Source organism: Mobula hypostoma, chromosome 22, assembly GCF_963921235.1.
Source record: "Mobula hypostoma chromosome 22, sMobHyp1.1, whole genome shotgun sequence".
NCBI classification, from domain to species: Eukaryota; Metazoa; Chordata; class Chondrichthyes; order Myliobatiformes; family Myliobatidae; genus Mobula; species Mobula hypostoma.
This window is the reverse complement of record NC_086118.1, coordinates 59,190,176-59,448,534: the sequence shown is the minus strand read 5'-3', so window position 1 is coordinate 59,448,534 and position 258,359 is coordinate 59,190,176. Positions and strand designations below refer to the sequence as shown.

At 44.6% G+C, this 258,359-nt stretch overlaps 2 protein-coding genes across 5 annotated transcripts; one reads left to right on the top strand and one right to left on the bottom strand.

The window, feature by feature from the left end:
* The first annotated feature begins 15,727 nt into the window (after positions 1 to 15,727).
* Positions 15,728 to 218,666, top strand: abcc3 (ATP-binding cassette, sub-family C (CFTR/MRP), member 3). Of its 4 annotated transcripts, none has more exons than XM_063030695.1 (31): positions 15,730 to 15,927; positions 91,686 to 91,862; positions 97,975 to 98,100; positions 103,101 to 103,238; positions 104,734 to 104,859; positions 112,633 to 112,694; positions 117,412 to 117,543; positions 122,033 to 122,245; positions 124,112 to 124,289; positions 135,350 to 135,511; positions 137,674 to 137,766; positions 138,109 to 138,312; positions 140,531 to 140,677; positions 141,968 to 142,055; positions 143,284 to 143,350; positions 146,479 to 146,605; positions 148,816 to 148,992; positions 149,076 to 149,243; positions 153,104 to 153,287; positions 156,854 to 156,959; positions 186,117 to 186,270; positions 190,106 to 190,313; positions 199,451 to 199,764; positions 205,673 to 205,872; positions 206,754 to 206,880; positions 207,327 to 207,428; positions 212,868 to 213,014; positions 213,982 to 214,140; positions 214,542 to 214,708; positions 216,844 to 217,038; positions 217,408 to 218,666. In XM_063030695.1, exons 1-31 carry the CDS (start codon positions 15,880 to 15,882, stop codon positions 217,514 to 217,516), a joined length of 4,605 nt encoding a protein of 1,534 aa, XP_062886765.1. In that variant the 5' UTR covers positions 15,730 to 15,879; the 3' UTR covers positions 217,517 to 218,666. The 4 variants fall into 4 exon arrangements, 3 of the variants coding, with proteins under 3 accessions (XP_062886765.1, XP_062886763.1, XP_062886764.1); XM_063030693.1 differs by lacking the exon at positions 199,451 to 199,764 and adding an exon at positions 191,103 to 191,413; XM_063030694.1 differs by lacking the exon at positions 199,451 to 199,764 and having other exon boundaries at positions 190,106 to 190,279.
* A 138-nt stretch (positions 218,667 to 218,804) lies between these two features.
* On the bottom strand, positions 218,805 to 252,846 carry luc7l3 (LUC7-like 3 pre-mRNA splicing factor). Its single transcript, XM_063030696.1, has 11 exons — positions 252,692 to 252,846; positions 247,952 to 248,018; positions 239,685 to 239,724; positions 239,455 to 239,602; positions 239,245 to 239,319; positions 233,916 to 234,020; positions 233,663 to 233,824; positions 226,999 to 227,288; positions 224,229 to 224,371; positions 222,612 to 222,811; positions 218,805 to 219,195 (listed from the first exon to the last, which is right to left on the bottom strand). Exons 1-10 carry the CDS (start codon positions 252,788 to 252,790, stop codon positions 222,645 to 222,647), a joined length of 1,296 nt encoding a protein of 431 aa, XP_062886766.1. The 5' UTR covers positions 252,791 to 252,846; the 3' UTR covers positions 218,805 to 219,195; positions 222,612 to 222,644.
* Positions 252,847 to 258,359: the final 5,513 nt, after the last annotated feature.

Below are 258,359 nucleotides of genomic sequence, written 5' to 3'. Positions count from 1 at the left end.
AGCCAAAAGGTCTCGACCCAAAATGTTGACTCTACTATTTTCCATAGATGCTGCTTGGCCTGCTAAGAGGAGGAGAAGATGGCGCGCGGATGGCAGCGCGCGCGGCCTCTCCGGTGAATGATATCTGTAATCTGTCAAGTTGGGGACCGTGCACAATTCTAATTTGATGGAGACGGACATGAGAGTACGGAGGAACATCTGGAGAAACTTCTGAAATGCCCGCTTCGCTGCCTCTGCTACTGTGTGGTAACCGGAATCTCCGGAGCAGAAGGCCCCGAATCCTCGGCTTTGCTTGTTTCAGCGCCGGGGCTAGGTTGAAGGAGCTCGGCAGAGGATGGCGCTCGGGAGGCGGTATCGGAGGGGCTGGTCGGAAGCTCGAAGTTTTTGGATGGACGGACTCAGTGTCGGCTGCTTCCAAGGCATCGGCAAATTGACAGTGCCTGGAGGTTTATGGCAGGGAGTTTCTCCCTTTTGCCGCCTGCTATTGGGGATTCGGGAGTCGATCAACTCGGGACTTTGAGACTTTTTTTACCGTGCCCATGGTTTGTTCTTCATCAAATTATGGTATTGTTTTGCACTGCTGTAACTATATGTTATAATTATGTGGTTCTGTCAGTGTTAGTCTTTGGTTTGTCCTGTTTTCTGTGATATCACGCCAGAGAAACATTGTATCATTTCTTAATGCATGTATGCATTTCTAAATGACAATAAAAGAGGACTGAGTGTTCTCATAATCTAAGATCCTCCAGCAATTTGTGTGGAAGTTACTTTCTACAGTGGTTTCCTCTACATCAAGTAAGTAACTTTCATTTCTTTGGGATTCCAGCCCTGGGTCTGCAACCAAAGTGGTAGTAAGTGACTGGTTTGGGCTTGGATTGCAGTCCACAATTCTTCTGTCAAGTCAAGTCACTTTTTATTGTGAAACTGTTCACAAGTTTTTCAACTCTTAGAAGATTAATTTGCAATATCAGGTCTTGGTCTGAGGTAATAAACCTCATCCTCATCCTCTTCAGAGTCAATTGGATTTTCTTCCTCTTCAACAGACTGTTCATTCTTAGTACTCCTGCAAGTTGTGTACTTGTGAACAGGGACAGGAGAAGGTTGTTCATTGTCCAGAAAGAAGGGAGCAACAGATCCCTATGTAGTGTCTGTACTGGTTCTCAGGAAGTACCTTGTAGATTACCAGCTTGGCTCACCACTACATAGACTATTTCTTCCCATTTATCGGCAAGTTTGTTCTTACCTCATACTAGTACTCGGTCTACTTTCAACTCTGAAGCTGTCAATGTTTGTCATATCTGGTCTTATTTTGATCTGCCATTTGCTTTGGGTTCCCTGTGGCTACCTTGAAGCTTTCCTCAAGATGAGATTTTATATTTTGTACATACTGAGAGTGTGATGTACCATGTTTGTCTTTCAAGGGTAGTCTGAAAGCTAAGTCAACTGGGAGTCCATAAGGCCACAAGGCCATAAGATATAGGAGCAGAATTAAGCCATTCAGCCCATGGTGTCACAACCACAGCAATTGTGTTAGTGAATATGCAAGTGTCAGCTAATTATTATTTCATTGTGATAGTATTTAACTCCATTCATTCTGTCATAGTATTTGTCGAGACTTGGACACAGCAACGCTTTGCTGCCTGCTTGCATTCCGCCTTGCCTGAGAAATTGGACTGTCGAGCCAACTGACTCTGAACACTGGCTGTAGTTGTTCTTTTCAGCCGCAGTGTAGGCTTCGTTTTCCATTTGAGAGTTTCAGTTAACGGCCCTGTTTGGCCTACCGTTTATTGCTTATTGTTTCCCTTTAACACTGTTCACATTAAAATCGGTGATCATCAGGCTGCTTCAGTGTCTCTTACTCCACGCTTGGGCCGTATCTGAACTTGGTGACAGCAAGACTAAGCCACACGAAGATGGACGCAGCGGGGAGAGAGCAGCTGACCTTGGCCATGAGATTTATTGGTCAGAGTGATTTATTGAGGCAACAATGTTCCATTGAAATTCCTATGTATGAACTCTTGTTTCTGTCTCCAGCCTGACAGAAGGATCTTGCCAAGTGATGGACCTAGTGAAGTTTGGACAGTGGTGTTTTGCTTTGACATTGGTGGCTTGAGGAGAGGGTGCCTTTTATTCTCAGTGCATGTCCTAATTCTGCATTCCGAGAGTCCCGAGTCTACCTACCGAACTTGAGTTTCTCCAGTATCCATTACAAGCTTTTCAACTCACAAGTACCCAGATTCCCAGCTTTGTGGTCCCATGACTCAGGTCTGCATAACAAATGAGCACTTGAAGCAAGCTTATCAATTGATTCAAGAAATCATCATTCAAATCAATAGTGTAAATTTTGGAAGAGCCCTGCTCCAAAAGCTGATCCCTGGCTGGAGTGTGCAAATACACGAGTAACGTAGCCCTATCAAGAGTAATTTTAACCTCTTGCTGAGAATCATAGTACAGACTGGAAAAATTGAACTTTCATGTAGCAGATTAAACAGATCTACAGAGAACCAGTTAGTTTAGCTATGAAAGAAACCTGTCTAAGCTGACTTGATCTGTAAAACTGAGAGAATATCCTAACTGCCTCTGGAAAAAAATGTGAAAGATAAAACACTGAGCAAGATTTGAAAAGGTTACTTCTCTAGGTTTCAGGTTTCATTCAAAGTTTCCCAAGGACTTTTCTCTATGTTCCCAAGGTTTTCTTTTTCTGACTGTTTCCAAGGCTTATTTAATGTGTTTAGGGGTTTCAATGTCCACCCCATCTTGAGGACTCCCAAGCCTCCCTCTCGGCCCCGCCTGAGGTTTCTTCATCTCAGTCTGTTGGGGTTCCCAGGTCTCAGTCTCTCTGGATCCCCAAGTCTTGATTCTCTTGGGTTCCCCATGCCTCCCTCTCAAGTTCCCCAGATCTCTTGAGTCATTCCTGGATCTCGTGTTTTCAGGTCTTCCTGAGCCATCAGGTGCCAGCTATTGGGGTGGGGGGGGTGGGGTTCCTGTAGTAATTTCTTCAGGCCTGTACAGGGCATCACAGAGCATCGGGCTCTGAGGTTTTTAAGACATCTGGATTGGTTAATTGTTGCTTAACAACAGTTATTAATGTTTTAAGAGTTCCTCGTGTTTTTCTCGAGCGACTCACTCTTTTTTGATGTGGTTTCCTGGTGCTTTCTGTTTAAGTTTACTTTGATAGGCTCAGGGATTCTGTGTTAGTTTTATTGTTCAAGCAAATACCCAATTAGCTCCAATCAGAGGGTCCCCATTTTGAGAATAATTCATCTCACAGTGTCACTTGGTTGAGCTAACTTGGTAAAAGCTCTTGTTTCTGTCTCTATTTGGCTCCAATATTGGCAGTGCACTCCATGAACTTATCTACCAGCATCACTAAAGGACATTTTGGACAAGTCCTTCATTTGGGACTTCCAGCGGACACGGGTCTGTGGTGCTTCAGGGGCTGTGCTTATTGTGGGGTACCTGTCACAACCACGGATTCGGCAGCACAGTAGTTATGGCAATTGCGCTCGTGAATATGCACGTGTCAGCTAATTATTATTTCATTGTGATTGTATTTAACTCCATTCATTCTGTCATAGTATTTGTCGAGACTTGGACACAGCAACACTTCACTGCCTTGCCTGAGAAATTGGACTGTCAAGTCAACTGACTCTGAAGACTAGCGGTATTCGTTTTACTCTTAGTTGTTTTACAGCTGCAGTGTAAGTTTCCTTTTCTATTTGAGAGTTTCAGTTAAAGGCCCTGTTTGGCCTAGCGTTTATTGTTTTCTTTTCCCTTTAAAACTGTTCGCATTTTTAGTCTGTGAACTATCGACCTGCTTCAGCGTCTCACTCTGTGCTTGGGCCATATCCGAACTCGGTGACATAATGTGTCCTCTCCGCCATTCCATTATGGCTGATCCTGGATCCCACTCAACCCCATACACCTGCCTTCTCACCATATTTTCTGATACCATGATCAATCAAGAACCTATCAACTTCCGCTTGAATATACTCACCACAGTCTGTGGCAGAGTATTCCACAGATTCACAACTGTCCGGCTAAACAAGTTCCTCCTTATCTCTGTCCTAAAAGGTCACCCCTCAGTTCTGAGGCTGTGCCCTTTAATTCTAGATACCCATAGGAAACAACCTTTCAACATTCTATAGGTTTCAATGAGATCCCCACACATTCTTTTAAATTCCAGTGGGTACAGGCCCAAAGCTGCCAAACACTCCTCGTATGTTAACGCCTTCATTCCCAAAATCATCCTCATGAACCTCCTCTGGACTCTCTCCAATGTCAACACATTCTTTCTGAGAGATGAGGCCCAAAACTCTTGACAATACTCTGAGAGCAGCCTGACTAGTGTCTTATAAAGCCTCAGCATTATCTCCTTGTTGTTCTACTCTATTCCCCTTGAAATAAATGCCAACATTGCATTTGCCTTCTTTACCACAGACTCAACCTGTAAATTAACCTTCTGGGAGTCTTGCACAAGGACTCCTAAGTCCCTCAGCACCTCTGATGTTTGAACCTTCTCCCCATTTAGATAATAGACCGCACTATTGTTGCTTTTACAAAAATGCATTATCATACATTTCCCAACAGTGTATTCCATCTGCCACTTTTTTTGCCCGTTCTTCCAATTTGTCTAATTCCTGCTGCAATGGCATTGCTTCCTCAGCATTACCTACCCCTCCTCCTATCTTATCATCATCCGCAAGCTTCACCACAAAGCAATCTGAGTTTTATGGGTTGTCGTCCGATCATCAATTCATACAGACTAAAGCCAGTCGTCTTGTTCCTAGTACAATTATAAGGATGGACCAGGGGTTTCACAACTTCTCACCAGTGACTTTTATCTTTTGTCTCTGGGGTTCCCAACGTATTTAAGAGGATCTGGTTAAACATCTCAGAAGGGTTTCCTCTGGGATGATATGGTATAGTTCTGACTTCCTTGAATTCCAGCTATCTTACACAATTCCTTGATCAAGTGGGATTCGAAGTGAGGCCCTCTATCGCTTTGTGGGCACTCGAGATAATCATAATACGAGATGAAATGCTCCCATAGGCACTTCGCTACCATCTTCGATTTTTGATTAGGTGTAGGAATAGCCAAAGCATATTTAGAGAAATGATCAGTTATTACAAACACATCTTTTGTGTTACTCTGATCGGGTTCTAATGTAAGAAAGACCATGCAGACCAGCTGCATGGGTCGAGTTGTCACAATATTCACTAACGGAGCAGCTTTCTCAGGCAAGGTCTTTCTTCTTGTGCGTCAACCGCATGTTTTAATCTTGTGTTCCACATCAGCAGCCATCTTGGGCCAATAGAATGGGCTTCTGACTAAATCTAGGGTACGGTCAATACCCATGTGACCAAAGTCATCATAAAGGCTCTTCAGCACATCAGACTGAAACTTTTCAGGTAAAGCAAGCTGGTATGTTGTTTTATCTCCAGTTAATCTTTTTGGGAACAGAATTCTGTCTTTTAGCTCTAGGCGATCCCATTCTCTGAGAAGGTAGGGTAGTCTGGAGATTGTGTCTCTCACTGAAGGGGATAATTTTTCTCCAGTTCCCATCTGCCTGATGACTTCGGATCTGCTAACTGGGAGTCTGTAACCTCAGCATCAAAGAGATGAGAAATGACTGGTAATCCCCCATACTGATCTCCTTGTGCGTAATTTCAGGTATAGCACTTGAATACATGGTTGAGGATTGAACATCTGTGGCAGGTTCTGTCTGTTGGACAGGACGACTCTCACATACCACTTGCTCAATGGCAGTGCTAACTTCAACCGCATCAACTGAGATCACCAGATGACTTTCAGTAAACTTCAAGGTGCATTCCCACTCTTTCTGAGAGTTTGTTTCACCGAGCAAGATCTTGGAGCTTTTGGGACATGCTTTGCCAACATCAGTCCCTGTTTGTCCCGCAAAAGGAACTGCTTCTGGTTTAAAATGAGGCTTGGGAGTACCATGATGTGACACCCACTCACTCCGTCTCGTTTCAAACTGTCTTCACTTTTCTGCTCCTAATGCCGGATTGGGTTCCGAGCAGCAAGAGTTGGCTATGTGCGTAGAAATGCCAATAGCTTGGCAGGTTTTGTTTTTTCTGTTCTAGTTGCAGCTCTAACATTGGGGAGTGGTCCCAACATCCCCTACAAAATTGCTTTAAGAGATGCTTGTTAACCTCAGTTTCGGCAACTTCACCTCGCTTTACAATCAGTGCCAGTGCTACTTGTAACCACTGTAGGTAGGCAGACGGTTTTTCACCCGTGTTCTGTACTGTGTTCATGAATTTGGTGAATAATTCATCACCGTCTTCCATGCTGGCAGAAGTTGAATCTGGGAGTTCTACGTAATAGCGGGTGAAGTTCCAGGGCCTATTGACTTGATGATGTCAGAAGCTGGTGGAAGATCACTTTCACATATTTTCCATGTTCTATGAAGATCAGTCACACTTGGATCTTGCAAGAGCAGTTCGACACCAGCACGCCGTCTCATAATCTGCCTCATTAGGTGGATGAGCGGTTCTACCAGAAAAAGTTCAAATCCATACTGGTGGATTGCCATAAGCCACCAAGTCATTATACTGTGCACAATGCGCTCGACTACGACTCTTTGGATATCTGGAGGGTTAAGATCATTGGCTTTCTGCAGCCCCATAGGTTTGTATTACAAGGACTGAGTTCTGCATCGTAGGTACAGCTGTTTCCAGCTGGTTAGTATGGGAGGCAGGGTCTGAATTGAAGAATTGCGGTCTTGTTACTTAAAGGAGGAAGTGATAGAGGGGTTGTCTACAGAGTCTCTGTGGGTGGAAGTTAGGAACAGGAAGGGGTCAATAACTCTACTGGGTGTTTTTTATAGACGACCCAATACTAACAGGGACATCGAGGAGCAGATAGGGAGACAGATTCTGGAGAGGAGTAATAATAACAGGGTTGTTGTGGTGGTAGATTTTAATTTCCCAAATATTGATTGGCATCTCTCTAGAGTGAGGGGTTTAGATGGGGTGGAGTTGGTTAGGTGTGTTCAGGAAGATTTCTTAACACAATATGTAGATACGTCTACAAGAGGAGAAGCTGTACTTGATCTGGTATTGGGAAATGAACCTGGTCAGGTGTCAGGTCTCTCAGTAGGAGAGCATTTTGGAGATAGTGATCACAATTCTATCTCCTTTACTATAGCATTGGAGAGGGATAGTAACAGACAAGTTAGGGAAACGTTTAATTAGAGTGGGGGAACTATGAGGCTATCAGGCAGGAACTTGGAGGCATAAATTGGAAACAGTTGTTCTCTGGGAAACGTACAGAAGAAATGTGGCAAATGTTCAGGGGATATTTGTGTGGGGTTCTGAGTAGCTACGTTCCAATGAGATATGGAAAGGATGGTAGGATACAAGATCTGTGCTGCACAAAGGCTGTTGTAAATCTCGTCAAGAAGAAAAGAAGAGCTTACGAAAGGTTCAAAAAACTAGGTAATGATATGAATCTAGAAGGTTATAAGGCTAGCAGGAAGGAGCTTAAGAACGAAATTAGGAGAGCCAGAAGGGGCCATGAGAAGGCCTTGGCAAGTAGGATTAAAGAAAATCCCATGGAATTCTACAGGTATATGAAGAGCAAGAGGATAAGACGTGAGAGAATAGGACCAATCAAGTGTGACAGTGGAAAAGTGTGTATGGAACTGGAGGAGATAGCTGAGGTACTTAATGAATACTTTGCTTCAGTATTCACTACAGAAAAGGATCTTGGTGATGATAGGGATGACTTACAGTGGACTGAAAAGCTTGAGTGTATAGACATTAAGAAAGAGGATGTGCTGGAGCTTTTGGAAAGCATCAAATTGGATAAATCTCCAGGACCGGACGAGATGGACCTCAGGCTACTGTGGGAGGTGAGGGAGGAGATTGCTGAGCCTCTGGCAATGATCTTTGCATCATCATTGGGGATGGGAGAGGTTCCGGAGGATTAGTGGATTGTGGATGTTGTTCCCTTATTCAAGAAAGGGAGTAGGGATAGCCCAGGAAATTATAGGCCAGTGAGTCTTACTTCAGTGGTTGTAAGTTGATGGAGAAGATCCTGAGAGGCAGGATTTATGAACATCTGGAGAGGCATAATATGATTAGGAATAGTCAGCATGGATTTGTTAAAAGCAGGTTGTGCCTTATGAGCCTGATTGAATTTTTTGAGGATGTGACTAAGCACATTGATGAAGGTAGAGCCATAGATGTAGTGTATATGGATTTTAGCAAGGCATTTGATAAGGTACCCCGTGCAAGGCTTATTGAGAAAGTAAGGAGGCATGGGATCCAAGGGGACATTGCTTTGTGGATCCAGAACTGGCCTACTGAAGGCAAAGAGTGGTTGTAGACGGGTCATATTCAGCATGGAGGCCAGTGACCAGTGGTATGCCTCAGGGATCTGTTCTGGGACCTCTACTCTTTGTGATTTTTATAAATGACCTGGATGAGGATGTGGAGGGATGGGTTAGTAAATTTGCTGATGACATAAAGGTTAAGGTGTTGTGGATAGGGTGCAGGGCTGTCAGAGGTTACAACGGGACATTGATAGGATGCAAATTTGGGCTGAGAAGTGGCAGATGGAGTTCAACCCAGATAAGTGTGAGGTGGTTCATTTTGGTAGGTCAAGTATGATGGCAGAATATAGTATTAATGGTAGAACTCTTAGCAGTGTGGAGGATCAGAGGAATCTTGGGGTCCGAGTCCAAAGGACACTCAAAGCTGCTATGCAGGTTGACTCTGTGGTTAAGAAGGCGTACGGTGCATTGGCCTTTATCAATCGTGGGATTGAGTTTAAGAGCCGAGAGGTAATGTTGCAGCTATATAGGACCCTGGTCAGACCCCACTTGGAATGCGATCTCAATTCTGGTCGTCTCACTATAGGAAGGATGTGGAAACCATAGAAAGAGTGCAGAGGAGATTTACAAGGATGTTGCTTGGATTGGGGAGCATGCCTTATGAGAATAGTTGAGTGAACTCAGCCTTTTCTGCTTGGAGCGACGGAGGATGAGAGATGACTTGCTAGAGGTGTACAAAATAATGAGAGGCATTTGATCGTGTGGACAGTCAGAGGCTTTTCCCCAGGGCTGAAATGGCTAGCACAAAAGGGCATAGTTTTAAGGTGCTAGGAAGCAGGTACAGATGAGATATCAGGGGTAACTTTTTTATGCAGAGAATGGTGAGTGTGTGGAATGGGCTGCCAGCAGCAGTGGTGGAGGTGAAAACGATAGGGTCTTTTAAGAGACTCCTGGATGGCTACATGGAGATTAGAAAAATAGAGGGCTATGGGTAAAGCCTAAATAGTTCTAAAGTAGGGATATGTTCAGCACAGCTTTGTGGGCCAAAGGACCTGTATTGTGCTGTATGTTTTTCTATGTTTCTATGTCAGTAGTTTCAAGAGTGAATGTTTCCCTGTTGTCTATTGTAAAGGTTTCACTGATCTAGATTAACGTCTCTCATAATCTTTCCCACTGCATTTGCTAAGTTTTCAACACACCAAGGTAAGCTTGAGTGCTGTCTTTTCCAACTTTTGAGTGTAAACACTGGCTAAAATAACTACACGGTAGGAAACCTTTTGGTCACCGCTTACCTGTTGTAGCAAGGGCTGGAGATCTTGCACGGCAGAGCCAAAATTGTACTCTACTATCAAGGACTTGGGAGATTCTGCACCAGGGTCAGTTAGAGGAATCATTCTGGTTACTAAACCATGTTCTTTAAGAAAGTCTAGTATTTCCTCATTTTCTTTTCTACTTCTGTTACGTCACTGTCTAAAACAGTATTTAGGATGTGATACCTTTTCCTCTATGACTTCTATGTTTTTTCACTGTTTTGAGCATCAAGATTCTTTTGGTGTTTTGTATACTAATCAGTATGTAACACCTGTGTAGCGCTGGTCTTGTCTCGTGTGACTGGTTGCCGCACTCTTCATGAGAAAATCAAATTGCATAGTACTACACTAGGTGCTAGCAGGCCATCAGAAGCTCTAGGTGTTGAAGGGAGGCATTGGATAGAAAACACTTTTCTGGACAATACACACACAAAGTGCTGGAGGAACTCAACAGACCGGGCAGCATCCATGGAAAAAAGAACAATCGACATTTCAGGCCAAGATCCTTCAGCAGGAGTAGAGTTAAAAGGTGAGGGGAGGGGAGGAAGAAATACAAGGTGATAGGTGAAACTGGGAGGGGGAGAGGTGAAGTAAAGAGCTGGGAAGTTGATTGGTGAAAGAGATACAGGGCTGGAGAAGGAAGAGTCCAACAGGAGAGGACAGAAGGCCATGGAAGAAAAAAAAGCGGGGAGGAGCACTAGAGGGAGGCCATGGGCAGGCAGGGAGATAAGGTGAGAGAGGTAAGTTTTGTTTATTAAAAAAAAGCAATATATACAAAATATTTACATGAGTAAGAACAATTCAAAATTCCAACATTCAGTTTAAGTTTCAAATCTCAGATATCAACAAAATCCAAATTCCTTTTTAGTTAGAATCAGTGAGATTCATTAGAATAACCTTTATTACTCCAATTTCTCTAACTAATTAGATCTAGTATTATTCCTTACTTAAAGGTTTACAGACTAACCTTTCCTTTTTATTTATCCCTAGTTAGTTAGAAAACTAACTGAATTCCTATTTAAACAACTTTTAAACAAGGTAAACCTCATTCAGTAACTTATAAAAGTCTTTGTAAAAACAGCCAGTTCTTGCAGAAAAACAAATTCAGATCCTTCAGATGAAAATAAACTTGTATCCAAACATATTAAATCCTCTACATCATTAAATATTTCGTTCCTATGCTGGCTCTTTGATCTTGGGTGGCTTGCCATCTTGCTTCTTGGTTCGTTGGATGAAATAATTGACTATCCACAGAAAGTTGATTCACAAACTTTCAAAAAAAAACCTGACCTCTTCAAAACAATCCATAAGTTTTTATACATATTCTATTTTCTATTTCAGAATAACTCACATTGTGATTTCCAAACACTTCTCCTTTACGACACTACTGAACATATTTCATACACAAATTATACACTCGGAACAGTAAAAGTGTTTTAACTCACCAAATCCCTTGGTATAGAAACATAGAAACATAGAAAATAGGTGCAGGAGTAGGCCATTCGGCCCTTCGAGCCTGCACCGCCATTTATTATGATCATGGCTGATCCTCCAACTCAGAACCCCGCCCCAGCCTTCCCTCCATACCCCCTGACCCCTGTAGCCACAAGGGCCATATCTAACTCCCTCTTAAATATAGCCAATGAACTGGCCTCAACTGTTTCCTGTGGCAGAGAATTCCACAGATTCACCACTCTCTGTGTGAAGAAGTTTTTCCTAATCTCGGTCCTAAAAGGCTTCCCCTCTATCCTCAAACTGTGGCCCCTCGTTCTGGACTTCCCCAACATCGGGAACAATCTTCCTGCATCTAGCCTGTCCAATCCCTTTAGGATCTTATACGTTTCAATCAGATCCCCCCTCAATCTCCTAAATTCCAACGAGTACAAGCCCAGTTCATCCAGTCTTTCTTCATATGAAAGTCCTGCCATCCCAGGAATCAATCTGGTGAACCTTCTTTGTACTCCCTCTATGGCAAGGATGTCTTTCCTCAGATTAGGGGACCAAAACTGCACACAATACTCCAGGTGTGGTCTCACCAAGGCCTTGTACAACTGCAGTAGTACCTCCCTGCTCCTGTACTCGAATCCTCTCGCTATAAATGCCAGTATACCGTTCGCCTTTTTCACCGCCTGCTGTACCTGCATGCCCACTTTCAATGACTGGTGTATAACGACACCCAGGTCTCGTTGCACCTCCCCTTTTCCTAATCGGCCACCATTCAGATAATAATCTGTTTTCCTATTTTTGCCAGCAAAGTGGATAACTTCACATTTATCCACATTAAATTGCATCTGCCATGAATTTGCCCACTCACCCAACCTATCCAAGTCACCCTGCATCCTCTTAGCATCCTCCTCACTGCTAACACTGCCACCCAGCTTCGTGTCATCCGCAAACTTGGAGATGCTGCATTTAATTCCCTCATCCAAGTCATTAATATATATTGTAAACAACTGGGGTCCCAGCACTGAGCCTTGCGGTACCCCACTAGTCACTGCCTGCCATTCTGAAAAGGTCCCGTTTATTCCCACTCTTTGCTTCCTGTCTGCTAACCAATTCTCCACCCACACCAATACCTTACCCCCAATACCGTGTGCTTTAAGTTTGCACACTAATCTCCTGTGTGGGACCTTGTCAAAAGCCTTTTGAAAATCCAAATAGACCACATCCACTGGTTCTCCCCTATCCACTCTACTAGTTACATCCTCAAAAAATTCTGTGAGATTCGTCAGACATGATTTTCCTTTCACAAATCCATGCTGACTTTGTCCGATCATTTCACCGCTTTCCAAATGTGCTGTTATCACATCCTTGATAACTGACTCCAGCAGTTTCCCCACCACCGACGTTAGGCTAACCGGTCTATAATTCCCCGGTTTCTCTCTCCCTCCTTTTTATGATTTAACAGAACTAATTCCCAGTTATATGGTAGAGATCCTGGACACTTGTCTCTGCCGATATTGTCTCGTTACAGCTGCTGCTTATTATAGCCGTAGCTTCAATAGATCTTTTATCGCTACCGTCTCTCCAGGGGTTTCACCCTGAAGTTTTCAAGTAAGTAGGGTAGAGATACTCACTACCCACTCCACTTGTAACAGTTTATATCTTTAGTTTCTAATAGATTGCTGTGTCTTTCTCGCTTGTCCTTGCCTGCATTAGCCACACCACGTTCTCACATGGCTTTTTGTCACCAAGTTCTCTTTTTTTAAAAATAATTGGTAAACTTCATCTTCATCTCTCCACAGGTGGAGCTTTCTAATATTACATCTTTGAGTTTAATTAACCGGGGCTACACCACGCCTCCCTGGTCCTCCCCAAGCCTCCCTAGTCCTCCCCAAGACGTCCTAATCCTCCCCAAGCTTCCCCGGTCCTCCCTAGACACCCCAGGCTTTCCCAGTCCTTCCAACGCCTCCCCAGTCCCCCCCCCCACCACCAGGCCTTCCAGTTGCTGGGATAAAGTGAACATACTTAAGGCTCTCCAGTAAGATGGCAGCACATAAGGTCACAGAGGCCATTGCAGGTCCAACCAAAGGTGTAATTGTTTTTCCTTTATGTTTTCTTCACGATTGCAAGACACTGCTGGTTATCAGGAACATCAAGTACAGCAAGTCTACACCACTTGCAAGTTGCTGTATAGTGGAGGAGCTGGACTTGATGTGGACCGTGTTGCCATCTGCTACAGGAAGGCTTCAGAGTTGGTGTATGGAAATGGTGTGTAGTCTAATAAATGGAGCAAGTAATTGTCTGAGACATTTTTCTCCTGATCACAAGGCCCTGTTGGACATTGGTAATGTGGAAAACTGCAAGTCTGGTGCACTGGAGTGTGACTGTGGCAGGGGAGTGCATGGTCTAGGTTGTAGCGCAGACTTGGCCCTCATGCTGTGGAGTCGCCTGTTGCAGTCGCCCAGGGGAGGAGACGTCAGAGGCGGCGTGGGAGAGAGGAGAGGCACAGTGGCAGGCTGCCCCCCCCCCCCACTGGAAGACCAGCTGGATTGTGCTCACTTGTGACTGCACTAGCACATGATGATCAGACTGCTGTGGGCTTGTTCTTGCTGAAACCATCTATGCAGCATCAATCTACAGGACATGATGCTCAGGGACTTGGGCTATATTATATTTTTGGTGTGACTGTATTTGTAACTGCTATCGTATGTGTGCCTATATACAAAATGGGCCAAGCTAGACAGTGACTTTTTCGAGCTCGTCTGGGGAAACAGCTTAATTTTTACCTTTTAATGTCTCTCTTTTTCCTTTTCAAATGGATGGGGTTCTGTTGGAGACCCTGACTTGGAGCCACACTCAAACTTTGGTACTTTGTGGTGATGGGACCCAATGTAGATTGGGAGACTGCTTCACCGAGCACCTACACTTAGTCCGCCATAAAAAGTGGGTCTCCTGGTGACCATCCATTTCAACTCGACTTTCCATTCCTATTCTGCCATATCAGTCCTTGGCCTCCTCTACTGTCGTGATGAGGGCCACACTCAGGTTGGAGGAAAAAACCTGCAACCTGATGGCATGAACATTGATTACTTGAACTTCCTCTGTTACACATTGGATGTTTGTCAATCTTTGTTGTTTGTAGTTTTTCATGGATTCTCTTGTATTCCTTTGTTTTCCTGTGGGTATCAAGCTTGTATATTGTGACATACTTTGATAATAAATTTTGCTTTGAACTTTCTTGTGTTCCCTGTGAGGCAAACATAATAAAAGAAACTGTGGATACTCAGCATCTGTGGAGACTAAATACTTACCTTTAGCCTAGTTAATCCAGGCAGGTAGGACCACACTGGGATGATGTTTCAGCCTCTCACTGTCGCTCCAAAAGGCGATGTCTCAAGAAGTTGGTATCCATCATTAAGGACATGTCCTCTCATTACTACCATCTTTGAGGAGGTACAGGAGCCTGAAGACCTACACTTAATGTTCCAGGAATACTTTTATATCTATATATACACCTGATTCAAATTGCCACACTAAAATATGAGCTTGTTTAGCAAAGTTCTTCCTTCCTCTAATTGTTCTTCTGCTTTCTCCGCTCTGCTTCTGTTTCATGAGTGGCGTTGAGGCACACTTACCATTTCCTCTTTATCAGATCTTTCTGTTATTGACATTGTGGGTTTCTCAGTGATGGGATCACCTTCGGGCCCTGAGCCCAGGCCTAGAACTCCTGAAAAGTGTGCAGTGTTTCTGGTCACACTTTTGCTCCTCCCCTTTCCTTTCAATGGTTGCACACTCTCCCTTCCTCTTTGTGTTTGAGACCTGTCTTTGGTTTTTCCTTTCTAGTAAGTGTGAATGTCAGATAACATGCCTATCTCATGGAGTCATAGACTTATGCAGGCCCTTCACCCATGCTATTTCATGCTGACCAACCTAGTCCCATTTGCCTGTGTTTAAAAAGATTATGTTTATTAGTTACATATACATCAAAACATCCAGTGAAATGTGTCAAATCAAATCAATGAGGATTGTTCTGGGCGGCTGATCCGTATCCCTCTGAAACTTTCCAATCCGTGTATCTGTCCAAATCTTTCTCAAACATTGTAACTGTCCCACCTCTGCCACTTCCTCTGGCAACTTGTTCCATACTCAGGAGGGTTGAAACTAGTTTGGCAGGCGGATGGGAACCACAGCACCGGATCAGAAAGTGAAGGGATGGAGAGAAAGGTAGAGGTCAGGTCCAGTAAAAAAAAAGTAATAGATACATCGGATAGATTGAAGTGTGTGTACTTTAATACTAGCAGTATTACGGGTAAAAGTGATGAACAGAACATGGATCAGTACGTGGAACTATGATGTTCTGGCCATTAAGGATTGCGGGTTGCGAGAGGGACAGGAACGAATGCTTAAGGTCCCAGGGTCTTTTGTTGGAAATGAAAGAGAGCGAGGTAAAGTGGGGCGGAGAGCAGCACTACTATTGGGAGCAATAAACAAGTGCACTCTGAGGGAGCATAATAGAAGGGGGACTGCGCGATGGAATTTGTGGAGAGGGCGGGGCCTGTTGCTAGGGGGCGGAGCCTGTGGAAAGGCGGGCCCGGTGGAAAGGCGGGCCCAGTCTTCTGGAACCGGGCGATCCGCTGGGCGGGTCCTGTTGCTAGGGGGCGGGGCCGGGGCCCGTGGAGAGGGCGGGCCTGCTGGAACTGGAAGCCGACTCGAAGGAAGCCGCCTGGGGTTGGGCTTGGGCTCGGGCTCCGCGCCGCTCGGTGGAGGAAACTTGTGATTTGTAGGCGCTGCCTGGTGTGTGACCGGAGGGCGGAGATTGGAGCATGGAGCGGGTGTGCAGCGGGCTGCCCGAGCCCGGGAACCGCTTATGGGTAAGTCGAGAGCCCTGAGGAGAGGGGAGCAGGGTCGGATGTAACCTGATTTATTTCTGAAGCGCTCTACAATAAGAATATTAGAAATATTTCATGATCATTAGGAAACAGGACTCCGAGTAAGCTGTTCGGCCCCTGTTGCCTGATGTACCCCTCAATGTCCAGTCTGCACTTTTACCGCCATTCTCCTACACAGAGTCCATGCACTTGCCTACCTTATCAAAAACCTGCATGCCCAGTTATCGGGCCTCCGCAGCCTCAAGGATCTTCCACTCTGTAAATGAGGAAGTTTCTTCACCCCTCTGTCCTGAATGCCTGCTCTGGCTTGAGGCCATGAACCCTGGTAGTGAGACGAAACCTCATCGTCTTTGCATCCTTTCGAACCCTGTCGGTATTTTGTACCTTTAGTTATCTCTGAATCTTAAACACATGAGCTTATTCTTGAACGAACAGGTAAAAATCGTAATAATTTAAATCATGTAAAATAATTTCCCACTCCGGATCGATAAAATAGTTATTATTAATTACACTTTAGCAACACTATGACCACTTCAGAATGAGGTTTAATATCACTGGCAAATGTGAAATTCGTTGATTTGCTGCTGTAGTCGTGCAATACATAATAAATTAAACTATAAATTGCAATAAGAAATATATATATATATTGAATTAAACAAGTCATGCAAAAAGCGAGGGGCAAATACTGAGTAAGTGTTAATGGATGCATTGTCCATTCAGAAATTTGATGGCAGTTGGGAAGAAGCTGTTCTTGGATCAATGAGTGTGTGTCTTCAGGCTCCTGTACTTCCTCCTTGATGGTAGCAATGCGAAGAGGGCATGTTCTGGGTGGTGCGGGTCCCTAATGATGGATACTGCCATCCTGAGGCATTCCCTTTTGAAGAAGTCCTGCATGCTGGGGTGCCTAGTGCCCATGATGGAGCTGGGTGGTTTTTCCGATCCTGTTCAGCGGCCCCTCCATACCAGATTGTTATGCAACCAGATAGAATGCTCTCCATCGTACTGTACATCTGTAGAAATTTGCGCGGGTCTTTGGTGACAGACCAAATGTCCTTAACTCCTGATGAAATATAGCCGCTGTCTTTGACGACTTCGCACTAAAATGGAACTTTTTGTTTTAACGGTGCTCTTTCTTGTGAAAATTGTGTACAGATGGTTATCTTTCTGAATGCTTGCCTGTGATCCTGTGGCAAGTAAGTTTTTCCTTGCATCGTGCATGAATGTACTTGCGCACATGTAAATAAAGTCGCGATTACCTCAAGATAATCTCCCAACTCTAATCAACCTGGTGAATCCGTCTCTGTTGTGAGTAGAACTTAGAACCGTGCAGCACCCAGGCCCTTCGGCCCACAATGTTGTACAAAACTAGTTAAATTAGTAATCAAGTACCCAACTAAAGTCATCCTTCTGCCTACACAGTATCCCTGTCCTGCACATTAGTGTACTTATTTTAGAGCCTTTTAAATGTCCCTATGGTATTTGCCTCCACCACCACCCCGGGCCATGCATTCCAGGCACACATCACTCTCTATGTAAAAAACAACTTGCTCCTCACATCTTTAAACTTAACCCTTTCACCTCAAATGCATGCCCTCTGGTATTAAGCATTTCAACCCTGAGAAACGGATACTCTGTGTCCACTCTATATATGTCTCACATAATCTTGTAAACCTCTTTTAGATCACCCCGCGGCCTCTGCCGTTCCAAAGAAAACAACGCAAATTTGTCCGATCTCTCATTATAGCATATACTCTCTAATCGAGGCAGCATCCTGATAAACCTTTTCTGACCCCTCTCTAAACCCTCAACATCCTTTTTATAATGGGGCAAACAGACCTGGATGCAATACTCCAAATGCAGCCTAACTAGAATTTTATAAAACAGCAGCATAACTTCCTTAATCTGAAGTGCAATTCCTCAACTAATAAAGGCAAGCGTGATGTATCTCTTCAGCAGCCTGTCAATCTGTGCAGTCACTTTCAAGGAGCTATGGACTTGTACCCAGAGTTTCCCTTGTACATCAGCACTGTGGTAGGTCTTACCATTAACAGTGTACTGTCTCTTTACAACTGATCTCCCAAAGTGCACCACTCACACCTGGTTGGGTTAAACTCCATCTGCTATTTCTCTGCCCATATCTGCAATATCCTTTGCTGTTCTTCTATGCTATCCTCACCGCTGTCAATCTTTGTCTTATTTGCAATCTTACTAACTAGGTCATTTGTATATATCACACAGCAGAAGTCCTAGTATGGGTCCTGTCACAGACCCCCAGCCAGAATAAACCCCATCCACCAGTACTGTCTGTCTTCCATAGGCAAGCCATTTCTGAATCTAAATGGTCAATTCGCCATTGATCCCTTGCATCTTAATCTTCTGGATAAGCCTCCCATGAGGAACCTCGCCTTGATCCATGTAGACAGCATCCACAGTTCTACCTTCATCATCTCCTTGAAAAACTCAATCAAATTAGTAAGATACGACTTACCCTGCCCAAAGCCATGCTGACTATCTCTATTTAGACCATGGTTTTCCAAATGCTCATAAATTCTATCACTGAGAATCCTCGCCAGTAACTTCCCTACCACTAACGTGAGATTCACCAGTGTATAGTTTCCAAAATTATTTCTGTTGCCTTTTTATAGTAGTATAGAGGGCAACCAGACTCTCATACATATTTCCAAGTGCAGTCTCAGCAAGGCCCTGAATAATGGCTGCAAAAATGCATCTACTTTTATGCTGAGTTCTTTGTGCAAAAATGATTGATGTTCTGTTTGCTGCTTTAAGTTTCATGTAAGGTGTATTATTTGTGCATTAGGACACCCAGGTCACTTTGAACACCAATATCTTTTGGTCCTGACGAAGTGTCTCAGCCAAACCATCGGTTCTTCATTCCTCTCCATAGATGCTGCCTGACCCGAGTTCCAGTATTTTGTGTATGTTACTCCGGATTTCTAACACCTGCGAAATCTCTTGTGTTTATCTTTAAGACTCCTGCTGTTTAAAATTATTTTGCTTTGCTTCTCATTCCAAGTGGGTGACTTCAACATAGGAGTAGACTCGATGGGCTGAATGACCTAATTCTGCCCCTAAGTCCATGATATTACTATGGATACTATCCCTTTGCCCATTTACCTAGCCTGTCTGAACCCATAATCACCACTTTCAAAATCTTGGGATGCCGACGATCAGATTTTGTAGATTAATTGACTTCATTGGTTAGTACTTTCTAATGCTATTTTCATTCAGCTCCTCATTGTTCGATCTTTTGTCATAGGACATTGTACAACATAGAGACTTTGACCCATTGCATCTGTGCCAACCTTTTAGCCCATCTTCAGTAATCCCACTTCCTTGCATTGGCACTGAATCTTTCTATGTATGCCACCTTGAACCTGTCAAAATGCCTCTCAAATGTATCTGATTCCACCACCAGCATCTCTGGCAATGCATTCCAGCTGTCAACTGCTCTGTATGTTTTTTTTTAAAAAAAGCTCCTAAAATACCTTTAAATTTCCAACCTCTCGCCTTAAAACTGTGTCCTCTTGTTCTTGGTACCCTTACCATGGAAACAAAGAGATTTTGGCTATCTTCCCTATCAATGTATTTCAAGTAGTAAGCCTTTATCTGTCAGATTCCCCCGTTCGCTCCAGGGAGACCAAGTCTAGCCTTTCTTTTCTCCCTCCATAACACAATTCCTCCAGTCCCAGGCAAGATGCTGGTGAACCTTCTCTGTCCTTTCCCCAGTAAAACCTCCTCCTTCTGGCTATGTAGCAACCAGAACTGCATGCAAAATTCCAGGTGTTGTCTAACCTGTATCGTGTAATCGTCCTCCGCTACATTTTGTGGGTTACTGTGGTAGAAAATATTTGCTTTTCCCTTATTTCTCAATACAGTATAATTTCTGCTCTCTCACTCCACAGGGAATCCCCATTTTCTGCTGCTAATCTTTCATTTCTCTCCCTAATAAATTAGCTTTAATTGTCTGTTTATATTTCTTGTGAGATTACTCTTATTTTCCTTTATCAATGTTTCTTTCCTATGAACACTGAAATTTTGCCAATTCATGCACTTGTTCTTTTAGTCAAATAAACTTTATTCATAATAAAACATTATTTCCAATAATAAAATACTTGAAGTCTTTTAATTCTTTACAGGAAGAATGTGCGGGATTGGGGACATATTGATCAGTACAAGAGGAAAGTGCCAGGGGTGGGGGGGAGTGTAATGGATCAGTACAGGAGGAATGTGCTAGGAATAGGGACAAATTGATCAGTACAGGAGGAATGTGCTAGGAATAGAGACGAATTGATCAGTACAGGAGGAATGTGCTAGGAATAGGGACAAATTGATCAGTACAGGAGGAATGTGCTAGGAATGGGGGTATATGGATTATGTACAGGCAGGCAGAAGGGATTATAATTGTGAGCTGAAAGGCCTGTTCCTAAAATATACAGTTGTATTCTAGAATGTTTGTCCTTTTAGCATTTTGTATCTAAAATAACTTGTAAATTGTTTATAAAATCTTAAAATGTTAGTCACTGCCTGTTTCCTGACTTATCTTTGAAATATAGCTTCCCAATCTACAAGGGCCAACTTGCAGTTCATGTTTTTGTATATCACTTAGGTTCAATTTAAGGATTTCAGACTAAATGAAATCACTTCTGATCATATTATGATCACTTAACTGCAGGATTATTTATTAGATCTAAAGCCATCTGTTTCCTTGACTTTCCTCAAAATATTGATCTCAGAAACCATTCCTTGTTTGTTCCACACTGTCACTGCCTGCTTGATTTGCTCTTGTGAGTTGCTGTTGTAGTTATTATTGCTATACATCTGACTTGCTGTCCTCTGCGATGCTGCCTATTACCATGACTGTTTGGGGCTCTGTGGATAACCTCCCAAGGTTTCCGCCATTTGTTCCTTTGAGCTGCAAACAAACAGATTATATTTAATTTTCTGATCTGTGCTCTGTTCTTTCTGTTGTCTTTTATCACTTGCTTTATTACCACTTATTTTACCCATCACATTTGAAGGTTACATACCTGCGTGAGGTTCCTTGTGCTAAAAGATTTCTTGTTACACAGTCACCAGAATTCACTGCACTGGAGGCCATTTGGGTTCATCACATGCATACATAGAACATGGTTATCAATTCACCCTTCATCCTGCATCGCCCCAAAGGCAAAGGCCTTAGCTCACTTATCCTATCGTCAAGATATGTCCTCTACTTCAGATAGCATCCTGGTAAATCTCCACTTCACCTTCTCTAAAGTTTCCGCATCCTTCTTGTAATGAAGCAACCAGATCTGAATGCAATACTCCAAATGTGGTCTAACCAAAGCAACATTACCTCATGGCTCTTGAGCTCAATCCCCAAACTATTGAAGGCCAACACACTATGTGCCTTCTTAAACAACAGGAATTCTGCAGATGCTGGAAATTCAAGCAACACACATCAAAGTTGCTGGTGAACGCAGCAGGCCAGGCAGCATCTCTAGGAAGAGGTACAATCGATGTTTCAGGCCGAGACCCTTCGTCAGGACTAACTGAAAGAAAAGCTAGTAAGAGATTTGAAAGTGGGAGGGGTAGGGGGAGATCCAAAATGATAGGAGAAGACAGGAGGGGGAGGGATGGAGCCAAGAGCTGGACAGGTGATTGGCAAAAGGGATATGAGAGGATCATGGGACAGGAGGCCCAGGGAGAAAGAAAAGGGGGAGGGGGGGAAAAACCCAGAGGATGGGCAAGGGATATAGTCAGAGGGATAGAGGGAGAAAAAGAGTGAGAGAAAGAATGGGTGTATATAAATCGACTGTACTGCTTCCTAGAGATGCTGCCTGGCCTGCTGCGTTCACCATGTGCCTTCTTAACAACCCGATCAACTTGCACAGTAACTTTGAGGGATCAGAGGACATTGACTCCAAGGTCCCTCTGTTCTTCCACCCTGTTAAGAATCCTGCCATTATGGCTGTACTCTGTCTTCAAGTTTGATCTTCTAAAGAGAATTATTTCCAACTTTTCCTGATTGAATTCCATCTGCCACTTCAAATCAAATCAAGTTTAAATATCATTCAACCATAATAGATACAGAAAACGGGAGGAGAAGATGGCGGCGCGCCTGTATGTGCGCAGCCCTCCGGTGAAAAATGATATCGTATCTGTTAAATAGGAGCCATGGACAATTCTGATTTGATGGAGAATGGACGTGAAAGCACAGAGGAACACCTGGAGAAATTTCTGAAACGCCCGTTCGCTGCTGTCGTTACTGTGTGGTTGGGAATCTTTTGGAAGGTAGGCCTCAAAGTCCCTGGCCTTGCCTCCTCTTGTCGACCGAGAAGGAGGTCGAATCGCTCGGACAGAGATGGCATTCAGTACTCGGTGTCGGAGAGCTGATCAGAGCTCGAAGTTTTCGGATGACTCAGAGTCGGATTGTGGTCGGCATGGCAGGGAGAGTTTTTCTTCCTTCTCCCATCTGCATGAGATGTGGGACATTTGAGAAACTTTGAACTTTACTGTGCTCATGGACTTCTTCATCAAGTTATGGTATTGTTGCACTGTTGGTAACTATATGTTATAATTATGTGGTTTTGTCAGTTTTTTCAGTCTTGGTCTGTCCTGTGTTTTGTGATATCACACTGGAGGAAATAATGTATCATTTCTTAATGCATGCATTACTAAATGACAATAAAAGAGAACTACATGCCTTCATAATCTAAACCGTGTTCCTCTGGGGCCAAGGTGCAAAACAAACAAAATAGCACATTCAAAATGGTGAGCAAAGAAACATATTCATGCAAAAGAAAACATATACAGTTCAATGCCCTGAGCTGCGTGTCCCACAATGGATGGTACAGTCTACCAGCAGTGCGCAAACACACACAATCCAGCCTGTCATTTCACCACTCGACCATGGGATGACAGCACTGATGGGAGAGGCTAATTCCCCACCAATCACCGCCTCCAATATTCCTTACCTGATCTGCAGCAGTAGGCAAGTCCACAGCTTGAGGCCTGGTCCTCGCTACAATCAAGGCTGCACAGCTTCCATGTCACCTGTCGCGCCACCAGACAAAGGGAACAGACCTGCAGCAACTTACATTATCACTGTCCATCAGAGTCTTGTGATTGCAAGGGAAGTGTCCAAAACAATCTCCCATGGTATACTGCATGCTGCCTTCATGCACCAACTCTGATGCCTATGTGTAGCAGGCAGCAACACAGTCTGCAGCCAGGTCAGCCCCTCTGATATCTTGGCCGGTCCCTTCGATTCCTCGGTCAGTCCTGCTACTCCAATCACTGAGCAGTCCACTGATGGAGTAGCCCTGCAGTACCTGAAGTTCTTGGAGCAGAATTGTCCTGTGACCATAAAAAACATATTTAACAAAGAGAAAAGCACCTTTGGTTGGCTCCCGAGAGGCCGCTGCGTTCAAACGCTTCACCTTCTTACCAGAAGATCAGCCCAGCTCTGCATCCTAACAATGTCCTATTGTAACGAACTAAGAAAGAGCGTTGAGGTAAATCTCCAGGTCCCATCTGGTAGCCTCACTGGTTGCTGGACTTGGAGTGCTCGGACGTAATGGTTGGGTCTGGAATATCTCTGCCTGATGATTCAAACAACAGGCTAGTACAATGGTTTCCCACTTCTAAGTTCAAAAGTCTCAAAAGTTCAAAGTAAATATATTATCTATTGTCACCTGAGATTCATTTTCTTGTGAGCATTCTTAATAAATCCAGTAACCATAATAGAGCCAATGAAAGGCTGCACCAACAGGGTGGACAACCAATGTGCAAAAGACAACAGACTGTGCAAACACAAAAGGAAAGAAAAAATAAATAATAATAAATAAGTAAGCAATAAATGTCATGAACATGAAGTGAAGAGTCTTTGAAGTGAGGCCATAGTTTTGGAAACAGTTCAGTAATAGGACGAGTAAAGTTATCCTCTGTGGTTCAAGAACCTGAAGCTTGAACTAACATTTCAGAAACTCAAATTCAGGTCCCACCTGGCAACTGTGGGATTTAAATATGGCTATAGTCAGTCCATAGTAATGACCACAAAATGACTGGATATTGATTTTAAAAATTGGCATTAAAGCCTCCCCCACCCCCCACCCCATGGAAAAAAATCGGCTATCCTTGCCCCCTGTGGTTTATATCGAACTCCAGTGACACCAGTGCAGTTGACATGTAAACACTTTCTGAAGTGGCTTCACAAGCTCAGTTAGGGGTGAGCTTTAATTGCTGGTCTTGCCAGATCAGAAAAAGTGAACAAGTTTTTAAAATATTTCATGAAATGCGGCTTAAGATTAAGGCTTATTTTATTTCTGGCATCCATCTCACAACTGAGGGAGTAAAAATTTTAAGTTGCATCCCTGTCGCAAAGTACAAGCAGTAAGAGTGGAAATGTGGGAGGATATTACTCAAATTCTAAGATTACATACATAATTGTTTTGTATACATGTATGTACAGTCAGATCAATGTGTATTGATAAATCCGATGGCCTGGTGAAAAAAGCTGTCCCGGAGCTAGCAGGTTCTGGTCTTAATGCTGTGGTATCATTTACTAGGTGGTAGCAGCTGAAACAGTTTGTGGTTGGGGTGGCTGGAGTTCCTGATAATCCTTTGGGACCTTTTTCTGCACCTGCTGCAGTAAAGCCCACTGCTCTACTCTCTCTATACCCATGACTGTGTGGTTAGGCATAGCTCAAATACCATCTATAAATTTGCTGATGGTACAACCATTGTTGGTAGAATCTCAGATGGTGATGAGAGGGTGTACAGGAGGGAGATATGCCAACTAGTGGAGTGGTGTTGCAGCAATGACCTTGCACTCAACGTCAGTAAGATGAAAGAGCTGATTATGGACTTCAAGATGGGTAAGACGAAGGAACACATACCAATCCTCATAGAGGGATCAGAAGTGGAGAAAGTGAGCAGTTTCAAGTTTCTGGGTATCAAGATCTCTGAAGATCTAAACTGGTCCCAGCATATCAATGCAGCTATAAAGAAGGCAAGACAGCAACTATATTTCATTAGGAGTTTGAAGAGATTTGGTATGTCAACAGAAACACTCAAAAACTTCTATAGGTGTACCGTGGAGAGCATTCTGACAGGCTGAATCACTGTTTGGTATGGGGGGCTACTGCACAGGATCAAAAGAAGCTGCAGAAAGTCATAAATTTAGTCGGCTCTATCTTGGGTACTAGCTTACAAAGTATCCAGGACATCTTTAAGCAGTGGTATCTCAGAAAGGCAGTGTCCATTATTAAGGACCTCCAGCACCCAGGGCATGTCCTTCTCTCACTGTTACCATCAGGTAGGAGGTACAGAAACCTGAAGGCACACACTCAGCAATTCAGGAACAGTTTCTTCCCCTCCGCCGTACAATTTCTAAATGGACACTTCCTCACTTTTTAAGTATATATTATTTCTGTTTTTGCATAATTTTTAATCTATTCAATATATGTATACTCTGATTTTTTTTGATTGATTTTCTTCTTTATTGAACTGCTGCTGCCAAGTTAACAAATTTCACCGCACATGACGGTGATAATAAACCTGATTCTGATTCTGAAAATGTCCTGAATAGAGTGAGATTCACAGTCACAGATGTGAACTGAGCTGAGCTGTCTGCACCGCTCTCTGCAGTGCTCTGCGGATTGAGGGCTTGAGGACAAAGCTGTGAGTGTGCATCCATCCAAAACACAAGAGATTCTGCAGATGCTGGAAATTCAGAGTAACACACACAAAGTGCCAGAGGAACTCAGCAGGTCAGGCAGCGTCTGTGGAAAGGAACAAACGGTCAACAGCCTGACGAGAGGTCTTAGCCCGAAATGTCAACTGTTTATTCCTTTCAATAGATGCTGCCTGACTTGCTGAGATCCTCCAGAATTTTGTGCGTGTTACTCTGTTCTTCCCTCCAACACGTGATTGTGATGTGCCTTCTGCTCTCTGGACCTGGGACCTGGGCTCCAAGTTGCAGTGTCAGCAGTGGAGCAATTGGGCAATGCCTCTGTGTGTCTGGCCAGCAAACTGAAAACTTCTGCCTTGCTCATTGGGTCATTTTTCTCCCTTCAAACCACTTACAGACTTGTCTATTTGTATTTTCTTCTCTGATCTGCAACACGATGCAGTGGTCTTGTTTTATAGCAAATGAAATTCTGACTTTGGGAAGACCTGGGCTGCTGCAGACGTTTTCCTCTCCCCAGGCTTGGGGTGTGAGCGCGTTCCTCAAGCATAGGACTAACATCCACTACCAGCTGCTGGCAGTCCGTTACCTCTGACCTTTGTCTTCAGTGAACACAGTTTGCATCCTAAATCCACTTCAAGCCTTTGAATTGGAGTTTGAATTGTTAGGTAAATAAAGATATTGGAGTTTAGTCTCAGTGCCAGTGAGATAGGCAGGAAGTCTGTGTGCTGAGAGGTTATCTATCCCATGACACATCGGGTGCCACTGAGTGAGGGAGTTCTCTGCTGTTTATCCCTCATACCACTGCCCTCCAGATCTGGGGTCCGTCTGTGAAATCCAGATCAAAATCAAGTTTATTGTCACTGACATAGTGTACAGTGTTGCTTTGCAGCAGTGTATGTGCAATACACAAACATTATTATACATTACAATAAGACTTATATAAAGTGTGAAAAAGAGGAAATTAGGTTGTGCTTACAGGTTCAGGCCTGTTCAGAAATCATAGCAGAGAGGAAGAAGTTATTCCAGAAACAATGTCATGGATCTTCAAGGGGCCTTAATGGTAGTAATGAGAAATGGGTGTCCCAGACGAAGAGGGTCCTTCATGATCGGTGCTGCCTTTTTGAGGCATCGTCTTTTGAAGATGTTCTGGATGCTGGGGAGGCTGGTGTCCATGATAGAGCTGGCTGAGTGTACAACCCTCTGTAGCTTTTTCTGATCCTGTGCAGTAGCCCCTCCATACAAGACAGTGATTCAGCCAGTGTGAATACTCTCCACACTGCTAATTAAATATCTTGCTCAGTGGAGTGTGGGTAAAGGAACTGTAACTGTATCTATCATTCTGGGAGATAAAACAGTTCATTCTCCAAAACTAATTTCTACCCATATGGCCTCACTGGACGATTCCCCCAAGAATGTCTTCTCTAAGTACTGCTGTTACATTCTTTCTTATCAAAAAGGCTGCACCCCTTTACTGCCCAGAACAGAAGGTGCAGCATCTCTCCAACCCATGAGTAAGAGCCATCGTGAAAGGATTCCTGCGATCATTTTGTGTCTGAACGGTGATAATCTGATTGTTCAATTACCTCTCCGGCCTTTTGTAGTGTATAAAAGAAAGGCAATTAGAAAAACGAATGGGCCATCAGACTCCTCATATCTGCTCCATTCAGTAGGATTGTAGCTGAATCTTTACCTCAGTCACTTTTCTACACTGGTTCTTGTTTCCCTTATCAAATAAACCTTGATCTGTCCTGACTACGCTCAGAGACCCGGTCTCCACTGCCCCCTAGGGCAGAGTCTCAAAGCTTCAGCGCTGTCCGGGTGATGAAATCAATTCCTATCTTCATTCTGATTCCTCTTTTGACCTGCGACCTTTGGGTTTAGACACATGGACTGGGCATGCTCATCCCTCCTGCCCAACGTCGTTCAGAATTTTGTCTGCTTCCCAAAGGCATTATGGTGTGCAGATGTTTGGTTCGCAGCCTCCAGACACAAAGGTGAGAGCATTCAAATTTCATCTGCTAAACCTCGTTGTGATTTTACACCATCAACCTGACTTGCCTGTGTTGCAAAATACCTTCCCTACCCACCACCCTGGCTTCCACTGTCAGGACCCACAGATAATAATCAACGTCCTATTGTTTACCCGATAGTTCTGCCTTAGTTGTGGTTTCAAGCCCCACTCTGATGACTCACAGTTGCACACTGGAGAAGTATGCTGGAACTGCTGTCCTGTCATTTTGATTGGACGGTATGGTAACGTAATGCTGTTACAGCTCTTGCAACACAAATTCAATTCTGCTGTCTGTAAAGAGTTTGTACATTCACGTGACCACGTGAATTTCCTTAGTTTCCTCCTACATTCCAAAGACATACGGTTAGGGTCAGGTCTAGTAAGTTGTGGCCGCACCGGAAACATAGTGATACATGTGGGTTGCCCCCATCTGCAGACAATGTTGTTGAGACGCAATCAATACAATTCACTCTGTTTCAACATACATGTGACAAATAAAGCTCATCTTTACTCTTTTAATTTTTAAACCAAGGCCTCAGGAAGACATAAAACATGGCATTATTTTGAAGAATGACACGGAATTATCAAGGTGATCTAGTCCTCTGAGCTGGAAGGGATGATCTGATCCATGCTGGCAGCAGGTTCCTTGGGCCAACAAGTCCATGCTGACCTAGTTGTCTCCTTGAGGTAGTCCCATTTCTCCACTCTTGGCCTATATCTCTTGAAACTTTTATTATCTACATACTTGTCGAAATGTCTTTTAAATGTTATAATTGTACCCGGCTCCTTTCTTATCCCACCACTCTCTTCCCTCTTTTTTAAAAGTTGCCCCTCAGATCCCATCTAAATCGTTCCCTCTTTCCTTCATCTGTGCCCTCTAGTTTTAGACTCTCCTACCATGGGAAAAAATCTGTGATCATTTACATTATACACGGCCCTCATGATTTTACCTCGGCCTCCTACGCTCCCAGGAAAATGAATCCCAGCCTATCCAGTCACTGCTCCTAGCAGAAGCCCTCCAGTCCTGGTAATGCCCTTATACATCTTTTCTGCACTCATACAAGCTTAATGATGTGCTTCCCACGCCCATCTTGCTAATGTTTTAGTCAAGTTTTTACTTGCTGAGTTTCCTCATTTTGCTGTTGTTGCCTGGTATTTTCTGTTTTGTTGTGCTCTGGGTTGTTCTGCCAAGCGTGGAGGGCTTCCTATGTTGGTGCTGGATTGTGTGGTGACATTTGCGGTCTCCCCCCAGCATTTCATTGTATATGTTGGTTGTTAACACAAATGATGCATTTCACTGTTTGTTTCCATGTACACACGATAAATAAATCTGAATCTGTAGATTCACATTTATTTATAGGTGATGAACTTAGAGCATGGATCGGTACATGGAACTATGAACTTGAGGCCATTTCAGAGACTTGGTTGAGAGGGGGACAGGAATGGATGCGTAATGTCCCAGGGTTTCAATGTTTTAGAAAAGGTAGAGAGGTAAAGAGGGAAGGGAGAGTTGCACTGCTAATCAAGGACAATATCACAGAGCTGCACTCAGAGGGGACATAATGGTGGGGGTGGGGTGGGGAAGTGTTCTCCACTCACTTTATGTCACTCTGGTGGTTCTGTAGTACAATCCCATCAATAGCCACTAGGACATTGAGGAACAGATATTAAGGCAGATTAAGGAAAGATGCAAAAATACAGGACAGGTATGTTTCTGTCAGAAGGAAGGACAAGAATGGCAAGGATGTTGAGGGAGGAGATGAATTTAATCAAGGACGAAAAGGAAAAGTACGTAAAGCTTAGGAAGCCAGAATCAAACAGAGCCCTTGAGGGCTATAAAGAAGCCAGAAAAGAATGCAAGAAGAAAATAGGAAAGCCAGAAGGGGTCATGGAAAGCCCTTGGCAAGTAGGATTAAAGAGAATCCCATGATATTCATACATCAGGAGCAATAAGATAACTAAGGAAAAGGTGAGACCACTCAAGGATAAAGGGGGAAACATTTGCTTGAGCATAGAACATAGAACAGAACAACACATAACCAGGCCATTTGGCTCACAATGTTGTGCCGAACCAACTAAAAAGCAAATCAAAATTACCCAAACACTAGTCCCTCCGACCTATACCAAGTCCATATCCCTCCATCTTCCTTACAACCACGTGCCTATCCAAATGTCTCTTAAAAGCCTCTAATGTATTTGCCTCTACCACCACACCAGGCAGCATTCCTGGCATCCATGACTCTCTGAGTAAAAAAAACTTGGACCTTCACATCCCCTTTGAATCTAACTCCTCTCACTTTCAATGCAGGCCCTCTGGTATCAGACTTGGATGCAAAGGACATGGACGACGTTTTTAATGAGTACTTAGATCATTATTTACCAAGGAGTAGTAGTTGAAGGGTAAGGAGATCAGTGCTGAGAGTATAAATATATTAGAGTATTTCAGAGTGAAGGAAAAGGTAGTGATGGGTCTCTTAAAGAACATTAAGGTGGATAAGTCCCCAGGGCCTGATGGGATATACCCCAGGTCATTTAGGGATGTAAGTGAAGAAATTGATGGAGCCTTGACCAATATCTTTGTGTCCTCTCTAACCATAGGTGAGATTCCAGAGGACTGCTGAGAGCTAATGTTGTTCCATTATTCTAGGAGGGAACAGGGAATAATCCTGGAAACTATAGACCAGTGAGTCTCACATCAGTGGTAGGGAAGTTACTGGAGTGAATTCATAGGGATAGGATTTATGAGCATTTGGAAAACCAGGGAGAGACAGCATGTCTTTGTCCGGACTTACTAATGACTGAGTTTTTTGACGAGGTGACGGGGATGATTGATGAAGGTAGGGCTGTGGATGGGTCTACATGGATTTTAGTAAGGTGTTGGGCAAGGTCCCTCATGGGAGCCTCATGAGGGAGATTAAGATGCATAGGATCAATGGTGAATTGGCCGTTTGGATTCTATTGGCTTGTCCATAGAAGACAGGGTGGTGGTCAAAGGTTTTATTCTAGCTGGAGGTCGTGATTAGTGGTGTCCGCAGGGATGTGTACTAGTTTGTGATGTAAATAAATGACCTGGATGAAAACATAGATGGGTGGGTTAGGAAGTTTGTAGATGATATGAAGATTGATATTCTTGTGGATAGTGTTGATGACTGGCAAAGTATACAGTGGATTATAGATGTGTTGCAGATGGGAGGAGAAATGGCAGATGGAGTTTAACTGGCCAAGTATGAAGAGTTGCACCTTGGTAAGTCAAATATAAAGAGACAGCACACTGTTAAGGGCAAGATCCTTAAGTGTTGGTGAGTAGAGGGACCTTGGGGTCTAAGTTTATATCACCCTGAAAGTGGTTACATGGTTGATAGGGTAGTTAAGAAGGCATATAGCATTCTTGCCTTTATTAGTTGAGGCATTGAGTTTAAAAAGTCAGAAAGTTATGTTGCAGCTTTATAAAACTCTAGTTAGCTCTCTTCTGGAGTCTTGCTTACAGTTCTGGTCACCCCATCACAGGAAGATTGTCGAGGCTTTGGAGAGGGCACAGAAGAGAATTACCAGGATGTTGCCCGTATTAGAGGGCATGAGAGATTGGACAAACTTGAAGCGGCAGAGGCTGAGGAGAGATCTGATAAAGGATTGTGAGAGGCGTGAGAGAGTTATAGGAGTATGAGTGGGTTAAAATGTCTAAAGCCAGAGGACATGCATTTAAGGAAAGAACAGGTAATTTCAAAGGAGGTGCAAGGAACAAATTTTTTACACAGAGAGTGGTGGGTGCCTGGAAAGTGCTGATTGGGGTGGTGGTAGAGGCAGTACATTAGGGACTTTTAAGGGATGTTTAGATAGGAAAGTGGAAGGATATGGACATTGTGGAGACATAAGAAATTAATACAGTTGGTCATTTGATGACTCATTTATTTGCTTTGGCATAACATTGTGGGCTGAAGGGCCTGTTCCTGTGTTGTAGTGTTCTACGTTCTATAGCCGTGGCAGTGGCTTTGTTCTTTAATTTTTAAAAATATATTTCAGTGGATGTAAATCATTTTTGGTCTGGAGCAGTGAGAAATGTATAGAAATTCCAATTTTGTTATGCAGGTTAAACTTGATTGTTGTCTCTCCATCAATTCTGCCTTTGTTGCTGCAGCATTTTCTGTTTTTATGAACTGGTGTGTTGAATTTCTCTTTGGGGTATGGTTACTGTGAGAGGCAGTTGTGTAGGTGCTTTGATGAGCCATTGCATCTTACTTCAAGCATGTAATTCTCCAACAAAGGAAACCGTTCCATTATACATAGGATTAGTATTTGATCCAGATGCAACATTTGGTGGTTTAGAAAATTCAAATGACATGTTTGTACCTGGCTGTTGGCTCTCATCCCAGTGCTGCGGATCAGGGCTGGTATGACTTGTTGATTTAAATACGTGGTCATCCATTTAAGGCAAAATTGTTGAAATTAATTTCTTTGAGGGCTGTGGGTCTTTGGGACTCATTGTGATGCTATCACTGCGTCAGCTATAAGACTGGGTTCAAGTCCTGCTGCTGTCTGTAAGAAATTCTCCCCACGGCCACTTGTTTTCCTCTTGGGCTCTAGTCTCCTCTCACATCACAGAGATGTTTGGGTTAGGGTTGGTTAGTTCAGGGAATGCTATATTTGTGCTGGGAGCATGCTGGCTCTTGTGGGCTACTCCCAGCATGTCCTTGCTGATTTGATTTGATGCAAATATTACATTTCACTATAATACACAAAATGTTGGAGGAACTTAGCAGGTCAGGCAGCATATACTGCATGGAAAGGAACAAGCAGCCAACATTTTAGGCCAAAGCCTTTCATGTCCCAAAACATCGACTGTTTATTCCATTCCATAGATGCTGTCTGATCTTCTGTGTTCTTTGAGAATTTTGTGTGTGTTACTCTGGTTTTCCAGCAGCTGTAGAATCCCTTGTGTTTATGATGCTTTTCACTGTATGTTTCGATGTATATGTGGCACCTAAAGCTAATCTGGTATTTTGAAAGCAGTATTTGAAGACTTTTAAGACGGTTGGACAAATATTTGATAAGCAAGGGACGATAGATTTTCATGGATACCTGGGAAATGCACACTTGTAGTTTCAGATGGTCAGCCATGACCATAAAACCATACACCATAAGAGATGAGAGCCGAATTAGGCCTTCTAGCCCATCAAATCTGCTCTGCCGTTTCATCATAGCTGATCCATTTTTCCTCTCAACCCCATTATCCTGCCATAAGCTTTCACGCCCCAATTAATCAGGAATTTATCAACATCCGTCTTAAATGCACCCACTAACCTGTCATCCACAGCCACCCATGGCAAGAAATTCCACAGATTCACCAATTCATCTCCCTCTAACTAAAAAACATTCTCCTCATTTCCATTATAAATGGATGTCTTTTTATTCTGAGGTTGTGCACTCTGGTCTGAGACTCCCCCACAATAGGAAACATCCTTTCCACGTCAACTCTATCTAGACCTTCCAACATTTTATAAGTTCCAATGAGATCCACCCTCAGTCTTCTAAAATCCAGCAAGTACAGGGCCAGAGCCATCAAACGTTCCTCATACAATAACCATTTCATTCCCAGAATCATTCTCATGAACCTTCTCTGAACTCTTTCCAAAGTCAGCACATGTGGACGAACAACACAGGCTACCACTGTCTATGTCCCCTGCTTGTCCTACACCTGCCAAAACACACCTCCACATACCTACTGCTTTCATCTCAATCTTCACGCCCCCCAGCCCCACTTCCCACCAACTCCCCAGTCTTCACAAACTCACCTTCACTTCTGAGCAGGTGAGAAGTGCTCTGGTGAACTCAGACACTGCAAGGCATTGGGACTGGAGGACCAGATGGTGTGAACCCCAGGGGCCTGAAGGATTGTGCTGAGCAGTTGTGTGGAATTCTGCAGTGCATTTTAAATCTGAGTCTCAGCCTGGAAAGGGTCCCGACTATGCAAAACATCATGTGTTGTCCCAGTACCTAAGAAGGGCCAACCAAAAGTCTTGAATGACTACCGTCCAGTGGCCCTGACCTCACACATCATGAAGACCCGAGCAAGGCTGGTCCTGGCTCACCTCTGACCCCTGGTTTGATCAGCTCTCGATCCCCTGCAGCTTACCTACCAGGAGCACATGGGAGTTGACAAAGCTGTCATCTACCAGCTGAACAGAGCCTACTCCTATTTGGGTAAGCAGGGCAGCACTGTGAGGATTATGTATTTTGATTTCTCAAGTGCCTTTAATAGCATACAGTCTTCATTGCTGGGGGAAAAGCTCCATTCAGTGCATTCAGTACATTCACTGTATCCTGGATAATGGGCTCCCCGACTGGCAGACCACAGTTTGTGCGGCTTCAGACCTGTGTGTCAAACATAGATATAAGCAGCACTGCGTCCCCATAGGGGACTGTATTGGCTCTCTTCCTGTATACTTCAGACTTTAGATACATCATTGAGTCATGTCATCTGCTAAAATTCTCTGATGACTCAGCAATAGTCAAGTGTATAAAGGGAGGACGGGAGGATGAATACAGGGCCTAGGTGGAGGACTTTGTCAAATGGTGCAAGCTGAATCATCTGCAGCTCAACATCAGTACGACCAAGGAGATGGTGAGAGACTTTAGGATGACTAAGCCTGCACTGCTCCCTGTTACTGTTGATGGTGAGGACCTACACGTACCAGGGGTGCATCTGGATGACAGACTTGAGTGGAGCACCAACACAGAGGCTGGGCACAAGGGGGGCCAGAGTCGCCTCTACTTCCTGAGACTGAGGTCCTTTGGAGTTTGCAGGCCTCTCCTTCACATTTCCACCAGTCTGTTGTTGCCAGTACAAACTTCTATGCGGTGTGTGCTGGTGCAATGACATCAACGTGGGTGATGCCAACAGGTTCAATAAACTGATTAGAAAGCCTGACTCTGTTATAAGAATCAAAATGGACACACTCGAGGCTGTCGTAGAACAAAGGACCCTACGGAAAATTCTGGCAGTTGTGAACAATATTTCTCACCCTCTGCATGCCACAACTGCACTGCACCAAGGAGCGATATGAGGTCATTATTACCCTCAGCCATTAGGCTCTATAATAAGTCAACCTATAGCCGGGGAAGTGATGACTCTCTCCTGTTAGACTGTTAGAGGTAACTTATTTTTTATTCTTTCTTACATCTCTTCTAATATTTGTATGTCAGTGTACGTGTAATGCTACTGTGACACTGTAATTTCCTTTGGAATCCATAAAGTATCTATCTAACTATCTATCTATCTATAAGAGGCCTAAAACTGCTCACAATTCTCCGAATGATGCTTTACCAGTGCCTTATAAAGCCTCAACATTACATCCTTGCTTTTATATTCTTGTCCTTTCAAAATAAATGTTAACATTGCATTTGCCTTCCTCACCACTGACTCGACCTGTAAATTAACCTTTAGAGAATCCTGTGCGAGGGCTCACAAATCCCCTTGCACCTTGAATTTTTGAATTTTCTGTCCGTTTAGAAAACAGTCTATGATTTTGTTCTTTCTATCAAAATGCATGACCAAACACTTCCCTCCACTGTATTTCATTGGCTACTTCTTTGCCCATTCTCCTCATCTATCAACATGCTGAAGATACACTGCTTCCTCAACACTGCCTGCCCCACTACATATCTTCATACCGTTTGCAAACTCATCCACAGAGCTATCAATTCCATCATTTGAATCATTGACATATAGTGTAAAAAGAAGTGGTCCCAACATGAACCTCTGTGGAACACCACTAGTCACTGCTGCCAACCAGAAAAGGCACCCTTTATTCCCACTCTTTTACTCTTGCCAATCAGCCAATGCTATATCAATTCTAGTATCTTTCCCATAATATCTTGTTAAGCAGCCTCATGTGTGGCACCATGTCAAAGGTCTTCTGAAAATCCAAGTACAGAACATCCAACGATTTTCTTTTGCCTAACCTGCTTGTTATTTTCTCAAAGAATTCCAACAAGTTTGTCAGACATGATTTCCCCTTAAGGAAACCATGCTAACTTTGGCCATTGTTGTCATGTGCCTCCAAGCACCTTGAAACCTCATCCTCAATAATCAAGTCCAACATCTTCCTAACCACTGAGATCAGGATAACTAGCCTATATTTTCCTATCTTCTGCTTCCCTCCTTCTTGAAGAATGGAACGACATTTACTATTTTCCAGTCCTCTGGAATCAGGCTAGAATCAATTGACTCTTGAAAGATCACTACTAATGCCTCCACAATCTTCAGCCACCTCTTTCAGAACACTGGGGTGTAGTTCACCTGGTGCAGGTGACTTATCTATCTTCAGCTTCCCAAGCTCCTTCTCTCTAGTGATAGCAACTGCACTCATTTCTGTCCCCCATTTCAGCACGTAGGCAGGTTATGAGAATGAGCAAAGAAGGGAAAAGGGAATACAGTGTAGGGAAGTGTATGGTCATGCACTTTAATATTCTCCCTGACGCCCTTGAACTTCTGACATACTGCTAGTGTTTTCCACAGTGAATGTGAATGCAAAATTCTTATTTAGTTCTTCTGCTATTTCCTTGTCCCCTAATACTACCTCCAGCATCACTTTCTAGCAGTCCGATATCTACTCTTACCTCTCTATTACATCTTTTGGTATCCTCTTTGATATTATTGGCTAGTGTACCTTCATATTTCATTTTTTCCCTCGTTATGGCTTTTTTAGTTGCCACGACTTTATTGAAATTTGGAACAGGCTTGAGTTTCTGCTCTGGGTTTTCTCTGCATTTTGCAGAGTTAGGTCATGCTGTTCAGTTGTGGTGTAACTCTTGGTGATTTTGTTGATTAAAAAGCATTCAAACTCAACCGGTTTTTCACTTGCGATAAAATGCAGCTGGTTGAAAAGGTTTTTCATAGCAATCAACTGATTATCTCAAGCAAGATTGTGTTTTGCTATTTCTAACTGTTTGTTTCTATATTTGCTATCAACAACGCTCTGAGAACAGCCACCCTCTTCACCAGGCCACGTTGTTGTCCATTACAGAGGCAGTAGTGAACTGTCCGCTCCTTTCAGCCATGTCTCGTCTCTTTTTCCAGAGTGGTGGGTTTAACTTTGAACCCACCCCTTCTTACCTAATGTTGATGGGTGTACTGTGGTGGTAGCTTCACCAACAAGTGGTCTCTGCCCCTGCTTTGAACCTTTGCTGAATTCAAGAAGGCATGTGGACGGCTGGTTACCAGCACAGACACAAGGCAGTGGAATCCCAGAGTGGCCCCGCTGAGGAGAGGGAGTTAGATCTATTGGGCCTGTGCTGGCTCTTTGATAAAATTAGTGAAGTAATACTACTTCTGTAACTCTAGACAGGTTTTATTTTCAACCTTTCCTACCTGATTCTAATACGTTCAGTGATGTTTTTGTGGTCTCTTCTGCACTGGTGAGACTGCAGATTGGATGAAAGTTCATCTGACCACCTACACTCTGTCCCCTATGGTTGTCAAGAGCTCTTGGTTGCTTGGCAATTCAGCCCCCTCCCATTCCCATGCTGACCTGTCTGCTTTCTCCACTGCCACAGAGAGGCCAAGCACCAGCTAGAGAAACAGCAACTCATACACCACTTGGGTGTCCGACAAACCAATGTGTTGAACATTCAGTTTTCTAATTTCTGGTAATACACTCCCCCTGTGTTTCTTTTCCAATCTCTCCCTGTTCTCTCACTGCTCACCCCACTCACCCCCATGTTCTGGATCTGATACCCTCTCCTACCTGGTTCTGGTTACCCATCACCCACACGTATGTTGTGTGTTTTCCCTTTGCTCTTCCCATCCAATTCCCCCCTACCCCTTCATTAGTCCTACTTATTCACCTTCGAGTCTGTCTCTCCCTTATTCCATTTTCTCCCTCTTGTAAGAGCGGACTCCCTCACCTCCAACCCTCTGACTCTCAATACAGGAGCTCCTCAGGGCTACGTACTGGGTCCCCTTCTTTAATCCCTGTATACCCATGACTGTATCGCCACCCACAGCTCCAATCTGTTAATTAAGTTTGCTGATGACACTACATTGATTGGCATTATAGAAACATAGAAAACCTACAGTGCAATACAGGCCCTTCGGCCTACAAAACTGTGCCGAACGTGTCCTTACCTTAGAAATTACCGAGGCTTACCCATAGCCCTCTATTTTTCTAAGCTCCATGTACCTATCCAGGAGTCTCTTAAAAGACCCTATCATATCCATCTCCTTCACCGCCACCGCCGGCAGCCCATTCCACACAATCACCACTCTCTGTGTAAAAAAACTTACCCCTGACATCTCCTCTGTACCTACTTCCAAGCACCTTAAAACTACGCCCTCTCATGCTAGCCATTTCAGCCCTGGGAAAATGCCTCTGACTATCCAAACGATCAATGCCTCTCATCATCTTGTACACCTCTATCAGGTCACCTCTCATCCTCCGTCGCTCCAAGGAGAAAAGGCCGAGTTCACTCAACCTATTCTCATAAGGCATGATCCCCAATTCAGGCAACATCCTTGTAAATCTCCTCTGCGCCCTTTCTATAGTTTCCACATCCTTCCTGTAGTGAGGCAACCAGAACTGAGCACAGTACTCCAAGTGGGGTCTGATTAGGGTCCTATATAGCTGTAACATTACCTCTCAGCTCTTAAACTCAATCCCACAATTGATGAAGGCCAATACACCGTATGCCTTCTTAACCACAGAGTTAACTTGCGCAGCAGCTTTAAGTGTCCTATGGACTTGGACCCCAAGATCCCTCTGATCCTCCATACTGTCAAGAGCCTTACCATTAATGCTATATTCTGCCATTATACATGTATTTGACCTACCGAAATGAACCAGCTCACACTTATCTGGGTTGAACTCCATCTGCCACTTCTCAGACCAGTCTTGCATCCTATCGATGTCCTGCTGTAACCTCTGACAGCCCTCCATACTATCCACAACACCCCTAACCTTTGTGTCATCAGCAAATTTACTAACCCATTCCTTATCTCAAACAATAACGAGGTGGCCTACAGGGAAGAAGTCATCTTTCTGACACAGTGGTGTCAAGAAAACAACCTCTCCCTCAATGTCACAAAAACAAAGGAGTTGGTTGTCGATTACAGGAGGATGGAGACAGGCTAACACCTATTGACATCAATGGATCTGGGGTTGAGAGGGTAAACGGCTTCAAGTTCCTCGGCATCCATATCACTGAGGACCTCACGTGATCTGTACGCACCAGCTGTGTGGTGAAAAAGGCACATCAGTGCCTCTTTCACTTCAGACGGTTGAGGAAGTTTGGTGTGTGCCCCCAAATCCCAAGAACTTTCTGCAGGGGCACAACTGAGAGCATCCTGACTAGCTGCATCACTGCCTGGTATGGAAACTGTACCTCGCTTAATCGCAGGGCTCTGCAGAGAGTGGTACGGACAGCCCAGCGTATCTTTAGTTGTGAACTTCCCATGATTCAGGACATTTACAAGGACAGGTGTGTAAAAAGGGCCCGTAGGATCATTGGGGATCCAAGCCATCCCAACCACAATCTATTCCAGCTGCTATCATCTGGGAAATGGTACCGCAGCATAAAAGCCAGGACCAACAGGCTCCGGGACAGCTTCTTCCACCAGGCCATCAGACTGATTAACTCATGCTGACTTGAGTGTACTCTATATTACATTAACTGTTCTATTTATTATAAATTATTATAAGTTACTATGATTGCACATTGCACACTTAGATGGAGACGTAACATAAAGATTTTTACTCCTCATGTATGTGATGGATGTAAGAAATAAAGTCAATTCAATTGAATTCACCCACCAGCCTTTGTCTCTGTACTCTCCCAATGCACCCCATCCTCTCCTCACCTGAGTCAATTTGGCTCCAGCTGCCTACGTTACCTGCCTTATCCAATTGCTGGTGAGTCAATATCCTGGCAAACACTACACTACGAAGATAAAAGAAAACTCTAAGCAACTCTGCAAAAAGGTTATTGAAAAGCACAAGTCAGGAGATGGATACAAGAAAATTTCCAAGTCACTGAATTTCTCTTGGGAGTACAATTAAGTCAATCATCGAGAAATGGAAAGAATATGGCACAGCTGTAGATCTGCCCAGAGCAGGCCGTCCTCAAAAACCGAGTGAACATGCAAGAATTTCCCCCGGGATCAATAAAGTATGACTATGACTAGTGAGGAAGGCCATCAAGAGACCTATAACAGCTCTGGAGGAGTTACAAGCTTCAGTGGCTGAGATGGGAGTGACTGCACGTACAACAACCGTTGCCTGGGTGCTTCACCAGTCGCAGCTTTATGGGAGAGTGGCAAAGAGAAAGCCACTGTTGAAAAAAGTTCATAAAATCTTGGCTAGAGAGGGAGACTTTGAGTCAGCTGGAAGAAGGTCCAAAATTGAGTTTTTGGCCATCAGACAAAATGCTGTTTGACATAAACCAAACACTGCTCATCATCAAAAACACACCTTCCCTATCATGAAGCAGCTACATCACGCTGTGGGGATGCTTCACTACAGCAGGCCCTGGAAGGCTTGTGAAGGTAGAGGATAAAATGAATGCAGCAAAACACAGGGAAATCCTGGAGGAAAATCTGATGCAGTCTGCAAGAGAACTGCGACTTGGGACAAGATTTGTTTTCCAGCAAGACAATGACCCCAAGCATAATCCAAAGCTACACAGTAATGGATTAAAAACAAAAAAGTTAATGTCCTGGAGAGGCCAAGTCAGAGTTCAGACCTCAATCCAATTGGGAATTTGTGGCTGGACTTGAAAAAGGCTGTTCACTCACAAACCTCATGTAATCCAACAGAGTTTGAGCAAATTTATAAAGAAGAATGGGGAATTGCAGTGTCCAGATGTGCAAAGCTGATAGATACCTATCTACACAAGGCTGTAATTGCTGCCAAAGGTGCCTTTACTAACTACTGACTTGAAAGGGGTGAATACTTAAGCAATCAATTATCTTGTGTTTAACATTTCTAGGTAATTTAGATCACTTTGTAGAGATCTCTTTTCACTTTGACATGAAAGAGTCTTTTTCAGTTGATCTCTGTAAAAAAAAAACTGGGAGTGGGGGAAGGGCTGTGTAAAAAAAAAACAAATTAAATCCAGTGTGATTCAATGTTGTAAAACAATAAAACATGAAAATTTCCAGGGAGGTGGTGGTGAATGCTTTTTATAGGCACTGTATCTACTTTGTCAATAAATTTACTATAAAATAAACTTCAAGTAACCTTTAAAGGTTATTTTCAGGTTAGCAAGCTGTTGGGAGTTACCTGTAAGCCCATCTTTACCTCCCCCCAGCGCCCACTTTCTGCTCTCCGCAGGGATCGCTCCCTACGCGTCTCCCTTGTCTACTTGTCCCTCCCTACAGATCTCCTTCCTGGCACTTATCCTTGCAAGTGGAACAAGTGCCATACAAGCCCTACACGTCCTCCCTCACTGCCATTCAGGACCCCAAGCAGTCCTTCCAGGTGAGGTGACACTTCACCTGTGAGTCTGTTGGGGTCACCTACTGTATCTGGTGCTCCCAGTGTGGCCTATTGCATACAATGGTGAGACCCGGCATAGCTTAGGAGACTGCTTCAACGAGCACTTACGCTCCATCTATCATAAAAAGTGGGATCTCCAATGGCCACACATTTCAATTCTACTCCCTATTCCTATTCTGACATGTCAGTCCACGGCCTCCTCTACTGCTGCGATGGGGCCACACTCAGGTTGGAAGAGCAACATCTTATCTTCCATCTGGACAGCCTCCAACCAGATGGCATGAACATAAATTTCCAGTAATTGCACCCTCTTCACCATTCCCTATTCCTGTTTCCCTTTCTCATCTTATTTTTTACCTGCCTGTTACCTCCCTCTAGTGGTCTTCCGCCTTCACTTTCTTCCATGGTCTTCTACCCTCTCAGATACCCCCTTCTCTAGCCCTTTATCTCCTTCATCTCCTTCATCAATCAACTTCCTAGGTCTTTACTTCACCCCTCCCCCCTCCCGATTTCACCTATCACCATGTGTTTTTCCTCCCTTCCCCCCACCTCCTTACTCTGACTTTCCCCCTTCCCTTCCAGTCCTGAAGAAGGATCTCAGCCCAAAATGTTCACTGTTTACTCTTTTCCATAAATGCTGCATGGCATGGTAAGTTTCTCCAGCATTTTGTGTATGTTGCTTTGGATTTCCAGCATCTGCAGATTTTCTTGTGTTTGTGTTACCAGTTGGCCACTGGAAATGCAGCATTTAAACAAATGAGTGTATTATGTGATTTAAAGTAGACGTTGATAGGTTTGTGGTAAGTATGGGTGTCAAATGTTACAGGGAGAAGGCGGGAGAAAGGAGTCGAGAAGGATAATAAATCAGCCATGATGGAATGGTGGAGCTATGCGATGGGGTGTATTTCCTGATTCTGATTCTGCTCCTGTGTCTTATGGTCTTATGAGTTGTACGCCAGCAGAGATTGCAAGGAATCCAAGCAGGTTAACTGAGTAAGAGGTGGCCATTGGAGTAAAATGGAATTCATCTAATGGTAATGCAGCAGTTAGCCCGACGTTATTACGGCTTAGGGTGTTCCTGAGTTCAGAGTTCAATTCTAGAGTGCCATTCTGTGTGTCCTTCTCATGGAATGCATGGGTTTTCCGTGGGTGCTCTAGTTTCCTCCCACAGTTCAAAGACATACCGGGTAAGTTGATTGTTCATTGGAAATTGTCTCATGATTTAGGTCAGGGTTAATCAGGTTTGTTATGGGTTGTATGGCAATGCCTGTAGGGCCCAGAGGACTTACTCCACACTATATTGCTAAATTTTAAAAATAGATTAGTACTTCAGATAGCTTTGGGTAATCTCATTCTTGAATCTCGAAGTCAGCATACTTGTATAGCAAACGGTTAAATCTTTGCTACTATTGCAATGGACGTTGGAGTAATTCTTACTACAAATGTACGGGCTTAAGGTTGAGCTGAAAGATGACACAGATCCGACCGGAATGTTTTGAGTTTTTACCCAGAGAGCTGAGCAGATTTATGAATCTTTATGTTGTAGGGCATTGGTATAAAAGTACAGTTTCAGCCATGGTATTTTTACAGTGGCACTTGTGGCTGAGACCTGTTCCATTTCGTTGTTCATCCAGTTCCCTTCTGAAAGTTGCTGTTGAATCTTCTTCCACTGCCTACATCTCAAACACAACTTACTGCTAACTTTATCTTAAATAAGCCATATTTTCTTCTGTTGTTGCTGTTTTTGCCAATTCCTTTAGTGTGCCCTTGCTTCTTCTAGAATGATTTTATACATTGCTGTTAGATTTGGTAAATTGCTTTAAGCACCTCATCATCCATCTAGGTGGCCTCCAACCAGATGGAATGAACCTCGATTTCAACAACTTCTGGCAGTTTTTTCCTTTCCCCTTTCCTCTTCAACATTTCCCCATTCTGACTTCTTACCTCTTCTCCTTACCTGCCTATCACCTGTGCTCAGTTCTGGTTACCTCACTACAGGAAGGATGTGGAAACCATAGAAAGGGTGGAGAGGAGACTTACAAGGAAGTTGCCTGGATTGGGGAGCATGCCTTATGAGAATATGTTGAGTGAACTTGGCCTTTTTTTTCCTTGGAGCAATGGAGGATGAGAGGTGACCTGATAGAGGTGTATAAGATGATGAGAGGCATCCCAACCATAATCTATTCGTGTGGATAGTCAGAGGCTTTTTCCCGGAGCTGAAATGGCTAGCAAGAGGGGGCACAGTTTTAAGGTGTTTGGAAGTAGGTACAGAGGAGATGTCAGGGGTAAGTTTTTTACGCAGGGAGTGGTGAGTGTGTAGAATGGGCTGCCGGTGACGGTGGTGGAGATGGATACGATAAGGTCTTTTAAGAGACTCCTGGACAGGTACATGGAGCTTAGAAAAATAGAGGGCTATGAGTAACCCGAGGTAATTCCTAAGGTAGGGACATGTTTGGCACAGCTTTGTGGGCCGAAGGGCCTGTATTGTGCTGTTAGTTTTCTTATGTCTCTATCACCTCTCACTGGTGCCTTTCCTCCTTCTCCTTCTCCCATGTTCCACTCTCCTCTCAAATAAGATTCCTTTTTCTCCAGCCTGTTGCCTTTTCCACTTATCACCTCCCAGCTTCTTACTTCATCCTGCTCCCCCACCTACATGGCTTCACCTATCACCTTCTAACTTGTCCACCTTCCCCATCCCCACCTTATCTTCCTCCATCTATTTCAGTCCAGGTGAAGGGTCTTGATCCGAAATCTCAATCGATTGTTTATTCCTTTCTATAGATGCTGCTTGACCAACTGAGTTCCTTCAGCATTTTGTGTGTGTCGCTCTGGATTTCCAGCACCCCCAGGATTTTGTGTGTTTATTATTATCATGTCCCAAGGTACAATGGAAAAAGCTTTGTTTTGTATGCCGTCCATGCTCATTTTATTGCATCAGGTAATACAGGGAAAATCAAAAACAGCTCTGAACAAGTTTCTCACTGTTAAGAACAGACTTAATTGTTTCAGTAATACACAAAAAATGCTGAGGAACTCAGCAGGCCATGCAGCTTCTATGAAAAAGAGTAAACAGTCAACGTTTCAGGCCGAGACCCTTCCTCATCAATTGTTCCAATCTTTCCAAAGATCTATTATCCCTGGGAATATTCCAGTAATTCCTCCCTGAATGGGTGGTCAGCACTTGGCACAATCCGGAGCAGGGATTTAAGTTGTTTGTACAGCTCAGCATAACTTTCTCCCCTTGTACAGTATGTTTACAGTTAAGAATGCCACAACCTTCTCCACCCATCCTGCTTCTTCAATCGTTTATGTGCACATACCCAAATGTACAGTAAATGGAAGGGCCCTGGGAAGTGTTGTAGAACACAGAGACTCAGTGCAAGTAAATAGCTCTCTGAAAGTGGAAACACAGGAAGATAAGGAAGTGAAGAAGGTATATTGCATGCTTGACTTCAACAGCTGGTTGTGTGTAAGAGTTGGGGTGTTATGTGACAGCTGTATAAGATATGGTGAAACTGGAATGAGTATTGAGTGCTGTTCTGGTCGTCATGCTATAGGAAGGATGTCAAAGAGTTGGAATTATAAGGAGAGACAGGATAGGCTGGGACTATTTGGGTTGAAAAAGTTTGAGGAGTGACCTCATGGGTTTATAAAATTGAGGGGCATAGATTGGGTACCTACTCTACCTTTTCTCCCTGAATCTCAAGGCAGTATATGGTAACATACATGTACTTTGATTATAAGTTTACTCTCAACTTTGAGCAACTTTAAGCATTCGTTCATGTGAAAATGGAAAGATTTAAAGGGGACAAGAGGGGGAAAATTTTCTCTCAAGGTGGTGGTAGATGGAACAAGCTGCCAGAAGAAGTTGTTAGAGACAGATACAATGTTTGAAAGACATTTGGACAGGGGTTCAAAGTTCAAAGTAAATGTATTGTCAAAGTACATGTGTGTCACCATATACAACTCTGAGATTCATTTTCTTGTGGGCATACACAGTAAATCCAAGAAACACAATAGAATAAATGAAAGACCACACCCTAATGGTCAGACAAATAAGCAATGTATAAAAGACAATAAACTGTGCAAATATAAATGAGAAAAATAGATAATAAATAAATACGCAATAAATATTGAGAACATGAGATGAAGAATCCTTGAAAGTGAATCCAGAGGTTGTAGGAACAGTTCAGTGATGGGGCAGATGAAGTTGAGTGAATTTATCCCCCTTTGGTTCAAGAGCCTGATGGTTAAGGGGTAATAACTGTTCCTGAACCTGGTGGTGTGAGTCCTGAGCCTCCTGTACCTTCTTCTTGATGGCAGCAGCAAGAAGAGAGTATGACCTGGGTGGTGGGGTCCTTAATGATGGATGCTGCTTTCCTGTGACAGTACTCCATGTAGATGTGCTCAGTAGTTGGGAGGGCTTTATCCATGATGGTTTGGGTCATATCCTCTACTTTTCTTAGGATTTTCTGTTCACGGGCATTTGTGTTTCTATACCAGGTTCATGGATAGGAGAAGTTTAGAGGGATGTGGCCCAAATGTGGGGAACTGGGACTAGTCTAGAAATCAAACTTGGACGGATTGGGCCAAAGGACCTTCTTCTGTATGCTTGAACTCTTTGACTTTAGCAGGTGGCACTGTTTACAGACCATCCTCTGAGGAAATACTGTGCTGAAGAAAATATGGCTAGTTGGAAATTACCTTTTGATTAAAAAAAAACAGCAATCCATAAAAACTAGAAGGACCAGTGAGGATAGAAACAGGATGATTTGGCAGATAAATGCATGGCTGAGAAGCTGGTGCAGGGGGCAGGGTTTCGGGTTCTTGGATCATTGGGATCTCTCCTGAGGGAGGTATGACCTGTTCAAAAATGTTGGATTGCATTTTTACCCGAGGGGAATCAATATTTTGTGGGCAGGTTTGTTCAAGCTGTTAGGAGGGTTTGGCAGGGAGTTGGAACCAGACTGAAGGGACTGAGGATAAAACGGATGGTTAAATAGCAAAGGTGGCATGCAGTTAGACTGTCAGGTTGGGCAGGCAGATGATAGTACATAATTGCAGCTGGTAGGGTGAGTATCAGTGTGCAGTATTAGGGATGCAGAATCAAAAATACAGTACTCAAATACAGTGTTGTGTTCCAATGCATGGAGTATAAGAAATAAGTGGATAATCTTGTTGCGCTATTACAGATGGTCAGGTATGGTGTTGTGGCCATCACTGAATCGTGGCTGAAGAATGATTGTATTTGGGAATGAATCTCCAAGGTTACACATTGTATCGGAGGGATGGGAAGGTAGGCAGAGGTGGTGGTGTGGCTTTGCAAGTAAAGAATGGCATCAAATCAGTATATTACACAGGAAATAGAAAAGGCGTGTCAAAAGGGCAATGTTGCGATAGCCATGGGGATTTCAACATGTAGGTCGATTGGGGAAAATCAGGTTAGAAACACAGAAACATAGAAAACCTACAGCACAATACAGGCCCTTTGGCCCACAAAGTTGTGCCGAACATGTCCATACCTTAGAAATTACTAGACTTCCCCATAGCCTTCAACATACTAGACTTCAACATAGCCCTCTATGTTGGAAATGGATCTCCAAAGAGTGAGTTTGTTGAGTGCCTACAAGATGGCTTTTTTGAGCAGTTTGTCGTTGAGCCTACTAGACGATCAGCTATACTGGATTGGGTGTTATGTAATGAACTGGAGGTGATCAGGGAACTTAAGGTAAAAGAACCCTTAGGAACCAGTCATCACAATGTGATTGAGTTTAACTTGAAATTTGATAGGGAGAAAGTAAAGTCTGACGTGGCAGTGTTTCACTGGAGTAAGGGAAATTACAGTGGTATGAGAGAGGAGCTGGCTAAAGTAAATTGTAAGGAGATGCTGGCAGGGATGATAACAGAGCAGCAATGGCATGAGTTTCTGGGAAAAATGAGAAAAGTGCAGGAGAGATGCGTTCCAAAAACAAAGAAATTCACAAATGGTAAAATAGTACAACCGTGGCTGATAAGGGAAGTCAAAGCTATTGTAAAAGCAAAAGAGAGGGCACACAACAAAGCAAAAACTAGAGGGAAGGCAGAGGATTGGGAAGCTTTTAAAACCCTACAGACAGCAACTAAAAGAATGATTAGGAAGGAAAAGATGAAATATGAAAGCAAGCTATCAAACAATATTAAAGTGGATGGTAGAAGTTTTTTCAAGTATGTTTAAAAGAAAGAGATGAGAGTCGATACAGGATCACTAGAAAATTAGGCCGGAGAAATAATAATGGGGGACAAGGAGATGGCTGATCAACTAAATGAGTATTTTGCATCAGTCTTCTCTGTGGAAGACACTAGCAGTTGTGATGAAAGAGGGTTACAAAAAGTACACATAGACTAAGATGTTAACTGTCCTGTGCTGGCACCAGTGGGATCAGCAGTTGATCTGCCACCTGTCTTCAGGAGAAAGAGAGATAAGGAAGACAATGGAGCAGCATTTGGAAATGTTAATGAAGAGTCGAGAGAGTTTAACGGAAGGAGACACCGGTCTGAAAACTGTCAAGATCGGCTCCTTTTTGAACCCTGAACTGTTTGAAGTGTGATGGACAGGTGATACCCCAGCAGGGGGATAAAAAGGGACAGGTTCGCTAAGGCAGGACACACACGACACCACGAGTAACAAGACCCTGGAAGCGGTGTGCCTCCCACAAGTCGGTGGGAGTTTTGGAGGGCTGGTCGCGGGACCAAGCCATAGACGCACAGGGTGGAAAGGTACGATCGGCGGGAACCTGGTGTGTGTCCGCCCTTGCCTGGGTGGCAGGTTCACTGCAGAGGAACGATCGTATCTGAAACGGGGGAGTCACAGTTGGTGACCTCAGAAGACATTACAAAGGGCTCGCCCAAAAGCTGACTGTGAGGAATATCGAAGGTCTGTTTGGAATCCGATTTGAATATTCATTCGCTCTCTCTCTCTCTCTTTCCCACGGCGACGGCGATTACTGCAAACTGAACTAAACTGAACTCTGTCACTTTGAAACTGGTCATTTACCCCTAGATGACGATAGAGCTTGATTGATCCTATTATCCTAGTTCTGTGTACATGTGTGTTTATTCATTGCTAACCTGTTGCATTTATATCCTTACTATTAGAGTACTATGTTGCTTATTTCTTTACTAAAACTTTCTTAGTTCCAGTAATCCAGACTCCAACTGAGAGGTCCATTTCTGCTGGTTTTGGCAACCCAGTTACGGGGTACGTAACACAGTGTTCCAGATGTTGAAGGCTGTGAGGGAAGAGAAGTGAGTGCAGTTACTATTACAAGGGAGAAGGTGCTCAAAAAACTGAAAGACATAAGGGTACATAAGTCACCTAGACCAGATGAGCTACACACTAAGGTTGTAGAAGAGGTCACAGTAGAGATTGTGGAGGCATTTGTAGTGACCTTTCAAAAATCATTGGACTCTGGCATAGTGCCCGAGGACTGGAAAATTATGTATGTCATTCCAGACTTTAAGAAAGGAGGAAGGCAGCAGAAAGGAAATTATAGACCAGTTAGCATGACCTCAGTGGTTGGGAAGATGTTGGAGTCAATTGTTAAGGATGAGGCTATGGAGTATTTGGTGACACAGGAGAAGATAGGACAAAGTCAGCATGGTTTCCTTAAGGGAAAATCTTGCCAGACGAACATATTGAAATCCTTTGAGGAGATTACACGTAGGATAGATAAAGGAGATGCAGTGGATGTTATATATTTGTACTTTCAAAAGGCCTTTGACAAAGTGCCACTCAAGAGGCTGCTTACCAAGTTAAGAGCCCATGGTAATACAGGAAAGTTACTGGCATGGTTAGAGCATTGGCTGATTGGTAGGAGGCAGTGAGTGGGAATAAAAGAATTATTTTCTGGTTGGCTGCCAGTGGCTCGTGGTGTTCTGCAGGGGTCAATGTGGAGACTTCTTTTTATGCTGTATATCAATGATTTAGATGATGGAATAGATGGGTTTGTTGCCAGGTTTGCAGATGATACAAAGATTGGTGGAGGGGCAAGTAATGTTGAGGAAACAGTTCGGCTGCAGAAGGACTTAGACAGATTAGGAGAATGGGCAAGAGAGTGGCAAATGAAATACAATGTTGGAAAATGCATGGTCATGCACTTTGGCAGTAGAAATAAATGTGCAGACTATTTTCTAAATGGGGGAAATCCTAAAATCTGAAATGTAAGGGATCTTAGTAGTCCTTGGGCAAAACACTCTGAAGGTTAACTTGCAGGTTGAGTTGGTGGTGAGGAAGGCAAATGCAATGTTAGTATTCATTTCAAGAGGTCCAGAATACAAGAGCAGGGATGTGATGCTGAGGCTTTATAAGGCACAGGTGAGGCTTTACCTTAAGTATTGTGAAAAGTTCTGGGCTCCTCATCTAAGAAAAGATGTGCTGGCATTGGAGAGGGTTCAGAGGAGGCTCACAAAGATGATTCTGGGAATAAAAGGGTTATCATATGAGGAATGATTGATACCTCTGGGCCTGTACTTACTGTAATTTAGAAAGATGAGGGGGGATCTTATTGCAACCTTTCAAATGTTGAAAGACCTATACAGAGTAGATATGGAAAGGATGTTTCCCGTGGCGGGGGAGTCTTGGACAAGAGGGCACAGCCTCAGGATAGAGGGACATCCATTTAAAACAGATACGGAGAAATTTCTTTAGGCAGAAGGTGGTGAATGTGTGGAATTTATTACCACAGGCAGTTGTAGAGGCCAGGTCATTGGATATAATTAAGGCAGAGTTTGATAGGTTCTTGATTGGACACGGCATCAAAGGTTACAGGGAAAAGGCCGGGGTGTGGGGCTGAGTAGGGGAAAAAATTATCAGCCATGATTGAATGGCGGAGCAGACTCGAGGGCCAGATGGCCTAATTCTGCTCCTATGTCTTATGGTCTTATGGTTTTATGGACCTAGCTGGCCAAGAACCAAGTTTGGTGGAGCCCACTGGGGGGCGGGGGGGAACTATGACGAGCACAGGAAAAGGATGATTTGAAATAAAAGTAATTGTTTTATCTGAATTACTGTGTTGTAGGAAATATTTTATTGTTCTCAGAGGAAATGCTTCCATGTTAGTTTGGTTTCATCTATCATGTTCTTGTATCTCAGTGATTTACGTCTGAGTCCCCAAGTGCTTTTGTGACAGGGTGTCAAGGGGGCTGTCTTTAAGATGAAACTTGAAGTTTGAACCCCATACATATAGAAGACTCCAGACTGCTAGTTAATCCAGAAACAGGAAAATCCCTTTCAGGTTTCCATGTTGCATTCTTCATATTTTTTGAGGCCTGGACTGAAAAGGTATCTTGGAAACTTTGATCTCGTCTCCCTTTAACCTTGTAAATTCCAGAGAATGAGGGGGAGTCTCACTGAAACCTATTGAATATTGAAAGGCCTAGATAGGGTGGATATGGAGAGGATGTCAAGGACTGGCCATAACCTTAGAATAGAGGGACATCCCTTTAGAACAGAGATGAGAATGAATTTCTTTTGCCAAATGGAGGTGATCTGTGGAATTCGTTACCATGGACAGCTGTGGAGACCAGGTCATTGTGTATATTTAAAGCAGAGGTTGATAGTTTCTTGATTAGTAAAGGTGTCAAAGGAAGTTTATTATCAAAGTACAAATATGTCAGCACATACAACCCTGAGATTCATTTTCTAATTGGGTATACTCAATAAATCTATAGAATAATGACCATAACAGAATCACTGAAAAACTGCCAACTAGAGTGTTCAACCAGAGTGCTGAAGACAACAAAACCGTGCAAATACAAAAGAAAGAAATAATACGAATAAATAAATATCAAGAACACGAGATGAAGAGTCCTTGGCAGTGAGTCCATAGGTTGTGGGAACAATGAAGTTGAGAGAAGTTATCCCCTTCGATTCAGGAGCATGCTGGCTGAGTGGTTATAACTGCTCCTGAACCTGGTGGTGTGGAACCTGTGGCTCCTGTACCTTCTTCCTAATGGCAGCAATGAGAAGAGAGCATGACATGGGTGGTTGGGGACCCTGATGATGGATGCTGCTTTCCTGTGACAGCGTTTCATGTAGATGTGCTCAATAGTAGGGAGAGCTTTACCTGTGATGGACTGGTCCGTATCCACCACCTTTTTGTAGTATTTTCTATTCAAGGCTACGGGGAGAAGGCAGAAGAATGGGGTTGAGTGGGAAAATAAATTAGTCATGTTGGAATGGTGGAGCAGACTTGATGGGCTGATGTGCTCTTACATCTTATGGTCGAAATATTGTAGCACAGAAGAAGGCAGTCATACCATACATTGTACCTGGCCTGGAGCTTTGTCCCCACAAGTATTTTGCCAATTCTTTATTGATAGTTACTCTATGAGTGAATCTGTTACCTTTCAGGCAGTGCATCACCCAATAGGAACACTTGCTACATTACATTAAATGGTTATTTGTCAGTTACCTTATTCTTTGTTTACTTCCTCTGCTGCTATTGCTGTTGTTTCTCTTTGTAAACCAGCAAGAAACACCATTGTCCTCCAGGGGCTTTTGCTATATACAAATTGGTGTATTTTCCTATGTGATAAAAACATTCAAAATAAATGATTAACTTGGTTTATAATTGTGAGATGTCGGGTTTCAGTGAAAAACCTAGTTTGCATGCTGCTCGTATAGATCTTTTCATTACATCAGTGTTTTGAGTGCACGTGAAAGCAATAGCAGAATGCAGAATAAAGTGTTACACTTACAGAGAAAGTGCAGTGCAGGTAGACAATAAGGTGCAAGGCCATGATGAGGTAGATTGTGAGATCAATGGTCCATCTTTTTGTACTAGGGGACAGTCCAATAATTTTATAACAGTGGGATGAAAGCTGTCCTTGAGTCTGGCGTAATGTGCGTACAAGCTTTTGTACCTTATTCCCAATTGGAGTTGGGGGTGGGGGAGATTGAAGAGCAAATAGTTCTTTTGGTAAAGTGCTTTGCTCATGAAATACTTTAGCCAGGCTGAAGGTGTGAAATGTGTGATTACATAAACATGGAATAAGACATAGGAGCAGAATTGGGCCATTTGGCCCATCAAATTGAAAGTTACCACTTTGGGCAAATCCTATTGGACCTAGGAAACCTATCTGGTTAGGTTCCATAATTATTCAGAAATCAATGTATTGAGTACAGAAGATGGGATGTTATGTTGAAGTTGTATAAGATGTTGGTGAGTCTAACCTGGAGCTGTTCTGGTCACCTATCTACAGGAAAGATGTAAATAAAGTTGATAGATTACAGACAAAATTTACAAGGATGTTGCCAGGTCTGGAGGGCCTGAATTGTAAGGAAATATTGACAAGGTTAGGACTGTATTTAGAATTCAGAAGATGGAGAGGAGATTTGATAGGGGTATACAAAATTATGAGGGATATAGTTAGGGTAAATGCAAGCGGGCTTTTTCCCCTGAGGTTGGATGGGACTATAACCAGGGGTCATGGGTTAAGGGTGAAAGGTGAAAAGTTAAGGGGAAACTTCTTCACTCAGTAGGTTGTGAGAGAGTGGAATGAGCTGCCAGCACAAGTGGTGCATGTGAGCTCAGTTTAAACATTTAAGAGAAGTTTGGATAGGTACATGGATGGTAAGGCTATGAAGGGCAATGGTCTGGGTGCAGGTTGATGGGACCATGATGGAACTGGCTGAGTCTACAACCTTTTGCAACCTTGCAATCCTGTGCAGTAGTGTCCATATTAGGCGGTGATGTACCAGTCAGATTGTCCAGTGTACTTCCACAGATATTTGCAAGACTCTTTGTTGATGTAGCTGATCTCTTCAGACTCCCAACGTTGTGAAACTGCTGGTTTGTCACCTTTGTTCACTCAGCATATTCTTGGTCACTATGTAAATAAAAGCTTCCTCATTTTTCTTGTTCTTTTGCTTTTTCCATGTGATAGTGCTCTGTGGTCATTGATCCTTCTATCCATTTTCAAGCAAAGTTTCTTACTCCCATCAGCCTCTTTCAGTATTTTAAACACCTCTTACCTGGTCTTCTCTCCTCAACTTCTCCACACAACTGAGGCCCTTCATCCCTACAATCATTCTATTAAACCTCCCCTGTTTTCCTACAAGGCTGTGATATCCTCCTTGTTTTTGGGTCCCCAGAAATGGCAGCTACTACAGTGTGAGCCCAACTGATATCTTGCGTCTGTATTACTATCATTCCAAGGATCTCAAATCTGTTTTCTTATTATTTCTGGCACTTTCAAGTATTCCACAGACATCTCTGCACTCACACCCTTGAAAATTTCCTCATTCTTACTATCAAATCAATTACTTTATACGCACAAAATGCTGTTGGAACTCAGCAGATCAGGCAGCATCTGTGAAAGAAAGTGGATAGGTGACGTTTCAGGTCCACACGCTACATCTGTACTCTCTATAGATGCTCCCTAACCTGCTGAATTCCTAGAACATAGGACATTACAGCACAATTAAGGCCCATCAGCCTATGATGTTGTGCCAACCTTTTAACCTACTATAAGATTAATCTAACAATCATATCAACTTCTAGCATCTGCCAGCTCACGTCTTCATTTTAATGACTTGGCAGTTTTTATTTGCTGTAAATGAAATCTGCCATGTGCCTTCATTTTTCACCAGTCCACCGTTTTCTTTTCAGTCTATTGAATTAAATCTCAAAGTAAATTTCTTATCAAATTACATATAAGTCACCAAATCAACCCTGAGATACATTTTCTTGCAGGCATACTTAATAAATCGATGAAAGGTCACGCCCAACAGGTCTGATGGTTGAGGGGTACCACCTAATGGTGTAGGTCCTGAGGCTCCTGTACCTGATGAATCATTCTGTGCCCAAGTCTAGGTCATTAATATACTGTGGGAACATTGGTTTTGTTACAGCTCCACAGTACAATCATCTGGCGTCTCACGTGCAGTGACTTTGGCAGACACTGTCTCCTCAGTATAATAGACTTCTTTAGCTGGAGAGCAGTGAATCTACGGAATTCGTTGCCACAGGCAGCTGTGGAGGCCAAGTGTGTATGTATATTTAAGGCAGAGGTTAATAGACTTTTGATTGATCAGGGCATGAAGGGATATGGGAGTGGGGGAGGCAGGAGATTGGAGCTGAGAGGAAAAATGGATCAGCCATGATGAAATGGCAGAGCAGAATTGATGGGCCAAATAGACTATTTCTGCTGCTATGTCTATGGTCTTCAATTTGTGAATGAGACTCATGGAGCTTTATCAGATGGATTCTGAAAGGCCATGTATGCATCAGGAATTGTGCTATTTTTCAATAGTTTCAACGGTTCTCTACATTGCCTTTTGTCTTGAGAACTGCTAATTAGTTTTGTTTCAAATTAGTGATGCAAAATCTTTGCCTAGTAGTGTTAATTAGGTTTATAATTTGGAGCATAAATAGGCCATTTGGTCCGTCGAGGCTATGCCAGCATTCCACGTGGCTGATTTTTTCCCCTCTCTCAACTCCAGTCTCCTGCTTTCTTCTCATAACTTTTGATGCCCTTGCTAATCAAGAATCTATCAACCTTCACTTTAAATCTACCCAATGACTGTCCACAGCAGCCTGTGGCAATAAACTCTGTAGATCTGCCACTCTCTGGCTACAGAAATTCCTCCTTGTCTCTTCCAAAGGGATGTCCAATCTATTCTGAGGCTGTCCCTCTGGTTCTAGACTCTCCCACTATTGGAAACATCCTCTCTGTTTAGACTTTCAAAATTCAGTAGATTAATCTCTCCGTTCTTTGAAACCTAGTACACTGCTTGCAGACCCTGCATCATCCAACTTGACTCCAAGGAGGCTTATAAAATCGTTGCTGGAGTGTTTACATTTTTTCTTGGTAACTGATCTGAGGTGAATTGCATTGTACTTTGATAACGGTCTACATCTTAAATACATCATCTTCCTTGTCTGTTCCCAACAGATCTGTTAGCTCATCTGCCCTTACGGGGACAGTGGCAGTTCTCTCTGCTGAAGATGGAGAGCAAATCCTTCTCTAGTACACACTCAGCTTCCGGCATGGTTCCAATGCAGATTTGTGTTTTTTTTTTGTCCCCAATTAACCCTTTAGTAGCACGGTTCTTCTGAATATGTTATTTTCATATTTTGTAAGGATATTAACAGTAAAAGGTACATTATTGCCATCAGGGAGGAGGTAAAGGAGCCTGAAGCTGCACACTCAATGTTTTCAGAACAGCTTTTTACCCTCTGCCATCAGATTTGTCAACAATCTATGAACACTACCTCACTATAGTTGTTCTCTTTTTGCACTATATATGCAGATGTTGGAAATCTTGAGCAACACACACAGAATGCTGGAGGATTGCTTGATCTGATGCATTTAATGAAGTGTTACATCCTGTTTGGGAGGGAGTTACTGGATTTTGACAAAAGGGTGGTGGTGTATTTGCAGGTAGGATTCAGAACTGAGAACTCATGTGACTGTGTAATGCTGCATTCCCACTGGTGCTGGGTCAGCTGTCTATTGCACATGTGGCCCGTGCTTAGTGTCTAACAGTGCAGTTAAATATTGGATCCTTACATGGGCAACTGATCTGCTTCAGCTTTGCCCACCATTGATTTCTATCTCCAACTAAGAAAATCAGGTCCTGCATCTTCTAATTCATGCTGATGTTGTCTCCTATGTAAACTGATGATTGTGCAGATTCTGAGCTTACCATTGGGGTTATTTATGTATATTAGGGTGTTTATCTTGCTAGTAAACGATCAGATAGCATCATGATGTGGAAAATTATACTCAGCGAGAATGTGAGCAGACCAATTAACTCACCAGCCTTCGCCTTCCATTGCCTGGTTTTGGTCTCCATAACTTGGATTTTTATCTTTTGTGGCTTTATGCATTGACTCTTCTGCAAAGGGTTCTGTATAAAAGATCCCAGCTTCCAAGTATTCATATATGCACTACCCATCCAAGCCGTCCTGTAATCAACATAGATCTTTGCATAGACTTTTCTCCGTCGCACGCCTGGGTTTGCTCATATCCTGCAGAGGATGTAAAATTTACACAAGAATCAACAATAATATGTAATCTGGTGGAAATCTCATTGAAGCCTATCAAATATTAAAAGGCATCCATAGAGTGGATGTGGAGAGGATGTTTCCAGTAGTGAGAGGGTCTAGGACCAGAGGGCACAGCCTCAGAATAGAAGGACACCCATTTAGAACAGAGGTAAGGAGAGATTTCTTTAGCTAGAGGGTGGTGGATCTGTGGAATTTATTGCCAGAGCTTGCCGTGGAGGCCAAGTCACTGGATATATTTCAGAATCAGAATCAGGTTTATTATCACCGGCATGTGTCATAAAATTTGGTAACTTAGCAGCAGCAGTTCAATGCAATACATAATATAGAAGAAAAAAATAAAATAATAATAAAAAATAAATAAATCAATCAATTACAGTATACGTATATTGAATAGGTTAAAAATCATTCAAAAAAACAGGAATAATATATGTTAAAAAAGTGAGGTAGTGTTCATGGGTTCAATGTCCATTTAGGAATCGGATGGCAGAGGGGAAGAAGCTGTTCCTGAATCGCTGAGTGTGTGCCTTCAGGCTTCTGTACCTCCTACCTGATGGTAACAGTGGAAAGGGCATGCCCTGGGTGCTGGGGGTACTCAATAATGGACACTGCCTTTCTGAGACATCGCTCCTGAAGATGTCCTGGGTACTTTCTAGGCTAGTACCCAAGAAGGAAATGACTAAATTTACAACCCTCTGCAGCTTCTTTCGGTCCTGTGCAGTAGCTCTCCCCCCACCCCCCAGACAGTGATGCAGTCTGTCAGAATGTTCTCCACGGTACATCTATAGGAGTTGAAGTGAAGGTTGATAGGTTCTTGATTAGTAAGGGTCTCAAATTCTGCTCCTATATCTTATGGTGTTATGAAAGCGAATCACGTTTGGTGAAGTGATTAGAATTCTTTGAAGATTCTCTGTGGATACAATGGAGCTAGTGTACTATGGTACTATGGTTAAATCTCCAGAAAACATTTGAAAAAGGTTCTATAAGTTCAGTTAAAGTGAAAGGTTGAACAGGTTCGGACTTTATTCCCTGGAGCGTAAGAGAATGAGAGGAGATTTGATAGAAGTGTACAAATTTAGATAGATAGACTTTATTGATCCCGAGGGAAATTGGGTTTCATTACAGCCACACCAACCAAGAATAGAGCATAAGTATAGCAATACAAAAACCACAAACAATCAAACAACAAAATGCAAACTATGCCAGATGGAAAATAAGTCCAGGACCAGTCTATTGGCTCAGGGTGTCTGACCCTCCACGGGAGGAGCTGCAAGTTCAATGGCCACAGGCAGGAACAACCTCCCATAACGCCCAGTGTTGTATCTCAGTGGAATATGGCTGAAGTCCAACAGCAAAAAGTTCAATATCTGGTCTACAAACATATTCCTCGATCGTAATATGGCCCAGATTGCACCATCTGTTGTTAACCAGAACAGAAGCACCCAACTCCTTTACGCTTACCGCTCTCAGTGCACTTCCGGTCAGCCTGAAAAGTTCTGGAAGCCGTCCATGGAAAAGTTTTGATCGGGTATGTCCTCATGCAGCCCCGTTCCAGTGAAATACATAACACTGCACTCCTGAAATGTTCTCTGATGCCTGGCTAGCGCCGTGAACTCGTCCATTTTATTACCCACCGAACTCCTCTTCTCCATAAGTCTCTGTTGTCTCGACCCGGTCCTCTTTCCTCGACTCTGTGATCCCCCTCTGCATCCTCTGTGTGTTTTCCTCCAGATTTCCTCCAGCAATATAAATCAGGCAGGCTTTTTCCATTGAGGTTGGGTGAGACTAATATCAGGGGTCATAGATGAAGGGTGAAAGATGAAATACTTGAAGGGAACCTGAGAGGGCACCTCTTAACTCAGAGGGTAGTCGAGTGGAATGAGCTGCCAATGGAAGTGGTGGATATGTGTTTGGTTGCAACACTTAAGAGAACTTTGGTTAAGAACATGGGTAGGAGGGGCATGGAAGGCTAGGGTCCAGATGTGGGTCAGTGGGATTTGCCAGAATAATATATTGGCATGAACTAGATGGACCAAAGGGCCTGTTTCAATGCTGTAGTGCTCTATATCTCCTAATATTTATTGTACAAAATATTTATTTTTTACAATATTTCTTGTTTTTTTCTTAATATTTATTGCTCTATATCTCTTAAAACTTATTGCACAGAATTGTGGGACGAAGGGCCTGTATTGTGCCGTAGGTTTTCTAAAATAAAAGCTCAAGACAGAGTTAATGCATTGTTCCAAGTTTATTGTCATTCTACCCTACACATGTGTATAGCTTGTTACGTACCCCGTAACTGGGTTGCCAAACCAGCAGAAATGGATCACTCAGTTGGTGTCTGGATTACTAGAACTAGGAAAGTTTTATTAAAGAAACAAGCAACACAGTACTCTAATCAAAAGGATAATGAATGCAACAGTTCAGCAATGATAAACATACATGTACACAGAATTAAGATAACAGGATCAATCAAGCTCTATCGTTGTCTAGGGGTAAATGACCAGTTTCAAAGTGACGCAAAGTTCAGTTCAATTTAGTTCAGTTCAGTTCGCAGTAATCGCTGCCGTGAGAGATGGACAGTGGGGGGAAGGAGAGAGAGAGCAAAACGAATGAATATTCAAAACGGCTTCCACACACAGACCTTCGCAGTCAGCTTTCGGACGAGTCCTTTGTGATGTCATCTGAGGTCACCGACCGTGACCCCTCCGTTTCCAGATACGACCGTTTCTCTGTGGTGAACCTGGCACCCAGGCAAGGGTGGATACACACCAGGTTCCCGCCGATCGTGCCTTTCAAAACTTCCCACCGACTTGTGAGAGATGCACCGCTTCCAGGGTCTCGTTACCTCGGGTGTCGTGTGTGTGTGCTGCCTTAGCGAACCTGTCCCTTTTTATCCCCCTGCTGGGGTATCGCCTGTCCATCACTTCAAACAGTTCAGGGTTCAAAGGGGGAGCTGCTCTTGACAGCTCTCTCCTTCTGTTACTCTCTCTCCCGTCCCTTCATTACACATCTCCAAATGCTGCTCCATTGTTTTCCTTATCGCTCTCTCTCTCTCCTGAAGACAGGTGGCAGACCAACTGCTGATCCCACTGGTGCCAGCACAGGACAGCTACATCGTAATTTATGTGTATTCTTGTCACAAGCTAAACAAAACAATGTGTGGGTAGAAGATTAGCTCCCCATCGGTAAGGTGTATTGTGTGGTATGCAGCTGAGATCAGTGCCAGACACAATTTATAAATCCCACCTGGATGAAGGCACCAAAATGAAGTTTGCCAGTGATAAGGATGGGTAGGAAGCAAATAGCGCCACAAGGAGACTCCTGTTATTCTTGAAGAACATATCATCAGTGAGGTAATTTGGGGTCATCAGGTGTTTTGGGTCTTTCAACATGATACACTCTCACCCAGGTGATGAAGCCTTGACTTGTATTCAGACAGCATGTGCTGCAGATCCCTATGGGCTTGCTCTCTTCATCCAGAGCCATCTTGAGGCTAGATCCCAAAGGAGATGGGCTGAGTGAAAAGATGAATATCTGGCAACTGGATAACAATGTGGGACATGAGCAATTGTCCATTTTGACAGGGCAGATTTAAAATAACCCATTTTCCAAAAGATGAGAGATGGTGGAGCTCTGAAATGCAGCGGTGTCTAGGAGCACAGTGATAATTCCCAAAGGGCAAGCTCATGGGAAAGCCAGTGTTATTGTTCATTGCAAGGGGAATTCAATGCAGACACAAGGGTGCAGATGTGCACATCTACGCACAAAAAGTCGGAGGAACTCAGCAGGTCAGCCAGATCTCTCCAGAGATGCTACCTTATCTGATAAATTCCTCCAGCTTTGTGCGTGTTGCTGCAATAAGAACAAGTGAAGGCAAATCATGCTTCAGTTGTAGATGTTATTGGAAGTTTTATTTTGATTTATTTAGAGATTCGGCACATAACAGCCCCTACTGGCTCCAGCCCAGTCAGTTATATGATCAATTAACCTACTATCTGGTATTTCTTTGGAATGTAAGAGGAAACCAGGACATCCTGAGAAATCCACATGATCGCAGGAAGAGCATACAAACCCCTAAGAGGCATCAGGTCTCTTAAACCCCTAATGAACCCGGGTCGCTGGTGCTTTAATAGCGTTACGCTACCCATGTGAAACTGTGCTGCCCGCCTTATTAATGAGAACTCACCTGGGCTACTGTGCACAGTAACAATATCTTTGTGCAAGGAAAGATGTTACTATGTCTGAAGTACTGTAGTTTGGAGTATGTTTGATAGACCAATACTTGGAATAGGTTGTACTGGCTGGGCTGTATCTGCTAAAGTTTAGAAGAGCAAAGAAAGACCTTGATAGAAACATGCAGATCTTGATGAGGTGGATATGGTGAGGCTGTTCCTCCTTGTGAGGGAAATTAAAATGAAAGCTTGCTTTTTAAAAATAAGGGGTCAATCATTTAAGGAGATGAGGCCTTTGTTATTCTGATACACATGAGACTGGATCCTGTTACTGCAGTGAAAGCAGATCTATTGAATGTTTTTAAGACAGAGGGAGAGATGTTGCCGATAAGCAAGGAGTGAAAGGTTATTGGCGATAAAGGTGAAAACAGATTTAAAGTTACAATCTGATCTTTAAACAGACAACATGTTTTAAGGCACCAAGTGGTTTATTCCTACACATACACATACATACACACTAAGCTGAGTAATAATTTAGAACATAGAACATATAACAGTACAGGGCTTTTGATCCCTGATGTTGTATCAACTTTTTAACCTACTCTAAGATCAGTGTATCCTTCCTTCCTTTGTAATCCTCTATTTTTCTTTCATCCATGAGCCTTTTGTAGCCTTTTAAACGTCCCTAACATATCTGCCTCTACTATCACCCTGGTGCATTCCATGCACCCACCACTCTGTGTGTAAAACAAACAAACAAACAAACAAATAAATAAATAAATAAATAAATCTACTCTGATGTCCCTGTTATACTTCAATTACCTTAAAATTATGTCCCCTCGAATTAGTGATTCTGCCCTTGGAAAAAGTTTCTGGCTATCCACTCTGTCTACCTCTCATCATCTTATGCACCTCTATCAATTCATCTCTCATCCACTTTCACCTTGAAGAGAAAAAACCTAGTTTTCTCCACTTATCCTCATAAAAGACGCCTATAATCCATAGAGCATCCTGGTAAATCTCCTCTGCACCCTCTCTAAAGTTTCCTGTAATGAGGCAACCAGAACTGAATAGAATACTCTGTGTGGTCTAACCAGGGTTTTATAGAGCTGCAACATTATCTCACGGCTCTTGAACTCAATCCCCCAATTAATGTTGGCCAATGCACTATACCCCTTCTTAATCACCCTTTCAACTTGCGTGGCAACTTTGAGGGATGTGTGGATGTAGACCCTGAGATCCTTCTGATCCTCCACACTGCTAAGAATCTTAATAGCAAATAGCAATCAAGTCCCTGACAATGAGATGGGCATGCTGTCAGGGGTCAGTAAGTCACATGATGATGGGGCAGTTACCAATTTAGGAAAGTTGAGTCCTCTAACCAGACATGAGTGTAGGACAGCCTGCGGGCAGGGTGATTGGGACAGGCAGGGGCCACTCTCTGCTCCAGCAATGGTTGCAGCTGTATGGAGAAGCGTTTGTGGTGCAATCTGTAGTGTGCATCTGTGCCTCTGAGGTTTGTAGCTGTAACAAGTACGCTGATGATACCATCGGTGGTTGTACTTCAGCTGCACATTGCTTCTTTATCAGAGTATGATTTACTCTCGTTTCTGACCATAATAGTGATACTGTAGCAGCACTTTATGCTTATGACATCATTTTCCAAAATGTTCCACCTATGTGTACAGTATGTTTTTGACTGACTTGTAAACTCTGTGTGCAGGACAGGGTCAACATGATCCAACCTTATAAATGGCAGAACAAATTGCCTTGGTATATCTGACTAGCAGTCAGTCAGGAGCAAGGAAGTAGAGATGTGCAGGAAATGCTCTGTGCTCCTGGTGTGGGTTTTGTTGTATGGGTCAGATTGTTAGGGATTTCACCATGTGCCTAAACCCTCTCAACATCCATTGTGACAGGACTACAGGGAGCTTCGCCATCCAAGCCTTTCATGCTGAGAATGAGGGTGTTTAGATTATCCAGGTGTTAGACTACTTTACTTGGCTGCTGGGGAATACTCTAACTGCAGGAGGTCATTGTTGGGGGAAAATATGTCACAGCAAATGAAGCTGGAAGAACTCAGTAAGTCAGGCAAAAATCATGGAGAAAGGCGTTTTGCTGGCATGTGCCATCTAGAAGAATGTTCTGTTTACGGGACTCTGTAGGTCTGAAGGGGAGAGGTGTGATCTAGGTACAGATGCACACCAACAACTGACCAATCTCAATAGAGAAACTCAGAACCTTGGAGTAGACTAAACATTTTCTATATTGTTTGTCTTCATACTACGGCTTGACTGAATTCTCCTCAAGACATGCCCACTTTGAAGAAATTTTCCTCCTTATCTGGAATGGGACATTTGTGTATCTCTCTCACACAGTATAAGTTGTTAAATTCCTATATGCCGTTTCACACCTCTAATGTGTCTTCTGTCTGGACTTCTACACACTTTCCACTTCTTTGGAACTTGTTTGCTTTTGATCAGACAGCAAGGGGCATCTCCAGTGCAGGGCTTTCTGTATGCAGGTCCTTTCACTTAAACTAAGGATCTGGGCCAGATAGCCACACAGAGCAGTCTACCCCTGGGGCTGTTCACAGTTCCAGGCAACAAATTGTTGCTGAGTCTATTTGATCCAAGAGCCTAGGTGTCTTGGCTGGTGGGTAGGGGAAGTATATAGTGCTGCTGGCTCATTGGAGACCTCTTGGAACAGGAGGATGCAGCAAGAACTCAAAGTTCAGTTTATTGTCGAATGCAGGAGTCCATGTGTGCACAGGTGCAATGACAAGCTTACTTGCAGCCGCATCTCAGGCTCATCGTTTCATATTAGCATTTACATTTAAAACTTAAATCTTATAAGAAGGAATGGAATTAGAACAAAGACCAAGTTCATTATAGCAGAAAGCTATCCACAGGCAGTGATTAGTGAGGGTTGTTTAGGTCGGTTCAATGACTGAATGATTGAAGGGAAGGAGCGTTCCTGAACCTGGAGATGTGGGAGTTTGGGCTTCTGTATCTCCTGCCTAACGTGAACTGCAAGAAACTGGCGTGGTCCAGATGCTGAGGATCTCTGATGATAGATGTTGCCTCTTTGAGGCAGCACCTCATGTAGGTACCTCTGGTGAGGCGGGGGTGGGATGTGCTCCTAATGTATTGGTCAGGGTCCACTACTCCCTTCAAATTCTTGTATTCCTGCGCGTTCAAATTAAACTGGAATGCATCTTGGACAACGAGGATCACGTTTGCAACATTTATAGCAGTTATATTAAACTGAATAAAGTTAATTTTTATGAAAATAAGTAGAAAAATGCCAAAAAAAACAACAAAACACTAGCCTGGAAATAAAGGACTGAAAAAGAGCGTCAATGGATTCAGAGTAAAGCAGCGCCCTGCTCCGCCCTGTCACACATTCCCAGGCATGAGAACGTTGATCAAAGACAGGCAAAGACAAAGATTAGCATTATTTATTACATCTACATGGAAACACACAGCAAGATGCATTGTCTGTGTCAAATCAAATCAACGGGATTGTGCTGGGCTGCCCACGCTTCTGACACCAACATAGCATGCACACAATCTACTAACCCTAATCTGTACACCTCTGGAGTGTTAGGAGGAAACCAAAGCACCTGCAGGAAACCCACATGGTCACGGGGAGAACGTACAAACTCTTCACAGACAGCAGCAGGGATTGAACCCAGATCTCTCAGCTGCTGCTGCAGTTGCATTATGCTAGCCACCATGTGACTCTGTTACCCATAGGCAAAGGAAGCATGATGCTTGCTACTACCCTTCAGAACAATGGACCATTGTACCCTACTGTTTAATACAACAAAACTGTTCCCTAGATTTGGTCATCATTTCCTGTGTGTCTCTACTTTGCCTGTGCTCTCAGTTGCCATATGTTGTTTTACACCCCAGCCTTTATTGGCCAAGACACATGGTGTTGTGAGTGATGTGTAAAACAACTTTTTTCACTGTACCTCAGTGCACATGACAATAATAAGCCAACTATTACTTCACACAGACCCTAGAGTCCACACTGAGACGCTTCCTACTGCTGAATATCAACGGCTGGTGGCTTTTCTTCTTCCGGGAGCTGATTAATGATTATACCTGGAGTGAATGGTGTGTGTGATCTGTCCGTCTCACTGAGTTCACAAGGCAGTATGCGAGTGTACAGCTGTCGCCTAGATTGTTGAAGAACAATGGGGGAGCTGAAGGCGAGGCTGATGAGCACCGAAGTATTCTAGGAACATTGTGCACCCATTCTCCTGCAGGTCAACTGCTAGCGAATTCAGTAATGATTATATTGTTTATTAACTCTGGTCGGGCTGGGTGAAGACTTCAGATCAGAGAAAGATTAACATTTGTCACATATACTGTACATCAAAACATACAATAAAATCCATCATTTGTACCAAATCAAATCAGCAAGGATTGTGTTGGGGGCCAGGTCACAAGTGTCGGCATGTCCACAACTCGCTAACCCTAATCCATACATATATGGAATCTGGGAGGAAACTGAAGCACCTGGAGGAAACTCACATGGTCTCAGGGAGACAAAAACTCCTTCAGACAGTGGTGGGAGTCAAACCCCTATCTTACAGATGATGCTGTGAAGTATTAACTAACTGCTACACTACTATGCTGCCACACAGCTATAGGTAGTGCGGTGAGCTCATTGTCCCAACAGTTCTCATGCATTGATTTACTGTAGTTTTTCAGTTTATTTTTGCTAGATAAATGACGAGCTGTTATGTGAACGATCTGCTGCCTCTACTCTATTCATACGCTTCCTCTCATTAAACTCAGTTACATTCTCTGGAGAAAAGGGGACACCATCAGGGTCAGAGTTGCCATACTTAAGGTGAAGCATTAAATATAGGCCTAGTCATGGCTCGAATCAGCTCCTGCATAAGCAAGGACCCGGACCCTCTGCAATTTGCCTATCACCACAAATAGGTCTATAGCAGATGCAATTTCACCCACTGTCCTCTTGGCCTTGGATCACCTGGACAATAGAAATTCCTACATCAGGCTGCTGTTTATTGATTACAGCTCAGTTCTAATCATCAAGCTCCAAAACTTGGACCTCTGTACCTTCCTCTGCAGCATTACCTTTGACTTCCTCATCAAGAGACCACAGTCAATGTGGATTGGAAATAAAACCTACTCCTTGCTGACAATTAACACTGGTACACCTCAAGTATACATGCTTAATCCACTGCTCTAATCTCTCTATACCTACGAATGTATGGCAAGGCACAGCTCAAATGGCATCTGTAAAATTGCTGATAACACAACTATCATTGGCAGAATTTCAGATGGTGACGAGGAATGAGATGGATCAGCTGGCTGAGTGGTGTTGCCACAACAACCTTGCGCTCAACATCAGTAAGACCAAGGAATTGATTGTTGACTTCAGGAGGAGGAAGTCAGGGAAACACACACCAGTCCTCACTGAGGCTACGGCACTGGAAAGGGTGAGCACTTCCAAGTTCCTGGCTGTCAACATCTCTGAGGATCCATCCCGGGCCCAATGTGTTGTTGCAATTACAAAGAAGCCATGGCAGCAGCTATATTTCATTAGGAGGTTGAGAAGACTTAGTATGACACCAAAGACTTGAACATTTCTACAGATGTACCATGAAGACATTCTAGTTGGTTGTTTGACCAAATGGAGCACCCAGAGGAAACCCATGTGGTCATGGGGAGACATACAAACTCCTTATAGATAATGTAGGAAATCAAACCCCTATCTTACAGATGGTGCTGCAAAGTATTGACCCACTGTGTCCTTGCCTTGGGAATGTGTGATGGGGCCAAGGTGCAAAATATTTGTATTTAATAGCTCAGCAATATTGTAAATAGATTATTTGATTGAATATTCTTGGTTGTTTACATAATACATTGTGGGTTACGAGGGAAGAAGGGGGTGGGAGAAAAAATGACTGGAAGGAGAAATCAATGTTCATGACATCAGGCTGGAGGTAAGTCTGTGTTGCTAAGATATGAATTGAATCTGGGAAATTTGGATATTCTTGCAAAATGTCCTGGGCAGATCATTAGATGTGTATGCTGTGAAAGAAATTTCAGGGAATTTTCTGTAGGTGTTTTTTTTAACCAACTGAATTATAATCAAGTTTTTCAATCTGGAGTTTATGTTCAAAGTTGCTTCTCAGTTTTTGGAGCAGTGGTCAGCTCTGGAGTAAATGATAAAGTGGACTACATCTCCATGGTGTCAGTGAACACCATGATGCCTGCTAAGCACCACAGGCACTCGCCTCTCTCTGGCCTCTCATACTGGACACCTGCCAAATGATCTGGCTCAGCAGGTTATTGGATCATGTATCCTGCATAACTTTGAAGCTGTTGGTCTATCAGGTTCTTGATGCTGTGATGTTATGGATTGAGAACAAGGACCTGTCTGACTTGACAAATCACAGTACTCTTCATGGGTCTGCTTCTTCTACAGATTATTACAGAGATTGTAGGCAAACAGTTTGTTGAGGACAGATTGTTTAGAAGTCCCCTCAATATGAAATGGCATTTAATGTACTTTTTCATGAAGCTCTGAAGAGTCAAGCTGTATGCCATGGTGACAGGAGCTTTGTTTTATTAGTGAAGGTAAGGTGCAGCTCAGTCAAGTGGAGTAACGCGATAACCACATTACATTTGTTAGACATGTTGTGGCACAGTAGTGTAGTAGTTTGTGTAATTTTTTACAGCACCTGTGACTGGGGTTCAGGCCTCTGTAAGGAATTAGTAAGCTCTCCCCATGACCACATGAGTTTCCTCCAGGTGCTCCCATTTCCTCCCCACAGTCCAAGTCACTAATGGGTTATGGTTAGTAAGCTGTGGGCGTGTTATGTTGGTGTGGGAAGTATGGTGACTTTTGTGGCCTGCCCTGCACATCTATGGACTGCGCTGGTCATTGACACAAACAACGTTTTTCACTCATAAACACGAGGAAATCTGCAGATGCTGGAAATTCAAGCAACACACATCAAAGTTGCTGGTGAACGCAGCAGGCCAGGCAGCATCTCTAGGAAGAGGTACAGTCGACGTTTTGGGCCGAGGTCCTGACAAAGGGTCTCGGCCCGAAACATCGACTGTAAGTCCTGACAAGGGGTCTCGGCCCGAAACGTCAACTGTACCTCTTCCTAGGGATGCTGCCTGGCCTGCTGTGTTCACCAGCAAGTTTGATGTTTGTTGCAGTGTTTTTCACTGTATGATTCAAGGTATACGTGTTAAATAAAGCCCGTCTTTTAAGTGTTCCGTAGTGCCACATGCTAACAATGGGAACCAGGAGAATAGAGTAAATGAATACACAGCTGGAGAGCAGCTGTAGGTGAGAGGGCTTCAGAGTTGGGAGTAATTGAAACTGTTTCTGGGGAAGAGGGATCTGTACAAATTTGTTGGGTCACCTCCTGCTCGGAACATAGTGGAAACTTTAAATAAGCTGAGCAGGAGATAACCTTAGAATGAATGCAAGGAGGAGAAAAGCAGGAAGTAGATCATAGAAAGACAGTTAGAGGAAACACAGCATGCAATAAATGAGGGGGGTAAAGCACAGAAAAATGCTTTGAAATGCACAGAAAGAGCAGATGTGAGAGTTCTGTTGTCCACTGCATTCATTCTAAGCTAATTGGTTTAATGGCACAAGGAGGGAAATGGGTCTATAAAATTGCCATTATAAAAAGCAAGTGGTTGCAGGATAACCAGGATTGGATGCTCAGCAAGAAAATTCAACGCTTACCAATGAGAGGCAGAAAGAGAAGAGGTTAGTTCAGCACTACTAATATAGTGGATGAGATCATTTGGAAAGTGTGAAAATGATCTTGGCTCAGCGAATCATGATGTAGAGCCCAAAGCAGTAGGGTAGAACAAAGAGCAGGAAACACTGGGGGGGGGGGGGTGCGGTGCGGGGTGAAGTTATCCCTAGGAAACACTGGCAGGAATTATCCTGAGAAACACTGATGGGAGTAATCACTAGGAAATACTGTTGGGAATTATCCCTAGGAAACATTGGAGGGAGCTATCCCTCAGAGACACTGGTGGGAGTAAGTGATTACTGGTAATCACTGGCAGGAGTTATCTCTAGGAAACACTGGGGGGGGTGGAGTTATCCATGGGAAACACTGGTGGGAGCTGTCACTTGGAAGCTCGGGTGTAGGGGACTTATCCCTAGGAAACACTGGTGTGAATTATCTCTAGGAAACACTGGCGGTGGTTATCCCTCAGAAATGCTGGCAGGAGTTAACCCTCAGAAACACTGGTGGAGGTTATCTCTAAGCCACCTGATTATCTTGGACATAGCATCAATCGGGAAGGATAGAGGAAGAGTTTGAAGGATGTTTGAGGTGACATTCTAGATCAATGTGCTTAGGAACCAACTAGAGATGAGGCAATTTTGATATACTGTTGCACAAGAGAAGAGTGACAAGCTAGACAAATGGATGAGGTATGAAGATTATAAAGAAAGATGAGCTTTTTTGTCACATGTATATCTAAACATTGGAACATACAGTGAAATGGAGCGTTTGCATCAACAACCAACACGATCCGGCATGAGCTTGATGCAGCCTGCAAGTGTCACCACGCTTCTGGCACCAACATAGCACACCCACAACTCACTAACCCTAACCTGTATATCTGGGAGGAAACTGGAGCCCATGGAGGAAACCCACAGTCATGGGGAGAAGGTACAAACTCTTGACAGCTGCGGCTATTGAACCCTGATCTTACAGCTGCCACTGTAAAGCATTATGCTAACCTTGATGCTACAGAGCTGCCCTGATTCAGCTAGCAAGTAAATGATGTTTAATATATGCAGGAGGTGTCTTTAATGCCATATGTAGAGAGTTCTGGCGGGAGGGTTTGTACTCCCTCATAGCAAATGAGGATGTGTATGAGATGGAAGTGTTATTAGAAGCAACCTTTGCAAATTATTTGGTGAGCTTAATCATAGCAAGGTTGGAAACTGAAAAGTTGTAAGGTTGAACCTAGAATTGAGGCCTTAAATGGGGGGGTGGGGGAGGGCTGATATCAATACAGTGCTTAGAGAAAGTAGATTGGAGCAGCTGAAAGGAGATTGAAACATCTGATGTGTGGGGTCATCATGTCGCTGACGGATAGGTAGTGAAGAGAGGAATCTTGGTTAACAAATTGAGGGTTTTATCAGGAAGAGGGAAGCAAATGTCAGGTCTAGGAAATTATTATCAAGTGAGTCCTTTGAAGTTTGTAGGGAATATAGGAGAGGTTGTAAGAAAACAGATGGGTAAAAAATGCATGAAATGATCCTGACCAATACAATTAAAGATAATTCCAAGAGAATTAGTAACAAGAGGGGTAGAGCAAGTGTGGGTTTGGGGATATGTTTGATGCCCTAAATAAATACTATCCTTTACAGGGGTGATGTACACTGATAGCCTGCAACATGTATGCAACAGGAGGATTGACTTGAGGATGGACAATTCCCCAGGGCCTAAGGATATATGTACGTCCCAAGGTGTCATAAGGGGGCTGCTGGAAGTGGGCCCAAATGCAAGACACAGACGCTGAAGTACTAGGAACTGGACTATGACTGTAAGAATGCTAGGGAAGTCGGGAAGCAAGGATTGATCAGAGAGAAATCCGGGAGAGAGCAAAGCACAGCAGGAAGAAGTGCAGTTGGACACGGACACAGTCCCTGGACGAGACTAAGACTCAGGGCCTGGGCTAGGACTTGGACTAGGAATGCAGGACGTGGACGAGGAACTTGGAACTAGGAGCCTGGACTAGGACGGCTGGACCCGGACAAGGAACTAGGAACAAGGAGCCTGGACTAGGAACTCGGAACTCTGGAACCAGAGTCTGGACTGGGTGAGGAACTCCTGGGCTGGGTGAGGACTTGAAGTTCAGACTTGGACAGGGCCAGAACATGGCGCCTGGACTAGGTCTTGGGGCACAGGAACACAGAGCCTTGGACTGGGGCACAGGAGCATCAGAAGCCTGGAAATTTCTTAGACACAGGACATGGAACACTGAGCCAGGGCTCCTCCTTCAACACAGGACTCTTCTTTTAGACACGGACACTAAACACGGGGACACAAAGAGACAGTTCCAACTCAATGATAGACAGTTCCTTATCTTGGCATGGCAAGGCTCCGGTCTCACTCCGGAGGTTGACCTTGACGGCGATACAGGCAAGGTAGCAGGCGAAGGTGACAGACGAAGGTTAGTGCTAAAGTAACTGTTGAGATTAACTGCCAAGGATTCAGAAGGGAGGAGAGAGGGGACAGTCCCTGGTTTGAGAGGTATTTATGTGCCAGCCCAAAACGAGAATCAGGTGCCTCAATTACGGAGCCCATCAGAACCAGGGAAAACAGGAAAACCCAGAATACAGATTGACAGACCGGACTGTGAACCGGAATGCAGATTTTACGGACTGGACCATGACACAAGGTGTTATGAGAAGCACAGGAGTAGATTGCTGGAGCTCTGACGTAGATTTTTTTGCTATGGATGGATGAGGTCCTGGAAGACTGGATGACAGCTGTTGTTGTTCCCATATTCAAGGAGGATGCAAAGAATAAGCCATGAAGCTATAGGCTAGTGAGCCTTGCATCAGTAGCAGAAAACTATGAGGAAAAGCTTAGTGATAGGATTTATAATCTCTAGCAATGGTAGAGGTTAGTATAGGGAGGCAGTACGGTTTATTGCAAGGGAAATCCTGCCTCACAGACCTAACAGCTTGTTGAGGAGGTTACTAAGAAAGTTCATGAAAGTGTGAAGTTTTTTGTAATTCCAGAAATTAATCAAAAGAAAAACATGGGAGCCCGGAATATATGTGTATTTAGTTTCTTTTCTTTAGCAAGCCACTCACATATGTGGTGAGATGTAATGACATGTGCCATTCATGTGCTTCTTACATATAACCCTCAATGAATCATGTAAACAAAGAATGCTTAATCAAACAATATATTTACAATGTTACTCAAATATTACTGAAATATTAAATACACTACAGAAGGCAAGGTGGTAGTTGTGGTAACCGTGGACTTTATCAAGGCCATAAATAGTAGGCAAGTCTGGTTGGGATGTATAGGATCCAAGGTGTTTTGGATACTGGATCCAAAATGATCCAGTGGCTTGGTGATTGGAGCAGAAAGTAATGGTTGAGGGTTGTTTCACAGACTAGAAGTCTGTAGCCAGTGAGGAACTGCAGGGCTGTGCTGTGACCCTTGCTGTTTGTCAGATGACTTGGATGAGAAAGCCATTGGTTAGATCAGTAGGGTTGCTGACGACTTGAAGATTGTTGGAGTTGTATTTAGTGAGGATGCTTGCCTAAGGATACAGAGGGACATGGGTCAGCTGGAGGATTGGGTTCAGCATGCCAGATGGAATTTAATCCAGAAAAACTTAGGCTTTCTAGGTTGTAATGTACTGGCTGCACATATAGAGCCAATGGGAAGGCTTTAGTTATAAGGAGAGATTGGATAGGCTGGGATTGTGGTCAGTTAAAGAACTTAATAAAATTATGAGGGGCATAGATTAGTTATGGGCTTTTTCCCAAGGAGGGCATTAGTTTAAGGTCAGAAGGGACAAAGGAAATCTGAGGGACAAGCTTTTCCTCACAGAGAGTGGTGGGTACATGGAACAAGCTGCCAGAGAAGGTAGGAAGGGCCAGGCACAATCACAGTGTTTAAAAAGCATATGGACAGGATAGGAATAGAGCAGGGGTTCCCAGCCTGGGGACCATGCATAATAGGGGGTCCCTGGCATAAAAAAGGTAGAAGAATGTGGGCCGTGGGATTGATATAGACAGGCATACTCTGTCGACATAAATGAATGGGACCTAAGGACTGTATGACTCCAACTCCTGCTGTGCTGAGCAGGGGCTAGGATGATCTCTGACTTCAGTCATCTTTCTTTTGGGTGAGTTATGACTCTGTTCGTTGGAATGTTTTCCTTTTGATCTTGGGTTTATATTAATATTCAATTACAAACTGTAATTTAGAAAATAGTTAACTAAAGCATTGCACAAATTCATACTGGCAATTTCAATAGCAGTTGGATTGGTGACATTCCAATAGCAAGATAAGGTATAATCAAGTGAGTAATTCTGACCTTTATCTATAGAGGACTAACTCACTGACAAACCTGACATGATGACAAGTAGCAAACGGAAGTATGAAGGGCTATGGTTCAATAGGAAATAATACAGTTTCACATTTGAAGAAAGAAAATGCGATTTCCAAATGAGATAAGCTTTTAAAGCATAAAAAAACCAAGAGGAGTCAGGGCAAATTAACAACATTATTAATCCAAGAAAGCAGCTCTTAAAGTTCTGAGAATAAGCAGTACACGAGGTTTGAAAATACTTTAGAACTTTCCAAAAGGAACTAAGAAATTACTAAAGAAAGGGAAGCTAGAATATAAGAGTAAAAGATATGAAACATAACTCTCAATGCTTCAATGTGTATGTAAAAAGAAAAAGACTGTCATAGGAAATGTATGCCACTTACATACAAAGGTAGGAGAATATATAATGGGAAATAGTGGAGTGACCAAAAAAATAAATAAAAACTGAGTCATGCTTCATGACTGAAAATTAAACCTACAGGAAACCTCCGGTATCCAGAGATCTAGTGAGAGCAAGGAACTGAAGGAAATTAAAATCAGTAAAATAAAGAGAGATGCTGGGAGATTTAAACAGGGACAGGTGGGGGACTAGGCAGAATAACAATTCCGCATGGACTAGATGGGCTGAAGGGCCTGTTTCTGAGCTGTAGTGCTCTATGACTCTGACTCTGCAAGCTGATAAATCCCATAGACCAGTGGGCTAAGTGGTAGGGTTTTGAAAGAAGTAAAGGAAGTATTTTTCAAAATGTTCCACCACAAACAGGTATGAACATATTCAAAGTTGAGCTTGATTGATTTTTGGACAACAATTATAGCAAAGAATATGAGGATTGGCTGGATGAAAGACCTTAGTGAATATTGGGCTGGCAAGCACTTTTATGCATGCTGATCAGTGAGGACGCATGTCAGTGAGTGTTGGGATTGGATGCTCCTGAGCAGGAGAGTCTGGAGTTCAGGGTTCAGTTGTTATTCAGACCAAACATCAGAATGAGGTGCCAGATGGGGTGGTTTGTGTATCTTACAAACTGCTGAACTCCAGGGGTTTTCATGCACAATTTAGTTTACAGAGGATAGTGCAAGAAACAAAAAACATTCACTGAGCTGCAGTTCTGTGGGTGAAAACGCCTTGTTAATGAGAGAGGTCAGAGGGGAATGGCCAGACTGATTCAAACTGACAGTCCACCACTGACTGCTTGTCCTCAGTCACCTCTCCAAAATACAGCTGCTTGGGTATTCTGTCAACAGACATTCTTCTGACATATCCTGACAACCTGACCTGTGATTCTTTCAGCAGAGGGGTCAATGTTGGGAAGATTTGTTTGGAACAGAAACTGTAAGTCTAGAACCTTGCCTTGCCACTCAATCTGGAGTATTCTGCACAGGCAGGTCACGTAGAAGTGGTTAAGCTATCTGGCATAATGCAGGGATTTCTCCCTACACAACTCCCTTCCCCATTCATCCCTCCCCACTGATCTCCCGCCCCCCAGTACTTATCCTTGCAAGTGGATCAAGTGCCACACCTGCCCCGATGCCTCCTCACCCACTACTATTCAAAGCCACAAGCAGTCCTACCATGTGAGGCAATCCTTCACCTGTGAGTCTGTTGGGGTCATCTACTGTACCTGGTGCTCCCAATATGACCTCGTAGATTGGGAGACTGCTCCGCCGAGCACCTACGCTCCGTCCGCCAGAAAAAGCGGGATCTCCTGGTGGCCAACCATTCAATTCTACTTCCCATTCCCATTCTGCCATGTCAGTCCATGGCCTCTTCTACTGCCACACTCAGAATGGAGGAGCAACACTTTATATTCTCTCTGGGGGCCTCCAACCTGATGGCATGAACATTGATTTCTCAAACTGCCAGTAATTGCGAACTCCCCTCTCCTTCATCATTCCCCATTCCCATTTCCCTCTCTCAGCTTATCTCCTTATCGGCCCATTCCACCCACTTCCCTCTCTTCCATGGTCTCCTACCCTTTCCCACCAGATTCTACCTTCTCCAGCCCTGTATATATTTCACCAACCAACTTCCCAGCACTTTACTTCACCCCTCCCTCCCTCACTCCCGGTTTCACCTATCAAACGCTATCTTGTACTTCTTCCTCCCCTCCCCCCGGCCTTCTTACACTGACCTCACCTTTTTTTCCAGTCCTGATGAAGGGTCTCGGCCTGAAATGGCAGCTGCTTGCTCTTTTCCATAGATGCTGCCTGGCCTGTTGAGCTCCTCCAACATTTTATGTGTGTTGCTTGGATTTCCAGCATCTGAAGAATGTCCCATGTTTGTGCATGTTTTCTACACACTGTCCCTGTCTCAGAGAATAAAGTGGGAAGGAGAACAGCATGATACACCTTCATCTCGGTCTGTGGGCTGATTCCTCTTCATGCCACTGTATTGTAGCGGCTAGCATGATGCTATTACAGCTCAGGTAGTCGGAGTTCAGTTCCAATGTCATCTGTAAAAAGTCTGTATATCCTGCCTGTGGAATGCATGGCTTTTCTCCAAGTATTCCAATTTCCTCTTTCAGAGTAAAGAAGTACCAGTTAGAGTGTTAGTTAGTGTTTGTAAATTGTCCTATGGTTAGGTTGAATCGGGCAGTGCAGCTCAGTGTAATTTTAAATAAATAAATAAATGCCTAGTCTAATACTTCTTCAGCTAGAGGATGAATCTGTGGAATTCATTGCCACAGAGGGCAATGAAAACCAGTTATTGGGAGTACTGAAGGCAAAGATTGACAGGTTCTTGGGAAGGGAGTTGAAGATTACAGAGAGAAAGAAAGAGAATGGGTTTAAGAAAAGGCAGAACAGACTCAGTGGGCTGATTGGCCTAATTCTGCTTCTATATCTTATGGTCTTCCAAAAGCAAAGTTGGCTTTTGCTGTCCTGTTGTTGACTTCATTGTCAATGTTGACCGAACTTGATTGAGTGCTGTCAAGTATTTGAACTTAACCACTGCTGAAAGCCTCTGCATATTCACTGGATGTTTCGCTCTGTGTCTGAGGTGTTTGCTACAGGTTAGTGGATGACTACCATTTTCTTAGTGATAATTGTGAGGCTAAAGTTATGTCAGGCATTGGCAAGTTTGCCCAAGTTTTCCTCCATGTTAGTTTCTGAGCTTGCATTGAGTGCATAGTCATCAGCAAAGGGGAAGTCCCATAAAGTGGTTTCTTGTTCTTTGGTTTTGTCTAAGAGCTTCCTTAGGTTGAAGAGAAGCACATCAGTCCTGCTTGTGGAGTTCTACACCCTGGAGAGTGTGGATGCTCAGTCACTGAGTTCAAAGTTCAAAGTTAATATATGATCAGAATATGTGTATATCACCATGTACAAGCCTGAGATTCATTTCCTTTTGGGCATACACAGTAAATACAAGGAACACAACAGAATCGATGAAAGACTGCATCTAACAGGATGGACAACCACCAATGTGCAAAAAGAACAAATTGTGCAAATACAAAAGAGAGAAAAAATAATAATGGATAAATAAGCAATAAGTATTGAGAACATTAGATGTGTTCTTGAAAGTGAGTCCATGGGTTGTTGTGGGAACAGTTCAGTAATGGGGCAAGTGAAGTTGAGTTGAAGTTATCCCTTCTGGTTCAAGTGCCTGATGGCTGAGGGATAATAACTGTTCCTAAACCTGATGGTGTGGGCTCTGAGGCCTCTGTACCTTCTTCCTGATGGCAGCAACGAGAAAAGAGTTTGGCCTTAATGGTGGGAATCTCAGATGGATGCTGCTTTCTTGTGATAGTGCTCCATATAGATGTGCTCAATGGTGGGGAGGGCATCCACAGTAAATACAAAGAAACACAATAGAATCAATGAAAAATTGCACGCAAAGATAGATATAACCAATGTGCAAAAGACAAAAAAAATGAGCAAATACAAAAGAAGAAATACATAATGATAATAAATTATAATAAATATTGTGAACATGAGTTGTAATGCCCTTGAAAGAGAGTCCATAGATTGTGTAATTAGTTCAGTGTTGGGGTGAGTGAAGTTATCCACTCTGGTTCAGGAGCCTGATGGTTGAGTTTAATAACTGTTCCCGAAGTTGGTAGAGTGGGACTTAAGGCTCATCCAGTACAGAGACTGATGTTTGTCTGTATATTACAGTAATCAACAGATACGGAGAAAGGGCAAGAAAGTAGCACTTCAAAAGCAATCAGCCATGATCCTATTTTCCACAACAGCTATCCCCTCCATCAGGAACATCTACAAGAGGCAATGTCACAGGAAGGCAAAGCTCATCTTTAGGCAGCCCCCACCATTTGGGCCATGCTGTCGTTGTCAATGCTGTCATTAAGTGGGAGATACAGGAGGCTGAAGTTTCAGCAACTGTTTCTTCCCACTGCCATCAGTTTCTTGAAAAAACATAACTCTACCTTGCACAACACAATTTCAATGGCTCTTCACACGGCCTTAGACCACCTGGACAACACAAACACCTATGTCAGGATGCTGTTCATCAACAATAGATCAGCATTTAATACCATCATTCCCACAATCCTGATTGAGAAGTTACAGAACCTGGGCCTCTGTATCTCCCGCTGCAATTAGATCCTTGACTTCCTAACTGGAAGACCACAATCTGTGCAGATTGGTGATAATATCTCCTCCTCGCTGATGATCAACACTGGTGCTCCTCAGAGTTGTGTGCTTAGCCCACCGCTCTACTCTCTCTATACGCATGACTGTGTGGCTAGGCATAGCTCAAATGCCATCTATAAATTTACTGATGATACAACCATTGTTGGTAGAATCTCAGATGGTGATGAGAGGGCGTACAGGAGTGAGATATGCCAACTAGTGGAGTGGTGTCGCAGCATCAACCTTTCACTCAACGTCAGTAGGACAAAAGAACTGATTGTGGACTTCAGGAAGGGTAAGACGAAGGAACACATACCAATCCTCATAGAGGGATCAGTAGTGGAGAGAGTGAGCAGCTTCAGGTTCCTGGTGTCAAGATCTCCAAGGACCTAACCTGGTCCCAACATATCGATGCAGCTATAAAGAAGGCAAGACAGCGACTATACTTCATTAAGAGTTTGAAAAGATTTCGTTTGTCAACAAAAACACTCAAAAACTTCTATAGATGTACCATAGAGAACATTCTCACAGGCTACATCACTGTCTGGTTTGGAGCGGGGGGCTACTGCACAGGACCAAAAGAAGCTGCAGCTTCTATGATGGTCATAAATTTAGTCAACTCCATCTTGGGTACTAGCCTACAAAGTACCCAGGACATCTTCAAGGAGCGGTGTCTCAGAAAGGCAGCATCCATTATTAAGGACCTCCAGCAACCAAGGCATGTCTTTTTCTCATTGTTACCATCAGGTAGGAGGTACAGAAGCCTGAAGGCACACACTCACACTTCTTCCCCTCTGCCATCTGATTCCTAAATAGACATTGAACCCATGAACACCACCTTGTTTTTTTAATATATATTATTTCTGTTTTGCACAATTTTTAATTTAATATATAGTAATCAAATTATTTATTTATTTTCTTCTATATTATGTATTGCATTGAACTGGTGCTGCTAAGTTAACAAATTTCACAACACATGCCAGTGATAATAAACCTGATTCTGATTCTGACTCTGACACATTATTTTCCTGTCTCCCAACTTGCACTGATGTCATTATGATGACCTATATGTAAATTTTGATTTATATTAACTTCTTGTGCTGACATATTTCTACCCTGGATATTCATGACTATGATAATAAACTTGAAGTTGAGTTGTTTACAAAATTGGTTTGATTACAGAAGAGAGGTGTTTCTCTGACTAGATGTCTAGAACCAGAGTGAAATAATACAGATGAAAATGTCGATGGTCTGATTAGTCAGTTTGTGAATGACACAGGAAAGTTGTCAAAAGACAGCAGGATGTATGTCGGTTGCAGATGTGAGTGCAGAAACAGCAATTGACGTTTAATCTTGATAAGTGGGAGGCAGTACCCTAAAAAACACGAAGCAAACTCCTAGTCCTGGACTCGACACCTCCCTTTGCAACTGGATCCTTGACATTGTAACCGACAGACTGCAATCGGTCAGGATAGGCAGCAACACATCTGCCATGATTATCGTCAATACCAGTGCCCCACAAGGACTTGTACTCAGGCCCCTACTCTTCTCCCTGTTCACTCACAGTTGCATAGCCAGATTCTGTTCTAACCCGATCTACAAGTTTGCAGATGACACCACCGTAGTGGGCCTACCTCAACCAACCATGAGTCAGGATGTAGAGAGCCTAGTGACTTGTTGTCATGGCAACAACCTCTCCAGCAATGTCAAACAAAAGGGCTTCAGGAAGGTGGGGGTGGAGTGTAGGGCCTGTGCTCTTGTTTATATCTGTGAAGCTAAGGAAATTGGGAAGGTCCTAGGAGTGAAAGTCACCTGTCCTGATTTAACCCTGTTGATGACATGGCCAAGGACACTCACTAGCATACAGGTTGGCAGTTGCATTTTGCATAATATCACATCGCTCCACATTTAAGGTTATAGAATGTCTACAGCACAAATGGAGGCCATTTGGCCCTTCGTGTCTGTGCTGACGCCCTACCAGAGTAATTCTCTAGTTCAATCCCTCAGCCACTTTCTAAATTCTACAAGTTTTTTACACCGTATATTCATGCCGTCAGCCTTTTAAGGCTAAATGGAATCCATCTGCAGGCAATAGTTTCCAGATTCCAACTATGCATTGCTTAGAACAAAGAATTCCTTTATTTTATACCTGTGACCTCTTACCGTCAACCTCCACTACTGGAATCTGCCTCCCTCTATCCATCCCTTATTACTGGAATAGGTTAAACCAATTTGATTAAAGTTCCTCTTATTCTTCTCCAAAGAAACAGCCCCAACATTTCTACTTTATCTTTGTAACTTTAGTCCATAAACCAATCTCATAAATGTTTTCTCTAAAGCCTTCATGTAAATTCTACAGGCAGGAGTCAGTGTTTTATAAGGATTCAGCAAGACCTCCCTGAACTCTGCCATGGACAGTCCCAAGCCCAGCTGAGAAAAGTGGGGGGTTGGGCATGGGGCGAGCAACCCCAACCTGTAAAAACACAGAGCTACAGAAACGGCAACAGGAGCTCCAAAAACCTCATCACTGGGAAAAGAAGATTCTTTGAAGATGGGCTACACTTGGGAACAACTTGAAAGACGGCCCAGGATAGAAGACTCATGCAAGCTGCTGTCAGCAGCCAATGCTCCAGTAGAGTTGAAGGACCTAAGAAGATGAAGAAGACCTCCCTGCTTTTATACTGTCTTCTTCAGTTGATAAAGCTAAGAATCACTTATGCCTTCTAAACCTCTTTGCACAACCTGCCCTACTACTTTCAGTGATTTTTGCGTATGGCATACACTGTCTCTTTATTCTGTCATCTTTCCTTTCTCATCATCTTGGGAGTTATGGATTTATTTGTTATCTGACTGCTTCTTTTGGGAATGAATCAGAATCAGGTTTATTATCACCAGCATGTGTCGTGAAATTTGTTAACTTAGCAGCAGCAGTTCAATAAAATACATAATATAGAAGAAAATAAATAAATGTAAATAAATAAGTAATTCAATTACAATATATGTATATTAAATGATTAAAAATTATGCCAAAATAGAAATGATATATGTTAAAAAAAGTGAGGTAGTGTCCAAAGCTTCAATGTCCATTCAGGAATCGGATGGCAGAGGGGAAGAAGCTGTTCCTGAATCGCTGAGTATGTGCTTTCAGGCTTCTGTACCTCCTACCTGATGGTAACAGTGAGAAAAGGGCATGCCCTGGGTGCTGGGGGTCCTTAATAATGGATGCAGCCTTTCTTTTTTTATTATTAATTTTTTTATTGCAACACCAACAAATTACATTCAATACAACCAGTTGCTAATTACATTTTGACTGTTTAACCCAGCCACCCCCCAACCTTCATCACTATCCCCCCTCCACCCCTCTCTCCCCCCGTCCCTCTCCCCTCCACCAATCAACTGAATAGTAGTACATACACAGACAAAGCATTCCTATTTTAACAAAAGATCTTTTAAGTTAGATATCAAATTTGTCCACATTAAGATTGTGTTTGGTCGTGCATCATTTACTCTTGCTGATGAAAGTTCCAGGTAAGAAATGTCCAAAAAGCTCCGAAGCCAGTGAGTATTTGAAATATCATGGGGAGGTTTCCAACGCTGGACTACAATCTTCTTAGCTGCAGTCAGGCCTGCCAGCCAGATTTTGCATGCTTTTTCCATAAGGGGAAGGTGGGAGTCATCACTTAGAAGATGTACAGCAGGGTCCATTGGTAATCGTACCCCTGTTAGTTCTGTAAGAGTACTGATAACCTTCCCCCACAAATCAAAAACCCCTGGACATTCCCATACAACATGTATAAAAGAGCCAATGGCTCCATGGGGGCAAAATGAACAATAAGAGTCAGGAACCAGTCCCATTTGATGTCTAATTCTCGGTGTTAAATATGCTCTATGACAAAATTCCAAGTGTACATACCGATGATTTGGGTTTTTTGAAGCACCGGCAGCATTATCCCAAATCGCATCCCAGTCTAAGTCTTGTCCCAATTCAGATATGTCCCTATCCCAAGCTTTCATTCCCGATGTGGGCATATAATTCTGGGAGTTTAATTTATTATAGATATATGGCACTATCTGTCCTGGAGCACTCTGTATCCAACTTAAAATGGGATGGTCCTTTAAATCTGAGCCCCAGGGAACACCGTAGGCTTTACAAGCTGATCTTACTCAAAAGTAGAAGAAAGAGAATGATTATCAATATTATATCGAATTATCAGTTCTTGAAAGCTAAGGATAGTACTTGCCCCATTAATATCTTGAAGAGTAGTAATACCTTTATCCTCCCAAGTTCTGTTAATGAATGGTTTCCCCCCCAGATAGAAAACGATTATTGTTCCATAATGGAGATGATGGATGCAGCCTTTCTGAGACATCATTCCTTGAAGATGTTCTGGGTACTTTGTAGGCTAGTACCCAAGATGGAGCTGACTAAATTTATGACCCTCTGCAGCTTCTTTCAGTCCTCTCTCGCACCCCCATACCAGACAGTGATGCAGCCTGTCAGAATGCTCTCCACAGCACATCTATAGAAGTTTTTGACCGTTTTTGTTGACATACCAAATCTCTTCAAACACTTAATGAAGTATAGTTGCTGTCTTGCCTTCTTTATAGCTGCATTGATATGTTGGGACCAGGTTAGATCCTCAGAGATCTTGACACCCAGGAACTTGAAACTGCTCACTCCCTCCACTTCTGATCCCTCTATGAGGATTGGAATGAGTTCTTTCATATTACCCTTCCTGAAGTCCACAACCAGCTCTTTCGTCTTACTGAAGTTGTATGCATGTGTCTCAATGGTACCAGGGCCACCTGTGGCTGAAAGGCAGCTCATGCACTGCTGTTGTTTTGCCTATCAAATTTTGGTTCCAGTTTGCTTGGGCCAGATCCCATTGGAAATGGTTGTTCATTTGTTTTTCACTTTCTCCTTTTCCATAGCTGACCTAAATCTTCTGCCTCAAAGTTCCTCTTCCAAAACTTGCTACACATGACCCTCTCATTCTCTCTAACCAGATACATCAATACCTCCTTCTTGGTTGAATCAGAAGATGTCCTCTTTTAGGCAGTCTTCATCTTCTCAGCCTTTTTACATTGGGATCATTGAAGTCCCCCCTTCTAACAAATTTTCTGATTGCTTTCTCTCATTTCCCAATATTTTTTTCAGCTCCCATTGTTGGTGACTAAACCAACAGTATAATATTCCCAAGCAACACACACAAAATACTGGAAAACTCAGCAGTCAGGCAGCATCTATGGAAATGAACAAACAGTCAACGTTTCAGGCCGAGACCATTCTTTGGGACTAGAAAGGAAGGGGGAAGACAGCAGGTGGGGGAGGCGAAGGTGGCTACCCAGAAGGTGATGGGTGAAGCCAGGTGAGTGGGAAAGGAGAGGAAGAAATCTGATAGGAGAGGACAATGGACCCTTGGAGAAAGGGAAGGGACCCGAGGGAAGTGATAGAAGAAGTAAAAGTTTAGAGTGGGGAATTAAGGAAGGGTGGAAATTTTTTTTTACCAGAAGGAGAAATTGATGTTCATGCCATCAGATTGGAGTCTACCCAGACAGAATATAAGATATTGCTCCTCCACCCTGATGGTGGCCTCATTTTGGCACAAGAGAAGGCCATGGACTGATATGTTGGAATGGGAATGTTCCCTCTCTCTTTCGCCCCCTACTACCATTATATCCACATCAGCCATTCCTCTCCACAGCCTCTGAGCACCTTTTATCTCCCCCATGCAGTGCCACTCTACACTTACACTCCACACTTCTTACCTACACTGACACAGTCACCATCCTAATGTGTTTTCATATATGCCCTGCTACTACCTGGAAGAGTTCCTCTTGCCAACAGTCACTTTGTCACGTTATCATTTCCTGTCAAAGTTACCTTACGTATAGATATGTCTGCACCTAGCCTCACTTTATGGACTCACAATCAGTCTATGTATATAGGGTAATCTTACAGCCATTACTTGTACATTATGGTTTGTACTGAAGAACTTCAATACGCAATCTTGAATCTTAGCTCTAACCAAACAAACTCTGTATTTGACCCCTCTACAACATCCTCTCTGCCCAGCACTGTCATGGCCTGTAGATTGTTTTGGGTTGTTCAGGAGTGGCTGAGTGGGTGCATAATGGGATGTGGGATGCTGTGGGTCAGATGCAGCCTCTATGACTGCAGTGAAGCTGAGAGTTGGCCTCCTGTGTGGTGCAATATTACCTGGAGAGCAAGAGGGCCCCAGCTCTATCACCAGAGCCAGCCTGTTCTCTCCCTGAATTCAGGCCATTGTGTTTCTGCTGTTCTCGGGCAGCGAGCCAGCTCCACGTTGATGCTATGTGAATTTGTTTATTCAGTAAATTTCATTATGACTCCAGGCACTAATGGCTCAGAGTTGCTCTTTTGAATTCAGCCAAATTTCAATTTGCATTCAGCAATGAGAAAGATATCAATTACAGCAGGATTTGCCTTTCCTCGGTGACTTGGGCCATTGTGTTCAGGATGTGCTTCATTATAATAACCCCAAGTAGATCATAAGCCCACCACAGAAGCCGGGCTGTTTAAAATCAGTTAGTTAATTAAATCCAGAACAAAACCAAAACACCATTAGTGATGACCATAAAGCAACGAGGCCAATACACAAAATGCCGAAAGCAGCATGGTTTCCTCGAGGGGAAATCTTGCCTGACAAATATGTTGGAGTTCTTTGAGGACATAACAGGCAGAGTAGATAAAGGTAAATGTTCAGAAGGCCTTTGACTGGGTGCCGTACCTGAGAATGCTTAACAAGATAAGAGGCCATGGTATTACAGGAAAGATACTAGCGTGGATAAAGCATTGGCTGATTGGCAGGAAGCAGAGATAGGGAATAAAGGGGGCTTTTTCCGGCCGGCTAACGGAGTTCTGCAGGAGTCTGTGTTGGGACCGCTTCTTCAATGATTTGTCAATGTTATCTGTCAATGATTTGGATGACAGAATTGATGACTTTGCGGTCAAGTTTGTAGATGAAATGAAGGGGGTGGATGGGCAAGTAGTGTTGAGGAAGCAGAGAGTCTGCAGAAGGACTTCAACAGATGAGGAGATTGGGCAAAGAAGTGACAGGTGGAATAAAGTGTAGGGAAGTGTATGGTCATGCACTTTGGTAGAAGGAATAAAGATGCAGACTATTTTCTAAATGGGGAGAAAATTCAGAAAATAGGTGCAAAGGGACTTGGGATTCCGTAGGGGTTAGCTTGCAGGTTGAGTCTGTGGTGAGGAAGGCAAATTAGCATTCATTTCAAGAGGACTTGAATATAAAAGCAAGGATGTAATGCTGAGATCTTATAAGGCATTAGTCAGGCCACACTTGCAGTATTGTGAGCAATTTTGGGGCCCCTTATCTTAGAAAGAATGTTCTGGCATTGGAGAGGGCCCAGAGGAGGTTCACGAGAATGATCCTGGGGTTGAAAGGAGTGTTTGGTGGCTCTGGGCCTGTACTAGCTGGAGTTTAGAAGAATGAAGAGATATCTCATTGAATCCTATCAAATATTGAAAGGCCTAGATAGAGTGGGGGGTGGGGGGTCCTATGGTAGGGGAGTCTAGGACCAGAGGACATAGCCTCAGACAAGTAGGATGTCCCTTTAGATCAGAGATGAGGAGGAATTTCTTTAGCCAGAGGATGGTGAATCTTTGGAATTCATTGTTACAGATGGCCATGGAGGTCAAATCATTGGGTATATTTAAAGTGGAGTTTGATAGGTTCTTGATTACTATGGGTGTCAAATGTTACAGGGAGAAGTTAGGGGAATTCATTTGAGGGGGATAATAAATCAGCCATGATTGAATGACAGAATGAGCTGAATGGCCTAATTTTGCTCCAATGTCTTCTGGTCCTATGGTCATATGCTAGAGGAACTTATCAGGTCAGGCAGCATCCATGGAAGGGAACAGACAGTTGATGCCTTTGGCCGAAACCCCTCATTAGGACTCACTTCCGATTGACTGATGTGCTTCGGGGGGGAACCTGCCTTACTCACTTGTTATAGTCTACCTGTGACTTCACACCTCAGTGAATTAGAGGATTTCAGCTGCAATTAACTCGAGTTCAAGAGCCATTGGGGAAAGGATCATTGTCTGTATCTGGATCCCGGTAATGAGTAAGGGGGTACACAGTGGAATGTGGAGGGGCAGTTTGTTGGGATGTGTTGGTGCTGCTCTCTCGAATCTCCATGTGAATAACAGGCTGGGTAAGCCCCAAGCATCAGAGAAGATTTGCCTCCAGTGAGTGCTGAATGATCCCTTGTTCAGAGGGGAAAGGATATCCCTGAGTGTAGCATGCACACCCTGACCTGGGATCTGCAGTGTGCTCTATCCTGGCAGCAATATGCGGGCTAAGTACAGAAAGAAGGCCCTGTGAGAGGAGCTGCAGAAGTGGCATTTTGGGTGCCCAGTGACCACCCTATGACTGGCAGTGAACACAGGCACCATATGTCCCACCTGGCCCAAACTATTCGAGCCTCCAAGGTTGAATTTTCTCTCTGTGTCTGGCTGCTGTGGAAAGGATGTCTAATTCATGGTGTGCTCTAGCAAATCAGTGGAGTGTGCAGTGGCAGAATCTTCACTTGAAGATGTGTTAGTGGGAGGACAATGTGGCTGAGGTTCTGAGGCTCTCCATGAAGCATGGGAGAGTGGAAAGTGCATTGATTAACTGGGTGATAAAGTCAGTAGCTAAAACTTGTAACTTTTCCAAGTGGTTAAACCTCTGATGACCAGATTTCAGTAAGAGTTTAATCACTGGTCTGGTTGGCTGGTGGTGTAGTGGCATCAGTGCCGGACTTAGGAGCGAAGGCTCCTGAGTTCGAATCCAGCTGGCTCCCTTGCACGCTTTCCATCCGTGCTGAGTTGAGCGTTGAGCTAGCCACTCGGCCTCGTAAAAATAAGAAAGCCTGCTAGAAAAAAACACCGTCATGATGGCATCCCGATGACTCCACTCGGAGTTAAGGGCTTTCTTCTTCTTAATCACTGGTATCCTTGAGGAAGATCTTCTGTGGGAACCTCTGGGAGGTGTTAGCCAGTGTTAAAATAAAGATAAAGGCTAGCTTTACTTGTCACATGCATCAAAACATGCAGTGAAATGCATCCTCTGCATCAACGGTCAACCCAGTATGACGAGTGTACTGGGGGCAGCCCGCAAGTGTTACCACACTTTATGGCACCAACATAGCATACCCACAAGTCACTAACCCTATGACTAGGTCACACGTCTTTGGAATGTGTGAGGAAACCAGAGCACTGAGAGGAAACCTATGCAGTCACAGGGAGAACACACAAACTCCTCACAGACCATAACAGGAATTAAATGCTGATTACTGGCACTGTTGACTGTTATGCTAACTGTATTGCTACCATGTGCTGTCCAAAAGTGCTTCCAAAAAGGACCGGCAGTGGTAGAATTCAAACCCATGCCTCTGAAGAGACTTGAACCTTCACACGACACCTTGGACTTCTCAGCCACGCGATTGACAATACTGGTTATTTGATCACTGTGGCCAGTGTTGGTTATTTGATCTCTGTGGCCAATGCTGGTTATTTGATCACTGTGGCCAATGCTGGTTATTTGATTACTATTGCCAGCAATTAACTGGAGATCATGGATCCACAGAACTCCAGCCAAACCTTGGTTGACTTCCTCCTTGTGGGTGGATGTAAAAACTCCCCTCAACTTTGAGCTTTAACCTGTGATCAAGACCAAGAACACACTAATCAAAGATAGCCAGCTTTGTGTCTAGCTGCCACCAGTCAACAGTGGGATTATTCTGTAAATTCCCTCCGGGATACATTGTCGGCCTCTTAATCTATTCTGCTGGGCTCCTTGTGGGTTTCCAAGGCTGTGTGTGGGTAATAGTTGTAGAGATACCCTGTGAAGAGTTTTGAGGATCTAGGCAAGAGCCTTTTCTCTAGTTGGGGATGGAGTGAGGCCAGTGATCTATATTCCATTCCTGATATGTTTTCGTCATACTGTACAGTTTATCTCAATGATTTGGGGTAATTTATTTTTTACTTATTGAGATGAAGCACAGAACAGACCCTTCTGGACCTTTGAGCCATGCTGCCCAGCAGTCCCCTAATTTAACCCTAACCTAACCACGAGACAATTTACAATGACCAATTAGCCTACCAACCGGCACGTCTTTGGTCTGTGGGAGGAAACCAGATCACCCGGAGGGAATCCACGCAGTCATGGGAGAATGTACAAACTCTTTACAGATAGCGACAGGAATTGAACCTGGGTCATCTGTACTGTAAAGCATTGTGCTAGCCACTATACTACCGTGCCACCCTTAGTTGGTACATAGGGTATTGTATCTTCATCTGAACTCCCTCAAGAAGGTTTGGATGAAAAAAGAACAGTAATTACAAAGGACTGAAGCCCCTTCATCTCGTGGTGTGGTCATTGCAACTCTCCTGTCTTTGGGAGGCTGGCAATTCTCCAGGTATTATACCCTGCATACTGTTAATCAGTATGTCAGGCACTGTCCATTAAAGACAAACTGGGGATTCAAATGTGAGTTATTGTATTTCTAATTCACAGTTTAAACAATGAAAAAGAACCTAGAACAGTTCAGCGCTAGTAAGCCCATTCAGTCCGTCATGTTGTGCCAATCTTGTCCTTCACATGTGTATCATCTATATCCCTCCATTTGCTTTATACTCGTGTGTTCATTTAGAAGCCTCTTCAATTCCACAGTAGTGTAGCAGTTACCATAATGTTTTACCATGCCAGCCATTGGAAGATTGGGTCCAATTCCTCTCACTGTCTGTAAGGCGTTTGTATGTTGTCCCTGTGACTGTGTGGGTTTCCTCTGCGTGCTCTGGTTTCTTCCCACATTCCAAAAATGTATGAGTTAGCAAGTCATGGGCATGCTGTCTTGGTACTGGAAGCATGGTGACACTTGCAGGCTTTCCCAGCCTATCCTCTGACTGTGTTGTTTGTTGATGCAAAAAGTCACAGCACACTGTATGTTTCAACAAATCAAGCTAATCTTAAATCTTTCTCTGCCTGCTTCTATAGCTACCCTAGGTAGCCCCTTCCTGGCACCTCCCACTGCTTATATGTAAAAAATAACACTTGTTCCTCATGTCTTTAAACCCCTATTCCCTCCCCAAACATAAAAGCATGATCTCTAGTGTTTGACATCTCTACCTATGGAAATTCTCCAGAGTCATAGAGACCCTGGCCCTCGACAGGCCCTTTGGCCCATCTAGTCCATGCCAAAACCATTTAAACTGCGTACTCCCATTGACCTGCACCAGGACCATAGCACTCAATATCCCTGCGCCTATCCAAACCTCTCTTAAACATAGAAATCGAGCTTGCATGACCTCTTGTGCTAGCAGCTCATTCCACACTCTCATGACCCTCTCAGTGAAGAAATTTCCTCTCATGTTCCCTTCAAACTTATCACCTTTCACCCTCAAGCCATAACCTCTGGTCCCATCCAACCTCAGTGGATAAATCCTGCTTGCATTTATAATTTTGTATACTTCTATCAAATATTCTCTCAATCTTCTATGTTCTAACAATAGGTTACAGTCCTAACCTATCCAATCTTTCTTCATACCTCAGGTCCTCCAGACCCGGCAACATCCTTGTAAATTTTCTCTGCACTCTTTCAAACTTGGTTACATCTTTCCTGTAGCTAGGTGACCAAAACTGCACACGATACTCCAAATTAAGCCGCACCAACGTCTTATACAACTTCAACATAATATTCCATTCTTTTGTACTCATTACATAGATTTATGAAGGCCAATGTGCCAAAACTTTCTTTACGACCCTAACTACCTGCAACGCTACTTTTAATTAATTATGTTCCTGTATTCCCAGATCCCTTTGTCCTACCACACTTCTCAGTGCCTACCATTCACTGTGTAAGACCTGCCCTGGCTGGTCCTACCAAAGTGTAAAAGTGTAATTGCTAATTCAATTAACTACATTATCATCCATATCAGTGATATAGATGTCAAACAACAAAGGACTCAGCACTGATCCCTGTGGCACAGGGCTAGCCATAGACTTCCAGTCAGAGAGGCGACCCACTACTACCACTCTCTAGCCAAATTCTAATCCAATTTACTACCTCATCCTGAATGCCGAGCCTCTGAAACTTCTTGACCAGCCTCCCTTGCGGGACCTTGTCAAATGCCTTACTAAATTCCATGTAGATAACCTCCACTGTCTTGCCTTCATCCACTTTCCTGGTAACTTCCTCAAGAAATGCTATAAGGTTGATTATATGTGACCTACCATGCACAAAGCCATGCTGACTATCCTTAGCCAGTCTATGTCTATCCAAATAATTATATATCCAGGCCCTTAGAATACCTTCCAGTAACTTTCCACAACTGATGTCAGAATCACCCACCTATAATTTCCTGGTTTCTGTTTGGAGCCTTTTTTAAACAGCGGAAAGAGCATTTTCTAAAGGAAAGATGACGCTACCATTGCTATCAAGAGAAGTCAAAGCCAACATAAAAGCCAAAGAGAGGGCATATAATAGAGCAAAGATTCGTGGGAAGTTATAGGATTAGGAAGCTTTTAAAAACCAATGGAAGGCAACTAAAAAAGGTCATTAAGCAGGTAAAGATGGAACATAAAAGATGGAATATAATATCCACTAATATTAAAGAAGATACCGAAAGTTTCTTTAGGTACATAAAGTGTAAAAGAGAAGCAAGAGTGGATGTCGGACTGCTGCAGAGGTAGTAATGGGAGACAATGAAATAGTGGACGGATTGAATAAGTATTTTGCATTGGTCTTCACTATGGAAGATACTAACTTTTGGTTCCATTTGTCAGGTGGCATGAAGTATGTGAAGTTACCATAATTAGAGAGAAGTTTTTTGGGAAACTGAAAGGTCTCAAGGTAAATAAGTCACCTGGACCAGAAGGTGTACATGCCAGGGTTCTGAAATAGGTGGCTAAAGAGATTGTGGAGGCATCAGTAATGATCTTTCAAGAGTCATTAGATCCTGGAATGGTACTGGAAGACTGGAAAATTGCAAATGTCACTCCACTCTTCAAGAAGGGAGAGAGGCAGAATAAAGGAACCATAGACCAGTTAGACTGACTTCAGTGGTTGGAAAGATGTTGGAATTCATTATCAAGGATGAGGTCTCAGGATACTTGGAGGCACAAGATAAAATAGGCCATAGTTCCATGGTTTCCCCAAGGGAAAATCTTCCCTGACTAATCTGTTGGAATTCTTTGAAGAAGTAACAAGCAAAACAAAGGAGAATCAGGTGACGTTGTGTACTTGGATTTTCAGAAGGCCTTTGACAAGGTGCCACTCTTGAGGCTGCTTAACAAGCTATGAGCCCATGGTATTACAGGAAAGATTCTATCATGGATAAAGCAGTGGATGATTGGTACTGGCAGGAGGCAAAGAGTGGGAATAAAGGGAGCCTTTTCTGGTTGGCTGTCGGTGACTTTAGTGTTCCACAAGGATCTGGGTTTTATGTTATATGTCAATGATTTGGATGATGGGATTGATGGTTTTGTTGCAAAGTTTACAGACAAAATGAAGATAGGTGGAGGGGCAGGTAGGTTTGAGGACGTAGAGAAGGTGCAGAAATTAGGAGAATAGGCAAAGAAATGGCAGATGGAATACAGTGGGAAGTGTATGGTTATGCATTTTGGTAGAAAGAATGAAAGGGTTAACTATTTTCTACATGGAGAGAAAATACAAAAAAATGAGATGCAAAGAGACTTGGGAAACCCTGTGCAGGATTTCCTAAAGGGTAATTTGCAGGTTGAATTTGTGGTGAGGAAAGCAAATGCAATGTTAGCATTCATTTCAGGAGAACTAGAATATAAAAGCAAGGATATAACGTTGAAGCTTTATAAAGCGCTGGTAAGCATCACTTGGAGTATTGTGAGCAACTTAGGGCCCCTTATCTTAGAAAGGATGTGGTGAAACTGGGGAGGGTTCAAAGATGTTTTATGAAAATGATTCCAGGATTGAATGGCTTGTCATACGAAAAGTGTCTGATGGCTCTGGGCCTGTATTCACTAGAATTCACAAGAATAAGGGGTGACCTCATTGAAACCTATTGAATGGTGAAAGGCCTTGATAGAGTGGATGTGGAGAGGATGTTTCTTGTGGTGGGAGTGTCTGAGACCGGAGGACACAGCCTCAGAAAGCTAATGTCCTGGGTTTTGAGTTCTAAATTGGGAGAGAGAAAGCTGATGTCTTGTGTTTTGAGTTCTAAATGGAGAGAGGGAAAGCTAATGTCCTATGTAGGATGCTGAATCTTGGTGGTTGTTAGTAACAGAAAATAACAGTGAAACACTTGCCTGTGCCGTAAGGAAGTGGTGAGAATTACAGTCTGAGTGTCGCTGCAGATGAGATGATGTCACCAGAAGTCTACATGGTGGTCTGTCCCCACTCCAACCACCTTCTCACTGTGTGTTCACCTCTGTGTGAATCCAAACCATTTGACACAGAGCCTCGTGAAGAGATACTAAGACAGGAGACAAAAGCTGTAATAGATGTGCTTGAGTATTCCTTAACTTGTTTCTGATATGCTACTGACCAGTCTCTGTGCTCTCTCCCCTCGATTCTTCTCTTACAGGATCACAATGCTACTTTTCACACAAACAGACCGGATCTGACCGCGTGTTTCCACAACACTATCCTGGTTTGGATTCCGTGTATTTTTCTCTGGCTGGCCTTCCCACTATACTTCCTGTATCTCCGACAGAGCAAACGAGGTTATATCAGAGTCACCGTACTCAACAGGGTCAAAACGGTAGGTGTGACTCATTTGCGAAGCTTGCTGCTACTACTGGGTTGCAAGTATCGTGGGGAATAGGAGGCTAGAGGGCAGAACATGGCCTGGGTGGTGAGGATCTTTGATGATGTTGATTTTTACAGTAACATTTCATGTAAATGTGCTCAATGGTTGGGAGGGCTTTACCCATGATGTAGGGGGCCGAATCCACTACCTTTTGTTGGATTTTAGGATTTTCTGCTCAAAGGCATTGGTATTCCCATACCAAGCTGTAATACAGCCAGTCTGTGCACTCTCCACCACACATCTATAGAAGTTTCCCAATGACACTGTTTTCGATGACATGCCGAATCTCTGCAGACTCCTGAGGAAGCAGAGGTGCTGTTGTGCTTTCTTTACAATAATATTTACATAATGGGTTCAGGACAGGCCCTCTGAGATAGTGACACCCAGGAATTTAAAGTTACTGACCCTCTCCGCCTCTGAATTTCCGATGAATACTGGCTTGAGGACCTCTGGTTTCCCTGTACTGAAGTCTACAATCAGTTCTTTGGTCTTATAGACATTTGAGTGAGGGGTTGTTGTTACTACACCACTCAGCGGAGTTTTCAATCTCCCTCCTGTTTGCTAATTCATCACCTTCTTTGATACAGCCCACCACAGTGGTGTCATCAGCAAACTTGTATATGGTGTTGGAGCTGTACTTAGCCACACGGTCATAGATGTAAAGCGAGTAGAGCAGGGGTCTAAGTATACATCCCTGTGGTGCTCCTGTGCTGATGGAGATTGTGGATGAGATGTCTTTGGCAATCCGAACTGGCTGTGGTCTACAAGTGAGGAAATCCAGGATCTAATTGCACAAGGGGTTATTGAGGCCCAGGTCTTGGAGTTTACTGATTAGTTTTGAGGGGATGATGGTGTTAAACGCTGAGCTGTCATTGATAAAGAGCAGAGATACTCCAGAAGGTATTGGCAGTGGACAATAACATTGCAGATAAAATATAACGTGGGGAATGTAGAAAAGTGAAAAGATCATAAGAAATAGGACAGAATTAGGCCATTCGGCTCCTGTGCCATTTCGTCATGGCTGATGTATTTTCCCCTCAATAGTATTCTCCTGCTTTCTCCCCATAACCTTTGATGCCCTGCCTAATCAAGAACTCTCTGCTTTAAATATGCCCAGTGACTTGGCCTACACAGCTATCTGTGGCAATAAATTCTACAGTTCACCTATCACTGACTAAAAATAAAATCCTCCTCATCTCTGTTCTAAAGGCATGTTCTCCAATTCTAAGGCTGTGCTGTCTGGTCTTAGACCCTCTGACTATAGGAAACATCCTCAAAGTTCAAAATATATTTATTATCAAAGTATGTATACTATATACTACCTTGAGATTCATCACCTTACAGGCAGCCACAAAACAAAGATACCCAAAAGAACCCCGTTAAAAAGACTGTCAAACACCCAATGTGCAAAAAAAAAATGTGCAAGCAATGAAAAGAAAGCAAATAACGTCCAGAACTGAAGTTCATCAAAATGAGTTCACAGCCACAAAACCAGTCATCACTGAAGCTGGTCCAGGAGCCCATTAGTTGCTGTCCACATCCTCTCCACATTTCCTAATATTGACTGGGAAATGGATGCATTGATGAATCTAGAAGATACTGACAGATTAAGTGAGTGGACAAGGACATTGCGGGTGGAATATAATATGGAGAATGGTTTTTAAAAAAAGTGTAAAAGCAGGGTATGGTTGAAATAGTGAGAGATTTAATTCTCACTGAAGGGTCAGTGGTAGAAAGGGTGAGCATTTTCAAGTTCCTGGGTATCAACATCTCAGAGGATCTATCCTGGACCCACTATATTGATGCAGTCATGATGAATGCATGTCAGCAGCTATACTGGGGAAGCAAGAGGATGGTTGCTGTTTCTGGTCAAGACCAGGAATCAGAAGGGAGAGGGAGGAGTGAGGCAGAGGCTGGCAGGTGATAGGTGGAGCCATACGTGGGAGGTGGGAGGAAACGTAAACCATGAAAGAAGAATCAAAGCAGCACAGTAGCGTTACAGTTAGCATAACACTACTACACCACCAGTGACTCGGGTTCAGTGCCGCTGCTGTCTGTAAGAAGTTTGTTCTTTCTCCCCGTGACCACATGGGTTTCTTCCGGTGCTTTGGTTTCCTCTCACTTTCCAAAAATGAACGGGTTAGTAAGTTGTGGGCATGCTATGCTGACAACGGGTGGTGACACTTGCAACCTGCCCCCAGTACATCCTCGCACCGTGTTGATTGTTGACACAAAACAATATATTTCACTGTACATATGACAAATAAAGCTAATCTTTATACCTCTGTATGATCACCCCTCACTCTCCTCTGCTCCAGTGAAAACTGTCCCAAACTGCTCAACCTCTCTCCATAAGACAGTCCCTCAGCTCCCAGTAATAGCCTCTAAATGCACTGAGGCTTACAGCTCATCTTTTGTGAAACTTCATTCTGGCACAAAGCCAATCTGGACAATGTTTACTCAAAGCCAGTAAATGAGTGACTGATCAATTAGTTTCCTGGGCAGCTCAGGTATCAGAGAAAGCAACAGGGATGGGTCAGAGCTGCCCCCCTTCCATTGGCTGTTCCTCTTGCCCAGCTTGGAAATTTGGGCAGAGAAATGGGTGACGGAGTTTAATCCTGGAAAGTCAGCAGTGAATTACTTTAGGAGATCAGATGTAAAGAGTAAGTGTCAGAGAGGGACAGGGAGAAAAAGGAGAGAGAGAAAAAGAAAGTGTGTATATAAATAAAGTCCCTCTCACTATACCCCTTGCCCATCCTCTGGGCTTCCCCCCCACCTTTTCTTTCTCCCTAGGCCTCCTGTCCCATGATCCTCTCATATCCCTTTTGCTAATCAACTATCCAGCTCTTGGCTCCATCCCTCCCCCTCCTGTCTTCTCCTATCATTTCGGATCTCCCCCTCCCCCTCCCACTTTCAAATCTCTTACTAGCTCTTCTTTCAATTAGTCCTGACGAAGGGTCTCGGCCCGAAACATCGACTGTACCTCTTCTGAGAGATGCTGCCTGGCCTGCTGCGTTCACCAGCAACTTTTATGTCTGTTGCTTGGGAGAATTATGTGCAGTTCTGGTCACACCTGTAGAAAAGAAGTGGAGGATTTGAAGTGGGTACAGAAGTGGTTTACAAGGATATTTGCCTGCTTTGGGATGTGTTAGCTATAGTGAGAGGTTGGACATACTCAAGACAAACTTTTCACTGCAGCTTTGGAGGCTAAGGAAAGGCCTGATAGAAATGTATAAAAATTGAAGGGCAAAGACAGAATTGGTAGAGGTTTTATCCCTGGGTGGAAGTGACCAGTAGTAGAGGTTTAAGGCAAGAGGGAGAAAGCTTAAGGGAGAGTCACAAGAATTTTCTTTGCAGAGTGCTGGGTGCCTGGATGGTGCTGCAGAGGCAGGTGGTAGAGGCATACATGACAAATGTTTAAGCAAGCAGGTTTGCTTGTATAGCACTTTTCAAGCACAAGGCGGTTCAAAGTGCTTTACATAGAACAAGATATAAAAAAATCAAATTTCAGTCAATATTATAGAATAAAATCACACAAAAAAGGAGTTACATTACAGGGGATTCTAATTAAAAGCTACAGCAAAAATAAAAGTTTTAAGCCTCAATTTAAAAGAGCTTAAAGTTGGGGCAGATTTCAGATCCTCTAGAAGGTTATTCTAGATACGTGGAGAATAGTAACTAAAAGCTGCTTCACCATGTTTAGTTTTGACCCTGGAGATGGTAAGTAGATCTACCCCTGACGACCTGAGAGCTGGGGAAGGTTCATATTGCAGCAAGAGATTGGAGAGGTATTTTGGCCTGACACCATTCAGTGCTTTATAAACCAGCAGTAGTATTTTAAAGTCCTCTGATGGATTGGTAGCTGGTGTAGTGATCTGAGAACTGGGGTGATACGTTCTACATTTTTGGTCTTAGTGAGGACTCTAGCAGCATTCTGAATGAGCTGCAGCAGTCAGAGAGATATTTACAGACTCCTGTGAAAACGCCATTACAGTAGTCAGGTGTACTAAAAATCACTGCACGGATGAGTTTTCCTCGATTTTGTTGAGACATAAGCCCTTTAACTCTCACTATATTTTTAAGATGATAGTGGCCTGACTTTGTAATTGTCTTAATGTGGCAGTTAAAATTTAAGTCGGGAGTCCATCACAACACCAAGGTTTCCGGCTTGGTTTGTGGGCTATAATGACAGAGATTCTAAGTGAGCTCTGACTTTTAATCATTCTTTTTTGGCACCAAAAACAATTATTTCAGTTTTCTCTTTGTCTAACTGGAGGAAATTTTGGCTCATAGTAATAGTAATACTTTATTGGTCCCGGGGGAAATTGGTTTTCGTTACAGTTGTACCATAAATAATATATAGTAATAGAACCATAAATAGTTAAATAGTAATATGTAAATTATGCCAGTAAATTATGAAATAAGTCCAGGACCAGCCTATCGGCTCAGGGTGTCTGACCCTCCCAGGGAGGAGTTGTAAAGTTTGATGGCCACAGGCAGGAATGACTTCCTATGACGCTCTGTGCTGCATCTCGGAGGAATGAGTCTCTGGCTGAATGTACTCCTGTGCCCACCCAGTACATTATGTAGTGGATGGGAGACATTGTCCAAGATGGCATGCAACTTGGACAGCATCCTCTTTTCAGACACCACCATGAGAGAGTCCAGTTCCATCCCCACAACATCACTGGCCTTACGAATGAGTTTGTTGATTCTGTTGGTGTCTGCTACCCTCAGCCTGCTGCCCCAGCACACAACAGCAAACATGATAGCACTGGCCACCACAGACTCGTAGAATATCCTCAGCATCGTCCGGCAGATGTTAAAGGACCTCAGTCTCCTCAGGAAGTAGAGATGGCTCTGACCCTTCTTGTAGACAGCCTCAGAGTTCTTTGACCAAACCAGTTTATTGTCAATTGGTATCCCCAGGTATTTGTAATCCTCCACCATGTCCACACTGACCCCCTGGATGGAAACAGGGGTCACCAGTACCTTAGCTCTCCTCAGGTCTACCACCAGCTCCTTAGTCTTTTTCACGTTAAGCTGCAGATAATTCTGCTCACACCATGTGACAAAGTTTCCTACCGTAGCCCTGTACTCAACCTCATCTCATCCTCATCCAATCAGTGACTTGTTCAATACAGTTTTTTGGTGATTGTATGGGACCATAGTTACTTGATGACACTGTTAATATAAATCTGAGTGTCATCGGTATGATTAATTAAAGATATTTTGTTGCTTTCCATTCTTTAAGGAGCATTTAGATGGACACGGGAGCAGGCAGAGGATGGAAGTATTGCAGAGCCTGTGCAGGCTAGTGTGATTAGTTAAGATTGGCATCATGATCAGTACAGACATAATGGGCTATAGTGCCTGTCACAGCTCAGTATTGTTCTATCTAAAGCACCCACAGCTTCTGAATGGGTGTGGAGCTGCACTTGGCACTAACTTGGAAGAGTTATTGTTGTGGGTGCAGGTGCAAGACGGAGGCACAAGGTAAGAAGTGGTTAAGGTGAGCTGATGCCTGTGTTTGTAACTTCAGTTTCTCCCAGAGAATGTTCTGCTATTGGCCTGTTCAGTGTACCAAGACCAAGTTATTCTGATAAGAGCAACACACATCAAAGTTGCTGGTGAATGCAGCAGGCCAGGCAGCATCTCTAGGAAGAGGTATAGTCGACGTTTTGAGCCGAGACGTTTTGTCAGGTCTCTGTAATTTCCTAGTGTTTGCGAATTCTGATAAAAGCACCAGTTTTGTTTACATTCTCAAGGGCTCAATTCTCTTTTTCAGGAGGCAAGTCAATCATTAATGAACTTAAGTGAATGAAACAAATATGCCACAATTGATGTATGTTTACAGGGAACTATTTCTTCAACTGTTAATGATACTCCACCTGATTAACGATCCACAAACTGTCACGCTAACCACTACACTACTGTGACTATATCAGTGAAGTAGCTGAATAATGTCACGCTAACCACTACAGTACTGTGACTGTATCAGTGTATTGAGCCGTATTTATCTCTCACTGTATGTCCATTTTGTTCCTGGTTCCTTCTCCTGCAGGTTCTGGGGCTTCTGTTGTGGATTGTCTGTTGGTTGGATCTCTTCAATGCTATCCACGAGATGGTGAACCAAAAAGCATGGGTCCTAGCATATTTCATCAGTCCTCTGCTGCTGGGAGTCACCATGGTGAGCAAATTGCTATCACAGATTGTTCACAGCAGGAGAGGCAACCATTCAGTCTGTCAGGGTCATATTGGTTCTTTGCAAGGGGCCACCCAGTTAGCCCTGCTCCCAGTCCTCTCCCCCCAGAGCCCTTCGATTTCTTTCCTTTCACGTACTCAGCCTGCTCCTTACTAAACATTGACAGCTCATGCCATGTGTCCCTAACCCTGACCACTTCCTTTGTGTAAAACAAATTGTTCACCAGACTGTACCTCTTCCTAGGGATGTTGCCTGGCCTGCTGCGTTCACCAGCAGCTTTGATGTGTGTTGCTTGAATTTCCAGCATCTGCAGAATTCCTCGTGTTTTGTTTTCCAGGTGTCACTTTTGCCAGTTACTTTCAGTTCTTAATCCCTCCATGGTGAGAATTTTCTCTCCATCTGCTCTGTCTATCCTCATCAAGGTTTCAAACGCCATCAGACATAGGAGCAGAATTAGGCCATTGATTCTACTCCGCAATTCCATTATGGCTGGTTTAATATTCCTCTCACCCAACCTCCTGCCTTCTCCCATAGCATTCGCCAGCCTTACTAACCAAGAAACTATCAACCTCTGCTTTAAATATACACAGTGACTTAGCTTCCATGCTGTCTGTAGCGATGAGTTCCACAGATTCACTGCCCTCTGACTAAAGAAATTCCACCTCATCTCTGTTCTAAATGGACGCCCCTCTATTCTGAGGCTGTGCCATCCGGTCCTAGACTCCCCCACTATAGAAACTCTGGGATTCCCTTGTAGCCTCCTCTGTTCTAAAAAAAACCTCAGCACTCTCTCAAAATATATTACTCAAAGTGCACTACTCAGACCTATGATGCTGTAAATGTGGCCAAACTGGTGTTTCTGTAAAGGTTTACCCTGAATTCTTCACTCTTGTAATCTTAGCTTCTGTTTACAAAGCCCATATTCTCCCCTGGCACTGCCAACGCCATGAACTTTGTGCACCAACACTTGAATCTCTCTGTTCTTTAGACCAACCTCTAGTGTCGCCTCTTCTCATTCTTTGGCCAAATATAACATTTTTGTATTTCGCATCTTCTCATCATTGCCATATAGTCATTTTAACGTCTGTCTGTATCTCCCTGAAATATATTACTGTCATTGATTGATGGTTCTGGGCCTTTACTCCCTCAGTAGAGTGCATGTGAAGAGGATGTTTCTTATGGTAAGAGGGTCTAGGACCAGAGAGCACAGCCTCAGAATAAAGAGACATCCATTTAGGATAGAGATGAGGAGGATGAGAGTGGTGAATCAGTGGAATTCATTGCCATAGGTGGCTGTGGAGGCCAAGTCATTGGGTGTATTTAAGGCAGAGACTGATAGATTCTTGATTAGTCAGGGCATGAAGGGATACGGGGAGAAGGCAGGAGACTGGGGCTGAGAGGAAAATGGATCAGCCATGATGAAATGGCAGAGCAGACTCGATGGGCCAAATGGCCTAATCCTGCTCCTATATCTTATGGTCTTACGGTCATCAGTCCTGAAGACATAATGATTACTTGACCTTTAGATGTCCACATTTACCACATTAATTCATTTTCCCTCGTCCATTCATAGTTACTTTTTCAAAATACTCCGTCAAGTTGGTTAGATGTACTTTGTCTTTAACAAATCCACACTGACTTTCACTGTCAATCCTCAATTGTGCAGATGACTGCTAATTCCAATCTATGTGGATGTTATCTCCTGTTCTATCCACCTGAGGATATTCATTCCTTTCCTAACCCATTGAAAACCTGAGCTGAATAATGAGACTATAATTCTGCAACAGGATTTAGATTGAGTGAGAGAGCAAAAGCCTACCAAATGGGAGTATAATGTGGAGAAATGTGGGCCCATGCACTTCAGTAAGAAAAATCAAAAGGCAGATTATTATCTAAATGGAGAGAGGCTGCAAATGAGTGAAGTATAGAGCGTATGAATAGATGTTATAGAATGAGTGAGGTATAGCATAAGATCTATTAGCATAAGATTTATGAGCATAATTGGGCCATTTGGCCCATCAAGTCTGGACCACCATTCCATCATGGCTGATTTATTATCCCTCTCAACCCCATTCTGCTGCCTTCTCCCTGTAACCTTTGAAGCCCTGATTAAGCAAGTACCTATCACACTCTGCCTTAAGTATATCTAATGAATTGGCCTGCACAGCTGTCTGTAGCAATGAATTTGACAGATTCACCACCCTCTGGCTAAAGAAATTTTTCCCTATCTCTGTTCGAAATGGATGTCCCTCAGTTCTGAGACTGTGCCCTCTGGTTTTAGACTCCCCTACTATGATCATGGGGAGATACCTGATGATTTAAGTAAATCAGTGTTCACCACACTTCCAAAGAAAGAGGGAGCAACAGAATGTGAGTTACATCGTACAACAAGCTTGATGAGCCATGTAGCAAACATTATTCTCAGAGTAATCATGATGAGAGCAAGACACTGTATAAAATCAGAAATCAGTAGAGAACAATGCGGCTTTGTGGAAAACACTGGAACCAGAAATGCAATTTTCATGCTATGGATGATCTGTGAACGAGCCATCCGGGTACAAAAAGACATCTACCTATGTTTCATCGACTATACAAAAGCTTTTGACCCTGTCAGACACCAAGATCTTCTGGAAATGCTTCAAGATCTTGACATAGATGGGAAAGATACGTTTCTTAAGAAACTTACACTGGGACCAGACAGCATCCATCAGAATAGAAGGAGAAGTGAGTGAGTATGTGAATATCATGAGAGGAGTCAGGCAAGATTGTGTCTTTTCGCCAGACTTATTCTACCTGTATAGTGAAAATATCTTGAGAAGTATCAAAGACATCAAAGGATTCACAATTGGAGGCCATAATATAAATAACATCAGATATGCTGATGACATCGTACTAATAGCTGATTCAGAAACAAAACTTCAAGAACTACTCACTGTAGAGGCAGCAGAAAGTAATCGCAGAGGCCTCTCAATCAACACCAAGAAGACAGAAAGCATGGTCATCTCCAGAAAGACAAACATCCCACAATGAAGAAGATCGGAAATACAAACATCAAACAAGTCAACAAATTCAGATATCTTGGCAGCCTAATAACAAGTGATGGCAGGTGTGACACAGATATCAAATACAGAATAGCAATGACGAAAGAAGCTTTCCAAAAAATGAAGACCATATTAACAGACAGAAAGATGAGCATGTACAATAAAAACAGAATACTGCAATGCTACATTTATTGTATCCTGACTTATGGGAGTGAATGCTGGACCATTTCCCCAGCAATGGAAAAGAGACTAGATGCAGCTGAATTATGGTTCTACAGGAGAATGTTAAAAATATCATGGACCACACACACATCAAATGAAGAAGTTCTCAGAAGAGCCCAAGCAATTAGATCACTCATACCAACAATAAGAGAAAGACAACTCAGATTCCAAGGACACATCATGAGGAAAAATGAACTAGAAAAACTCGTACCCTCTGGAAAGATCGAGGGGAGCAAACCTAGAGGAAGACCTCGGTTTATGTACATCAAAAGCCTAGCCAGGTGGCTACACATTGAGGAAATGGAAGTCATCCAAAAAATGAGGGATAGATCTATATGGAAAACCATGGTCATCAACGTCCACATCGGATATGGTACCTAGACAGACAGACTATAGGAAACATCCTCTCCACAGCCACTCTATCCAGGCCTTTCAATAGGTTTCAATGAGATTCCCTTCTCATTCTTCTAAACTCTAGCAAGTACAGGCCCAGAGACATCAAAAGCTTCTCAAACATAAACCCTTTAATTTCTGCGATAATTCTCTTGAATCTGCTCTGGATCCTTTCCAATGCCAGCACATCCTTTCTTAGATAAGGGGCCCAAGACTGCTCACAATACTCCAGGTGTGGTCTGATCAATGCCTTATAAAGCCTCAGCATTATATCCTTGCCTTTATATTCTAGTCCTTTTGAAATGAATGTTAACAATGCATTTGCTTTCCTTACAGCTGACTCAAACTGCAAGTTAGACTTTAGGAAATCTTGTGCAAGGACTCCCAAGTCGCTTTGCAGCTCTGATTTTTGAATTTGATTGAAGTGCAAGGTGCATGAATAGATAGGTACTGCAGACAATTGAATTACAGAGTGTACGAATAGATGTTGTAGTGCATGAATCATAATCAGCAGGCATGCCCAACGTGTAGTTATACAGAGTGCTGGTGAGGCCTTAGCTGGAAAACTCTGCATAGTTCTTAGTCCCCTGATCTTAAAACAAAATTCAGTAGTGTTTTGGCAGTCCAAAGGCAATTCACCAGGTTAATTGCTGGGATGATAAGGTTATCCTGTCTAGGGAGACTAAATAGTTTGGACCTGTATGCCTTGGAGTTTAGAAGAATGAGGGGTGACTCTATTCAAATGTAAAAGACCCTAAGAGGGGCTTGAGAGGGCAAAAATGTTGAATGGGAATAAACAATTGACGTTTCAGTCCGATACCTATCAACAGGGTCTGATGAAGGTTCTTGGCCCAAAACATTGACTGTTTATTCCTCTCCATACAGCCTGAGGGTAAATGTTAAGATGTTTTATAGTGAGAAAGTCATATACAAGGGGACATATCTACAAGCTAAGGGGCTGGTCACTTAAAATGTATAAATTTCTTCTGGCAGAGGGTGGTGAATCTCTGGAATTCTTGCCCAGTAGTTGGAAGAAACTAAGATCACTTATGATGTACTTGACCTGAAAAAGAACACACAAGAAAGCAGGACCAGGCCCTTCCAATCTGCCTTGCATTTAGTATGATCAAGGCTGCTCCTTGCTCCTCTTTTGTGCCATTTCTACACACCCCTGCATTCCTCATTCAATCTGGGAGGGATTCAGGTATTCCTAATGGGCCTTGAAGTGACCCAGAATGAGGTCGTCCTGCAGACTACAGCGATGTCAGTGCTGCCGGTGGGCTGAAGTAGTGACATCCATTTTAATGCACCTCTTTGTTGTCACTTCAGTTACTTGCAACATTTCTGATCCAGTACAAGAGGCTGCGAGGAATCCAGTCCTCTGGAGTTCTCTTCCTCTTCTGGCTCATCACACTGGTTGCTGCCATATTGACGTTCCGCTCAAAGGTCCTGACAGCGTGGCATGAGGTGAGTGCGAGGTTGCGAGGTGGGTGCAGGTACTCGTCGCTCGGGATGCAGGACTGTGAACATCAGATGGGGTAACCATAACTTGTGGAGCAGTGAGGTGTTGAGGGCACAAGGGGCAAATGATGCTGACAACTCGCCCTCTCTGACAAATGGCATCCATCATTAAGCACCCTCACTACCCAGAACACGCTCTCTTCCCGATACTGTCATCAGAGAGGAGGTACAGGAGCTTAAAGACCCAGACACAGTATTTTTCAGGAACAGTTTTGTCACTTCCACGTCAGATTTCTGAACGGTCCGTGAACACTACCTCATTATTTTGCTTTCTTTTTGCACTATTTATTTAATTTCAGAAAGGTAGCATCCATCATAAGGACCCCCACCACACACGGGACGTGCCCTCAAAGAGGAGGTACGGGAGCCTAACGACACACACTCAATGTTTTAGGAACATTTTCCTCCCACAATGAGCACATGAACATTACCTAACTATTTTGTTTGCTGGCTTTCTGCACTGCTTATTTCGATTCCAGGTCGTTTAATGTCATTTCCTGTACGCAAGTGTGAGGAGAATGAAGTAATTGTTATTCTGGATCCAGAGCAGCACAAAAAAAAACACACAAAAGATAAAGGACACAATAATACTAAAAAAAACGATAGCTTGTACGCATACATTGATGGTATATCCATAAAGTAATGTTAAACTGTATACAATGTGACTGACAGGAAATGCTAAAGTAGTGGTGATTGGAGGTGTGGTGGTGTGGTTTAGTGGGTGGAGGTGTAGCTCAGCCTTTCTGCATGGGGTAAGTAACTGTTTTTGAGGCTAGTTGTCCTGGTGTGGGTGATATGTAGCCTCCCCCCTAACGGGAGTAGACAAATATGTATAGATTTCTTATAATAATTTATAGCATATTTTAAGTCTTATTCTGACTGCTGCCACAAAACAAATTTCACAACATATGTCAGTGATAATAAACCTGATTCTGATTCTGATAACAGTACAATGACTATTCAGAAGTTTTGTTCAGTTCTCCTGGAGGTGTCTTTATACCCTTGCTGCTGGTGACTTGTTTATACTGTTACAATTAGTGACTTCCCCACGGTGTACCTCGTAATCTCAGAGTCCAGTAACGTGCCGCTGCCTTGCCTGAACAAGCAGAGGGAAGCCATGTTGTCAGAACCCAGTCAAGGCCAATTAAACTCAGCCTGGGGGGAAGCAGTTGGCTTTCTGCTGGGTCGTGGGGATTCCCTGGCTTGGTTGTGGGATGTGCCCCTGAACGGGGCAGTGTACCAGTGTACTGACAGGTGTCTGGAATTCCCCATGAGGGTGGGTTAGAATATGTGGAATAATAGAGATGGCTTTCAGAGTGGGAGGGAGAGTATTGATAAAAAATATGTTGCCAATAAAACACGCTTGCCAACAAATAATTTACAGGATGCCAGGGCCTGGAACTCTAAATGATCTGACCAACTGCTCTGTGCTTCTCTTCAGAAAAATGTGTCCGATGTCTTCCGATTCACCACGTTCTGCATGTACTTTGCCCTCGTTCTGATTCAGTTCTGTCTCTGCTGCCTCAGTGAGCCTCCTCCATACTTTTCCAGCATACCATCAGATGTGGTGAGTTGTACTCGGCTGACAGTGCATTTCACTCGCTTTCCTACTTCCAAAACCCGGGGACTTTGTGAGACCAGCAATCCGGTCAGGGGTTTTCAGCATGGCTTTGTAGGTTGCCATGAATCAAAACATCCTGAGTTCAAGTCCCACTGCAGACTCCCATGGAAGGATCGAAGCTGCCTATCCAACTGTAGTTCTCTTATGCAGTCTGCAAGGAGCTGCAGCGGGATGCACTTCTCGTGGGTATAGTCAACAGGGACACTGGAGGTCTCACTGACCCCACATCCTGCAAGAAGAGCTCACTTCTGCCCTGGGTTCCATTCTGACTGCTCTACCTGTGCAATAATAAAAAAAAAGAGAGAAACCCACCAGAAAAGGACTAAGGAGAGCTAGAAGAGCCTGAGAAGGCCTTGGTGGGTAGGAGTAAGGAATTCTCCAAGCAGTTCTACGCATACATGACTAGAATGAGGCAAGGAACGATGAGGGATTGTGAGGGTAGGAATGATCAGGGATAATGAGGGCAGGAACGATCAGGGATAGTGAGGGCAGGAACGATCAGGGATAGTGAGGGCAGGCACGATCGGCGATAGTGAGGGCAGGCACGATCGGCGATAGTGAGGGCAGGCACGATCGGCGATAGTGAGGGCAGGCACGATCGGCGATAGTGAGGGCAGGCACGATCGGCGATAGTGAGGGCAGGAACGATCGGGGATAGTGAGGGCAGGAACGATCGGCGATAGTGAGGGCAGGAACGATCGGCGATAGTGAGGGCAGGCACGATCGGCGATAGTGAGTGCAGGAACGATCGGGGATAGTGAGTGCAGGAACGATCGGGGATATTGAGGGCAGGAACGATCGGGGATGGTGAGGGCAGGAACGATCGGGGATGGTGAGGGCAGGAACGATCGGCGATGGTGAGGGCAGGAACGATCGGCGATGGTGAGGGCAGGAACGATCGGCGATGGTGAGGGCAGGAACGATCGGGGATGGTGAGGGCAGGAACGATCGGGGATAGTGAGTGCAGGAACGATCGGGGATATTGAGGGCAGGAACGATCGGGGATGGTGAGGGCAGGAACGATCGGGGATGGTGAGGGCAGGAACGATCGGGGATGGTGAGGGCAGGAACGATCGGCGATGGTGAGGGCAGGAACGATCGGCGATGGTGAGGGCAGGAACGATCGGCGATGGTGAGGGCAGGAACGATCGGCGATGGTGAGGGCAGGAACGATCGGGGATAGTGAGGGCAGGAACGATCGGCGATGGTGAGGGCAGGAACGATCGGCGATGGTGAGGGCAGGAACGATCGGGGATGGTGAGGGCAGGAACGATCGGGGATGGTGAGGGCAGGAACGATCGGCGATGGTGAGGGCAGGAACGATCGGCGATGGTGAGGGCAGGAACGATCGGGGATAGTGAGGGCAGGAACGATCGGCGATAGGGCGGGAACGATCGGGATAGTGAGGGCAGGAACGATCGGGGATAGTGAGGGCAGGAACGATCGGGGATAGTGAGGGCAGGAACGATCGGGGATAGTGAGTGCAGGAACGATCGGGGATATTGAGGGCAGGAACGATCAGGGATGGTGAGGGCAGGAACGATCGGCGATAGGGCGGGAACGATCGGGGATAGTGAGGGCAGGAACGATCGGGGATAGTGAGGGCAGGAACGATCGGGGATAGTGAGGGCAGGAACGATCGGGGATAGTGAGGGAAGGAACATCGGCGATAGTGAGGGCAGGAACGATCGGGGATAGTGAGGGCAGGAACGATCGGGGATGGTGAGGGCAGGAACGATCGGGGATGGTGAGGGCAGGAACGATCGGCGATGGTGAGGGCAGGAACGATCGGCGATGGTGAGGGCAGGAACGATCGGCGATGGTGAGGGCAGGAACGATCGGCGATGGTGAGGGCAGGAACGATCGGGGATGGTGAGGGCAGGAACGATCGGCGATGGTGAGGGCAGGAACGATCGGCGATGGTGAGGGCAGGAACGATCGGGGATAGTGAGGGCAGGAACGATCGGCGATAGGGCGGGAACGATCGGGATAGTGAGGGCAGGAACGATCGGGGATAGTGAGGGCAGGAACGATCGGGGATAGTGAGGGCGGGAACGATCGGGGATAGTGAGTGCAGGAACGATCGGGGATATTGAGGGCAGGAACGATCGGGGATGGTGAGGGCAGGAACGATCGGCGATAGGGCGGGAACGATCGGGGATAGTGAGGGCAGGAACGATCGGGGATAGTGAGGGCAGGAACGATCGGGGATAGTGAGGGCAGGAACGATCGGGGATAGTGAGGGAAGGAACATCGGCGATAGTGAGGGCAGGAACGATCGGGGATAGTGAGGGCAGGAACGATCGGGGATGGTGAGGGCAGGAACGATCGGGGATGGTGAGGGCAGGAACGATCGGCGATGGTGAGGGCAGGAACGATCGGTGATGGTGAGGGCAGGAACGATCGGCGATAGGGCGGGAACGATCGGGGATAGTGAGGGCAGGAACGATCGGGGATAGTGAGGGCAGGAACGATCGGGGATAGTGAGGGCAGGAACGATCGGGGATAGTGAGTGCAGGAACGATCGGGGATATTGAGGGCAGGAACGATCGGGGATGGTGAGGGCAGGAACGATCGGGGATGGTGAGGGCAGGAACGATCGGGGATGGTGAGGGCAGGAACGATCGGGGATGGTGAGGGCCGGACCGATCGGGGATGGTGAGGGCAGGAACGATCGGGGATGGTGAGGGCAGGAACGATCGGGGATGGTGAGGGCAGGAACGATCGGGGATGGTGAGGGCAGGAACGATCGGGGATGGTGAGGGCAGGAACGATCGGGGATAGTGAGGGAAGGAACGATCGGCGATAGTGAGGGCAGGAACGATCGGGGATAGTGAGGGCAGGAACGATCGGGGATGGTGAGGGCAGGAACGATCGGGGATAGTGAGGGCAGGAACGATCAGCGATAGGGCAGGAACGATCGGCGATAGTGAGGGCAGGAACGATCGGGGATAGTGAGGGCAGGAACGATCGGGGATAGTGAGGGCAGGAACGATCGGCGATAGTGAGGGCAGGAACGATCGGGGATAGTGAGGGCAGGAACGATCGGGGATAGTGAGGGCAGGAACGATCAGCGATAGGGCGGGAACGATCAGGGATAGTGAGGGCAGGAACGATCGGGGATAGTGAGGGCAGGAACGATCAGCGATAGGGCAGGAACGATCGGCGATAGTGAGGGCAGGAACGATCGGCGATAGTGAGGGCAGGAACGATCGGCGATAGTGAGGGCAGGAACGATCGGGGATAGTGAGGGCAGGAACGATCGGGGATAGTGAGGGCAGGAACGATCGGGGATAGTGAGGGCAGGAACGATCGGGGATAGTGAGGGCAGGAACGATCAGCGATAGGGCAGGAACGATCAGGGATAGTGAGGGCAGGAACGATCGGGGATAGTGAGGGCAGGAACGATCGGCGATAGTGAGGGCAGGCACGATCGGCGATAGTGAGGGCAGGCACGATCGGCGATAGTGAGGGCAGGAACGATCGGCGATAGTGAGGGCAGGAACGATCGGCGATAGTGAGGGCAGGAACGATCGGGGATAGTGAGGGCAGGAACGATCAGCGATAGGGCGGGAACGATCAGGGATAGTGAGGGCAGGAACGATCGGGGATAGTGAGGGCAGGAACGATCAGCGATAGGGCGGGAACGATCAGGGATAGTGAGGGCAGGAACGATCGGGGATAGTGAGGGCAGGAACGATCAGCGATAGGGCGGGAACGATCAGGGATAGTGAGGGCAGGAACGATCGGGGATAGTGAGGGCAGGAATGATTAGGCATAGTGAGACTCGGTATAATCAGGGATAGTGAGGGTAGGAATGATCTGGGATAGTGAAGTGAGGAATGATCAGGGATAGTTAGGTGAGGAACAGTTAGGGATAGAAGAGGAAACATTTGTCTGAAGTTGGAGTCCGACTTTTCTGTGCTTCAGTATTCACCAGTGAGAAGGGACGACAAATGTGAGTCGTGTGAACATGTAAAGGTTATGAATGAGGTAGTACTGAAACTTCTAAAACTCTTTTGGATAGATAAGTTACCCAGGCTGGACAGGATATACCCTTGGTTCCTACTATGGAAGAGGTTGCTGCTTTTGATGATAATTGTTGCATTCTCACTGGCCAGAGGAGTAGTACTAGAAGATTGGAGGGCAAAGAAAGTTACTCCTTTGTTCAAGAAAGGTAATAGGGATAATCCTGGGAATTATAAACCAGTGAGTCCTAGATTAATGAGTATTTTGGGGAAACATAATCCGATTGAGGATAGCCAGCATGGCTTTGAGAGGAGCTGTCATGCCTCATGAGGCTGATTGACTTTTTCAAAGAAGTGACAAAGGAAATTGATGAAGGTAGACAGTGTGTGTGGTGTGTATTGGTTTTAGTAAGGTATTCGACAAAGTTGCCAATGGTAGGCTCATTCAGAAAGTCAGGAGACATAGGGTCCAGGGAAACGTGAGTGTGTAGATTTGGAATTGGCTTGCCCAGAGAAGGCAGAGAGGGTATTAGTAGACGGAGTACTCTGCCTTGAGGTCGGTAACTCGTGGTGTCTTCCGCGAGATTGGTTCTGGGACCTCTGCTCTTTTTGATTTTATAAATGACTTGGATGAGCAAGTGAAAGGGTGGGTGAATAAGTTTGCAGATGACATGAAGGTTGGTGGAGTTGTGGATAGTGTAGGCTGTCATAGGTTACAACCGAACATTGACAGGGTGCAGAAGTGGCAGATAGAATTCAACCAATCTGGAAAAGTGAGAAGTTCTGCACTTTGAAGGGTTGAAATTGATGACAGTACAAAGTTAATGGCAGGATTTTTAACCATGTGGGAGAGCAGAGGGTTCTTGGGATCCACGTCCATAGATCCCTGAAGGTGCTTTACTGGGGATAGGATGGTTAAGAATGCATATGGTGTGATGGCCTTACTAGTCAGGGGATTGAGTTCAAGAGCTGCGAGGTAATATTACAGCTCTATAAAACCCTGGCTGACCACACTTAAAAGTATTGTATTCAGTGCTAGTCGGTTCATTGTAGAAAGGATGTGGAAGCTGTAGAGAGGGTGCAGAGGAAATTTATCAGGATGATGCCTGGATTAAAGAACATATCTTATGAGGATAGGTTGAGTGAGTTTGGGCTTTTTTCTTTGAAGAGAAGGCAGACGAGAGGTGACTTGATAGATGTGTACAAGATGATAAGAGGGATAGATCGAGTGGATCATTAGAGTCTTTTTCCCAGGTGGCAATGGCTAATATGAGAGGACATACTTTAAAGGTGATTGATTGAAAGTCTATGGGGGTGTCAGAGTTAAGTTTTTTTAAACAGAGACTGGTGGGTGCTTGGAATCTGCTGCCAGGGGTGGTGGTAGAGGCAGATATGTTAGGGATATTTAACAGACTCTTGGATAGGCACATAGATGATGGAAAAATGGAGGGCTATGTGGGCGGTAAGGATTAGATTAATTCTGGAGTATGTTAAATGGATAGCACAACATTGTGGGCCAAAAGCTATGCTGTTCGGATGTTCTAAGTACTAAGGAGTTGACAGGTAGGTAGGTGTACAAGCAAGTGTAACAAGTAGGCTGAGAATCTATTTAGCATCTTAACCTTTCCTGCAAAAGGTCTGAGTTTGGAATTGGGGAATACTGTTACATCAGACTGTTTCACCAGGCAGTTTGATCACAGCTGATCTGCATCCTGACTCCATTGTTGTGGTCTGAAAATTCAGATTGATAAAAGTTGCATCTTTCCAAACCTCTGAATTGCAGGTTTACCTGACCTGCCAACCTGGTGCTTTGGAAAGTTGTAACTTTATATTCTCATGTTGTAAGTTCTACAGCCACTGGTGAAGCATTTGTACTGCAGGGAACAGATTTGTGCAAGTCCCAGGGCTGCCTTATAAGGTGACCAGGACTAGACTGAAACTTGACTAGAATAATCCAGGGATGGGGGACCCCCTCCCCACCAGAGTGGTGCTCCTTGAGCACATGGGAGGGTGACAGGGGATGGAATAAATGATTGGAATTTGATGGAGGAGGTAGGGGAGAAACTGGGCTGGTGACAGTGAATGAATGAGATTGGTAAAACAAGAGTCAGCATTCAGGATCATTGAGATGTGATCAGGGCTCAATGAGCTGCCAGTGGAAGTGGATGCAAGTTTGATTACAACATTTAAGAGAAGTTTAGATAGGTACATGGGTGGGAGGGGTATGGATGGTTATGGTCCAGGTGCAGGTCGATGGCACTAGGCAGAATAATAATTAAACATGGACTAGGTGAATCGAAGGGCCTGTTTCTGTGTTGTAATGCTCTGATTATTGCAAGAGATATCGTAGGAAAGGTGGATAATAGGGCTGAAGATGAGGTAGCTGGTTTACAAACAGGGGCAATGTGTAGTGAGAAATGGCTGTTAATAGGGCAAAATTGCAGTCAACAGGATGAGTTGCAATGTAAAAGATGGACAAAATTGAAAAGGTGAATACAGGACTAAAGGTGTTGTAATTGAATGTGCGCAGGATACAGAATAAAGAGATGAATTTGTAGCACAGTTGCATATTAGCATATATGATGTTGTAGGCATCACTGAATCATGGCTGAAAGAAGATTATAGCTGGGAGCTTAATGTCCAAGGATACACATTTTATCGAAAGTATAGGCAGGAAGCCAGAGGGGTTGGCGTTGCTCTGTTGGTAAAAAATGAAATCAAATCATTAGAAAGAGGTGACATAGGGTCATAAGATTTTGAATCATTGTGGGTAGAGTGAGTGAACTGCAAGGGTAAAAAGACCCTGATAGGATTGTATACAGACCCCCAAACAGTAATAAGGATGTGATCTGCAAATTACAACGGGAGATAGAAAATGCATGCCAAAAGGGCAATGTTACAATGCTCATGGGGGATTTCAATATTTCAAAATCAGTTTGGTGCTGGATTACAGGAGGGAGAATTTCCAGAGTGCCTATGAGATGGCTTTTCAGAGCAGCTTGTGGTTGAACCCGCTAGAGGATCAGCTGTTCATCAGCAATGAACTGGAATTGATCACAGAGTTTAAGGTAAATTGACTATTAGGGGCAGGTGATCATAATTTGATCAAATTCACTCTGAAATTTGAGAAGGAGAATCTAAAGGCAGATGTATCAGTATTACAGTGGAGTAAAGGAAATTACAGAGACATGAGAGAGGAGTTGGCCAGAATTGACCAGAAGAGACACTGGCAGGGATGACAGCAGAGCAGCAATGGTTGCAATTTCTGGAAGCAATTTGGAAGGCACGGGATATATACATCCCAAAGAGGAAGAAGTATTCTAAAGGCTAGATGACACAACCATGGGAAGTCAAATCCAAAGAGAAGGCATACAAAAGAGCAAAAATTAGTGGGAAGTTAGAGGATTGGGAAGGTAACTAAAAAAGTCATTAAGAAGGTAAGGATGGAACGCAAAAGAAAGCTAGCCAATAATATTAAAGAGGATACAGAAAGTTTCTTTAGATATATAAGGTGTAAAAGATGAGAGTTGATACCAGACCAGTGGAAATGATGCTGAAATGCTGCTGGCATAGCATAGAAGCATTAGTGGTTAAGGGTACAAATAATTAGTCTTGTGGATGTGGTGTAGGTGAAACAGAATGCTTTTGAGAGCTCTTGCAAGGGGGCAAATAGGCTTAATGCTGGGAGGTGGTGATTCTATGGGGATAAAATTGCCTGGTTTGAAGTTGACTAGTTTTACTCTCACCACAGAACTCGTGCCCAGAAGTAAACGCTGGCTTTCTCTCAAGGCTGACATTCTGGTGGTTTACTGAGTAAGTCACAGTACTCCTAAGAAAGTACACTGTCACCTTATCAGTTTAAAACAACTGTCCTTTGAGGTGAAAACGGGTGCCTTCTGATATTATCTGACAGTGAAATGGTGTCAATGCCAATACATTTGCAAGAAATCTTAAAGGAGGCTTTCTCTCAAGCAGATTATTGCCGCTCAGTGCCTTACCCTCACCTGAAAGGAATTGTGACATGGACCAGTCACTCACATTTCCCATTCTGCCCAACACTCTCTCATCTACTTGCTCTGTTGTCCCCAACACTTCCACGTCTACCAACCCACCATGACTCCATTGTTCCCAACACCCCCACATCTACCAGCCCACCACAACTCCATTGTCCCCAACACCCCCACATCTACCAGCCCACCACAACTCCATTGTCCCCAACACCCCCACATTTACCAGTCCACCATGACTCCATTGTCCCCAACACCCCCACATCTATCAGCCCACCATGACTCCATTGTCCCCAACACTCCCACATCTACCAGCCCACCACGACTCCATTGTCCCCAACACCCCCACATCTACCAGCCCACCACGACTCCATTGTCCCCAACACTCCCACATCTACCAGCCCACCATGACTCCATTGTTCCCAACACCCACATTTACCAGTCCACCATGACTCCATTGTCCTCAACACACATACATCTACCAGCCCACCACGACTCCATTGTCTCTAACACACACATATCTACTAGCCCACCATGACTCCATTCTCCCAGCATGCACACATCTACCAGCCCACCACGACTCCATTGTCTCTAACACACATACATCTACCAGCCCACCACGACTCCATTGTCTGCAACACACATACATCTACCAGCCCACCGTGACTCCATTGTCCCCAACGCTCCCACATCTACCAGCCCACCGTGACTCCATTGTCTCTAACACACACATATCTACTAGCCCACCATGACTCCATTCTCCCAGCATGCACACATCTACCAGCCCACCACAACTCCATTGTCTGCAACACACATACATCTACCAGCCCACCACGACTCCATTGTCTGCAACACTCCCACATCTATCAGCCCACCATGACTCCATTGTTCCCAACACCCACATCTATCAGCCCACCATGACTCCATTGTTCCCAACACCCACATTTACCAGTCCACCATGACTCCATTGTCCTCAACACACATACATCTACCAGCCCACCACGACTCCATTGTCTCTAACACACACATATCTACCAGCCCACCATGACTCCATTCTCCCAGCATGCACACATCTATCAGCCCATCACGACCCCATTGTCTCTAACACACATACATCTACCAGCCCACCACAACTCCATTGTCCCCAACACTCCCACATCTACCAGCCCACCGTGACTCCATTGTCCCCAACACCCACATCTACCAGCCCACCACAACTCCATTGTCCCCAACACTCCCACATCTACCAGCCCACCGTGACTCCATTGTCCCAACACCCACATCTACCAGCCCACCACAACTCCATTGTCCCCAACACTCCCACATCTATCAGCCCACCATGACTCCATTGTCCCCAACACTCCCACATCTATCAGCCCACCATGACTCCATTGTCCCCAACACCCACATCTATCAGCCCACCATGACTCCATTGTTCCCAACACCCACATCTATCAGCCCACCATGACTCCATTGTCCCCAACACCCACATCTATCAGCCCACCATGACTCCATTGTCAGCTGCGTGACTTTAAGCTCATCAGGCCCGATTCTCATCCACCCCGCCAGTGGCTTTTCTTTCCACGCCTGCATATTTTCCCAGTGCCCTCCCTTTTCTCTTCTACTGGCTGCCTTTTGATCATGTACATTGACAAGCCCACTCTCCTGCTTTCGGTGTTGCTCTGCTGAGCATTGTGGGCACACTATGATAGCACCTGAATGTGTGGCAACACTTGCGGGCCGCCCCCAGCAAATCCATGGACGTGTTGGTATTTAATGCAAACGATGCATTTGACTGTATGTTTTAATGTACATGTGATTAATAGGTTTGTATCTTGAATCCCCTTGTGACTTGCATCTTTGAACTTAATTGCCTGACAATATGCACTGGCTGAGTTTTAATTCCATGGTACATTGTTTTTGATCCCTTTCACGACTCCATTCTCCAGCCACTGACTCCACCTGTCTGCCTGTTAACTGTTGAGGTTGAACTAAACATCTTACAGTCTTAGTGTCATAGTTCATCCTGGGTGAATGTCTATCCACCTACTGTATATATGCCATCATTATGATTGCCACTATTTATTTATTTTCTATATATTGTAATTTATCATATTTTTATGTATTACACTGTACTGCTGCAAAGCAACACCTTTCACAATAGGAACAGAGTGTTAGGAAAGCGTTTAACTGGAGTAAGGGGAAATATAAAGCTATCAGGCTGGAACCTGGAAACATAAATTGGAAACAGATTTTCTTAGAGAAATGTACAGCAGAAATATGGCAAATGTTGAGGGATATTTGCGTGGCATTCTGCATCGGTATGTTCCAATGAGACAGTAAAAGGATGGTAGGGTACAGGAACCGTGGTGTACAAAGGCTGTTGTAATTCTTGTCAAGAAGAAAAGAAAAGCTTACAAAAGGTTCAAAAAGCTGGGTAATGATAGAGATATAGAAAATTTTAAGGCTAGCAGGAAGGAGCTTAAGAAATTAGGAGAGTCAGAAGGGGCCATGAGAAGGCCTTGGCGAGCAGGATTAAGGAATATCCCCAAGGCATTCTACAAGTATGTGAAGAGCAAGAGGATAAGACGTGAGAGAATAGGACCAATGAAGTGTGACAGTGGAAAAGTGTGTATGGAACCGGAGGAGATAGCAGAGGTACTTAATGAATACTTTGCTTCAGTATTCACTACGGAAAAGGATCTTGGCGATTGTAGGGATGACTTACAATGGATTGAAAAGCTTGAGCATATAGACATTAAGAAAGAGGATGTGCTGGAGCTTTTGGAAAGCATCAAGTTGGCTAAGTCTCCTGGACCGGATGAAATGTACCACAGGCTACCGTGGGAGGCGAGGGAGGAGATTGCTGAGCCTTTGGCAATGATCTTTGCATCATCAATGGAGATGGGAGAGGTTCCAGAGGATTGGAGGGTTGCAGATGTTGTTTCCTTATTCAAGAAAGGGAGTAGAGATAGCCCAGGAAATTATAGACCAATGAAGTTGATAAAGGTTGGTAAGCTGATGGAGAAGATCAGGAGAAGCAGGATTTATGAACATTTGGAGAGGCATAATATGATTAGGAATAGTCAGCATGGCTTTGTCAAAGGCAGGTCATGCCTTATGAGCCTGACAGAATTTTTTGAGGATGTGACTAAACATGTTGATGAAGGTAGAGCAGTAGATGTAGTGTATATGGATTTCAGCAAGTCATTTGATAAGATACCCCATGCAAGGCTTATTGAGAAAGTAAGGAGGCATGGGATCCAAGAGGACCTTGCTTTGTGGATCCAGAATTGACTTGCCCACAGAAGGCAAAGAGTGGTTGTAGATGGGTCATATTCTGCATGGAAGTTGGTGACTAGTCGTGAGCCTCAGGGATCTGTTCTGGGACCCCTACTCTTCGTGATTTTTATAAATGACCTGGATGAGGAAGTGGAGGGATGGGTCAGTAAATTTGCTGATGACACAAAGGTTGGGGGTGTTGTGGATAGTGTGGAGGGCTGTCAGAGGTTACAGCGGGACATCAATAGGATGCAAAACTGGGCTGAGAAGTGTCGGATGGAGTTCAACCCAGATAAGTGTGAGGTGGTTCATTTTGGTAGGTCAAATATGATGGCAGAATATAGTATTAATGGTAAGACTCTTGGCAGTTTGAAGGATCAGAGGGATCTTGGGGTCCGAGTCCAAAGGACACTCAAAGCTGCTGCACAGGTTGACTCTGTGGTTAAGAATGCATATGGTGCATTGGCCTTCATTAATTGTGGGATTGAGTTTAGGAGCCGAGAGATAATGTTACAGCTATATAGGATGCTGGTCAGATCCCACTTGGAATACTGTGTTCAGCTCTGGTTGCCTCACTACAGGAAGGATGTGGAAACTATCGGGTGCAGAGGAGATTTACAAGGATGTTGCCCGGATTGGGGAGCATGCCTTATGAGAATAGGTTGAGTGAACTCAGCCTTTTCTTCTTAGAGTGACAGAGGATGAAAGGTGACTTGATAGCCGTGTATAAGATGCTGAGAGGCATTGATCGTGTGGATAGTCAGAGGTTTTTTCCCAGGGCTGAAGTGGCTAACACGAAAGGACACAGTTTTAAGGTGCTTTGAAGCAGGTTCAGAGGAGATGTCAGGGGTAAGTTTTTTACGCAGAGAGTGGTGAGTGTGTGGAATGGGCTGCCAGCAACTGTAGTGGAGGTGGATACGATAAGGTCTTTTAAGAGATTCCTGAATAGGTACATGGAGCTTAGAAAAATAGAGGGCTATGGGTACCCCTAGGTAATTTCTAAAGTAAGCACATGTTTGGCACAGCATTGTGGGCTGAAGGGCCTGTATTTTGCTGTAGGTTTTCTATGTTTCTATGACATATGTCAATGATAATGAATCTGATTCTGAGAAAAATCTGCAAGACTGAGGAATGTGCTGAGGCGTTGATCTGTAGAGTGCTTGTTGGCATATGATGCCTCGAGTGGTACTTGGTTTTGAATAAAAGCACTAGTTCTGATCTGTTTACAACTGTCTCCACAGTTTGGCAATATGCGGTTACAGGCGCTCTCTGGAGGACAAGGATCTCTGGGCACTGAACCATGAGGACAAGTCAGAGGTCATTGTGCCAAAACTGCTGAAAGAATGGGAGAAAGAGAAGCTGAAGGCACAAAGGTAATGGGGACTCCGTCCCCCTCACATGCTAACAGATTGTTTATCTCAGAAGTAAACGATTGCTGGGAGTGAGTGAGAGGCAGGAATCTGACGCAAGAAATCGGGTGTTGTACGTAGGACTAGGTGAAAGGTGTCGGAGTTAAGGTACAGAATCTCAGATATGCAAGGTGGAATCTAATCAAGGAATTTATATTCAGGATCTTGGATATCCAGTAGTGAGTCACAGGTTAAGAAGGGGTTCGGGGAACCATGTTGCAGAATCAAGGAGATCCACAGTACAAAACCAGCCCCTTCAACCCAAAATGCCCCATCCAAGCTCAACCCACTTGCCGATATTTGGCCTGTAACTTCGTAAACCTCTCCTCTCCATGCACCTGTCTAAATGCCTTTCAAAATATGTTATTGTACTTGCCTAGGTTCCCCTGTAATTTTTGATAAACTTCACTCTCTACCCTACCATTTATTCCAGTGTATCTACAAACATACCAACCATGCTTTGTGCATTCTTATTCAAATCACTGATATAGAGAACAATAGGCCCTGCCTGATCCCTGAGAAACACCACTAGTCATGGGCTTCCAGTCCCAAGACCTGGCACTGAACGTCAGTAAGATGAAAAAGCTGATTGTGGACTTCAGGAAGGGTAAGACGAAGGAACACATACCAATCCTCATAGAGGGATCAGAAGTGGAGAGAGTGAGCATTTTCAAGTTCCTGGGTCTCAAGATCTCTGAGGATCTAATCTGGTCCTTATCGATGTAGTTATAAAGAAGGCAAGACAGCAGCTATACTTCATTAGGAGCTTGAAGAGATTTGGCATGTCAACAAATACACTCAAACATGTCTATAGTTGTAACGTAGAGAGCATTCTGACAGGCTGCATCACTGTCTGATATGGAGAAGCTACTGCACAGGGCCAAAAGAAGCTGCAGAATGTTGTAAATCTAGTCAGCTCCTTGGGAACTAGCCTACAAAGTACCCAGGGAGCGGTATCTCAGAAAGGCAGTTTCCATTATTAAGGACCTACAGCACCCAGCGCATGCCCTTTTCTCACTGTTACCATCAGGAAGGAGATACAGAAGCCTGAAGGCACACACTCAGTGATTCAGGAACAGCTTCTTCCCCTCTGATGTCCAATTCCTAAATGGACGTTGAATCTTTGGACACTACCTCACTTTTTTTTAATATACAGTATTTCTGTTTTTGCATGTTTTTAAAATCTATTCAATATACATATACCATAAGACTATAAGACAAAGGAGCAGATGTTGGCCATTCGGCCCATCGAGTCTGCTTCGCCATTTTATCATGAGCTGATCCATTCTCCCATTTAGTCCCACTCCCCCGTCTTTGCTCCATAACCTTTGATGCCCTGGCTACTCAGATACCTATCAATCTCTGCCTTAAATACACCCAATGACTTGGCCTCCACTGCTGCCCGTGGCAACAAATTCCATAGATTCACCACCCTCTGACTAAAAAAATTTCTTCGCATCTCTGTTCTGAATGGGTGCCCTTCAATCCTTAAGTCCTGCCCTCTTGTACTAGACTCCCCCATCATGGGAAACAATTTTGCCACATCCACTTTGTCCATGCCTTCAACATTCAAAATGTTTCTATGAGGTCTCCCCTCATTCTTCTAAACTCCAAGGAATACAGTCCAAGAGCGGACAAACGTTCCTCATATGTTAACCCTCTCATTCCCGGAATCATTCTAGTGAATCTTCTCTGTACCCTCTCCAACGTCAGCACATCCTTTCTTAAATAAGGAGACCAAAACTGCCCACAGTACTCTAAATGAGGTCTCACCAGCGCCTTATAGAGCCTCCACATCACATCCCTGCTCCTATACTCTATTCCTCTAGAAATGAATGCCAACATTGCATTCACCTTCTTCACTACCGACTCAACCTGGAGGTTAACTTTAAGGGTATCCTGTACGAGGACTCCCAAGTCCTGTTGCATTTCAGAACTTTGAATTCTTTCCCCATTTAAATAATAGTCTGCCCGTTTATGTCTTCTGCCAAAGTGCATAACCATACACTTTCCAACATTGTATTTCTTTGGCCACTTCTCTGCCCATTCTTCCAATCCATCCAAGTCTCTCTGCAGACTCTCTGTTTCCTCAGCACAACCGGCCCCTCCACCTATCTTCGTATCATCAGCAAACTTAGCCACAAAGCCATCTATTCCATAATCCAAATCGTTGATGTACAATGTAAAAAGAAGCGGCCCCAACACAGACCACTGTGGAACACCACTGGTAACCAGCAGCCAACCAGAATAGGATCCCTTTATTCTCACTCTCTGTTTCCTGCCAATCAGCCAACGCTCTATCCACGTATGTAACTTTCCTGTAATTCCATGGGCTCTTATCTTGTTAAGTAGCCTCATGTGTGGCACCTTGTCAAAGGCCTTCTGAAAATCCAAATATACAACATCCACTGCATCTCCCTTGTCTAGCCTACTGGTAATTTCCTCAAAAAATTGTAATAGGTTTGTCAGGCAGGATTTTCCTTTAAGGAATCCATGCTGAGTTGATTGATTTACTTATTTATTTATTTTTTTAAAAAAAATTTTCTGTGCTAGAATTATGTATTGCATTGAACTGCTGATGCTAAGTTAACAAATTTCACATCACATGTCGGTGATAATAAACCTGATTCTGAAGAAACAATCTTCCACCATTTCCCTCTGCTCTCTACCATCAAGCTAATTGCATATTCAATTAGCCAGCTCTCCCTGGGATCTAACCCTCCAGAGCAGCTATCAAAGGCCTTACTGAAGTTCATATAAACCACATCTACTGCTATCATCAATTTTCATGGTCACCTCATCAAAAAACTCAATCAAGTTTATAAGATGTGATGTCCTGTGCACAAGGCCATGCTGATTGCTGCTAATCAGCCCTTATCTTTCCAGATGTGCCTATATTTTATCCTTCAGGATCCTCCCTGCCACAGATGTTAGACTTACTGCTCTATAGTTCCCAATTTTTTCCTTTGCCACCCTTCTTAAATAAAAGCTCAACATTTCAAAGGTTCAAAGGTTCATTTATTATCAAAGTATACAACTTTGAAATTCTTCTCCAGATAGCCACAAAATTAAGAAGGAAACGAATAACAGCATGATCATCAACCTCCAAATCCCTCTTCCTCACAGAAAAAATGATCAAAAATGGAAAAGACTCAACGACCCTGAAATCCCCCTCTCCTGCACACAGAAAAATGAGAAAGATCGAGCGAGAAACACAGAATATAAAAAAACTATAAGACTGATAAAAAGTATATAGTCCAAGTCCGTATCTAAAGTGCAGAAAACCTGGGTATTGTTCTCCAGACACAGCAGTAGGCCTTTTCCTCTGCAGCAGTGAGTGATCCACCAGCAATCTGAAGGCAGTCTCCTGTCTGAGTAGCAGAGTGATCCACCAGCAATCAAAAGGTAGTCTCCCCTCTCCATAGCAGAGCGATCCCTCAGCGATAAAAAGGCAGGCTTCCATTTCTGGCAGCAGAGCGATCCCCCAGCAATGCTAAAAGTAGTCTCCCCTCTCCATAACAGAGTGATCCCACCAGCAATCAAAGGCAGTCTTCCCTCTCCATAGCAGAGTGATCCCCCAGCGATAAAAAGGCAGTCTCCCCTTTCTGGCAGCAGAGTGATCCCCCAGCGATCTAAAGGCAGGCAGCCAGCGCTCACCTTCCACATTCGCCTCAATGTTTCATCACTTTAATCAGCAAACAATGGACGCTTTAATCAGTGAAATGGAGTCGAACATCACTCGCGCTCTGTCCTGCAGCCTTCTTGCCACGAGGTTCCTGCACGCTGTCTCTTCCTCCCAGAATCCTCTTAGAGACTACAGAGCGCTGAAACATCATGATCACCAAGCTGCAAATTTGCTACCCTCGAGTCTACCGGCACCTTATCGAAGATGCAAATTTCTCAGTAAGGCAACCCTCCATTTATTGGCTGGGAACTAGTCAAGAGGTTCATTGTGTTCATGGGGATTAGGGGTATTAAGGCCTAGGTAGAGCGGATGTGCAGAGGACTAGCGGGCACAGCCTCAGACGAGAAGGATGTCCCTTTATAACAGAGATGAGGAGGGATTTCTTTAGCCAGAGGATGGTGAATCTGTGGATTTCATTGTCATAGTTAGCTGTGAAGCCCAAGTCATTGAGTATATTTAAAGTTGAGGCTGATAGCTTCTTGATTAGTAAGGGCGTCACAGATTATGGAGAGAAGGCAGGAGAATGGAGTTGAGAGGGATGATAAATCAGACTCAATGGGCTGATTCTGCTCCTATGTCTTATGGGTATTATGTAGATACATGGGAGTAAGTTATAGGCTGGGATCTAACCGTGAAGTGAAGGGAGCTTTATACGTAAAATAACAGATACCTGGAAGAGGGTTCCACGAGTTTCATAGGCTTGATGTTGTGAATGAAACTACATATCCAAGGCAATAAGTTACTATTGTATGATCCTTCCTTGGCCAGGAAGCAAGAGGTGTTTGACAAGCATTCGCTCATGATGAACAATCTGGAGGGTGAGCCCCAGGAAGCTGAAGTTCTCGTTTCCAACAAGGCGCAGCAGAAGAAGCCTTCGTTCCTCTTAGCTCTGTGCAAGACCTTTGCTCCGTACTTCCTTGTGGGATCAGCACTGAAGTTTTTCCAGGATCTGCTATCCTTTGTCAATCCACAGCTTCTCAAGTACGACATTTATAGTCTAAAGTTACTAATTGTTCCTCATATTGAATCCTTATCTCAATTCTGTCCAGCTGCTCCTGAAAGAAAAAGCAACATTTTAATATACTCCAGCTGGCCATTTACATTCTAACCTTGTCCTGATTTCCTCTGGGATATTAAGAGGGATCCTTGCCCCCTCTCATTCCTCCTCCAGGATGAATTACAAATCTCCACACTCAGCTGGGAGTTCCTGGGTCTATGCCCTCCACACATGACTCCAGAGCAGATGAGCAGAAATACCAGGCTGCAACTTCTCCCAAGTTTGTCCGAACCAGGTGGCATAGAAGTGGGGAGTAGGAGAGGGGAAGATGGGAATGAAAGATTAAACTCACGTAGTATAGCACAGGTATCGTGGTCCACTGATACATAACCCTATGGTTCTGATGCAGTGTTTCTTTCTACAGATGTTACTCGACCCACTGAGTTCTTCCAGCAGACTGATTGTAACATAACTCTGCGCCCTTTTCGTTTGCTTTCCCTATGCTCCCATCAAACTTCACTCCCTCTCACCCCAACCAGTTCTACCACACACATGATGGTTGTCCATCTTGTCCAACAATGACAGAAAACAGAGAACCTGTGGAGGAGAGTTTTTAAGGTGGAAAGCAGCTGCAGTGGGGCAGTTCCTCTCTCTCAACCTCAGAAGTCCGGGTCCAGTGGTTCAAGCATCACAAACTGGGATCTTCCTTGGTGGCAGTGGACGACCGTGGCGTCTTCTGTGCCTTGTCATGCCCTTCGCCCTTCACAGTGCATCACACTACCGCCTTTCTGGCCTTTGGATTTCACTGTAAATCTCATCCACCCAGTTAGCCAGAGTTGACTTTGCATGCTAAGACAAGCACATCGCTTTTTCACCAGAGTATGAGGCTGCACGCTACCCTCATCTGGTTTAGCCTGCCTGTCGAAACGATGTACCGGGGTGTGGCTGCTCTCGCATGCAAGCAGCTACTTAGAGCCGCAGGTGAGAACTGAGTGACTGGTAGAGATCAAAGGTGAGTGAACTGTCCTAGGATGGACATGACAAACCCTCCCACTAGAGGTGCTACCCCTCCCTGGACATCCTATACACCCCACCACATATATATGCACCATTTAACCCCTATGTCCTTGTAGCATAGTAGCACAATGGTATTACAGTTGGAGGCATCAGAGTTCAATCCCAGTGCTCTCTGCAAGGAGTCTCATACGTCCTACCCTTGCAATGCATGGGTTTTCCCCAGGTGGTTCGGTTTCCTCCCACAGTCCAAAGACGTACCAGGTGGGTGAATTGGTCATTGTAAGTTGTCCCGTGATTTGGTTAGGGTTAAATTGGGGGTGTCAGAGGTTTCTGGGTGGCATGGCTCAAAGGGTTGGAAGGGCCTACTCTGCACTCATCAAATAAATTAAAATAAAAAATTCAGAGCAAAGCTCCACATCATGGGATGAAGTTCAAACTCGGCACAGGATTGAACCCTGTCACTGGAATTTGAAGCAGCAACTCTGCCAGATGAGGAGGAGGAATTTCTTTAGTCAGAAAGAGGTGAATTTCTGGAATTTGTTGCCACAGGCAGCTGTGAAGGCTAAGTGAGTATGTGATTGGTTGGGGCATGAAGGGATATGGGAAGAAGGCAGGAGATTGGGACTGAGAGGAAAATTGAATCAGTTATGATGAAATGGTGGAGTAGACTCGATGGGCCAAATGGCCCAATTATGCTGCTATATATTATAGTCTTATAGAGCCAGGCTGCCTGGTAAACTGTTGTATGCCAGGGAGCTGGTGATGTGCTGTATGATTGCTGGCCTGGGCATAGTCACTGACACATTCTCTTGCTCTCTCTCTCTCCCTTTCAGCATGTTGATTTCATTCACTGATGACCCTGAGGCCAGGACTTGGTGGGGATATGGCATCGCTATTCTGATGTTCATCTCCACGGCCCTGCAGACCCTCCTCCTCCACCAGCACTTCCACTACTGCTTTGTGACTGGCATGCGACTGCGGACAGCCATCATTGGAGCCATATACCGCAAGGTGAGAGAGCCCATAGGGTTGGAGATGGTGACTAATAACTAAGAGAGAGAGTTTAAGTGTCACTCTGGTTTGACTGAAAGCAGAAGTTTAGCTTTATTTGTCACATAAGACCATAAGACATAGGAATAGAATTAGGCCATCTGGACCATCAAGTCTGCTCCGCCATTCAATCATGGCTGAACCTTTTTTTTAAAAATCTCCTCCTCAACCTCAGTTCCCAGCCTTCTCCCCATAACCTTTGATGCCATGTCCAATCAAGAATCTATGGGGTGGGCGTCACGTGAGGCTTTATTGCAATTAATGGCTGAACTAAGAAAATTAAGAACAGAGCTTAGAGACGTGAAGATGTGCTATGATAAAGCTATGAAAAGACAGGATAAAATGGATAAGAAACTTCAGAAGATGGAAAGAACAATGGAACATATTAATGATAGAGTGGAAAAAACAAAATGATGTGCTTGCCTGGAATACGGAAAGAAATCAACTCTTGGAGAAAGTGGACGTGTTGGAAAATTTTAGTAGACGTAACAATATTAAAATTGTTGGTCTTAAAGAAGGTATAGAGGGAGATAATCCAATAGAATTTTTTCAAAGATGGATCCTGAAAACCTTGCAAATGAAAGAGGAAGACCGATCAATTGAAATTGAGCGGGTACATAGAGCTCTAAGACCAAAACCACAAGATGACCAATATCCACGATCAATTTTAATAAAATTCTTCAGATTTCAAGACAAAGAAAGGATTCTACAGGCGGCTGCCCAAGCTGCCAAGAAGAGAAAAGGGCCACTGATGATAGAAGGGAAGAAAATTTTTTTTTTACCCTGACATAAGTTATGAACTTTTGAAGAAAAGGAAGAAATTTAATCCAGTGAAAAAAGCCCTATGGGATCACGGTTATCAATTTATATTGCGTTATCCTGCAACTTTGAAGTTTTTTTGCCTGGTGGAGAAAAAAGATTTTTTGACGATTACCAGAAAGCGGAGGAGTTTGTATGAGATTCTTTGAATATTCACCAGATACAAGAACAAACCCAGGGGAGCGAGATGGATTGAAGATGAAGACTGGATCAAGGATTAGGCCTGTTGGATTTTTAGGCAGATGAATATATAAATATATTATTAATTATATGAGGGAGGGGAAGAAAGGTTAAAATTTGAGGACTATTAGCTGGGAATAATGACATTAATTTTTTATATGTATATATTTTTATATATATATATATATATATATATATATACACACAATTTTTTGTTACGGGTGAGCTGGAAGAAACACTGACCAATCGCTATGTTATTCATGTGTGCAAGCGTGGCAATAGCCACGACCCGCATAATGGAGGGGGGTAGTGTTGTGTATCTTTTCATTCACAACATTAGTGGGGGGGTTTTTTGTTTTTTCTTTTTTTGTATCTTATCCATCTTTTTTTTTCTTTTTTTGCCTGGATGATTGGGAGGGAAACACGTAGCAACATGGTGAAGTTCAAAGAGATTCCCCAGGGAACTATGAGAGTTGAGAAGCTAAGTAATGTTTTAGACTTTAAGAGATAAATATGAAACATTTTTGAATATTGGGAGCCTTTATTTACAGCTCCGATGATAAAAAAATCTTGGTGTCTTGGGGAAAGTAAAAAATATATATTAAATTTATTTTTAATCCCATGGAGCATGTGCAAACCTTCCAATACTCAGGCGGTTCTCTTTTTTTTTCTTTTTTCTTTAGGTAGGAGTATATATCGGGGGGAGGGGGAGGGTAGATATTATTTTCTCATGTATTTACTTTGAAAACTCAATAAAAATTATATTAAAAAAAGAATCTTTCAATCTCTGCCTTAAGTACAGCCAATAACCGGGCCTTCACAGCTGCAAGTGGCAACAGATTCCACAAATTCACCACCTTTTGGCTAAAGAAATTTCTCCGCATCTCTGTTTTGAAAGGGCGCCTCTCTATCCTGAGGTTGTGCCCGCTTGTCCTAGACTCTCCCACCATGGGAAACATCCTTTCCACATCTACTCTGTCTAGGTCTTTCAACATTCGAAAGGTTTCAATGAGATCCCCCCTCATCCTTCTGAATTCCAGTGAGTACAGACCCAGAGCCATCAAACGTTCCTTGTATGATAACCCTTTCATTCCCAGAATTATCCTTGTGAACCTCCTCTGGACCCTCTCCAATGCCAGTACATCTTTTCTAAGATGAGAGGCCCAAAACTGTTCACGATACTCAAGTTGAGGCCTCACCAGTGCCTTATAAAGCCTCAGCATCACCTCCTTGCTCTTGTATTTTAGACCTCTTGAAATGAATGCTAACATTGTATTTGCCTTCCTCACCACCAACTCGACCTGCAAGTTAACCTTCAGGGTGTTCTGTACAGTGGCGGCACCAGAGAATTTTTTCTTGCTGGTGCTACAGTGGGGCTGAATTATTCAGTGATGGTGCTGAGGGATGTGCCCTGTGGTACTATGTATTCGCAAGGCCAGACGAGTGGAGTTGAAAAGTCAGTTTCAAGCATTATGTGCCTACTATAAATGCCTCTGTTGATTCACAAGCAACAGCAATTGATAAATGTAATATAGAAGTGAACTGTATCAGTGTCAACAGCATTGGAGACAACCCGGGCTACACAGAGCATAAACAAACAAACCAACAGAGCATCCGACCCACAGCGCACAACATGAATCGCGCACAACATGAATCACGCACCAAACACGCAATCAGTGTCAAATGCGTGCTTTTCATCTGAAAAACACAACACTAACCCACAATGTCCACTGCTATTCACATTACATAGACAGACAATGCCAAAAGATACACCGTTATTAAAGTCAAATAAGGCAAACAACAGATGCAAGGCTTTACCAGGAGATGGACAAATCGTACTCTGACCATGCAATACCTCAATTAATTTGGCTACTGAATTTAAAACAAAAATCAACAGAATTACCACTTGGAAGTCTAAGCAAAAGTATAGTCATACTTTATTGATAACGAAAACTAATTTCCCCCGGGATCAATAAAGTATGACTATGACTATGGAAATCTAAGCAAAACCAGTCGGCTTAATAGCAGTAAATGTAATAGTTTAGGATTTGCAGGAAACATAAGGACTATGCGGTATCCACCACAAAATAATAATAATAATCATCATCATTAGTCTTGGCCCGAATTTAAAAAAAAATCAACTGCACTCACCATTGATGTTTTCAGAGAAGCACAATGCGTCTGTTGTTGTGATTGGTGGTAAAAGCATCAATGATTTTATGGATGTCAAGTGCTTTGGTCCCCCGGCTGTTTATGGCCAACAGGGCCAAGTTGCTGTTCCGAGCATCACCGCTGCTATTCCTTGGGTAGTTTTTGAGGCGTCTGAGGCAAGAGAAACTCCGTTCGCATGAGGCAGATGTCACAGGTAGAGTCAGTAATATGTAAATTAGTTTGTATAAATCTATAAATGCATCGTGGTAGGGTCTCACTGGAGCTAGAAATTCCACTGTGTCATTCACTGTCTGTCCTTGCGAGAGACTCAACCACAGCTCTCACATACTCACGATTTTCTTGGGCAATCTTTGCATGTCCTTTGTCAAGCATATTTTCCAATCTTGAACCATCTTGTTTTCTCAATCTGAATTCGGCCCATGTCTCCATAGCAAACTTATGAGCTGCACTTACATGGTGGGTTTTAAAAGCTGTTGTAGCTTTCTGCCAGTTGTGGTAACCAGTGACAGTGAAAGTAGACTCAGAATGGAACCCATGTCCTCTACACAGAAAATGCCTGTATGTGAAGCAGAATGTAGTATCTTTTGTGATCGAATATTCCAGTCAGTCAAACCAGCCATGAATAAAACTCCTTTGCTGATTGCCAAATGTTGCAAGCAGCGAAGGGTACTTTCTCAATGCTGGCCAACGGGGTCCTTCCTCAGGGTGCTGGCTAACATCGCTGACAGTATTGCCACTAGCACTAAGAGCAGCTTCATCCACGTTCTCATCCGAATCCCGCTCCGTTTTTTTGTTCCCCTACTTAGCCCTCACACTCCTTCGATAATCTGCTGTCGTCCTCATCCCCACTTACTTCTTTCTGTATGTCACTTTCAATTAAGACATGCTCAGGCTGAGACACCACTGATTCCTCTGGATGAGGTCATTTTCTCACTAAAAATCGATCCATTTTTCACGCCAGCCAAAGTAATGCACGTGCCAGGCCCACGCTAGCTTGTAAAAGCACAATGTGTGTGTGTGTGTGTGTGTGTGTGGGGGGGGGCATCCGTTAGTCTTGCGAGACCACAGATCTGCGCCTGGATGTATACTATCAATCTCTCGCGTGAGTGAGAGTGAGTGATGTCACAACCTTAAGTGATCTTAGATCAGTTTAACTGATCTGAGGACGGCAACAGCAAGACATTGACAATGAACAAATAAGCAGAAGTGTAGAATATATCTGACAGAGTTTATAACTTTATTGCTGCGCGGTTGCTATGGTAATTGGGTGCGCTGTTTCACTAGATCAACTGGAGAAACGAGCGGTATTCAAAACTATACAGAGAAAGCAAAGCAGCTGCAATTTGTATATGAAATTTCAGTTAATTTCGTGGTGGTGCTACTCTGGTGCTATTGCAATTTTTTCTGGGGCTATAGCACCAGCCAGCACCACCTTAGCGCCGCCCCTGGTTCTGCACAAGGGCTCCCAAGTCTCTCTGCATCTCAGATTCCTGGATTTTCTCCCTGTTTAGAAAATAGTCCACGTATTTATTTCTGCTACCAAAGTGCATGAACATGCATTTTCCAACATTGTAATTCATTTGCCACTCTCTCGCCCATTCTCTGCCCTAATCTGTCTAAGTTCTTCTGCATCCTATCTGTTTCCTCAACACCTCCTGCCCCTCCACCAATCTTCATATCATCTGCAAACTTGGCAGCAAAGTAAACTATTCCATCATCTAAATCATTTATATACAGCATAAAAAGAAGTGGTCGCAAAACCAACCCCTGCGGAATGGCAATGATCACTGGCAGCCAACCAGAAAAGGATCCTTTTATTCCCACTCACTGCCTCCTACCATTCAGCAAATGCTCTAACCATGATAGTAACTTTCCCGTAATACCATGGGCACTTAAGTTAGTAAGCAGCCTTGTGTGTGGCACCTTGTCAAAGGCCCTCTGAAAGTCCAAATATACAACATCCACTGCATCCCCTTTACCTATCCCACATAATCTCCTCAAAGAATTCCAACAGGTTTGTCAGGCAGAATTTTCCCTGAAGGAAACCATGCTAACTTTGTACTACCTTGTCCTGTGTCACCAAGTACTCCATCACCTCATCCTTAACAATTGACTCCAACATCTTCCCAACCACTGAGGTCAGGCTAACTGGTCTGTAATTTACTTTCTGCTGCCTTCCTCCTTTCTTAAAGAGTGGAGTAACATCTGCAATTTTCTAGTCCTCTGGCACCATACCAGAGTCCAAATGATTTTTGAAAGATTAAAGATGCCACCACAATCTCTAATGCTATCTCTTTCAGAACCCTAGAGTGCGGTTCCTCTGGTCCTGGTGACTTATGTACCTTTAGGTCTTTCAGCTTTTTGAGCTCCTTTTCTCTTGTAACAGTAACTGCACCCACTTCTCCTCAACACACTACAACATCAGCACACTGCTAGCGTCTTCCATAGTGAAGACTGATGTAAAATACTCATTTACTTCATCAGCCATTTCCTTGTTCCCTGTTATTATTTCTGCTGCCTCATTTTCTAGCGCCCTATGTCCACTCTCATTTCTCTTTTATTTTTAACGTACTTGAAAAAACTTTTACTATCCACTTTGATATTATTTGCCAGATTGCTTTCATATTTCATCTTTTCCCTTCTAATGATTTTTTTAGTTGCTTTCTATCAGTTTTTAAAAACTTTCCAATCCTCTATCTTCCCACTAATTTTTCTTTGTTGTATGCCCTTTCTTTTGCTTTTACAATAACTTTGACTTCCCTTGTCAGCCACAGTTGTACTATTTCACCATTTGAGTATTTCTTCATTTTTAGAATACACTTGTCCTGCACCTTCATCATTTTTCCCATTGCTGCTCTGCTGACGTCCCTGCCAGCAGCTCCTTCCAATTTACTTTGGCCAATTCCTCTCTCATATAACTGTAATTTACCTTTCTCCACTGAAATACTGCTACATCAGACTTTATTTTCTCCCTATCAAATTTCAAGTTGAACACAATCATATTGTTATCACTGGTTCCTAAGGAGTCTTTTACCTTAAGCTCCCTAATCGCTTCTGGTTCATTACATAACACCCAGTCGAGTATAACTGAACCCCTAGTAGGCTCAACAGCAAACTGCTCTAAAAAGCTATCTCTCAGACATTCAACAAACTCACTCTCTTGAGATTCATTGCCAACCTGATTTTCCCAATCGACCTGCATGTTAAAATCTCCCATGACTACCATATCATTGCTCTTTTGACTCACCTTTTCTATTTCCTGTTGTAACCTATGGTCCGCCTCCCAGCCACTGTTGGGAGGCCTGCATATAACTGCCTTCAACAACTTTTTACCCTTGCATTTTCTTAACTCAGCCCATAAGGATTCAACATCTTCCGATCCTATGTCGCATCTTTCTACTGATTTGATGCCATTTCATTAACAGTAGTGGGCCAGCTGCTGGCGCAATGAGTTCAAATCCAAGTTGGGCCACCCCCGAGCACGGGTTGAGCGTCAAGCTAGCCACTCAGCCTCGTAAAAAAAAAAAAGGGTCGAGTCAGGAACGTTCATATCGTGACCCGGTTAAGCCAAAAGGAGACCAATCCTGACACCACGTGCCAGACAAGAATGGCAGACTGTCTGGTGCGACCCGCTTAAAAAAAACAGCAGTGCAACACCACCCCCTCTGCCTACCTTCCTATCCCTCTGATATAATGTGCAACCTCGAACATTCAGCTCCCAACTACAACCATCCTTTAGCCACGATTCCGTGATGGCCACAACATCATACCTGACAATCTGTAACAGTGCAACAAGATCATCCACCTTTTTTCTTATACTACACACATTTAGATATAGCACCTTGGGTACCGTATTTGCTATCCTCTCTGATTCTGTATCACTAATGACTTGATACTCAGCCTATTGGCTGCAACGAAGTCCCATCACCTGCCCTTCCTTACAATCTGAGACTGCAAGCTATCTTTACTTTTTTTACCATCCGTCCTATCCTGAGTCCCTTCACTCCAGTTCCCAACTCCCTGCCAAGTTAGTTTAAACCCTCCCCAACAGCTCTAACAAACCTGCCTGCTAGAATATTGTTTTGAAACATGTACTTTAAAACATGCAGCTATATGCGTCATTGGCATCAAATCAAATCAGTAAGGGTTGTGCTCTGCAGCCCACAAATGTTGCCACATTTCCAGCACCAACATCGCTTGCCTGCAACTCACTGTAGTGTACTGTATGAAAGTCTTAGGCACCCTGGATTTTTTATATGGTTTTAGATGGTATGGTTTCCACAGAGTACAACATCATCGAGGCTGGCTGGGATTACTTGGAGAGATAGAAGCAAGTGAGACAGCCAAAGTCTGCAGAAGAATTGTGGCAAGTTCTCCACGATGCTTGGAACAAGCTACCAGCTGATTTTCTTGTGGAACTGCACAACTGTGTGGCTAAAAGAATTGATGCAGTTTTAAAAGCAAAGGGTGGTCACACCAAATATTGATTTGATTTAGTTTTTTTACTGTTTACTGCTCTTTATAGTAAATTTTGTGATATTTAGAAACTTTTAATTTCATTGTTAATGAAAGCATCTTCGCTTTACAGATTTTTTTACGTGTCCCTAAGACTTTTGCACAGTACTGTACATCTTTGTAATGTGGGAGGAAACTGGAGAAACCCCACGTAGTAACTAGGAGAGCATGCAAACTCCTTACCGACACCAGCAGGAATTGAACCGATTGGGGATTGCTGGCGATATAATAATTACACTATTGGGCATCCTATGGCAACAGATAGAGTTGGCATTTTAACCCCGTCCAACTTGTTCCATATATCAGTGGATATATTCCCTGACAGCCCAGAAACTGAACTGCTTTGCTCACAGCTTAACTCCAAGCTGCTTTCCACTTCTCTGCAATTTGAACTTTCTTCTGCTCACCTGCCATTATTATTTCAACATGTTCCCGGCTGAATTTCCCTTGTTCTATTCTCTCTATCTCTGTAGCCTCTTCCAACAATTTCCCCTCATCCCTGCACTCAGGAATTCCCTCCTTGAACACCTCATCCCACTGCTCTTTCCTCTGATAAAACATCCCTTAATACATTGACCAAGATTTTGGTCAGGTACCTTAATGAATCTGATTAATTGCCTTTGATTACTTTCCTGTGAAGCACTTTGGGATATTTTATTGTGTGTTGTTCATGAACTGTCGATATTACTGTAGAATCCCATTTGCCTCTGAACAGATAGGTCAGTTACTAAATGACCCTTGGTATTTTTCTGTGTTCTATGTCTGTACGTTGGTGAACTGGAGTTGCTTACTGGCCAGGCTGGATAAGGACGGCATTTTTTCTCCCCTGAATTAAATGTTTTTTTATTATATTCTGTAACTTACAAGGCAGTGTCACTGACAGAACGTTTCACCTTCCAGGTTTATTTTAATAGCTGTATATAAACATTCAAATTGCCATCATGCCTCTCAATTCCCCGAATAACTAAAATCCTGTGCATGCATTTTTCTAGAATGAACTTGTTGACTAAGGCTGTCCTGCCTGCCTGGTTAGTGAATTCCAAAGCTCCACTCCCCTCTATATTAAATAATTTGTTTAATCTCTGCATGTACGTGTGCAGCTGATACCAAGGGGTCTATACACATTTTGGCTGAGAATTTTAAATCCTTTTGTATCTCATAATTCCACCATAGAATCTCAACTGTCTCCTTGTAATTACCTCTCATCTCATAGAAGCAAACTCATTGTTCCCAATCATCCTGTAGTCCTTGAAAGCTGGAGTTTTCAGTTCCCAGTCCTGACTGATTGGTAGACAAGCCTTGGCAAAGGATATCACGTCATTCCCTCACACCCTGCATGCTATTTGTTTTGTTCCTCGTTTCACTATGATACTTGGCCAGGTGCCTTTCTGGGTTGTCTGTCCTGATGAAGGATCTTGGCCTGAAACGTCAACTCATTTTTTTCCTCTCCATAAGATGCTGTCTCCAGCATTCCTCCAACATTTTGTGTGTTGTAATTGTCTATTCGACTGTGCAGACTAAAGCAATATGTGTATTAAAGATTAAAGATTAGCTTTTTTGTCACATGTACATCAAAACATACAGTGGACTGCATTGTTTTTACGCCAAGGCCCAACAGGGTTCTAGAATGTGCTGGGGCAGCCCACCAGGATCGCCACACTTCTGTGCCCACACAGCTTGCCCCCAGCCGACTCAACGTGGGAGGAAACCTGACAGCCAGAGGAATCCACGTGTCGTGGGGAGAATCTATCAACTTCTTACAGACAGCGGCAGGAATTCAACCCAGCTTGCCGGCACTGTGAAGTGTTGTGCTAATCACTACCTAACCATGCTGCTCAATTCTTCTGCTATTCTACTTCCTTCCTTCCACTTGCTTTGGAACTCTCATTAACACCACCTTTCCCCCCACAACCATCTGTATAGTCCTCACCAACCACGTTTATGCGTTTCTCTCAGGTACAGGACTCGGCCCTCACTGGCTGGAGCCCTGTTGGTCAGCCATCATGTGTGATGGGCAGTGCAAAGTCTCTCCTTCTGTCTTTAACCTCACAACGAGCAACTTCATATGATCAGGTTTTGCAGATCTTCCTTCCCTGTCTTATTTGAAGGATTTGTGATCTGTCTCTAGTCAGCCCCCATGCTCTCCAAGACAATCTCTTCAGAAACTCCATCCCACTCTCCATTATACCTCTGCATAGTTAAAGCGCACTCAATGTCTGTGAGCAGGGGAGATTCAAGTAGAATTACTGTCTACAGACTCCAGTGTACTGCTATCTAGACATGCATGTTTCATTGCCACATATGAAATGGTATTGTTTATATATTTTAAATTGTTTTTTGTTTTTCTCTACACACTAACTTGGGCCCGACATTAAAACATTGAAACATTGATAATATTTCAAATACTTACTTTTCACAAATTGCTGCAGTCTGTTGGAGGCAAAAATCAATCCCTCCCAACCATATGTATGGGGTTGAACGGGATCTGGGATGAAATGGTGCAGCAGACTCGATAGGCTGAATGGCCTAATTCTTCTCCTATGTCTTATGGACCTGTCTGCATGAAGTTTCCATCCTCCGTACGTGCCCATTGCCCCAGCTGGTGAAGTACTTGCCTTATGAATCACGCAGTCCAATCATACTATTTATGATATTTAAAGCACTTCAATAGATTTAGGAAGCCAGCCTGGCTAATCAGAGGTCTTTGAGAACATAAAATGATTCAGCAGAAGATGCAGTCAGGTACGTACTCACCTCATGGACCTACTCACCCTCCCAGTCTAGTGACATGTGAAGATACTTCTACTAGGTGGGTTGCAAGAGGTCCTTGTTGACCAAGGAGGAATTCATGGTTTTTGTGAATCTTTGTGCTTTTTATGATATATAGGGGTGGATATCAGAGATCAGTGTTTTTTACACAGAGTATGTTATGTGCATGGAATGTGCTGCCGGGGTGGTGGTAGAGGCAGATATCTGAGCAACATTCAAGAGATTCTTAGGATGATAGAAAAATGGAGGTTTATGTGGGAAGGAAGGTTTAAATTGATTTTGAAATAGGTGAAGAGGTCAGCACAACATCTCAGGCCAAAGGGACTATACTGTGCTGTGTAGTGTTCTAGTTTCCATGAATGAACCTGTGTATTGGAACATCCTTTGTTTGTGAAGTCCACACACTAGGACAGGGGGCTCCAGACCTGAGGTCCCTGAGGACTAAATCCTGGGCAGATGGATGAGGTTATGTCAATTTCATGGTGAGATATGAGCATCCTAGAAATAAACAAAAAATGAACAATGTTCATCTAGATGTTTGCTTTTATATTTGTTTAATGTTTCAGTCATTGATCATCACAAATTCTGCAAAACGATCGTCGACTGTCGGGGAAATTGTGAATCTAATGTCCGTGGATGCGCAGAGATTCATGGACCTCACTGCTTTCCTGAACATGCTGTGGTCTGCACCACTCCAGATTTGCCTGGCTCTCTACTTTCTCTGGCAGGTACACCCTTCCCTGTCCCATTGCCGAAGGAGGAAATGTTGTAGCCTCGAGTGGGCAGCTGCTGCTCACTGCTGATGTAACACCCTGGTTCACATTTTTACTGCTGTACTGTAGGTATTTCATCTTAGCAGTTCTGTAAGAGCAGACTGTTCTGCTTATAGCATGTTTGGATTATTGTTGAAGATAAGGGATGCTGAGAAATGTGTGTCATCCAATTGGAATGGTGAAATTGGGAGGTTTTGTGAGGAACACTAAGGTTGGTCTTGGGGTTTTTTTTGTTCGGTGGGAGATGAAGAGAGAAGACGCTGGAGAGAACCTGTCATAGGATTCGACCCGGTGGGGGACCGTGATTCTGTGGAGCCAGGTGCTGGGGCCTACTGAGGATTGGAGAATATGTGTGACTTTTGGGAGAGTTGAGCTCCAACTGGTGCACATTTGACTGTTTAATTATAATGCACCCTTTTTGATTTTTTTCACTTTCTTTTCTTTACTAACCCTTAAGTTAAGATTCATAAATATAGTTCCTTTAATTATATACAGTGTGCTGTGTGTTTTTTCTTGGCACTGAGTTGTAACAGGCTATCAAATTACACAGCATCCACACAAACCAGGATTTGGGATGGGAGAGCCTTTCAATCTCATGGCTTTGGCGGGACCAGAGTGTGTCTTCCCCAGACTTATGCAGTTAAGGTGTTGCCTGGTGAGAATGTACGGGTGATGCTTGGTGGTGAGAAGGTACAGGTGGTGCTTGTTGAGAAGGTACAGGTGGTTCCTGTTGAGAAGGTACAGGTGGTTCCTGTTGAGAATGTACAGACGGTGCTTGGTGAGAATAAACAGACGGTGTTCGGTGAGACGGTACAGGTAATGCTTGGTGAAAAAGTACAGGTTGTGTTTGGTGAGAAGGTACAGGTGGCGCTTGGTGAGAAAGTACAGGTGATGTCAACAAAATAGAGAGAGTACAGGGGAGATTTACTAGAGTGCTACCTGGGTTTCAGCGCCTAAGTTACAGAGAAAGGTTGAACAAGTTAGGTCTTTATTCTTTGGAGTGTAGAAGGTTGAGGGGGGACTTGATAGAGGTATTTAAAATTATGAGGGGGATAGATAGAGTTGACGTGGATAGGCTTTTTCCATTGAGAGTAGGGGAGATTCAAACAAGACGACATGAGTTGAGAGTTAAGGGGCAAAAGTTTAGGGGTAACACGAGGGGAAACTTCTTTACTCAGAGAGTGGTAGCTGTGTGGAACGAGCTTCCAGTAGAAATGGTAGAGGCAGGTTCAATTTTGTCATTTAAAAAAAAAAATTGGATAGGTATATGAACAGGAAAAGAATGGAGGGTTATGGGCTGAGTGCAGGTCGGTGGGACTAGGTGAGAGCAAGCGTTCGGCACGGACTAGAAGGGCCGAGATGGCCTGTTTCTGTGCTGTAATTGTTATATAGTTATATGATTATTGTTATATGTTTGGTGAGATTGTACAGGTGGTGTTTGGTGAGAAGGTACAGACGGTGTTTGGTGAGAAGGTACAGGTGATGTTTGGTGAAAATGTACAGGTTGTGTTTGGTGAGAATGTACAGGTGATGCTTGGTGAGAAGGTACAGGTGATGCTTGGTGAGATTGTACAGGTGGTGTTTGCTGAGAAGGTACAGATGGTGTTTGGTGAAAATGTACAGGTTGTGTTTGGTGAGAAGGTACAGATGACATTTGGTGATGAGAAGATACAGGTGGTGCTTGGTGAGAGATACAGGTGGTGTTCGATGAGAATGTACAGGTGGTGTTTGGTGAGAAGACACAGGTGGTGTTTGGTGAGAATGTACAGTTGGTGTTTGGTGAGAAGGTACAGGTGATGTTTGGTGAGAAAGTACAGGTGATGTTTGGTGAGAAGGTACAGCTGGTGTTTGGTGATGAGAAGATACAGGTGGTGTTTGGTGAGAATATGCAGGTGGTGTTTGGTGAGAATGTACAGGTGGTGTTTGGTAAGAAGATACAGGTGGTGTTTGGTGAGAAGGTACAGATGGTATTTGGTGAGAAGGTACAGATGGTATTTGGTGAGAAGGTACAGGTGGTGTTTGGTGAGGCGGTACAGGTCGTGCTTGTTGAGAATGTACAGGTGGTGCTTGGTGATGAGAAGATACAGGCACCAATGTGTCTATGTGTCTTTTTCCAGTACCTCGGTCCTTCTGTCCTGGCAGGTGTTGCCGTTATGATTCTGCTCATCCCTTTCAACGCCATGATAGCCGTAAAGAGCAGGAGCTTTCAGGTATGTTAGTGAATGATAAGTCATTGCTCCCTTAACCCTTTCCCATTCCCTCTTGTTGAACGTGGAACAGTAGGCCCTGTGGCCCACAATGTTATACAGGTCTTTTAACCCACCCTAAGATCAATCTCACCCTTCCCTCCCAGATAGCTCTCCATTTTTCTATTATTCATGTGTTTATCTAAGATTCTCTTAAATATCTGTACCATCACCCCTGCTTCATGTTCCTCACACCTACCACTCTTCCTCTGACATCCCCCTCTATACTTTCCCACTAACACCTTAAAGTATCGCCCTCTGATATTAGCCATCGTGCATGGTGTGTCTTCCCATTCTGTTCTGCAGGTCCAACAGATGCAGTACAAAGACTTGCGGATCAAGCTGATGAACGAGATCCTGAATGGTATAAAGGTGCTGAAACTGTACGCCTGGGAGGAGTCCTTTAAGCAAAAGATCCTGAGCATTCGAGAGAAGGAGCTGAATATTCTGAAGAAAGCAGCCTATCTCAATGCCCTCTCCACCTTCACCTGGACAACTGCTCCTTTTGTTGTGAGTAACTGATTCTTTCCCAAACCAATTAGAACTTCTAAGCTGGAAAGCAGAGGACAGGAGCAGAAAAGGGCCTAATCCACAGTTAATGGAATTGTGGCTGATACCTTGTTCACTTTCTTTCCTCTCATTGTATTCCTTGGTGTTTATTTTTGAAGATCTACCTGTTTTGGCATTGTGGTGTAGTGGTTAACGTAACTCATTACAGTGCCAGTAATCACAGTTCAATTCCTGCCTCTGTCTGTAAGAATTGTGTATGTTCTCCCCGAGTTTCCTCAAGGTGCTGTGGTTTCCTGCTACTTTCCAAAGACGTATGTTCCCTCATTGCACCACTTTTAAAAAATATACTTTTTTCTGTAATTTATAATATTTTTATGTATTACACTGTAATTGTGCCGCAAAACAACTCATCTCATGACCTTTGTCAGTGATAATAAACCTGATTCTGTGTTAGTGAGTTGTGGCTCTGCTATGTTGGCACTGGAACGTGTGGCTGCTCCCAGTACATCCTCGGACTGTGTTGTTAACACGAACAATGCATTTCACTGTCTGTTTCCACTTACCTAACCTTTAATCTCAGTGTCGAGTTTCCACTGCCACTGGTGTCCAGAATCCCAGATTTTGCAATTTTCTGAGCAAGGAAGTCCATTTCCTGCTCTAACCATCTGATCCAATGAGCTGAATCCATGACAACTCCCACCCTGCCCCCGGTGCTGGTCTGGCGTCGCCAACATTTGCTCCCTCCATTCTTGGAGGAGGTTAGTGAATTGTGGACATGCTATGTTGATGCTGGAATGTGTGCCGATTCTAGTGGGCCGTCCCCACCACATCCTCAGACTGTGGTGGTTGTCAATGCAAACAATGCATTTCACTATGTTATGATGTGCATGTGACAAATAAAACTAATCTAACGTCATCTGTACCTAACCCAAGCAATCACTGCCATGAGATTTCTGCTTGGTTCTTGCAGTGGTCAGTACTGAGCTATTGTTGACAGAATTTCAGATGGTGATGGGGGGGCGTATAGGAGTGAGAAACCTGTGGTATCGTATCAACAACCTTGCACTTAACATCAGTAAATCCAAGGAATTGACTGTGGACTTCAGGAAGGGGAAGTCCAGGGAACACACACCAGTAATTGAGGGATCAGCAGTGGAAAGGGTGAGCAGTTTCAAGTTCCTGGGTGTCATCATGTCTGAAGATCTAGCCTGTGTCCAACATATTGATGTAATTGCAAAGAAGTGGCTATATTTCATTAGGAGGTTGAGGAGACTTGGTATGTCACTAAAGACTCTCGCAAATTTTTACAGATGTACCATGGAGAGCATTCTAATCTATTGCAGCACTGTTTGGTGTGGAGGGGCCACAGCACAGGATTGAAAAAAGCTGCATGAAGTTGTAAACTCAGTCGGTTTCATTGTGGGCACTAGCCTGCCCAGCCTCAATAACACCTTCGAAAGGCAATGCCTCAAGAAGGCGGCATCCATCATTAAGGATCCCCATCACCTAAGACATGCCCCCTTCCCGTTGCTACCGTCGAGGAGGAGGTACAGGAGCCTGAAGACACGCTATCAGTGTTTTAGGAATAGCTTCTTCTCCTCCACAATCAGATTTCTGAATGAACAATGAACCCATGAACACTACTTACTATTTTTGCTCCCCTCTTTTGCATTACTTATTTAATTTATATATATATTTCTTATTGTATTTTATAGCTTTTTAAATTATTATGTATTGCAATGTAGTGTTGCAGCAAAACAGCAAATTTCATGATATATGCCAGTGACCTATCCTCAATCGCAGGGCACTGGTGCTGACGGCCCAGCGCACATGTGGGTGTGAACTTCCCTCTATTCAGCAGCAGGTGCATAAAAAGGGCCTGGAGGATCATCAGAAACTGTAGCCAGCCCAAAAAACAAACTCTTTCAGCTGCTTCTGTCTGGCAAATGGACAGCTTCTTTCACCAGGTCATCAGATTTATCAATACACATTGATCTGATTGCATACCTGACTGTACATATACAATCTTAGAGTTTAGGTAATATCCTCCCAGATTTTCTTTCTTATTGTTTGTACATTGCGTTGGAGACTCAACATAAAGATTTTTTACTCCCTTGGGTGTAAGAAATAAGATAAATACAAACACAAATATTAAACCTGATTCTGATGCAGATTTCATTTAACGTTATTGTTGGCAATGTTACTTATTCTTTTCCAGGTTGCCATGACAAGCTTTGCGGTGTATGTGTACGTGGATGAGAAAAACGTGTTGGGTGCACGTAAAGCTTTTGTCTCCCTCTCCCTCTTCAATATCCTACGGTTTCCACTCAACATGCTGCCTCAGGTCATCAGCAGCATCATCCAGGTGAGTCCGCAGCACCCACCTGGGGAATGGTAGAAGTAGCAAACCGTTAAAGTAGTTGGGAAGGGCGGGGGTGGTGGGCTGCAAGGTTGCCTATCCTGGGTGGTGAAGTGTTGACTGTGGAATGGAATTGGCCAACACCCGTTTTTGCCCTTGAACCATGAAAGAAAGTTTGGCGTTTCCATTATTTCCTGTGCAGCCTCATGACATCCCAGGATTACTCACTCTGGACCAGCCCCTTACCCATTCATGAGGGTTCTCCAATCGTAGGGCTCCTCTGCCCCGTTGTTGTCCTTCATCACTCAGCTCAGTGACGGTATTGTAGTTATGGCAACGAGGGTTGAAGATGTGTGATTCTGACTGTAGGTCCACCCACAAGTTCAGAGTGTAGGATGAAATCGCACATAACAAACAGGGAGTTTGTTCTTTTTATTGATAATAGGCCTTATGGGCCCAACAAGCCCATACCATGTGACCAATTAATCTACTAACCTGTATGTCTTTGGAATATGGGAGGAAACCCACACGGACACAAACTCCTTTCTGACAGTGCTGGAATTGAACCAGGGTCACTAATGCTGTAAAGTATTATGCTAACTGCTCTCTTACCACACTGCCCTGAATGGTACCATACCCTTCTGTTGTCTGTTATTTCCTCTCACTGGATCTGAGCGGGAAACCAAGCAGTCCACGGGCAGAAATTATGGGTTCATCTTTGAAGATGCTTGGATTGGTGACATGGCCCAAATCAGGACAATGTGACAGTATCAGACCTGCAGCGGAGTGTGAGGCTGACTCATTGCCAGAATTGAGTTTTATTCATATGCGTGTTAAATATTAAGACTTCCAATTGTGTTCAGTTTATTCACTTTTTACACAAGCAGGAGGTAGAACAGCAAACTCACTCCACACATACAGACCTGCCTTCCACCATCCCTGCTGCCGTAATGTCCAAGATCAAAGATAAAGAGCCTGAAGTCAGTTTGGGAAGAGCTTTGGGAAGATCCTTCTGCCTTCTAATCAACTGCTGAGCCAGGAATTTGTGATGTTCCACTACACTTTCTGTGAAGCAGCCACAAACACTTCCTTCTGTAGCAATTACCAGCTCCCCTCAAAGCCACGGGAGGTAGGGGTGGGAGATGCTGACGATTTAATACGTTGCTGACAGTGCAGAGCCTTCTTCCTGATGTTGAACACATCTGCAACAATCTCAGCCATCTCTCCCCAGCTCACATGTAGCCTGCTTTGATTACTCTTTCTTGTTCTGATGCTCTCTCCTGCTCTTACTCTCAGGCCACCGTTTCACTCAAACGCTTACAGAATTTCTTGAACCACGATGAACTGGACCTCACAAGTGTCGAGCGAGTGAAGATTGCGACAGGTAACCCTGTGTCATTTCCTGAACCCGTCTCAATGTCAAATGGCCTGTTCCTTAATCTTCAATCTTGGAGCACCCTCTCTTATGATTACCTCTCTTTTTATGTTTCCCACTTCCACCTCCCTTTTCCCTTCAGTCTCTTTTTGCCTCTTATTTGGGCTTCTTCCCGCTCCCTTTCTGTTAAAAGGTCTCAGCCAAAAACTCAACTGTTCATTCTGCTCCGTAGATACTGCTTGACTTGCTGAGTTCTTCCAGCATTTTGCATGTGCTGTTCTGGATCTCTAGCACCTGCAGAATCTCTTGTGTTTATCATCTCTTTGCCTCTGTTTGACTCTCTTCCTTCTTCTCTCTTTATTACTCTCTCTTCCTGAATTAGAAAAGTGGGATGTGACCACAGGTGGAAAGGCTGCGTATGTAAGACTGTTGGATTCAGGAATGAGTCGCAAAGTCTGCCGTGTTTCTCCCCCACCCCCACCCCACTTTCTTAAGTCTTCCCTCTCGCTCCCCCACTTCTCTACCCACAATGAAATCTGTAGGTCCTTTCATCAAGGCAAGGACACTAGGGAAATGAGGAGTTAGCACAGGAAGTGGCAGTGAGGTAGGAGGGCAGAGTGATCTTATCGAACAGTGTGAATCCTTTCAGAATGGTAATTGCTCATGGGCTGCACACTACCTTCCATCTAGGGGCAGTGAGGAAGAAGGCAGATAAATCAAAGCTTATGATTAGCTTAAACCCTTCCCAACAGTTCTAGTAAACCTGCTCATAAGAATATTTATTTGATTGGATTGTACATTGGTCTCCTTCAGTTTTTTGGTGTTTTTTTTATCTTGTGGCCAATAGCCGGGTGGGTAATCTGTTAGTTCTTTATGTGTGATGGGGTGGGGTGGGGGAGGTCAGGGGTTTTTGATGCTACTGTCGTTCGTTTTTGTGAGTGAGGAGGTCTGGAATTGTTATTGTTGTAGACTTGATGGGCTGAATGGCCTAATTCTGCTCCTGTGTCTGATATCTTCTAAGTATTAGCCAGGAAAATGGGGCTAAGGACCAATGAGCAGTTCAGTCTTCACCTTATTGAACAAAGTGTAGATTGTTGGGACCATCTATGGCACACTCTTTCTACCAGCACTCCCTCTCCCACTCCATCCTCCTGTGACCCTCTCTCTCTAACACAGACCCGCACGCACCCCACACCATCTCAGGCAGCTGTCTTTCAAGGCTCCTCTGTGTTCACAGGGCACTCGATCACCGTAGAGAATGGGAAGTTCAGTTGGGGAAAAGAAGACCCAGTTGTTCTCGAGAGGTAAGGTTTTTTTTTAATACTTTATTTTAAAAATTTTCAAAAAACAGTGAAATCATCAAGAACATATAAGCTCAGACATGTGTAACAATAAAATGAGAAAAAAAAGGGATATAACTGTAGAGGGATGCCTATTGTGCAAAGTGCTAAACATTAAGTCTCAAATGAGGGGTGTGAGAAATCAGCTGAGGAGAAATTATTCATCTGCCCCCAACCTCGTCTAGGTAGGCAAGAAGTGGATCCCAGATAGCCAAAAGTTTTATGATTGAATTGGTTCTCAGGAACCTGAGTCTCTCCATCTGTATGACTGAGATCATGTCAGCCGTCCATCTCCGGAAAGAAGGAGGAGAGAGTGTTTTCCATTCCCTCAAGATAAGTCTTTTGGCGACAGTCATCCCCAGTATCAGAGACTGTTGTATGGCTGTTGGGATTTCTCACAGTGTTGGCCCCAGCAGTCTGAAAATTTCCTCGGAATGAAACAGGGTTATGATAAATATGAAATTCCTCTTGTTTAGGTAGTGAGGCTTGATTGGAAGAAGGAATTCGTAGTGCTGGGAATCACAGTGAGGATTGGGAATCTGCAGTAGAGGAATCATGAGCTGTTAAATTTTGCCTCATGGGGGTGGGGGGGGGCAGGGTGGTTCCGTGGTGCTGCTCAGACCAATGCAAGTGATGGTACCCGTGCTAAAACAGGGAGGAGGCGGGAGAATGGTGTTGAGAGGGATAATAAATCGGCCAGAATGGAGTGGTGGAGTAGACTATTAGTGATGGCCTAATACTGCTCCTGTACCCTATGGTCTTTGGTCTTATGCAAACTGGCAAGGGCTGAGGGGGCCACATAATGGGTCACTGCACAACGTAACAGCTCATTAGATTGGTGAGGAAATTTATTAGAACGTTTGGAGTGCCATGGTAGCATAGTGGTGAGTGTGACGCTGTTACAGCTCGCGTCAGAGTTCATTTCTGATGCTGTCTGTAAGAAGTTTGTACGTCTTTCCCATGAGTGTGCGGGTTTCCTCCGGGTGCTCCAGTTTCCTCCCACATTCCTGAGATGTACTGGTCAGTAGGTGAATTAGTCACATGGGTGTCACTGGGCAGCGTGGGCTCGTTGTGCTGGAAGAGCCTGTTACTGTGCTGTATCTCTGGGTGCCGAATGAACGTTGCCCCTTGTGGGGGTATCTTAAGAGATTAGGTGTTACCCATTTCAGAGATGGGGAACTTCTTGCAGCAGGTGATGGGCTCTGGAATTCTGTCCCCCAGGGACCTGTGGGGGGAGAGTCAGTAAAAACATTCAGGGCTGGGGTCTGACAGCCACTTTCACCACAAAGCAGTTGAGGGGTGTGGGAAGAGAGTGGATGTGGTGCTGAGACCAGAAGTGCACTTTACACAGTGGTAGAGGCAGCTCAGGGGGCTGATTGGAAACTCCTGCTCCTGCTACACACATTCAAATAAATTATCTTAATTTGACCCCAGCAATGGTAACACCATTGGACAGTTACAGGAGGTTTCCCCAGAGTGGAATTGGTTAATATGAGGGGCATAATTTTAAAGTGATTGGAGGAAAGTATGGGGAGGATGTTAGGTCTAGTTTTGTTAAGAGAGTGGTGGGTGTGTGGAATGTGCTGTCAGGGTGGTGATACATTAGAAACTCTTAGATAGGCACATGGATGATAGAAAAATGAAGGGCTATGTAGGAGGGGAGGGCTGGATTGATACTGGAGTAGGTTTGTAAGGTCGGCACAACATCATGGGCCAAAGGCCCTCTACTGTGCTGGAATGTTCTAAGTTCTATGAAATTTAGTTCATGGACAAGTTTTGTGTCCTTACTGATTGTCTGAAGGCTGAACTAGATTGCCAACAGCAGCATAGTACAGGATGTCCTTTGCTTCAGAGGGAAATTGGCTGTCCCATTTCCACTATGGTTTTGCTGGCCAGGCCAAATGAGGTCATGTTCCAGACGGGTGAGGGGAACTGCTGTCAGCCTCTGCCTTTGAAGAGCCTGGGCACAAGGGCATGAAGGAGAGCCCTGCTGTCACACGCATGTTTACCACTGTCCTCAAGCACTTGGCTGAATGGAGGTCGACCACTGCCCAGCAACTGCCGCAGGAGCTCTGGGGAGGGTCGGCAGTGGGTGAGAGCAGACTTTAGAAAAAGGAGGGATTGCAGAGCTCACAACACACACCACTGGACAAGGTGCTCTGTATTGAATGGTTGTCTGTTAATATCAGTATGGTATACTGGCTTCCCTGAATAAATTTCTCAACCATGATTCCCATGGATTGTATGCAGGCCATAATTTATCCAAGGACCTTGTTGGCCCAAACCCCCTGGTTTTATGCTATTGGCTCACTCCAGACCTCAGATTTAATGGCAAGTTCTACCTGGTAATTCTGGGATCAGTCAGGGTCTGTCCAGGTGAGCTATAAGTGGTCTTGTCTACAGTGGACCCAACCTGAAAACCTCAACCGTCCGTTTGGGGTGGTCCTGGGTAAACTGACTCCCCCATTGCAGTCCCCAGTGCAAAGTGACTCGAACACTTCTCCACCCTACCCCCACCAGTGTTCCCCTTCTGTTCTGTGACAGGTGATGCAGTGGGAGCAGAGGTACAAAGAACCCGCCCAGATTGTGAACATCTCCACCTCCACTTTGTAATGATGAAAATGCATGGATTTAATAAAGGCAAACTTTCCAGACATCATGTCTCCTGCTTCCCCCCCCCACTGCCCCCTTCCCCATCCGCTTACCCCCACTTCCCCCTCCGCTTCTCCAATCCTCCCATTGTGGGAGAAGATTAGCTTTATTTGTCACTTGTACATCAAAGTGAAATGCATCATATGAATCAACGGCCACACAGTCTGAGGATGTGCTGGGTGCAGCCCGTAAGTGTTGCCCATGCTTCCCGCACCAACATAGCATGCCCACATCTCACTAGCCTGACCCATATGTTTTTGGAATGTGGGAGGAAACCAAAGCAACTGGAGGAAACCCATACGGTCGTGGGGAGAATATACAAACCCCTTACAGGCAGTGACAGGAATTGAACAACGATCGCTGCTGCTGTTGAGCTTTGCTCTACCATGCTGCCCCATGAAATCCAGTTGTGTGACATGCCTATGGTTTGTTCAATCCAGGATCAATCTGGCTATTCCTCAAGGCTCTCTGGTGGCAGTGGTCGGCCAGGTAGGGTGTGGCAAGACATCACTGATTTCAGCCCTCCTGGGGGAGATGGAGAAACAGAATGGCAAAGTGTCAGTCCAGGTGGGTACCACATCAAACACCGCTGTCATGGCTTTCTGGAGTGTGGGGGCACTGCAAACGTCTGGTCAGGATTAGTGGGAAGGCAGTGGAGGGTAAACATTTATTTATTTAGAGATACAGCATGGTAATAGGACCTTCCGGCCAAACGAGCCCACGTTATCCAGTTACACCCATGTGACCAATTCACCAACTAACCTGTACTTCTTTGGAGTGTGGGAGGAGACTGGATCATCCAGAGGAAAACTATGTGATCGCGTGGAGAACGTACTAATCCATAACAGACAGTGATCGTGGGGAGAATGTACTAACCCCTTACAGACAGTGATCGTAGGGAGAATGTACTAACCCCTTACAGACAGTGATCGTAGGGAGAACGTACTAACCCCTTACAGAGAGTGATCATGAGGAGAACGTACTAACCCCTTACAGACAGTGATCGTAGGGAGAACATACTAACCCCTTACAGAGAGTGATCGTGGGGAGAACGTACTAACCCCTTACAGACAGTGATCGTGGGGAGAACGTACTAACCCATAACAGAGAGTGATCGTGGGGAGAACGTACTAACCCCTTACAGACAGTGATCATGAGGAGAACATACTAACCCCTTACAGACAGTGATCGTAGGGAGAACGTACTAACACCTTACAGACAGTGATCGTAGGGAGAACGTACTAACCCCTTACAGAGAGTGATCGCGTGGAGAATGTACTAACCCCTTACAGAGAGTGATCGCGTGGAGAACGTACTAACCCCTTACAGACAGTGACCATGAGGAGAACGTACTAACCCCTTACAGACAGTGATCGTGGGGAGAACGTACTAACCCCTTACAGAGAGTGATCACGTGGAGAATGTACTAACCTTTTACAGACAGTGATGTGGGGAGAACGTACTAACCCCTTACAGAGAGTGATCGTGGGGAGAACGTACTAACCCCTTTCAGACAGTGATCGTAGGGAGAACATACTAACCCCTTACAGACAGTGATTGTGGGGAGAACATACTAACCTTTTACAGACAGTGGCAGGAATTGATCGCGGGTCACTGGCGCTGTAATAGCATTACGCTAACCACTACAGTTCTGTGCCTCCCCTTTGAATCCTACACAACCAGCTACTGTGTCACAGTGAGAAGTGGGCCAGTTGCTCACTGGCGGCCATACTGGAGAAGCCATTTCTAATCCTTGTTGGGCAGTTGTTGATCACAAGCTCTGCAAAGACAGTGACACACAGTGAATAAAATGCATCTAGAATTGTAAATGCTGGTTACTGCCAGTAAGGTGGTGGCACACTTGGACACAGCAACTTCTACAGGGCAACCAAAGGTGTTAGTGTCTTTTTTTGTATCCCTATCTTTTACGATCGCAAAACCCTGAAGGACATTAAGCACTTAAAATACTGCAGATCTACCCCATCAGTGAGTTGCTTGTTGGCGGAGAAATTGAAGGAGCTGGGCTTGGTTCAGGTTCTGCTGCTGCCTGCGCCAGAAATGCGTCAGTGCACATAAGCAATGTGCAGTCTAACAGCGAGTGATCGTCTCAGTCGCTTTTCTTGTGATCGCAAGACCCTGTTGGATATTTTTAATGTGGAGTGCTGCAAATGTAATTCACTGAGTTACTGGAGAATGGTGGCGGAGCTACATGGCCTGAAACCGCAGTGTTACCTGTTGGCAGCCGCGCAGGAGAGAGGCACCGAAGTCGGTGCCCTCCACCAGAGGCGGTGTGGCACAGTGTCCAAGCTGGAGTCCGTGCTGCCCCCCCAGTGCTCGCTCAGCAGAAGACAAGCCACATTGTGTTCCACTGCAGACTGCTGCAACTTTCATGAATTCACCGTATTGGACTATATATATTTTTTTGTGTGTGACTGTATTTTCCTGCTACCTTACATGTGTCATGTACATCTTGTGCTGTGTATGACTGTTTGTACTGTGTCTTGCACCTTGGCCCCAGAGAAATGCAGTTTCATTTGATTGTATCCATGGGTATTCGTGTATGATTGAATGACAATTAAACTTCAACTTAAACTATAACCCCTTAAATGATCTGAGCAACATGCACTCCTTATCGTGCAGCAGGTCTATGGTTTCGGTAACACAACTGGTACCAGTTATTGCTGGCTTTGATGGAGGCGATTGAAGTTGGTGCTGAGTACATTTTGGTGAATTTTAAATGTTTGCTTTCCTCACCATCCCCTCTTCCTCTGTCACAGGGATCTGTGGCCTATGTACCTCAGCAAGCCTGGATTCGGAATGCCTCGCTGAAGGACAACATCATTTTTGGAGAGCCCCTCAATGAACAGAAGTACAGCGAGGTTCTGGAGGCCTGTGCATTGATCTCTGACTTGAATGTGTTACCTGGTGGGGACCAGACAGAGATTGGTGAAAAGGTAAACATCTTTGTTCACATCCAGTACTTTCCCTTCAGAACCTAGTGTCGGAGTTCTCTATAACCTTCTGTTACTCTGCACAGGGGATAAATCTCTCAGGGGGTCAGAAGCAACGGGTGAGCCTGGCCCGAGCAGTCTATAGCGACATGGACATCTTTCTCCTGGATGACCCCCTCTCAGCTGTTGATGCCCATGTGGCCAAACATATCTTTGACAAAGTCATTGGCCCAGAAGGAGTGTTGAAGGGGAAGGTAAGAGAATACAATCCTCCCAGCAAACAGCGACTCTGCATTTATACAGCAAGAGATAAACAAAGCTCAAATTCATTATCAAAGTATGTATATAATATACAACCTTGAGATTCATCTTCTTGCGGGCAGCCACAAAGCAAAGAAACGCAACATAATTCACTGAAAAATACACACAAGACCTCCTCATATCCAAGTTGCAAAAGAGGACAAATCACATAAATAGTAAACAGAAGTAAAGCAAAATGCATGGAACATGAACGCTGAGTCTCCATAGCTGCAGAGCCCGTTGAGCGCTGAGGCGAGTGAGGCCCAATAAACTGCTCCGGAACCTGGGTGTGGCACCCAAACAAAACAGGAATTCTCTGCAGTTTTTCCACATTCACGTTTTGGGATTAGGACATCGTTGGCAAGCCCAGTGTTTATTGCCCATCCTTAAATGTCCATTAAAAGGTAATGAAGAGTCTTGAGCCAGGCAGTCCACCTGACGAGGCCCCCCCCCCGTCCGCCTGACGAGGGCGCCCCCCCCGTCCGCCTGACGAGGGCGCCCCCCCGTCCGCCTGACGAGGGCGCCCCCCCCGTCCGCCTGACGAGGGCGCCCCCCCCGTCCGCCTGACGAGGGCCCCCCCCCGTCCGCCTGACGAGGGCCCCCCCCGTCCGCCTGACGAGGCCCCCGTCCGTCCGCCTGACGAGGGCCCCCCCCCGTCCGCCTGACGAGGGTGCTTCCAGAGAGCTGTTGCAAGGGGAGTTCAGGAATTGTTCACAGCAATAAGACAAAGACCATAAGATATAGGAGCAGTGTTAGGCCATTTGGCCCATCGAGTCTGCTCCACCATTTCATCATGTTTGGTCCAATTTTCCTCTCTGCCCCACTCTCTTGCCTTCTCCCTGTATCCAATTTTCCTCTCAGCCCCACTCTCTTGCCTTCTCCCTGTATCCCTTCATTCCCTGACCAATCAAGAAAATATCAACCTCTGCCCTAAATATACATAAAGACTTGGCCTCCACAGCTGCCTGTGGCAAAGAATTCCACAGATTCACCACTCTTTGGCTAAAGAAATTCCTCCTCATCTCAGTTCACACCAGAGGCTGTGTCCTCTGGTCTTAGACTCTTCCACCACAGAAAACATCCTCTCTACATCCACTGTATCAAGCCCCTTCACCATTTGATAGGTTCAATGAATTCACCCCTTATTCTTCTGAAATCTAGTATTCACTCTTCATATGACAAGCCATTCAATCCTGGAATCATTTTCATGAACCTCCGTTGAACCCTCCCCAGTTTCAGCACATCCCTTCTAAGATAAGGGGCCCAAATCATTTCACAATACTCCAAATGAGACCTCACCAGTGCTTTATAAAGTCTCAACATTACATCCTTGCTTTTATATTCTAGTCCTCTTGAAATGAATGCTAATATTGCATATGGCTTCCTCACCACAGATTCAACCTGCAAATCCTGCACAAGGACTCCCAGCTTCCTTTGCTCCTCAGTTTTTTTGTACTTTCTCTCCATATAGAAAACAGACAACCCTTTCATTTCTTTTTTTTTGCGTCCGTGCGTGCATGCATAGGTGCATGTGCGATGTTGGTGGGACGATGTCTTTTTCATGCCTTTACAAAGCGCTGAGCAAGAGAGAAAGAGACTGTGTGATGCGCCACTCTTCACACAGATATTGCACAGTATTTTTCCCTTTATTTTATGAGGTCGAGTTGCGATCTCGACACACAACCCGGCACGGATGGAAAGCATCCTCAAGAGCGGACCCGACTCGGTTCGAACCTGGGAACCTACGTTCCAGAGTCCGGCGCGGATGTCATTGCGCCACCAGCCAGCCCAACCCTTTCATTTCTTCTACCAAAGTGCATGACCATACACTTTTCGACACTGTATTCCATCTGTCATTTCTTTGCCCATTCTCCTAATCTGTCTAAGTCCCTCTGTAGCCTCTCTACTTCCTAAAAATTACCTGCCCTCCACCTATCTTCATATCCTCTGCAAACTTTGGAACAAAGGCATCAATTCCATCATTGACATATAATGTAAAAAGAATCAGTCCCAACACAGACCCCTGTGGAACACCACTAGTTACTGGCAGCCAGCCAGAAAAAGCTCCCTTTATTCCTACTTTTCACCTCCTGCCAATCGGTCACTGCTTTATCCATGCTAGAATCTTTCCTGTAATACCTGGGCTCATAGCTTGTTAAGCAGCCTCATGTGTGGCATCTTGTCAAAGGCCTTCTGAAAATCCAAGTACACAACATCAACAAATTCTCCTTTGTCTATCCCGCTTGTTATTTCTTTAAAGAATTCCAACATGTTTGTCAGGCAAGATTTTCCCTTGAGAGAATCATGCTGACTAGGGTCTATTTCATCATGTGTCTTCAAGTACCCTGCAACCTCATCCTTAACAATAGACTCCAACATCTTCCCAACAACTAAGGTCAGACTAACTGGCATATAGTTTCCTCCTCCTGCCTGTCTCCTTTCTTGAGGAGTGGAGTGACGTTTGCATTTTCCCAGTGTTCAAGAGCCATTCCAGCATCTAGTGATTCTTGAAAGATCATTACTAAAGCCTCCAGAATCTCTTCAGCCACCTCTTTCAGAACTCTGGCGTGTCCACCATCTGGTGCAGGTGACTTGTCTACCTTCAGACCTTTCAGTTTCCCAAGAATCTTCTCTGTAGTAATGGTAACTTCACACACTTCATGACCCTTGACACCTGGAACTTCCACCACTTGCTTAGTTTGCTTGTTTTTATATAAATCACCTATATATATGTAATTATTTAGTGAATGTTCCAGTAATTACAGTATATTTCTAGAAACCTTAGCTTTCAGTCACAGGTGTCTCGCTATTTGATTCTGGCGATTTGATAAATTTATTGTTATCACTGGAGCTTTCTTATTTCTAGTCTGAGTATGAGACAAACATGACTGCTTACTTCCTTTGTCTTTTCTTTTCTCGGCTCCTTTTTCTTGTTCATTTTTCAGTCTTGTAACATAATAAAATGGATGTAAACAGCAAGTTTGATGCTTCATTCTTGACATCGAACCTTTGGATTGCAAAAGCATCAGGGTCAGCAATTTTAAATTCCTGTCCTGGGCCCAGCACATAAGTGCAATTATGAAGAAAGTACAGCAGTGCCTCTACTTCCACAGGAATTTGCAAAGATTCAGCATGACATCTAAAACTTTGACAAACTTCTATAGATGTATGGTGGAGGGTATATTGAGTGGCTGCATCACAGACTGATAGGGAAACACTAGTGCCCTTGAATGGAAACAGCCCAGTCCATTACGGGTAAAGCCCTTCCCACCATTGAGAACATGTACGCAGAGTGGTGTCACAGGAAAGCAGCATCCATCATTAGGGACCCCCACCATCGGGAAGAAGGTACAGGAGCCTCAGGACTCACACCACCAGGTTCAGGAACAGTTTCTACCCCTTACCTCAGTTATGCTGAGGGATAACTTCATCAACTTCACTTGACCCATCATTGAAATGTTCCCACAACCTATGGGCTCACTTTCAAGGGATCTTCATTTCATGTTCTCGATATCTATTGCTTATTTAATTATTATTATTGTTTTTTCTCTTTGGTTATTTGCACAGTTTGTTCCCTTTTGCGCACTGATTGAACACCAAGGTTGTTATGGTCTCTCATTGACTCTGTTGTGGTTATTATTCTACAATGGATTTATTGACACTCTCAGGGTTGTATACACGTACTTTGATAATTAATTTACTTGAACGTTGAGGATCCAACTTGTCCATCAGATGACCTTGTACAGTTCTCCCTGACAGCAGGCAGTGCCTCGGCTTCTTGCCATCATGCCCCGTGATTTCTCGGTTTTTGCAGACCCGGGTTCTGGTTACTCATGGGATCAACTTCCTGCCACAAGTGGATCAGATTGTGGTGCTGGTGGATGGCAAGGTGTCGGAGATGGGCTCGTATCAGGAGCTGCAGGAGCAGAATGGAGCCTTTGCTGAGTTCCTGCGGAATTATGCTCAGCAAGACGAGGTGGATGAGGGTGAAGCTACAGGTACAAAGTCAAACACCCTGGGAAGTTTAATGTGCTGGAAGCGGCTCTGCCTCTCACTTAGCCATTGTAGTTTTGTGCATCACTTTAACTACACATTAGCTTCCTATGACTGTAGCACGGTAGCGTAATGCTTTACAGCGGCAACGATCAGAAGATCCAGGTTCAGTTCCTGCCACTAAGACATTTGTATGTTCTTCCCATGACTGCGTGGGTCTCCTGCGGGTGCTCCAGTTTCATCCCACATTCCAAAGGCGTACTGGCTGGGTTAGTAACTTATGGGCATGCTATATTAGTGCTGGAAGCATAGCGACCCTTGTGGGCTGCCCACTGACTGTGTTGGTCATTGATGCAAAGCAACCCATTTCACTGTATGCCTTTCTGTTTCAATATACAGGTGACAAATAACAGTAATCTTAATACCCTTTCACGTTATCAGGACAAGTTCAGAGAGATGTTTTCTAATGGTCCCTCATTTCACTGACAGAAGCAGTGAGTGCACAAACAAATGAGTGGTGTTGGGCCTTTCAGATCGCTGGTTGGACTGGTCATCTCTGGGGCCCACAGTCCAGAATATTGAGGCAGGCCCCAGGGTTGAGGGCCTCTGTACTTTGGACAAACATTGAGGTCCTCTCCCTTGGAGGGCAGGTTTAAGAGAGGTTTTCCCAAAACAAGACCAGGAATGTGGCAGGGGCAGGAGTTGGCTAACAAGCCCCTAAAGCCTGTCCTACCATTCAGAATGATTATGACTGATCTGCCTGAGACCATGAAGAGGAGCATAAACCAAAGAACCAGAGGTGATCTGAGGTAATGTTTGGTTTGTGCACCAAGATGTCTTCTGGAACGCAAACTGAATGTGGAATCAGTTTCGCTGGCAGTTTTCAGAAAATAACTGAAAAATTCTAGTTCTACCTCTCAGCACACTCTGCACTCTGCGCCCAGACTGTGCCCATTCTCTCCATCACCAGCTTTATTACTATTCCTAAACACATGCTAGAAATCTTGAATAAACCCACAGAAAATGCTGGCAGAACTCAGCAGGTCAGGCAGTATCTATGGAGTGGAATTAGCAGTAGGCGTTTTGGGCCGAGACCCTTCATCAGGTCTGGAATTGAAGAGGGACAGATGCTGGAATGAGGGGGGAGGGGAAGGAATACAAACTGGCTGCTGGTAGGTGAGATCAGGTGGGTGGGTGGTCTCAGTTTGTACTCCTCGCCTCCCCCCCCCCACCTCCTTATTCCAGCTTCTACCTCCTTCCTTTCCAGTCCTGATGAAGGGTCTCAGCCCGAAACGTTAACTGTTTACTCTCTTCCATAGATGCTGCCTGACTTGCTGAGTTCCTCCAGCACCTTGCATGTGATACGACCTCTATTCCCATCTCCCTCTTTTTAGGGACAGAAAATATTCTGGCATTCTGTTCTTGTTCCTTTCAGAATCAACAGACAGTAAGTGAATGGAAAATACATTCTGAGTTCTCACAGATACAACGTGGATACTTCTGCCTACCCAGATGGATGGTCATCAGACACCCTTCGTTACACTTGTCCTGCACTGATCTATTTTACCTGCATTCTTTTCTTCCCCCTCCCACAAATTCCAGGGACAATTTACAGCAACAAGTGAATCTACCAACCCATTTGGCCCTGGGACGTGGGAGGAAACTGGAGCACCTGGAGAAAACCCATGTGGTAAAAGAGAGATTCAGTGTCATTTCCAGCACACAAGTGTAAAGGAGAACAAAGTAATTGTTATTCCAGATCCAATGCAGCACAAAAAACACAATGAAATTAAGAACACAATAATCAAAAACACAATAATTCTCATAGGGATGACATCACCATGAGGCCGCACCTGGAGTACTGCGTGCAGTTCTGGTCTCCTTACGTGAGGAAGGATATACTGGCTTTGGAGGCAGTACAGAGAAGGTTCACCAGGTTGATTCCAGAGGTGAAGGAGTGAGACTACGCGGAGAGATGGAGTCACCTGCAGCTGTCCTCATTGGAATTCAGAAGGATGAGAGAAGATCTTATAGAAACATATTATGAAAGGGATAGATAAGATAGAGGAAAGAAAGTTGTTTCCACTGGTAGGTGAGACTAGAACTAGGGGACATAGCCTCAAGATTCAGGGGAGTAGATTTAGTACGGAGATGAGGAGGAAGTGCTTTTCCCAGAGAGTGGTGAATCTGTGGAATTCTCTGCCCAATGAAGCTACCTCAGTAAATATATTTAAGACCAGGTTGGATGGATTTATGCATTGTAGGAGAATTAAAGGTTATGGGGGGGTCGGCGGTGGAGTTGAATCCATGGCCAGATCTGCCATGATCTTATTGAATGGCAGAGCAGGCTCGACGGGCCAGATAACCTACTCCTGCTCCTATTTCTCATGTTCTTATAATTATAAATACATGTCAATAAAATGATGCTAGGTACATGAGTGTCTATACGTAAGGTGACTGACAGGAAATGATAAAGTAGTGGTGGTGGGGGTGTGGAGGTATTGATCAGCCTTACTGCTTGGAGAAAGGAATTGTTTTTTTGAGTCTGATGGATGTTACGTTGCTTCCTCCCTGATGGGAGTGGGATAAACAGTCCATGAGCAGTCTGGGTGAGATCTGTCATGATGTTACTGGTCCTTTTCTGGCATCTTTCTGTATATAAAACCATAAGGTAAAGGAGCAGAATTAAGCCATTTGGCCCATCGAGTCTGTTCTGCCATTTTATCATGGCTGATCCAAATCCCTCTCAGCCCCAGTCCCTGCCTTCTCACCATATCCTTTTATGCCCTGACTAATCAACAATCTAAATCATTGTCTGTGGCAATGAATTCCACAGATTCACCACTCTCTGGCTAAAGAAATTCCTCCTCATCTCTGTTGTAAGTGGACAGCCCTCTATTCTGAGGCTGCGTCCTCTGGTCTTAAACTCCCCACCATAGGAAACATCCACTGTATCAAGTCCTTTCAACATTCGAAAGCCTTCAATGAGATCCCCCCCTCATTCTTCTGAATTCCAATGAGTAGAGGCCCAGAGCCATCAAACACTCCCATAATCACTCTCATGAATCTCCTTTGAACTCTCTGCGATGTCAGCATACCTTTGCATATGCCCTTGATGGTAGCTAGGCTGCACAGTTGCATTGGCTGGGTGATACATTGGGCAGTTTTGACTACCCTTTGTAGAACCTTCCTATCTACTGCAATGGAGTTTCTGTACCAAGCAGTGATGCAGCATGTTAGGATGCTCTCAACTGTGCATCTGTAGAAGGTCATAGACCAGCTTTCCTCAGCCTCCTTGGAAAGTCGAGGCATTGGTGAGCTTTCCCAATTGTGAAGGGTGTGTTCTGGGACCATGAGAGAGCATGCAAATTCCACCCAAAGAGCACTGGGTTTCAGCATTGGACCTGGATCACTAAAGCAGAGAAGCACTATCTCCTTTAATTCTACCACTGTGCTTGGCTGTTCTGTTGGAGAACTGGTTAATCCTTTACTCCCCAGTTTTCCTCTTGTACAGTGTGACTGAGTCTGACTGTCTGTTCTAGTGACCAATGACTTCATTTCTTCTCCACAGTGACTGATGAAGTTGAGGAGTTTCTTGCTGAAGATTCCCCAAGCAATCACATCGACCTTGGTGACCATGAACCGTCAGCTACCGAGGCACGGAAAAATTTCATGAGGTGGGCTGCCCCTCTGAGCTGGTCTGTTTGTTGATGCATGGAGACTCTTAATTACCTTCTCTCCGCCCCCACTACATTCACTGAGTACCTGGCCCATTAGCTGTGAAGATCCCAGTTCTGACACAGGTCTCTGCTGAGGGCGTCAAACACAGTCAGTGAGCATTGGAGCTGTGGATGTGGTAATCAAGGCACCAATCCTGCACCCTTTCTCAATCCATCACCTCCTAGTTGGCAGTGTGTGGGTCATGCATTGGGGGTTTCTTATACATCCGTCTCTCCCCACTAATCTCCCTCCCAGCACTTAACCTTGTGAGCAGCCTAAGTACTACACCTGCCCATTCACCTCCTCTTTCATCTCAATTTAGCACCTCAAATCATCATTCCAGGTGAGGCAGCACTTCACCCATAAATTTACTGGGGCCACCTATCATGTTCAGTGCTCCTAATGCAGCCTCCTCTACATTGGTGAGGCCTGTAGTAAATTTGGGGATCGCTTCATAGAGCTCCTTCGCTCTATCCCACAAAAGTGTAACTTCTTTGTGGACAAATGTTTTAATTCCAATTCCGATTCCCATTCTGACATGTTGGTCTGTGCCTCCTCTTATACCATGATGAGAGCACTCTCAGGTTGGAAGAGCAGCACCTTCTACTCCATTCAGGGAGCCTCCATCTTGAAGGCATGAATATTGATTTCTATTTCTGGTTTTTAAAAAAAATCCCTTCCCCTCCCCTCATCTTCTATTCCCCAATCTGGCCTCTTACCTCTTCTCACCTGCCAATCACATCTTTCTGTATCCCCTCCCCCTTCCCTTTCTCCTATGGTCCATTCTTCTCTCCTATCAGATTCCTTCTTCTTTAGCCCTTTATCTTTCCTACTCACCCGTCACCTTCTAGCTATCCTCCTTTCCCTCCCGCCAGCTTTTTTGTTCTGGTGTCTGTCCCCTTCCTTTCCAGTCATAAAGAAGGGTCAAAACATCAACTGGTTATTCATTTCTGTAGATGCAGTCTGACCTGCTGAGTTCCTCCAGCATTTTGTGTGTGTTGCTAGTAATTTGAAACCAGTAATTTGGAAAGAATTGGTTCACGCCCAACTTAAGCCAGTTAAACTGATTATTTTGGTATTATGTAATTATTGTCAGAGGAGTGGGTGGTAGCCTGTCCTCAGCTCTGTGGTTGGGTTTGATCTTGGTCATAGGCTGAATGGGGCTTGAATCCACATCCATCAGACATGAGGTTCAGAACACTCAGGGCCCACACCACCAGGTTCAGGAGCCTCTGGGCCCACACCACCAGGTTCAAGAGCCTCAGGGCCCACACCACCAGGTTCGGGAGCCTCAGGGCCCACACTATTCAGAAATAGTTATTATCCTAAAACCATCAGGATTCTGAACCAGAGGGGATAACTTCAATCAACCCAATCCAACAGTTGATGGAAAAGATCCTGAGAGGCAGGATTTATGAACATCTGGAAAGACATAATATGATTAGGCTTTGTTAAAGGCAGGTTGTGGCTTATGAGCAAGATGGAAATTTTTGAGGATATGACTAAACACGTTGATGAAGGTAGAGCAGTAGATGTAGTGTATATGGATCTCAGCAAGGCATTTGATAAGTTACCCCATGCAAGGCTTCTTGAGAAAGTAAGGAGGCATGGGATCCAAAGGGACATTGCTTTGTGGATCTAGAACTGGCTTGCTCACAGAAGGCAAAGAGTGATTGTAGACAGGTCATATTCTGCATGGAGGTTGGTGACCAATGGTGCGCCTCAGGGATCTGTTCTGGGACCCCTTCTTTTCGTGACTTTTATAAATGACCTTGATGAGGAAATGGAGGGATGGGTTAGTAAATTTGCTGATGACACAAAGGTTGGAGGTGTTGTGGATAGTGTGGAGGGCTGTCGGAGGTTACAGCGGGATATCGATAGGATGCAAAACTGGGCTGAGAAGTGGCAGATGGAGTTCAACCCAGATAAGTGTGGGGCAGTTCATTTTGGTAGGTCAAATATGATGGCAGAATATAGCATTAATGGTAAGACTCTTGGCAGCGTGGAGGATCAGAAGGATCTTGGAGTCTGAGTCAAAGCTGCTGCGCAGGTTGCCTCTGTGGTTAAGAAGGCATACGGTGCATTGGCCTTCATCAATCGTGGGATTTGAGTTTAGGAGCTGAGAGGTAATGTTGCAGCTATATAGAACCCTGGTCAGACCTCACTTGGAGTACCGTGCTCAATTCTGGTCGCCTCACTACAGGAAGGATGTGGAAACCATAGAAAGGGTGCAGAGGAGATTTACAAGGATGTTGCCTGGATTGGGGAGCATGCTTTATGAGAATAGGTTGAGTAGACTCGGCCTTTTCTCCTCGTAGCGAGGGAGGATGAGAGGTGACCTGATAGAGGTGTATAAGACGATGAGAGGCATTGATCCTGTGGATAGTTGGAGGCTTTTTCCCAGGGCTGAAATGGCTAACACAAGAGGGCACAGTTTTAAGGTGCTTTGAAGTAGGTACAGAGGAGATGTCAGGGGTAAGTTTTTTTATTCAGAGAGTGATGAGTGCTTGGAATGGGCTGCCGGCGACTGTTGTGGAGACGGATACGATAGGGTCTTTTAAGAGACTCCTGGATAGGTACATGGAGCTTAGAAAAATAGAGGGCTATGGGTATCCCTAGGTAATTTCTAAAGTAAGTACATGTTCAGCACAGCATTGTGGGCCAAAGGGCCTGTATTGTGCTGTAGGTTTTCTGTGTTTCTCTGGTAACACTGAACTGATTCCAAAATCTATGGACTCTCTTTTAAGGACACTCCAACCCAACACTATTTGCAACAACACATGCAAAATGCTGGAGGAACTCAGCTGGTCAGGCAGCATCTATAAAAATGAACATACAGTCAACGTTTCAGGCCAAGACCCTTCATCACATCTTGAAGAGAAGGGGGAAGATGCCTTAATAAGAAGGTGGGGGAGGGGAAGGAGGCAAGCTAGAAGGTGATGGGTGATGCCAGGTGTGTGGGGGAGGTGGGATGAAGTAAGTGGCTGGGAGGTGAAAGAGCCAAATGACTGGAGAAGAAGTAATCTTTATATCTGCTCAGCTGGGATAGTTCAGCATAGGCTGGATAGTTGAATGCTCCTCTTATGGGATGTGGGAAGGCAGGGAGACCTCCAATGTCCCTGACAACTACAACTGCAAGTACACCCAGCTGCAGCTTTTAACAAACTGCGTTAAGAAGTTGGAGTTGGAGCTGGAACTGGATGAACTCCAGATTACTCGGGAGGTTGAGGGGGTGATAGATAGGACATATAAAGAGGTAGTTGTTCCCAAGATGCAAGACACAGGAATCTGGGTGACAGTCAGGAAGGGGAAAGGGGAAAGGAGCCAGTGCAGAGTACCCCTGTGTCCATCCCCCTCAACAACAGGTTTATCACTTTGGATACTGTTGGTGGAGTTGACCTAACAAAGGAATGTCACAGTGGTTGCATCTCTGGCACTGAGTCTGGCTCTGCGACTCAGAAGAGAAAGGGACACAAGAGTCACACTGTGGTCATAGAGAATTTGTTAGTCAGGGGAACGAACTGGAGATTCTGTGGGCAAGAATGAGATTCCCGGATGGTATGTTGCTTCCCAGTGCCAGAGTCCGGGATATCTTGGCTCGAGTCCTCAGCTTCTTAAGTGGGAGGGTGAAAAGCTAGAAACCGTGGTCCATGTAGTTACCAGTTACATGGGTAGCATGAGTGACGAGGTTCTGCATAGGAAGTTCAGGGAGTTAAGTGCTAAGTTAAAGGACAGGACATTCAGGGTTGTGATCTCAGGATTGCTACCCGTGCCACATGCTAGTGAGGCCAGAAGTAGGAAGATTATACACTTTAATACATGGCTAAGGAGTTGGTGTAGGAGGGAGGGCATAAGATTTTTGGATCATTGGACTCTCTTCCAGGGAAGGTGGGACCTGTATAGATGAGACGGTTTGCAACTGAATTGGAGGGGGATTGATATCCTGGTGGGAAGGTTTCTAATGCTGCATGGTGGGGTTTAAACTAGAGTCAGGGGGATGGGAACCAGAGTGCCAGAGCAGTTAGTGGAGAGGTTGTGGAGGCAGATGTTGGTAAGACCTCAGACAAAGTTAGGAATCAAACGGTTGAGCATGAAGCCATTATTGTCCTGAACAGCGTATATTTCAATGCAAGAAGTATCGTCAGAAAGGCGGATGATTATGCTGAAGATGTTTACAAACAGAGGCAATGTGTAGTGAGGAGGGGCTGTTGATAGGACAGGATTGCAGTCAACAGAATGAATTAAAACATAATTCAGACAAAATCAAGATAGAGGACTGAAGGTGTTATATTTGAATGTACGCAGTATAAGGAATAAGGAAGATGAATTTGCAGCACAGTTACAGATTGGCAAGTATGATGTTGTAGGCATCACTGAATCACGGCTGAAAGAAGATTATAGCTAGGAGCTTAATGTCCAAGGATACACATTGTATTAAAAGGATAGACAGGAAGGCAGAGGGGCTGGCATTGCTCTGTTGGTAAAAAACTGAAATCAAATCATTAGAAAGAAGTGAAATAAGCTTGGAAAGTGTTGAATCATAGAAATATAGAAACATAGAAATCTACAGCACATTACAGGCCCTTCAGCCCACAATATTGTGCCAACCATGTAACCTACTCTAGAAGCTGCCTAGAATTTCTCTACCACATAGCCCTCTAATTTTCTAAGCTTCATGTATCTATCTAAGAGTCTCTTAAAAGACCCTATTGTATCTGACTCCACCACCTTCACTGGCAGTGCATTCCACACACCCACCACTCTCTGTGTGAAATACTTACGTCTGACATCCCCCTTGTACCTACTTCCAAGCACCTTAAGACTATGCCCCTTCGTGTTAGCCATTTCAGCCCTGGGAAAAAGCCTCTGGCTATCCACATGATCAATGCTTCTCATCATCTTACACACCTCTATCAGGTCACCCCTCATCCTCCACCCCCCCCCCAGGAGAAAAAGCCAAGTGCACTCAACCTATTCTCATAAGGCACACTCTCCAATCCAGGCAACATCCTTGTAAGTTTCCTCTGCACAGATTTTTTAAAACGTACAAAAACAGAAATATTGTATATTTTTTAAAAAGTGAGGTAGTGTCCAAAGATTCAAAGTCCATTTAGGAATCGGATGGCAGAGGGGAAGAAGCTGTTCCTGAATCACTGAGTGTGTGCTTTCAGGCTTCTGTACCTCCTACCTGATGGTAACAGTGAGAAAAGGGCATGCCCTGGGTGCTGGAGGTCCTTAATAATGAACACTGACTTCCTGAGACACCGCTCCTTAAAGATGTCCTGGGTACTTTGTAGGCTGGTACCCAAGATGGAGCTGACTAGATTTAGAACATCCTGCGGCTTCTTTCGGTCCTGTGCAGTAGCCCCTCCATACCAAACAGTAATGCAGCCTGTCAGAATGCTCTCCATGGTACAACTATAGAAGTTTTAGAGTGTATTTGTCAACGTGTCAAATCTCTTCAAACTCCTGACAAAGAATAGCTGCTGTCTTGCCTTCTTTATAACTACATTGATATGTTGGGACCAGGTTAGATCCTCAGAGATCTTGACACCCAGGAACTTGAAACTGCTCACTCTCTCCACTTCTGATCCCTCTATGAGGATTGGTATGTGTTCCTTCATCTTGCCCTTCCTGAAGTCCACAATCAGCTCCTTCGTCTTACTGACATTGAGAGCCAGGTTGTTGCTGTGGCACCACTCCACTAGTTGGCATATCTCACTTCTGTATGTCCTCTCGTCACCAACAATGGTTGTATCGTAGATTTATAGATGGTATTTGAGCTATGCCTAGCTACACAGTCATGTGTATATAGAGAGTAGAGCAGTGGGGCTAAGCACACACCCCTGAGGTGCACCAGTGTTGATCGTCAGTGAGGAAGATATGTTATCACCAATGCACAGATTGTGGTCTTCCCGTTAGGAAGTCGCGGATCTAATTGCAGAGGGAGGTACAGAGGCCCAGGTTCTGCAACTTCTCAATCAGGATTGTGGGAATGATGGTATGAAATGCCATTGAGCTATAGTTGATGAACAGCATCCTGACACAGGTGTTTGTGTTGTCCAGGTGAAGCTTCTGTACCTGCTACCTGATGGTAACAGTGAGAAAAGGGCATGCCCTGGGTGCTGGAGGTCCTTAATAATGATCTCCACCTTTGGAGAGCCATTCAGATTGCGTCTGCCGTTGACCTATTGTGGCAATAGGCAAATTGCAATGAGTCCAGGTCCTTGCTAAGGCAGGAGTTCAGTCTAGTCATGACCAACCTCTCAAAACATTTCAACACTGCCGATGTGAGTGCTACTGGGCGATAGTCATTAAGGCAGCCGACATTATAAAAAGACCCTGATGGGAGTTGTATACAGACCCCCAAATAGTAGTAAGGATGTGGCCTATAAATTACAATGGGAGATAGAAAATGCCAAAAGGGCAATGTTACAATAGTCATGGAATATTTCAATATGCAGGTAGATTGGGAAAATTAGGTTGGTGCTGGATGCCAGGAGGGGGAATTTCTAGAGTGCCTAAAAGATGGCTTTTTAGAGCAACTCGTGGTTGAGCCTACTAGGGGATCAGCTATTCTGGATTGGGTGTTGAGCAAGGAATTGAATTGATCAGCGAGTTGAAGGTAAAAGAGCCCTTGGGAGCAAGTGATCATAATATGATCAAATTCATCCTGAAATCTGAGAGGAAGCTAAAGTCAGATGTATCAGTATTACAGTGGAGTAAAGGGAATTACAGAGCCATGAGAGAGGAGTTGGCCAGAGTTGATTGGAAAAGAACACTGTCAGGGATGATGCCAAGCAGCAATGGCTGGAATTACTGGAAGCAATTTGGAGGCACAGGATATATACATCCCAAAGGGGAGGATGTATTCTAAATCAAGATGACACAACCATGACGAACAAAAGAAGTCAAGGTCAACATAAAAGCCAAAGGGAGGGCATATAATAGAGCAAAAATTAGTGGGAAGTTAGAGGATTGGGAAGCTTTTTAAAGACCAGCAGAAGGCAACTAAAGAAGTCATTAAGAAGGTGAAGATGGAATATGAAAGTAAGCTAACCAATAATATTAAAGAGGATACCAAAAGTTTCTTCAGATACATAAAGTGTTATAGAGGGGCAAGAGTGGATATTGGACTGCTGGAAAATGGTGCTGGAGAGGTAGTAATGGGGGACAAGGAAATAGCGGAAAAACAGAGTAAGCATTTTGCATCAGTCTTCACCTGGAAGACCCTAGAGATATGGTGGAAGTTCCAGGATTCAGGGGTCATGAAGTGTTGGAAGTTGCCATTAGTAGAGAGAAGGTCCTTGGGAAACTGAAAGGTCTGAAGGTAGACAAGTCACCTGGACCAGGTGATACACCCCAGGGTCCTGAAAGAGATGGCTGAAGAGATTGTGGAGGCATTAGTAATGATCTTTCAAGAATCACTAGATTATAGAATGGTTCCAGAAGACTGGAAAATTGCAAATGTCATTCCACTCTTCCAGAAGGGAGAGAGGCAGAAGAAAGGAAACTATAGGCCAGTTAGTCTGACCTCTGGTTGGGAAGATGTTGGAGTTCATTATCAAGGATGAAGTCTCAGGGTACATGGAGACACATGATAAAATAGGCCATAGTCAGCATGGTTTCCTCAAGGGAAAATCCTGCCTGACACATCTGTTGGAATTCTTTGAATAAATAACAAGCAGGATAGACAAAGGAGATTCAGTTGATGTTGTGTACTTGGATTTTCAGAAGGCCTTTGGCAGGATGCCACACGTGAGGCTGCTTAACAAGCTATGAGCCCATGGTATTACAGGAAAGATTCTAGTATGGCTAAAGCAGTGGCTGGTTGGCAGGAGGCAAGAGTGGGAATAAAGGGAGCCTTTTCTGGTTGGCTGCTGGTGACTAGTGGTGTTCCACAGGGGTCTGTGTTGGGACTGATACTTTTTACATTATATTTCAATCATTTGGATGATGGAATTGATGGCTTTGTTGCAAAGTTTGCAGATGATATAAGATAGGTGGAGAGGCAGGTAATTTTGAGGAAGTGGAAAGGCTACAGAAGGACATAGAAGGATGAAAGAAATGGAAGATGGAATACTGTGATGGGAAGTGTATGGTCATGCACTTCAGTAGAAGAAATGAAAGAGATGTCTGTTTTCTGTATGGAGAGAAAATAAAAACAATTGAGGAGCAAAGAGACTTGGGAATCCTTGTGCAGGATTTGCAGGTTGAGTCTGTGGTGAGGAAGCCAAATGCAATGTTAATGTTCATTTCAGGAGGACTAGAATATAAAAACAAGGATGTAATGTTAAGACTTTATAAATCACTGCTGAACATCACTTGGAGTATTGTGAGCAGGATTGGGCCCCTTATCTTAGAAAGAATGTGCTGAAACTGGAGAGGGTTCAAAGGAGGTTCATGAAAATGATTCCAGGATTGAATGACTTGTCATATGAAGAGCATCTGATGGCTCTGGGCCTGTATTCACTAGGATTCAGGTGTGACCTCATTGAAATCTATCGAATGGTGAAAGGCCTTGATAGAGTGGATGTGGAGATAGTCTAAGACCAGAGGACACAGCCTCAGAATAGAGGGGCATCCTTTGAGAACAGAGATGAGGAGGAATTTCTTTAACCAGAGAGTGGTGAATCTGTGGAATTCTTTGCCACAGGCTGCTGTGGAGGCCAAGTGTTATGTATATGTAGGGCAGAGGTTGATAGATTCTGGATTGGTCAGGGCAAGAATGAAAACAGGGAGAAGGCAGGAGATTGAGGCTGAGAGGAAAATTGGATCAACCATGATAAAATGGCAGAACAAACTCAATGGGCCAAATTCCCTAGTTCTGGTCCAATATCTTAGGGTCTTATGATCTAAATCGGTGTTCATGCCACCATGTTTGATGCTACCTGGACATACTCGGAGGTGGTGCTCCTCCACTCTGTGGTATCATCACAGCGGAAGAGGCCATGGACCGAAATGTCATACCAGCAACGTGGATCTGAGTTGAAATGGTTGGCCACTGGGAAATTCCACTTTTTGCAGATGGAGCTAAGGTACCTGACAAAGTGGTCCCCCGGTTTAGGACAGGTCTCACCAATGTAGAGGAGGCCACATCTGAAGCACCGGACACAATAGACAGATTCGCAGGTGAAGGTTGCCTCATCTGGAAGGACTGTTTGGGGCCATGAATGGATGTGAGGGAGGAGGTGAATAGAGTATAGCACTTCTGCAGTGTACAGGGTAAGTGCTGGGGGTGATGAGTGGTGGAGATTAGTGGGGAGGCATTAATGAAAAAGGGAATCATGGAAGGAGTGATCCCTGTGGGAAGTGGAGTGGGAGGGGGGGAGGTAAAGATGTGTTTAGTGGTAGGATCCCTTTAGGGATGGCAGAACTTGTAGAGAACGATGTGTTGGATGTGGAGGTGCATGGAGTGGTAGGTGTGAACAAGAGGAATTGTATCCCAGTTAAAGCGACTGGAAGATGGGGTGAGTGCGCATGTACAAGAAATGGAGGAAATGCAAGTGAGGGCAGCTTCAATGGTGGAGGAAGGGGAGAGGGATAGGAAAGCCTCAGTATTATTTTTTTAATTTATTATTTTCACATGTTTGTCAGTTTTTTTCTTTATTTTGTTGTAAAAGCCTACAAGAAAATTGATCTCAGGTTAGTATATGGTGACATATAGGCACTTAAGTAATAAACTTATTTCAAAGTTTGAACACTGAACCTTGCGTAACGCCATTGCTAAGGTTGAATTCCTGTCGTTGTCTGTCAGGAGTTCATATACTGTCCTCGTGATTGCCTGGGTTTCCTACGGGTGCCAAAGACATACGGTTATGTAACCTACTCACCATGGGCTCGTAATGAGTTAGGGTTAACTGTCAATTCAACCTAACAGTAACATAACTCAGCAATGCATGGGGAATAATAATGAGAAGGCCATTTCCAATAAATAAACCTGCCTAGGGTAAATATGATTCAGGGAAACACAACACATAAAAGTTTGAATATTCCTTTTAAGGGAAAGCAGTATTACTTTATGAATACTGACACACCGAGCAAATTTACTGTTTGCCAGCAAGCAACAATTTAACTAACACTGGTATCCAGGTTCGAATACAGCCAGCTTCTTGCACGCTTTCCATCCGTGCTGGATTGAGTGGTCCCGGATTCGAATCCAGCCGACTCCTTCCCTGCTTTCCATCCTTGCTGGGCTGAGCATGAAGCTAGCAACTTGGCCTTGTAAAAAACAGATAAAAATGCTAAAGAAATGGCAGGGTTGCCACTTGATGTGCCACTAGGTGTGGAAAGGAATAACAACAGTATAAACTTAGATCGAAATATTTTTGACAAAATATTTTAAGCTATAACAAACAAAAAATACTATACAAAATAAAGAAAGGAGCCCATCATATATTTAATTTGCTTCATTTTGTTAACTCATGGTTTTGTGCTGAAAACACCCATCCCTGGAGACAAATATTCATACAACATCCAAGGTAAAGGCGTCAAACTTTCTCCGATGTTGTGTGCTAACTTAAAAAGTTATCTGCACATTCTCCGTGAGACTATTGTCTGCATGAGGAATTTCTGACAGTGGTATCTGTTCTTCTGAATAGGTTCTGTGCGCAATTCACCACGTTGTTCTGCATGAAGCACGGTGTTAAACCAGGGTAGTACATTTTCCCCCAACCAAAATAGGCATGTCATCCTGACTTTGTAAATCTTTGGGACCTATCAAACTCATTATAAATAACAATTACATTCACACTCATGTTCTGACAGTATTTAGGCATATGGCTTAAAGCATTCATATGAATTGAGTGATTACATGACCTCCAATCCATTTGCAAATAGAAGTGACATATCTCACTACTAGGATTGACACAACACTCTGATTTCCAGATGCGTCATATACCAGCCCATCTGGTGGTTTCCTAACTCTCTAGGATCTTAGCCCGTAAGACATGGGGGCAGAATTAGGCTATTTGGCCCATCGAGTCTGCTCTGCCATTCAATCATGGTGGATCATTTCCTCCCCCTCCCCAGCATTCTCCCCGTAACCTTTGATGCCATAGCCAATCAAGAACCTATCAAAATCTGCCTTAAATCCACCCAATAACCTGGCCTCCGCAGCTGCCTGTGGTAACAAGTTCCACAAATTCCCAACCTCTGGCTGAAGAAAATTCTCCGCATCTCTGTTTTAAATAGACGCCCCTCTATCCTGAGGCTGTGCCCTCTTGTCCTAGCACACCCCCCCACCATGGGAAACATTGTTTCAACATTCAAAAGGTTTCAATGAGATACCCCCTCATCCTTCTAAATTCCAGTGAGTACAAACCCAGAGCTATCAAACGTTCCTCGTATGATGACCCTTTCATTCCTAGAATCGTCCTTGTGAACCTCCTCTGGACCCTCTCCATTGCCAGCACATTTTTTCTTAGATGAGGATCCCAAAACTGTTCACAATACTCAAGGTCAGGCCTCACCAGTGGCTTATAAAGCCTCAGCATCACATCCCTGCTCTTGTATCCTGGACCTCTTGAAATGAATACTAACATTGTATTTGCCTTCCTCACCACCAACTCAACCTGCAAGTTAACCTTTAGGGTGTTCTGCACAAGGACTCCCAAGTCCCTTTGTGTCTCAGAGTTTTGGATGTTCTCCCTGTTTAGAAAGTAGTCTGCACATTTATTTCTACTACCAAAGTGCTTGAACGTGCATTTCCAACTTTGTAATTCATTTGCCACTCTCTTGTTTTTCTAATAAGTGTTTCTCTTTGAGCATTTCAAAACTGAACAGTGTTCCTTCTTTCATTATATTGCAAATCGCTATTATTCCTTTAGCTGTCCAGGCCTTAAATCTAGCACCCAGTTTATTCAGCATAAAATCCGAGTCGTATGCATACCATTTATGAAATGCAATGTCTCTCTCTAGTTTATATTCTTTTATAATAGTTTTCCAAATTTTCTTTTCTTTTTAAATCTTTTTATTGAGTAAGTATACAAAAAAGGTAAGCCATATAAACATTAATACAATGTTAAAGTATAATAAAATTCCAAAAGATAACAATACCAAAAAGAAAATACTACAATGTAATTTAAGCATAAGAAACCAAGATAACATAATAGTATACTAAATTTTATATATATCAATGGAAAAAAAGAAAAAAAAAACCCCAAAAAAAACCCCACCGTGCAACTAACTAAAAGCAAAGCAAAGCAATGGGCTAACTTGAAACCAAACAGAGTTAAACTTAAAATCACGTCCTCAATCCCGACCTCCATTAAAACAGTGAAAAAAAAACAAGAAGGGTAAATATTACATTAAATGAAAATATCGAATAAAAGGTCCCCAAATCTGTTCAAATTTAAATGAAGAATCATAAAGGTTACTTCTAATTTTCTCCAAATTCAAACATAAAATCGTCTGAGAAAACCAAAAAAAGGTAGTTGGAGCATTAAGCTCTTTCCAATGTTGTAAAATACATCTTTTCGCCATTAAAGTAAGAAATGCAATCATTCTACGGGCTGAAGGGGAAAGATTACTAGAAATTTTAGGTAGTCCAAAGATAGCAGTAATAGGGTGAGGAGAGATATCTATATTTAATACCTTAGAAATAATATTGAAAATATCTCTCCAAAAAGTTTCCAAAGTAGGGCAAGACCAAAACATATGAGTTAAAGAGGCTATCTGCCCCGAACATCTATCACAGAAAGGATTAATATGCGAGTAAAAACGCGCTAACTTATCTTTGGACATATGTGCTCTATGAACCACTTTAAATTGAATTAGGGAATGTTTAGCACAAATAGAGGAAGTATTAACTAATTGTAAAATCTGCCCCCAATCATCCACAGAAATGGTAAGCCCCAATTCCTGTTCCCAATCTACCCTAATCTTATCAAATGGAGCTTTCCTAAGTTTCATAATAATATTATAAATCATAGCCGATGCACCTTTCTGACATGGATTAAGGTTAATTATCGAATCTAAAATATATATAGGAGGAAGCATTGGAAAGGAAGAAAGTATAGTACTTAGGAAATTTCTAACTTGTAAATATCTAAAAAAATGTATTCTTGATAAGTTATATTTATTAGATAATTGTTCAAAAGACATAAGGGAACCATCTAAAAATAAATCCAAAAACCGTAAAATACCCTTAGTCTTCCAAGTTTGAAAAGCGCGATCCGTAAAAGAGGGAGGAAAAAATATGTTACCTAAAATAGGAATCGCTAACCCGAATTGATTAAGATCAAAAAATTTTCTGAATTGAAACCAAATGCGCAAAGCATATTTAACTATCGGGTTAGAGACCTGCTTAAGGCGTTTCGAATCAAAAGGAAGAGAGGAACCTAAAATAGAACCAAGTGTATAACCCTGAACAGATTGTAATTCCAATGCTACCCATTTAGGAATAGATAGTATGTCCCGGTCAAGTAACCAAAATTTCATATGTCGAATATTAATAGCCCAATAATAAAATCTAAAATTAGGTAATGCTAAACCTCCATCTCTCTTAGCTTTCTGTAAATGTATTTTACCCAGTCTCGGATTCTTATTCTGCCAAATAAATGAAGAAATTTTAGAGTCAACTTTATCAAAAAAAGATTTAGGAACGAAAATTGGTAATGCCTGAAACACATATAAAAATTTTGGCAAAAAAAACATCTTAACTGCATTAATACGACCAATCAAAGTTAAATATAAGGGAAACCATTTAGATGAAAGTTGAGTAATATGGTCTATTAATGGTAAAAAGTTAGTCTTAAATAAATCTTTATGTTTACAAGTAATTTTAATCCCAAGATATGAAAAGTAATTATTAATCAATTTAAATGGAAATTTATAATATAAGGGAAGATGTTTATTAATCGGAAAAAGTTCACTCTTACTAAGATTTAATTTATAACCTGAGAAAAGACCAAATTGTGCTAATAACTCTAAAACAGCAGGAATGGATCTCTCAGGATTAGAAATATATAAAAGTAAATCATCAGCATAGAGTGATAATTTATGGGACTTTAATCCCCGAGTTATCCCAGTAATATTTGAAGATTCTCGAATAGCAATTGCAAGAGGTTCTAATGCAATATCAAATAATAGGGGACTAAGAGGACAGCCTTGTCGAGTACCACGAAAGAGAGGAAAAAAAGGTGAGTTTAAAGAGTTAGTACGAACCGAGGCTACAGGGGAGTAATATAACAGTTTAATCCAGGATATAAATTTCAAGCTAAAATTAAACATTTCAAGCACCTTAAATAAATAAGGCCATTCTACTCTATCAAAAGCTTTCTCGGCATCTAAAGAAATAACACACTCAGGAACATTTTGTGAGGGAGTATAAACGATATTTAACAATGTACGAATATTATAAAAAGAGTAACGACCTTTAATAAAACCCGTTTGGTCTTCCGAAATAATAGAAGGAAGTACTTTTTCTAGTCTATTTGCTAATAACTTAGAAAAAACTTTAGAATCAACATTTAATAAAGATATTGGTCTATAAGATGCACATTGAGCAGGGTCTTTATCCTTCTTTAGTATTAAAGAAATTGATGCTCTATTAAAAGATTCCGGAAGTTTACCAAGTTTCAAAGAAGCCTCAAAAACCTTATAGAGCCAAGGAATCAATAAAGAAGCAAAACATTTATAAAATTCAACGGTAAACCCATCAGGGCCAGGAGCTTTCCCCAGATTCATAGAAAAAATAACATTCTTAATCTCATCCATTGTAATGGAAGTATCTAATAAAGAAGACATATCCCGTGAAATCTGAGGGAAGTCTAACTTATCTAAAAAATCATTCATATATTTAGAATCTCGAGGAGACTCTGATTGATATAAAGAAGAATAAAAATCACAAAAGGTTTGATTAATCCCCACATGATCCAATATCAATTGATCATTTTGGTTATAAATCTGATTGATTTGAGATTTAACATAATTAGATTTCAATTGATTAGCCAGCAGCTTGCCAATTTTATCACTGTGAACATAAAAATCACTTCTTGTTTTCTTTAATTGGTTTACAATCGAGGACGAGAGTAGTAAACTGTGTTCCATTTGAAGTTCAGTTCTTTGTTTGTATAGCTCCTCAGAAGGAGCCATAACATATTTCTTATCAATTTCTTTAATCTTGTCCACAATTGCCATCTCCTCCTGCTTCTGTTTCTTCCTCAAAGCAACGGAATACGAAATAATCTGACCCCGAATATAGGCTTTAAAAGTGTCCCAAAGAGTGTTAACCGAAATATCTTCTGTATAGTTAATTGTAAAAAAAAGCTCAATCTGTTCATTCATAAAATTAACAAAGTCCGAGTCCTGAAGCAACAGCGAATTAAAACGCCATTGTCTATTGTTTGGTATATTGGCCATAATTTTAATAGAAAGCTTAAGTGGAGCATGATCCGAAATGGTTATAGAATCATAATCACATTTAATCACTGAAGGAATGAGACGAGAATCAATGAAAAAATAATCAATTCTTGAATAGGAATGATGAACATGTGAAAAGAAGGAAAAATCTTTTTCCTGAGGATGCAGAAAACGCCAAATGTCCGTCGACCCAGAATCAGAAAGGAAAAAATTAATCAAATTTGCAGATTTATTAGGTAAAGTCCGTAAAGGAGCCGAACGGTCCAAAGCTGGAGATAAACAGGTATTAAGATCTCCGCCCCAAATCAATGAAAACTCGTTCAAATTCGGAAACTGATCAAACAATGATTTATAAAATTCCAGACAATCCATATTAGGAGCATAAACATTAACCAAAACTACTTTTTTATTAAATAGTAAACCACTAACCAATAAAAATCTACCATTCGGATCAGAGATAATATCCTGTTGTATAAAAGTAACTGAGGAATCTATAAAAATAGAGACGCCTCGAATCTTAGCATTAGAGTTCGAATGAAATTGTTGTTCCTTCCAGAATTTGAAAAAACGTAGTCTGTCCCCCCTCCGTACATGGGTCTCTTGTAAAAATAAAATTTGTGCTTTAAGTCTCCGGAACACTTTAAAAACTTTTTTCCTTTTAATAGGATGATTAAGACCATTAGTATTCCAGGAGACAAAATTAATAATAGACTCCATAAATCCTAAAGTCAACCCACAACAAGGAGGATTGACAATAGGCGCGACCCACAAACCCGGAGAGGAAACAGAACATACAAAAGATACCGGGGAAAAGGACGCAACCAGTACTTCAATAATGTATATAGCCCAAAGAGAAACAAACTAAAACGTGAAGCCCCTCCCACCACCCACCACCCCAAGAGCCCAAGGCAAAATCTAAAGCAGACCCGCCAGAAAGAAGCAAGCGCTAAAACTACCCCCATGACTTCCGGTATACGCTCCCTAAAAAAAAGGTATAAATATGAAAAAGATCAGCTAATTGTAAAACAGTAAAAAAATAAGTAAAAAAAAGTTAGCTCAATTAAGATACATACAGAACAGAACAAAAGCCGGAAAATATATATTAAAAAAAACCACAATAAACCTCAAACTCATGAATAGACACAGCAACAAAAAAAATAGAATTATTAACATAAAGTGATTATAAAAAGCAAAACAGAATAAAATTTAAAAAAAACTACAAAATTTAAGGCCGCACAGGAAATACGTAAGATGACAAAAGGGAAGTAACCACCTAGAATCCCCTGGGAAAAGAAAGAAATGACGCAGTTAAAAAGAAAGTTTAGCAGCCATATTAAGAAATCAAAAGTAAACTTTTCTGCCCAAATAGGGCACAGAAAAGTTAAAACCAACCAATTCACAGCCTCCGATCAACGGAGATAATTAAAAAAAGGCAATTAAGATGTTGAAGATGAAAGTTGATCCAGATAACTCTGGGCATCCGATGGAGAATCAAAAAAACGAAGGGCTCCATCTGACATGCGAATCCTTAGACGTGCAGGGTACAGCAGCGCTGGTCTTAAATCCATCTTATAGAATTCCGACATCACGGATCTGTAACGGACCCGTTGGTCCCAGATTGGTTTACTGAAATCTTCCACGAATCGGAACTTAAGATCCGAAAAATCAATGAAACCTTTAGATCGAGCGAATCGAAACAGTCTCTCCTTGTCTTGAAAATAATGAAAACGTAAAATAACATGCCTAGGTCTATCTGACCTAGACGAGTATGATGGGATTCTGTGAACACGATCCAGTAGCGGTGGTTGGTCAGGAAATACAGTAGGGAATGCATCTTTTAAAAGTTGAGAGAAATATTTCATGGGGTTGTTGGCTTCAACGGCTTCCCTCACGCCGATCATTCGTAAATTCTGCCATCGCATTCTAGATTCCAAGTCAGAGTTTTTAAAAGTCAAAAAGTCCAGTTTCTTCTTCATTACATTAATTGTTTCTTCGATTTTCCCCATCTTAAGCTCACTTTGTTGCGTGAATTTTTGAAGATCAGATATAGCCGACTGATGTTCCGCAATACATGTTTGCATCTTATCAATTAAATCGGCAATTTTCTGGAAATTAGTTGAGATTTCCGTATGAATCAGGTCTTTAACAGGGCCTGCAATTTCCGTACGAATCATCTCCCTAACAGAGGTTGAAATTTCCCTCTGAATTAACTCCGATATCGCTTTCAAAGTCACCGGTGATTCAGTCCGGGGGAGATCCGTAGCTTTCGGTTTAACCGGAGGTTTACCATCCTTGCCGTCTTTCCCGTTCTTAGACATAGCAGATCTAAGTATCATCCAATTGTCAGAGAATTCAGTTTAATTCAAAGTATTATAAAAATTGATGCCTTAATGGTTAATTAAAGTATAGCTGACCATAGAGAAAAAAAACTCAGAGGTAATGGAGCGAGTCAAGAACGCGACTTCACTCCATGAGCGCTACCGGAAGTCTAGTTTTCCAAATTTTAAGAGTCCATTTCACCCACGGGTTGTCAATATTATTTATGTAACTTTGAAGGTTGTTATGAGCCAAAATTGCCTGTATGGGGATGGAAAGTATCCTCTCCTCAATGTTTTTCCATTGAGCATCATATGATGGGTTGCACCAGCATATCACGGTTCTCAACTGTGCTGCAAAATAGTAATCTCTAAGAGAAGGTAGGGCCCCGTCCTCCCTTTTCCTTGGCTAATTGCAAAGTTTTGAGACAAACCCTAGGCCTTTTACCTTGCTATATATATCTTGATAGCATCTTGTTCAATTCATTGAATTGATTTTGGTTAATCTCTATTGGTAGGGTCTGAAAGAGATATAGTAGTCTGGGCAGTATATTCATTTTAATAGATTCAATCCTTGAACTAAGACCAAGGAAAGGAATTAGATTCCATCTTGTTATATCTTCCTTAATTTTTTTATATATAGGCTGATAATTTCGTTCTGATAATTTTGGCAAATCTTTTGGCATAATGATGCCCAAATATTTGATGGACTCTGTTTGCCATGCCCAAGGATATCTACTTTCAATATCTCTTGGTGGGCTATAGTTATATGAAAGTAGTTGGATTTTATCTTTGTTGATCTTGTCTCCTGATAATTGCCCATATTGTTCAAAGGTTTGCATCAATTTAGGTAAAGAGTATGTTGGTTGCCCTAGTTAGATCAAAATGTCATCCGAGTAACAGGCCAATTCATGCTCTGTCCCTTTAATAGTAATTCTCCTGATATCTTCATTTTGTCTGATGTATTGAGCTAATGGTTCCAGATATAATGCGAAGAGTAGCGGTGACCATGCACAACCCTGTCTCGAGCTCCTTTCTATGGTAAAACTATTAGATAAATATCTATTGATTGTAATCCTGGCAGTAGGATTGTCGTATAGTGCCTGGATAGTTTTAATAATTGTGTCATGTAGACCAAATCTACGTAAAACTCTGTAAAGAAAATTCCAATTAACCGAATCAAATGCCTTTTCAGCGTCCACGCTCATCACTATTGCTTCAATTTCATTTTTTTATACGATCCATAATGTGAAGTGTCCTTCATATATTGTCTTGTGTTTGGCGTTGTTGTCTGATCATTATGTATCAGTGTGAGTAGAAACTCTTCTAATCATTTGGCCATGATGGAGGTAAGTATTCTATAATCCACATTAAGAACAGATATTGGTCTAAATGATCCACATTCCATTTTATCCTTGCCTTCTTTCGGTGTAGCATTATCCCCTCCTTCCAGCTGAGTAGCATTTGCGCCTTTCTTGGGGCCCAGTTCAGTGTGGGGAGTAAAACAGGAATTAACTCACTTCTAAACTCTTTATACCGCTCTGCTCTATATCCATCTGATCCTGGTGATTTGCTTAATTTAAGCCTGCTAATTGCAGTTTTTAGTTCAGCTTCAGTTATGTCAGCAGTCATTGTTCTATCTTGTTCTTTGCTTAAAGTGGGTAACTCTAAAGAATTCAGGAAGGTGTCAATTTGGGTTATGCTTCCCCTTGGAACTTTGGAATATAGAGTTTTGTAAAACATTTCAAAAGCTTCTTCAATTCACTTAGTTTATTTTTTATCACTTTTGTTCTTGGATCCCTAATTCTATGAATTGTATTTTCTGCTATCTTTATTTTCAGTTTCCACGCCAGAATTTTCATAGATTTAGATCCACTTTCATAGTGTCTCTGTTTCAGAAACATTGAATTTTTTCTAATTTCTTGTGTAGCCAAACTATTAATTTCATTCTTAATTTCCTCTAGTGTATCCTGAGCCAAACTCAATTTGTGTTTTTTTCTAGTTCCTTCAGCTTATTTTGTAATTCCTCTAATGTTTTATTCCTTATTTTTTTCTTATATGAAGATATCAGTATAATTTTCCCTCTTAAGACAGCCTTCAGAGTATCCCATAGAATGGCAGGTGAAACCTCTCCATTATCATTGAATTCTAAGTAAAGACCAATTTCTTTTTTAATTTGTTCCTTAAAATAGGGATCATTGAGTAGACTTGAATTTAGTTTTCAAATAGTATTCTTTGGTTGTAGGTCAAAATCAACAGATAAATATATAGGTGCATGGTCACTTACATCTATTGTCCCAATTCCACAGGTGATTATTTTGTCTCTATCTTTTCCAAATGTTATGAAATAGTCTATTCTTGTATATACGGAATGGGGAGCAGAATAATGAGTGTAATCCCTTCTGTCGGGGAAAAGGTTCCTCCATATATCAATTAGACCAATACCCTCAAAAAGAGTGTTAACTTTCTTAGGTAAGGACTTTGTTTCATAAGTTTTTCTATTGGAAGAGTCAAACTTTGGTTGTAATTGTAAATTTAAGTCTCCCCCACATATCAAGAGACCACCTGTTTCCGTTACCATAATATTAGTAATTTTCTGGAAGAAACTAATATCACTTCCTGGTGTGTGTATATTCAATAAAGTAACTGGATTTCCATCTATATTCTCCCTTACCAGAATATATCTGCCCTCCTTATCTCCCATTTCGAATACTTTTTCAAAATTTAGCTTGCTTGAGATGAGAATAGCAACTCCTCTTCTATGTCCTGATTTATATGAGGAGAAAAACAAATTAGTGAAACTCATTCTCTTTAATTTCCCATGCTCATTATCACTTAAGTGAGTTTCCTGTAACTATACTACATGGGCTTGTTCTTTTTTTCATTGTTGATAGAATTTTACTGCGCTTGACTGGATTCAACAGCCCATTGACATTAAAAGAAATGAATTTTACTTTGTCCTTAGCCATGTGTATTTATCTGTTAGTGTATCATTGAAATTTGCAGAATATAACTTAATCGATCTACTCCCTGAACAAATAAGAGCCAAGAAACACAAATAATAAAAAAAAAAGGTAACAAAGGTGTGGTTCCAAGGCTGGGGTCTCTAGATGACCCTGGGTTGAGCTAGAAGAAAAGTCTAGCTGTGGGGGATAGCCCCTCCTACCTGTGAGTTGAGGGCCCCTGCTGTAGTACCTATAAAAGTAAGTAAAAAAAACTATGTCCATTACACAGAAATGATTTCCCTGTGTATTCCTCCCATATATATATTCTCATTTAGGTGGGGGAAAAGGAATGGATGAATGAATTTTTAAAAATTGAGTAATATGAAATCCACATTATAATACGTATTTCTCAAGATAGGTATATCACTGTCTATTTTTGCTTCCGTTTAGTTTATCAGCACTTTTAAATTTAGCCAAACCTTATGGCTCTTCTGGAGGAGGTGAGGGCTGTCCTCGGAGAACTCACAGTCTCTTCCTAATATCCTTCTCTCGTCCTACTCCCATCCCCTGATTTCTTGGTTCGCTTACTATTTCCTTAGCAGATCGGAATAACTGCTCAGCCAGACTTTCCCTTGGTTTGACCACGCTAAAGGACAGTCCTCTGTTTTTCATGTCTGTAGTCGCCTCTTCCACCGTCTGATACAGTCGCATCCCTTCTTGGTAAAATACCCTCAGTTTAGCAGGGTACGGGGTTTGGAATTTAATCTTTTCTTGCTTTAATATTCGTTTTGCTTCGGAATATTCCTTCCGTTTCTGTAGGGCCGCCGGGGGGTAATCATGATCGAAGTATATTAACTTCCTGTTCCAAAAACCCTCTTCTTACCCCAGGCCCTTCGTAGAATCTATGCCTTGCTCTTGAATCGAAGGAATCTAAGTACAATTCACCGCGGTTTACTATCTCTGTCTCTGGGAGGCCGCGGGACGAGTGAACGATGCACCCTTTCCATTTCCATCTCCATAGTCGGGGGAATCTCCAGCGCTTCCCGCAGCAGCTTGTCTACAAAGTCCATCATCGACAATCCCTCCGCTCCTTCGGGAACATTATAAATCCTGATATTTTTCCGTTGCGATTTTCCCTCCTGGTCAAGCAATTTACTTTCCTGTTGATTTAATATTTTTATCGTCTGACTTAGTGTCTGTTCCACGTTTTGCATGCGATCTTCCACCTTCTCAATTTGAGTTTCTGCCACCGCTATTTTCTGATTGGCATTGGCGAGCTCTGACTTTATATCATTTAGTTGCTGTTTTATATCTTTTTGGACTTCCTTATCTCTTCCAGAATCTTTATCATATTTGCCGCTTCGCCTGCACGAGACCCAGCATCAGCCTCGCCGCCATGCGCACGTGTAGGAGAGCCACGCGCACGAGACCCAGCGTCAGCCTCGCCGCCATGCGCACGTGTAGGAGAGCCGCGCACACGAGGCCCAGTGTCAGCCTCGCCGCCATGCGCACATGTAGGAGAGCCGCGCGCACGAGGCCCCATGTCAGCCTCGCCGCCATGCGCACGTGTAGGAGAGCCGCGCGCACGAGGCCCCGCGTCAGCCTCGCCGCCATGCGCACGTGTAGGAGAGCCGTGCGCACGAGGCCCCGCGTCAGCCTCACCGCCATGCGCACGTGTAGGAGAACCGCGCGTTGCACCTCTCTCTTCCATAGGTTCCACTGTGATTTGTTTAATCTCCATTCTTTTTCCCCATTCTTGCCCCCCTTATCAATTCAGATATTTTCGAAACATCTTATATTTGATGGATTAATGGGGCAAAATATGTGTTTATCCAAAGGAGCTATTGATTTAAACTGTTATTCTGAACAAAGACGTCACCGGAACCTCCCTTTTTTTTATACTTGAAAAAGTATTTTCTATTCACCTTGGTATTGTTTGCTAGCTTGCATTCATATTTCATCTTTTCCCTCCTAATGTTTCTTTTAGTTGCTTTCTGTAGGTTTTTAAAAGCTTCCCACTAATTTTTGCTTTGCATATGTTCTCTCTTTTGCTTTTACATTCACTTTGACTTCCCTTTGTCAGTGACGGTTGTTCTATTTTGCTATTTGAGTATTTCTTGTTTCTGAAATACATCTATCCTGCACCTTCCTCATTTTTCCCAGAAACTCACACCATTGCTGCTTGTCTGTCATCCCTGCCAGCGTCTTCTTCCAATTTACTTTGGCCAACTCCTCTCTCATACCACTGTAATTTCCCTTGCTCCACTGAAATACTGCTACATCAGACTTTACTTTCTCCCTATCAAATTTCAAGTTGAACTCAATCATATTGTGATCACTGCCTCCTAAGGGTTGTTTTACCTTAAGTTCCCTAATCACCTCTGGTCCATTACATAACACCCAACCCAGTACAGCTGATTCCCTAGTAGACTCAATGACAAACTGCTCTAAAAAGTGATTTCCTGACCATTCAACAAACCCACTCTCTTAAGATTCATTTCCAACTTGATTTTCTCAATCAACCTGCATGTTGAAATATTCCATGACTATCATAACATTTCCCTTTTGACACGCCTTTTCTATTTCCTGTTGTAATCGGTGGACCACATTTCAGCTACTGTGGGAGGCCTGTATATAACTGCCAACAGAGTCCTTCTACCCTTTCAGTTTCATAACTCAACCCACAAGGATTCAACATCTTCTGATCCCATGTCACATCTTTCTACTGTTTTGATACCACTCTTTACCAGCAGAGCCATGCCACCCCCTCTGCCTCCCTTCCTATCCCTCCAATACAATGTGTAACCTTAGACATTCAGCTCCCAAATACAACTATCCTTCAGCCACAATACAATGATGGCCACAATCCTGACCATTTGTAATCATGCAACAAGATCATCCATTTATTTCTTATACTCTGCGCATTGGGATATAATACTTTGAGTACTGTATTTGCTACCCTTTTTGATTCTGCATCTCTAATGCACTGAAACTCACCTGCTGGCTGCAATTTTATTCTATCACCTGCCTGCACTTCCTGACAGTCTGATTGCATGTTATTTGTGCTTTCTTACCATCCATCCTTTCCTGAGTCCTTTCATTCCAGTTCCCACCCCCTGCTGAATTAGTTTAAATCCTCCCCAACAACTGTAACAAACCTGCCCAAGAGAATATTGGTCGCCTCAGGTTCAGGTGCAACCCATCACTTTTGAACAGGTCGTACCTCCCCCAGAAAAGTTCCCAGTGATCCAAGAACCTGAAGCCTTGCCTCAGCTTCTCAGCCTTGCATTAATTTGCCAAATCATCCTGTTTCTACCCTCACTGGCACGTGCCACAAGCAGCAATCCAGAAATTACTACCCTGGAGGTCCTGCTTCTCAGCTTTCTACCTAGCTCTCTAAATTCTCTCTTCAGGACCTTATCTCAGTTTCAATTTCTTCTTCACTTAATGGTTGATTTTCAGTCACCACTTCATCAGTTTGAGTCTTTCCTTGTGACTTCTCATATTCACTTTGGGATGTCCCATCCTGTCCATCATTCATTCCTTCCTGCAACTCAGTTCCTCCTGCCCTTGGCTTCATCTTCAATTATACTGGAGTTCAGTTCCCTTTCGTTATCTAATATCACTTCTGGTTATATTCCCCTCACTGAAAGATTCTGACGTCTTGGAAGTAGGTACAGAGGAGATGTCGGGATAAGTTTTTTTACGCAGAGTGGTGGGTGTGTGGAATGGGCTGCCGGCGGCGGCGGTGGAGGTGGAAATGACAGGGTCTTTTAAGAGACTCCTGGATGGCTACATGGAGCTTAGAAAAATAGAGGGCTATGGGTAAAGCCTAGGTAGATCTCAGGTAGGGACATGTTCGGCACAGCTTTGTGGGCCGAAGGGCCTGTATTCTGCTGTAGATTTTATATATGTCTATCTCTTCACCAACTCCTTGGGAAATTTGCATAAGGCAGGACATACCATGTTCCAATTTTCTTATCTCAGTATTCAATGGATTCATCCAATTTCTCTTCATGTCTTTCCACCAAAACCATATGTTGTCTGACTTATCTTCAGCTTGGTTTTCTTCTTTTTTACTTCTTCTTTGGAGAGTTCTATTGCTCAGTGTAGGTTCTATGTCAGACACTGGGTCAAAATGTACTCCTTGCCCTCAGGGTAATTTTCTGTAGGATTATTTCCATCTTCTGGTTTCAACTGAAAAACTAGAAAGTTTGGCATCTGACTCTCCACTACCTGAGTTATACAAATCCAGCATTCGGCCAACTTATGCTTCCCTTGTAGTCCTATGTTTCTTTTTAGAACTTGATCTCCAGGTGTCAGTTGAGAAAATTTAATCTTTTGATCGTATTTCTTCTTGTTTTCTTAGATTTGTTTCCTAGCTGAAACTGCAGCTAATTCATAAGCTTTTTGCAGTTCTTTCCTCATATCAGTCACATACGTGAGGTAAGTTTAATACCTTCAGCAGCCTTGTCTCGTGCTGCTCTAGTGTTGATCCAAACACTTTGAGATCATCCAAGTACTCAAGTACTTCAAGCAGATTCATATCTCCAGCAGTGTGCTCCATGACACGTTGGAATGTAGCCAGTGCTCCTGATATGCCCTGATGTATCTTATCAAACTTAAAAATCCAAGGAGACTTAATGAATGCTGTCTTCTCTTTATCAAATTCACTCATTGGTATTTGGTAATAGCCATTTCTTAGATCCAACACACTGAACCATTTGCTTCCACTTCAGCAGGCCAGAGCATTTTCAATCCGTGAAACTGTATATTGGTCTGGGATTGTATGTCTGCACAATGTTCTATAATCAACACACATTCGTATTTTCCCAATCTTTTTTGTCACCACTATAGGCTGTCCTCAACTCTGATAATTCCAGCTTCCTTCAGTTTCAGCAGGTGCTACCGAACATTTTCAACTTCCACTGATGCTAACTGGCAAGCCCTTTCTTGAAAAGGTACGTCCTCTGTCACTCTGTTAGTGTGGTGAGTAGTCTTGGAACAACCAGCATCAAACTCATCAGTCGAAAAGACGTCTTTGTGTTTCAATATCTTATCAGTTGGTCTCTTTTTCCATTCCTCTGGTATTGGTCAGTCATCAAAGTTGAATGACTTCAATGTCAACTTTCCTGATACAGGAGACCGTTTCTCATCTGTTTTCTTCACCAAAAAACTAGAAACTACCATCACGGGGAAGAGACGTGCAGTCTGCATGCCATGTCTGAGGGTGACATCTCTCCCTGAGGTGTTCCTGACAATCACTGTTATCCTGTTGGAATAGACAGCCGAAGATTTCTGCAGTTCAGGACTCACCAGCACTCCTCCAGTCAAGAGTGACTCTTCTTCCTGATTGTCAGGAGCATCCAGAAGAATGGCTGGGTCACTGGGCACTCCTGAAAATCTGGGTGTTCTCGTCACCCTAGCTACTCCGCTTTACTCCGTAAAGTGTCTGGTTTAGACTGAGTCTACTACACAGTTCCTCTTTTATTCTCATCATCTGCATAGGAGAAACTTGTACATTCTCAAAAGTGGATCTGAATAGACGGTGAATAGATAAGGCTCTCAGAGTTCTCTCCCATTCTCTTTTTACTTGCTCCCACGAACCATCTCATAATGGAAGTGTTTGTTCCCTCAAGAACAGGAGGTTTACCTTTTATTCCTGGATCTGGGCAGAAAACACTAGTCTCAGCTACTCCAATATCTGCTTCCGAAAACTCCAGTTTCAACGACAGATAACCATCATAAAGGTTATCATCAGTACTAAGCTCCCAGATCTCAAGGAAGCTGATAGGAGTCAATAGCGCCTATTGTAAAAGGATCTGTAAAGTAAAGTAACTTGAAAACACATGTCAAGTATGGCTCCAGCATAAATGTTTTCAATCTGTTTCAGAACTTTGTCCCACTAAGGCTTCAGGAATAGTGCTTTGCACTTTATTATTTTTGTTGATACACTGATTTGAACATACGTCAGGCCATTCCTTTACTAGGTTCCTCCGTAGTTTCCCTTTTTCTTTTTTCTATTTGATTAACTGCTGATTTACTTTTCAAAGATTTTCCTGCCCTTCACAATCTCACTTGAAATGTCCATCTCTCCAGACTTGTACATAAAATACCAGACCTATCCTCAGTCAAGAAATCCTTGGGAGCAGAGTTCCTCTGCTTTGCGATTTTCACAGGTGGGTTGGGTTTACCAGTGGATGTGTCACATTAACAGACCTCAACCGAGTCACCTCAGCTTGAACACTTTTCACCTCATTCCTCAAAAGCTCTACTTCTGTGGCGTCGGGGGATACTTTAGCAACAGAGGCTGCAACTGAAGATACTTGGCTTTTGGAAACGTTTTGCCCCTCAATCATAATTTCCTCCTCTCTAACTTCTCCGAGTAGCTCAGCAAAAGATGGTGAATCATACATTTTGTGGGTCTTGTGATAGTGTGCCTTTCACAACTTGCCCCATTCTCAAGCAGTTTATCTCAGACAGTTGAATGCCCCCTTCGCAGCAGAAACAATGCAGCAGCTTATCCAGCCTGAAAATGTAGGCAGACAGCTTCTCTCCTTCCTCTTGGAATGTGACCCTGAGCTTCACCAGGAGATCAGCTGATCCTACAGTAGTGCCATAAGCATTTTCTGGAGCTTGCATATAGTTAGCTGATGTGGCTAAAGGGTTTTCTGCCTGTAGGAACCTCACTACATCAGTGGCAGGACCCGTTAAACTCTCTACTAGTCTCTGCTCCTTTATATTATCTGAGCACTTCTATTCATCTAGTGGGTGAGATCGCTACTCGCCCAGTCCTCATATTCTTCATCTCCTTCGGGTGTGGGCTTGACTCCAGAGAACATGCCCAGCTTACAATAATCTTGGATCTCAGCAGGTACACTTTGGCATTTATCAACTGGATTTGTGATAGCAGAAACCAGCTCAGAATTTAGATCATCAGTTGAATAACTAAGTAGATTTTTAACATCAGTCGGAGTTTGTCCTTCATTCCTCAGAAAAGAGAGCAACTTGGACTGAAAATCGTCACCCTCAGCAGGATCCCTATCACAGTACCTTAATGACAACACACTTCAAAAGTAACACAGGTGTAACACTGGCTTGAACACAAATAAACAGACTATCTAATCATTATACAGCCATAGTACTGCATTCATACAGCATCCTATTGCAGACTGTGATCCCAAAAATGTGACCCACTCTCCTTAGGCTTGTAATGAGTTAGCTATCACTGTGAATTCAACCTAACAACAACATAACTCAATGATGCATGGGGAATAATGATGAGAAAGCCTTTTCCAATAAATAAACCTGTCTAAGGTAAATATGATTCAGGTAAACACAACACATAAAGTTTGAATATTTCTTTAAGGGAAAGCAGCACTGTTAACTTTACAAATACTGACACACCCATGCAAATTTACTGCTCCTGTTCCAGGAAACAAACGTTCATGCAACATCCAAGGAAAAAGCATCAAACTTTCTCCAATGTTGTGTGCTAACTAGAAGTTATCTGCACATTCTCCATGAGACCATTGTCTGCATGAGGACTTTCCGACAGCGGTATCTGTCCTTCTGAATGGGTTCAGTGAACGTTTCACCATGTTCTTCTGCTATGTCTGTTAGCTGTTTCCATTGTCTTTTTCCTCCTTCAATCCTGCGCTCTCTCTAGAAAAAAAAGCACCTCCCCGTTCTTTTTCCCGCACTCTCTCAGAAAAAAAATTTTAACAAGACAAATCCTATTCAACAAGCCTAACTTAACCAACTGAATTTTTTATTTTAAACGACAAAAATAAAATACTAAATAATATACTGTATAATATAATCAAAGGAACTCTTATTGCATTTTCAGAAAAATTGGGTCTTAAAGCAGGGTAGTGCAGGTGAGGTTAGGGTTAGTAAGTAGTGGACACACTATGCTGGTGGTGTAAGCATGGCGACACTTGCAGACTGCCCCCGGCATACAACATATTTCACTGTATGCCTCGATGTTTTGGTGGGTATGTGACAAATAGAGCCAAAGTTTTAAGTCTTTCTGACTCAGGTGAACCACGGTTCACTGGGTTCATTCTCTCCTCCCACTTCCCTGTCCTGCTGACCTGTGGACTACAGCTGTAACCTCTTTCCCCTCAACACTCCCTACCTGATACCGGGATGTGGAAAGGATGTTACCTCTGATGGGAAAGGCCAGAGGACACTGCCTCAGAATAGAGGGGCATCCTTTTAGAACAGAGATGAGGAGGGGGGTGAATGTGTGGACTTCTTTTCCACAGGCAGCTGTGGAGGTCAAGTCTTTATGTATATTTAAGGCAGAGGTTGATAGATTCTTGATTGGTCACGGCATGAAGGGATATGGGGAGAAGGCAGAAGAGTGGGGCTGAGAAGAAAATTGGATCAGTCATGATGAAATGGTGGAGCAGACTCGATGGACAAATGGCCTAATTCTGCTTCTGTATCGTATAGTCTAATATTTGTGTGCTTTCTGTGATATTAGACAGATCAGTGTCCTTTCTTCCGACGGAGAAGCATCGACACGGAAGTCCACAAGAAAGCGACTTAGCCAAAAGACAAAACAGGTGGAGACTCTCCCAGCTGCGGCGTCTGAACCAAGTAAACTGATCCAGGCTGAGAAGGCAGAGACAGGCAGGGTGAGTACACCCTGGGGCCATGCCACCATTTGGGGTCTGATGCAGGGTGGGGTTGGGGTTTACAGGGTCTGATGTAGGGTGGGGTTGGGGTTTACAGGGTCTGAAGTAGGGTGGGGTTGGGGTTTCCGGGATCTGATGTAGGTCGGGGTTGGGGTTTACAGGGTCTGATGCAGGGCGGGGTTGGGATTTCCGGGGTCTGATGCAGGGCGGGGTTGGAGTTTACGGGGTCTGATGCAGGGTGGGGTTGGGGTTTACGGGGTCTGATGTTGGGTGGGGTTGGGGCTTCCGGGGTCTGATGTAGGGTGGGGTTGGGGTTTAACGGGGTCTGATGCAGGGTGGAGTTGGGGTTTCCGGGGTCTGATGCAGGGTGGGGTTGGGGTTTCCGGGGTCTGATGCAGGCTGGGGTTGGGGTTTCCGGGATCTGATGCAGGCTGGGGTTGGGGTTTCCGGGGTCTGATGCGGGGTGGGGTTGGGGTTTCCGGGGTCTGATGCGGGGTGGGGTTGGGGTTTCCGGGGTCTGATGCGGGCTGGGGTTGGGGTTTCCGGGGTCTGATGCGGGGTGGGGTTGGGGTTTCCGGGGTCTGATGCGGGGTGGGGTTGGGGTTTCCGGGGTCTGATGCGGGGTGGGGTTGGGGTTTCCGGGGTCTGATGCGGGCTGGGGTTGGGGTTTCCGGGGTCTGATGCGGGGTGGGGTTGGGGTTTCCGGGGTCTGATGCGGGCTGGGGTTGGGGTTTCCGGGGTCTGATGCGGGGTGGGGTTGGGGTTTCCGGGGTCTGATGCAGGGTGGGGTTGGGGTTTCCGGGGTCTGATGCAGGGTGGGGTTGGGGTTTCCGGGGTCTGATGCAGGCTGGGGTTGGGGTTTCCGGGGTCTGATGCGGGGTGGGGTTGGGGTTTCCGGGGTCTGATGCGGGGTGGGGTTGGGGTTTCCGGGGTCTGATGCGGGGTGGGGTTGGGGTTTCCGGGGTCTGATGTAGGGTGGGGTTGGGGTTTCCGGGGTCTGATGCGGGGTGGGGTTGGGGTTTCCGGGGTCTGATGCGGGGTGGGGTTGGGGTTTCCGGGGTCTGATGCGGGGTGGGGTTGGGGTTTCCGGGGTCTGATGCGGGGTGGGGTTGGGGTTTCCGGGGTCTGATGCGGGGTGGGGTTGGGGTTTCCGGGGTCTGATGTAGGGTGGGGTTGGGGTTTCCGGGGTCTGATGTAGGGTGGGGTTGGGGTTTCCGGGGTCTGATGCAGGGTGGGGTTGGGGTTTCCGGGGTCTGATGTAGGGTGGGGTTGGGGTTTCCGGGGTCTGATGCGGGGTGGGGTTGGGGTTTCCGGGGTCTGATGCGGGCTGGGGTTGGGGTTTCCGGGGTCTGATGCGGGCTGGGGTTGGGGTTTCCGGGGTCTGATGCGGGCTGGGGTTGGGGTTTCCGGGGTCTGATGCGGGCTGGGGTTGGGGTTTCCGGGGTCTGATGCGGGCTGGGGTTGGGGTTTCCGGGGTCTGATGCGGGCTGGGGTTGGGGTTTCCGGGGTCTGATGCGGGCTGGGGTTGGGGTTTCCGGGGTCTGATGCGGGCTGGGGTTGGGGTTTCCGGGGTCTGATGCGGGCTGGGGTTGGGGTTTCCGGGGTCTGATGCGGGCTGGGGTTGGGGTTTCCGGGGTCTGATGCGGGCTGGGGTTGGGGTTTCCGGGGTCTGATGCGGGGTGGGGTTGGGGTTTCCGGGGTCTGATGCGGGGTGGGGTTGGGGTTTCCGGGGTCTGATGCGGGGTGGGGTTGGGGTTTCCGGGGTCTGATGCGGGGTGGGGTTGGGGTTTCCGGGGTCTGATGCGGGCTGGGGTTGGGGTTTCCGGGGTCTGATGCGGGGTGGGGTTGGGGTTTCCGGGGTCTGATGCGGGGTGGGGTTGGGGTTTCCGGGGTCTGATGAGGGGAGGGATTGGGGTTTCCGGGGTCTGATGCGGGCTGGGGTTGGGGTTTCCGGGGTCTGATGCGGGGTGGGGTTGGGGTTTCCGGGGTCTGATGCGGGGTGGGGTTGGGGTTTCCGGGGTCTGATGCGGGCTGGGGTTGGGGTTTCCGGGGTCTGATGCGGGCTGGGGTTGGGGTTTCCGGGGTCTGATGCGGGCTGGGGTTGGGGTTTCCGGGGTCTGATGCGGGGTGGGGTTGGGGTTTCCGGGGTCTGATGCGGGGTGGGGTTGGGGTTTCCGGGGTCTGATGCGGGGTGGGGTTGGGGTTTCCGGGGTCTGATGCAGGGTGGGGTTGGGGTTTCCGGGGTCTGATGCGGGCTGGGGTTGGGGTTTCCGGGGTCTGATGCGGGCTGGGGTTGGGGTTTCCGGGGTCTGATGCGGGGTGGGTTGGGGTTTCCGGGGTCTGATGAAGGGAGGGATTGGGGTTTCCGGGGTCTGATGCGGGCTGGGGTTGGGGTTTCTGGGGTTGGGGTGGTTTTCCCTGCCACTCACTGGCTGCCTGATCCCTCCGACCAGGACCGAATCCCACTTCCCACCATCTTTCCAATGATGGCCGTAAACTCCAGTGGTGGGGTCCTGGGATAATAAATCCCACGGTGTGAGGCCGAGCTAGTGCTGGGAGCCAGGAGGCTGGACTATGGGTGAGGAGGGAGAAAAGAGGGGTTGGAGGCTTCCGACTGCGAGTAGTAAGTAGATGGATAGGCTGTAGGTGAGAAGGTGTAGGACTGTCAGTGCAGGTGGAGGGGTTGGCTATTGCCAAGCTGGGCAATCGGTGAGAAGGTGCAGGTGGAGGGGTTGGCCATTGCCAAGGTGGACAGTCGGTGAGAAGGTGCAGGTGGAGGGGTTGGCCATTGCCAAGCTGGGCAGTCGGTGAGAAGGTGCAGGTGGAGGGGTTGGCCATTGCCAAGGTGGGCAGTCGGTGAGAAGGTGCAGGTGGAGGGGTTGGCCATTGCCAAGCTGGGCAGTCGGTGTGGGGGTGCAGGTGGAGGGGTTGGCCATTGCCAAGCTGGGCAGTCGGTGTGGGGGTGCAGGTGGAGGGGTTGGCCATTGCCAAGCTGGGCAGTTGGTGAGAAGGTGCAGGTGGAGGGGTTGGCCATTGCCAAGCTGGGCAGTCGGTGTGGGGGTGCAGGTGGAGGGGTTGGCCATTGCCAAGCTGGGCAGTCGGTGTGGGGGTGCAGGTGGAGGGGTTGGCCATTGCCAAGCTGGGCAGTTGGTGAGAAGGTGCAGGTGGAGGGGTTGGCCATTGCCAAGGTGGGCAGTCGGTGAGAAGGTGCAGGTGGAGGGGTTGGCCATTGCCAAGCTGGGCAGTCGGTGTGGGGGTGCAGGTGGAGGGGTTGGCCATTGCCAAGGTGGGCAGTCGGTGAGAAGGTGCAGGTGGAGGGGTTGGCCATTGCCAAGCTGGGCAGTCGGTGTGGGGGTGCAGGTGGAGGGGTTGGCCATTGCCAAGCTGGGCAGTTGGTGAGAAGGTGCAGGTGGAGGGGTTGGCCATTACCAAGCTGGGCAGTCGGTGTGGGGGTGCAGGTGGAGGGGTTGGCCATTGCCAAGGTGGGCAGTCGGTGAGAAGGTGCAGGTGGAGGGGTTGGCCATTGCCAAGCTGGGCAGTCGGTGTGGGGGTGCAGGTGGAGGGGTTGGCCATTGCCAAGCTGGGCAGTCGGTGTGGGGGGGTGAGACCAAACAACAGCATGATGTTCTGTCTCCACAGCACCGATCTGGGACGTACAGCCCCCAAATGACTGCTAGCCCGCTCTCCCCAGACAGTGAACCCTGTACAGAGTGTGGAGATTGGAGTTTCTGGACAGGATGCTTGTTGGCACTGATCTGTGGCACTGTTGGTGGTGGTGGGTCTGTGCCATGGGGGGAAGCTGGTCTCAAAGTGTGACATTGGGCTCTGGTTTCAGGTGAAGCTGGTGGTGTTCTGGCAGTACCTGAAGGCTGTTGGCCCCTGCAGCTCCCTGCTCATTTGCCTGTTATACTGCTGCCAGAATGCCGCGGCGATCGGTGCCAACTTCTGGCTCAGTGACTGGACCAACGACGCTGACAACAACAAGACGGCCGACACAACCCGACTGCGGGTAGGGGTGTATGCAGCTCTCGGCCTAACACAGGGTAAGGCTCTAAACTCCCCTCTGAGCTCAGGAGCAGTGGGGTGGGGGAACTGAACAGACTGGCTGTGATTACAGGACCAGCTATGAACAGGGAGGGTGTCTGGACTCCAGCCATGCCCTGTACCAGAACTGGGGAGATGATAGTGGCTCTGCAGGTCTCAGTACTCCTGCTCCTGACATCTGCAGGTCCCTTCCAGCATTCTGAACAAGTCAGTTAGAGGTGCCCCCTCAGTCGAAGCCCTGGAGGGCTGGGTACCAAGCCCAGTGAGCTGCCTGAGGGGGAAGGCGTTGGTGAGGACTGCTGTTGGGAGTTGGACTGGTGGGTACAGGATAAGGAGAGGAATGGGTCCAATCAGAGCCTCAGGTGGGTCCCAGAGCAGAACCACTCCCCTTCCAATCAGGCTCCCCCAGTACCCCATACTGCTGTACCTCTCTCAGACTGAACCCCGCATTGATCCGGTGAATGTGTGTTGATTGGTGTTAGTGGGGAGGGACCACCGCGCATTGGTGGGGAGTTGAAGGAGCTATGGTGTGGGAGACTTGGGTTTCTCTGAATCTGCTTGTGGAGGGCAGCTTCAGTGATTGGGTTGAGGGTGTGGGGGTAGTGTTGCTGTGCCTGGATTGCTGGAGTGTGGGGGGAGTTGATGGGGAGTGGGGTGGGGGACAGTGTTGCTGTGTTGCCCTGGATCGTCAGGAGGGTGCTTGGTGCCCAGGCTGTGGGAGGTCGGGATGTGACGCTCAGTCCGTGTGCTAACCGTCACTCTGGAATTGCATTGTGTTTTCACCGCAGGGTTGCTAGTAATGATCGCCTCCTTCACACTGATGGTCGGAGGCCTGGGTGCTGCGCGGCAGCTCCACTCACAGCTCTTGGACAACAAGTTGCACACACCTCAGGCATTCTATGACACCACACCCATCGGGCGCATCATCAATCGCTTCGGCAAGGACATTAACGTGATTGACGAAGTGATCCCAATCACATTCCAGATGTTCCTCGCAACATTCTTCATCTCCCTGTCCACAATGATAGTAATCATGATCAGCACACCGTGGTTCACTTTAATCATAGTGCCACTGGTCCTGGTCTACATTCTCGTTCAGGTATCTTCCAAACCATCTCTCCATCTTCACACAGGCAACCTCTGCTGTAGCAAACGATTGCGGACTCTGCCAGATACAACCCACTGCCTCCACCTTAGCGACCAAAGGTTCCCAGTTGACTCCCAGACCTGGGAACACAGGAGTTGGGTTCATGTCAGTGACACAGGGCACTGGGGAGGGGTCACTGAGAGACGGTGTGAAGGAGCTGGGTTAACGTCAGTAGGGATACAGTCAGTGACACAGGGTTCTGGGGGAGAGGGGTCACTGAGAGACGGTGTGAGGGAGCTGGGTTAATGTCAGTAGGGATACACTCAGTGTCAGGACACTGGGGGAGAGGGGTCACTGAGAGATAGTGCAAGGGAGCTGGGTTAGTGTCAGTGACACGGCACTGGGAGGGGTCACTGAGAGATGGTGTGAGGGAGCTGGGTTAATGTCAGTAGGGATACAGTTAGTGACACAGGCAGTAGGGATACAGTCAGTGACACGGTTCTGGGGGAGAGGGGTCACTGAGAGACAGTGCAAGGGAGCTGGGTTAATGTCAGTGGGGACAGTCAGTGACACGGCGCTGGGGAGAGGGGTCACTGTGGACAGTGTGAGGGAGCTGGGTTAACGGCAGTGGGGATACAGTTAGTGTCACAGGCAGTAGGGATACAGTCAGTGACACGAGGCTGTGGAGAGGGGTCACTGAGGGATGGTGTGAGGGAGCAAGATTCACGTCAGTGGGGATACAGTCAGTGACACGGCGCTGGGGGAGAGAGGTCACTGAGAGACAGTGTGAGGCAGTTGGGTTAAGGTCAATGGGGATAGGCAGTGATACAGGGTGCTGGGGGAGAGGGGTCACTGAGGGACAGTGTGAGGGAGCTGGGTTAACGTCAGTGGGGATACAGTTAGTGTCACAGGGTTCTGGGGGAGAGGGGTCACTGAGGGACAGTGTGAGGCAGTTGGGTTAAGGTCAATGGGGATAGGCAGTGATACAGGGTGCTGGGGGAGAGGGGTCACTGAGGGAATGTCTTGTCAATCCATGCAGTTGTTCTGTATCTGTTCCCATCACTGTGTCCCTCCACAGTGAAACCCCGATCGCTCGTGGTTCCATCGTCCACCACCTCTCATTCTCAGGAGAGGCTGCAGAGGAGGGTCATGAGAATGATCCTGGCAATGAAAGGGTTAATGTGTGAGGAGCGTTTGATGTCTGTGTGTGTGTGTGTACTCATTAGAGTTTAGAAGAATGAGGGGGATTTCACTGAAACCTATTGAATGTTGAAAGGCCTCGATAGACTGGGGGAGTTGAGGACCGGAGGGCACAGCATCAGAATAGAGGGATGCTTCTTTAGAACAGAAATGAGGAGGAATTTCTTCAGTCAGACAGTAGTGAATCTGTGAAATTCATTACTGCAGGCCCGTAGGGAGACCAAGCGGAGGATGATATGTTCTTGATTAGTCAGAGCATCAAAGATCGCGGGGAAAAGGCAGGAGAATGGGGTTGAGAGGGATAATAAATCGGCCATGGTGGAATGGTGCAGCTGACTTGATGGGCTGAATGGCCTAACTCTGCTCCTGCAGCCTGTGGTATTATGGATTTCTTTCCCAGGGCGGAAATGGCTAATACAAGGGTCATAATTTTAAGGTGACTGGGGGAAAGTAAAGGGACTGCTGTCAGACATAGGTATTTCACACAGAATGGTGGTGCGTGGAATGCCCTGCAATGGTTACTGGCCGAAGTAGAAACATTAGGGACATTTAAGAGGCTCTTAGATAGTGAATGGGTGATAGAAAAATAGAGGGCTATGTGGGAAGGAGAGATTTTGGAGTGGGTTAAAAAATCAGCACGACATTGTGGGACGAAAGACCTGTATTGTGCTGTAATGTATTGTGATCCATGTCTCTCTGCTTGAAGCATACTTCTGGTGAAGCTGAGCAGAACTGAGCTGCGTGTGTCCTGCAGATGTGTGTTGGGTCAGTACCAGTGGTTTGGAGGGGTGGGAGTGTAGATGAGACTGAGTATTGTGTTGCCTCTCATACCTTTCCAGCATACCTTCTGTGTGTGGAATCTTCTCTGCCCCCTCCTCCGTCAGTATCTCCCTCCTCCCTCTGCCTCACACACATCACTGACACTCTGAAAGCCGCTTCACCCGGTGGAGTTGAAGTTCCAGCAGCTCACAATGTGATCTCACCTGACACTGTCACTTGCATATGAGGATGTAGATTATGTCATTAACATGTGCCCTGGGGGAAAAGGCAAAAACTATCTACATCCCCCTCCAGCTCCCCACTGCTACCTGATGAGAGAGGGCTGCCTGGTCCACATCATACAGAGCCTGAGAAGGGAGAAGTCGGTGCTTTAACATGTCTGCCGAAACGGGAGGCTCTCCCCACTACAAGCAGGTAGTCGTGCAGTGTGACTGTCCGGTCCAACCCCAGTCAGCAAGATAGACCGCAGTAACTCAGGCATCACCCTTGGGAGGGAAGGAGTCATTTACTACACGTGGATATTCTTATGAACTGGTTTCACCTCGGGGAGACGGAATTCAATCCTATAAAGTGTAAGGTGATTTATTTTGTGAGGTTGAACTTGAAGGCAGAATACAGAGTTCATGGCAAGATTCTTAACATAGGAATCTTGCGGTTCCACATCCATAGATCCCTCAAAGCTGCTGCACAATTTGTTCAGTGATTAAGGTATACGGTGTGTGGCCTTCATTAGGCAGGGCATTGAGTTCAAGAGCCACAAGGTAACTCTGCAGCTCTATAAAACCTTTGTTAGACCACACTTGGAATATTGTTGCAACACACAAAATGCTGGAGGAACTCAGCAGGCCAGGCAGCATCTATGGAGAAATGTACGGTTGACTTTTTGGCCAGAAACCCTTCAACAAGACTAGAGAAAAAAAGCCGAGGAATAGATTTTAAAGGTGGGGGAAAGGGAGAGAGAAACACAAGGTGGTAGGTGAAACTGCGAGGGGGAGGGGTGAAGTAAAGAGCTGGGAAGTTGATTGGTGAAAGAGGTACAGGGCCTGGAGAAGGAGGAGACTGATAGGAGAGGACAGAATGCCATGGATGAAAGAAGAGGGGGAGGAGCACCAGAGGGAGGTGATGGGTGGTGAGAGAGGGAAAAGGGGATGGGGAATGGTGAAGGAGGGGGGGAGGCATTATCAGAAGTTCGAGAAATCACTGTTCATGCCATTAGATTGGAGGCTACTCAGATAGAATATAAGGTGTTGTTCCTCCAAACTGAGTGTGGCTTCATCTTGACAGTAGAGGAGGCCATGGATAGACATAATGGAATGGGGAGTGGAATTAAAATATGAGATACCGCTTTTTCTGACGGATGGAGCGTAGGTGCTCGGCAAAGCGGTCTCCCAGTCTACGTCAGGTCTCACAGATGTACAGAAGGCCACACCAGGAGCACCGGACACAGTACATAACCTTACCAGACTCACAGGCGAAGTGTTGCCTCACCTGGAAGGACTGTTTGGGGCCCTGAATGGTAGTGAGAGAGGTGGTGTAGGGACAGGTGTAGCACTTGTTCCACTTGCAAGGATACGTGCTAGGAGGGAGATCAGTGGGGAGGGACGAATGGACAAGGAGTCGCGTAGGGAGCGATCCTTGCAGAAAGCAGAAGGGAGGGGAGGGAAAGATGTGCTTGGTGGTGGGATCCCATTGGAAATGGCAGAAATTGCAGAGAATTATGTGTTGGACACGGAGGCTGGTGGGGTGGTAGGTGAGGACAAGAGGAACCTCATCCCTGGTGGGGTGGCGGGAGGATGGGGTGAGAGCAGACATGCATGAAATGGAAGAGATGTGGTTGAGGGCAGCGGAAGAAGGGAAGCCTCTTTCTTTGTAGAAGGAGGACATCTCCTTCGTTCTGGAATGAAATGCCTCATCCTGAGAGCAGATGCAGCAGAGATGGAAGAATTGAGAGAAGGGGATAGTGTTTTTACAAGTAACAGGGTGGGAGGAGGAATAGTCCAGGTAACTGTGAGAGTCCATGGGTTTGTAATAGGCATCAATAGATAAGCTATCTCCAGAGATAGAGACAGTGAGATCGAGAAAGGGGAGGGAGGTGTCAGAAATAAACCAGGTAAATGTGAGGGCAGGGTATAAGTTGGAGGCAGAGTGGATGAAATTGACGCGTTCAGCATGAGTGCAAGAAGCAGCACCAATGCAGTTGTCGATGTAGCGTAGGAAAAGTGTGGACGGGCACTAGTGTGGGCTTGGAACATAGACTGTTCCATGTAGCCAACAAAAAGGCAGGCATAGCTGGGACCCGTGTGAGTGCCAATGGACACACACCTTTTGTTTGAAGGAAGTGGGAGGAGCCAAAGGAGAAATTATTTAAAATAAGGACAAGTTCCACTAGGCAGAGGAGAGTGGTGGTGGAGAGGTACTGGTTGGGTCTGGTGTCCAGAAAGAAACTAAGAGCTTTGAGGTCTTCCTGGTGGGGTATGGAGGTGTAAAGAGATTGGACATCCACAGTAAAAATAAGGTGATGGGGGCCAGGGAACTTGAAATCATTGAAAAGATCCAAAGTGTGTCAGGTGTCATGGATGTAGGTGGGAAGGGACTGGATCAGGGGGATAAAATTAGAGTCGAGGTGTGCATATATGAGTTCAGAGGCTCAGGAACAAGCTGAAACAATGTGTCTACCTGGACAAATGGGTTTGTGGATTTTGGATAGGTAGTAGAAATGGGAGGTGCAGGGTGTGGGAACGATGAGGTTGGTGGCAGTGGATGGGAGATCCCCAGCGCCAATAAGATTGGTGATGGTGTAGGAGACAATGGCCTGGTGTTCCTCAATGGGGTCCTGTTCAAGGGGTAAATAAGAGGAGGTGTCTGAGAGTTGGTGCTTGGCCTCAGCAGGTAGAGGTCAGTGTGCTAGATTACTACAGCACCTCCCTTATCTGCGAGTTTGATGGTGAGGTTAGGATTGGTGTGGAGGGAGTGGAGAGCTGGGCATTTGGGGAGTGAAGTTGGAATTGGAGAGAGGAGTATGAAGTTGAGATGGTTGATGTCCATCGGCAGTTGGCAGTGAAAAAGTCCAGAGCAGGCAGCAGGCTGGGGTGTCTAGGAAGAGGAGGAGGGTTATCATTGCGGGGTGGAGAGTCCTTGCCAAAGAAATAGGCACAGAGACAGAGGCAGCAGAAGAAGAACTCAGCTTCTTGGTGGTCGTGGAACTCAGTGACGTGTGGGCACAGGGGTCAAAGGTGAGGCCCTTACTTAGGACAGAACGTTCTGCCTCAGAGAGGGAAGGGTCAGAGGGGACGGTGAAGACCCGACATGGATGAGAGCTGGGATCAGAGCTGGCTTCTCGATTCGGAATATTGTGTTCATTTCTGGTCAACTATCATAGGAAGGATGTGGAAGCTTTAGAGAGGGTGCAGAGGAGATTTACCAGCATGCTTCTGGATTAGAGAGCATGTTTTATGAGGACAAGTTGAGTGAGCTAGGGTGAGAGGAGACTTGATAGAGGTGTACAAGATGATAAGAGGCATAGATCGAGTGGACAGACAAAGACATTTTCCCAGGGTGGAAATGGCTAATACGAGGGGCCATAATTTTAAGGTGATTGGAGGAAATTACAGGGGGGTATTAGAGGTAAGGTTTTATACAGAGTGTGGTGGCTGTGTGGTGCACACTGTGAGGGGTGATAGAAGATTGTATCCCACAAACATAGAGCATAGAACAGTACAGTAACAGGCCATTCAGCCCACAATGTTGTACTGAACCTTTTGGTTTAGACAGGTAAGGGATCAGTTCATGGGGCTCCTGACCAGTTAGAGAGCCCATTACTACAGGTGATCAGAACCTGACACCCTGACCAGTTGGAGAATCCGTTACTGCAGGGGTTCGGAACCTGACGGCCTGACCAGTCAGAGAGCCCGTTACTGCAGGGGTTTGAGCCTGGCCACTTAGGGAGCCTGTTACTGCAGGGGTCAGAACCTGATGGCTGCTACTTACACACTTACAAGTGCAATTTGTATAAATGCAGAGTTGGTGGGCTGAATGGTCTGTATTTGTGCTGTATGATTCAGTCTCTCTGGCTCTTAAATATTGAGCCAACCTGTTAGAATGAGTCAGACACAGAGTGAGGCTCCCTCCATACTGTCCCATCACACACTCCAGGGTCAGACAGAGTGAAGCTCCCTCCACACCGTCCCATCACACACTCCCGGGGTCAGACACAGAGTGAAGCTCCCTCCACACCATCCCATCACACACTCCCAGGGTTAGACACAGAGTGAATCTCCCTCCACACACTCCCGGGGTTAGACATAGAGAGAATCTCCCTCCACACCGTCCCATCACACACTCCCGGGGTCAGACACAGAGTGAATCTCCCTCCATACTGTCCCATCACACACTCCAGGGTCAGACAGAGTGAAGCTCCCTCCACACCGTCCCATCACACACTCCCGGGGTCAGACACAGAGTGAAGCTCCCTCCACACCATCCCATCACACACTCCCAGGGTTAGACACAGAGTGAATCTCCCTCCACACACTCCCGGGGTTAGACATAGAGAGAATCTCCCTCCACACCGTCCCATCACACACTCCCGGGGTCAGACACAGAGTGAATCTCCCTCCACACACTCCCGGGGTTAGACATAGAGAGAATCTCCCTCCACACCGTCCCATCACACACTCCCGGGGTCAGACACAGAGTGAATCTCCCTCCACACCATCCCATCACACACTCTCAGGGTTAGACACAGAGTGAATCTCCCTCCACACACTCCCGGGGTTAGACATAGAGTGATACTCCCTCCACACCATCCCATCACACACTCCCAGGGTCAGACACAGAATGAAGCTCCCTCCACACCATCCCATCACACACTCCCAGGGTCAGACACAGAATGAAGCTCCCTCCACACCGTCCCATCACACACTCCAGGGTCAGACACAGAATGAAGCTCCCTCCACACCGTCCCATCACACACTCTCAGGGTTAGACACAGAGTGAATCTCCCTCCACACCATCCCATCACACACTCCAGGGTCAGACACAGAGTGAAACTCCCTCCACACTGTCTCATCATATTATTCTGACCGAGACAGGTGATGAGAATTGTTAATGCAGACAGCACCAAGAATGTCGGGTGAAGATGTTTTCGTGAGTGACTTGGAAACTGGAGGGAAGGTCAGAGATTGAGGGGAACATTCAGGGCAGGAGAGTGTTGCATCAGTCAGCTGCTTAAACCTGCCCTGCAGCTGCTGTTTGTTCCCCAGCCTTACACATTTTATCCTTCCCACTGTCTCTTGAAAGCTCCTGCAACATATCACAGATGACAACAAAACAATTGTAATGTCCTGTCATAATCCCAGGGCAAGTAGGGATGGCCCCACCAAATTTCTATGCAGTCATCCAGTAGTCCTAGCAGACTCCATCCTGAGGTTAGCAAGGGTTGCTATCCATGGGTCCTGGATGTGGGCAGCGGGGGGTTCTGACTGGGCCAACTGCCAGGTGATGTTCCAGAGGTATTGTCTGTGCTTGGATTACTGTGGAGAGGGCACAACAGTGTCCGTGGGTACCAAGGAGGAATTCTGGGATCATTGGGCACTGCAGGGGATAAGTGCCCTTCTTGACAGGGAGTACCAACCCAAACAAAATGCTGGAGGAACTCAGCAGGTCAGGCAGCATCGGTGGAAAAGAGTAAACAGTCGATGCTTTGAGGCATCAGGTCCTCATGAAGGTTGTCAGCCTGAAACGTCAACTGATCACTCTTTTCCACAGATGCTGTCTGACCTTCTGAGTTTCTCCAGCATTTTGCGTGTGTTGTTCTGAATTTACAGCATCTGCAGGTTTTCTCTTGTTTGTGATGGGAATATTTTAATTTAGTTTTTGTTAGTCAGTCTTTGTCTCTGGTGTGGTATTGAAGAGTATAATTTATATTAAACATGTTTTTGTAAGAAAATAGGCAAACAAAGTTATGCCCATCTCCCTGTCAGTGTCCGTGGAGAGCCCAAGGTATTGTTGGGTATTGTTCAGATCCTCTGATGGTTCTTTGGGGCAGTAACACCCTGTTCTCATCCACAGGCGCGCTGTCCTACGTTACGTCACATCTGCTATTTGTAGTGTGCTGTGTCCGTGCCTCTAGCCTCCTGCATGCTCACCTGCTTAACCACACCCTCCGCTGTCCCATGCAGTTCTTTGAGCTGACCCCAGCCGGCCGAATTATGAACCGCTTCTCACAGGACGTGGACACCATCGACAACCGGATCCCGGCCTGTGCGGAGGACTTCCTGCTCTGCTTCTTTGAAGTTCTGTCCACCTTGCTAGTGCTGGCTCACTTCATCCCACTCAGCATGCTGCCGTCTATTCCTGTTGCCTGCCTTTACTTCTCTCTGCAGGTACTAGGGGAACCTGGGGTTGGGGGGGGTGGGGGGGAGAGTCAGGTAGGAGAGGGCAGCCCCTAGCCAGAACTGGGACCATCACAGATAGCCAAGGGATAAACCCTCAGGCTGAGGGACACTTTGACTGTGAACCCACTGCAACTGTTTCCCCAGATTTATTCAACATTTTAAACAACCTGCTATTTGAAAGGGAGTCGCTGTGTGAGGGAGGGCCGACCTTTCTGTATTAGTTTCTGAGAGCGAGTGTATCCAGTAACCTCCCATCTAGTATGAGGGCAGTGGGTGGCTGGGTCAAAGCAGCTGTGGTAATTCAAGGAAGATGCACTTCTGAAGACACAGAGATACAACCTTCCAGCCCTCTGAGCTGCACCGCCGAGCAACTGGCCACTTACCCCCAGCCTAATCACAGGACAATTTACAATCACCAATTCACCCACTAACTGGTACATCTTTGCACCGTGGGAGGAAACCAAGTCACCCAGAGGAAACCTACACATTTCATGGGGTGGATGTACAAACTCCTTATAGCTGACTTTGGAATTGAACTCTGAACTCTGGTGCCCCAAGCTGTAATAGTGTTGTGCTACCGTGGCCATCCCTCTCATTCACTCATGTCTGCTCCTCCTCCTGTCCGGCGTTCTTCCCTCCTGCATCTCCCCGCTGTGCTGCTACAGGCAGCTTCCCACTCCTCCGTAACCTGCTCAGTGTGAGCAGTGCCTGGTATTAGACCATAAGACATAGGAGCAGAATTAGGGCTTCTGGCCCATCGAGGTCTGCTCCTCCATTCAATCATGGCTGATCTTTTTTAAATCTCCTCCTCAACCCCAATTTCTGGCCTTTTCCCCATAACCTTTGATGCCATGTCCAATCAAGAAACTATCAATCTCTGCCTTAAAGATACCCAGCAAACTGGCCTTAACAGCTGCATGTGACAATAAATTCCACAAATTCACCACCCTTTGGTTAAAGAAATTTCTCCGCATCTCTGTTTTGAAAGGGCGCCCCTCTATCCTGAGGTTGTGCCCTCTTGTCCTAGACTGTCCCACCATGGGAAACATCTGTTCCACATCTACTCTGTCTAGGTCTTTCGACATTTGAAAGGTTTCAATGAGATCCCCCCCTCATCCTTCTAAATTCTAGTGAGTACAGATCCAGAGCCATCAAACATTCCTCGTATGATAATCCTTTAAGTCCTAGAATCTTCCTTGTGAACCTCCTCTAGACCCTCTCCAATGCCAGTACATCTTTTCTAAGATCAGGGACCCAAAACTGTTCACAATACTCAAGGTGAGGCCTCACCAGTGCCTTATAAAGCCTCAGCATCACATCCCTGCTCTTGTATTCTAGACCTCTTGAAATGAACACTAAGATGGTATTTGCCTTCCTCACCACTGACTCAACCTGTAAGTTAACCTTTAGGGCGTTCTGCACAAGGACTTCGAACTCCCTCTGCATCTCAGATTCCTGGATTTTCTCCCCATTTAGAAAATAGTCTGCACGTTTATTTCTACTACCAAAGTGCATGACCATGCATTTTCCAACATTGTATTTCATTTGCTACTTCCTTGCCCATTCCCCTAATCTGTCTAAATCCTTCTGCATCCAACCTGTTTCCTCTACACTACCTGCCCCTCCACCAATCTTTGTATCATCTGCAAACCTGGCAACAGAGCCATCTATTCCGTCATCTGTATACAGCGTTAAAAGAAGTGATCCCAACACCAACCCTTATTGGAAGGAGCCCCTAGATCTGTCTTGGTGTAACTGGGCTGTTGAGTGTCTGATTTTCCCTGGAGTGGGTGGGTTTGTCCAGTTCCAACCTGGGCCCCAGCCTGGTTAACGACTGGAGGAACCAGGCAAGACAGTGACATTTGTAAAGGCAGGGTGTGGTTGGTGTTCTGCATTGAGAACCTGCCTCAGGAGGTGATGTGCCCAGGAGTAGGTATTCTCGCCTGCTGCTATGCTATGCCTACATGCTGCTCCTCTTCTCCCCAACCCCCGCCGGTTACAGATTTCCAGAGAGGTACAGCCTCAGAATAGAGGGAGAACCATCCAGAATAGAGATGAGGAGGAATTTCTTCAGCTAGAGGGTGCTGAATCTGTGGAATTCATTGCCACAGATGGATATGGAGGCCAAGTCATTGGGTATATTTAAAGTGAAGATTGATAGGTTCTTGGTTAGTCAAGTTTCAAAGGTTACAGAGAGAAGACAGGGGAATAGGGTTGAGAGGGAAACTAGTTCAGCCATGATGGAATGACAGAGCAGACACAATGGGCCAATGGCCTATTTCTGCTCCTTTGTCCTATGGTCAGCACAGTGGGGCAGTGCGTGGGCCTTTAGCGCAACTCGCTCATGCCAGGGTGCCCGTCTTGTGGCAGCGTGGCTCTGTGCCTTTCTCCGCTGACGATCTTGTCATCACACACAGGCCAGGGGTTACTGCATGCTCAAGGCCTCCCAGCTGTTGCACCTGCACTTGCTTCAGCGTATCCTGTGCTGTCCTCTCTCATTCTTGACCCCCCACTCACCGTCACACTACACAGAGAGCCCCCACTCACCGTCATATGGTTCACTGTATGTGTGTGGGGAGAGGGAGAGGGCCAGACAGTGAGAGAGAGGGAAAGAGAAAGAGAGATGTGTATATAGAACAATGCAGTGGAGGCCCTCGGTCCACATGTGTTGATCTTTCAATCTCGCCTAAGATCACTGTAACCCTTCCCTCCCACATAGCCCCCTCCGTAGCTTGATCAACCTATCCTCATCAGACATGCTCTGTAATCCACACTGGTAAATCTCCTCTGAACCTTCTTCAAGGCTTCCACATCCTTCCTAGAATAAGACAACCGGAACTGAACACAACACTCCAAGTGTAGTGTAACCAGGGTTTTATAGAGCTGCAACATAACCTTCTTGCCCTTGAACTCAATCCCTTGACTAATGAAGACCAACATGGATTTGCCTTCTTAACCACCCTATCAACATATGTGGCAACTTTGAGGGAGCTGGGGATCCCTTTGTTTGTCCACACTGTTAGGAACCCTGCCATTAACCCTGTACTCTGCCTTCAAGTTCAGCCCTTCAAAGTGAATCACATCACACCTCTCTGGATTGAATTCCATCTGCCACTTTTCAGCCCAGCTCTGCATCCTGTCAATGTCCTGTCCCCCACACCACCAACCTTCATGACATCTGCAAATTAACTAACCCATTTTTCTGCTTTCTCATCTAAATCATTTACAAAAATCACATTTTCTGAATGAGCCTTTCATGGGGAATCCTGTCGAACGCCAAACTAAAATCCAGATACACCACATCTACTGCTCTACGTTCATCATTGTAGACTCAAAAAATTCAATCAGGCTTGTAAGGGATGACCTACCCCTCTCAAAGCCATGTTGACTATTCTCAGTCAGACTGTGCTTCTCCAAATGCTCGGAAATCCTGTCTCTAAGAATCCTTTCCAATAGTTTGCCCTCCAGTTACATACCACTCACTGTTTTATAATTCCCATATTATCCCTATTACTTTTCTTGAATAACATTCTCCCCCTCCAGTATTCTGGTACTGTGTGTGAGTGAGTGAGTGTGCGTGCATGCGTGATGCCTGGTGGTGCGGTAGGGGTAAGCTGTGTGTAAGGGAGATGAGCCACTGCTCTCCCCTGATGTTGGGTGTCCATCCTGACCACCTCTAGTCCTCAGTTGGCTTGTCCCTCGTGGCTCTGTAGTCCCTCAAGTTCCTCTTGCTCACCTCCAGAGCCAGTGACATATTCAGCCATATCACTGCCCTCCAGACCAAGATGGACCAACCCCATACATTTGACCTCACCCCATCAATCCTTGCTCTCTCACCTGACTCCTGACTTGCCATTCTGATTCGAGGTTGCCTCACAACGCTGTACTGCCTCCCTGCGGAATCTTGATGGCCGCTCACTGACTCCTTCCCCCAGGGCTGGAAATGGCCCCAAATCCTTGAGTCTGCCCACAGGTTCACCGTCAGTCCTTATTCTCTGAGCAACGTGGGACCCTGGTTCAGCATTTCTACAGCCTCTACACTCACTCCTGGTAACTCAACTCTTTCATCTCTCCACTCTTCCGGTTTTGGCCTAAAGTCTCCAGATTCAAATGCTCCATGGCTGTCAGCCTTTCCCTCAGCGGCCTGGGCCCAGAGCTCTGGTTACATGTATGAAACCTTCTTCCTCATCCTATCTGCTCCCCACCCCTCCTTCAGAACCCTCTGACTGTTGTTTTGATCACTTGTTCTAACACCACATCTGTCTCAGACACACTGAAGGTACAAGTTGTCTGAGTTTGAAAGATGTTGTGGACAGCACTGGGGAAGGCTGAGGTAGAGCTGCACACCTCCACAGAACGCGGCCTGCTTCATTGGGCGGAATTAGACTTCAGATTGAACAGACAAGTAATTCCTGACGGTGAATCGTCTGGAGAGCGGTGCCTGAGGGAGTTTGGTATTAAAGCCAACTCTGAGCTGTCAGTGTGTCAGCAAGAGCTGATCCTTCAGCTCCAGACCAGATGGCAAAGATTACTGATGGTGTTGTAGTGTTTCCTGTCGTGCTGACTGCGTGAGTGCATGTGTCAAAGAGCCCCAGTGTTCCAACGATTGTGTACAAGAAATTACAACAGTTGGGTCTGGGAAATGATTAGATTCAGATTTATTTATCACAGGTACAGTGAAATGCAACAACCAGCACAACCAAGGATGTGCTGGGGGCAGCCTGCAAGTATTGGCACATATACCAATACCAATATACCATGCCCACAACGTTCAGCAGAACACAAGCAGCAATACCAAAGGAACACTATAAAACAAGCCCCTTTTCCCATTGCACCCACACAGTCAGGCCCCCAACCCCAGGACAGCCAACTCTCGGCCTCCAGTCCAGTCTTCGCAAGGGAACAATATGTGGGCCTTTATTGCAAGAGGCAAGATGTCCTGCTCGAGTTATAGAGGGTAGCACACACAAAGTGCTGGAGAAAGTCAGCAGGTCAGGTAGCATTTATGGAAATGAATAAACAGTTGACATTTCAGGCCAAGACCCTTCATCAGGAGTTACAGAAGGGACCTCTCCTGTAACTCTCTGCACTGGTCTGGCCTTGCTACCATTGATAATGAAGTAAGTTCAGGAGTTCTGAGGATGATTAGCTAATTTGAACACACGGTCCTGAAATTTACAACCAGTATTTACTTAGTGAATCAAACCACAGGACCCACGGCTTGCAAAGGGATGGAATCCAAATTCAGGTGTGGCATTGGGGGAGTGTGGCCAAGTCTCACACATGGATTCCCGAGAGAAGGGAGTTGTACCAAGATAGAGTTCAACAATTGGGGCACTTAAATCTCGACAGTTTAAAAGAAAAAGTGATCTCATTGGAAATGTGAAGGACACTTACACATGGATTCGAAAGATGGGTCTCTAGAACTACGGGGCAGAATCTGTGTAAGGAACAGATATTAGATAGAAATCCTCACCCAGACTGGAGTGGATTGGCAGAGTAGCCAAAGGCTCCGTCACTCTGTGTATTTGGTTAGTGCAGGGAGGGGCTGCTGAGGAAGGAGATGAACTTTTCTCTTCCTGATGGTAGCAAGTAGGAGGGGGCAGGTGGCCTCTGTGTGTGTGTGTGTGTGTGTGTGTGTTTGTTGGCCCCGAAGTTCCCAGGGTCTGTGCCCCATGGGGAGGGAACACTGGTTACTGCATCTGCCCCACTGTGTGGCAGCCCAGACTGTGTGGTTAATGTTTCTGAGGGTGCCGCCATCTGCTAACATGCCCCTTGCTACCCACACCACCACCCCCCGGCCTAGAGTACTGGACAGCAGCCTGTCCTGACTGGGCCAAGGACCGAGGTGATGTATGTTGCCCCATCTCCAACCACTGCTCCTCTCCCCTGGCAGCGTTTCTATGTGGCCACCTCGCGGCAGCTGAAACGCCTGGAGTCCGTCAGCCGCTCACCCATCTACTCCCACTTCTCGGAGACAATCACTGGCTCCAGCGTGATCCGAGCTTACGGCCGAGAGAGGAGCTTTACTCTCCTTAATGACATTAAAGTGGATGCCAACCAGAAGAGTTACTACCCGGGCATTGTGGCTAACAGGTGAGTCACTGACACCGAAATAGGTAGACAGATAGATAGTTGGCTAGATAGATAGATAAATAAATAAATATGTGTGTGTGTATTTTATATATCTGTATCAATCACACACAGATCGTCCTGCTTGTCAACTTTCTGCTGAATCTTCTTCTGCATTACGTCCTGTTCTTCTCACCTTCCCATGGATCTGTCAGAATCCAGCCTCCACCGAGTTTCACCTCCTCTCCACATTGCCCTTTTTCTGAGTCACTGCAGAAAACAAGACCATCAGACACAGGAGCAGAATGAGGCCATTGGGCCCATCGAACCTCTCCATCATTCCACCATGGCTGATTTATTTCACCCCTCAGACCCATTCTCCTGCCTTCTCTCTGTAATCTTTGATGCCTGACTAATCAAGAACCTGTCAACCTCTGCTTTAAATATAGTCAATGACTTGGCCTCTACAGTCATTTGTGATAATGAATTCTACAGATTCACCTCCCTCTGGGACAGAAATGCCTCCACTCCTTCATCTGTACTATCATCGGACTGCTGCCCTGACTAGCACATGGTACTGGGAGCATCTAGCGATTACAGTACTACCTGTTCTTTAGCCTCGTCCCCAACACCCTGTACCCTCTGCACAGAACCTCTTCCCCAGACCAGCACCAAGACACACGCAGACAGATGGCCAGACACAGAGGAGGACGGACAAATCACCCCACCACTCTACTTCTGCTGGGTCATCTTCTCGCACCGTCACCTTGCCTTTACCCACCTTCCTATAGCCTGGTTTCGGCATTGCCCACCCGACCTTCCCTGAGATGGGTGGGGGGTGTGGTGGTGATGGGAAGCTGTTGGGGAAGTACCCACTCTTCACTCTATTTCTAACCCCACCTCAGGTGGCTGGGGGTCCGGATCGAGTTTATCGGGAATTGTGTTGTCCTCTTTGCTGCACTGTTTGCTGTGATTGGCCGAAACTTCCTCAGTCCCGGCGTTGTGGGTCTCTCAGTGTCCTATGCTCTGCAGGTAAGACCTCATTCACATGCCTCCATCCCCAGCTCCCGCTCTGGGATATCCCAAGGCTGCAAGCCAATGTCTTTCTGTCAGAACTAGCCATCGTGCAGATACAGACTCAGGTTCATTTACCACGTATACATCGAGAAATACGGTGAAATTTGTTGTTTGTGTTAACAACCAATAAAACCCAAGGATGAGCTGGGCACAGCCCGTGGGTGTCACAGTGTTCAGCAGAACAACCCCTTTCCGACCCAGGACAGGCCACCTCTGGGCCTCCAACCAATGTGACTGTGACACAAGAACTGTGTCAAAACTAATCTGAGACACAAACATGGCAGTAGCCCCTCCCCTCAGCAATGGGTGAGCTCTGCAGGGTTGTGGGTGGTGGGAGTGAATCTGTATGAGGACCTTGAGATATTCCACATCACACTTGCAAGAATTCTGTCTGATCACAGGTGACCATGTCCTTGAACTGGATGGTCAGAATGACCTCAGATTTGGAGTCCAACATCGTGGCGGTGGAGAGGGTAAAGGAGTATTCGGAAACTGCCACAGAGGTAAAGTGACACCAGGATCATAGTACAGACCCTTCAGCCCATCATGTGCCAGCCCTTTAACCTACTGTAAGATCAGTGTGAATGCAGAGACCCCGGTTCTGGCTCCTACCCCCACAGCAGAGAATTGTTCTGCCTGTCTACTTCCTGGCAGATCTCCCCATATGCCCTGCAAATGGTGCAGAGGCCTTGGTGTGGCACTCCCTGCCCGGTACCCAGCACTGATCTCTCGCAGTCAGTGCATTAATATAACCAGACCAGTTGGGCTTCTGTGACCACTGGTGACCCCGAGATGCTGGTGGGACTCCGGGATAGTAACACCTTTAAGTGAGACTTGTTTGCAGGAGAGGCAGGACTGGCGGTTCAATATTCCGGGGATCCATTGTTTTAGATGTTACAGTGTGGGAGGGGTTAAAGGAGTGGCGTTGATAGTAAGGGAAAATGTCACGGCAGTGCTCAGGCAAACGCTGGAGAACTCCTCTAATGAGGCGTTATGGGTGGAACTGAGAAATAAGAAAGGTATGACCATGTTAATGGGGTTCTATTACAGAGCACCCAACAGTCCTGGGGACTTAGAGGAACAAATCTGTAGAGAGATCAGACTGTTGTAAGAAACATAAGGTTGTTATAGTAGGTGATTTTAACTTTCCACATATTGACCGGGAATCCAGTACTGTAAAAGGACTAGATGGGACAGAGTTTATCAAATGTGCTCAGGAAAGTTTCCTTCATCAATATGTAAAGTCCCAACAAGAGAGAGTGAGATACTGGATCTGCTGTTAGGAATGAGACAGAGCAGGTGACGGAAGTTTGTGTAGGGGAACACTTTGCATTTAGTGACCACAATGCCATTAGGTTCAAAGTAAATATGCAAAAATGTAGACCTGGCCCGCAGGTTGAGATTCCAAATTGGAGTAAGGCCAACTTTGATGTTATCAGAAATTATCTGCCAAGTGTGGATTGGGGCAGGCTGTTTTTTGGCAAAGATGTACTTTGTAAGTGAGAGGCCTTTAAAAGTGAAATTTTGAGAGTTCAAAGCTTGTATGTGCCTGTCAGAGTAAAAGGTGAAGATAACAGGTGTAGGGAACGTTGGTTTTCAGGAGCTATTGAGGCCCTGGTTAAGGGGAAAAAAGTGCATAGAAGGTATAGGCAGGTAGGAACAAGTGAGGTGCTCATGGAGTATAAGCAATGCAAGAAAACACTAAAGAAATCAGGAGGACTGAAAAAAAGGCATGATGTTGCTCTAACAGACAAGGTGAAGGAGAATCCCAAGGCATTCTATAGATAAGTGAAGAGCAAAAGGATTGCAAGGGACACAAGTTGTCCTCTGGAAGAATGGAATGGTAGTCCATGTGTGGAGCCAGGACAGACGGGGGAGATCTTAAATTTTTTTTGCATCTGTATTTACTCAGGAGATGGATACAGAGTCTATAGAAGTGAGGCAATACAATGTTAACTTCATGGATCTTGTACAGATTAGAGGAGGCAAATCAGGATGGATAAATCCCCAGGGCCTGACAAGGTGTTCCCTCAAACCCTACAGGAAGCAAGTGCAGAAATTCCTAGAGCCCTAGCGAAAATATTTAAATCATCCTTAGTGACATGAGAGGTACCAGAGGATTGGTGGATAGCCAATATTGATCTGCTGTTTAAAAAAGGCTCTAAGTATAAACTAGGAAATTATAGGTGAGTCTGACATCAGCTAGTTATTAGAAGTTATTAGAAGGCATTCTAAGAGACTGGATATATAAGTATTTGGATAGGTATAGACTGCTTAAGGATAGTCAGCATGACTTTGTGCATGTCTAACTAATGTCTAACTAGTTCATGTCATGTCTAACTAATCTTACAAGTTTTTCAAGGAAGTTACCAGGAAAATGGTTGAAGGCAAGGCAGTGGATGTTGTCTACATGGACTTTAGTAAGGCATTTGACAAGGCCCCGCATGGGAGGTTGGTCAAAAATGTTCAGTCACTTGGTATTCAGGATGAGGTAGTAAATTGGATGAAGCATTGGCTTTGTGGGAGAAGCCAGTGTCAGTAGATGGTTGCCTATCTAACTGGAGGCCTGTGACTAGTGTGCCGCAGGGATCGGTTCTGGGTCCTTTGTTATGTCATCTGTATCAATGATCTGGATGATAATGTGGTTAACTGGATCAGCAAACTTGTAGATGACACCAAGATCAGGGGCGTAGTGGACAGTGATCTCATGGCTTGCAGAGAGATCTGCATCAACTAACAAAACGGCAGATGAGACTTAATGCAGACAAGTGCGATATTTTACACCTTGGTAGGGGTCACTGAGGTGTGTGGCAGAACAAAGGGATCTGGGAATACAGGTCAGTCTGTAATTGAAAATTACATCACAGGTAGATAGGGTTGTAAAGAAATCTTTTGCACACTGGCCTTCATAAATCAATGTATCATAGAAACATAGAAACATAGAAAATAGGTGCAGGAGTAGGCCATTCGGCCCTTCGAGCCTGCACCGCCATTTATTATGATCATGGCTGATCATCCAACTCAGAACCCAGCCTTCCCTCCATACCCCCTGACCCCTGTAGCCACAAGGGCCATATCTAACTTCCTTTTAAACATAGCTAATGAACTGGCCTCAACAGTTTGCTGTGGCAGAGAATTCCACAGATTCACCACTCTCTGTGTGAAGAAGTTTTTCCTAACCTCGGTCCTAAAAGGCTTCCCCTCTATCCTCAAACTGTGACCCCTCGTTCTAGACCTCCCCAACATCGGGAACAATCTTCCTGCATCTAGCCTGTCCAATCCCTTTAGGATCTTATACGTTTCAATCAGATCCCCCCTCAATCTTCTAAATTCCAACGAGTACAAGCCCAGTTCATCCAGTCTTTCTTCATATGAAAGACCTGCCATCCCAGGAATCAATCTGGTGAACCTTCTTTGTACTCCCTCTATGGCAAAGATGTCTTTCCTCAGATTAGGGGACCAAAACTGCACACAATACTCCAGGTGTGGTCTCACCAAGGCCTTGTACAACTGCAGTAGTACCTCCCTGCTCCTGTACTCGAATCCTCTCGCTATAAATGCCAGCATACCGTTCGCCTTTTTCACCGCCTGCTGTACCTGCATGCCCACTTTCAATGACTGGTGTATAATGACACCCAGGTCTCGTTGCACCTCCCCTTTTCCTAATCGGCCACCATTTAGATAATAATCTGTTTTCCTATTTTTGCCACCAAAGTGGATAACTTCACATTTATCCACATTAAATTGCATCTGCCATGAGTTTGCCCACTCACCCAACCTATCCAAGTCACCCTGCATCCTCTTAGCATCCTCCTCACTGCTAACACTGCCACCCAGCTTCGTGTCATCCGCAAACTTGGAGATGCTGCATTTAATTCCCTCATCCAAGTCATTAATATATATTGTAAACAACTGGGGTCCCAGCACTGAGCCTTGCGGTACCCCACTAGTCACCGCCTGCCATTCTGAAAAGGTCCCGTTTATTCCCACTCTTTGCTTCCTGTCTGCTAACCAATTCTCCACCCACACCAATACCTTACCCCCAATACCGTGTGCTTTAAGTTTGCACACTAATCTCCTATGTGGGACCTTGTCAAAAGCCTTTTGAAAATCCAAATATACCACATCCACTGGTTCTCCCCTATCCACCCTACTAGTTACATCCTCAAAAAATTCTATGAGATTCGTCAGACATGATTTTCCTTTCACAAATCCATGCTGACTTTGTCCGATCATTTCACCGCTTTCCAAATGTGCTGTTATCACATCCTTGATAACTGACTCCAGCAGTTTCCCCACCACCGACGTTAGGCTAACCGGCCTATAATTCCCCGGTTTCTCTCTCCCTCCTTTTTTAAAAAGTGGGGTTACATTAGCCACCCTCCAATCCTCAGGAACTAGTCCAGAATCTAACGAGTTTTGAAAAATTATCACTAATGCATCCACTATTTCTTGGGCCACTTCCTTAAGCACTCTGGGATGCAGACCATCTGGCCCTGGGGATTTATCTGCCTTCAATCCCTTCAATTTACCTAACACCACTTCCCTACTAACATGTATTTCGCTCAGTTCCTCCATCTCACTGGACCCTCTGTCCCTTACTATTTCTGGAAGATTATTTATGTCCTCCTTAGTGAAGACAGAACCAAAGTAATTATTCAATTGGTCTGCCATGTCCTTGCTCCCCATAATCAATTCACCTGTTTCTGTTTGCAGGGGACCTACATTTGTCTTTATCAGTCTTTTCCTTTTTACATATCTATAAAAGCTTTTACAGTCCGTTTTTATGTTCTCTGCCAGTTTTCTCTCATAATCTTTTTTCCCCTTCCTAATTAAGCCCTTTGTCCTCCTCTGCTGAACTCTGAATTTCTCCCAGTCCTCAGGTGAGCCACTTTCTCTGGCTAATTTGTATGCTACTTCTTTGGAATTGATACTATCCCTAATTTCTCTTGTCAGCCACGGGTGCACTACCTTCCTTGATTTATTCTTTTGCCAAACTGGGATGAACAATTGTTGTAGTTCATCCATGCAACCTTTAAATGCCTGCCATTGCATATCCACCGTCAATCCTTGAAGTGTCATTTGCCAGTCTATCTTAGCTAATTCATGTCTCATACCTTCAAAGTTACCCCTCTTTAAGTTCAGAACCTTTGTTTCTGAATTAACTACGTCACTCTCCATGTATCGAGTACAGGAGATGGGATGTTATGTTGAAGTTGTATAAGATGTTGGTGAGGCCTGGTTTGGAGTATTGTGTATGCAGTTTTAGTCACCTACGTACAGGAACCTATTCGTGGGAGTGTGGAATGAGCTGCCAGCACAAGTGGTGCATGCAAGGTTGCTTTCAAAGTTTAAGAGAAGTTTGGACAGATACATGGATGGTAGGGATACGGTCCTGGTGCGGTTGATGGGAGTTTAAAATGGTTTTGGCATGGCATAGATGGAACTGAAGGGCCTGCTTCTGTGGTGGACTTCTCTGACTCTACAGTGTAATACATAAAAATTGCAGTAAGCATATATATATTTAAAAATAAATAGTGCAGAGAGACCAAAATATTAAGGTTGTTTTCATGGACCGTTTGTTCAGCAGTCTGATTGCATAGGGGAAGAAGCTCTTCCTAAAATGTTGAGTCAACAGGTCCTGCACCTCCTCTCTGATGGAACTGATGAGAACAGGGTGGCAAGGATCCTTAATAACAGATGCTGCCTTTTTAAAGTGTCCTCAATGGTGAGGAGGTTGGTATCCATGATGAAGCTGGCTCAGTTTTCAAGCCTCAGCTTCCTCTGATCTTGTGCACCGGTGCCTCCATAACTGTTGTTGGCGTTTGGAGCAGACCCCTTGGCCCTGACTTCAAATTGTGCTGGTGGGTGGCCATGCACTGATGGGGAGTCACCATCAGAGGCCGCTGTTACCCTGAGCCTTTCCTGTTGCTTCATTGCAGGCACCCTGGGAGATTGAGGCCAATCGCCCGGACAAATCATGGCCAGAGATGGGGAAGGTGGAATTCAAGGGATACTGTGTCCGATACAGAGAGGGCCTGGACCTGGTGCTGAAGAATCTGAACCTGAGCATCAGTGGCGGAGAAAAGGTTTGTGGAGGTGCCCCAGTCTGGCACAGTTCCATGCACTAAATGCTGTGGGTTTTCAGTCTGTCCCCACCCTTTTGCCCGTTTCTCCCGGTTCCCTTGTCTGCTCTTCACCCCACTGTCAGAGTCCTACATTTCCACACCCTCCGGCTTCATCTTCTTGACCAGATTTATCAACAGTTCTGTTACCTTAGCCCAGGCCTGGTGTGTTCCCACTAATGGAAGGTGCTTTTGATCAGGTTATCCCTCCTCACACATGCTTGCTGTGAGATAACTGCTGTCAGCATTGTCCTGCTATGTAACAAGATTCGAGTCCAGGATGTTGGCTGGTGCTCTGATGAAGGTCTGGAACTTCTGGTTTCAAAGGACATTGGAATCCAAATATGACAAGAGCTTTCAGAGTGGAATTGGATAACTACTTGAAGGGGAAACGGGAAATCACACAGCGCAAAGCAGTAATAACATAATGATGGGACAAATGATCTGAGAACAGGCCCTTCAACCCACCATGTTCTGCCTACTCCAAGATCAATTTAAACCTTCCCTCCCACGTAATCTATCATGTGCCTATTGTGTGTGTGTGTGTGTGTGTGTGTCTGACCTTGAAATTATGGCCCATCACATTAGCCTTTCCACCCTGGGACAAAGTCTCTGGCTGGCCACTTAATTTTTCCCTCATATCACTTTTTAATTTCCTTCACTCCAAAGTTACTCAACCTATCCTCATGGTAAATCTCCTCTGTGCCCTCTTCAAAGCTTCTACCGCCTTCCTATAATGAGATGACCAAAACCAAACACAATACTCTGGGTATTCAGCAGAGATTCGTATGTGGCTCTGGGACCAGAGCAGACTGCATCATGTTAATCAGGCTGGGTCACGTCACCTTTCTCAAGTATGCTGAGTGGCTGGGCTATGCTGTGCTTGTCATGCCTGTCCTAGATCGAACTGACACCTAGGTGTGCTCTGCAGGTTGGCATCGTTGGGCGAACAGGTGCCGGCAAGTCCTCGATGACTCTTTGCCTCTTCCGAATCATCGAGGCAGCAGAAGGGGAGATCTGCATCGACGGGATAAAGATCGCCGACATTGGGCTGCATGACCTTAGATCAAGGCTTACCATCATTCCCCAGGTAAGCACCACACTGTCATTATTATTTAATCTCCAACCCCATCACTCTACACAGCAAGAATGGCTAATTAGTTTCCCGGGCAGCACCCTGGGGTCCTTTGTGAGCCCCTCCCCCTGCCTGCAGAACAGGGGGTTGGAGGATTGCCTTGAGTGGGCAGGTGGGTCTCGTTTTGTTTTGCTTTGCTTTGCTGGCATTGCTGCTGAACATTGTGGGCGTGCTATGTTGCTGCTAGAATATGTGCCCACTGCAGATCCTTGGGCATGTCGGTTGTTAATGCAAACACTTTTCACTGTATGTTTCCATGTACACTATAAATCCAGCTTGCACTGTGGGGATGCACCTCCCTTTGCTTGGGGGCTGTCTGCTAGGTAACTAACAGGCTGTCCAATACTTTGTACAAGGACCCCGTGCTGTTCTCTGGCAGCCTGAAGATGAACCTCGATCCATTTGATCAGTACTCTGACGAGGAGGTATGGAGTGTGTTGGAGCTGTCTCACCTGAAGCAGTATGTCCATAACCTGCCGGCTGGACTGGAACACGAGTGTTCCGAAGGAGGCGAGAACCTGAGGTAACTTTGCCAGCAGCGATCAAGGAGCTGTGGGGCAGGTGGGGTGCATCGGTCCAGCCCAGTTCTCAGTGCTGTGTACCTGCTCTCTCCTGTACGTACGTACGTACACACAGCCCCTGTTCCTAAAGGCTTTCACCAGAGTGGAGGAGGCGTTGAGGAGCCCAGCCTGGGTAGCGAGGTCATACAAGGTCAGCAAGACCGTCATAGAACTGGCCGGGTGGGGGTGGGCCTGCAGCCGAAAGTGGCTCAGGGTGAGAAGTGTCAGCAGTTCAAGGTGCTTACTCTGTCACAAGAATTTAAATTACAGAAAATCAGGCCAGTTATGAGCATTATCCCAGAAAATCCTGCAACACATGATCTGATGGTTATTAAGTCATGAAAGATCCAACCCTGGTGCTGGGTCTGGGTCTGGTAGTGGAGAGGTCAGCCATTATGACGAGTGGCTATGTTCCTATGTCAAAAGGACAGTTTGGACCAGTTAGGATTTTATTTCTCGGAGCGCAAGAGTCTTCGAGATGAATAATATCACGAGGTGTGGATTTTTTGAATGAACTCAATCCTTTCGTCAGGACTGTGAACTAAAGGGCAACTTTTTTTCCCTTTACACAAAGGAAGCAGCAGCAGAGGAAGTGACCAAGACAGGTACACTAACCTTTAAAAGACAGTTGGACAGATACATGAATGAGAAAAGTTTTGTCAGATACGGACCAAACGCTGGCACACAGGACTTGATTGGGATGGGCCAAAGGCAATTTCTGAATTGAACTGGCTTTATTACCTACATCCTTCATATACACGAGGAGTGAAAATCTTTACGTTGTCTCCATCTAAATGTGCAATTTATAGTAATTTGTAATAAATAGTATGTACAACAGGACAGTCGATATAACATAGAAATACAATTGTATCAGTGTGAATTAATCAGTCTGATGGGCTGGTTGAAGAAGCTGGAACAGTTTGTGATTGGGGTGACTCGGGTCCCAGTGATCCTTTGGGGCCTTTTTACACACCCATCTTTGTAAATGTCCTGAATAGTGGGAAGCTCACATCTACAGGTGTGCTGGGCTGTCCGCACCACTCTCTGTAGAGTCCTCCAATTGAGGGGGAAGTACAGTTCCCAGACCAGGCAGTGATGCAGCCAGTCCGATGCTCTATACCTCCCAGTATCCTCTAGAGGGGCAAAAGTTTGAGAGATTATCAACTGCTTAATGTCCCCCGTTCCCCCCCCCCCCGGTGAGAAATGGAGCTGCGAAAGATTTGGTTATCCAGTGCACGATTCACAAAATCACCACCTACAGTGTGTACTTAGGCAAGCTACCAGCATTACTGTTAATCTGGGGGGAGACTGAATAAAGTAGGAAGGTCTTGTTTCTGTAAGGGAAAGGTGAGACTGGACTGGGCTGCAGTGTACACTGCTGGTCTCCGTCAGGGATAGCTATGCATTGACAGTGATTTCCCCGGCTGATGCCTGAAGATGGCAGGTTTTTGTAAGACTGCGATGTGAGAAGGGAAGACTAAAAACAGACAATTCCTCAAGTCCTATTTCCTGTTGTAGGATTAATTAGAAATGGAAGGGGAGGGTAGAGTCACCCATTTCAAACAAATGTTTCCCTCTCTGTAGAATGTGGGTCACAGAATATTCATGAGCTGAAATGAGGGAGACATGGTGTCCCAATTCATCTGTAGCCAGTGAGTTTCATAACTCCTCATTGGGGTAGAGTTTTCAAAATAAGTTGTTTGTGAATGTACACTGTGTAAGCTACCTTAGGCAGATTCAAAGCTGTAGCTGTGTGTGGTTCAACCTGTGAGGGAGTTAGTTTTGTAAACTGCTTGTGAGTAAATTAGTTTATTTTGTCCCATGTGGAAAAACTTTGCTTTACATCCATATCACAGATCATCTCATTACAACAGGGAAAACAAAGCTGAAGAGTGTTCCAGTTACAGAGAATGTGCAAGCAAACAATAAACTGCAAGTTCATAATACAGATTGTGAGGAGTCTACCCTGTTATGCCAGGGAACCATGCAGTAGTCTGGGATAGAAGCTGTCCTTGACCCTGGTGGTATGTGCTTTCAGTGGAGGGAACAGGATGGAAGCCAGTGTATTGTTCACCTTTAAACCTTTCCCCTGTTGCAGTGTGGGCCAAAGACAGCTGGTGTGTCTTGCCAGAGCTCTCCTGAGGAAGACACGGATTTTGATTCTTGATGAAGCCACCGCTGCTGTCGACCTGGAGACTGACGACCTGATTCAGTCCACCATCAGGACTCAGTTTGAGAACTGCACTGTCCTCACCATTGCACATCGCCTCAACACAATCATGGATTACAACAGGTACAGAGCTCCCCTCACAACTGACATACAGGCAGTACTGGAGTACTGTCAGACAAGCAGAGATCCTCTGCCCCTCTTGGGGGCTAGCACCTTGTTTTAAAGTCACTTTCAAATATAAGGGAAGGAGGGCATTAAAAAATGGTTTCAGAGAAAGCTAAATGCTGCCAATGTAGAGGAGCTTCTACAGCACAGGTCCCTTCAGTGGAAACCCTGTTACAAGCAGTTTTCAATCCCTCAGGCTGAAACATCTATTTCTCTCCATAGATGCTGCCTGACCTGGCAGCTTTTTGTGCATTGGCCTCAAGAGGAAGCCTTGCTGTGAATGGCTGTTCAATCTTTGTGCTAACTAGTCTTCTTCCCTCTTGACAGGGTGTTGGTACTGGACAAAGGGGAGATCGCAGAGTTTGATTCGCCCAGCAACCTCATTGCCCAGAAAGGGATATTTTACAGCATGGCCAAAGATGCCGGACTGGTGTAACAACACCTAGAAGCCTAATGTACAATGAGGCAGAGCCAAGTCAATGCCTGTACAGATCAGCTCAAGCTTGCTGTGGAGAGTGCTACCACCGGAGCATGCAGAAACAAGATGGGCATAATTTTGAACAGCATTTTTTCTATTTTTGTACTTTATGTATTATACATTCAGCATTTATGTTGAAGTAATTTTGAATTCTTTTGTAACTACTGCTGTGAACAGTGGCAGCTACAATATAATCCATTAAGGTAGCCAGTAGTTTAAATAAAATGATTTGTTAGCTAAACTGAGCTGAAACTTGCTTTAATCAATCAGCTGCATAAGCCAGCAGCAGTAATGTAGTGGGGGGGGGGGGGGTGTCTGTGTGGAATAGATGGCATGAATGCCAGGGCACAAAGAACAGGGAGACCTTGGGCATTCAACTTTAGTTCCTAAAAATGAAATGAATGGATGTATGGTGGGGAACAGAATACATGTTGCAAATTAACAAAACACTGCATGTGGAGTTCCAGTCACCCCACCCACTACAGAAAGGCCAGGTGTGACTGCCGTTTATTAGCATTCAATTCACATCACCGTCTAAGTAGTTTCTACGTTCTCCTGTGACTGTGTGGGTTTCCTCTAGGTGCTCCAGTTTCCTCCCACACTCCAAAGATGTACAGTTCGGGTTAGTGAGGTGTGGGCATGCCATGTTGGTGCCAGAAGTCTGACACCTGCAAGTAGCCCAGCACATCTTCACAGTGTTAGTCACTGTTGCAAAAGACATTTCACAGTATATTTCAATGCACATTTGACAAATTAATCTTTATCCTTTAGTTATGGAGCACAACTGGATCGACACATAGTTTCCCCTGGAGCAGACGGAACTTTTCCCTGTCATGGTAAGGCATCAAAAAGGAGGAACTGGTTCAAGATAAGGAAGAAGCTTTAATCTGAGAGCAGTAAGATAGGTACAATAAGATAGTTGGACCAATAAATGCTCACAATATGGGACTAGCTGAAGTGAGAATCTTGGAGAGTATGGACCAGCTGGCCGAAGGACCTATTTCCATGTATAACCTAAGTGCTTGCTGACAAACCCAACAATTAAATACCAGCTCCAGGAATGTTTACTGAAAAAAATTTATTCATAGTTGACACTAAAATTTGCAAATTACAGCAACCATATTCAAAGTACAGGAACAGCAGGGCAGGGAAAATTCAACACGTCCTTGTAGTTGGATGGGAAAGGAAGGAACAGGCTGCAGGCTAGCACTATGAAAACCAAAATAAAAACGGTGGCCACAAGATAGATCAGCCTTGATCAAAACAGCTCTATACAACTCAACCTGCCTGGTATTTACACAGCAGTCACTACAAACTTAATCGTCAAGGAAAACCTTGGGTACAAATGCAAGTCACAATCTGGGCTGCTCACTTTAGCCTGACACATTTGTGGTTTGAAAAACAGCACTCGAGCTCACTATAGGTAAGGTGTTGCAAGCACAAGAAATGGGAACTCCTCAGGGAAACTAACCATACAAATTCATTTCTGGACTTTTTTTTTTGCTTAAAAATGACAACTTCTCTCCCCCTCTACACCACTACACAGCTTTCTTTCACCTTGTTTTAATGGGGCAGAGCCTTCAGAACAGGCAGTCAAATCTTCACTGGATTCCTTGACGTCTTCTAAATGGCCACTCCTATGAAATGAAAGATTCAAGAGCACACAATTAGAACTGAGGAAACGGACAACCACACTTCAGATACAACCAGGTCTTTTAAAAAAAAAAGGCAAAAGGCAAGCAAGTACCTCTTGGAGACTTCCTACTGCCCTACAGAGCTGGTCTTCTGGCATTTCTGCTAACGACTGGCTACAGCTCTAACCTAGAAAAGGAAACCCTTTCTCAGATTGTAAATAGCCCACCTCTACTGTATCCATGTCATTTACTGTAATCTCCCATCTGTAATACAGACAGCATACAGAGTTGTCACTGATTTAACATACATCAATTTGCCAAGGGCAGTAACTTCACATTTTCTGTACACATTTGATTTTCCCCACATGTCAATATTAATTCTTTACTGGAAAGCTGCCCTTGATGTGTGGCCGTGGATGACAGCAAACTGGTTAGTGCATCTCACCACTTGCCCAGGTTACACCTGCCACACACTGCACGGCAATATGAAGGCAGCTTGCAAATGAAGACCAGCATGGAATGGCAGACAGCCATTCATCCCACCGAGCCAGCATCAAATCATAGCTCTCCTATCCTCCATAACCCCACCCCAGGCTCCATTCACAACTCAAATCATGTCTACTGCTCCATTTTAAGCAGTTCATCTTTTCTACTTCCCCACAATCTCACCATCCACCCTTTACACACACAAATCCAATCAAACTGCCCCCAAGGCCACATAACCACATTTACTATTCTTCTGTGCCAAGTTCCCCCATTGTATAACTGCAGAAAAGAATGTGCTACCAAAACAAGGAATTTGAGTTATTGGGTGTGTAAGACAAAATACCGGAAATACCCAGTAATGTGCTTGTGAGAAGGTTAAAGGATTAGGACAAGTTAATGAAAGTGCATCTTTATAACAGCAGACAGCTCCGAGCACGTCCTACACTTGACCACCGCTGCGGTGCTCAAATGCAACAGCCAACAACCCTTGGTTGTCCTTCAGACAGCCAGCAGCCAGAGTGAACCCAGAAGGGGGGGACAGGTTGGTGGTCTGGCTGTTTAAGCGCCCAGTTATGGGTAATGAAGCCTGCGCCATCACTACTTCCATAGAAGGGACAGGCAAGCAAATAGCTTTAACCTGGTGAGCAGTTCTCTCACCAGGCAATCAGACCCCACCCCAAACTGAGCCAACATTGCCATTGCTGTACCGCTAGAGCCCACGCTTTCAGAGATGGTGTCCCAATGTTAAACTCTGAGCCAGCTGCTCCCCATGAGAGTTCTCCTGGTGTCCCACACAATACTGATCCCTCACTGCTTTCCATAAGAGTTTTCCCAGTGACCCATACAATATCAATCCCTTACAGTCAACATCACAAACAGTACACCCCATTAATGCCACATTACATCTGTGGCATCCAACTGCATACATATTGCATTCAGTATATAACAGAGCCTAACCTTCACAAATACTTCATTTAAAAGTGCTCAAGGGCACTCTGTAACCGCAGAATACACCCCATTAATACAAGACCCTAAATTAGCAACTTGTGATGTTTTTAAATGTTGACGTGAAGGGTTTGAGAAGGAGGAATGTGATTCAGCACTGGGATATAGTCACTGTCACCAACAAACCATGCCAGGCAGTCAGTGGGAATGCTAGAGACATCAATTATCCACTGAGTTACCAACTGAAACCTCGTGCTCTTCCCCAGGGGTGACATCTGAAAGCAGCCCAGTCCCAAGGGATTTAAACTCTGCTCCCAATCAAAGGCTCACTTCAGGGGGAGATGTATGACTGAGGAAACCAAAGGACAGGACAAGTAAATCTATGCAAGATACAAGAGATGGCAGATAGTTCAGACTCAGTTCCCAACTGGGGACAGTCAATGAGCAGACCATGGGAAAGTGGGCAAAGCCACGAGAACAAGCTAAGTAATGGCGCCAGTACAGGGAGATTGGTACTGGGTACGACAGCATCTCATGGGCCATGGGGTCAAGGCCCAGATTAAGCAGGAAGCAAACTTGGTGATGCCACAGGACTACAGATGAGCAGAGCTGGGACACTGGTCTGGTAGTGTGTCAGGTACACACTGCTCAGGAATTATAACTCTACTTTCCCCAATTCCCTGAAAGGACTGCTAAAGACTTACAACATCCTTCCCCATCAGAAGGAAGCTGGTCACAAGCAAAGAATTAATATTGACGTTTCATTTCCACAGTTGTAACCACAGACACTAATTCAAAGTCTCATAAGTTTAATATTGAGGATAAACAATTTCATCATTGTGGTAGGGTGTCAGCAGATGAACAGCTCACTCAACATTAGATGGGGTGGGGGTGGGGGCAAGGGAAGCGGGAGCAGCATAGAACGCGGAATTCGTACCTCTGTGCTAGGGCCTGTAATGTACTGTCGCAAACAGAAGGCTGAAACAACTTTTCATATGCTTTTTTAAAAATAAAATTATGTGAAAAGTAAAGTTAATTCTTGAAAACTCCCTTCCATCCCCTGCAATTTGAAGAGAATTCTGTAACACATCTGCACAGAAACAATTCCACAATTTCAACAGAACATCATGGTGACAGGAATGAATATTTAAATCCTGTGTTTACATCGTTCAGCAAATACAATATGAAACAGCAAGCTTTAAAAGATTTCATTGAAAAGACAACAGGCAAAAACATTCAAACATGGAGGTGGGTAGAGAAAGGTGTGTACCTGGCACGTGTACCTGCAATTCATTCACTGATTCCTTGCTTTTTAATTTGCTTTCGGGGCGGCTCACAAGACCAGCGCAGTGAGAGATATGGTTCTCAGGGTCACTTAGTCATAAACCCTACACTTCCATCAATCCAAGCTACTGGCTCGAGTTACAGAAAGACTCCATTAGAGTGCAAGGCAGATTTTTTAAAAAACAAAAAAAAAAACAAAAAGTCTACTGCAACATCTGTGACATTAACAGACTGGTTAAAACTAAAAAAAAATCTTTCAAATATTGCCTTAGATGCAGTTACAGAAACAGCAAAAATACACTCATTCTCTGCCAAAAATTTACGAACTCTAAACTTATTATACTTCCCAGTAACCGATCCCACACAGTCCAACCAATTCCCCAAATTTGACAGATTTTAAAATGCTTAGTTTAAAAACACAAACCCATTCACCAGGATCCACAAAGGAACAGAAATGGGGCCCAGGTTTCAGTACGTTACAATATACAGAGGTAAAGTATGTACCTAGAGTCTCCAACACGCATGTTTTGCCTCTTATTCTGCCAAGACTAGTCTGTCCGTCGTCGCTGGGCGTTTTATAAAGTATACCTTCTGGGTTTTTGCTGGTTAGTCTCTTCATCTTCAGTCGGAATACTTACACTGCACTGCTAAAGTAAACGAAAAGAAACAGCAAACTAACCGAGGGACACAATAGTCACGCTTACCTTGACCTGATCTGAGGTCAAATCAGATCAGTTTTAATTGGACTGAGTGTCACCTTCAGATTTTAGGTCTTCATCTCTCCCATTGACCTCGCTTTTAGTGGTATCCACCTCCATGGGGTCTGCACGGGATGCTGCGCTCTCTCTGTCTGTCTGACTCGATCTGCGGCTGCTTTTCCTCGCCTCGTCAGAATCTCTCCTCTCTGCAACACAACCACCGAACATACAACTTCAGACATGTAATGCATCTTAACAATTTCTTCAGTCACACCCCCAGGCAGTTAATCATTCCAGTTAGTCCACCCCACCATCTACTACCAGCCGTCACTGCACAGCAAGCACTTCACAGCACTTTTTACAATGTTGATTACACTGGAAACATGCGCTGGTATTTATGCATTTTATTCTATATACGAACTTTAACCTCCACTTAGCAATTCTTTCCAATTGTTGAATGTTATTTTTGTTGCATGTTCCTCCCTGAGCAACATGTCACAGTAAATGGCGAATAAAGTTGAACGTGAATTACTACTCTTCCAGATTCATCTATCACATGTACATTGAAACTATTCGCGTTAACCACCAACCCAACCGCTGGGGACATCCCACAAATGTTGATGCATTCCAGCAACAAAACAAGCCCTTTTCCTTCCTCCGACCATCTGCATGTTTTACCCTCTCCCACCCCTTCCTCAGTACTGAGAACAGTTTCTGACCTCAGTAAACCATCCACTTCCACCACATCCTCTCCCATCCTCTGCTCCAAGGAGAATCAGACCAGCTTTTCCGGTTGCTGGAATCTCTCACTCCAGTGGAGCCCAAGTAAATCTTTTCGGCACCCTCTCTCATTCCTTCCTAACCTGTGGCTGAGTGGAAGTGACACAATACTCTAGGTAAGAAATAATCTGTGTTTACACTGGTTCAGTACAGCTTCCCTGCCGTTGTACTCTACACCTACATTTACTGTAACTATCATGTACAAACCGCCTTCCAATACACACTCATTCAGATCAGATCATTTTTATTTGCCACATGTATATCAAGACAGAGTAAAATATCTTGTTTGCATCAAGGACCAAAAGTCCAAGGCTGTGCTGGGGGCAGCCCACAAATGACACCACACTTCTGGCACCAACGTAGCGTACCCAAAACTCACTAACCCTTGCCCATACATCTTGGGAATGAGGAAACTGGAGCACCCAAAGGACACCCACATGGTCACAGGGAGAATGAACAGATGGCGGTGGGAATTGAACCCAAGCCACTGTTGCCACAATCAGATTGCTGGCATGTGGGAAAGAACACACATTTATATCAACACGTAAGAAAAAAAATGGAGGGTTACCGTATCTGGGAGGCACGGGTTAGACTGACCCTGGAGTAGGTTGAAAGGTCAGCACGACACCACTGTGGGGCCAAGGACCTATACGATACTGTATTGTTCTATATTCTTAAAATGAACACAAGTACTGGGTATTTAAGAATTAAGTCCTCACTGGACCAGGAAAGCTCCTGTGCAGTGCCTCGGGATCTTTCATGCAGCCATTCTTAGCAATGCATCGTACTGGGATGTGCAAGAGACCAATCTGTTAGTGAGGGAAGGGAGACCCGTCTCTGTACCTTTGTCCTTTGACCTGCTCTCCTTCTCGCGGCTCCTGCTCCTGTGTCTGTGAGACCTGTCACGACTCCGTGACCTGCGGCGATCTCTGCTCCGGGACCTGTGCTTCCTCTCCGACCGGTCCCTGCTCCAACCATCATCACCCCTTCAGTAAAAGGGCACACTTAAAATCAACAACATCCAAGAGACAATAACAGACCCAGATCACACAACAATGCAGAACAATGTCCCAAATTTCCAGAGATGCATTAGACACAAAACCCAGAGTCAGCCAGACAAGGAGAAATTAACTTTCAGGGAGCATCTCAAAGGGATAGAGGGAAACTAAAATTCACACAGCTGAAGACTGATCTAAATGTGGGATATTTAAAACTCGGACATGCAGTGACCAAGACTGGAGTGCAGTTATAGAGAGGAGACAGTGAACAAGGTAACTTAAAACGATTTACCACAAGTGATCCAAGCTAAACAACTCAGTAAGTGATTTTGGATAAGGAAGTGAAAGGGTGGGGTTAGTAAGGTTGGAGGAGTTGTGGATATTATAGAAGGTTGTTTACATCCACCACCACTACTGGCAGCTTGTTCCACACATGTCACCAACCTGAGTGAAGTGTTCTCCCAAAAATCTTTCACCCTTAACCCACCACCACCAGGTCTAATCTTGCCCAACCTCGGTGGAAAAAGCCTGCTTCATTTACCCTTCTATACTCCTCCATCAAATCTCTGCTCATTCTCCTATGATCCAAGGAATAAAGTCGAAACTCGTTCAACCTTTCCCTATAACTCAGGTTTTCAAGTCCCGGCAAAACCATTGTAAATTCTCGCTGCATCTTTCAATCTAAATATTTTCTGCAGGTAGGTGACCAAAACTGCACATAACATTGCAAATTAGGCTTCACTAATGCCTTATACAATTTCAACACAATATCCCAACTACTGTATTCAATATTTGGTTTATGAAGACCAACTTGCCAAACGCTTTATGAATCTACCTACCTGCAATGCAATTTCCAAGGAATTATAGATAGGTATTCCCAAATCCCTGTTCTTCTGCATTCCTCAGTGCCCTACTAAGCCCTACCTTGGTTTTTCCTCCCTAACTGCAACACCTCACACTTGTCTGCATTAAATTCTATCTGCCATTTTTCCACCTGATGCAGCTCCCTCTGCAAGCCACGATAGCCTGATTCACTGTCCACTACACCCCCAATATTGGTGTCATCTACAAATTTGCTGATCCAGTTAACCACATTATCATCTAGATCATTGATATGGATGACAAACAACAATGGACCCAGCACTGACCCCTTGTAGTAAATCCAGTTTACTACCTCATCATGAATGCCTAGCTACTGAATCTTCTTGACCAACCTCTCTTGCAAGACCTCATCAAATGCCTTGCTAGTGTCCCTACAGACAGTACCCACCGCCTTGCCTTCATCCACTTTCCTGGCAAATTCCTAGAAAAACTCTATAACATTGGTTACACATGACCTTCCATGCACAAAGCCATTCTGACTATCCTTAATCAGTCCATGTCTATCAAATACTTATATCCTGTCCCTTAGAATACCTTCCAGTAAATTTCCCACAACTGATGTCAGATTCACCCACCTATAAATTCCTGGTCTATGTTTAGAGCCTTTTTTAAACAGCAGAACAACATTGGCTATTCTCCAATGCTTTGGTACCTCTCCTGTCACTAAGGATAATTTAGATAACTCCACTAGGGCCCTGGCAATTTCTGCACTTGAGGCCCTCAGGATAGCAAAATACCTCCTCTTGCAATCTGTACAAGGTCCTACATGGCCTCACTTCTACAGACTGTATCTACCTCCTGAGTAAATACAGATCTAAAATTTGACAAAATATTTCATCTAGTCCTATGATGTTATGGGAATCCCAGTCAATATGTGGAAGTCAAAAATCACCTACTATAACAACCTTATGTTTCTTGCAAGTCTAATCTCTCTAAAAATTTCCTCCTCTAAATCTCTAGCACCATTGGGAGGTCTGTAATATAGCCCCATTAATGTGGCCGTGCCTTTCTTATTTCACAGTTCTGCTCATAACGCCTCACTAGACGAGTTCTCCAGTCTGTCCTGCGAGGACTACTGTGTCATTTTCCAACTGGTAACACCACCCCCTCGTCCTTTAATCCCTCCCAATCTGTCACATCCAAGAACAACGGAGCCCCAGAATATTGAGTCTCATTCCGGAAGCTGACCCATGACCTGAGTTCATCCCCACACACAGCTCAGAATATTAGCTGGACCATGTTCAATCTTTGAGGTTTTACCAAGATCCATCTCCACAACCTCTCCACTAACTGTTCAGACACACTGGTTCCCTCTGGTAGTAGCGTGGAGACACAGAAGGATCTTGGTATCCACATTCATAGATTCCTCAAAATTGCCACCCAAGTTGGTAGAGTGGTTGAGAAGACCATTCACATAGACAACACTTAAACACTGCTTAATGCAGGTGGCAGAACAGGTTTTATTTCCAGGCTAAATCGATGCGATTGTGAATCCAGGCACTGAAAAAGACTAAACAGGAAATCATGCAGGGATGGATCCCATACCATGTCGTCTACTCTAATGCGCTCACGCAAGGATGAGACCCCGCAGGCTAACAGGGACCCTGCCACATTCCACCTGTCGGGAAGGGAATCATAATGAACCCTGGAAAACTCCAGAACAGAAGGGATCACTGACCACAAGATACAGAGAGGCCGGAAACTCCTCTCCAGTATGCTATCGCATGAAATACCTGCTCCGTTTCTTCTCTCGTTCTCTGCTGCGGGAACGCCTGCGTTCTCGTGATCTGCTCCGTCGCCGCTCAGACGCTCGGCTGGAGTGAGAGTGTCGACTACGTGAGTGACTCCTCCTCCGACGCGCCTCTCTTTCACGCTCCCGCTCTTTTTCTTTCTCCTCCTCTTCCCGACGACGTTTCTTCTCCCGCTCCTCACGCTCTCGCTCACGTTCCAGCTCCCTCTCTTCTCGTTCTCGTTTTAATTTGTCATCACGTTCTGGTTCCTCAGTCTTTTTCCGAACTTTCTCCTGGACAGAAAGAAACACATGAACACGAGCACACAAGCTCCACACAGACCAACACATCCCTTGCACAATCATAATCACCCCTCTTCTAAAACACAAATACACTACAGCAGCCTAAACATTCTCCTGTTCGTCAACGCTTGAGCACAGTTATACATTCCAGTTCAGTTCTGGTCACCTCACAGGAAACTTTAAAGAGGGTGTACGGGAGATTTACCAGGATGCTGCCCGGATTAGAATGAGTCTCATCAGGAAAGTTGAAGTTAGGGATTTTCCCCTCTCTGGAGAGAGATGATCTGATAGAAGTGCACAAGATAAGCATAATGCAAATGGCCAGCCAGAAACCTTTTTCCCCCAGTATGAAAATAGCCAACATGAGTGGACATAATTTTAAGGTTATTGGAGAGAAATATAGGGGAGATTATTTTATCTTTTATAGAGATACATCCCTTTGAACCAGGCCACCCAGCAACCCCTGACAACCCCAATTTAACCCTAAATTTAATCGCAGTACAACTTATCAAATTAAGCAACCCTGTACATCTTCAGACTGTAGGAGGACAACAGACATTCCCTAAAGGATGCCAGGACCGGTCTCTGAACTGACACCGAGCTGTAATAGCATGCTAACCACTACACTATCTTAGTGCCAGAGGTACATCATGTTTAGAGTGGTGAATGCATGGAACACGCTACCAGGGGTGACGGTAGAGGCAGATATACAAGGGACAGTTCAGAGATTTACACTGGCACACAGATGAGAGAAAAATGGAGGGCTATGTGGAAGGAAAGGGTTAGATTGATATTGGAAGAAGTTAAAAGGTTGGTGCAACCTCGAGGGCCGAAAGGCCTGTGCTGTAATGTTCTATGTATGTAATATTCAAACAATGCATAGCCAATAATGCCTGGTGCGACTCCCGGAATGTGAATGCCCTCAAATCCTTTCGTTCCCCAGATCTGGAGTACCTGGTGCTGCTGTGTAGGCCTCCCTGACTGCCTAGGGAGTTCACAGCTGTGTATAATACATCGCAGGCTGTCTTCATCTTCACGGAGACTTTAATAGAGCATCGCTGACTAAAGTCTCTCTGAAGTTTTGTCAGCACATCCAGGTAAGCACACAGGGAGATAGCATACTCGAACACTGCTACTCTCCCTTCCGCAATGCTTACAAAACACTGGATGTGCTGACAAAACTTCAGAGAGACTTTAGTCATTTCTCTTCCATTTTTCTGGTGCCAAAGTACAGGCAGAAGCTGAAACAAGAGGCCGCCATAGTTAAAACCATCCACTGTTGGTCCAACCATGCTAAGGAACAGCTTTGATGAAGTTGACTGGAATGTCTTCCATGATGAGGATGTCTCCCGAGTTCATGGAAGAGGTCACGAGTTTCATCCGGAAGTGCATCGAGGATGCTGTCCCCCAGAAATCAGTCAGGGTCTTCCTGAATCAGAAACCCTAGATCAACAGTTCTGTGCGAGCAGCACTTACAGCGCAACATAGAGCTTACATTGCCAGTAATCAACAAGAGCTAAAGAAATGTAGCTACGATCTGTACAGAGTCATCAAAGCAGTGAAACAATACAGAGACAAGATTCAGACTCAACTTTCCACCAACAACACACACATCTTATGGCAAGGTCTGCACACCATTGCAGACTTCAAAGCTAAACACAGTGGAGTTTCCAATATCAATGCCTCTCTCCCAGACAAACAAAATCTTTTTTTTTAAACGCCCGATTCAACGTCACCAATACTGAGCCTCTGAGGAGACCTGCAGGATGCCACTGGCAGCTTGGTCATCTGAGGCCAAAGTACACCGGTATTTCCAATGGGCGGACAGTCAATAGACAATAGGTGCAGGAGTAGGCCATTCGGCCCTTCGAGCCAGCACCGCCATTCACTGTGATCATGGCTGATCATCCACAATCAGTAGCCAGTTCCTGCCTTATCCCCATAACCTTTGATTCCACTATCTTTAAGAGCTCTTTCCATCTCTTTCTTGAAAGCATTCAGAGACTTGGCCTCCACAGCCTTCTAGGGCAGAGCATTCCATATATCCACCACTCTCTGGGAGAAAAAGTTTTTCCTCAACTCCGTTCTAAATGGCCTACTCCTAATTCTTAAACTGTGGCCTCTGGTTCTGGACTCACCCATCAGTGGGAACATGCTTCCTGCCTCCAGCGTGTCCAATCCCTTAATAATCTTATATGTTTCAATAAGATCCCCTCTCAGCCTTCTAAATTCCAGAGTATACAAGCCCAGTCGCTCCCGTCATCCCCGGAATTAACCTTGTGAACCTACACTACACTCCCTCAATAGCTAGAATGTCCTTCCTCAAATTTGGAGACCAAAATTGCACACAGTACTCCAGGTGTGGTCTCAGCAGGGCCCTGTACAACTGCAGAAGGACCTCTTTGCTCTTATACTCAATTCCCCTTGTTATGAAGGCCAGCATGCCATTAGCTTTCTTCACTGCCTGCTATACTTCCATGCTTGCTTTCAGTGACTGATGTACAAGAACACCTAGATCTCATTGTGCTTCCCCTTTTCCTAACTTGACTCCATTTAGATAATAATCTGCCTTCCCGTTCTTACCAAAGTGGATAACCTCACATTTACCCACTTTAAACTGCATCTGCCCACTCACCCAGCCTGTCCAAGTCACCCTGCATTCTCATAACATCCTCCTCACATTTCAGACTGCCACCCAGCTGTGTCATCGGCAAATTTGCTAATGTTACTTTTAATTCGCTCATCTAAATCATTAATGTACATTGTAAACAGCTGCGGACCCAGCACTGAACCCTGCGGTACCTCACTGGTCACCGCCTGCCATTCCGAAAGGGACCCGTTAATCCCTACTCTTTGTTTTCTGTCAGCTAGCCAATTTTCAATCCATGTCAGTACTCTGCCCCCAATGCCATGTGCCCTAATTTTGCCCACTAATCTCCTATGTGGGACTTTATCAAAGGCTTTCTGAAAGTCCAGGTACACTACATCCACTGGCTCTCCCTTGTCCATTTTCATAGTTACATCCTCAAAAAATTCCAGAAGATTAGTCAAGCACGATTTCCCCTTCGTAAATCCATGCTGACTCGGACCAATCCTGTTACTACTATCCAGATGTGTCATAATTTCATCTTTTATAATTGACTCCAGCATCTTTCCCACCACCGACGTCAGGCTAACCGGTCTATAATTCCCTGTTTTCTCTCTTCCTCCATTCTTGAAGAGAGGGACAACATTAGCCACCCTCCAATCCACAGGAACTGATCCTGAAATCTATAGAACATTGGAAAATGATTACCAATGCGTCTGCGATTTCTAAAGCCACCTCCTTAAGTACCCTGGGATGCAGACCATCAGGTCCCGGGGACTTACCAGCCTTCAGACCCAACAGCCTATCCAACACCATTTCCTGCCTAATATAAGTTTCCTTCAATTCATCCATTACCCTAGGCTGCAGGACCAGACCACATCCCAGGGCGATTACTCAGGATGTGCATGGCACAACTGGCAGGTGTGTTTACAGACATTTTTAATCTCTCCCTCTCCCAGTGTCATGCCTCCCTGCTTCAAAACATCCACCACTGTCCCTGCACCTAAAAAGACCAAGGTAACATGTCTGAATGACTGGCGTCCTGTCACACTCACAATAATAAGCAGCAAATGATTTGAGAACCTGATCAAGGACTAATGGGCAGCATGCTGCCACTCACACTGAACCCTCTACAATTCGCCTACCGACACAACCAATTGACAGATGACACAATAGCCACACATCGTCCTTGCACATCTGAAGAGAGATGCTTATGAGAGAGTTTTTAAGACTACAGTTCAGCCTTTAACAGCCCTCCAGGCTCAACAAGAAGCTCAGAGACCTCAGCCTTCACCCTGCCTGGTGTAGCTGGATCCTGGACTTCCTGTCAGATCGCTGGCAGGTGGTAAGAGTGGGCTCCCTTGCCTCTGCCCCTCTGACCCTCAACACACATGCCCCTCAGGGCTGTGTCCTAAGCCACCTCCTTTACTTTCTGTATACCCATGACTGTATCCCCACCCACAGCACTACACTGTTTGGCCTAATCTCAAATAATAATGAGGCAGCCTAAACATAGAAAATAGGTGCAGGAGTAGGCCATTCGGCCCTTCATTTATTATGATCATGGCTGATCATCCAACTCAGAACCCAGCCTTCCCTCCATACCCCCTGACCCCTGTAGCCACAAGGGCCATATCTAACTCCCTCTTAAACATAGCCAATGAACTAGCCTCAACAGTTTCCTGTGGCAGAGAATTCCACAGATTCACCACTCTCTGTGTGAAGAAGTTTTTCCTAATCTCGGTCCTAAAAGGCTTCCCCTCTATCCTCAAACTGTGACCCCTCGTTCTGGACCTCCCCAACATCGGGAACAATCTTCCCGCATCTAGCCTGTCCAATCCCTTTAGGATCTTATACGTTTCAATCAGATCCCCCCTCAATCATCTAAATTCCAACGAGTACAAGCCCAATTCATCCAGTCTTTCTTCATATGAAAGACCTGCCATCCCAGGAATCAATCTGGTGAACCTTCTTTGTACTCCCTCTATGGCAAAGATGTCTTTCCTCAGATTAGGGGACCAAAACTGCACACAATACTCCAGGTGTGGTCTCACCAAGGCCTTGTACAACTGCAGTAGTACCTCCCTGCTCCTGTACTCGAATCCTCTCGCTATAAATGCCAGCATACCGTTCGCCTTTTTCACCGCCTGCTGTACCTGCATGCCCACTTTCAATGACTGGTGTATAATGACACCCAGGTCTCGTTGCACCTCCCCTTTTCCTAATCGGCCACCATTCAGATAATAATCTGTTTTCCTATTTTTGCCACCAAAGTGGATAACTTCACATTTATCCACATTAAATTGCATCTGCCATGAGTTTGCCCACTCACCCAACCTATCCAAGTCACCCTGCATCCTCTTAGCATCCTCCTCACTGCTAACACTGCCACCCAGCTTCGTGTCATCCGCAAACTTGGAGATGCTGCATTTAATTCCCTCATCCAAGTCATTAATATATATTGTAAACAACTGGGGTCCCAGCACTGAGCCTTGCGGTACCCCACTAGTCACCGCCTGCCATTCTGAAAAGGTCCCGTTTATTCCCACTCTTTGCTTCCTGTCTGCTAACCAATTCTCCACCCACACCAATACCTTACCCCCAATACCGTGAGCTTTAAGTTTGCACACTAATCTCCTGTGTGGGACCTTGTCAAAAGCCTTTTGAAAGAGAGGAAGTCATGACCCTGACACAGTGATGTCAAGAAAACAACCTATCCCTCAACGTCGCAAAAACAAAGCAGCTGGTTGTGGACTACAGGAGGAATAGAGACAGACTAACCCCTATAGACATAAATGGATCTGGAGTTGAGAGGGTGAATGGCTTTAAGTTCCTCAGCATAAACAGCACCAAGGATTTCACATGGTCTGTACATAACACTGGCACAACAGCACCTCTTTCACCACAAATGGTTGAAGACGATTGGTATGCCCCCCACCCCAAACCCTAAGAACTTTCTACAGGGGTACAATTGAGAGCATCCTGACTAGCTGCATCACTGCCTGATATGGGAACTGTACTTCCCTCATTCACAGGACTCTACAGAGAGTGGTGCGGACAGCCCAGCACATCTGTAGTTGTGAACTTCCCACTATTCAGGACATTTACAAAGACAGGTGTGTAAAAAGACGAAGGACTATTGGAGACCCAAATCACCCCAATCATAAATTGCTCCTGCTGCTACCATCCGGGAAACAGTACCGCAGCATAAAAGCCGGGACCAACAGGTTCCGGGACAACTTCTTCCACCAGGCCATCAGACTGATTAATTCAAGCTGACAGAACTGTACTTCTATGTTATATTGACTGTCCTGTTGTACATATTATAGATTACTACAAATGCACATTTGAACAGAGACATAACGTAAAGATTTTTACTCACCTATTTGAAGGATGCAAGTAATAAAGTCAATTCCATACAAGCTCCACGTTCCATTAATACATGCCAAACAACCCCCCAACAGAATGCAGACCATGCACACTGGTCTGCTTGCCAACATAGTAAACGCAACCAATAAACACGAAACATTAAATGCACAGACCAACACAAGGACCTATTAGATTCCATGTCTCATTATCTCCATTGGATCAATATTTAAATTTTTAAACTTAAAGGCTTAAAGACCAAAATTCACACAAATTGCCTGAAAAATACTCCTTTAGCCCATTATCAGTCTGGTGAACATTCCACCCCCACCCCATGAGTATGTCTTTGCCACAGTGCAGAACCACAGTAAGGTCTGGTCTAACCTTTACAACGTCCTGACTACAGACTAACCTTCAGTTCTTCCACTGTTGCTTTGATCTTTGCGTAACCCATGTGCTGTTTTCCCATTAAATGGTCATCGACCCGGGACTGGGCATCTCCCACAATAAGAAATGCACCACATACTTCGCACACTTCCATCTGTTTCTCCTGGGCTGCAAAGCTCTCGATGGTCTGCAGAAATATTCAATTATTATTTTTCAAAACATACATTACTTCTCTAAACAGCTGAGATACTAATGTCAGTGAACTACGGAAGACTCACCGAACTGGCAGATCGTAGCTGTTCCCGTTCGTCTTTCAGCTGTTCCACGAGTTTCATCATACCCTGGGCTTCTTCTACCTTCCCCTCAGAGCCCAACTCCTCTATCTGCACGCAAGCAAAACATACACATCAAAAGCACCTTCTCACAACCTCAGAACGTTCCAAGACACTTCGCCAAGAAAAATACCTGCTCACAATCAGTATTACAATGCTCAAAGCAGTGCTGTAATAAATAGCATGATCTCTGAAATGAAACCTCTTACCCAAGAGGACAAAAGCAGTCTTGGTTAAGATACTCAAAGTTGAAGGATCTGTTAGGTCAGTGATTCCCAAGGGGGTGGTTACATGTCCTAAAGGGGCATTAGGGGAAATAGCAATCGTAGGGAAGTGCTCAAGACTGTTGTGTTGGGGGTATGGTAAGCCACACCCTAACTTGAGGCACAAGACCTGACTGTCTGTTCAATGCCATGCGAACATCTGATAGGCATTCCCAGTTTGTGTTAATTTTTTTGTTTTAATTTAGCCCCATTAATGATAGATAACTAGACACGGTGCGCCTCTACAAGTCTGAAAGTCCCGAAGCCTTGAATTTTAGAAAATGTGTCAATACCTGGAGTACGGTTTTATTCCGTTCCCGTCAGATCAGCGACGTTCCATGTGTCTTATTTCTAACACTGCACTGTTCAATGAAGATTGCAGCAACAGTTCCGTAACAGACACCCAAGAAAGGCTATTTTGCTATTTCTCAGTTCCAGAGGAGGAAAGAAACATTTGAAAAGCGTTGCACTCAAGTCATTTGCCAAAAGCTAAAAACGACCTTGATTGTTGTCTCACCACTTCTTATAACACTCCCAAAAATGATAGCAAAGTATGCAAAATCTCATATAATCGGTGAAAGATTAACAATGCCTGCTGTATCAGAAGTGCTCACCATTGTTCTCAAAATGGATACCGGTATTTTAAAATCAATTCTTCTGAGTAATAACTCTCCAGCTCATCATATTGACGAAATAAGTGAATACATTGTGCACAGAGCTACAAAGAACAGAATTTGGGACACAACTGGATGAGGCAACTGTGCAAGACAACAATGGCATATGCACGGTTCATCAAAGAAGGAAAAGTTTATGGAGATTTTCTTTTGTAAAAAGCTAAAAACAAATATCGATGGAGAATCAATCTACGACAAGCTCAAAATGTATATAGAGGATAAAATAATTCCCATTAGGAATATTCCTTGTGTAACAGATGGAGCACCAAATACCACTCGTCGCTATGCTAGTTTAGTGGCATTTATGAAAAGAAATTCCAAGTCTGTTGATCATCAATATCCCAGTCAGTGACTTTTTTTTCAAGCACGACTCTTGTAATATCCGACATCAACAAAATTAAAGCTCACCCTTTAAATAGCAGAATATTTTACCAGTTATGCCAAGATAACAATGAAGAGTTTAAAACTTGCTTCTTCATACTGAAGTGTGTTGGCTGTCAAAAAGCTGCTGTTTAAAACGTTCCTTTGATTTTTTTTGACACTGTGGTTGAATTTTTGCTCAAAGAGCTTGGGAAACAAGATAGAACTTCTACGTGGAGATGTGGCATACCCAGCCGAGCTGTATGACAAAATGAACATTCTAAATATGAACAAGAGAAAATCTGCAGATGCTGGAAATCCGAGCAACACACACAAACTGCTGGAGGAACTCAGCAGGCAAAGCAACGTCAATGGGAAAAAAGTACAGTCGACGTTTTGGGCCAAAACTCTTCCTAAATATTCTAAATATGAAACTGCAGGGTGAGAATTTCAATTTAATCCAGTCAAAAAGTACAGTGACCACTTTTATCAGAAAATGTGAAATATATAAGCAAAACATTGCAAGAATTGTTCTCAGTTTCCCTACATGGAAGGTATAGTACTCTCTTTCAGTCACAGTGATTTACAAGCGTACTGCTTATACCTGCAGTCACTGAAGGATTTTCAGAATCGATTCAAGGATGTGAACGATCAGGAAAACCCAGTCCAGCACTGAGCGTGGGTCCATGGTGCAGAAAGGAAAGATGGAGAAGAGGGGAGCAGTAGTGAGAGCTGGCTCAATAGTCAGAGGAACAGACCGGAGCTTCTGTGGGCATGAATGGGACACCCAGATGGTATGTTGCCGCCCAGGGACGTCTCGGATCATGCCCACAGCATTTTGGAGCGGGGTAGGGAGCAGACAGATGTCTTTGAAGAAGATAGTATAACTGAAACTGAGATAAGGTCCTGAAAAGAGAATTTAAAGAGCTAGTTAAAAAGCCAAGAAGGAGGACTTCCCAGTTAGTAATTTCTGGATTGCTACCTGTGCCACGTGCCAGTGAGGGTAGAAACAGGATGATTTGGCAAATTAATGCATGGCTGAGAAGCTGGTGCAGGGGGCAGGGCTTCAGGTTCTTCGATCATTGGGATCTCTTCTAGGGGAGGTATGACCTGCACAAAGGGAACGGGTTGCACCTGAACCCAAGGGAGAACCAATATTCTCATAGGCAGGTTATTTAGAGGTTTCGGAGAGGGTTTAAACTAATTCGACAGGGGAATGGGAATCAAGAGTGAAGAGACTCAGGATAGGACAGATGCTAAAAAAAGCAAAGATAGCGTTCAGTCAGACAGTCAGGAAGGGCAGGCAGATGACAATAAAATTGCAGCCAGCAGGATGAGTATCAGTGCATTAGGGATGCAGAATCAAAAACGGTAGCAAATACAGTGCTCAAAGTGTTATATCTCAATGCATGGAGTATAAAAAATAAGGTAGATGATCTTGTTTCACTTTTACATGCAGCTAGGTATGATATTGTGGCCATCACTGAGTAGTGGCTGAAGGATGGTTGTAATTGGGAGCTGAATGTCTAATGTATCAGAGGAAAAGGAAGGGAGACAGATTTGACGGCATGACTCTGCTGGTGAAGAATGGCTTCAAATCATTAGAAAGACGTGGCATAGGATCGGAAGACGTTGAATCCTTGTTGGTTGAGTTACGAAACTACAAGAGTAAAAGGACGATGATACAGGCCTCCCAACAGGGGTTGGGATGTAGACTACAGATTACAATGGGAAATAGAAAGGCAGGTCAAAAGGGCAACAAGATTTTAATTATGCAGTTTGATTGGGAAATATCAGGTTAGCAATGGATCTCAAGTGAATTTGCTGAATGCTTACAAGATGACCTTTTCGAACAGATTGGGTGTTATGCAATGAACAAGAGACAATTTAGGGAGCTTAAGGTAAAGGAACCCTTGGGAGACAGTAACCTCAGTATGAGTTCAACCTGAAATTTGATAGACAGAAAGTAAAAGTCTGATGTAGCAGTATTTCACTGGAGTAAAGGAAATTACTTGAGTTTCTGGGGAAAATGAGCAAGGTGCAGGATAGATATATTCCAAAAAAAGAAATACTTAAATGGCAAAATAGTACAACCATGGATGACCAAAGAAGTCAAAGTTAATGTAAAATCAAGAGAGCGCATACAAAACAAAAATTAGCAGCAAGATACAGAAAGCAACTTGAAGAATCATTAGAAGGGAAAAGATGAAACATGGAAGCAAGCTTGCAAACTTTCAAACATATCAAGGAGGATAGAAAAATATAAAAGAAAGATGAGAATGGATACAGAACCGCTAAAAAGTGAAGCCGAAGAAATAACGGGTGAACAAGGAGATGGCAGATGAACTAAATTAATATTTTGCTGTGGAAGACACTAGCAGTGTGCCAGATGTTGAAGGGTGTGAGGAAAGAGAAGTGAGTGCAGTTACTATTACAAAGGGAGAACTTGCTCAAAAAGCTGAAAGACCCAAAGGTAGCCAAGTCACCTGGACAAGATGAACTGCACCCTAGGATTCTGAAAGAGATATGGTAGAGATTGTGAAGGTGGACTCTGGCATGGTTCTGGAGGACTTGAAAATTACAAATGTCACACCACTCTTTAAGAGGAAGGCAGCAGAAAAATTGTAGACAAGCGAGCCTGATGCCTACTAGGAAGATGTTGAAGTCAATTGTTAAGGACGAGGTTATGGAGTACTTGGTGACACAGGACAAGATAGGACAAAGTCAGCGTAGAGGATCTTGGAGCTTTAATAGGGATGTTGTAGATAAGGGAAAAAAAGGATAGGCTGCGAGATCTTGTCTGGGACAGACAGCTGAGGGGTAGCTTAGTTAATGTGTACAAAATTACAAGGGGCCTAGATTGAGTCACTCAGAAAACTCATCATGGGCACTAGCCTTCATAGTATCCAGGACATCTCCAAGGAGCGATGCCTAGAAAAGGTAGCATCCATCATCAAGGATGCCAGTCAGCCAGGTCATGCCTTGTTCTCACGGCTATCATCTGGAAGGAGGTATAGAAGCCTGAAGGCACACACTCAATGATTCAGGAATAACTCTTTCCCCTCTGCCATCTGATTTCCAGGGAATGGATACCGAACCCATAAACACTACCTCACTTCTTTATTTCTATTTTTGCTACACACACACACAGCAACTAGTTGTGTTTTCTATTATTACATATTGTATTGTACTGCAAAGACAAATTACTCAACTAATGCTGGTGATATTAAACCTAATTCTAATACTATTTCCCTTAGAGGGGTCAACGACAAAGACGCACATCGGCAGGAAGAAAGGATGAAGAAAAAAACTCAGTGGCAGGGATCTGTTTGATGACTCGGTTTACAGGGAGGAGACAGGAGAATGGGGTTGAGAGGGATAATAAATCAGCAATGATGGAATGGTGGAGCAGACCCAAAGGGTTGAACAGTCTGGTTCTGCTCCTACGTCTTTTGGATTTGCATGCTGCAACTTTATACGGCATTGGTCAGAGCACATTTGGAGTATTGTGAGCAGTTTTGTGCCCCCAGATGTGCTGGCATTGGAGAGAGTCTAGAGGAGGTTCACAAGAATTATTCCAGAAATGAAAGGGTTAGTGTATAAAGAGTATATGAAGGCTCTGGGCCTGTATTCCCTGGAGTTTAGCATGAACAAAATTAGTTAAGACCCACCTTGAAGAACTGCCCAAAAATACTGAGATCAGCCTGTAACCCATTCTTGCTTGTGCAAAACTTCCATTGACTAAAGCAGTAACACAATCAGCTCAAGTTGTTTAAGTCTAACTAGAGCCAGGGTTTCTAACCTTTTTTGTGCTATGGACCCCTACCATTAACTGACAGCCCACAGACCCAAGGTTGGGTACCCCTGAACTAGAGGAAGTCTTTGCCACTTCCTGCCAAGCAGCTTAATAGAGGAATCAGCAATAATGCCCAGAAAATCCAATAGTTTGTTTTGACCAAGAGGAATCTGATCCCTTACCTGTTCCAAAAGTTCTTCAATTTTCTCCGTTAGGACCTGACCCTTCTCTTCATTTTTACTCACAGGCCCTCCAGTCTACAAAATGAAAACCAGAATTACCAACATCAGCAAGACCCTTGAACCAGCTCCATAAGACAGATGTCTCTTCCCCACCTCTACATAGTAATCACAACCCCACGATCACAGCAACGCACACCTCTACAGACTTACCGTGGCTCCTGTCGTTGTGTTCTGGGACAGTGCGAGTCGAGCATGACCTCGACGGATCCGCCGCTCCACATCTGCCATCAGGTTCTGAAGGTAGCGCAAGAAATCCTTCTCATAGCCCACCTTCATGAATCGAGAGCTCTTCTCGTAACTGTGTGAGGAAAGCAGAACAATAACACATCTGCTCCACGTGCAGACACTTCGAGGCCCCCCTCAGAAAGTGAGATACTTACTACTTCCGCAAGTTATCATCATGAATTTTCTCACAAGGACCTGCAAAAAAATCAAGTAAAGTCATCAGTCATACTTTTCACACAGCAAGGACTTTATCCAGCCTAATAACAACTTGATTTCTGTGAGCCCCAGTGTTAACATAAACATAACATCAAATGAAGTTTGCAGAGGACACAAAAGTTGGTGGTGTTGTAGATAGTGTAGAGGATTGTCGAAGATTGCAGAGAGACATTGATAGGATGCAGAAGTGGGCTGAGAAGTGGCAGATGGAGTTCAACCCGGAGAAGTGTGAGGTGGTACACTTTGGAAGGACAAACTCCAAGGCAGAGTACAAAGTAAATGGCAGGATACTTGGTAGTGTGGAGGAGCAGAGGGATCTGGGGGTACATGTCCACAGATCCCTGAAAGTTGCCTCACAGGTAGATAGGGTAGTTAAGAAAGCTTATGGGGTGTTAGCTTTCATAAGTCGAGGGATAGAGTTTAAGAGTCGCGAGGTAATGATGCAGTTCTATAAAACTCTGGTTAGGCCACAATTGGAGTACTGTGTCCAGTTCTGGCCGCCTCACTATAGGAAGGATGTGGAAGCATTGGAAAGGGTACAGAGGAGATTTACCAGGATGCTGCCTGGTTTAAAGAGTATGGATTATGATCAGAGACTGAGGGAGCTAGGGCTTTACTCTCTGGAGAGAAGGAGAATGAGAGGAGACATGATAGAGGTATACAAGATACTACGAGGAAAAGATAGAGTGGATAGCCAGCACCTCTTCCCCAGGGCACCACTGCTCAGTACAAGAGGACATGGTAAGGGGTGGGAAGTTCAAGGGGGATATTAGAGGAAGGTTTTTTACTCAGTGGTTGGTGCATGGAATGCACTGCCTGAGTCAGTGGTGGAGGCAGATACACTAGTGAAATTTAAGAGACTACTAGACAGGTATATGGAGGAATTTAAGGTGGGGAGTTATATGGGAGGCAGAGTTTAAGGGTCGGCACAACATCGTGGGCCAAAGGGCCTGTACTGTGCTGTACTGTTCTATGTTCTATGAAACGATATAATTACAACCTTTAAAATACATTTGGACATACTTGGATAGGAAAGATTTAGACTGATATGGCCAAACAAGCACATGGGGCTGTTCAGGAAGGCTGGGGCAAAGGGCACTTTTCCATGCTTAATGACCAGGTTTCAAATGCTCAGTTCCCTGAGAAGCAAAACAATTTAGTTACGGCCAGATTTTTTAAAAAACTATCAATTTTATAAGAGGGCAAAACAGAGAGAGATCTTCATGGAGTAGATTAACAGGTCAGCACAACATTGTGGGGCAGAGGGCCTGTACCAAACCGACTGATAGAGGTTTATTAATAAAACGTAAGAATATATCCGCAAACATCACGTTAACTTTTAACAGCCAATTGCAATAAAAACAACTAAAGTACCTCTGTGACCCTTCCCCCACCCAGGTAATGATAAATGTGTACTGGAAATTGCAATGCATTTGTTCCCCGCCTCCCAATGAAATATCTAGGTAGCCACTGCCTCTCTTGGAAACATGACGCATACAGTCAATTATAACTATTACAGCAAAGTAAACAAAGACACTTTCTGCTCTAGGAGGTAAGCTGGCTTTTAACTCCTTACTTTGATAGAATTGCCACTGCAATGCCCATTACAAATTTGGGGTTTGTCTAACATTGGTCGGGTCGGCCATGGATGCTGCATCCTAGCTGTAATTCGCAAGCCAGAACAGTACAATATGGAGAGCAAGCTGATGCCATTGTAGTAGGCACCCCCTTCCCACATAGCGGATGAATCCAAAGGAGCAGCAGCGACCAATACAGTTTGGTACCAGCAGCGTCGCAGGAGTTGCCAGTCAGCGTTGAACTCAATGTAGGGCTGCCTCAGCGACTCCAACTGCGTTTTTCCCCTTGGGGTTTACTCCTGAAGCCTTCCCCATAAGTGGGCATAGCTGCAAGGCAGCAGAGATTTGAATTCAGAGTTTTCTTTCTCCTAGATGAGCTGCCAACCGTGGCTGACGAGCCCCATCTGCCCAAAGTGACTGGTTTGAAGGTGCCAGTGACCTGCCTTTGTCCTTTCTCCTGTCAGTAGAAACTGTTCTGCTGGGCTTAGTAGTTAAGAAACAAGTGAAGGTCAGGAGCTGGACTTGGCTGTCAGAGACTATTTGAGATGGCCGCCGCTGGGAGCATTGAATAGGTCATGGGAGCAACCCCCTCCCCCCACCCCACCAAGCTGGTAATAAGTGGACAAAAGCTGATGCAACAACATGCATTAAAAACTGTTTTTGTCAAGATGTGATGATTTAACAGTTTCTGATGAGGTTGTATAGAACGTTAACCTGGTTGGAGGGCAACCACAGGACAAGGAAACAGCAGAAATAAAAGTCTCTCCCACTCCCATGTTGTGTCTGCTGAGATCAGAGTTGTATATCCTCAGAAAGTTACAACCTGTATTAATGACTTAGATAAAAAGACAAACTTCTGTATTGAAGTTTGCAAAGCCAGAAGGTTGAAGATGATACAAAGTTTGCAAAGGGATGTGAAAGAGTTAAGTGAATTACCAAGATGGCTGCAGATGAATTACAAGCTGGCAACATAAAATGATCAAAACAGTCAGTAACATTGCCATTGCAATGTGATTCAATTTGTGATAAAACTACCAAACACTGATGCAAACAGAGCACTGGAAATAAAGACAGCACAAGACTGGCATGCAAATAGGTAAGGAAGATGGAATGGAAAACAGGAAAAGTACAAAGCAGGTCAGGTCACCCCCACGGAAAGAAAAAGTTAATGATTCACTTCAATGAGAATTGAGAAAAATCAGTGAACAACTCATTTAAATATGAGTGAAGAGAATTAAAGGAATGAGTACAGTTTAATAAAAACACAGCCACTCATCAGGTGGTGTGAACAGAAGGAACAAAGAAAAAACAGGGGAGTGGAAAATGTACGGTATACATTAGATCAAATTTATGCCATGTACCCCCGTCATGGCCCCTAGGTTGGGAGCCTGACAGTGAATGGTCAGAGACTTTTCCAGGGATGAAATGGCTAATTTCCAATAACCAATTTCCCCCGGGATCAATAAAGTATGACTATGACTAATACAAGGAGAATGGAGTAAAGTATAGGGTGGATGTTAGAGACTAGTTTGGTTGTTGCTGTTTCTTTCCCCAACACACAGAGGTGGATGTGTGGAACATGCTGCCAGGGGTGGTGGTAGTAGCAGCAGATACATTAGGGACATTTAAGAGACTCTTAGACAGGCACATGAATGACAGAAAAATGGAGGCTTTGTGGGTGTGAAGGATTAGCACAACATCGTGGGCTACAGCACCTATATTGTTCTATGTTGGAGATTACTTGCTGGATGGTAACTCTTGCTGCAGTCTAGGACTCTGGTGAAAATACCTGGAGTACTGTCTACAGTATCATAGGTTACAGCATGAAACAGGCTCTTCAGCCCACGCCAACCCATTTTACGTACCACAGTCCAGAGGAGACACCAGTTTGCCTGGAGAAAGAATATAAAAGCAGCGAGCGGGTCAATCGGCACATTGTGTGTGCCACAGTCCCAAGGAAACATTGGATTGCACATAATTAGGCAGTTGGCAAGAACCAATTTTTTTAAAAAAGTAAGACAAAATACTGGAGGAACTCAGCAGGTTAGCCAGCATATGGAAAAAAAGTACAGTCAACATTTTGGGTAGAGACCCTTCTGCAGGACTTCTGCAAATGCTGCCTGGCCTGCTGAATTCCTCCAGCATGTGTATGTTGCTTGGATTTCCAGCATCTGCAGATTTTCTCGTTTCCAATTTTAAAAAGTTCGGTTTAAGTGGAGCAGCCATTGTGTGAACGGGCCAGTGGGGAGTTGGGCTTTGGCGAGGAAAGCTAAGCTACGGGTAGGTTTTTTTCCATTTCTTTTCTTGTCGCACATTTAGAGCAATAGGGATGCCAGACAGGATAAAGGAATGCTGCTCTTGCAGGTTGTGGGAAAAAAGGGAGATCTTCAGTGTTCCTGATGACTACACCTCCAGCTGCAGTTTCTAACAGACCATATTAAGGAGTTGGAGCTGGAGCTGGATGAACTCCGAATCAGTCAGGAGGCTGTGGGGTTGAGGGATACGACATATGTAGTTACACCTCAATTGCCTAAGTGCATGACACAGATAACTGGGTGACCGTCAGAAGGGGGAAAGGAGTAAGACATCTGGTGCAGAATACCTCTGTGCCCAATCCCCTCAACAACACGGGGGGGGGGGGGCACTGGAGGAGAGGAGAAATTATCCAGCAGAGGAAAGCCACAGTGGTCAGGTGGAACTGAAGAATAATTTATGACCACATTAATGGGGCTATTATAGACCGTCCAACAGTCGTGGGATTTAAAAGAACAAATTTGTAGAGATCGCAGACTGTTGGAAGAAACACAAGGTTGTTTCCACATTGACTGGGACTCCCACACCTAAAAGAAGGCATGAAGTTACTCCAGCAGACAAGATGAAGGAGAACCCTAAAGGATTAATGTTGAAAAACATGGACAGAGTGGATGTGGCAATATTGTTTCCCACGATGGGGGAGTCTAGTACGAGAGGGCATGACTTAAGGATTGAAGGGCGCCCATTCAGAACAGAAATGCGAAGAAATTTTTTTAGTCAGAGGGTGGTGAATCTATGGAATTTGTTGCCACAGGCAGCAGTGGAGGCCAAGTCACTGGGTGTATTTAAGGCAGAGATTGATAGGTATCTGAGTAGCCAGGGCATCAAAGGTTATGATGAGAAGGCGCGGGAGTGGGACTAAATGGGAGAATGAATCAGCTCATGATAAAATGGCGGAGCAGACTCCATGGGCCGAATGGCTGACTTCTGCTCCTTTGTCTTATGGTCTTATGATTATACAAATATGTCAAGCGATAAAAGGATGCAAGGGACAAAACTGGTCCACTAGATGATCAGAAAGGTAATCCATGTGTGGAACCAAAAGAAATGGGAGGGATCCAAAATGGATTCTCTGCATCTGTATTTACTCAGAGAAAGTCTACAGAAGTGAGGCAAAGCAGCAAGATCATGAACCCTATATAGATTACAGAGGAGGAAGGATTTGCTGTCTTGAGGCAAATTAAGGTGTTTAATTCCCCAGGACCTGACAAGATGTTCCCTCAGACCCTGTGGGAGACAAGTGCAGAAACTAGTGACAGGCGAGGTACCAGAAGTGTGACTAATGTTGTTCTGCTGTTTAAGAAAGGCTCTAATAAGAACCAGGAAACTATAGGCCAGAGAGCGTAACATCAGTAGTGTAACAACAGTATTGGTAGATATTCTAAGGGACTGGATATTTGGATAGACAGGGACTGATATGGATAATCAGCATGGCTTTGTGTGTGATAGGTTATGTCTAAGCAATCCTAAGTTTTTCAAAGAAGCTGAAAGGAAAGTTGATGAAAACAAGGCATCTACATGGACTTTAGCAAGGCATTTGACAATGTCCTGCATGGGAAGCAGGTCAGGGGTCAGACACTTAGCATTCAGGATGAGGTAGTAAATTGATTAGACACTGGCTTTGTGGCAGAAGCCAGCGAGGTTGTCTCTCTGATGTGAGGCCTGTGTGTGCCACAGGGATTGGTGCTATAGCAATGATCTGGATGATAATGTAGTAAACTGGATCAGTAAATGTGTGGGTAACTACAAGATTGAGGGTATAGTGGATAGCAAGGAAGACAATCAGAGCTTGCAGTAGGATCTGGACCAGCTGGTGAAATGAACTGAAAAAATGGCATTTGGAATTTAATGTAGACGAGTGCAAAGGTGTTGCACTTCAGTAAGACCAACCAGAGTAGGTCTTACACAGTGAAGGGTAGGGCACTGAAGAGTGTGGCAGAACAAAGGGACCTAGGAATGCAGGTCCATAATTCTTTGAAAATGATGGCACAGGTAGATAGGATCGTAAAGAAAGCTTTGGGTAGATTAATCTTCATAAATCAGTATATTGAGTACAGGATTTAGGATGTTATGGAGAAGTTGTACAAGACATTGGTGAGGCCTAATTTGGAGTATTGTCTGCAAGTTTGGTCACCAACCTACAGGAAAGATGTAAATAAGATTGAAAGAATACAGGGAAAATTTACCACGATGATGCTGGGACTTGAGGACAGTTATAGGGAAAGCCTGAATGGGTTAGGAATTTATTCTCTAGAATGTTGAAGACTGAGGTAAGATTTGATAGAGGTGTACAAAATTATGAAGGGTATAGATAAGAGTAAAGGTAAGCCAGCTTTTTCCATTAAGATTTGGTGAGACTACATTGGATCATGGGTTAAGTGTGAAAGGTGAAATGTTTAAGGATAGGAGGGGGAATTTCTTCACTCAGAAGGCGGTGAAACTGTGATATGAGCTGTCAGCAGAAGTGGTGGATGTAGGGTTGATTTCAACATTTAAGAGAAATTTGGATGGGTACAGGATGAGAGGGCTATAGTTCAGGTGCAAGTCAATGGTTCAACATGGACTAGATGGGCCAAAGACCTGTTTGTGCTGTAGTGTTCTATGACTAACCATTAACCACACATTTACACTAATCTCACATTCACTTATTTATTCTTCCCATATTCTACCACTCACCTATATATTAGGGTCAATTTACAGTATCTAATTGCACAATTGTTAAGATTGCTAGTCGTTAGACTGCTTGCTGGGATGCAACAGCTGAACCCCACAGAAAGAACTTGGTTAAAGATCTCTGGGATGCAGGAGAAAAACAGAGCACCTGGAGGACAACCACAGTCACAAACACGTGAAGTCCAGCACCCAGGGTCAGGATTGAAGAGTCTCTGGCGACGTGAGGCAGCAGATATACTGGTCTGCATTAGTGTGGATTCACCAAGTCTGAGCCTTTAGGTAAAGGGACTGCTCTACAAATAGGTATTGAATAGACACCCTAAACACAGATGAATTGGCAAAATGAGAACCTAATTAAAATATTACATATTTAATATGTTTGAAAGATTTGAATATTAAAGATTAGCTTCATCACTTGAAAACATACAATAAAATGCATCATCTGCATTCATGACCACAATCAAAATATGTGCTTATTATCCTCCTGCTACCAGATATTAAGCACATGCTGATCAAATAAGATGAATGAATAGGGACAGTCCGCAAGAGTCGCTTCCTCACAACTTACTTACACTGTACATCTTTGGAATGGAAGCAAACTAGTGAAGAGGACAAAGTTAAAATAAGGACTGGTCATTTCATGACCCAGATGCGGACAGTGGACTATGCATCACTGGGATGCCCCACAGAGAAAAAGACATCAACCACAAGGCCCATTAACCTGGGCCTCACTTTGTTGTTGGCTGCCAAAGGTCTGTCTATTTTGGAGCTGAATATATTCAGTAATTCAGTCTCCACTTGCTGAAGTAACGGATTTCAAAGATTCTTGATGATCCAGGAAGAAAATCCCTCATTCTGAAACTTTGCTCCCAGAGGTTCCCAACCTTTTTTATGCCACGGACCAATACTATTAAGCAAGCGGTCTGTGATTTGCACCCCAGGTTACAAATCCCTGCTCTATTGTTTAGAAAGACACCAACTTCCCCAAGGGAATGATAGAGGTATAAAAGATATTAAGAGGAATAGATAGAGTGGATAGCCAGCGCCTCTTCCCCAGGGTACCACTGCTCAACACAAGGGGACATGGCTTTAAGGTAAGGGGTGGGAAGTTCAAAGGGGATATTAGAGAAAGGTTTTTTATTTAGAGTGGTTGGTGCATGGAATGCACTGCCTGAGTCAGTGGTGGAGGCAGATACACTAGTGAAATTTAAGAGACTACTAGACAGGTATATGGAGGAGTTTAAAGTGGGGGGTTATATGGGAGGCAGGGTTTGAGGGTCAGCACAACATTGTGGGCCGAAGGGCCTGTACTGTGCTGCACTATCCTATGTTCTATGTTGAAACACCCACTCACACCTACCTGGAAGAAGCCCACCACAGTGGCAACAGTTGCTCATCACAAGGGGAGGTGAAACTATTTGGGGAACTTTAATTTGGATGCAGTCCACCTGGGAGCGGGAGCAGCCCTCGAGCACTCAGGGCTTTGCTGCACATTGCTCAAGACTGGTGCCAATTATCACTGCAGTTCCCACAGCATTCTCTTATCTCACTCCAATCCATGGCCAGTTTTAAATGGCAGGTCAGTCACACACTTCCTCAGCAGTAAACATTCACAAAATTGTTACTAAATTAAGCAATCTTACCCAGATCAGAACGTGTATTAGTAAATAATTCAGCTGGACAGAATCCACACAGGAAGTATTTACACACCTGTAACGATAAGACATGCCTCAGTAACAGTTTGTGTTCACTTTCTGCACTGCTGCCCATCCCATCCCTGTAACATGTCCTACTGTCCTTCTCAAGTCACTCAACAACTCAGCGACAAAAGGTCCAAAGAGAGAAGAAACATTCAAGGTCTGAGCTATGGAACGACTAGTTCTAGGAAAGGTCCTCATGGAACGCTGGCCAATTCCAGCCAGGTTGTCCAGTCTGGGCCAAAAGCCAATGCAGTGAACAGCTATCAGCCAGTAAGGAATTTCTAAAGGCTGATCACTCAGGGGTGTCTAGCCACAGTAACCTTTCCCCCTCTTGCTTATGCAGTATCTATTTTTTCAAAGACTTTCCTCACAGCACACCTTCAAGAGTTACAAAGATCTGCACATTGAACCAAAATAAATTCCTCATCTGCCTGACCCGTTTTAAACAGTGACCTCTTGTTTTAGATCCTGCATGACGGAACATTCAGTGACATCCACCCTACCAAGAGTTGTCAGTAAATTATACATTTTAATCCCAGGCCCCATGATCCCCAATAAATGAAAAAATTCAGTTTCCCTTTGAAAGTCAGGCAGCATCTGATGGGTTTCTCTTCCTCCTGCACTGTGTGCGTTGCTCAGTACTTCCAGCTTCTGCAGAATTTCTTGTTTATCAATTTCACTCATTGGTTTACCCTCCATAGATGTTGCCTGACCTGGTGCGTTCCGCCGGCAACTGTCACCTTTTAAGTGTCCAAGTTCCAGTCTATAATTTAAGTTGTAAGAGGCCAGAATCATTCAGTAAATCTAAAAAGTTCTAATCCAACATTTTGTGTGCTGCCCAATATCGAAGATGTTTATCAAATGAGGCAGTAACCTTTACCCACGGGAGCTTCTCACTAAAACTCAGAGATTAATGGCTGCAGGAAATAATCAAGTGAGTTAAAGAATTTTCAGGTACCACCTAACCTACTAGTCATCTCTAAGGTTTTACACCCTTAACACAAACACTGTTGTAAAGACAAGTGAAGTGACTGAAAATCAACGGAAAACAAGAGGTCAGCCTTGAAGGCTACTGAACAAAAAGGTTTGCAACATAAAAGCAAAGTTACAATGATGTGCAAATGCAAGAAACTTAGTTTAACAGACCTTGATTATGATTCCCTGTTCACACCCAACTCCTGAGCAGGCCTACACTGACAACAAGCTGAGAGAGAGGCTGTGGGTGGATACACCTGTCTGAGCTAAAGTATCACCATCATATGTGCCATGTTGTATGATGTGGGTGATCATAGTCTATGACTGTGACTGTTCTCGGAAAATTCTACAGAAGAGGTTTGCCATTGCCATCTTCTGGGCAGTCTCTTTGTAAATCAGGTGACTTCAGCCATTATCGATACTCCTCCGAGACTGACTGTCTGACGTCAGTGGTTGCATAACCAGAACTTGTGATATGCACCACCTGCCCCCATGGCTTCATGTGACCCTGATCCAGGGGAAGGTGAGGGGAGATAAGCAGGTGATACACCTTGCCCAAGGATGACCTGTAGAAGGAAGGAGTGCCTTACACCTCCTTGTACCTCCACTCTGCCACCCAAGTGAAGCACAGAGATGACATGCATGGCGGTCTCGGGAACAAAAACCAGAACACAATAGATTACGGATCTGTGGAATTCGTTGCCACGGAAGGCTGGAGGTCAAGTCATAGTGTGAATTTAAGGGAGAGATTGGCAAGTGAGTTGAGGGTTAAAGGGAAAGGCAGGAGAATGAAGTTTAAAAAAATAAATCAGCCATGAGTGAATTGCAAAACAGACTTGATGGGCGGAGACCTCTTTCTGCTTATGTATTTTATGGTGTTACGACGTAACACTCTCATGATGCTGACATTAAAAGGTAAACCACACTGAGTCTGCAGTATTGCGTAATTTATTCAGCTGGACTTACTCCAAGCACTAAGAGGAAGCTACAATCAGGTTTATTATTACTAACATATGTCATGAAATTTGTTGCTTTGCAGCAGCAGTGCAAACATAAAAATAGTGTAAATTACAAAAAGAATATATAAAAATGTTCAAAAAGATAGCAAAATAATGAGGTAGTGTTCATGGACCATTCAGAAATCTGATAGCAGAGGGGAAGAAGCTAAGTTTGCATTGATCAATAAGCAAAAAAATGCAGCTAATGGGGAAAAAACAATTAGACAAAGATGCCAGAAATAGTTCCCAGATGATTCCCGGGACCACTTCACAGCCTTCAGGCATGGGGGTAAGCCTTTGTAGTGAGAAATTTCTTCACTCAAACAAAATCAAAACTGATAGGAGAGATAGATATGGAGAAAACAATGTTAAGGCATTGAGTAGGCTAGAAAGTCCCATTCCTAATTACATGCAATAGTATCTGTGAACAGATCACATTTGACATAGAAACAAAGAAAATAGGTGGAGTAGGCCATTCGGCCCTTTGAGCCTGCACCGCCATTCAGTACGATCATGGCTGATCATCCAACTCAGAACCCTGTACCTGCCTTCTCTCCATACCCCTTGATCCCTTTAGCCACAAGGGCCATATCTAACTCCCTCTTAAATATAGCCAATGAACTGACCTCAACTGTTTCCTGTGGCAGAGAATTCCACAGATTCACCACTCTCTGTGTGAAGAAGTTTTTCCTCATCTCGGTCCTAAAAGGCTTTCCCTTTATCCTCAAACTGTGACCCCTTGTTCTGGACTTGCCCAACATCAGGAACAATCTTCCTGCATCTAGCCTGTCCAATCCCTTTAGGATTTTATACGTTTCAATAAGATCCCCCCTCAGTCTTCTGAATTCCAGAGAGCATAAGCCGAGTCGATCCAGTCTTTCAGCATATGAAAGTCCTGCCATCCCAGGAATCAATCTGGTGAACCTTCTATGGCAAGAATGTCTTTCCTCAGATTAGGGGACCAAAATGCACATAATACTCCAGGTGTAGTCTCACCAAGGACTTGTACAACTGCAGTAGTACCTCCCTGCTCCTGTACTCGAATCCTCTTGCTATGAATGCCAGCATACCATTCGCCTTTTTCACCACCTGCTGTACCTGCATACCCACTTTCAATGACTGGTGTATAATGACACCCAGGTCTCTTTGCACCTCCCCTTTTCCTAATCAGCCACCATTCAGATAATAATCTGTTTTCCTGTTCTTGCCACCAAAGTGGATAACCTCACATTTATCCACATTAAATTGCATCTGCCATGAATTTGCCCACTCACCTAACCTATCCATGTGACCCTGCATCCTCCTCACAGCTAACACTGCCGCCCAGCTTCGTGTCATCCGCAAACTTGGAGATGCTGCATTTAATTCCATCATCTAAGTCATTAATATATATTGTTAACAACTGGGGTCTCAGCACTGACCCACTAGTCACTGCCTGCCATTCTGAAAAGGTCCCGTTTATTCCCACTCTTTGCTTCCTGCCTGCCAAGCAATTCTCTATCCACATCAATACCTTACCCCCCCAATACGGTGTGCTTTAAGTATGCACACTAATCTTGTGTGGGACCTTGTCAAAAGCCTTTTGAAAATCCAAATATACCACATCCACTGGTTCTTCCCTATCCACTCTACTAGTTACATCCTCAAAAAATTCTATGAGATTCGCCAGACATGATTTTCCTTTCACAAATCCATGCTGACTTTGTCCGATGATTTCACCACTTTCCAAGTGTGCTGTTATCACATCTTTGATAACTGACTCTAGCATTTTCCCCACCACCGATGTTAGGCTAACTGGTCTATAATTCCCCGCTTTCTCTCTCCCTCGTTTTTTAAAAAACGGGGTTACATTAGCCACCCTCCAATCCTCAGGAACTAATCCAGAATCAAAAGAGTTTTGAAAAATTATCACTAATGCATCTACTATTTCTTGTTCACTAAACTTCAGAACAGGTATGAAGAAATGTCACCGATCTCAAAAATTAATGGTGTCACTTTACATAACTGCTGTTTAGCTACAAAAGTTTGTGGGGCTTATCGTTACACTAATAAACTTCTTTTCTGCTTTTGCTCGTGACAATATTACACACCACCTGCCCGCCCCCCCCCCCAATTTAGATCAAGGCACCACTAGGAACAAATGAACTCAGATCCACGGATTTACAATGAAGTTTCGAAAATGCGTCCATTACACAAGTTTCAAAAACAAACCAATACATCAGGAATCCCCTGAGGAACTCAGGCTGGAGGTTGCGAACACAGGTTCTTTTTTTATGAATGAATCAAGCATTCCCTGGCAGGAAGTTTACTTTCCTTTAATTCCCGATGGAGCTGCCGAGTTTCTGCGGTTGTTTTTAAATCCGTAGGTTGAACGGATGAATAATGAACCCACCGAAGGCCGAATAGGGACAACGGTTCTCTCAAAGGTCGACAACCCCGCCCCGGGCCGCCGAGTGTTAATGACCTCTTTCCCCCCACCCCCGCCCGGTCCATCCCCGTCCCAAGTACGAGGGACTGGCCCCACAAAGAAGTTCCCACGGCCCGGCATTCAGTAGAACACATATCCCAGGCCAGACCTTCTCCACCCTCGCCCTCTCGGACGCGGCCCCGGCCCCGCTCCAGCCATTCCTCCGCCCTGAGGGCCCAAGGCCCGAGGCGCGGCCGGACGTCCGGTAACCACCTCCCGCCCGGTACCGTCCGGGGAACTCACACTGTCGTCATCCCAGCGGACGTTCTGCCTCTTCTCGTCCGGGGCCAGGTTGCGGTCGCGGCCCATCAACTCGTCCAGTAGCTGTGCGTTCGACAACATGTTGGCGCCGTAAAATGGCGATGCGTCTGGCAAGCTCCCACACTGCACTGCCCGTCCCGCCCTGCCGCGCGCCACAAGCCAACCTCACTGCGCCTGCGCCTCCCGCAGGGCGCGCATGCCCCGTTGCTCAGCAACGCGTCAAATATGTTGTGTCATGTGATCAAGCGTGGAGCGCGCCCCCTTTTCCTGTTTCACCATGGTCCAGTACACGCCCGAGGGGCCGAATGTCCCCGCGCCTCGGCTTTCACTTCTCGTTTCCAACGCCTGCGAAATGTGAACAGAGCGACAGAGGCTGAAGGGAGACCTCTGAGAGGTTTTCAAAGTTATGAGAGGCACAGATAGGTAGAAATGTCTAACACCACAAGACGTACTTCTAAGGTTAGAGGGGGAGTGAAAGGCGATGTCAAGGGAGAGTGTTGGAACAGGTTCTGGATCAGAATCAAATTTATTATCACCGGCATGTGTCAATAGACAATAGGTGCCATTCGGCCCTTCGAGCCAGCAGCACCATTCACTGTGATCATGGCTGATCATCCACAATCAGTACCCTGTCCCTGCCTTCTCCCCATATCCATTGACTCAGCTATCTTTAAGAGCTCTATCTAACTGTTTCTTGAAAGAATCCAGAGAATTGGCCTCCACTGCCTTCTGGGGCAGAGCAGTCCACAGAATCACAACCCTCTGTGTGAAAAAGTTTTTCCTCAACTCCATTCTAAATGGCCTACCCCTTATTCTTAAACTGTGGCCTTTGGTTCTCCTCCAACATCGGGAGCATGTTTCCTGCCTCTAGCATGTCCAATTCCTTAATAATCTTATATGTTTCAATCAGATCCCCTCTCATCCTTCTAAATTCCAGTGTATACAAGCCCAGTCGCTCCAATCTTTCAACATATGACATTCCTGCCATCCCTGGAATTAACCCAGTGAACCTGCATTGCACTCCCTCCACAGCAAGAATGTTCTTCCTCAAATTTGGAGACCAAAACTGCACGCAATACTCCAGGTGTGGTCTCACCAGGGCCTTGTACAACTGCAGAAGGACCTCTTTGCTCCTATACTCAACTCCCCTTGTTATGAAGGCCAACATGCTATTAGCTTGCTTCACTGCCTGCTGTACCTGTATACTTTCAGTGACTGATGAACAAAGACACCCAGATCTCATTGTACTTCCCCTTTTCCTAACTTGACACCATTCAGATAGTAATCTGCCTTCCTGTTCTTGCCACCAAAGTGGATAACCTCACATTTATCCACATTAAACTGCATCTGCCCACTCACCCAACCTGTCCAAGTCACCCTGCATTCTCTTAACATCCTCCTCACATTTCACACTGTCACCTAGCTTTGTGTCATCTGCAAATTTGCTAATGTTACTTTTAATCCCTTCATCTAAATCATTAATGTACGTTGTAAATAGCTGCGGTCCCAGCATTGAGCCTTGCGGTACCCCACTAGTCACTGCCTGCCATTCTGAAAAGGACCCGTTAATCCCTACTCTTTGTTTCTGTCAGCCAGCCAATTTTCTATCCACGTCAGTACCCTACCCCCAATACCATGTGCTCTAATTTTGCCCACTAACCTCCTACGTGGGACCCTATCAGAGGCTTTCTGAAAGTCCAGATACACAACATCCACTGGCTCTCCCTTGTCCATTTTCATAGTTACATCCTCAAAAAATTCCAGAAGATTAGTCAAGTATGATTTCCCCTTTGTAAATCCATGCTGACTCGGACGTATCCTGCTACTGCTATCCAAATATGCTGCGATTTCATCTTTTATAATTGACTCCAGCATCTTCCCCACCACTGATGTCAAACTAACTGGTCTATAATTCCCTGTTTTCTCTCCTTCCTTTTTTAAAAAGTGGGATAACATTAGCTACCCTCCAATCCACAGGAACTGATCCCAAATCTATAGAACATTGGAAAATGATTACCAGTGCGTCCACGGTTTCCAGAGCCACCTCCTTAAGTACCCTGGGGTGCAGACCATCAGGCCCTGGAGATTTATCAGCCTTCAGTCCCATTAGTCTATACAACACGATTTTCTGCCTAATGCGAATTTCCTTCAGTTCCTCCGTTATCCTAGGTCCTCTGGCCACTATTACATCTGGGAGATTGTTTGTGTCTTCCCTAGTGAAGGCAGATCCAAAGTACCTGGTCAGCTTGTCTGCCATTTCTTTGTTCCCCATAATAAATTCACCCGTTTCTGTCTTCAAGCACCCAACTTTAGTCTTAGCTAATTTTTTCCTCTTCACATACCTAAAGAAGCTTTTACTATCCTCCTTTATATTCTTGGCTAGCTTACCTTCGTACCTCACCTTTTCCCCCCGTATTGCCTTTTTAATTATCTTCTGTTGCTCCTTAAAAGTTTCCCATTCCTCTGGCTTCCCACTCGTCTTTGCTATGTTATACTTCCTCTCTTTTATTTTTATACTGTCCCTGACTTCCCTTGTTAGCCACGGTCGCCCCTTACTCCCTTTAGAATGTTTCTTCCTCTTTGGAATGATCTGATCCTGCATCTTCTGTATTATTCCCAGAAATACCTGACATTGATGTTCCACTGTCATCCCTGCTAGGGTATCTTTCCAGTCAACTTTGGCCAGCTCCTCCATCATGCGTCCATAGTCCCCTTTGTTCGACTGTAATACTGACATTTCTGATTTTCCCTTCTCCCTCTCAAATTGTAGATTAAAACTTTTCATATTATGGTCACTACCTCCTAATGGCTCCTTTACCTCAAGTTCCCTTATCAAATCTCGCTCATTACACAACACTAAATCCAGAATTGCTTCTCCCTGGCAGGCTCCAGTACAAGCTATTCTAAGAATCCATCTCGGAGGCAGTCCACAAACTTCCTTTCTTGGGGTCCAGTACCGACCTAATTTTCCCAGTCTACCTGCATGTTGAAATCCCCCATAACAACTGTAGTATTACCTTTGCAACATGCCAATGTCGTGAAGTTTGTTAACTTAGCAGCAGCAGTTCAATGCAACGCATAATATATAAGAAGAAAAAAATAAATAAATCAATTACAGTATATGTATATTGAATAGATTAAAATGGTGCAAAAAAAATGAAATACTGTACATTTAAAAAGCGAGGTAGTGTTTAAGGGTTCAATGCCCATTCAGAAATTGGATGACAGAGGGGAAGAAGCTGTTCCTGAATTGCTGAGTGTGTGCCTCCTACCTGATGGTAACAGTGAGAAAAGGACATGCCCTGAGTGCTGGAGGTCCTTAATAACGGACGCTGCCTTTCTGAGACACTGCTCCTGGGTACTTTGTAGGCTAGTACCCAAGATGGAGCCGACTAAATTTACAAGCCTCTGCAGCTTCTTTCAGTCCTGTGCAGTAGCCCCCCCCCACCCCCCCAATACCAGACAGTGATGCAACCCAGTGGTTACCAGGAGCAAGCAATTTCTCGCATTTTTAAATTTTTTATTTATTATTATTATTATTTTATCTGCTAGATTATGTATTGCATTGAACTGCTGCTAAGTTAACAAATTTCACGTCACATGCTGGTGATAATAAACCTGATTCTGATTTTAGACACTTTTAGATAGACACATTAGAATTAGGTTTGTCAATTCAACACTATTAACAGTTGTTGTGAAATGTTTTTGCGGCAGCGGTACAATGCACGACATAATAAGTTACAAAAGTAAATACTGTAGTGCAATAGAGGAATATCAAGGTAGTGTTACCTTCTTCAGAGAAATGATGGCAGTGAGGGGGGAGAATATGTAGGGAATAGATGATACACAGGAGGAGAACATCTAGAATAAATTGGGATCAAGATTGGCAAAATATCTTGGGCCAAATGGTGTGTTAAGCCCTCTACTGTTCTGACTTGCAGAATTTCTCCCCCTTGACCAGGCTCCCTCCCTTATCCCCACAATCAGGCCAACATTTGCTCCTCTCGCCTCCCATTTCAAGCTCCCACCTCGCAACCCGCCTTTCCCTTAGATCCAGCCGTCCCCACCCTGGGCCTACCCTGACTCCCCCTCCCCACCCTGGGCCTACCCTGACTCCCTCTCCCCATCCTGGGCCTACCCTGCCTCTTCTCCACGCTGGGCCTGCCCTGCCTCTTCCCCACGCTGGGCCTACCCTGACTCCCTCTCCCCACCCTGGGCCTACCCTGACTCCCTCTTCCCACCCTGGGCCTACCCTGACTCCCTCTCCCCACCCTGGGCCTACCCTGCCTCTTCCCCACGCTGGGACTGCCCTGCCTCTTCCCCACCCTCCCCCTCCTACTTACTCTTCCCTTCAGTTCCACCCCTTCCTCTTTGGCTCACCACTAATCCACACCTTTATCTCTGACACTCTAAATCAACCCCTACCCCAAATTTGTGCCCCCCCACCATGTTATTTCTTGATGGGTACATGTGGGGGTGAATAATGCAGCTGGGATGATAATGATTCATGCAAGCGTTTATATCACTCAACCATACACGTACACCCAACGAAACAATGTTCCTCAGACCAAGATGCATAACAGTACATATAAATCACACACATAACACAAAAAGTAATATTACCACAAATAAATTAACAAATAATAAGGTGCATTTATGACACGAGTTAAAAGTAAACAGTATAACACTACTTGCACTTCATGTGTGATGCAACCTGGGTGGTGGCAGGGAGTTCAGTAGTCTCATGGCCTGGGGGAGAAGCTGTTTCCCACCCTAACATTCTTGTCCTAATGCCATGGTATCTCCTTCCTGACGGAGGAGATCAAAGAGGTTGTTGGACAGGTGCGAGGGATCATCGACAATGCTAAGGGCCCTGCTTACAAATATCTCTGATAGGTGGAAGGGAGACCCAGATGATCCTTTCAGCAGTCCTCTCAATCCACTGTCGGGGCTTGCAGTCAAATGTTTTTGCAATTCTCCTACCAGAAGGTGATGTACCAGGTCAGGACACTCCCAATGGTTCTCCTGTAAAAATTGGTTAGAATGGGAGGAGGGGGGAAAGAACCTCAATCACCTCAGGAGATGGAGACACTGCATGTGCTTTCTTGACCACAGGGATGAATAATTAATAATAATTATAAGAATAATTATAATATTTGAGTTATCAAATGAACAATTATAAGAGTTATAAAATTACAGCAACAAATGATCTTCTGGTAGGTCGAGCAGCATTTAGAAGGGAAAAAGAAATGATGGTATTTTTGGCTGAAAGGTTGGATCAGGCTCTGCACTGAAATCTCTTTGAGGTACAGTCTGCCCGTCTTTCAAGAAAGTTTTATCCTTGCAGATTCCAGCATCTGCAGTCTCTTGGGTCTCTGTCTCCACCAAGCGAGATAGGACTTTTCTCTTTGGAGTGAAGGCGGATGAGAGGTGACTTAATAGAGGTGTGTAAGAGGCAGAGATCGAGTGGGCAGCCAGTGCCTGCTTCCCAATATGAGGGCCATAATTTTAAGGTGATTGGAGGAATGTATAGGGGGGATGTCAGAGGTAGGGTTCTTACACAGAGAGTGGTGTGTGTATGGAACATGCCACAGGGGTGGTTACTTGAATTTTATGAGCAGTAGCTTGATGACAGTTGGGGGTCCCCTGC

Excerpts from the sequence above, each read along its gene's own strand:
- abcc3 (XM_063030695.1), top strand. The coding sequence starts at position 15,880 with ATGGAGCGGGTGTGCAGCGGGCTGCCCGAGCCCGGGAACCGCTTATGG. Across the intron at positions 137,767-138,108 it reads TAAAGAGCAGGAGCTTTCAG|GTCCAACAGATGCAGTACAA; the intron begins GTATGTTAGTGA and ends TCTGTTCTGCAG. Across the intron at positions 153,288-156,853 it reads GGATGAGGGTGAAGCTACAG|TGACTGATGAAGTTGAGGAG; the intron begins GTACAAAGTCAA and ends TCTTCTCCACAG.
- luc7l3 (XM_063030696.1), bottom strand. The coding sequence starts at position 252,790 with ATGTTGTCGAACGCACAGCTACTGGACGAGTTGATGGGCCGCGACCGC. Across the intron at positions 248,019-252,691 it reads TCCGCTGGGATGACGACAGT|GTGTGTAAATACTTCCTGTG; the intron begins GTGAGTTCCCCG and ends TTATCGTTACAG. Across the intron at positions 224,372-226,998 it reads CGAGAGAAGAAACGGAGCAG|GGGTGATGATGGTTGGAGCA; the intron begins GTATTTCATGCG and ends CTTTTACTGAAG.